The 227348-nt window shown below is 39.3% G+C and overlaps 3 protein-coding genes and 1 long non-coding RNA gene across 23 annotated transcripts; 1 reads left to right on the top strand and 3 right to left on the bottom strand.

Moving 5' to 3' along the window:
- Window positions 1–18670: 18670 nt before the first annotated feature.
- slc6a1b (solute carrier family 6 member 1b) lies at window positions 18671–71694 on the bottom strand. 5 transcript variants are annotated; one of them, XM_027020355.3, is made up of 15 exons: window positions 71559–71694; window positions 26816–27202; window positions 26419–26550; window positions 26053–26153; window positions 25764–25873; window positions 25351–25483; window positions 24879–25013; window positions 24685–24788; window positions 24415–24539; window positions 24194–24306; window positions 23819–23950; window positions 22232–22334; window positions 21624–21724; window positions 21339–21506; window positions 18671–20806 (listed from the first exon to the last, which is right to left on the bottom strand). In XM_027020355.3, exons 2-15 carry the CDS (start codon window positions 27048–27050, stop codon window positions 20699–20701), a joined length of 1800 nt encoding a protein of 599 aa, XP_026876156.1. In that variant the 5' UTR covers window positions 27051–27202; window positions 71559–71694; the 3' UTR covers window positions 18671–20698. The 5 variants fall into 5 exon arrangements, with proteins under 5 accessions (XP_026876156.1, XP_026876154.1, XP_026876155.1 ...); XM_027020353.3 differs by lacking the exon at window positions 71559–71694 and adding an exon at window positions 27929–28286; XM_027020354.3 differs by lacking the exon at window positions 71559–71694 and adding an exon at window positions 27711–27729.
- A 13285-nt stretch (window positions 71695–84979) lies between these two features.
- slc6a11b (solute carrier family 6 member 11b) lies at window positions 84980–107195 on the bottom strand. Of its 2 annotated transcripts, none has more exons than XM_027020350.3 (15): window positions 106986–107195; window positions 106388–106624; window positions 105431–105565; window positions 105159–105299; window positions 102817–102898; window positions 101774–101906; window positions 98968–99102; window positions 94202–94305; window positions 93674–93798; window positions 90367–90479; window positions 89650–89787; window positions 88562–88664; window positions 88026–88126; window positions 87650–87820; window positions 84980–86667 (listed from the first exon to the last, which is right to left on the bottom strand). In XM_027020350.3, the coding sequence occupies exons 2-15, from the start codon at window positions 106608–106610 to the stop codon at window positions 86518–86520; spliced, it is 1854 nt and encodes a 617-aa protein (XP_026876151.2). In that variant the 5' UTR covers window positions 106611–106624; window positions 106986–107195; the 3' UTR covers window positions 84980–86517. The 2 variants fall into 2 exon arrangements, with proteins under 2 accessions (XP_026876151.2, XP_026876152.2); XM_027020351.3 differs by having other exon boundaries at window positions 106906–107195.
- On the top strand, window positions 107142–129090 carry LOC113583800 (uncharacterized). Of its 3 annotated transcripts, none has more exons than XR_014119339.1 (5): window positions 107142–107267; window positions 108079–108178; window positions 112128–112549; window positions 112661–112750; window positions 128511–129090. It is a non-coding gene; the product is annotated as an uncharacterized LOC113583800 (long non-coding RNA). The 3 variants fall into 3 exon arrangements; XR_003411339.3 differs by lacking the exon at window positions 128511–129090 and adding an exon at window positions 113931–116216; XR_014119338.1 differs by lacking the exon at window positions 128511–129090 and adding an exon at window positions 113931–116216 and having other exon boundaries at window positions 112128–112750.
- On the bottom strand, window positions 118448–219843 carry atp2b2 (ATPase plasma membrane Ca2+ transporting 2). Of its 13 annotated transcripts, none has more exons than XM_081705331.1 (25): window positions 219732–219843; window positions 171266–171924; window positions 157159–157356; window positions 150703–150960; window positions 148851–148976; window positions 148268–148393; window positions 145542–145574; window positions 144305–144394; window positions 142462–142503; window positions 141158–141322; window positions 140678–140892; window positions 140034–140276; window positions 133505–133746; window positions 132944–133178; window positions 130600–130779; window positions 130188–130275; window positions 129100–129206; window positions 127940–128131; window positions 126784–126997; window positions 126302–126513; window positions 125914–126021; window positions 125605–125787; window positions 124137–124308; window positions 123520–123571; window positions 121584–121723 (listed from the first exon to the last, which is right to left on the bottom strand). In XM_081705331.1, exons 2-24 carry the CDS (start codon window positions 171447–171449, stop codon window positions 123564–123566), a joined length of 3621 nt encoding a protein of 1206 aa, XP_081561457.1. In that variant the 5' UTR covers window positions 171450–171924; window positions 219732–219843; the 3' UTR covers window positions 121584–121723; window positions 123520–123563. The 13 variants fall into 13 exon arrangements, with proteins under 13 accessions (XP_026876140.1, XP_026876136.1, XP_081561451.1 ...); XM_081705330.1 differs by having other exon boundaries at window positions 121586–121723; window positions 123523–123571; XM_027020339.3 differs by lacking the exons at window positions 123520–123571; window positions 124137–124308 and having other exon boundaries at window positions 118448–121723.
- Between the last annotated feature and the right edge of the window lie 7505 nt (window positions 219844–227348).

Consider the following 227348-nt stretch of genomic DNA (forward strand, 5'->3'; position numbering starts at 1 on the left):
TGATGAAGAACAATGCTTTTGTTCACCATGATAGAGCATCATGTCACAAGGCAAAAGTGATAACCAAGTGGCTCAGTGAACAAAACATTGAAATTTTGGGTCCATAGCCAGGCAACTCCCCAAATCTCAATCCCATTGAGAACCTCTGGTCAATCCTCAAAAAGAGGGTGGACAAACAAAAACACAGAAACTGTGATCAACTCCAAGCACTGATTTGGCAAGAATGGGTTGCCATCAGTCAAGATTTTGCCCAGAACCTGATATCAAGCATGCCAAGATGAATAGCAAAAGTCTTAAAAAAATGGTCAACACTGTAAATATTAAGTCTTAAACTGGATGTATTTGTCAATAAAAAGTTAAAAAACTTATGAAATGCTTACAAGGATCTGTTCTAGGGCCTTTTCTTTTTTCTTTATATATGCTACCTCTAGGTGACATTATATATAAAGTGTTCTAGTTTCCACTGCTATGATGATGATACTCAGCTATATGTCTCAGCCAAACCAAAGGAAATATATCAGCTTAGTATTATTGAAGAATGCATGAAGGACGTCAGATACTGAATGTTGAGGAACTTTCTCTCACCTAATCCTGACAAAACTGAGATGCTTCTATTAGGCCCAGAGACAGCCAGGTCCTCTCTCTCTCTGATTACTCACTGAACCTCAGCCATCTCCAAATCACATCTTCTCTAACAGTTAAAGATCTTGGAGTTATTATGGATCCCAGTCTCTCATTTGAAGCTCATATAAATAATATTTCTAGGACCATTTTTCTTTACCTCAGGAACATTTCAAATATTAGGAAGATACTCTCCTCACATGATGCAGAAAAGCTAGTATATGCATATATCACTTCAAGATTGGACTACTGTAATTCCTTGCTATCTGGCTGTACCACTAAGTGCCTAAACAAGCTCCAGCTAGTTTAAAATGCAGCTGCCAGAGTTCTTCCTAGAACTAGAAAATTTGATGCCATTATTCCTGTCTTAGCTACTTTCATTGGCTCCCAGTAAAATTACATGCTGATTCTAAAATACTCCTAATGACCTACAAAGCACTGAATGGCCTTGCCCCGCAGTACATTAGTGCATTACGACCCTCCACATCTGCCTAGATCAAAAGGTGCAGGCTCATTACTAGTACCAAGAATAAGAAAATCTACCGCAGGGAGCAGAGCCTTTTCCTATAAAGCTCCAAAACTATGGAATAACCTTCTTGTAAGTGTTTGAGACTCAGACACTCAGTCTCAATATTTAAGGCTAGGCTGAAAACCTGTACAGTCAGGCATTTTATTTAATACTTGTCATCTTAGCTAAAGGTGTATATCTGGGATCCATGGGCACTAAGAGTTATGGTAAACTGGGATGTTATGATGCTGTCACTTCACCTCTCTTTTGTCAGAGCAGTGAAGTGCTGATGCTGCAGGGCCCATGCCTGTGGTTCCTTCTGGCTCTATCCTTTTAGATATGCTGCCATAGCTACATATGCCGGAGTCCAATTTTGCACATTATTGTTCCCTAATTTACACACCCTTGTACCTGGACATGCCTAATAAACTATTCTATCTTTTTGCCAAGGTACACCTACTCATGATGTCATGATGTTACTGAGCCATGGACAACTTGCTACCACTATAATTGCATTCACATATTGCTGCATTGATGTGTTGCATTTTACACTGGAATCCATTAGCTAATCAGATTAGAGATTTTTAATAAGAATTAAAAATACAATTACAAAAGTAATCTTCTCCAAGGAGCAGAGAGGCTCAAAAATGAAAATGTTAACAGGAGTTTTTCATATATAAAACCCACAGTTTAAAATATACTGTGGGGGTAAGAAAATTCAGGAGAACACTGCACAATATAGGGCCTTCATAAGTTATGACCAAGCTACAATGACTTGACCCTGCCCTATGAAAAATCAATGAACATCAGCTCTTTATCTGATATCTTTTTCTGACATTGCTGACCATCTCTCTCCTGCTACAGATGTCATTATTTAGTTTTTTTATTTCATTTACTAAATTGTAAAGATGTTCTTATTCACAAGCTTATGCAAATAGCAAAGAGGAAGAAACGAGAATTTGAAAGAATTTCTAAGATAAATGATAGACACATAGTGCATAGTGCAATGAAACAAAAATACAGTACAGATTCAGTTGTATTAAACAGAAAAGAAATCCAAGTAAATATACTTCTGCTGAGGAATGAACATATTGTGTACATGTACACCTTCAGATTAGTTATATCATGCATAGTATCATACATAGCATTTTTTCATTTTCCTGTGACAAAGTCTGCTCTCATGTAGCAAAGTATAATCCACCAAAATGAAAATTCCTTCCTCATGTGCCTTGGAAACAAAATGAAACACATAAAAAAAGATTAAATTTCATGGAACATCTACCATGTCTCACTGTTCCCTAGAGATCTGTTCCCTCTTAGGTGCAGATAAACAGGGGGGTATTTAGGCCCTGATAAAAGAACATAATGTTTTGTGTCTGGGAAAAACTACATTTGTCAGTGACAGCATGCTTTCTTCCTTTGTTAATTGCACTCTGTTGTGATTGTAGTGTAGCCTAAAGATCTCTGCAGCTAAATGAAATCCCACTGGGAAAATTGAGTTCATAAAAGAAATGTGAAAACAGCCCTAACAGAAGGAGTGCCATTCTAAATTGCAAAAAAAAGGTAGAAGTAATACAATGAAAATACATTCTATGCTTTTTCTGAGTAATACAATGAATATATTAAGATTCTCTAAACCTCTTGTATCTATTCTATTAATTTCCAGCAGGAAATGTTGAATAAACATGTTGAATAATCTTGTGGTCATCTGTGAGATATTATTTTCACTAATGTCCATTTATCAGAACTACCAGATGGAACATAGAGTGATAATTTATGCAGTAGTGCATTAAATAGTGGAACATAATGCCTTTTTCTTATTGTAATGCTGAGAGGCAATGCAGGATGCAAAGACAAACTGTATAGAACACAGTGTTGTTTATTAGCACACGACATACAACAAGCATAGCACAATGGAAGGTTAAACACAGACAAATATCCACAACTAAACAAGACTTATATGCACTCACCATAACAACACAAAATGAGGAACAGGTGTGATACACGGGGTTTGCGTGGTCATACAAATGAACACACACACACACACACACACACACACATGGAGACATCTAGGAATAGGGACCGTACTGTGACACTTATATCTCGGGGATGGCCTTTCAATACAGATCTCAGTAGAAAATGTGAAATACATCATCTGTATCACAGCGCTGATGATATATATAATTTAATAGTTTCAATGCTTTTTATGTACATTTTTAAATAGACAGTATATTATGTTTATTCAACAAAAATTTATTTTTGACTGCAAGCCCTGAATTTGAGCAAGGCCTAAAGTAGGTTACATTTAAATATAAAATACATACAAATACATTCAAATACAAAATACATACAAATGTAAGCCAGATATAGGCTTACATGAGCAAATATTTTTTAACAAATATTTAAATGTATTTTTAAATATATTTTTCTATATTTCATATATTTTAATGAAATCTTTGTGATATGTAGTAACATTTTAATGTGCTTACTTTGCACATTTACAGAATAATCACAGTATTCTATAGATCATTGTAGAAAACCATGCTTGCTTGGCATCATGGCTAGTACTTAATGCTGTGGCTAGGGGTTTACACTTACATTTTATATATTTTGGAGACACAGTTATCCAGAGCTTACAATTTAAAGCATTTTACAGTGGTAGGCAAACGTAGTGTTAAGATTCTTGCCCAAGGACTCTTATTGGTATAACAATACCAATAAGAGGTTTGAACCCAGCATTGCTACCCACTACACTATACCAACCATACAGTACACTTTGGATAGCAGTTTATGCTGTGACTAGGAGTTGATGCTATGGCTAGAAATGTATGCTATAGATAGCAGGTTATGCTTTGACTAGCAGTTTTTCTGTGGATAGCAGTTTGTGCTGTGGCTAGCAGTTTAGACTATGGCTAGGATTTGAGACTGGGTTTTTTAATTGCTCCTGATGCTATCAGAACACTACTATTTACTCACAACACTGGATAGAATTTGAGGATGGACTCAACTACACTGATCTACATTACCGCAAAACATTGCATCTGTTTAGCACACTGTCGCTGAGAGTTGTGTGATCCCTAGGCAAAGTGGCAGAGAGATGGGGAAGGAAGCCTATCTTGCCACTCCATGAAATGCCCTTTCAAACCAGGATAAATTATCCCAGTCTGACAATGGTGGAGTGACTTATTATTAAATGGGTGCAGTTAGGCTTTGAGAATGAACATTCTGGCAATTAACTGCAGATGACTTTGAAACTAAAAAGAACTGCCATTGGTCCCGTATGAAGGCAGATTAATATGACTCTGAAGATTAATGTCTCTTCACTTGTTTAAACAGAGAAAATTGGGGATTAGAGTTACTATTCATTAAATTGACTGTGAATATTTTGGCTGATGGGAAACTAGTCAGGGCTTGATTTCAAGTCAAGTCTTGTGGCAATATGGAAACCAGCATTCAGTATCTGGGCAGAAGGTGATGTTTTAAGACCGCTGGACAGGTAGCATTAGTCTTGTTGCAGTACAGTTTTTCTCCACAGAAGAGTGGTGTGAACTGGCTCTCCAGCAAGCATGGTTGCTCTCCAGGGTTTGTTTCACATAGCCCATCAGACCTGGCCAGAAGGCTTGAAGGCAATGTCAGAAATGTCAGTAACATACTACAACAGCATACCTGAAAAATTTATCAACATTGTGGGCCATGCAGTCCTGCAAAGTCAACAACAATAAACAACAAGGGCTATAGTAAAAATACAGGCCAAGCTGACAATTTTGTCCAATACTGCATGAAATAAACCATTCACAAATGGCTGCAGGTGCAACCCACATTGTTAAACACAGCATCACACCAAATAATTTCTGTTTTATTAATCAACATAAATAGGACATTTAATTTTGGGTATTTAAAAGCAGTTGATTTTAAATATCCAAAATTTATTCTAGCTCTAGTTTGAACAGATACATCACTTGAAGGTGCTCGGACTATGACATGTATAGTATGCTCAGGTCTTGGTGGGTCCTGCAGCGGTTATGAAGCACCATCCAAGCTTTTTCTAGTGGGCACAGCCAGTAGCCTTTCATAGGGTCACTTGTGTGGTGGATAGTGGCTCTTGTGAGTGCATGAGCATTTTTGTAATGTTTCTCCTGCTGTTTTCTTGGGCTGATCAGTGGAGTCATGAAACCTGCCTTTAGCGGGTAACCCTGATTATGATATGTTATATTTTCTTTTGTTCCCCTACAGATTCCACAACCAAATCATTTAAAGTATATAGGCTAGTACTCACAGATAAGCCATATATCTTTAACACGTCATGGTTCTAGATGATGGCCCATAGTACAGTTCTGTACTATAAAGGAATGTGCTTCCAGCCAAAAGGTCAACAATGTTTGGTACAGCATCATAGCTTACTTGTACATTTATAGTTTAGTCCATTTCTATTGACATAGCTGGCTTTGTTAATTTACAGTGCTTTAATTGCCACTTGGGTACAGGGCATTATCCGATGAAGTTGGGAAACTTGACAATGGCATACAAGTAACTCTTGACATCCCCTTTCTGTACATCTGTGTATGAAAATTGTGTGTACTTTGGATTTAGGTTAAATGCTTGCATCCAAAACTGAATGCATTAATCTGCTCACTGACTTTTGGGAAATGATCAGTCTATCAGCGACCTCACACTGGAAAGTGTTGGACATGACTTGATTAGGTACAAGGATGGCATTTGAGAAATTTGTTTATATTTGCAGCATAGGTATCAAATGAAGGCACAGATCCAGAAGAATCAGTCTAGCGAAAGGAAAAGTAAAATGTTGTGAAGGCTGTTGTCCCCTTGAAGATCCAGAGCACCAGAACTTGAACAAGCACAAGATCTTGTAGCTTTTCTGTCTGTAGCAATAAAATCAGCCCTTTAGGCGATGATCACACTGCAGACAATTCTGATTTGTTTGTCATATTTGAGCTTTAGGAGTGACTAATATGTAAGTAATCAAATTGCATCTATGAGTTCACAGACAATTAATTATCTAAAATATCTAGTTGTAGTAATGAAGTGGGCATACTTTTCTGCTACTGTCCCCCTGTTACAGAATGACTGACCCACTAAGAACACAGCGAGTGCACACCTCTCCAGTCAGTGGTCGCCTTGCTGTGAAGACGGGTTCTCTCAGCAGGACCACCCCAGACAGAAAAACACCCCTGGACTGTAGGGACACGGAGTTCTCCATGTAAATCCAAGAATTCTACCAAGGGTAAGCAAACATCAGACACTAAGGCAATCGAGACTCCTGGTAAGTGCTCACAACCTACTGATCACAATGCTAGCGTTACGGATGCGCTTACTGCAGAAGTCTCTAGCAGTGTTCATGTTTCCGGCACTGTATGTTCCGTTCAAGTAATGGACATTGCAACTATGAATCCACAGACATTTTTTCAGGACTTGTTGAACCAGCTAAAGACTGGTAAGCCTTGGTCTCTCCATTCTACTATGGGTCCCCCCCATGAGTACAATGGGGAGGGTTCCTGGGAGGGGTTCATATTACAGAGCAAGAATTATTTCAAATACCTCCTCTGTTCAGATCCTCCGGAATTCCACAAGGTCTGATTTTTGTTGCAGTTTTTAGAAGGGAAAGCATTACAATGGGCTGACCTACTAATGACTCAGAACTGAAGAGATGGGTAGTTTAGAGCATTTTTTGGTCTGTTTTTTGGGCATTTTCTCCCCGCGCTCCCTGTTTAGTTTTCCTTAGTGTTCCCTCGTCTGTAATACATTGTGTTTTCTGTGAGTATCCGTCAAACTTAGTCTTGCCATAACCCTATTAGCCTATTATTGTTTTGTTAGCCTGTTCTATTCCATATTGTTTCCCTGGTTAGTCTGTCTGTTATTAAACTTATTATTCATTTCTTCTATCCAGTTTGTCTGTTGTTCACAGTTAAGTAGTTCCGTATATCATAGCATCCAAGGCACCGGCACTTTGCAAGTGTGTTTGCTCTTCACCCCCCCAAAAAAAGTAGATTTATTTCTATAAAAGTTCCCCCTCCCCTTTTTTTTGTGAATGCTTGTGAAAAGGATCTGCGTTCGATTTCTGTACATGGGGATTGTTTAATTTATTGAGATTTGTTATTATGTGGCACCAGTATATTTCTGTCAACACATTAATGACATTTTTGGCTCACTGAGTAAGCTATAAATGTTTAAGAAAAAAAAGAAAAAAAGATTTACACTACCTGATTATCTGTCCTAAAATTATTCTATTGAGCAACTCCTAATCACTTTTTAAAAAGAAATTAACAATAGAATAATGTGTCCCTGCACAGAATGTTAATATACCAAGTAAGAAATACAAAATTAGTCCTAGAGCAATCTTTTTTGTGTTCCCTGAGAACAATGCTTTTTGTGCTCTTATCTTTAAACTTCATATCACTGTGTCCTACAAACACAGAGAATGACTTGTCTGTTCTCATTGTCCTTCATTCTTTTAAAAAGGCTTTAAAGCTTCCAGCTCCTTCAGAGGAGGGATGTGGGTAGAAGGGGTGGGGGTTGGGCTGTGCGGGAGTAGAAGGGAGGGGTGTGGATAGGAGGACTAGGCAGATTTGCTGTTATTTCATCCTGTTTAATTAACATTCTGAGCAATGGCTACTGAACATTGAAGCATGAGCCACTGTTCTCTTTTATTTCTGTTAAATACAGGAAAAGGAGTTTCCACAAGACAAACTGCACTGAAAAGAAAAGGGGAGAAAGATAAGAAATCAAATAACCATAGGTAACATAATATGAATTTTTGATTGTTCTTTTTTATATAACATTTTACTTTTAATATCTTGCATTGTCATTTCCCCAAGACTTCATATGTTACACTTAACACTTGCTTTATAAAGCCTAACTTACAGATACATTTCCTGGTCACCTTAACATGTACACCTATCCTGTAGATAGTTTTACATCTTAACAGATACACCTATCCTGTAGATTATTGTACATCTGAACAGGTACATCTTTCTTGTAGATAGTTGTACAATTGCTGCCTTGTAGCCTGTAGAATTCAGCTTGTAGAATTGGGAACCGTGTCAGTGGAGAAGTAGGTGGCTAAGTTAGAGGTGAGAGGAGCCACAGCAGAGGAAGGGATCAGGGGGTGGGAGGACCCACAGCAGAGGAAGGAGGCACAGGGTAGGAGGAGCCACAGCAGCTGAGATGGGTCAAAGCTCAGAAACAACATGAAACCAGAAGTAGATGAACCTCAGGAGAAAGAGAGGATTACTAGTCATGGTCAAATACTAAAGGGTATAATTTAGGGGTATATGTAGCACAAGACACTGTTAGATACGTGTACCTGATAAACACAAAATTCAGTGTGTGAATGTTAATGGCCATACATCACTGCTACTAAAGATCTTTATTCATCAGCTGGAGCTCATGTTGTCAAAGCAGTGTCTTTCCAAATAGATTATAGAAGTTATCTTATATCTCCAAGGGCTTGGCTGTCAAAACACAGGTCCAAGCCCATTTTTCAGTGTAAGACTAATTTAGGGCATTGTTTAGAGGTGATTTCCATGAAGATATTTGTTTGACTGTCAGCAAGCCCTCTAGAGTTGTGAGATCAACTCTACAGTTCTGACTGACCAGTTCAGGCTTACAAGGGCTCTTCAGCAGAATGACTGAAAATTTCCACTGAAATAGTCTAATAGCTTCAGCACAGACTAAAAGAATACTGTGTCTGAATGCTCTCTCCGGTTTACCATGTATACGTCAGAAAAGGCATACACTTTCCCTGGCTTGGCCAATCACGGAGACTCTATTAAGCTTAGAGGATCCTAAATCAGGGATAAAAAGTGTTCATTTCTGACATAAAATCTTCTCATTCAAATTTCTTTTTATAGATTCTGATTTTGGTGATACTTTATGCATAAATGTGTCTTTTAATTGCCATATACTATATATGATTACTAGTCATCATCAAAAACAATGTTGCTTTCACATCTTTCAAAAAGCATTAGTACATTTATGTTCTGCCACATCACAAGGTCATGTGCATTAGTTTATATTCTGCATCTATTCACCTCTGCTGTCTGTGGATTCTACAGTCAGGGCCATAAAATAAGTTATCTGCAGTGGTTCTCCAACTGCTAGAGGGAGACAATGTCTGACAGATAAGGGCAGACAGGCATGACATTGGAGGCCTTACCCATGGGCTGCCACCTCACATGTCTGGTGTACTGGCTTATGGTCCGCCCCATCAGATGGCAAATCACCTGAGATTGGCACGCTGGCTCTGGGCGCCAACATCCTGATTGGCAGAACTAATTAGTATCCTCTGACCATCCCCCTAGAGCTGTATGTTAGTGCTGTGCCCATTGTCCTGATGTGACATGTGATATATCTTTCTCAAGCCTTGGCCTACAGTCTAACTAATGTGTTCCTCATTGATCTAGTCACTGATCTATGAGTTGGAATGAATTTCTTCCTTTCTGCTGATTACTTTTTTGGCATCTATGAAAGAGGATGTACCTATAAGGCAGGAAAAGTCACCTTTGTTGTATATGGTATGTATCAAATGGAAAAATGAAGGATTAAAGCTTCATGCCATATTAAAAACCAGATGAAATAATCAGGTCATTTCTATGTCTTTCTGTCTCTATGTTGTTTCCCTTTCTCTGTTCCTATTCCAGTCCCTGTTTTGGTTTTCGCTGTTTTCATGATTAGCACCTTTGTCTTGTTTAGGGTTTATTAGTTCATGTATTTAAACCCTGTCTTGTGGCCTGTGTCTGGGCAGTTCATTGTTTATCAAAGCCTCCGTGTAAGCTTGTATGGAAGTCTTGTTTGGAAGTGTAATTTGTGCCTTTGTGTTTGAAAGCCTCCACGTATGTCACTTGTAAACCTGTGTGTTATTCTAGTCGTTGGTTTATCCTTACCTCAGTGCACAATTTCGTAGCCCTTGTTCCTAGCCTAGTCCTATTTACCCATTTGTAAAATGTTCTTACACTTTCACTTGACCTGTTCTCATATCATCCCAACTCCTCTAACCTACTGACATCAAAAATACAAATAATCAAAATACAAATCAGATCATATAAAAACTAATGAGGTGCACAGTAGGCCAATATTACATTGGAAATGGACATAATACAACAAAAAATGCATATGCAATTAATTTATCAGCTACTTCCTGCCAGCCTTCTTTTTGCATGATAACTGCTTTTGCGGCATTGCCTTTGGTGGTTATTATAACTTTAAATTCTTCATAACCTTCAAACCTTTGTGCTCTGCTGGCAAAAATAATTGAGCTTTCTGTCACCACGCATCAGCCAATCAAACACAATGGACAGACACATCAGCTAAGTTTTTAAATAATTTGTCTTCTTTCACAGTCTGGATAATTGGATAAAATTGTCAATGTTCAAAAGGAGATGGAATTTCTGAACAATATCAACCATTACCCTTGAAGGAGAAGGTAGGGTGACAGAGACTGTTACACAGGAACGTAAAATGGGTGCTCTGGCTGCAATGCCCGAGAGCCAGCCATTGATCTGGTGGTCACAGCACATGCTTGCCAGCTGCAAGAATCAAGTTTGAGACTGGGTGTGGTGTCAGCCTTCGGTCTTCCATACAACCTCATAAATGTGATCAAAATCCTTTATAGTGTGACCTGCTGTGACTCTTCATTATATAACATCTAATACTACAATGACATAATTAAGGTTAATGGTAATATGAGCTGTCAAAATCTTGGTACTTATATTTCCACAATGGGAAGACTAAAACCTCACTAAATCACCCATGTAGCGGGAAATTATGATGGTTTAGGTAACTTAGGTAATTTGTTCTGTCCGTGTGTTAGCTACCTCATATCGCCATGCAGGGATGATTGGTGGCTCTCCTTTGTTTAATCTCACTAATACTAGAGGACCATCATCACTCTGAATATGACTTTTATTGAGGGTTTCAAGACCTTGGTGTCTACAACCCAAATTACTCTTCTTAGAGAGCAATGAGTGTATTAGTTTCTTTAAGAACATGTGACAGGTTATTGGTGCCAAGGTCAAGAACATACAAAGCCAAATGTGAGATCTCAGATGCCATTAACTCTTTGAAAAGTGCCTGACATGTCAGCTGCCATATGGAACAGGCAGACTGCTTGCTTGACTGACTTCAATGGACTTATCTGCAAAGTTGTCTTGGAAAAATGATCAAAAAAAAATTCACCACGTTATTTATAAAAACAATTGTGTACACACAAATGTTTACTTTTCTGGCCTGGTTACGGTGCCTCTACATAGTGTTAAAAAAAGTATTTTGTCCACTATTTCAGCTATTATTATTATTCTTCAGCTATCTAAAGACACTTAAATCATATCACTTATGATGCTCAGATCCTACTTATGTGATCATGAGTACTATACACTTGGTACTTATACATCCAAGCACTATGCAACTTGAGTGAAAAAGCCCCTGCAAGGCTGCTTGCTAAGCCATTCAAGGTTCTTTATTATTATATAATTAATAAATATAGCATTTACCTGACACTTTTATCCAAAGCAACTTACAATTATGACTGAGCACAACTTGAGGGTTAAGGGCCTTGCTCAGGGGACCAACAGTAGCACCTGGGTAGTGGGGGGCTTGAACCAATAACTTTCCAATTACAAGTCATCCACTTAACCACTGAGCTACCACTGCACTAACACCTAATGCTCATAAGCCTCTCGGTTCATAATTTGACTGCAAAGATGACATTTCCATGGATGTTGTAAAGCTTCATGCAATTAAACAATGTTAAGGTAGAGATCCTGGCTATTGTAAACTGAGCACAGAAGAAGGAGAAAGAATTTATTTAGACTCCTTTTCTATAAAGACCAAAATTTATGTTTTATTTTCTATATTTACATTTTACATTCACATTCAGGGACTTATTTTTTAAGCTGATTCTTATGATTATTATGATGATGATGATTATTATTATTGCAATTATTATTGACAGCGCCTTCTGCACTTTCAGCAGCTATATTGCCTCCGGTTAGAGTGTGGGTATGTTTAGAGGAATATTAATAGATACACAATGTTGTTTGTGTTTAGTAATTTGCTCGTATTTGTCCTATAGCAGGTACAGCTTTAAATTTGACCCTCAGTTTCATTGGCCTTATTTGGGCCCAATCCAGTCAGCATTTGACATTCTGTTGCATATGTTTGCAATCTTTTCAGCACATTGGAAATGATACCACAGATTGGTAAAATAACAGTTATGTATGTAAACATTTGCCCATAATGAAGGAGAAAACGTTTATCAGTTCTGCCTGTGTGAAAGGATAAACTGTCTGTTGTAAATAACCCAACTAAATTGGAATAGCATCTGAATCCCACTTGCAATTAATAGGGTTTAGCATTCAAATTTTGCTTCAAAAATTAAAAGTCAGTGTACTTTGTTGCCTGAAAAAAGTATTACATTATGTTTCTGAATGGAGGATATTTTATTTATTTGTGACCTAAACAACACATGACTGTGTTACCAGAGGGTGCAGTAACAAAATAACTGGAGAGATATGTATGTATGTTTATGTGGGTGAAGGGGTGTTAATGGTCAGTGGTGAGGCACTCTCTTACTTTCAGGTGTGATAAGATTAACATTGCACCCAGCCCCTTCTCTCCTGCCCTTACAGAAAGTGTCACTGAGACTTCAGGTTTTACAAGGCTCTAATACAATATTATAACATCTTATACAGTATTATAACAGCTGTATGAAACAGCTGTATGAAATGTTGTATGAAATGTTGTATGAAACAGCTGTATGAAAACAGTCTTCCAAATAGACATTTTGCCTCTCCCACGTAATAGCACAAATGTGTCCAGACAAAAGCCAGTGTCCTCTCTGATGTGATGCTCCTGTCCACACAGCATTTTCAACTGATTCAGAACTCTTTGGGCCTGTTCAGAATGTATTTATTCAAAACATAGTAAGTGCTTATTTTTTGTTATTTTCAGTGGATGGTGAAGCATAGGGCAGAGATGTTACACTCATGATGCAGTTTGAATTGAAAAGTGCTCATCAAGCAATGATCTAAGAAAGAAAAACCCTTAAGAAAGAAGGAAACATTTTAATCTCCCCCTGACAACCAAGATATAGCAGACATTTAACAAATCATTGTGGATTTGGGTCACTCCGCCCATCCTGATCCAGTTCCTGTTCCCGGCGTGAGAGACACTGCCCATCCTGATCCAGTTCCTGTTCCGAGCGTGAGAGACACCGCCTGTGCTGATCCAGTTCCTCTTCCTGGCATGAGAGACGCCACCCGTCCTGATCTGGTTCCCGACGTGAGAGATGCTGCCTGTCCTGTTCCCAGGTCTGTTCCCGTGGCTAAGCATCAAGGACCTGTTGGACTTGTCTCCGCTGATCGGCACAGCCGCACCACCAGACCCGCTGCTAAATGCCATAGCTGCGCCTCCAGATCTCCTGGACCTGCCGCTGAACACCGTAGCCACCTATCTCCGTGCCTCATACCAGGCCTGTCCCCGTGGTTTCTCCTCAAGACTCCCCTGTGCCCTAGATAGTTGCTGCAGGTGAGGCCCCTGAGATGCTTAGGACTCCTTCGGCCACTCCTCGCAGTCAGCCAGCAACCCTAAAGGTCTCCCTGTTGACCCTTCAGCCCCATGTAATTCCTATGTCTACACCTTGTGCAATTCCTGTAAATCTTCTGCTCCCTGAGGCTGCTGCACCAGGCCCCATTACTGCCCCCATGCCTGCTTCTGTTTCCTCAGTTCCTGTTTTGCCTGCTCCTGTTCCTGGTTTCGTCCATTTTCCTGTCCATACATCCATACTTGTTTGTTACTATGGTGAGACCCGTGGTTACCCTGCTTTGTGACATTAGTCTTCCTTTGCCTATCCCAGTACCTGTACCCATGCCAGTTTGTTCCGGTGCCTGTCTCTGCTGTACTGAAAATACTTACCTCTGTCTTTGCTTCCGTTCCTGTCCCCGTTCCCACAGCTATACCTCATACCAATGTTTCTCCTCTCGTCTCTGTGCCCGCCTCCTGTTCCAGCCATGTTGCCAGTCCTACTCCCTTTCCCCATCTTGCTTTTGCCCCTCGATCTGCCCCAACTCCTATGCCTGTCTGTAGTCCTGCCCTTGTCCCTACTTTGTTTACTCCTTGTGTTCCTCAGGTTTCAATGTCTGTTCCCGCTTCTGCTCCTGTTCCTTCAGTTTCTGTGTCTGCTTCTGTTGGGTCTTCTGTTCCAGTGCCTGTTCCTCATCATGCCTCGTGTTGTGCTCCTGATTCTGGCCTGTCTGTTCCTATGTGTCATCTGGGTCCCTGCTCCTCGTCTTGCCCATTCTGTTTGTGTCGTTGTCTCATCATAGTCCTGTGTTCCATTTTTGCGTGCCCTGGGGTTGTGTGCATTGAGGGGGGGGGGGGGGGGGGGTTCTGTCAGGAATGGCCATCCTCCTGGCATCCGTTTCTGTGGTTTCCCTGTTGTGTCTGTTTTCTTTCCTTTGCTTCCTGGTTGTTCTGTTCCTTGGTTTCGTTTTCTCCATCCCCTAGTCTGTTTTCCAAGGCTGTTATTACTTTCACTTGTGTCTGGTTTTGTATTAATTAGTTCATACATTTAAACCCTGTCTGATTCCCTGTGTCTCGGCTGTTCACTGCGTTTATGAGGTTGTATTGAATGTATGTCTGAGAACCTGTAACCCTGTTTCTGGCTGAAGGTATGCATGTTTATCTGAGTTCTTCCTAGCGTCTTTGTTATAGCCTGCTTCCCCAGTTTGCTCTTGTGCATTTTTGGTTTGTGTTGCCTAGCCTTCGTTATCCCAGCCCTTGTTTAGTTTATCATGTATCCTCGTACTCTCCGTGTTAGCTCTTTGACCCTGGACTACCCTTATGACTATGACTCTGGATTTGCCCTTAATGAATCTTGCTCTTCTCTGCACATGCGTCCTCCTCCTACCTTTTCATCATCACACTGTGTGCCCTAGATCACCTATTCTTGTGTATATGTGCTACTAGTAAACTAACTCATTAAAAAAATGCAATTTTATTAATGATACATTTATGCTTCTAAAGCTAACAGTCACTTTAATCAATTTATAGCAACAGAAACCTGTCCTCCACTGAAAGCTAACACTAATTTTGGCATAGATACAAAAACAAGTTATTTCTTATAGTAGAAAGACTGGATGAGGAGAGTGGTTTACCTTTTTAGGACCTTAAATCCAATAAAACCACTCTTAATAATTCATACTAATTAAGTTGCTAATATTGCTTTCTAAAAACCATCATATACAAAATAGCTGTATGCCTATTAACACTAGAGTCTACTAAAGTTGCTAATTGTACAAACATCTAACACAAAACAAAAGTTTTATTTCAGGTTATATTAATAATATAAATTCACATATTTTTTGTGATGAAAATGTTGATTGCATTAGTTAATTGATTACACCATACCTGCCAACACTCCAGATTTTTAAACCTTTCACTGAGTACCCCTCCCGTTAATCCTCCAATTTTCAAATGGTTGTTTCTCAGTTTCTGTCTGGGATATATACAACACAGAGGCATTGGTGAGCTGAGCGTGTGCAAACTATCCTGCCTGATGTATGTTTTCCCCATCCATTGTACTCAGTTTGCTGCTGAAATGGTGCCAAAGAAGGGATACGCTTTGAAATTTCAGTTCACTTGGTGCAAGACTTTCACCTTTTAACTGCTGGCCACATTATCAGACGTATTGTTTTGTACAATATGTTGGGACAACTTAAGCATAGAGCATGGTGGGAAAAGACATTACCAAATATGCTAACTATGCTAAACACAGACACTGCTTTTGCCCGATGTGATGTACATTTTAGATTATTTTGTACATTTTGTATGTTCTATGTATTTTAGTATGAGCTATGAATTTAAGGCTAATTAAAAGGTATTTTACTTTCACACCCTAGTATTTATTCTAATTCGTGGTGTAGGGTTATATGGATGCAGGGCTGTTGCAGGTAGGCCATTTGCTGATAACCTGGAAATCTCCCTCTTTCACAGCCTGATTTTGGCAAATAATTGTAAGTTTGCAATTGTAAGAATTGCAAAAACAGTTCTTACTAACTACAAAACTATGATTACTATGACCCGTTTATTCAACATTTCACACTGTACTGTACATTTATATCACATTAATTCTGTTATTGCCAGGAGAGAAACATCTATATTGTTTGATTATAAAACAGGAAACAAATTATCATATAAAATTTAAAAGGCTGTATCCTAATACAAAGTCCAGTATTGTAATTTATGTCATAGTGGCAGACTAACAAACCATATGAATTCTTCAACAATCAACGGGTAATTGAAGCATTTACTTTAGTTTCTTAATTATGGCCATTTAATATTTTGTTCCTTAAAGCCATCCTATACACAAATCTATATAAATGTTCTAGTACACTTCAAAAGAAATGATTTCTAAAGACTGTTGGATATAGCTATACAAAGATGTCATCATCTTTTAATTCAATCTATCAGTTATTCCAAATTTTCAAAAGGCAAATGGATACAAAACATTAAATCTATTTGCACCACAAGTGCATATGCCACTGGTAATTTATTGTCTCCGATAATTCATAATGAGGACAAAATGTTAAATGTGTATGTCACTGATAATTTACTGGTAGATAATATCCTTCAGCAATATCTGAATATTGATGTGCCCTCATTACATGATAGGAAAACAGTATGTATATTATAGATGTTTGCCACAAGCAATGCAGTGCTCCAGCAGTTTTGACTGAATGATTGTCTGAGGCACTATTGGGGGGTGAGGTAATTGTCTGTGAAAACCTAACAATGCACGAGCTACTAACCAGTCTGGGCCTTTGCGAATGAAGGCGATGTACAAATGGCCCTCTGAAATATCAATTTATCTTCATGCTTTTTGTTCCCTCAGTGCATACAGTAATGAGTCATCTCTCCTGAAAAGGTTTTCAAATGGCCTCACAGGGTGACTAGAGGCCTGAAAAATATAAACCTCCCATATTCCAGCTGTGCATTGCTCTATTTTAACGTTGTTGTTGTTGCTATTATTATTGTCATCATAGATATTTAGAATAAAGGCTATAAATATTTTTCTCACTACTAGCAGCCTATGTTTTAAACATGTTTGATATGTCAAGCTACACATGAATACATTATCATAAGTGCTTTGTTCAAAAAAGGAACAGCTCACTCTGCTATGTGAGGCTTTTTGATAAAGACATCAGTATACGTATTGTTTTGGAGGGAAAAAATGTCAAATCTACCATGCAGTCTATTATGGTTATTGGTAAGTGGTTGGTAGGCATACTCTTGATGTGTGACATACTAGATATATTCTTAATGCATGACATTTAAATTAATGCAGGTCTCAATTTGTGCAACATAAACCTGCCAAAATACTATCGTGCCACAATTTATTTATATGAATATACTGTGTTCATGTGTTAATAATTTGTCAGGTAATAGGGTGTGCTTCTGTAAAGCTAGTTTAGAGTTGTACCTTTGTATGGTGTCTGAGGCAGGTTAATCTGTGGTGATAGTCTGTACCATGGACATCTAGTTTGGTGCAAATGCCTCATGCTTAATTGACCACCTACCTGAGCTAAGATTTTCTAAGCAAATTGATTCCTTGTGTGCTACTACATATCACAGTGGTATAAAATACGTGCTTGAGGGAATATCACAGTGGGCTACCCATTAGTGTAACTGCCATCACATGGATCTTCTTCATTCAGCAGTTTATAATGGAAATGTTTCTACCCCTAAATTATCAATATGCTTTGAAGTGCTACACACAGTTCCATGTTATATAAGCATTTTTCAGATTATGATTAATTTATTATATTTTGCTCCCCATTCATATGTAAAGCTGAAAAAATAACAAGCATTTAACTATACTACTATGGTTAATAATAGGACAAAAAGTAAGACTGCTTCTTAATACCACCTTCCCAACAGATATTAAATAAAGTACATTTCACATTATCATATTTTCAGTATTCATGCTTCATTACTAGAACAAAAGCATATATTACTTATTGATATTCTATAATCAGTAAGACTGCTGTACAATAATAAAAGCAGCACACAATATTGTCTCATATCTATAATTTTTAAGAGAACATTCCCTTCTACAATCAGTCATATATTTTTTTATCTGTGACAGATGAATCAATGCTTTCCATAGCTGATTTTATGCACAGATGGGACTGTATATTTGTTAACCAGGACTTTACTCTCTAAAGAGAACTACTTAATATATCAGGCTACTTGTGTAAACTATGCCCTGAAATAACATCACTGTGTCCTCTGTACCTTCACCTGAATTTTCATATCAAACATGGTTTGTATCAAATGAAAGAATTTACTGCAAATATGTGTCTGTATATCTATATCTATATCTATATATATATATATATATATATATATATATATATATATATATATATATATATATATATATATATATATATATATATATATATATATATATACACATGTCTAATTGTCTTTTGAACTTTATGTGAAATCAGACATTTCTGAAGCACCTTATAATCTATAATACTTTATTTATTTTTCAGATAACATGGCATCATGCTTTTTATATAACACCATCTAAAGACATTATATTTTTATATAGAATATCTTACATCATCAGGCCCAAGAAACAGTTAGAAATATACAAAACAATATTCTCTGACTAGACCTATTATCTATAATCCTTTCCTTGTTATTGATATCATTCTTTTTTACACTTCAGGAAGATTATGTGCTTTAGTTTCTGAGATCAATGTATTATTGCAGAAAACAGCAAATAATATAAGAATCTTAAACATTTAGACAAAATCTCAGGTCATACAGACATTCACAGATACATTTACACAGTACAGTTTTACAACATTGTTTCAGAGAGAAGTCTTATGAATGGTAACTTTATACAAAATTCACGGAACGCTTATTGATTGCACATTTTAGTTAGATATCTTTGCAGAAAATAAAATGTGTTATTTATCCAGTTCCCTGTCACATGTAGCTGCCATAGAAGCAAACTAACATTGTCCTTCTTGAGATACAACTGCTGTAGTTTGTGGTCTTAAAGCACTGTGCTTTAACCAGAAGAATTAATGAAACAACAGGGAATAAATCAGTCAAATTCCTGTCATACTTACATGCATACATATATAGTCATCTACACTTTAGCTATTTACTTATTGCCAAGTCCATTTCTTAAGAGATAAGGAACAAAATGTAGACTACATGTTTTAATCAAGTATATCTGGCCTGTAAAACATCGAGGAAGGATGCTGGTTTTTCTAAAGTGTCCTTCACAGAATTGCCTCAAAAATGCTGTAGATAAACTATGGCTTCGGCTCAAACTGTCTAATTTGCTGAAGGCTGGTTACAGCTCTAATCCACTTGATCTGGGAAACAAAAAAGTAATAATAAAAAAATAAAAGTAATAATAAAAAAATTTGGTCACTTCCACCATTTTTCCTGAGGAGTTGCATGCAAATGAGCAGGATTAACAGTGGAATCAAGCTATTACTGCCAAAAAATAATACATTTGTGACCTTTTCACCCTGCACATTCTATGACACAGTGTGATAAGCTGTCTCATATGCAAATGTTGTGTTTGACTTTCACATGAACACGATTTTGGTCCTTCTCACTCTTACATAGAAAAAATATCCTAAAAATGATTCTAAAAAACCCATACCAAAGTTATTCTTTCTCAGAAAATAAAAACAAAATGTAACAGTCTCTCAGAATCTGTTTCTGTATCAGATAATTCATTGCCACCATCGACATCTGTAAATTCTGGTCTTGTGCTTTTCGGGGGTTGTCCAAGGACTTAAGGGTTTGAGGAGTGTTATAGCAATAGTTGAGAATGATTTATGTTCTTAGAAAGAGTAGGAGTCTGGCTACATAACCTTATACATAGGCCAGTAGCCTCATATGGTTTTACACTCTCATGATTTTTGATGGTTGAAGATGGACATCGATGATGCAATTTATTTATCATATATGTGCCAGCTTAATTTATTCATATATATATATATATATATATATATATATATATATATATATATATATATATATATATATATATATATATATATAAAATTTGATTCTATTCTAAAATCTTTATACAATATCTTAACATTCTCTCTCTCTCTCTCTCTCATATATATATATATATATATATATATATATATAGAGAGAGAGAGAGAGAGAGAGAGAGAGAGAGAGAGAGAGAGAGAGAGAGAGAGAGAGAGCACAGTAGTGTGCAATCACATTGGGCCTCCAATCTCAAATTATAGTAGTAGTTACATTGTTATATTTTGGAAAGACTAATATCTTGCATATGAAATACAAACTAGCACTAGATCGTTGCCGGATAGTTTGTGCTTATTTTCATACATACACCAAGAAAGTCAAACAGCTGTAATCTGGTTGGCCACATTTTCCCCCTGGAGGTAGGTGATTATATTTTAGACATGAACGTCCTTGGCCGTGTTCAACCATGATTACGTTTCTTTTTTTCTGAATGAGAGTCGGTCTTGGATACCCAGGATCTTAAATATAAGCCTCGTCATTGGCTGGGGTGGAGTTCTCAGGTTGATGCTCTGGACCATTTTCTTGGCTTTTGACAACTGCTGTAGGCTGAGTCATTATCCGGAGACGCTGGGGAATTCAATGAGGTTGAAAAATGGTCAGTTGTCGTTTCAGGCGTCAGAACGCTCCTCACTGAGCAGCTACAGTTCTACAAGGTGCAAAGCAGCAAAACTACAAAAAACATCATGCTGATTGATTCCACTAGGCAATCAAGGCATGATTGAAGCCAGCTCGTAACTTCTGCCCCCCTACGGGGACAGCTGCTGATTCAAGTGTGTCTGTCTTACATGCAGTGCCTATAAGCTCACATTTACTTCAGTCCTGAATTCTTTGTTCATAATTGCATATTTCAAATGCCTACTTCCAGAAGCAGCTCAATGCAAAGGACTGCTGCTTTTTTTAGACATGTCTAATTTGTTCAATCAGTTCTATATTCACTAAGTGTAATGCATATTGCAAGAGCATTCCAGAATGGAATGTAACCTGTCTGTCTCTCCTTTGCCATTTTCTCTTGCTCAGTACTGTGCTCTATACTGTAATCTCTCACTCAGACTCTGTATACACAGGCTTTAGCTTTCTGAAGAAAAGGTTCTTATCTTACCTCTTTGTAAGAGCCTTTTAATGTCAGGAACATATAACCCATGTACCCTGGAATGAGGACCATGGATGACAAAGCCATGCACCAGCCTACACCCTGTCCCCACTTTGGGAACACGTAATTATTCATGGTGAGAGGAACCATCTGAACTGCACTAAACAGGAACACACCCTACAAAAGCAAAGGTGATTTACTTCCAGGTTAGGAACAATTATCCACACTCTCTTGTGTAAAAAATAGACAAAAATTATTTGTCTAAAAATGACATTTCTTTTGAAGAACACTTACAGCTACAATCAAAGGGGTAAAAGCGACCCAACACAGTTTCCACCAAATGCAAGGTTTGTATCCAATCATCTCTTCAATATTGCCATAGAACTTATTGACACCTTATAGACACATCAAATAAAAAGATAGGACATTACACAGCATGCAGTGCTGCATGAACACCACTAAGAATTATTGCTGTGCAGACATTTTAAACACTGGCCAACTTGATAAATGCAAATAACAAATCATGCAGTAGTCTGTATAATCAAACCCTCTGTGCAAGACAATTATGACTCTATAAATAAATGTACATTAAAAAGAACTGACTGCAAAAGTGAGTTAGGTACAGAAAATAACCTTAATTAAAATGATATTTTAGCATAATTAGATGTGTAATCTGTATTCTAAGATTACAGTGGCCAGTGACAGTACTGCAAATTAATTATAAGTTACAAAAGTGCAGAGTGAAATAAAATTTAAACAAATGAAACAAAAATGTTAAATATCTAGTTTTTATGTATGGTACTCTTAGTGTTATACTATTAAGTACTTTAAAAGTTTATAATGAATGATGCAGTGACCAGCTGAGGGGTGAGTGCAAAAGCAGAACAGAAAAAAATGTTTACCATAGAACCAGGATATGGAGATACACTCAAAGAAGACCAGGAACAGCAGACACATTCCACTAGCAGAGTAGTAGTCAAACAATTTGAATACATACAGACCACCCTACAAATAAAAACATTAAGATTAACTTTTAATGATTGTGAAATGTGAAAATGTTGCTTATTTGGTGCACGTCCAGAGAAGACTAAGAAATGTGATATATGTACTAATGTATATATTGTATATATAATGTATAATGCATTTCCTTTTCTCTTTACTGATGAGTTGGGACAGGTGAGCATGGGTAGCCTTCACAAATCCCTGGTTAGAAATGCACCATACTAAATTCATCATTTGGGCAACCATCTAAAATTAGGTAGTGTTCATAAATGGAATATGTATAGTTCACCTTCCCAAAGTGTTGGGAATATGGAAAGATCACATGATGCAAGTTTGTGCAATGTATAGATACAAATTCCACAACCCAAGATGTCCACCCAGTGTGAAATGTACCTACATGTCTTCAGACTATTCCACAGGTAGCAAAGTGTTACTTTCAGCCAAAATGCTACAAAGCGTCATTTTATTTCTCTATATAGTCTAGCATATATACATTACCATCTGTAATCAATGGGATTGTAAAATCATAAATACTGTTTATTGAACTCTGGATTAGAGATTAAAAATGAGAAAAATATTTTAGTGATCTTTTGGTCTGGCAAGAGTGACAACTTCTATCAAGGAACAGAGAGCAGTACATCATTTTGTCTCTTTAAACCTTTGATTACAGAAGGTGTCTTAAGAATGATACTACTTACATAGCATTTCACTTTGAGGTTATGTGTTTTGAAGCAATTCATGTTGGTTACTATAGATTCACACATACTCAGAAAGCCTTCATGTTTGCTTATGCTTATAAAGTCCAAGAATATTTTTAATGACTGTACACTCAGTCTAATCAATTCAAGTTAGAGTCCAGCCCACTGATCCAGTACTACCAGTTGTGCACCAGTAACTAGATAATTGGACACTAATGTTACACACATTTCTCAAAATATTCAGAAATAAAATGGTAGCTTCTACCTTTAATTGTCTCCTTATGTGTAAAGCCATAAGTCTGAATGTGCAGCAAAATAAGAAATTTGATTTGCCCAGTGCTTATTCATGATATTTAACTACAGTATAAACACAACACTTTGGCGGGGCTCTGCAAATGCAAATGGAATTTAAACAACATAAATAGTATGCACCCTTTTCTGGTTACAAGCTTTTATGTAAGAGTTGAGGTTATGAAGTTGCTGAACGGATAACACTACAAAGCCATTAGCTACCTCAGTAAAATGACCCTTTTTGAAATGTTTATATCCTCTTAGGCTCCTATAGGACAGGGATCCTACTTAATGCAGCTTCAAGGGCTTTCAGGCAGCCCATTCATGTTATTTTTGCACGACTACCAACACATGTTTGAGGATATCATTATAATCATCTTCCTGCTTCCTGCTTTTACACACTATAATCATCTTGCTGCTTTTACGCAGGGCTAGATCCACAGGAAGAGAGAAATTGAACTGCCATTCAGATAACCAGAGAAACTGTGATTCTCTCACCTGTGTGATGTTTGACAGGCCGATCACATAAGACACGATACAGACGACAGCAATGAAGATCTCTCGCCGTCCTCGTAGTATGCGAGGGAACTCGTCCACCAAAGCAGTAATGAAACCCTCTACTGTACAGAACTGTGGACATAAGAATTAAACCATTTATTCCATTGTGGTCAAATTTCAAAAGAAATTCAGAATGCTAGAACATAAAGTAAACGATATACATTAAAGGCAATAGTGTCTTTTAGAGAAGCACTACAATTCTATATGGCTGAGATACAGGTTCAGAGATTGAGGTATAGATTTTACATGATGTCAAATGCATCATGATGGAGAAACTGTTACAGATCTACAATCTGTCTATAATCTGTTTATTACCTGGCTGTCTATTCCAAGCATAAGCAGCATGGAAAAGAACAATATTGCCCAAAGAGGTGAAATGGGCAGCTGGGTGACAGCCTCTGGGTAAGCTAAGAAGGCCAGTCCAGGACCTAAAAGAAGAAGCATGTAGAAAATATCTTAATGTTCATTTACGAGATTGTGGATTTTATCATTTCACTTAATCATTTTAAAACCTTCGTACATATGTACAAGTTTACCTGATGCAGCCACATCAGCAATAGGCCTGTTAGTTATGTGAGCCATAAAACCAACAATAGAGAAAATGACAAATCCAGCGAACATGCTGGTGAAGGAGTTGATGCAACAGACGATGACTGAATCCCTATGGAGTGAGCAAAAGGTTATCATATAAGTTATGTTCATGACCATGTATGACTGTATTCCATGCTGGAAATTCTTTTGTCCTCTTATTTCTCACATTTAAAAAAGGCCAGAGCCTCTCATTAAGTCATGTAATGGGTGCATACTTGTATACATTGTTGTTAAAGGGGTTGTAGCTCCCGAGGGCAATGAGAGACCCAAGGCCCAGTCCATAGGAGAAAAAAATCTGAGTGGCAGCATCAAGCCACACCTGAGAAGATGAGTGAGATATGGAGGGGAAAGAAATTACATTGTGCTCAATGTGTGCCTGCCAGTACACGGTCACTGTGAAATTACATACCTCCGACTCTTTCAGCTTCTCAAAGTCAGGTGTGACATAGAACAAAATGCCCTCTTTAGCCCCAGGCAGTGTAACGCCACGGAAGAACAGAATCAATAACATAAAGTAGGGATATGTAGCTGAGAAATATACCACCTGAAAACAGACATTCACTGGATTAGTGAAGGCCAGAGTGGGGAGCAGTTCTGGCATTGTATTAAGCAAAATGTGTTAAGTAAATGCTTATAATAACACCTCCTGAGGAAGAACAAAAAATACAGAGCTCAACAAAGCACTAATGATCCAAAGTGCCAAGAGACTGTTTACACTGTTGGGAATTAATTCACTCAGAAATGATCTGCTGACAATATTAGTGACCATTTCTAAACAAAGAAAAGTGATATTGACAGTCAAGGGTTAAATGTTGCAAATTATTCTTACTGTTATCTTATTGTTATTATAATGAATAGGTAAAAAATGGCTGTGCCCTTACCTTTCCTGTCCAACCCACACCCTTCCAGATACAAAAATAGACTAGGACCCAAGCAATGCCTAGTGTTATTGCTAGTGGCACTCTGATCTCCCCTGGCTTTTCCAAACCATCAGTGAGTTGAAGCATGTTACGTCTGAGGGCCACAAGAAAGCAAGCATTATTGATTGCTATTATATCTGACTAAATGCAAACTGTTGTTGATAAAAACTATTAGTCTACTTAGTCAAAATACAGCCTTCATTATTGATGCATGTCACGATTACTAGAGCTGTCCATGGGTCAAAAGGAAACAATTGTTGCATTTTTGTGCAAATAACACTGGTCCATTTATAAAGCTCAGGACAAAAGCTGATGTTTTGCATGCAAATTGGAGTGCTGAATTCTGAATTGTTTCAGTAAATGGATGCCCTTACTCCCAAAACTCCACCACAGCACTGGTCATATTAGCAGAGTTTGTTATGCTGTAATTTGAAAAACATCTCTCCGTATTCCAAGGATTGTCGCAGGATTTCCATGGTAGCTCCTGAAACAGGACAATGTGGTGTTTGAGTACTTCTATGATCTAGTCATTCTCAAAATGAATTAATTAACTTATTTATTTATTTACTTACCTTTTCCCCACTCTTGATTAATCAGTTAAAATATTTGGGTGGATGTGTTTTTAGTAATTTGTAAAGCTGTTTATTTGAAAGTTATACTTACTGTCGTCAAAGAGTTATATAGATAGTAAATGGCCCAAGCAATGATGACAATGTAGTATATGTTAAGCCAGAAAGAAAGAACTGCTGCCGCCAGGCCGACCCCTAAGAGAAATTATGGAAATCTAGGATAATAATTGTGCACAAACAATAAACTGCCCAGATATTTTTTAAATAAATAGAATTTACATGTAAAAACGGAAACGTGATTTTGCCAATATTAAGACGGAGACATCGGACTGAAAATGTAACATTTCTTTAAAAGCACTTCATTGTTTGAGGTAAATGCACAAGGGGCGTCTTGGGAGTCGTGGGAGACCTTAAAAGATTCGATTGGTTGATTTTAATTACATTTTCTTTGCATGATTACCTTTGAACATAGGAGCTAGTTTCCACACTCCAAGTCCTCCAATCGATGTGTACTGACCGAGGGCAGTTTCAAGCAGAAACAACGGTACTCCAGCAAATATGAGCGTCAAAAAGTAAGGAATCAAGAAGGCCCCTAAACAGAAATTAAAAGCATGAGTAAAAAGATGTTTGGATAAAAATAAATAATTTCCTTTAATATATAATCTTTTTCAAAATAATCCACAGCTGGGACGTTGCACTTCGAATGATGTTGGCGCACAATTGCGCAGATGAAAATAGAACATCTAAATTACTCATAGTATTGATATTATTCAGATTATTCAGCACAGAAAATTTACTTCGATAAGAAAGCGGTTTTGTACGGAAATCCTTTTACAAAAAAAGCCACGCTTGTTTACCTCCACCATTCTTTCCACAAAGATAGGGAAATCTCCAGACATTGCCAAGTCCAATAGCGTACCCGACACATGATAAAAGAAAGTCAAATTTTCCAGCCCACGTTTCCCTGTCCGGGAGTTCTTTTTTCTTCTGGACTTTGACAACCAAGGTTTTTGGTTTATCATTGGTGGTAGGCGCTTCGTTCACCTCTGTTAAAACGTGTCCATCCGAAGCTTTTGTACCATTTGTCGCCATGTCTCTGGGCTTTGCAGAGGTCCTGGTAGGTGGATGGAATATTTCAGCACCAGTCCACGTAGACAGCAGTTTCGCGGTTCGATGCCCAAACTTAGTAGTGCGTGTCGGGTGGAAATACGTGAGTCAGTTGCCCAAGCTTGGTCGGCAGAAATCTGGGATAAAAGTCAATACAATTTATTTAGTATATTTGGATGCATATTTTCAGTTATAATCTAAGATCACAACGTACTCTTCTCGTGGTAAAATTATGTGTGGCAATTGTGAAGTTTAAGAATCAAATTCATGCAGATGGCATGACTCGTTTATTTAACAATATCACACAGACTTTGATCACCAAAGAAATAATTCTTAATTATGCAACAAAATCGATTTGGAATTGCAATCCTAGTGTAAACAGTGTGCAAACATGCGCCAGTCAAGTAAATGAAATTACAGATCGAACTTTCGCCAGATATACGCGCATTAAAGCGTAGTTGATAAATAATCATTTTCTGTTGGCCTCGAGTGTTTCCAATAGTGTGCTCGTTTGAAAAAGAATATTTGTTATTATATTTGCACTCAGTTAAATGAGAGCGCACAGAGAGTGAAGATTACGGCAATTGAAGTGTCCCGCCTTTCGTCTTCACGCGTCTATTCCTATAGCTAATAAAAAGTACTCACGGAAATTAAAAACGATTATTTTCAAACAGATGCATGCTAGCGACGATGCGACTTGCTCGTTAGTTTCTAATAAAAGCTTTCATTCTTCATGTGTATCGCGTGCGTTCCTGCAAACACATTAAACAATGGACTACTTGACAGCCCAAGACGCAGTCGCTTGAATCGCCATAAATGTCACAATTAAGAGTTTAGTTGCGCTGAAAGAGTGTTCTACTTACAATTAAACAGCTTTCCCTGCCAAATCTCAAGTGACGGGCGCAATCCGTGGATTCCTCCTTAAATCGAATAGGTAGAATTTTAGCTGCGCAAACCAAAGCCAAATGTTTCCATAAAGACAAGTGAAACAAAGTACTATCCGTATGGAAAAGGTGAGCTGGTGGTTCGGAGTGAGGTGCTGTCCAAAAGTGTGGTGCTGAAGAAACGGGGGACGACGAGCCGATAAGAGGAGATATGCCTTGTACCACCACCTAACATCAGCGACTAAAGATGTTACATGGAGCACAAATGCCCACTCTCATCTACATAGCGTCAATGTCATCTGAAAGTCGAACCTCCCCGTGTGCAACATTTCCACCACTGAGATCGCAGTGGGCTCGACACTGGAGTATCTTCTTGTCTCATAGCTTTTTATATGTTTCTTTTTTCTTTTTTTAAACAAACTCGTTTGTGTATTAATGTAAATGTGCGTGCGTATGTTTTTTCATATATATTTAGAGTGGCTATTCACTGCTGTCAAGTTGTTTCCCCGATCTTTTATAAACAATGGCTTAATTTTTCAAATACCACAATAGTACAAAACCAAGTTGTCAGAGCAGTTATATATTGGTCTGTTTTTTTTTTGGCATATTATATTTGTCCATAGCAATATATCCTCCGTAATGCCTATAATCATTTTTGACAGCACACACTCTTTGACAGAGAAGCTCAGCTGTGCTTTCCCCCATCCATTCATGAACCAAAACTAGACAGAACAGTGCTTGCTGAAACAATAGATACAGTCAAGCATTTTAGGGTTACAAAAAATGCACACACTAATTTATTCCAGCTATACTAACAATTTCCAGAGTGGCAGATTCAGGAGATGATGACAATCATATTGTGGTCTCTGTGAAACAGTGATAAGGAAACAAGTCAATATGTGAAGTCTGGGGTAAGAGATAAATTGAAAATTGTGCTTATAATCTTCTTAGCTGGCTGTCTCCTGAAAAAAACAAACAAACCCTTGTGGAAGGACCCAAAGGAATTCTCTTTTTGTATTCTTTAACTCCCCATACTGAAATAAGAGATGTTTCCAGTGAGATGTTATACAGTTAATTGATCTCGACTTCTGTGGAAAAAACCAAACACTGATAAAGGATGAACAACATTCAGTCGCTTTACAAATTATGAATCACATAACATTTTTGTGGTTTCTTAATGTTCAATCAGGGGTCTTTGTAGTGTAAATGAAGATGCCAATCTAGTAGTAACTAAGTTTTCAATAGTATTAGTATTCATTTTCAATTGTATAAATGAGATAAAGACTTCTGGAAGATGCGGTGCCGTAGTAAAGTGTCCCACATCTAGAACCCCACAAGTAGTGTATGTATCAAAAGCTCTACTAAAGATTTGGTTCAGAATTAAGTATTCCACTGCACAATACTGGGTCACTGTGTTCTTAAACCAGGAGATTATCTAGAATTTCTTACTTTGGGGTTACAGTGTAGCACATCTTTTAATTCCAGAACCATTCTAATGGTTTTTCTACAGAAATAAAGTGTCTTGTAGCATGCACACCAAATTTTATTTGCTTGTGAGCTCAAGCAAGTGTGTGCAACTTTATACCTTATGGGCCAAGGTCTCTCTAGGTTCATAGCTGCTTCAGCAGCATATCACTGCCACTGCAGGAAGGTCTTTATAACTAACCCATGAGCTGAATCAGGTGTGACAATGGAGGGAAAACTCTGGCTCTTCAGGAATGAAGTTTGACATGTAGGCCAAGCATTGACATCAGTATAAACCATGACAGTGCTACATAGGGCACAACTAGAAAGCTAAAAAGAATCACACTTCATCTTATCCGATACCATCAAGTAGAGTAGAAGAGAGTAGGAGTGTGATGATGACAGATGGTGAACCAATGAGGGGTAGACTGACCTACGGATGATACAAAATGAAATTTAGCATTTAGAATCCCATCTGGTTTATTCACCCTCTGGGGATGGAGGGCTCAGCTATACCCGCATGTTTGTGGACCTGCAGTGAGCTTTCAGGTGTCTGGCAATCGTTGGTGGCACACTTGATTACTCAACTGTGTACTCAGGCTCATAATTGCATAAGATGGCATTTATCACCCCTTTTTTAGACTCAAACAAGTGAACGACTACATCAGAGCACTGAATGAAACTAATCATACTCTAGGAAATAGTTTTGTCTAACACTAAATGCATGATAAGAGAAAATGTACAACTTCTTTTAGTGATTGTGTGTACATTAGTGTGCATGCATGCATGTGTATGTATGTGTGTGCATTATATCTAGGAGTAGGAAAAATCTTTTGACTGTTTTGCAAGCAGGGAGGATGCTACATGATTCAAAAAATTGCTATGGGAAAGGCTTATTGTTTACCGTTTGAGCTGGGCTGAGGTGCTGACACTACACCGTTTGTTTCCAGGATCTCACTCCTGTTTCACAGTTCAAGATCTCTCCTGAGATACAAACCTATTTCATATAGTTTCACACCATGGACCATGGGTTCCCAAATGAGGAGCCTTGCTAAAAATCTGTCATGTCAAGAAATAATTTGAATGTCTCACGCACATCAGCAGCCCAGAACAGCTATCCTGATGTTGCTCAAGGTAGAAGAAAAGACAGAAAAATTCACTAAAGTCAGAAAAGCCTATCTGATATGGCAAAAGTGGATTGAAATCATCTATGGACAGCTACATTGTATGCAAACTGTTAGCAGGTTAGAAATATACAGCAGACTGTTAAGCCCTCTAGGTAAAATTGAATGGGCAAAAGGAGGACAGAAGCAGGTAGAAACAATGAAGCATGTTCGTAACACTGACAAACATTACTGAAATGAAATCCATTTACATAATCCTTCATCATCGTTACACTCATCACTGATCTTGCAATAGTGTTCTGATTATCCTCCACATTATCCTAATAAAAGGCAATTCTATGTTCATTCTGCCTTTTAGCAGATGTACGTTGAACGTCTGTTTCACACGACTGAACTGCATGTTCACTTAATCAGGGCTACCTTATTTGACAGCTATGCTGGCCATCTGAAGTACGGAGTCATGTGTAAATATGCATTTTGGCTGGAGTGCTTGAATTAAGCAATATCACACGAGAAGGAGTGCTGTTATACCAAAGATCAGCACGGTTGTGCCTGCACATTTCTTGCTTTCTGCTTTAGTCTATGTTACCACAGAGCACCTACTTTGTATCTCTCTCACACACACACACACACACACACACACACACACACACACACACACACACACACACACACACACACACACACACACACACACACACACATATATGTATTTTTCCATTTATTGTTCAATCAGTGTGATAAGTCTGTTTATAGTTGCTTTAATGGCATGTGTAATTCCAATGAGTCAACAGCAAATTTTGTTACAATATAAGATGGATAATGATTGTTAACATATGATAACAATGACAATGACTGTTAACTTAATTAACAGTTAATGGAATGCACCTGTAAAATGCAGTGATACATGTATAGTTCAAAGTCCAACATGTACTCTATACTCATGGAATGTCTCTTGGCGATCACTTAAATGTGTGGTGAAATCAAATCATAGAAAAACAACAGCAGAACTCAGGGAAATGTTTAATAGTGAAAGTAAGAGCATTTCCACATGCACAATGCGAAGGGAACTCAAAGGATTGGGACTAATCAGCTGTGTAGCCTTAAGAAAACCACTTGTCAGTGAGGCTAACTGGCAAAAACGGCTTCAATTTGCTAGGGAGCATAAAGATTGGACTCTGGAGCAATGGAATAAGGTCATGTGGTCTGATGAGTCCATTTACTCTGTTCTAGAGTGATGGGCGCATCAGGGTAAGAAGAGAGGCGGCTGAAGTGATGCACCCATCATGCCTAGTGCCTACTGTACAAGCCTGTGGGGGAAGTGCTATGATCTGGGGTTGCCGCAGTTGGTCAGGTCTAGGTTCAGCAATGTTATGTGCCCAAAGAATGAGGTCAGCTGACTACCTGAAAATACTGAACAACCAGATTATTCCATCAATGGATTTTTTCTTCCCTGATGGCACAGGCATATTCTAAGATGACAATGCTAGGATTCATCAGGCTCAAATTGTGAAAGAGTGGTTCAGGGAGAATGAGGCATCATTTTCACACATGGATTGGCCACCACAGAGTCCAGACCTGAACTCCATTGAGAAACGTTGGGATGTGCTGGAGAAGACTTTTCGCAGTGGTCCAAATCTCCCATCATCAATACAAAAAAAATTATGCAACTCTAGACAGAAATAAATGTTGTGACATTTGTGGAAACAATGCCATAGCGAACGTGTGCCATAATCAAACCTAAAGGCAGTCCAAAGAAATATTAGAGTGTTTGATCTTTTTTTTGGCCAGGCAGTGTAACTTTCTGTGGTCTTTCACCACAGAGATTTCAAAGTAGTAATGGATCAACCTATCCTATTTAAATAACAAGAGAAATATTTAAAAAGTAAAAGTTTCACAGTTGTGTACATAAATGTTTTGGTTAGGTAAAGGACTTCATGTTCCATATATTATATATACTGTACTATATATACAGCACTATACACACTAGGAACTTAGAAAAACTGAAAAGGTGAAATTTGGCTAATATTATTAGTCTTCTCTCTCTGTCATTTGGAAAACATGATAAATAAAACTCACTTATGAAATGGCTTACTTGAATATATCAGAAATGTAGTTAATGAAATACATTTATTTGTTACATCAAGCTTAATCAAATAGACTAGGCCTCTAGATATGTGTTAAAGCTATATTTTGAGGAGAATGCAGCTAACAGAGAAATCAGGTTACATTATGTTACATTGAGATACATTGTATACAAGTGATAGAATGCACATTCATCTTATATGAGGTAGCGCAATTAAGTTGTTTACTTAGGAAGTTAGTTTATTTGTTTGGAATTCAGGTTATTTTTTAGAATTTATTTTTCAACCGTTCAATTTGCTAATCACATGCAACTTATGCTCCAAGTTTCCAGAGTTTCCCTGTGATTTGCTCCTAAAGTGCAATATGATGTATCATGTCATTCATTTAAGGGTTATTGCATCACCAAGAACATCTCCATCTACCCAGCTACTAAGCTTGCTCAAAGAAATTGACTAGGTCTTGTGCTGGCCATATCAACTTTGCAAGGATTGTGGGTGCCATGGGCTTTCACACATAACCCCTTCCCAGCAAACTGTCATAACTTTTTCAAATAAAAGTATATGTGTGAGAGGCTATGGGGAACTGGGCACATTGTGCTCCTTTCTGACCACATTCAGTCATCCTACGACCCTGCATGAGTAGCATTTTGAAAATATTCAGTGACTAGCTGCATGTGTGGAGCAGCTCTCCCAGGTCCCACTTGCTATCAAGTGTGATTCTTCAGAACATTTATTTAGCATTTCAGTTGGCTTCAAGTTTGAAGTAAAAGATGCTCCCTTGTGCTATCCTCATGATGCTAACTTTTCAGTCCTGTTCTTATGTAGGCTAAACTATTTTGTTATGAGACAACCTTTTTCTACGCAAGTAAATAATATGTCTGAACTTAAATGCAGGCTGCTCTTGTACCAGGACCAATATCTGTATCACAGATTCCTACTTTAGGAAAGATGTGCCATAGATTTTCTTCCAGATGTGACAGCTCAGTAAATTCAGAAAATCGCATTTCACTTTATTCCCTCAGACCACAACACAATTTACCTCTAGTGGGTACAGTTATCATTATATAGTAATTCTGAAGAAACTGAAGCAATTAGACCTACCACGTATTGGCTAACTAATACTTTGTGCTCATGAAAGCCACTATATAACTCACGTAGCTGCCCTGTAACTAAACATTTCTAGTATAACTTGGCAAACCAGCTGTCAGAGCTTGTATGGAATCCTTTCTTGTGAACAGTTTTAATGTGTATTTTTAAATAAGCAAATGCCTGCAACACTCATGATTTATAAATTCTCCCTCTTAGCTCTTGCAAACAAAGAAATGACAATCATCCAATCCAATTTGCTTTGGCAAATTGTCAATGTTTGCTTTATTCGGCTGAATGAGCAACCAGTAATTAACAGTTATTGTTCTAATTCATAACGCTAGGATGCAAAGCAAAGATATAGATAGTGGCCTGTAGCTCAGAGAGCATTTCTTTGCATCACAGACACTTTGACTGTCAGGCTCACAGGAACAGGAGTGAGTTGGGACATTGTGGTAGAGAACCAGTGCATTATACTATATGCTAAAGCTGGTATAAAACCCAGCCTGCCATGTTGTAATATATTTATTCTAATTTCCCTTCTAGATCAATTGCATTCTCTTTTTGTGCTCATGCACAGGTCTTACATTGTCGGACTGCACCCGTTACTACATAGAAAGAACTAAACTGGTTATAGTCCCAAGAAGAGATTAAGAACTAACTATATTGGACCTGTGACTATGCTAACCTTTCCTCAGACAAAAAGAAGAAGCAATTATGACAGTAAGTCCACATACAATGTTTTCTGTTTTATCTCAACATACGAAACAAGGTTATTTGGGTTTCGGCTCTTCATACCAAAATCTAAATGTTTACTGACTTTCTGGAAGCTTTGCACTTGCATTGGTAGTTTGCTCAGCAATTTAGTTTACCAAAGGAATTTATACCTTTTAATTTAATAGTTTATTTTACATTGTTATCTACTACTGAAGACCTAGATGGAAACTTAGCTACCAAATCTCAGCAGACCATGGAATATTTTATGTGTTTCCAACAGTTCAGTTTCACTAAGCAATGACTGTCACTTCATGCATGCTTTTCATTATATGCAATTAGAGCACCATAAGGTAAAGCCATAGAGTACAAGTCCTGTGGCATATCCTTTAGTTGATATTTTTGTCATTCACTGTATATTGTAACTGAAATTAGCTTTCTTGCTACAGCTGTCTTGCTTTAGGAAAATCATTCTGAGCCCTTCCAAATCTTCTCAATTTAAACATATACTCTATGGTCACATGTCTATGGAGTATCACACCTGTATAAGCTTGATAGACATTCCATACCAAAACCACTGGCTTTATCATGAATCATAAAGCATTTTGCAACTTTAACAGACTCCCCTGGAAGGTTTTCCACAAGATTGTGGAGTGTGTCTGTGGGAATATATACCCATTCAGTCAAAAGAGAATTTGTAAGGTCAGGCACTGATGTTGGACAAGAAGGCCTGTCTTGCAAGAAAAATTTCAATTCATCCTAAAAGCGTTGGCTGGGGTTGAGGTCTCTGTGCACACCAATGGAGTTCCTCCATACCAATCTCATCAAATCATATCTTTATGGATGCCCTGTTCCAGCATGATTGTGAAAAGAGCCTGCCCACCAGTCCAACTGACACTAAGCATTGTGCACAGTTATCTTTGGCTTGTGTGAAGCTGCTCAGCCATGGAAACTGATTTTGTGAAGTTCCCAGTACATAGTTCTTGTGCTGATGTTTCTTCCAGAGGCACTTTGGAACTCTGCAGTGAGTGATGCAACAGAGGATAGGCAATTTCTATACACTATATGCTTCTGCAATCAGTGGCCCTGCTGTGTGAGTTTATGTGAGCTACTGCTCCATGGCTCAGCTGTTGCTCCTAGACACTTCCATTTTACAAGAATAGCACTTACAGTTAACTGGGGCAGACCTAGCAGGTCCAGGCATTTTATGAACTGACTTGTGGCAAAGATGCCATCATATGACAGAGTCACATATATAGTCTTCAGTATGACTCATTCTACTGCCAGGGTTTGTCTGTGGATATCACATGGATATTTGCTTGATTTAATACACTTTTCTGCAGTGACTGGGGCTGAAGCACCTAAATTCAATAATTAATAAGGGTGTCCACATACGTTTGGCCATACAGTGTACTTTTAGTGCCATTTGATTACATACATGACATTTGATTACACAGATGTCATTTTATGTCAAACACTATTCTTTTAAATTCTTGTCATGTGTTATGGATAGCATTGTACTTCTTGCAGTAATTATATAGCCGCTGTGAGTGCAGAAAAAAAAAAAAAACTTTCTTGCATTTTCTGGTTTAGGACTTATTGGGATATTTTTTACTTCCCCTCCAGAGTATACAGATTTAAAAGATGTACTTACTGCAACAGAGGTAAAAACATTACATTGTGATGAATCAATTATGAGGTTATTGTTACAGAATACAAAAGGTGCAAGATAAATCTTTCTGTGCTCCTATATTCACTGGAATGGGGAATGGATAAAGGTCCAGTACATTCACATGCTGAGTAAACAGCCAAAGTCTTTTAGAATAAGTGCTCCTCTTTCTCAGTATACACACAACCTAAAACATGTGCAGAATACCAAAGAAGTCCTCTTGGAGATCCCTATACAGTGCCTAGACCAAACCCAGCTAAGTATGCTGCAGGAAAGCACAATGCCCCTCCACAACAAATTGGCAGGAAGATCAGTGCTAATTTGCCCTGTAGTTTTGTTCAGCACGGTATTGAACATGGCTATGGGAATATGATACGGTAAGGAGAGAAAAGCTGAGCAAAATCAACCCTTTCTTCCATTCAGGCGGAGGAAACAAGGCCGTGCCATGTCACATCCATTTACGTGTGACACTCTGGGTTCCAGAATGTGGCTGCTTCTCATTGGTAAGGCAGTCAGGTCAGATGCATCAAGTGCTCCATAAGGGGCTCAGTGCTAGGCTTCCGCTTTCGTTGAATGGCTAAGGACAACGCTGGCGTGTCTGTTGCTGGGGAATCACTGAAGGTACTCACGGGCCACTTCTGCGGAAGGGAAAAGGCTCAAAAGCAAAGTGCGAAAAGCAAAACAAATGGGCGCCGATTCTCACAAAGCAAGAAAGGCAGGAGATGTCGTGGCAACAGCAAAAACCGGATAGGATGCAAAGTATTTTAAAGTACAGACTCCTGTTACGATATGTCACAATTCCCAACATTCACAGAGACCTTAGAGCTAACAAATAATATAAAGGCCATTTGTATTAGTAGAATGATCTAACAAAGGCTGCACATCATAAGGGTCATATACATTGTGTGCGCAATTTTTAGTCAAGTTGTACTTTTGAGGATTGATTATATTATTGAACAACTACAGTGCTCTCGGTAAATCCAACATGTTAATAACCCTTAAACCTGAATATTTAAGAAAGTAAAAGAGGTTTTGGCTTTCTTAGGAGAATATCTATATGTGCACAATTATTGGGCAACTATTAGTGTGCAGAATTAAAATTAAAATTAAAAACGTAAACTTTCCCATCTTACTTGTTTATTTTCATCTATTAAAGTGAGAATAATAAACAACTCAAAATTTACAAATAAGCATTTATGACATTTCCAAAAATCCGTGACCAATCTAGCCACCCTTCTTTTCAGTAGCAGTCATAAGCCTTCTTTTCATGGAGTCTGTCAAGTTTAAGATGTTGACAATCAGCTTTTTGTGCAGCAGCAACCCCAGCCTCCCAGACACTGTTTAGAGGGCTGTACTGTTTTTCTTCACCATAAATCTTGCATTTAAGAAGTGCCCACAAGTTCTCAATAGGGTTAGGTCAGGTGAGGAAGGGAGCCATGTCATTAATCTTTCATCTTTAAGGTCTTTACTGTCTAGCCACACAGTGAAGTACTTCAATGCATGTGATGGAGTATTGTCTTGCATAAAAATCATGGTCTCCTTGAAAGATACAGACTTGTTCTTGTATCACTGCTTGAAGAAGGTGTCTTCTAAAAACTGGCAGTAGGTTTGGGAGTTGATTTTGAGTCCATATTCAACCTGAAAAGGTCCAACTAGCTCATCTTTAATAATACCAGCCCATAGCAATACCCCACTTCCACCATTCTGAGTTGAAATGGAGCTCTGTGCCTGTTACTGATCCAGCCATGGGCCTATGCATCTGGTTCGTCAAAAATCTGTCCTCAGATATTTCTTGGCCCAGTCTTGATGTTTCCTCTATGTGTCTGGTTCAGTGGTGGTTGGGTTGCAATCTTCCTTACCTTGGCCATGTCTCTGAGTACTGAACACACCTTAGGCCTCACTCATTACAAAAATACACATCACCTGATATGCTTAAATCCAATAAGCATTCAAGTTTATTCAGCTTGGAGTTGGAAAATATGCATAAAAATGATGATATGGTCAAAATACTCTCTTGCCTAATAATTGTGCACACAGTGTACAAGTAAAACCTTTGCATAACAAGATTAACACTGACAATATTAAGCATGACAAGATTAGTTACCTACAAACATACAGCTAAAGGAATTCTGCAGGTCTGAAGCATGCTCAAAGTTTGGTAAGAAATGCACTTTTTGTTCATATTATAATTTAATAATCTCATATTTTTTAAATGCTTTAAAAGCCTTATAGCAGGGCATCATAATAGCACAGAAATACCATTATTATGGTGAAAAAATGATAGAAATCTGTAGTTCTCTATAAGTGTGTCGACAAGGAGCAAAGGTACACAGAAATACAGGTGGTGATATATATATATATATATATATATATATATATATATATATATATATATATATATATATATATATATATATATATATATATATATATATATATATATGAGCTTTTGTCAATTACAGAGAATGTTTTTTCGAATAGTGTAGAATGGGAAGGACTACAAAAGCTCAAAGACCAGAAGAAATGACTGTGGCTCATTAAAATTGGCTGTGATATGCATGCAGCTAAAACAGAGGCTGTTCCACACAATGGGAGCCAGTTCCACAATTAGGATGCCTTAGTTTCACTTTCTCTGCCCCTCTTTATTTGCACCTGTGTCTTGTTTTATCTGTTATTAGTTCATGTATTTAAACCCTGTCTTGTTCCCTGTGTCTCAGCTGTTCATTGTAAGCCTGTATGTAATTCTAGCCACGTTCTGTGAATCGAAGCCAGGTGTTAGGTCTAGTCTTTGTATGTAATATCTTAGCCCTTGTTTGTTATTCCTAGTTGTTCATGTTTCCTAGCCTGCATCCCCTGTTCATCTCAAACTCTCCATGTTGGTAAATAGAACCTGGACTGTTACAATGACACTGACTCTGGATTTGCCCCTAATAAATCTCGCTCTTCTCTGCACATGCATCTGCCTCCTTACTGCTCACCATTACATATAGTTGTGATCTGAGAAGTGGGAGATCTATGTTTTTTATTGCATAGCTTGACCCACTAACCCTTCTAACCTATGTAAGATCAGCTTTGAGTTACTTTATCAGCACTTTCTCCCCTACACATTTTCTCTCCCTCATGTTGCTTTTGGAAACATTACTTTTCTTTCACAAATATACATATATGGTCTTTTTTGCTAGTACCATTACATGTGGTCTCTGCTGGCTTGGTTCATCCCAATGCTTCTTTGGTACCAGCAGGAGACAGGATGCATTTCAGAGTATTTCTGTAAGAACTTGTGCAGGAATCAGCATCAATACAGGCAGCTGGTGTCAAACAGGCAGGCGAGGTAATAATACGGAAATCGATATTCACAAATGGAAATACAGGATAACTAGATCGAAATTGGATAAATGGGAAGGAAGAGATACAAAACTTGAATGGCTCAGAAATGCATGGAGAATAGCAAATATCTATAAGGAGCACTTGAGTTGGTAACATCTAACATAGAGGCATAAGTAACAACTAGCAGGAAATGGGTCAAGGCCAGTAGGAATGCTGGGAGTGTGATTGGTCCAATCGAGAGAAGAAGGGTCAACAAGAGGGCTCCCTGGAAGCAAGTCTGTGACATACTGATGCTATATTAATATGTATAATCATTCCTCCAACAGGGTTATCATTTGTGCTTAATTTTTTCCATTTCTATGTATTTCTTATTCCTTATTTTAATACGCCAAAAACAAGGACATCACAAAGATGTCTTTTGCCAGTGTCCCTCTATAAGGTGGAGTGACAGAAAAATTTTACACAACAGCAAAGGAGAAAAGTGACCTAGATACAAAATAATCTTTAAATAAAGTCTTATGACCATGCACAGTAGGTGTAAAATGAGGCAAACTGCTGTGTTATTGGCACCATGCACTATTCCGGTAGAAATTTAAAAATACCACTGAAGTAAAAGTTCAAATAACTCTTAATAGCTGAATTGCACATAAAATATTTGACTTTCTTGAAATAATATTAATAATAATATTTTAACAATATTTTACTATACTCAGAACCATTTTTTTCTGAATAATTTGCAGGTTTAACACCCTGTACATTGCTTTGCATATGTCTTTATAGATCTTAAGTGGTATACATATATAATTTTCAGCCAACATCAATAGTCTCTGTGACTGCTACAAACCACAATCAAGCTATATGACAGGGAAACAAATATGCTATTGCATTCTACCATGGTTTTATAAGTAGTAAGATATGGTATGGGGCACTAGACATTTAGGTTACGAGTACAGTTGAAAAATAAATTACAGCTCTCAAAAAGCCAAACAAATAGCATGTGAAATATACCTGATTTAATTAATCACTAATTTCTTAGTAAGAGACTATTTTGTTACTGTAAAGTTTCTCTAAAATTGTTTGATAGTTTGAGTTGGAAATTTTCAAACGTTCGAATCTTTAAATTTCATTCACATTAGAATTGATTTCTGTGAGGCCATATAATGATTACAGATTTGGTCATACACTGAAATTAAACAAATATTTAAAGTGATTCAACTCCATAGGCAGGTAATAATTTACTTTAGATTGTTCACACATATGTGAACGATTATAGAATGCACCAGTATGGATAGTCTAAAAATAATCAAGTGTGAATACTTGTTCCCATAGGAGTGTAGTGATTTTAAATATCATTATGGATTTATAATTGCTTCTTTTTGTTTTAACAGAACAGAAAGTGCAGATTTGATTGTTTGACAGCAGGTTCCCCTTGGGCAACTGGCTGGCTGGGTTTCTCTCTTTAGAGTAATGGAAGTGGTCAGAAATTGATTTGCCAGTCTAGGCTTATATCAGGAATTAATGACTTTTTTCTGCATCTCACGCCACCTGCCCTTGCCGATTGACTGAAGAAAACAAGTGTGTGGTCTTGAAAATGCTGCTCCTTTCCACAGGTTGTCTCCTCAGCCTAGCTATTAACTGGACTTAGTTTGCTACATTACCAATATTAGACACTGTTGCGTGCCTGATGTGTAACATATTCGCTAGTAAATAAAAATGTTTGCTACTAAATAGAAGGATTTGTAGCTCTTCACATACAAATTTATAAAATAAGTTTAGATTAATATTCACTGCCATTGAAAATAAAATCTATGATATCACCATCTGGATAAATAACAAAGGTAGTAGCATAATGTCAACATTGTTATAACATGTATATACACATTACATTTATGAGTATGTCCATGTATATTTTGGACCAGCTTGGAGACATACATATTCAATAGTAAAGAGGGGGGAAAAACAGGAAGTACTACACAATTACGATATTTGTAAATGTGTTGCTAGGCAACAGGCTAATTAGCTCTTGCATGTGTTCTGGCCTCCTGTGGATAGCCTCCACCTCCACTGCTGAAGTAGGGTTCATTAGGTTTTATGAAATTTCCACTAAGTGCCTTGATTAGGACTTAGAGGTTAATCCAAATTCACATAAGCCTTTGAAATGCCATACATTGTTTGGTATTAATGCCCTGAGAGGGTGTGCCTTTTTCATTATGCAATTTACTGTGTTCAAGAGAAACATCTATTTTCTTTTGGCTCAGACTTTATACATGGTGCATCATTATTAATTTGCTCTCATCTGGAGGCATTTAAATGTTGTAATTTATTATCAATATTTGAGTGGCCTATATAGCTTTGTAACTGTTGCATGTGCATTTTCAAATACTTCTATTTATAATTTCTGAAAAACAAAACAATGTTCTCTAGGTTTAATGATATAAAGTCAGAACTAAAATCAGGGTGGTGACATTTGTAAGGGCCTTTGACTGACAGGGACACTAAAAATTCTTAGAACATTAGGTACATTTTTTTCACTGGGGAGTGTGATATAATTTCCCAGGGCCAAAAATCCATGTTGGGTCCCCTGACTGAAATAGGAAAATATGCAATGTATTCAGTGTCAAATCTAAGGCTTAAACATATAAAACTTGGTGGGCCTTACAGGTTTATCTTCAGAGTAAATGTGCTGCAAAACAGCACGTGGTATATATCTGAACTGATTTGATTTACACTAAACGAGCTGACCCAGCTGTGACAACTAACATAGGTTCTCTGAAATATGTGTTGAGTCTTGAAAACTGAGTAAGAAATCAAATCCCCTCCTGGAGTGTCTGAAAGTGTCTGTATAACCTATAGTTGCTTCAAATCAGAGCTACCGTAATGGGACTACTCTTTTTTCCTACAATTCATCTTCAGAGTATCTTCAGAAACGATGTTTAAATTAGCTCCTTAGCCAAATCATAATCTCAGAGGATTATTTAACATTTAAACCTTTACTCTAATTTTAATTATTTTGTTTATTCATTTATTTTTTGTTGTTGTAACTGTCTGGGATAGTTTTGCAAAAATAACCTCTCTCTAAATGGTGAGAATCAAGGGTTCAGAAAGACATCTGCACAAGAGCTTGCCATTTCACCGTGCTCGCGGTGCGGTTGTCATGGCAGCTGGATGAGCACCCAGTGCGACTGTGAGGTTGTAGGGGGCACACAGCTGCAGATGAGAGCCATCATTCAAATGGGTCAGGGCATGGGAGCCTGCCGGCCTTGTGCCCATGGCACAATATTTCAAAATTGCCCATTGCAGCTGCAATATTTTACTAGAACTGATGTAGAACAATGGAATAAAAGATTCATCAATGGGCATGCCTGAGAGCCTTTTTTTTTTTAAAGAGCCCCCCCCCCCAAAAAAAAGGTGGTGTTCATGTGATACCCAATGTGTGCAAGATAATAAAACAACGCCATATCTTAAGTGAAAGCACCTGCAAATATATCTGTGAGATCAGATGACAGACTGTTGGGCCAGGGGGAACAGAGGAATTTCAAACATGCATGAATGAGTGCACAGAAGGAAGTGGTAAACGGATAAAAAAAGTGGATAAGCAAACTTTATTTGGCATTTGCCTGCTGCGGTTTTGCTACAGCTCAGTTATTATCCCTTTATCTGCTTCTCATGGAACTGTGGCTAAGAGTCTCATTGTAACCATTTTCCTTTTCATAAATAGCAAATGTGGGTCTTTTCATTGTGCCAAGAAAGCCATGCATACACAACATGCCCTGGATAAAATTTTGGATTTATCCTTTCTTGTAAAAGGCATTTTGACCTCATTTGAGCATTCATAAATTTAACCTAATATCTATTTCCCTTTTCACTCATTTTTACAGAATTACAGTATTTACAGAACCCACTCTCTGAAGCATTTTTCATGTATTTCTTATGCTCTCAATGAATTTTGACTCAAAAGTGACATTGGACAGCATTTATATTTTGGAAATTATAAAGACCTTATACAGTTTCATCACTGCACTTTCAACAACTGACATTTCTCCTGTTTATATTCAGAACCTCTATGACTTGTTTGGGCTTGGTTAGAAATACTAGCTCATTAAGATGTGTGAGGTGGTCTGCCCCTAAAGGTTTCCACAGAGTACAATTATACCTGACCATATACCTGCTTTTGTCCCAAAATTCTGAATGGTTTTAACTGTCAGCTACACCATGATAGCCAGTGTGTGTTCTTTTGTACTGCCCATCAGAAAAGAATTACATTCTTCACACAGAATGACATTCAAAGTGGGATTTTTTAATTTTGCTAAAAAGTCAAAAGGGGTGCAATACTGCCCCAGGTCACATAGCATTACCACACCCATAGGCCAGAGAGGCTCTAGACAATCCTAAGAACTGCTTTGGCCCAATCTTAGAACCCCTCTTCTTGGTTTGAACAAGGGGTTTTGTTGTAAACAAGGGTATTGTCTAAGAGAATAAAGTTGTTATCAAATGTTCACAAGAAGCCATAATTTTTTAGTTCTATACTGATTTCAGAATTGTTACTTGTTAACCCTTTCAGAGCCTTAAATTATTAAAAATTATTTATTTCTGTATATGGAAAGAAATATGAAGCTGGAAATCCAGGCAGTAATTTCCCTTTGCTGTGAAATCAAGCACTTTTACCACTAGACATAGCTGAAGTCCAAGCAGGTGTTTTATCGTCCCACTGTTACATAGATTTAGTCAGGATAATTAGACATGTAATGACCCTATCTACCTCTGCTTCATAGATCAAGTCCAGAGGGCTATCAGTTTCCTGAACAATGTCATTGATGAGCATATACCATTCTGAGGGAACATCACCATGAACAGATTGATATAGGTGTATTTGGAAAACTGATCACAAAGCCTGGCAAAATGATAATCCAGAATAAATGGCTGAAATGCTAGGCTAAAATCACTTTGAATTAAAAGGTTTTATACAAATAAACTTGTCTTGGCTTGCCTTGACTAAAATACTTAAAGGTTGCATAGGTATGACCAATACAGTTTGAAAGGTTTAATATTTTGTGTTTGTTTGGATTTTTTTGTGGATACTGTAGGCATGGGGGAATTAATGTTAGCATATAAATGAGTTCTACAAAGTTTCTAAATACTTTTAGAAGCAGTCTTTTCATTACACCCCCTTCAACTAGGCAGCAGTCTTTTCGTTATACCCCCCCTCAACTAGTCAACAAACTAATCACTATATGGGGCAGAGAAATCAAAATATATATAAATAGGAATTATATAGTCATATATATATATATATATATATATATATATATATATGGATTATTACTTATTAATTCTCTCATTTTCAATTTTAAAGAAGCAATTTAAAAAATGGATATAGCCAGCCAGCCAAAGAAGTAACCACATACAGAATGAAAGTGATAAGGTTATGTCACGGAACGCTTGCATCCCGTGAGTCACGTGGGCTGGCCAGCCACGTGCAGTGGGAGGGTCGTTGTTTGTGACTACACCTGCGCTCACCTGCATCTTGTTTTGTTTATGTATTTAAACCCTTGTCGTAGTGTGAAGGATTGTTGGTCATTGTGGAAGTAATATCTTGATGTAATGGTCCTTTTGTGGTTGTTAAACATATTCGTGTTTACCGTCCGTGTTTCATGTTAACTGTTTCATTTTTATGTTTAGTGTTTGTAATGCTTGAGAGTGACGTCATCGTTTTATGTATATATGTAAATAAATGTACGTCCCAGTCACTGGAGTCTGTGCGTCCTGCTCCTCGCCCTGCAGAACTTGGGCCACCATGCGTTACAGGTTAGTTAGTGAGGGGAGAGGTGGGGACTCTGAAGCACAAGTCTCTGCAATCTCTTCTTTCCAGACATATTGAGTCACCCTTTTTTCCCCAATTCATTACTATGCCAACCAGCTGGTTTGATGGCACTGGTCCATGTTATCTCACAAACAATAGGTCCCATGATTTAGAAATTTTTGCTCAGTATTTTGAAAACAGAATAAAAGGTTTGCCCTCATATGGTAAACAAAGAAGAAGGATACTTAGGTCAACATGAAAGGTCAGCTGTAGATTAAAGGTAATCTTAAAATGTGGCTAGTCAGTTTGTCATTAGCAGTGTTAAGATATGGCTAGCCAATCTGTCATTATTAGTGTTAAGATATGGACAGCCAATCTGTCAATGGCAATGTTAAGGTGCTTTTAAAGAAATACTACAAAAAGGGGATATAATGAAATATTTGAATCTGAATCAAAATTACACTATAATCACTTTGAATACACTGTCTCAGTGTTCTCCTGATTTTTAACATGTTGTTAATAAATAGTTTTTACTAAATACTCTTTTTGAATGTTTTCTGAGACACAAATGAGATCTGTCAGCCATATGTGCATAGTGTATTCAGGTTTAACACGCAAATTAATCAGCATTAATACAATAAATATGTAAACAACGAAATACTGTATGCAAATACCGTGATGCAACTAAGTTTGAAACATACTGAAATTATAATAAACCTCTCCAACTTTCAGAGCATAAATTACAGGTCTCAAGCTCTGACTGATGAGCTTTGCCATGAGCAATTGAAGCCCAGAGTGTTAGAATTTGCCCTTGCAGTAACTAGCAAGCCCAGCTGCACTAATTAGTCTGTAGAACACAGAAAAGTGCTATCATTGCTGTCTATCAGTTGTCACAGTAAAACTACGTATGTTGTGTTCTTCCTGCCTCTGGACACACTGAGGAAACATCAACAGACTTCTGTCACATGCTTCTAGGAAAGAGTCATACAGTGAGAGATTATCAAGTTTCCTGAGAGGTCTAGGAGTTATGACACAGATTCTCTGTTTGCATAATTGAGCCCTAGCAATGAAAAACCATACGTATCCATATACTTTTATCCTGCATTCTACAAAATAAATACAATAATATAAAGCATTATTGCAAGTTTTATTTTTAATTGCCCACATGAATGAAGTCTAAATAAAGCATATATAGCATTTTAATGTAATTTTAATGTTACTGTTGTACAAAATAAAAAACTAAAATTGATTACACAAAAAGAGGTAATGGCTAATATATAGCTTTTCATTGCAAGGGCTCAGTTATTAATATGTCACAGCTTTGATTTCTCCCAGAGAAATTTCAAATGTGACTTTTTATAATGAACATATCCATGAAACTGAGATTATGTTCTGGAAGTGTTATTTAATGACTTAATAGTAGACTTCTTGTTTTTTCTGTACACCAGATTGATGGAGTTACATCACACAAAAAAAAAAAATCACAAAAAATCTCTAATATCACAAAGTACTACAGAGATGGACACAACAGAGCATAAAACTCTGGATTTACCTTCAAGACAGCTTCAGTGTTCTTCTTGGCATACTATCATGTCTTGAAGTGTGCATAGTGTGAAGTTGGACCATCCTCCAAAAATAAAAGCTTTCAGTTTCTTGCGGAATGAAGACTCTTGAAATGCGCTTTACATTATGCACTTTGCATAAAAATCTAGCAGTCTTTAAACCTGGTGTTTTAGCAGACAAATTTAATCAAGGAACAGCTTTTGCACCATAGTGTGCACTTAGACCTGTAAATGGTGAAAAAGGCTGAAAGATGACTCATTGAATAATTTTGCTTTTTAGCTGTTGCTCTGGGCTCCTGGCTTCATGCTCTTTTTACCAGGTGATGCATTCTTGAGCATTGGAACAAAGAGGTTTTCAAATGACAGATATGCCATGAATACTTTGCAACACATGCAGTTCTTTTGTCAAAACTGTAGTACAGAGGTTAAGATTCAGTTTTATGATAATTTTTGAGGCTGCAGTTGTGTTTAGAAAATATCCTTGCCAGTGCGCTCTGTAATGCATCAATTCTTCCTCTAAGGTGATGTTTGCTCATATTTGGCATTTATTGTCATGATTTTGAGTATTACTGATGCACTTGTAGTTCAAGCACCTATAATTTAGCCACTTTGGAACTCTGTTTGTTGCTTCATGTTGCTTTGAAGACTCATGTCAACGTGCCTAATGTCAATAATATAGCTGGCATACATACATAATTAATATTCAGTCAAGTAAAATTCACCTTCTTCACTACACTTTGTTTCATGTTATGTTCTCCACCACTGCACATCACTCTCTGCTGTAAAATCTTATCCACACATGACACTACACACACTTTAATCTTTGAGTGCTCATATTAATTTCTGTGCTGTTTTTGTATTTGTTCATTCTGGACTTAATGTGTGCTCGCTGTCTTGTCACACAAACCTGAAATGGTAGTACGATGTCACTCTATCTAGAAACACTCATGCAGATCTCTCATCTTTTATGAAGTTGTGACTAGTCTGAGAAGGTAAATTCTATTTCAAGAAAAATAATTTTCAAACTGCCTTCCATACAATATCATGGAACAACCCATGGACATCATATAACAGGTACAGGACTTCCAAAGCAATACATCACAGTTAAACCTATAAAATACAGCATGATGCATAGTTCCCCACATGCACAGTAAACTCCAGTGTTATCTGGCCTTGGGCAATTGACATCAAACCAGCTTCTGTTGTAGAGGCTTTCAGTTTACCCTGCCTGATGGAAAGTCACCAGCTGTCAGATTGGACAAACCCATAGAGCAGTCAGCCCAGAGGGAGAGTAACTGGATGTGACTGTATGCTTGACTGGTTAGGTATATTAGCCTACTGATCCGAGAGCTGCAGGGTCTGGAGACAAAAAGGCAAAACAAAAATCAAAAACCATTAACCAGATGAGTCAATTTAATCTGTAATACTTCAGGAACCCTAGTGTCTTAAAAAGTCATAAGCTCATAATAGAAGTCTTCTTAAGGGATGAATTGCCTTCTGATTAATAACTAAATAGCAGCATTCGGTTTGTCAATAAAATCTGCAGGTAGACACTACTCCAAAACAATTTTTCCACACGTTATTAAATTCATCCAGTTATTCTGAAGAATCATAATTACAAATAATGTGAGTTTAAATCACTAACAAATACCATGAGTCAATTTTATTTACTCTACACCTTAAACTAGCTGATTACCTAGTGTTAATGCTAACCTGCACATAGGTGAACACCAGCCACCCACATTTCCTCCACCCTGTCTTCTAATTTAAAGCTAAAGTAGTACTAAAAATGACTAAAACTAAAACATACAAATAAGATTAGACTGAAATAAAGGTAAAACAGATTACTAAAACATGATTTTAAAAAATCTAGAGTTCAGGAAAAGACTAAACTATGAGCAAAAATAAGTTTAATAATCTTAGATTTTAAGAGTTTAATATTATTTGAGAGATTACTTAATTCTACAACTCAGATGGAAGGCACAAGTTTTAGAGCTATATCGCACAATGCTAAACTCCCCAAAGTAAGATTATTAAAAATGACAGCCTGTCATTTCAACTCCAGAGTGACAGGATCTTCATCTTTTTAAAGCCAAAGTTGAAATTTGAGCTTCATCATTATAAACTGTGGATTGTTACTACACAAATGTATACATTAAGACTAAGACTTGTCACAGGGATCTGTATGATTGTTGTAGGGTCAAAGACGCCACTTTCTACAAGTCGTCATACTGACTGTGCCAATACCTGCACACTACATTCAGAGAGCAAAAGATGTGCTCATTTTTGGCACCTCTAAGTCATTACAACTCTCTTTGAATAAGGCTAATATCACACTCTGCCTCAGAGCGACAACTCTAGCACAAGACAAGGTGATGCCAAAACCTGATACAAACCTACAAGAGGATATATGAATTTAAGGAATTTTAGTTACCATTTTAACCATAGCATCAACTGAAATAATTAGAGCCATCAGTCATATGGAAAAAAAAAAAATCACATCAGGATGAAGAAATTGTGATGACTATAGCAAATGATAATGAAATAAATGTAATTAGCAAATCATTTGTAATGAAAGAAACACATGAGTGAAACTTCAAATGCAAAATGTAAAAATAAAAATATAATAGTAAAATTGATTTAATGCATATACGAATGTATGCTAAAACACACACAGTCAGAGAATGCTAATGAGTTAGATAAAATAAAGCAATTACAGCAGCTGTCATCATTTTCCAAACCCTGTCTAGACCACTCTGGCTACAGCTCCGTCCTGAGCCCTGCTCATCATCAACTATTGCATCTGTGTCTTGTTTGTGTCGTCACTCTCTGGGTATTTATAGCTCTTGTTGTTCCATTGTGCTCGGCCGTCTTGATAGTGTTAGCATTGGTTAGCCAGGTTAGCCTTGTGTCTCTGTTCTCTGGTTCATGTCTGTTTAATCTGGTTGTTGTTTAACCTGTTTGTGTTTGACCCTGCAACTCTTAGTGCTAGCATGACTGGACATGCCCTGATAAAAGTACTCTGCACTTATATCCCACCATTTCAGTTTCCTTTGCAGTAGTAAAGACTTTTAGGAGGTGTAGGGAGCCCTGTCTGGCTGGAGGCAGAGTTCTGATGGCTAGTGTGATGGAAGACCTTGCGATTATGTTATGTGAGTGAGCGTGCGGTGATGCAGACCAAAGGGAGCCCCACCGGGCACTTCCTATCCAATACCTTCCTATCCAATACTACACCTGAGCTGGCATAAGCTGCTAGCTGACTTTTCAGCCCTTGATATTAGCTCCTAGTTGCTGGCTAGCTCTCCCCACTGAATATGAAGGGACTTCTTTGGGATTGGTATTTCAGAAGTTCTCCGTCTGCATTACTAATGTGGATGGATTCCATCTAGCAGAGAAAGTGAAGGTGGCCTAGGTGGTAACACAGCTTTCAGGGAGACCATGGGACAAGGCTAATGTTTAGAGGGGCAGAGCGATGCCAAGAGAGAGAATGTTTTTATTGCATTTTGCGTACCTGACAAGTTCAGTTTGCAGAAGAGAACATTGCCAAGTTGTATTCTGGAGTGGGGCTGTTCCAGCCTATTCCCAGTTCCCACAACAAACTCGAAGGCTTAGCTTCCCAGCTGTAGGGGCCGCTAGAAGCTGGGTGGGCAAAACATCTCCCATTTCCGGATTAGCTCCAGTCTTTCGGCCTGCAGCCACGTCAGCTTCTCTGGTGGTTCTGTTTCCTGTTCCTGTGGCCTCCATTGTCTTCCATGGTCCCATGGCTTCCACAGCCTTTCTTGTACCCATATTGGCTTCAGGATCTCAAACGCCCACAGCGGTTCCTATGTGTGGTTCGCCAGCCACCTCTGTTGTGCTTTCCCCAACCACCACCTTCCTGTTTCCTAATGCTAACATATCTCCAATCCTTCCAACCCTGGCTGTCCAGTACAGGTCCCAGTCCCAGTAGAAGTGGTCCCGGCTCCTGTGCTTGGCGAAAGAGGGCTTGGCGTGGTCCCCACATCCCTAGGTTTTCTCTCTCCTCTTCCCTCTCTGTGCTCCATATCCTGCTGTAGAGTGTTCCTCAGCACCCACAGTCCTACTCCTGTTGCTGACCCAGTGCCTAAAGCCTCCTCCACTGAAACCATGCCAATGTCTGATCCTCTCCTGCTCACTGACCCTATGCTAACTGAGGATTTTGCTCCAATGCTCCAGAATCCTGAGTGAAAAGAGTGTTGTTTTTTTTTTACTGAATATGCTTCCTCAATACATGCCTTAGTTTTGTCACTGGTTTTGCACCTATTAGAGCTTTCAGCACTCTCCCAGGTTTGCTGTCTCAAGCCCATTTTAGAGCATGGTAACCATGCCAGTGGTTCAATATGCTCCTATATTAATCAGTATAATTTTTTCCACCAGCTGCATGTGACTCTTGGCACCACTGGAAGTGCCAAAAACACACTTTGGGTCTATTTCTGCCACTAGCCACACACAGCAAAACAATACTTTCTACACAGAAACAGTGCACATTGAACCATTTTTCTATATCATGCAAACTAGGCCTAGAATTAAAACAAAACAGCTAACCTAGATTATATTTTTAATCAGGGGCCCTAAGTCAAACCTTGAGAAAAGGCTAGACTATATTTACTTTTCTTAATTTATTTTAGTATTCATCAGTATTTGAACTTTTCGAAAGAACGTGTTTTAGATTAAAAGTAAGGAAATGCAGGGAAGAACCCTGTTATCAGGTTAGCAGATATTTTATTACCATTCCCACTGGAGTGGACTGTCCTAAAGGGTCCTTATACACAGATTACCGCAGTGAGTTGTGTGTCCGGTGTGAGATAGCAAGCATCACAGAGTAGTTGCATTTTGCCATGCTTGCCACATTGCTTCTGGTGTAAAATGGGCTTCAGTCTCACCTCCCTACAACTCTGCTGTATCAAGCCAATAGTGTGGAAGGTGTGGCGTTACTGAAAGAGTCTATGTAGAACACATATATAGATAGAGAGAGAAAGAGCTCTTTGATGATCTGATGAAGGAAACAAAGTTGTATATATCTATACTATATACAACTGCAGTTGTCAAAATGGCAGTGAAGTGCACAAAGTTTCTAGACAATCAGAAAATCCTTCATCAGCTGTGCAATCAATGTTCTAGGATACGAAACAAGTTTATGTTAGGAAAAGTAAATGTTTAAATTATAGAATTCCATGGGGTTTTAAAGTTCTGACAGTATAGATCAGGTGTTTTCTTTGAGTTTCCTAACTTCATTGCTGCCATATCACCAATTGCCAATGTGTCACTCCTCCAGCTGCACCCTTCGGTGGAGTCTGCCTATCTACTTCACCTACTTATTAGCTGCAGGCCCCACCCACTCATTACACCTCTGAAGAGCTAAACCCTTTATAAAGCTTCCTAGTTTTTTTTTAACTCATTGAGAAGTCACCACCTTGTTGAGTAAAACATAACTACCACTTTGAATAAATTATATCCACCATGTTTAAGTAAAAAACAGAAAGAGCAAGAAAAGTGAAAAATGTGTAAACTCCGCACTACTAAACAGAGATGAATGTGATATAGGATAAAATTAAAAAGCTTTAGCCAACTGTAATGGTGACACACAGCAGGTGGACAGGTTAAAACTTCTATTTATTTGTACAGGTACATGGACATGTATGAAGGGGGAAACAAGAACATGCCAAGTGATGTGTTAAAAGGTTAGCCGGGATGACATAGTAGAACACACTGACACTAAGAATAAAACTGTAAATACTACTGTTATTTCACACACACACACACACACACACACACACACACACACACACACACACACACACACACACACACACACATACATACATACATACACACACACACACACACACACATCCCAACCTCATAAAAAAGAGTAAAACACAATTAAGACATCAGGCAGCCCCAACCATTTCTAACCCTAAAGCAGAAACAACTGCCAAGTCAGAAATCCCTCTGCCTTATGCAATTATTGCACCCAGTCTCATGCAGAGGGCTCAACGCCAGCTCCTCCCTCCACCCCCATTCCTACATACATATTGTTCCCATTTATACAAATGTGCACTACAAAGCATATCAAGTCATGTCATGAGTCAAGAGGATTAAATACAGAAAAACTGGACCAATAACAACATATAGGGCAACACCAACCAGTGCATGACAGCCATTTTTCAGAGGTTTTCAAAATCTCAACAGTAAATTTGATTTCCTATATAATTCACTGTCAAATACCCACAATACACAAGCTGTAACATATGGATTATGTATGCTTCATTTCCTAGTGTAAATCATAATGCAATGTGCATGGGGGTCTTATCAAAGAAGAGCCATTATATCATCTGTCAGAGATCTGAAGCTGGAAAATATATTGTGTACAAATGTGAACAGGAAAGAGCTAGGCATCAAAACTGAGGTAACAACTTTTTTTTTTTTTTTAACCGCTATGTACATAAATGGTAACATTTTTTTCAGTTTATATGTTATTACGAGGTGGATAGCTACCATGTTTTGCTTGTCAATCATTATGTTTTGCCTCATTTTATGTACAGTTATGTCCAAAGGTTTGGAGTCTGAGACAAATTTTGATTTTCACAGAGTTTATTGCCTCAGTTTTTTGTCAGATGTTTATATGGTATAGTGAAGTACAAGTTTTTAAAAACTTTTTTATTGACAAATACATCCAGTTTAACACTTAATATTTACAGTGTTGACCCTTTTTAAGACTTCTGCAATTCGCTTTGGCATGCTGGATATCAGCTTCTGGGCAAAATCTTGACTGATGGCAACTCATTCTTGCCTAACTAGTACTTGGAGTTTATCACAGTTTCTGTGTTTTTGTTTGTGTACCCTTTTATTTTGCGATTGAACAGTTTCTCAATGGGATTGAGATCTTGGGAGTTTCCTGGCCATGGACCCAAAATTTCAATGTTTCGTTCACCGACCAACTTGGTTATTACTTTTGACTTGTGACATGGTGCTCCGTCATGTTGGAAAAAGCATTGTTCATCACCAAATTTCTCCTGGATCAGCAAGGAATTGACTTTGTAATTAACTGAAATTCATCTGGTCACTCTTCACAATCTAGAGTTTATGCAAATTGCCACCATAAAAACTGAAGCAGCAAACTTTGTGAAAACCAAAATTTGTGGTAGTCTCAAAACATATGGCCATGACTGTAAGTTGCTAGCTGGCTAAAACCTTACATCTGTCAAAAGCATGACTACATCCCTCAATCATTGCTGCTACTGACTTCCAGTGTGCCCAGTATGTTCCAGTGTGCCCAGTGCATTCCAGTGTGATTTTAAGACCAATGTCAAGGATATCACAGGCAGAGGATCACACCCATGGTAAAGAGTAACAGCCAAAGGACAAAGTAACAAAAGTTACTGTGAGTATGTCAAGAAATGAAGAGTTTATCTACCTTACTGTGCTGTGCATCAAACAGCCTAGATATTAATGCTTCATATGTTATTGATTCAGTTACACAAGGACTTTTTCAGGAATATCTGATATTGCACTATTTGATATAAACTTTTGTGCTGCGTGGGATACTAAGCTACTATTCATGTGTTTGGGGACACAAACATATCAAGGAAAACAGCAAGCTAAATAAATGGCAGTCATCAGTAACCTAGGACAAGGTTCAGTTTTGTTTTATCAAACTTTTCTTTTTGTAGAAAAGTACACAACAACATGTTTTGATATAAAGGGAGTTATCGAGGCAAAATAGCCAATTTTAAATTGAGTTAGACAGTTTTCAAAATGATTGTAGCTAATGTTTTGCTGTCATAAAATACATTTTCTGCCATTAAGTACTCTTAGTGAAACTGAAGAAAGTGAGAACAGAAGACAACTCATAGAGACAGACCTTCTTTACAGAAATGCTCCCTTTCTGCAGAAGGACCATATGCCCTCAAAAGGCTTCAAACAGATTACAGAATACAGTGATCCAGAGTTGTGCTAAGATAGATATTGAGTAAGCAGTGACTGAAAGAGTGGGCTATGTATGCTATAATGGCTGTTTACAGAGGCCTTATTTCAGAGTGAGTTAGTGTTTGCTTTGTCTCTCCAAGAAAAGCAGTTTCTTGATTTTAGTGATCCGCAAGGCTTTGATATAATGCAATCATTAGAGGACACATTAGCAAGGAATGCCATCTTTGAGTTGTGCAGGCATTTGATCAGGGTCTGAGTTATGAATGAAGCAATGACTATACAAACCTAATTTCAGATCAACCATGAAGAGATATTATACATCCACTGTTATGCACAAAAAGTGGCTTTAGTTTTCAGCCTTCACAGAGTGGTTAGGTGTCAGTATGAACATGACATGAGCCTAAATCTAATGGCTAGGGGAAAGCTAAAGTGGGATCTTGGCCAGTTCCTCCAAAGCCATTGTGAGGACCAGCAGGTAGTCTGGTGTAGGTTTCTCTTGAAGGCTGAGGATGACCAGAACTTCACTCCACGTCTGTTTTGATTCCCATTTAGGGTGTACTTGGTTAACAGCTTCCTTTGTTTCCTTGGAACATTCCCAGAAAGAAGGACCTGGTAGTGAATGATTGATAACAATGCACTGCAACATATAAGAAACAGGCTGATTCCCACCACAAACAGAGGCTCTTATGTACTGCCCATGAGAGTGTGGCTTTCCATAAAGAATGTTAACTTTCTCCTTCCATGATAGGTGTTACATTGGACAATTACAGATCATATGCTGGAGTAAACAGTAACATACAAATTCAAATTGCCACCCACATGAAGCTTTTTATCATAATTTTCTCATTTTTCCTCAGGTTGGTTCTCCTAGGTCCCAAGCTGAACCTTTTGACACCCCATGTCTAGTTCATATGGTGAATGGTCCCATGACGCATGCTGTGAAGGTGTTTCTAGAGTCCCAGAGGGTTTCACTCCATTACCTCATTGACTGGGAAGGTTATGGTCCAGACAAGAGGTCATGGTTGCCAGATGAAGACAATGAATCCCCTTATGAAAGTGGACTTTCATTGCTGGCATCCAAACAGGCCAGGTGCCTATCCCAGCACCTCAGGAATGACACTGGTGGCAGAAGACTGAACATGAATGAAAAATGTCTGGAAGACAGAGAACTCTGGTTTAGTGTCGAACTCCCTACTGTGCACTTTAGGGCTTCAGTCAGGTTTCTCTCCTTTGTGGCTCCTCAGTAAGGAGAGATAAGTGGTCTTTTAGCATTTCCTCAATGCTAGGTAAGTGCAGTAATGAACCATGCACCAAATTAACACCCTCATTAAAATCAAAGGTTTTTTTTTTTTTTTTTTTACCTTTTTCAAATGGTTAATTGCTATTTTAATTCACTTGTGCTCTCTGTTCAAACCATTTTTGTTTGGACAATCTTAAACTCAAGACTTGTGCACACTGGAAGTTATGTCTCCTCTGTGATCTCTCTTTCTTTCTTCACTAACAAACATATGTGCCATCTCGTTATTATCTCACGTTCCCCAGACACACCACTGACTCCACTGATAGTTCTTAAAACCTGCACCAGTCCTCTTCTCTTTGATCATGCTAGAACAAACCAGCTGAGAACAAACATACAGCCACGTTTCTCTGCTGTTCAAACTTGCTGGAATTTTTTCTTTGTTCTCTATAGCAAATCCCGTCTCTCTCTTACATCAAGCAGACATGCTCACGTGAATGTGTGCATATCTACATGTACACATTCACTCTCCTCCCCTTTTCCATACACAAACCCACTTATGAACAAACTAAAATAGCCATTTTCCTTCATATTATATATATATATATATATACACATATATATATATATATATATATACACATATATATATATATATATATATATATATATATATATATATATATATATATATATATATATATATATATATATAGACTCAATGCTTACAGTAGTCTGTGAATGATTTGTTCTTATCAAGTTGTTGTGTTATCATTCCATTTTCTGAAATTCCTCAGAAAAAAATTAGGACTTATGGTGATTGTGATTTCATTACATGAGGCTGATAAATTGGGGCTAAGAAATTTTGAGAATGATTAATCAATGAGATTGTTTAATAATTACAATATCATAATGATATAATAATAATTTGAATAATTAAAAAGCATAGTAATTATATGTGGCTTGGCAGGTAAAAAAAATGCAGTTTATTAAGAAATAGTTGTTTCCTGCCATTTTGCCATATTTCATATGTTCAGTGCACAGTAGGCATTACTGCTTTTGTGACACTGCTTTAAGGATTTTAATAGTTCGCAGATTTATAGAGGAGCAATATTCATAGAAAAACTGACATGGTCAGACCCTCAAATGAAATCATCCAGCAGCAGCCAATATATATTTGAATGTGAAAATATTACTTTTTGGAAGAGAAAAATAGAAAGAGCGCAAGAGAGACAGAGAGAGAAATTTATTTTATGTTTCATGGCTTTCAGACTGTGGTTGAACAGATTTTGAGGCACTATGTATAGAGACTTTGATTATTGAATAAATTTAAACTGACATTTCTTTCAGCTTGCTGGCCTCACTGTAATGCAAAGTGTCACCTGCAGACAAATGAAAAATGTAGCTGACCTGAAAGAAAAGGTTAGAAGCTGCCTTGAACATTCCAGCACCCCTTTGTAGACGCAGTCTCACTGAAGGGTATTTTTTAGTTTTCAGTGTATATGAATGTAGGTATTTAGAGTGGCGTTGTAAATATTCCCTCTGTTTTTGACTTAGGTGCAATATTTCATGTACTTCTTCATAATAGACTGGTATCATCCTTTCAAATGTAATTGATGTTTGGCAATCTACTTGCCAAGCTTTTTGTTAAAAGGAAGTGGTTATTAGTATAGTGACCTACAGATGTAAAGCATCATCCCCAACACTAGTAATTAAATGGTAATGACACTGTCAGTAACAACTTATAGCATCTGCCACAGGATACGTCTCTTCTACCAGATGTCAAATTACATAGGGCAGTATACACTGACCCCACAATCATCAGAGCTAAACATTTAGAGCACTATGGTCCTCAGTGTTTTAAATTAAAAATCAGCTCTGTCAGATATGGCAAAAAGATGTATATACAAAAAGATGTACTCATGGCAAAAGTAGGAATAATAAGTAACTAGCGAATGATGTTAATGGCATTTGTTAGTTAGATAAAGGACTCTAGACACTGCTCTAATCGGTAATTAGAGGACCGTCAGTAACTGTCTGTCAGCAAAGACTGTAATTTATGCAGGATGGTTATCAGTGCCAATATTGGACAGCCATCATTGTTATGTTACTAGACACACCGAAGAATAAGCATAATCTTTTTATAAAACCTGCATGGTTCCATATGGCATGGTCAGTTTACTGCAGCACTAGAAGATATAAAGTCTCAAAATCATACTTTATAGATGCATACACATTTAAGTGTATTCAGAGCATGATCCCTCAAGACTTCACAGCAAAGAAAATATAATGAATGCTTAATCTCAGTAAAAATATGCAAATACTCAACCAAAGATTGTGTATTTGCAAACCCTACTAAATGAAAAATAGGGTTTTGGCAAATTCACTTGTATATTATGGTCAGAAACTGTTTTTTTTTTTGTGCGTTTCAAACATTGTTATATTGATATGTTGACAAATGAAGATATTTAGCTTTAACGTATATTGGATGTAAATGCCAGCAGTTCATATATGCATTTTAATATTTAAGTGATTTTATTTGAATTCCCTGATTGACCCAGGTTTGAGCAAGTTAATTTGCTGTGATAAAATGTTACACCAAACTGTAAGGATCATTCTGCTCTTTAACAGAGACATTTTCTCACTCAAGTCATGATGGGTAAGATTGATGAAGGTAATTAATGTCAAGCACTAGCCTTCAGTTATGTTGCACAATAATTCTGTTTTTGGAACTACAACCTCTATTAACTTATTTAGATCATTCGGATTTCAGTTCAGATAGCTAATAACACAAATGTCATAACCTTTGAAGAATCCAGACAGGCTTTGGAATGCATCCACTGCTAAGGATTGCTTAAGTGGCAAAAGGCAAACATGAATGACAAGGTGGTAGGAGATGAGCGATGACAGAATGGTGATGCTGGTGGCTCACCCATCGCATATTCACACTACTGAAAAGGTTCACTTCAGAGTTCTGACAAGCCTGCCTGCTATGCTCACACATGGCTCCCTCACAAACAGGAAACCAAAAAAGGACAAAGACAAATATTTGTAGGTTGTGGACAGACGAGGGCATGTGCTGAATCAGTAGCGCTGCCTCACCTTCTGAAATTCAGAAAGGATTTGAATTCAAAAAAGGGGGGAGAGGTGAGTTCACAGGACTTTCACCCATGTGTATCTGTATACACTATACATTTTGGATCCAGGGAACCAAGTCGGACATTGCGTAAATGTTTATAGGTGCAGAAAATACATTACATTACAACAATGTATTTATCCTTTGCACATATGGTTCCCAGAGGTTTTACGCTTTATCATTTATTAAGTTTATTATTTTAAGGCACATTTAACTCATATTTAAGGTGGATTTTAATATTTGTGATACCCTACAAAAATAAAGAATAAATATGCATTTCTCTATAAGATCAATAAGCCATTTTGATATTTTAGTTGAAATGCACAAACTGTTATCTTTAGTTTCTGTCCATTATATATACACATTTATGTCTCTCTGCAATTGGCTGTGGCATTGAAACACACAAAAACCTATTATCGAGACTACTTCAGAATGTCATTAAATGCAAGCCTGAGTTGAACAGAAAACCGATAATAATCTTTTGCTACACTAAACCAGGAAATGAGTTCTCCAAGCCTGAGGGTAAAAGCGTGAATGACAACGCGCGCACATGCATGCACACACACGCACGCACACGCACACGCACACACACACGTTTGATTGAAGCTTTCCAAATCTAAAAATACTGAAATTAAATTGTAAAAAAAGAAAAACAGAAAAATTCTCTTTTGTCCTCTAGATCCCTCTGAATTAATGCCTGCATGAATTTTTGAACTTTCTGAATTGATATTGGCCTTTTCCATGCATTATACCAAATGTTAAAGGGAAGGTAGCTTATTTACAGTAAAAAACGGCTACTTCTGCATTTGGTCCTATGCATTTTGTTTAAGCTGTTTATCTCTCAAGATTGAAATGGGAATTCATATTTCTGTTATACAAGGAGTAAAATATCTGAATTATATTCTGAACGCACTATAATAAAAGTGCCAGAATCTGTCACACTGCATCTGACCATAGCATCAGACTGAAGTAATATTAGGCCCCTTTTATAGACCAGTAGATCCCAGGGTATCACACAGAATTATACAATTTGACTCATGGATACATTTTAGTAGACTGAATGTGGTTATTACATGCTCTTGCCGTGTTATTATTGTTTGCTTTCAGTAATGAACTAAAAGTTGAAAAGGTTTAAAGTGGTTATAGTTTTTACAAAGCACTTATAATTATACAAAAGGCTACTTATAATCTTTACACAAAATCAGTTGAAAATCAGTGTTAGGTCCCTGAAATGCTGGGTAAATATGCCAATAAATAAAATTGACCTCATAATATATATTATTCCTTATCAATGCTCCTGGAGTCACAGATTTGGATTTGCTTGATATCTGCTTCATATCCACTTTTCACACTTATCTTTCCTTCCATAACAGCCCTGTCAACTAGGTCTACTTACTGAAAGGTAAATTCCCAGAATGTTAGGTAGCCCAATAAAAAAAAATGAAGCAGAAATATCTGTGAAGCTTGTTTAATAATAGTAAGTGTAATTGGCTATCATACTTTATTATGAAATTTTACAAAAATGCTTGTTGAAGAAGCTTCTAAAATCCCCAACCTAGAGTGATCCTTGACTTAGAGTTAGATCAGGCCATTGATAAGGCCATTGGTAAGTCTCTAAACCTTTCCATTTTTGTTTTATGTGCTGGGTGAACATTGATATTTACTAATATAGAAGTTAAGCTATGAATTAGCTATTAACCTGCATTAGCTAATACAACTGACAATGATTATCCATAGGTGTAAAATATAGCTACTATGTTGGCATCAATTCAACTAGCTAGATAAACAAGTCAGCAAGATTTGAAGCTAGCTGTAAAACTGTACGTTAGACTGTACATTTAAGGAGATTAATTTGGTAACTAATGAAAGCACTGGAGTGCTATTAGGTTCACAGCCACAGCACAGTCATTAGCTCTTATTTGACAGTACAAGGTGTGGTGCTTTACCAACATAAACAAAATTGAACAATCTGGTGGTTCCATTTTTCCCCATTAGTGGTACAGTATTGTTGTGGAAGAAAAGGTATTTGCCTTTGTTACCAATATTAAAATTTCCTACCATTAATATTTCCTCCTATTAATATGGGCAATAGTAATAGGAATTGTCATTATATGCAGTTTTAGTGTAGCTATTAAGATGCTCTATGTGGCTTATAGTTTAGAGTAGAACTGCTGGTAATTGAAATATTATTTTTGTATTCTAGCTAAGTGACAGGTGCAACCAAGCTGCATTACTGATTTCCGGTGGCTGTGGCAAATTAAATCACCACTAGTATTACATACGTGTGAGTGATTGTGTTGGGTTTTTTTGGGGGTTTTTTTCATTTTTGGGAGTTTCTTTTTCCTTGTTTTGCCTGTTCTGTTTTTGATACTCATGTCTTAGGAGCCTACTGCATACGTTCAGTATGACAGTGCCTCCCTGCCAGCAGCCTCCACCTGGCAGTGGTGGTGTCCATGTGGCCTTTTGTTTATGTTGCGCTATTCTTCTGCTCATGTTGTATGTTTTGGTTTTGTGTCATGCCCCACCCTTGTGGTGCATATTGAGTCTCATTTGCGAGGTAATATGTGCGTTGTTATTTCATTATGTTGTTCCTGTATAATGTTATTAATGTTACATTGACTTTCTTTTTATGCATGCTTATATTTAGCTTTGCTTCATTAAACTCTTTATTTGGAGACTCACATTTGCTTCCTTCCTTTTTGCGCATTCTTTGTCTGTTACAGTCAGTTGAGATTAACTGAAAATGTCCAACAACTGCAGGCTGATAATGCTGTGAAATAGGGGGTTCTGGTAATGCCCATGTGACTACAGTAAATCTGTCCCATCCCCCCCAGCAAGTGTTAATGTAGCTGAATGTTATATTTATGTAAGAAAATAATGTCCTAGGTATTCTGATAACATAACTGATCCATTGTTAAGATTGTGAAGATTGGGTAAAAGCTCCAAGATTAGTGTGAGTCTACCACATGTCCTTTGAGGAGCAGGCACTATTTTATGTGATCATTTAGATGTTAAGGCTAAGTAAGAAATTATATTCCATCCTGCAGCAGATAGAAATATCCTTGAGAGAATTTTACATTTTGCTTGATCTTTATGGGTGGTCCCAGTCTTATGTAGGTCTGCATAAAGAGTCTTTCCAATGTAGACAATTGGAGGGGGATTCCATCAGGAAGTATTCCCATGCTTTATATCTACTAGAGGCTGAAGCCTAGAGATCCCAGAAATATTCCAGATTCAGAAAAACTGTTGCATGATCAGTTTATTGAAAGCATAGGGGTGGGATGTTTGGTAGAGAACTTAAATTTGCTGTTAGGAATAACTCTGATTTGTCCTTTTTACAGAACCATAGTGAACATCTCAAGTCAGTAGAAGGGGATTTTTTTTGTGATTCTTCATCTGATCTTCATCTAGTAGCAGGGTGGCAGTACATCAACAATGTGATGAGCTGGCAGAGGCTAAAGAGTCTTTTTTGTATGCAGCAAGCCAAGCTTGAGGCTGCCTTTAAAAAAATATTCTTGGGCCTTGCTGAGCAGTTTGGATAAAGGTGATAGTACTCAATACAAGTCCCATCAATTTGATGCAAAGGTGCATTTGTACACAATGTAATCACATAGCACAGTTGTGTAAAATGAGTACAAGGACAGGAAAACAAGAACTACACTACAATACAGGAAAACCCCATAATAGACGCCAGAATACTGCAGTTAGTCATTCTGCACAACAGGAATACTAATACCCAAAGGTGCGGAGACCTGAGCACCAGGAGTACTGTTAAGACTCTACGTTATCTATTCTGCTCTTCAGTCTGCTTTATTTGCATCTGCTATTAAGGAACTTCAAGGGGGTGTTCGGTTGTCTCGTGCTTTGCCCTGTTAATGTTGAAACTCAGGATGTATGGCTCCCATGGGATATTGTTTAGGTGAATTGTCCAATCCGCTTCAGTTGAATTCCTCGTTAGCATCGTTTCAATTAACTAGTATTTCGGTTTGTTTTACCTTTGTTCAGGACTAGGGCGTTTTCCCAATGTCAATAATAGTGGAGTCTTTGGATGCTCTGGCTGGTGAAAAGTTGTTTTTTTACTCTTGAGCTTTCCAGTGGGTACAATCAATATTTTTATGTTTGTTTTTTTTCAGTGAAAGCAACATCATTTGTTTGTCTGCTTGTTGGTCTATTTGTGTGTCTACTTTTTTGTTTGTGTACATTACACTAACAAACACACTTCTGCACATTCATCCACATACACATAATTAGACACATTACTACATATACACACATATACACCTTCACTGGTCACCTAACCACATTCCTCAGTCATCCATTATTTGTGATTAACATTTTTGTTCATTTGTTATTTGTACTTAATAAAAATAAAGTAGTCCTCCAAAGAAAAAAATCCTTTGAGTCCCATCTGGACCATACAGAAAGACCAGTTGGAAATGGTATGGAAGAGATTACAGCAGCAAAATTTAAAACTCAAGTAGCAAAAATGTTATTTCTCTCAGAAGGAAGATAAATATTGATCCAGAGTAAGTCTGTGGGAGTGGGAGCATCCAAGGACTGTGAAAGCTCTGAGGTTCTTTCTTTGCCTCATATTACTGACATTTTGTGGATGGCTTTGTCAAGCATGCTGATCCCTTGCAAAAGCTAGTGGGTATCCTCCATAATGGCCAGAAGACTCGAGGCCAGAAGAAAATAGGAAAGCTATGGCATTGGAAACTATGGGAGGTTTGTGAGACATCATTTACCACTTTGAGAAGGTAACTAGCTCCCATGTCTTGGTATTTGAAGATTTTACCAGGCCTTTTATTTTGGAGATAGATGCAAGTCTAACAGGTTTAGGAGCTATCCTGTGCCAGCAACCAGAGAGGAAGAAGAGACCAGTAGATTTTGCCAGCTGATGATTGCATCAAACAGAGCACAATAAGTTATACCGCTATTAAAAGTGAATTACTTGTAAATTTAGAGAAGTTTATCGAATGGCAGCTAAGTTCATAGTGTACAGTATACAGATAGCCCCCTTAGGGCCTGTAGAACAACAATGTTAGGAGCTGTAGAACAACAATAGGTCTCTCACTTTGACTTTGAGGTCAAGTATTGTCTGATGGCCATGAACTGGAATGCAGATACCCTTTCTGGCCAATCTGGTCTGATACCCATGATCCAGTCTATGGATGATGTTGCCCTGGGAGTGAGAGTTCTGTCATGTGCAAGTTAGTGGTCCCTGTGCAATTTGTCCTCAAGTACCATTAAGTTTCCTGGTTGATGCATTCTGCTTAGGACCTTCAGGCATTACAAAGAACTGATCCAATGCTAGGGCCATTTTTGCATTATTGGCACAGGGGAGAACCCCCAAGTGTGGCATAACGGAGAGAGAGGGGATTAGGTTACAATGCTGGAGCTGGTGAGGTAGTAGAGGAAAATTTGAGACCTTAACAGTGTGTTGTACAGGTCTACCCTACTGAGAGCCCCAGAAGTGCTTCAGGCTCTCCATGATAACTATGGGCATCAGGTGTTTGAGCACACTGTGAACCTGGTTGGACTCTTATTATTGGCCCAACATGAGATAAGATATTGAGAAGTGGTGCCACAACTGTGAATGCTGTGTAAGGCAGTTTGGCCTAAAGTCAAAGTACCATTGGGACATTTAAAGGCTTCTTTTCTTGGCCCTAGATTTCACCTTCAGGGAATTTGCTTCTGATGCAAGAGAAAAAAAAAAAGTGTCCACTATCACTGATGTTTTTTAAAAACTTTAATCAAGTGTATTCCACAAGGGATCAGAGAGCCTTAACTGGGGCACACATTTTGACAGAGATATGGTTCTATCTGTTTGGGGTTCCCCACAACCTGCATACAGATCAGGGTTGTAACTTTGAGGGAGAACTTTTGGCGGGTTTGTACAAGATTTATGGTGTTGATAAGAGACAGCAATGGACAGCATGAATGCTTCAGTTGCATCCTTCACAATCTCCTTTGTATGCTTCCCCCAGAAAATGGCCTCAACTTCTTCCACAGTTGCTTTTTGCATATAGCATCACTGTTCATCAGTCTACAAATTATTCCATTATGAGCTGATTTTTGGTTGTCAACCCTATCCACCATTTGTAAGTAATGCTTAGCAGTAGATAAGTGTCTGCTCATTCCCAGACAGTGGAAGAAAGGGACCGAACACATCAAGAACATTTCCAGACCATTAAAATAGTGGCATAGAGATACCTGGAGGTTGTACAGATACACTGAGCTCAATGACATGCAGGAGTGGTATGCTGTAAGAATCATGTCCCAGGTCAAGTTAAAGGATGTGGGGGATTCTGCAAGATATTCTAACCCCTAAAATTTTCCCTGGTTAGTAGTAGTAATATTAGTAGTAGTAGCATGGTGGGGTATATTTTGACTACATTTTTTTCAGTTAACTTTTAGTAGTTTTCTTCCAGTGTCATAGTTGGCCACAGTCACTGTCATCATTCCTAGCCCTGACTCCATTTCCCAGTATACACCCATTAGCAGCTCATCTGTCACTTCACACAGTTTCAACAATTGCCACACTCTCATCAAATCTGCCTCTCCTGTTTATTAAATAACTTGTCACCTGTTTCTCATTATGAGCCTGTGTATTTAAATGGGTTTGTTAACACTCAGTCTTAGCAAAATATTGCTATGTTTTTTTCAAGCATTGTCTTTGTCTGTCTTTCTGGTTACCAACCTGATTTACATCCTGGTTATTCACTGTCTGGTTAGTTTGCTCATGGACTGCTCTCTGGCTTTGTAAGTTTGGACTGTTCTCATGTTTACTCTTGTGCCTACTTCATATGTTTTATTTGCATTCCTTCTGCCTATTGACCTTTGCTATTTTAGATATTTTAGTTTGGATCTGGATTTATCCTTTATTAAAAACCCCATCCTACTGATTGTATTTTTGAGTATCTTCTATCTTGTATTGCTCTTTCACAGTAATTTTAATCAGAATCCTTTCTTAGTAATTTATCAGTACAACTGAGGACTGTTTATTGCCAAAGATTTCACCTTGTTTACCCTTCAACAATGTCTCAACATTGTCCTTATAAATATTGACAGATTATGTGAAATATAACATTATCTAGTTAGCTAACTTGCTTAGTAAAGAATGAACAGTGCAATAACAGTGATATGTTATACATTTGCCCCAGCAGTGTTCCATCACTTTAACCATGTCAATCATTGCCTTTTCAATAGTATTGGAGGCTTGATTCAGTTTCTTGAAGCGTATTTTTTATTGAATTCCATCAATTAATTTTCCCCTGGGGAAGAATGAATTCCACATAAAGCTTTTGACTGTGTTGTGTACAGTATGTGTTGAAACCCATATAGCAGCATATTTTACATAGATTAACAGTTTGTACCCATCCTCTTCTAAGGGATGTTTAATAATTTTCCAAAGCCAAAACAAAGTAAACATCTAATACTACATACCATTTTCACTGTCAGGTCTGACATGATGGTGAAAATGTTGTGCAGCTCCTCTAAGGAATAATAAACTAGTGAGCTTTCCTATAGTGGGCCATGTTCATGAATATAGGTGTCTCCAGTTCTCATAGCAAAAAATAAAAATAAAGAATAAATAGGAAATGTGACTGTATATTTATATGCATCATAGGTTACTGTAGCCTGGTATCCTAGCACAGCTACACCAAATTCAGTCAAGTTTGTATTTACTAACACTAGTGTGAATGTGTCACATTTATTTGGTTAAAATGTTAGGTTGTTAGAAATACGGTGACATTCTTAAATAAGTATACTTAGGTAGATGCTACATAAAGTTCAGTTTGGTCAGACTTACAAGAATCAGTACAAAATTATGATTAGTGCTTGAGTTAGACATAATTATGTAAATAGCATAATTTATGCAATTCATTGTAATGCACTATTATGAAATGGTTATTAAAAGGCATTTATGGTGTACGTTTTAATGTTTTATAAATTAAGTATTCTAATGATTGTCCAAAATTAACATGCACTACCTATATTCTGTAATACTGTACATTTTTAAAACATGAATAACAGACACTGGCCAGAGGAGGATGGACACCCCCTTTGAGTCTTGGTTCCTCTCAAGGTTTCTTCCTTATGCTGTAGGGAGTTTTTCCTTGCCACTGTCGCCCTTGGCTTGCTCACTGGGGGCTTGGACTCAGATTATTTGTAAGGCTGCTTTGTGACAACTGTTGTAAAAAGTGCTATATAAATTAATTTTAATTTTAAATTTAATTACTTCACTTTTCGTCCTAAATAGGATATAGCTAGTCCTACATATAGGCTACCGACCACTACTATTGTCATGGTTGGCTGGCCATCAGCCAGGAAGGACATGTCAATCACCAATAACCAATATATGAATGCATTACACCTGTTCTAACATGACTCCACTATTTAATCCTGCAGGTCCCGAGACAGGATGCTGAACATTGACGGACTACTGCCATGGGGCTAGCTGCGTATCGCACTGCTACCAGCATCTTTTGTTGTTTGAGGATTTTCATTCGTTATTGTCAGAATGAAAAATAAAGAACACTTCAGCTCAGACTTGCCTCTCGTTTCATCTGTGCCACCAGCGTCACAGAATGTGCAGCCACCCGGAAGCGATGCAATCAGCCCTGATTGGACTCACCTGCTGGCTACCCAGATGGTGGCACTGGAGCATCAGAAACAGGAGATGGGAGAGATATGTTCAATGGTGCAAAGCCTTGGTCAATGCGTGAATCGCTTGGCCACAATCAGTGAGCAACCTCTCCAGTTACCTTGCCTATCCAGGAAGGGATATGAGGTGTAATCGCCACTCCTGAAACTTGCGGAGGAGACCCCGAAGGATGTGAGGGCTTTATCGTACAATGTGAGCTCTTTTTCGGATATCAACCCTGCATGCTGGATCACGCTAAGTTGGCATTCGTGATCTCCTGGCTCACAGGAAAAGCATGCCTCTGGGGCACAGCATTAGAGGTGAATTCATCACCTTTGATGACTGCAGCAGTTTTGTAGAGGAATAAGATCGGTGTTTCACCACCCTCGTCAGTACAAACTTTGTGGACAAGCCTTGCTACGCCTGAAGCAAGGATTAAAACCAGCTACCGAATACGCTATGGAGTTTCGAACGCTAGCTGCTGGTACCCAATGGAACAAACCCGCTCAACCACACATAGGGCTCTGCAGCGCTTCTTAGGGTTTGCTGCTTCATTAGATCTTTTAGCACAATCGCACAACCACTCACAGACATGCTAAAGGGTGAGAATGTTTGAGTTGGAACCTTGATGCGGAGAGGTCATTCAAGGAGTTAAAAACCACGTTTGCCACCGCACCTGTACTGCAACAGCCAGACCCCATGAAGGCTTTTGTGGTGGAGGTAGACGCATCCAATGTGGGAGCGGTGCTGTCTCAGCACAAGGAGAAAGGGGGTAAACTGTACCCCATAGCCTACTTTTCCAGAAAGTTAAGTCCTGCAGAAAGAAATTATGGGGTTGGAGACTGCGAACTATTAGCCATGAAACTCTTTCAAGGAGTGGAGACACTGGCTAGAGGGGTCTTGGCATCCCTTTAAAATAATCACAGATCACAAGAACTTGGAATATCTACAGACCTCGAAAAGACTGAATGCCAGACAAGCACAGTAGTCACTTTCTTTTTCTAGGTTCAACTTTAGCGTAACCTATAGACCAGGAGAGTGCATTCGCCCAGATGTTCCTATCTCGTCAATACAATGCGGAAGCCCAAACTACTTGTTCAGAGCCTGTTCTTCCCCTCCTGCTTCCTGGCATCTCTGAGCTGGGAGATGGACTGAGTAATAGAAGCTGCTAACCCATATCCACACTGTCCACCTAACCGCCTTTACGGGCCACCCACACATTGTGGTCCCCTCATGGCAAGGGTTCATACGTCGATGGGAACAGGCCACCCACGATCCACGCGTATGGCACAACGCTTGAGCGCACGTTATTCATGGCCAGGTGGTGAGGTACGTGTCTTTTTGTTCGGAGTGCACCCATAGCAAGACACCGCACACTCCACTCGCTGATAAGATGCTCCCTCTACCTAGCCCCCTTAGACCGAGGTCTCACCTCGCTGTAGATTTCATCACTGATCTACCTGTATCCGAGGGCAATACGGTGATCCTAACTAGTAGATCATATTTCAAAAATGGTAAGGTTATTTTCCATTACTAGGTCTACCCACAGCGCTGGAGATGGCAGATTTACTATTCCATCATATCTTCCGACAGTTTGGTTTACTGAGGGATGTTTCTGACACTTTCTAGGGTATGGAAAGAACTACTTTGGAAACTGTCAAATGACTGGCTACCATCCACAGGCTAAAGGTCAGGTGGAGAGGAAGAACCAAGAATTGGATAAATGTCTGTGCTTATACAGTCAACAAAACCCAGAAACTTGGAGCACTTACCTAGCCTGGGCTGAATAAGCGCAGAATTCCCTGCATCACACAGGCACTGGGCTGACCCCATTCGAGTGTGTTTTAGGATACCAACCACCTCTCTACCCATGGAACCCCCCTGTCTCAGACCAACCGGCAGTAGCGGAGTGATGCAGACACAATGAACGGATACGGGAGGAGATACACCAGCGACTGCACAAGGCAATCGCCGCATACATAAAAAAGGGGGAGAGACTCCACAGTATGGACTTGGGCAAAAGGTATGTTTAGCCACTAAAGACAGGAGAGCAGGTCCAACAGGTAAACTAGCGGTGAAATACGAAGGTCCATACACCATCACAGGGAGGATTAACGACGTCATGTACTGAATCGGATTACCAGGAAGCAGTCGGGCATCAAGGGCATTCCATGTATCGGCATTAAAGCCAGTGGTAGAGGGTCCCCTTGCAGAGGAAGGCATGTCATCCTGCTCCCCACCACCGCCCCTGTAGGTGGAAGGAGGCCCGGCGTACAGGGTAAGGACCCTGATGGACTCAAGAAGAGGTAGGAACTTGTAGTACCTGGTAGATTGGGAGGGGTATGGCCCGGAAGAGCGATCCTGGATATCGGCCTCTCAGGCACTGGACCCCGACCTTGTCGCCTCTTTCCACAGAACACCTGCATAAACCCACTCCACGGCGGCTGGGGAGGCTGCGCTCTAGGAGGCTGGCAGAGTCTTTTTGGGGGGGGTCTGTCACAGTTGACTGGCCAGCAGCCAGGAAGGACACACCCACTCCTGAGAGGGGCCATACGTCTGTTCTGCCACGTTGCCAAGTTTTTCCTTGCCACTGTCGCCCTTGGCTTGCTCACTGGGGGCTTGGACTCAGATTATTTGTAAGGCTGCTTTGTGACAACTGTTGTAAAAAGTGCTATATAAATAAATTTGAATTTTAAATTTAATTACTTCACTTTTTGTCCTAAATAGGCTATAGCTAGTCCTACATATAGGCTACTGACCACTACTATTGTCACGGTTGGCTGGCCATCAGCCAGGAAGGACACAACCACTCCTGAGAGGGCAGTACTTCTGTTCTGTTCAACATATTAATGCATTTCACCTGTTCTAACATAACTCCACTATTTAATCCTGCAGGTCCCGAGAGAGGATGCTGCACATTGATGGACTACTGCCGTGGGACTAACTTCGTATCACACTGCTACCAGCATCTTTTGTTTGCGTTTTCGTTCGTTATTGTTAGAATGGAAAATAAAGAACACTTCAGCTCGTGCTTGCCTCTTGCTTCATCTGTGCCGCCAGCGTCACAACTATAGGCTATTTACAGCCCAATTCTGCCAAGAAAGCACATTAACTATCAAACTGAGGATGTTGATAAAAAAGTTAGGTTTCCAAAAGCATGAAGAGAAATATGGTAAGCTTTTTTTAATCAGTAAAATTCTGTGAAATGTAATGGGTTATGCAGTTATGCTAGCTTGGCTTAATGTCAAATGTAGACTAACTTAATTAAACTGATGTCAAGTACACTAGGTATGTATTGAGAAGTATGCAGGGTCAGGTTTTTGTTTTTTGTGTGTAGGCCTTTGTTACAGTCTAACAGCCTTTTCACACTCTCCAAGTTTGCAAATTCCATAATGTAATGACCAATCTGTAGATAGTTAGATGATGGCTTGAGATTCATACATAAGGGAAAAGGTTATTTTGTAAATGCTAGCCCATGTTTATTGGCCATCTCATGTCCCTGGAGGCTACAGAAAGTCAGTGTGTACAAAGGTCACTACAAAATGGCTGGTACAGTACTATTTTATCTGTTTTCTCCTTATGCAGGCTTGTAATTAAGTTTATAAAAGTTCTAAACATTGAAGCATTATAAAATGTGTGTTGACTGAATTTGTTGTTTACATGATACATGGTAAATAAGACCATGCTGTAATGCCAGTAAGAATTAGAATTATGGAGTTATAAAAAGATAAAAGTAAGGTTTGGGAAATCTCAACAGGTTTTCATGTTAAGTCAGGTTACAGTAAGTGGTAAAAGGTGCCCGATGCATTAACCTTTCAGGGAGTGCAGCCTTGTGCCTGGAGCTAGAAAGAGAAGCTGAAGATGCAGGCCTGTCTCTTATGGTAGCCATCCACGCCCAGCCAACAGTAAGATGCTTGTTACCCAGGGCTGTTTCTCTCAGAGGTTTCACTGCAAGAGGGGAGGCGGAGAAGAGATTTTAAGTTTTAGCAGCAGTCAAGATGCATTATGTAAAAACTGTAGTAGTTTTGCTTTTAGAACATTTTGAGTAGTGTTTGTAATTACAGTCTATGGTTTTGAATACAGCACTAACATTCTGAACCAGCTATTGTTTGTCAAATGCAAAACTACATTTAAAGGTTAACTTGAAAAGGACTACAATACGTGTAATGTGTACCTCATATGATTGACAAGTGTGTTGACTAATAAAAGCAGACAGCTTGTGTATTTATTTAAATAATTCAAAGTAAATCAAGTATCCATTTCCTAAAACTTCATGGGGTGCCACAAGCTTTCAGAGAAGCTTTCAGAAGTGAATTAATTGCATATAGTCTGCTTCTGTTACATTATTCTCTTATTCCTCTGTGGAATGTGCTGCAGATTAATAACATTTCACACTTGAGCAAGAGAGAGTGTCAGTGGAGAAGTGAAGCACTTCAAGATTAGAGTGCATACACCCCACAAGCTACATGGAGTTGGATAAACAAATATGAGATACTTTACTACAAAATCTTTTTCATAACATTGCATGGTTAAAAATGAATGAAGCAATGCCTACAGTATGCATGTATTTTGATATTCTTATGGTAATTTTCATTACATGCTAGAACTACATTAAGATCCTTTCAGTGGATGATGTTTTAAACATATGTAGTTTAATCTATCTTAATATGTCTAATTTAGATTATCTTGTCTGTACCATATTATATATTTGTAATAAACCTGAGGAATCCTTTATACTGAATATAGGTTACAATCAAAATCTATTTACTGCTCTGTATGCAACAGAACATACCAGACTGTGCCGATTTAAAGTTTTCTAGTTGAATGAGGTGACCTACAGCAGAAGACGAAGGGTCAGTCTCCTAGACCCAAATTAAGCCCAAGTTAACACTACAAAAGTGTTTACACTTCTGCTTCATCAAGACAGCTGCAGTTCAACAACAGAAGTCCAACACATGGCTTAATACATGTCCGGAATACTGGCTCAAAGTGTATCTTTTGTTAGGTTTATCAGAAGACAAAGAATGTTGTTTTGTTTTTGTCATCATCACAGCATGTTTTTAAAGCAAATATGGGTCCGGTGCATTTGCTGTGCCCAGCAGTTTCAGTGTGACTCAAGATCTATTAAATCATTAGTTGAACCGTTCGTCACTTGCCCTGTTCTCTTTTATCATTAGCACAAGCACATATTGCCTTTCCATTGATTTTTGCAGAGAATAATTATGAAATATAAGGTTAGTGCTGATTATCCTATTCCACATAATGAGTAGCCATTATACTTAGGCATACAATAAATATTTGGTGTGCATACACAAACACATATCTGGTGTACAAACACATCTGTCCCACACATTTTTAGGCAGAAAGGGTGATTGTTACATTTCAGCTGGGCTTGTTATGCTTCAAAACCTCATGGCAAATTAACAATAAGGCCATTTGTTCATATTTTAAAATGAAGTTTATTTAGTATTATGCACTTCACACAGAACATGAGGAGCAAAATATTTTTAATTGTAGAATTTGTTATGATTTAGACAGGAAAGCTTCCTGCTTTCCTGCATTTCAGTGAGACCTCATTTGTTTTTCCTTGCAAGGTTATTGTTGCTGTGAGCAATCAATGTGTTAGCTTAGTACTAGCCATAAACCATCATTTTGCCATCTGGTGATTCGGTGACATCTCTGTCCTAAACATTTCATGGAACCGAGCAAATGCTGTGTGCATGAACTATTGCCCCCAAACAATGTTGTCAAACACAAAATCGTACAATACCTTGCTTGATGAACTATCACACTTGAAGCCTTTCAAAAAAATGTCTTCATCTTAATTAAATTATTTCTAGAAGTCCTCATTGAATAAAGTATTAGCCTGTTTATACTTTGCAGGAACGTGTTTCACATCTGGATTTACTTTCAAATTTGACTTTCAAATATGTTAAATACAGGCAGAAACTGTTTACATTAGGCAGAGACGTCTAGTTGTTCCACAGACAACAAATGGACTTAAAATTATTTGAAACTGGCAAATTAACTAACCCTGTCTAGCGTGAGCTACTGGTGTTATCGATAAAATAAAATAAAATAAAAAACGCTGTTGCGATTGATGTTTACCATTAGTTAGACTAGCTAGCTTAATACTTAGTTGTCAGTTAAAAATCATTGTCAGCCTTTGTTTGGCAAAAGCTCAAAGTGCAGTCAGCCAGCAAACGCATTTACGTTTGCATAAATGTATGCAGGCACAGAAGACGATTTACCTATACATTTGTGTTAAACGCGGTCAGGATCCGTCTCTGACATGTAGTTTGAGTGATCCGATCATAATGCGTCTTGAGTGTGTTTACACCTGGTTTTTCATGCGGTCAAGGGATTCGATCATCAAAAACGCAAAGTAATTCAGGGTGTACACAGGCTCTGTGTGTTGGGTGCTCAGTTGTTGTTTTTTTTTAATGTTCAATTATGAGGGAATCCCTCTAAGAACCATTGTGTAAATATTTTAACAACTGCGTGTCTGCCTGCATTGGCAGTCTTTTTCGTGGTATTTGTATGTTTATGTATTCTTCTTGTTATGTAACCATATTGCCAATAGCCCCTCCAGCCAGTCTACGTATACATGTTGTGTAGTTGTGGCTTATGGTTAGAAGAAGGTGATAAACTAATTATGAAAAAAAGAAAAGAAAAGAAAGACAAGAGATGATTACATGAACCTAATTAAATTATATGATAAAATCATGAAATCTAGAGATTCCATGTTTGTTTTCTGTGCTTTGTGCTGCATCTATATAAAACATTCAAGCTGTGGTCTCTGTACATCCTCCCTCATCTGCTCTTTTTTTTCAGTCCGTTTTGTCTCTGGCATTTTGCATTATGTACTGGAACCCTCTAATTGCTGGCGCATAATTCTCTCATTCTGTCAGAGGCCAGTACGTATGCTGCTCCGGTTTGGCCCTTATCGCACGTGACAGAATGGCCCCTAGAGAGAGACAACATTATCATAGAGGCCAGCTTCTGATGTGGCTATCAACCAGCTAAACTGACACCTTAGACACTGGCTTCAGTTCAGTTTTTTTTGGACATTTAATATATGGGTTGTGGGCTTGAGGTGTGGGGGGAGGGTGTAGGCAGAAAGTGAAAGGAGTCGTCGTTATAGGTCAAGAGTAAATCAGAAGAAATTACACAGCTGCCAAAGCCTGTTATTAGGTAAATATGTTACACACACACACACACCCACCCACTCACAAACACACCAATACACACATACAGCCAAAGGTAATGAGAATTTGCATTTTGTTTTCCAGAAACACATTCAGTAAAGGAGAGCAAAGCAACCTGGGATGGGTAGATCATGTGGTGTGAAAATGCCTCTGTATATGTTTACCAATAAAACACTTTGAGCATACCTCATTTTATTGCATTTGAACCAGAGTTGTAAAAAAGACATGCTTATGATGTACATGTTGTGTTCTATAAATATAGCAAGAGCAGGATGTACAAGTTAGAAGAAAGGCTTAGTAGCAGCTTATGCAGTCCTTTTATTCCCCCACATAGTGCATGATTCTAGGTTGGAGTCCTTTGTTCTCCAGTTTCCCATATAACCTCAATCCTTCACCATCGATCAGCTGATCATTACCTCAAGGAGAATCCATTCTGAATAGAACAATCACTGGAAAACTTCAACCACCAGGAGAAAAAAAGCTATCATTAAAAAAAAAAGCTATTTTAAAAACCACCATTGATAGATTGATCCATAATAAATGAGAATGTGAAACTTTCCAAGAAGAAAGGAACAAAAAGATTTAAGGTAAGGGATAATCACCTGTTAGGGTTATCAACAAGATTATGATGAATGTTTGATCACACATACAGACAATACACAATAACAATTATCGTTATTGTGTCCAGTAATTTGCTATATAATGATTCAATTGGATGCAATTGTGCAAGCTAACTGACAATTTGCTTGCCCAGTATTAATTAAATAAACAAATATTTTAGAATGATATTCAACCTGGTCTTTAACCCACAAAATGACATTTTTCACACTTCTTGTACATCCTTGCTTATTTGTTTTTTGGAGACAACAGCAGCCAAGAGAAGACAATGGAAGAGTAAATTAGACATTGTTGATTGATAAATGAAAAAGGGTTGGCATCTGGTAGATTTTGAGGCTATTCAGACAATAGAGAACAAACTCATTCATACTGGCATTTTTGGCAATGTAACGTTAGCCTACTAACCACTAACTAACACACTTAAAAGAGAGAGTAAGGTGTTATTAGCCTTTCATGTGTCATCTCATGAATCAGATATTGGCTTCTTCTCATGCATCATTAAATTGGCACAGGATCTTAATTCTGCAGGAGGTTATTTCTCCAGGAACAGCTCTACATATGCAGTCTATTGCAAACATCCATTTCCTCCTTTCAAATTCTAAGATGCAGAATAGCTTACTGCAAATCCACATTCCCTCTTACAAATTCTAAGATGGGGAGCAATACAATAAATATGCAGGAGACTGCCAGTAGAAAAGAAAACATTACACAAGGCAAAACTGTAAACGGACCCAAAAAATTGACTTTACAAATTAAACGCGATGATGGTAAACTATATGATAGCATACTGCATGTCACAGGCAAGTCATCATAAGCAGCAACATAACTGACTATGTAAGAGCAACAGCAGTCACTGAGTGATAAATGCAGACATTCCAAAAAAGACCTTGCTGTGTGATGAATTGACGAGCGCAATGAGGGAGTGTTTAAACTGAGTTTGTTAAGTTGAGAGGCATGTGGTGGGGGCATGCGTTGAGGATCTTGACAGCTTGCAGTAAGAAGCTGTTACAATGTCTGGCAAAACTGTACAAGATGCAGTGGCATCCTCTGCCAGATGCATGGCAGACAACAAATCTGTGTAAGGGGTGGGCAGGGTCATCCAGTACACTGGAGAGCTCACAGATTGCAATAGGTATCCTCAGGGGGAGGAAGACAAACCCACCATAGGCTCAACAGGAAGAGTAGTTCTCAAAGTTGTAATTCTAGTGACTTATTACAAAACCAGACTAACATTAGCCTAGAGGAATAAAGATAACTACTTCTTCATAGAAACCAGTGGCAGGTCACAAAACTAATATGAATTACCAAGAAAGCTACTAGGTTTGCTATCTTAAAGAGTGTTGTGACTACAGCTAGAATGCAGCATATCAGAACAGAAAAACAGATACCACAGATGATGAAATTCTGTTAACAAAATCATATTTCTATTCTTGAAAGGTAACCCATCTAATTTTATTTTTTTTTTTAGGCATGCATTACAATTCACTTAGGTATTTCTAATGATTTAATTGTGAACAATGTCTAGTTTATACATTGTGTCAAATTTGCTATGCATTTTTTTTCAGGACCATTTTAAACATTTTATGCTATTCTAGTTTTTTGCTTGTTTTTTTTGGTGGGGGGGGGGGGTCATCCTATCAAGGTCTAAGAATATCTATTCTATAAAGTCTGGTTATTTATCAAGATCTGGGTAAAAGTTTGATAATTTGGGACTGATGGGTAGAATTCATCGTCAAGATCTTTCAGAAAGGACTCTTGCAAGTGATTTACAAACTGATGGCACTTTTCCTTTTTTTAAAAAACATTTATGACATATCTGACAGGGGTTCTACAGCATGGTATGGACTGACAGTCTGATAGCTTTTTAAACTTTTGTCATATTGTAAATTATAACCATCTTGTTTTTATTCATTTGTAACTAGCAACTAAAAATGTGTGCACTCTACATTTTGAGACAGATTTACACATGTAGAATTCTTATTTACAAGTGGAATATATTTTCACAGAAGCTGTGTACACCTTTCTTTAATGTATTTAATTTATATAAAATACCATGACTGACATCCTGCCTTTGATTTAATAAACAACCAAAAACCAAGCAAGTACAGACTTCCCTTAATGCACAACCCCAAACTTTTGTTTCCTAGCCCATCTTCCAGCAGTAAAATAATCACTTGTCTCTCCCAGTTAAAATTGCTTTGTTATGTTTTGGTTTTTTGCATAATTGAGTTTAAATTCACTCTTCAGACAATCGTGCCATTTCTTTGAGGTCTTTTTATTCAGTAAAAAAATAGGCCACCTGAGCCTTATGCAAGACTGAAGGAGAAATTCCTTAGAAGGAATAAATAAAAGAGGCAGGTTAGTGCAGAATACAGCTTGCAAAAAAAGCAGATACAAACTGGCCCCAAACAAGGATCTACAGCCTTCTACTTGTGCTTCAATAACACCAGCGATTGGCCTACAATCAAATTATGGTGTTTTATTAACCAATTCATAATACTTATCTAAACATGGAAATACTTTTCTTTTATTCCTGTGCTGAAGAACCAAACAACCCCATAACTTTCTTCCTCTATTTACTTAGTGTCTCTTATACAATTTATAGAGGAAATGTTGCCATTGCTTTGTTTCTATCGAAACCACTGCTTACAAATCAGTTCTGTTAAGCGGAAGGTTATCAGGCAACTTGTGCAAAGACAAAGCCTAATAATGCTTTTGGATTAGAAGAATTGCACATCAGCTGTACAGGATGTGCCCTTAAGTTCAGTTCTGTCATCAGATCAGCAGATGAGGGTTAGATTTGTACTTGGGTGTTTTGTCTGAGTGGGGATGGTGATATAAATAGCTCTGGAGGCTAAATTTTAAGTTGTTTTTGGAGGGAAGCTTAAGGTTTTGTTTTCAACGCATCTCCATCCCCTGAAGCAACATCGCCTAGAATCCAAATAATAGACTGTGATGTAGGTTTGAAATTCATTTATAATTCTAGAGGTACAAACATTCAAAGCTCTTTAACGTAAAATTGAACACTCAAGATGCCACTGGAGAAAAAAAAAATAATAATAACAACATTGCCTTCAAGCCTTTGACGTTGCTATTCCTTGCTTGAACCAGCCATGTGATGTTAAATAGATTTTTTGTGTTTGCTGACCTCTGCTGGCTAAGGATGTACCAATAAACAGATTAACTGTCATAATACCAAAATGTGTTGCTGTCTGGTTACTTAAACACTATATGCATCCAGACTAACCACAATGAGCCAACATTATGGTAGAAAAAGCTAAGGAATCAAGCATAATTTTGTGGATTTTCTGGAACAGGACAGGCACTGGAATGGTGATTAATATTCTCTTTCAGTTCTTTAATTAGTTAATCTTGAGCACTGCATTATACCACCCACACCCCCTACCCACCACCTTTTTCCTGTGTGGAAGAGCTGACCCCATTTCTTAAGATAATAGACTCAGCCATTTGAATGAATGGACATCAGGTTCGTTTTAAACAATCATTGCTTTAAGAAACCCTATAGTCTGCATTCACTTCAGGGACTGAATTCCAACAGACAGAAAAACATGGTCAAAACGTGAAGCAATTTTGAAGCAATTCTTCTTATAAGCAAAATCAATGAATGAGAAAAACAAGATAGTATCTACAGCCTCAATATTATGTGAAGTATTTGAGACTGTGATGTGATCTGTTTTATTAGTGTATGGTATAGTATTTCCTTACTTGCTACCTTATAAAAATCATAATCAGCATAATTATGATGGACACCTTAAAAGTACACCTTTTTCAATGCACAGAATGGAGCAATATGATTTTTTTTTTTATTCTAATGGAGTGCATTCATGACATTTGCCTTTGTATAGCTAAAAACCAATGGACTGCATGAGTCAGCATTTAATAATACTAAATTTCCAATAACTACACTGAAACCCTTGTCCAGAAATAGCATCTTTCACAATTAGCCCCCTCCCCATCTCTCTCCCTTTTCCTGTATACCGCTCACCGCCCTCCCACTGTTCTTCCCCCACCTACTTGCCAATCTTTGCTGAGCTTGAGGCACACCACGCGGCAGTCAGGCTGGCTCAACACCACACTGCTCTTTCCACTCCAGTCTCCACTCCCTTTGACCTCCCTCTGTTCGATGTTACATTTCATTCCTTTGGAATTCACTCATGCTGCCTCCACTGCCAGAGCCTCATCACACAGCAAAACCTTCTGATGCCTTTGCACATGCCAGCTATTCCGGATATCCAGTGCTTCCAAACCAAGTGCAAATTTCCGAAGGGAGGAAAAAAAAAAAAAAAAAAAAAAAAAAAAAAAAAAAAAAAAAAAGAGTGGAAATGGTCTGATTAGCAATTATCTATGACTGAGCCAGGATGTTCTATTTTTGGATGCCTTCCAAAAGGACATGTATAGAATTTCATGTGAACTGCACAATATTTTCATGTCCTTCAACTAGATTGAGAGCAGTATAAAGAACTTCCCTTAAAATGACAATTTCTTTCCATTTGGATTCTATGGGGAAAATGCCCATCCTTGAAGTTCAGCTAAAATATTCAAAACTGAATCTAGGTTTGTGTTGTCTTTAGGCCTCGACACTAGGCAATGTTTTTGTACACATTTGAATTTGAGTAAGCTGATAAGCCATAGGCTAGGCCTCAGGCATTTGAGGTGGTCCAGTGTGTGAAGTGCTCATAAAACTGAGCAGGATAAAAGGAATGTTTGACATGTCACACACCTTATTCCTTTTGCCATTTCTCTCATTTCAAAGCAGTGCCTTTCCATTCTTTTAAAAAACACAAACTATGGCATATATTCTAACAGAGCCTTGAAAAATATTTAATTCATTAGATGTGTCAATATTGCAGTATTCCATGTCCTGCTAAAACACAGTATGAACTCCGTTATATGCTCCTGGGAGTTTCGATCTACAATTTAGCATTTGATGGAGACCATGATTCCCAAAGCCTTTGTATGACAAACATGACAGCATTGCAGATACAGCATGAAAATATCCACCATTAGAGAGCCACCACAAAAAGATCCACCCGTATAGATCCATTACAGAACTACCATGAAAACATCCAACATTAGAGCCTCCATGAAAAGATCCACCAGTACAAATCTACCATAACAGAACTACCATGAAAAAGTCTGTCTCAGACCCTTAAGCCATAGTTCTGTAATGGAACTTTCACTATGTAAGCACTTGCATATGTAGCCCAATAAAAGCTGATTTTAAATAATTTGTTAGAGGTGGCATCTAATTGTAGTTGTGAAGACTTAGTGAGGCAAGACTGTAACCAAATCCTATACACTTATGCATCCCTTCACAGTTCATGGGGGGAAAATTTGCTTGTCCACTTCCAGTTGTTTGAAATTACCAATTAGCATTCCAGTAGGTGACATGGGTATTTTCAGGTGTGAACCCATTTTTAAAGCCATGGTCTGACTTAGTTGTCTGACAAATTTTTAGAATAAGAAATGAGACTAAAAAGGTGCTGGACCTGCAATGTCACTTTAGTTTATACCCCAGTAATACCAGAGGTTATGGAGAACCTTTTAAGAACTGCCTTTAAAACCACAACAGGTGACATGAGAATGGGGATACATGTTAAATATTACTCAACTTGTATCCAGCACAAACCAAGTATCAATTCACTTGCAGTTAAGTAGTGTAACGAGTGGAGGCTAAGGAGGTTGCAGGGACAAGGCACGTTACACACGTGGCATGGGGGCGTGGCCACACGGATGAACACAGACACGGGGAGACTTGGGAGGAGGAGCCGTACCGTGACAGAGCCCCCTCCTTCAAGGGCGCGACAGCCTATCGGGCAACGATCCCGAAGCCAACGCCAAATGCGAAGCCCAAGGACCAGGCATCCCGACAAGGGACCGGGGGGGGGGGGACAGGGACCAGGACAGACAGGAACGCACACACTGAAGTACAGTCACAGAGCGACTAGGACGGACACATCACCGATGGAGTCCACCGACTCCACCGGTGGAGTCCAGGCAAGCCGGCAGGAACTCCAGTGCGTACCCCAGTCGTCGGCGGGGCTTGAGTCCTACCCGTCTCTGGGGGATCGCCCCTCACCGATTGGGGGGGGGAGAGAAGTGCGTTCCGCGCACGCATTTCAGGAGGCGCAGCAGTTACTTTGCCAGTCTCTGGGGTGGGCACTGGTGTCGCCTCCCCCTTTCCTCTACAAGGCTTAGGTACAAGCGCACGAGTTCCGGGATTGTATGCCCTGGTAGAGGGAGTCTCCGCCTCGGACGAGATCGCCTCTAGGCGTTTTGCGCGTGCTGGCTTGCTTGGGCGGCGTCTTGCGTGCCGGAGGCTCGCCGATCCCGGAGACGACAGAGAACGTCACTGTCCGCGAGAGGATCCCTATGGAGGACCTCCTCCACTTCCATCGGTGGATCCTTCCCAAAATCGGACCCCAAGTCCGACCGCAGACTGACGTAGCTGTACTCCTCTCTCGCTCTCTCTCTCCATACTCGGCATATCCCCCAGGAAAGTCCAAGTAGGGGTCGTAGGACCCAGCAGAATCCACTTCCGAGTGCCGGTAATCGTAGTCCGGCTGGTCTCCGTAGGACTCAGAGTCCGACCCCAAACCATACACAGAGGGCCCCCTCACCCCAATCCTGTGGGTTCTTCCCCCGTTGTGGGCCCATTGAACGAGGGAAGGATGAGCGAAGGTCTCTCCGCGGGACGGGAGGAGTCCAACTCCGAAGACTAGAAGTCATTATACCAGTCCTGCTAGCCACACGTGGTTCTGCACGACTCCCCCGCTTCCACAACTAGACCACACTCCCCTATTGAGGGAGTCAGGAGGGTGCCCCAGAACACGGGGGGCTGCAAAGGCTGTAGGATGCGTTTACTTCCCTTCTTACCTTTCCCAGCCATCCTTCGTCGGTCGGTGTTTCTGTAACGAGTGGAGGCTAAGCAGGATGCGGGGACCAGGCACGTTAAACAAACACATACGTTTATTCACAAATACTCCGTAACAAAGCCGCTAACGTAACATCAAACACCGACGACAGCGCCATATGAGTTTATATACACACACATAAATGACAAGCAATTACAAACAGGTGTGACACATGGGGGGCGTGGCCACACACACACACACACACACACACACACACACACAAACACGGGGAGAAACTTGGGAGGAGGGGCCGTACCGTGACAAGTAGGAGTCAGTGGAATTTATATCGAAGTCTGTTGGCAAATGGAAGTGTGCAGTAAAGATGATTATCTCACAATGAATAACATGTTCAGTTTGCAAACTGCCAGGATGTTTTGTTACTATTATTATTGTAGTTACCACTGTTAGATTTACCAGACTATAAACCATGCGTTTTACATGCCTAATGGTTCTTGTGGCTGTCTGATATGTCTGAAGGGGTTTCTGACACTGGTGTAACAGTTTTGTGTCAACTGTAAACAACAAAGAAGATTGCTATTTGGGTTTCAGTAAGTTTGGCAAGAGATAGGACTATATATATATATATATATATATATATATATATATAAGTAACATGATGTGCAGAAAGTGCATGCATGATTTGGTAGTGATATTTTAGTCACTTGTGGCTACTGTGCCAAAAGTAGGCTGAAATATATCCACCTCAACTAGCTAATCAAAAAAAGTCTAATTTTGCTTTTGATCAGCTGGTGAGAAATCAAGAGATCAAAGTGCACACTTCATGTGACCAAATCGTCCTTTCTAAGAATCACAATTAACTTGAGTGAAGGTGTGGTTAAGCATGTCTGTGCTTCAAACCTCATAGTGATTCATAGTAACAGTACGGACAATGTATCCACAGCAGCACTGTTGAGAGGATCACGATCAAAAAGCGCCAAGGAGCCAAAACCAAACCTTTCCAAAATTTACTCCCCTCTCACATCCATCCAGGGATTTGGTTTATATTCTGGAAGATCCCCCAAATGTTATGACCCATTGGTAGGTCTAGGTCTAAACGGGGCTGATAATATTGGATAATTCAGAAAGGAAGCAAGTCAAGAGGTGACAGTAGAAATGTAACTCACCCTATTTATTTTAACACAAAATTGAAAATACCACAAAATTTACACCAAACCATCTTTTCAGTGTTTATAATATGCATATGCTAGAGAGAAAGTAGTTCAGTGTTGGGCATGAGGAGTCTGGACTATGGACAGTACTAAAGAAAGGAAACCATTAAAAATAACTAAAATGAAATCCTGTGTAATCACTTATTTGTTTGTTATTTACACACAAAAAACAAATATAAGGGTTGGCACCTGCCCCTTACCTACAGTGTTTAGCCATCAGCCAACTACAGGTTATAAAATGTATAAGCTCACTCCTAATAACCTGTCCAGAACTCTAACAGCAGCTCAAACAACACAGAATAGGTAAGTGATATGTATGTATCACAGATTTGTTACATATCACTCACTATGTCACAAGTAACACTGGTGAAGAAATACCACCAGGTTACATTTTGCAACAAATCACCTCAAGAGATAAACTTTTGTTTTTTATATCAAGAGAAGCTTTTGAACAGACTGTACATATAGATATCACAAAATATTAGGTCAAATGTTCAAGTTTGAGTGATACAAATACATACAAATACATGGTAAGGTGCCGAAAAACCTTTCGTATCGTTAAAACTCATCATGGAGAGGGTCCGTTGTTTGAGGAAAAAAAATGCAGGACTTTTCCTTCCAGTGTGCTCATTTATACAACATTAAGAGCTGTTCACAAGCATAAGTTTAAGTTTAAGAATGTTTTGAGAGGAGATGAACCTTAGGATCAGGAAGCCAGGATCACTGTCAGCTGCAAGAGCTGCAGGAATGAACTGCTAGGTCATGAGCTATTGATTTAGCAAAACATAAGCTCTCTTGATTGAACTGAGGATCAACAATATACCACCATGACAGGGTTGACCGAAGAAACTTGGCAGGCATGTATTGAGTGCACGTCTGGATCGAAAGGAGAATGGGAAGATGACCACCATTCTAGTAACACTTAAGGCAGGAAGAACATTCAAGTACACAACGGTGATTTCTAGGGTAGCCCCACTGTGACTAGAGGCTATATGTACGTCCCAACTTTTCCCTTTTGGTGTCCCACATCGACCAGTGTCTTTTAGGATCTAGGTTCACCTAGTTGTCTGGCACATTCAATTAGGAAAGAGGACAGGGAGAGGTCAAGAAAAACTGTCAAAAGCTCTCCAAGCTCTCTTCTGCCCAGCATGGGTATAGCCAGCTACTGACAGACGCACTGAATCAAGCATCATGGTAAACAGAGCTTTGCTACATGTCAAACATGGTCTGCCAGCTTTACCTGTCTTGCCACCCACTGGCTCATACTTGCCTTGGGTCATTACATCATTACACAAAACAAATATTTCTTTTTAAATTTTATTTTTAAAAATGAGTAAGCAGATCATTCTTATGTCCTGTGGATACCAAAATCTGTGTAAACAACACGTATAACATTTGCATTATAGCTCTAAAACTTTATAAGATCACAATGTTGAATGACATATCAAAAGTCTTCTGAGAAACATGGGTTTTTTTTTGTTCATCTCAAAAACTAACCAGATGTAAAAATATACATCAATCTCAAAAGTTAACTGGCTATTAAAATGTAAAAACTTTACTTTTACTTGCACAAACTGAGGTGACAATATCATGATGAAATAGACCATACCAAAAATCACACGCATGGGCACAGGGCTCACAGTGGATCCAAAACAACTGGATAAAAGTCCTTGTACAGTGTTTAGACTGCTGGGTCCCAGACTGGGTGCCATGACATAATTATATCCTGCTTCCCTCAATTAAACAACACTGGGATTACTCTGGTATTAGTCTGCAAAATGAGGAAAAATAAACTAGATGCATTAACAATCATGTACGTATCATGTAATTCTATTTACTATGTTTTGTCAGTCTAATGGTAAACAGTGCAGTTTTACCCTCCAGTTCCTCAATAAAGATGGTATAGGGTAAACAAAAAGTAGTAAATTATTTTTGTATCAAAGCTGCTAGTGGTAGCCAGTTCAGTAAAGTATGGTTTAATCCCATCTACTGCATATTCCAGTTACATTCCTCCTACACATGGCTGTTCCCTGTCTTAAGGCCCTGACCTTTATTGGCACTTAAAGGAAAAAACAAAACTCTACCACCATCCCTGGGCCACAAGCTTATCTGTGGACTGCTGTTATAACACTGCAAATGTGTGAAGTCACCACTACAAAATAACAGCAAAAGGACAACGCATGTGAGTGTGAAAATGGCTCTCTGTACAACCAAATAAGACCAAAAAGCAAAAGTGATGATCTGCGTTTCGTCTGTCACCTTCGATTAAACTCAGTTTAATCGCTGTGAAATGGCGGCAAACCCCGTGCCATATAAGACAACACCATGGATAATGGGTTTGCTGAGTCACGCTCGCCCTGCGAGGCAGTGCTAGCCAAAGGACAGAGGAGCATACCATAACCAGGGTTAATATTCACCCACTCTTGGCCTCATTAAATCAAGCATCTTCCACTAGCATACCTGTAAAATTTGGAATGGTCCAAAGTGGTTCTCCTACACATTAGAAACATTCTCTACAAAATAATGCTGTTGCCAAGAAACAAAATGCAGAAACATTTTACAGTACATTTTACCTTGGCTTCAGTCTAAGTACAGTAATCGCTAGTATCACAAACAGCAACAAAGTACAAGATCACCTTTAACAGCCTAAATTTCAATATATATTCCAAAATAAAACATATTTTAAGTGATGATGTTAATGTGATGGATGTGTTAATCATTTGTGCAAAAGGGCAAGACTAAGAATATGATAATTTTCTCTCTCCAAAAATAAAGGCAAACATTAAGTTCATTTTTCTTTTCTTTCTTGGTGGTCATGGACGTGTCTTGGTAGGTACTGGTTTAGAAATGTGTCTCCTTCTCTGTAATGGTGGAGATCTTGCCATCAGACTTCAATTTGGCATCACCATCATTTATAGCATAGGGACTCTTGGCACCGAGCTGCCCCCTCATCCTCAGATCGGGGCTAGGGGTGGTCAGCTTCTTGATTCTCTGCAATCATGAACAAATCCGATGGCGAAAGGCCATTTATAAACAGTGAATGTTGCGTGTTTCAAACTATGCACACTTGTGTCACAAACCCTCACTGTTAATCAGGACCTTTGCAGAAGTTATATAGATGAGGCTATTACCTCTAATGAAATTCACAATTTTTGAGCAAAAATCGGTCCTGGTACACTAAGACTGGTTGGATACTGCACCACCAACAACCAGGGAACTCTGCATGCTTCTTGAAGCTTGCTTAACCAACGAGTCATGGCACAACAGGGACAGTCGAGGGCAAAGTCTGAGTTACACAGACACAGTGTGACATCTGCTCTGCACTGCACTCTGAGGTGCTGCAGCAACTTCCATCTTCAGTTTGTAATGGCACCACAAGATATAGTTTTCTCAAAGTAGTTTATGTGTGTGGTTGACACTGTCAAATATGATGCCAAAACCCATTACTCTAAACTTTAGAAGTGCTACTAGGTGAGCAAAGGGCACATAAATGGCATTTCCTCAGTAAACATGTCAGTAGAATTGAGACCATAGGAAAATACAGTCACATACAAAATCAGTATCAAATAATAGTTTTGCATTTCCTTGACATAAAGTGCAGAAAGGTACGCATAATTATTGAAAATACACAAAAACGCAAACATAGTTATAGCATAACTTACTAAGTGAAAATCAAAACTGCTTGCAAGCGCAGCATAATTTTATGTATATACAGATAAATATCTCCATTATATAGCAACTATATTTGCTATGATTTCAGAAATCATAGCAAATGCTGCATTAGCATTTTGGGTGGAAGTATTTCTTTAATCAAGGTAATTTATGCCTGTGCTGTTGACCAAGCTAAATAGCTCTAACACGCACACATATAATCTAGAGTAATGTTATTTAATGGATTTAATAGATCCAGTGAGAAGAAAAAAACTCATAAATGTTGGTTGGAGAGAAAAAAAGGCCTCCAGAAAAAAATTACCTCCAAAATGGTTCCTTCTGCTTTCCATATCTGGACTGCAATACCCAGAGGGATACAGATCATCGAGGATAAGGCCATCGTCCACCCAATACCATAGCCCCAGTCTGGATATGTGTACACATTGTTATATTTCAGAGGCTTGTACTTGATCAAGAAGAAGAGGAATATCCCCTAAAAGAGCAAGATGACACAGTTATCCCAGAGCCATATGACCTAGACAATCACTGCAATCTTTAATATTTTTGTTACATTCATTTTCTCTAATAGCACAAGGCCTGTATAATATAAGCATATGCAAAGACAAGTAATTGTGTAAAAAATTAAAAACAAAACAATGACAATCTGAAAAATAGGTCTTGGTTAGTCTTAAACTCACAGTACAGATGCCGGGGGTAAGGAGCTTCCAACACCACTTGATGAAAAATATGGGCTTGTAACCAATCATGTCCTCAATGTTCAAATAAAACTTGTCACTGCCTAAAGTATTACAAGTATTTGTAATCAGGCAAAGCTCCATATTTTGATCAAACCATTCAGATCCCTTTCTAAGACTGGTGGTTCCTTGCATATGCAAAAAAGCATCTTATACAATCTGAAACTCTTATTCAAACTCCACAGAGTATATTTATCCTTGAACTGTCAGTTCTGCTGAAATGTATTATTATATGCAATACATGATACATTCCAGCAGGTGGCATAGGAGCAGCAAAAATATGGCTTCACAGTGTAAATATGACTCTATTGTCCTTTTATAGTTAATAATTGGTTAAGGGGTTGAATACATAAGGTACTGCCTTTTTCAAACACAGAATGATTACATATGTTATATATACTGTTTATATAGTGACTACAGTATGAAAGATAAAGTATAGAAATGAATGCATATGTAAATAAAGCAGAAAAACACCTTACCATAGATCCAGCCAATGCAGATGGACTCAAAGATGGCCACAAACAGCAAACACATACCACTAGCAGCATAGTAGTCAAACAACTGGAACACATACATTCCACCCTAGTAGAGAAAGAAAATGCTATTGGGCAAATTACAGAGAAAAAAGGTTTCTACATCATGCACTTATATCTCTTAAAGCACTCCATGGTCATCTGTGTGCAGTCAGCAGTGTTGCTCATCAGCTTAAACAATTCTCTAAGTTTAACTTCTTAAAAGTGGTAGCTTGGGTAAACAGATTTTAAAATGAACTTTTAGATAACATTATACCTAAACAATATGTGTTAAGAGTTTTGCCATCATGTTAAAGAGCTATGCCTTTAATTTAAAGACAGAAACACCCCTGCTACCTCACTATAGTGGCAGATCATTTTTACCCTTCAGCCCTAAACACCTCTAGAAGTATCATCTATTTTACAGTTGAAGCCATGTGAGGTTTTATCACAGCGAAACATCCATCTGACTGCACATGCTTCAGACAGAGAGCTCCTGCTGCATCCAACTCTATTTTTGGACTCAGCCTTAAAAGCACAGAGTAAGTAACACAGTGCAGCAACAGCAAATCCTCTTGGGTTTTAATTAAAAATTGTACCAGATTTCTTCCCACTTTTCTTCATTGTCAGATTCGAAAGTGAATCAGGGCTAATATATGCTTTGGGTGAAGAGTGATTATCTCTCTGTACTGACATACTGAAATGTATTCAAATATATCTTCAGGGAATTTTATGAGTCAGTCCTTTGAGTAAAAGCTCTATACTTATTTGAACACCTCTCTTCACCCCCTGCCCTTGACAGCAGCAATTTCCTCAATGACTGACATACCTAATTTGTTTCATCAAGGGACTTGATGATTATTTCATGAGCTGCATTATGGGTGACAGATCTTAACTGAAATAAAAAGCATAGCTTGTAGAAGACTGTGTGAGAGGCCAGTCATCAAAGTTGTAGGTCATGATGGAAGTCATAGAAAGCAAGAGTAAGGAGAGCCTTGCCATCAGTGACAGAGAGCCTTGTCGTCAAAGCCTTATTTTTTAAAAAGAATTATTACCTCTGTCAACATGGTTAGACCCATTATAAACGAAGCCACAGACATTCCTAAGATGAGAATTTCTCGGCGATAGCCCACTCTGAAGGTTTTTGGGTACATGTCCACCACTGCAGTCACAAGGCTCTCCACACACACAAACTACAGACAGAAAGAATGGTAATCATGCAGTTTGGTATATAAGTACAAGTGCATCATTAAATTGTGTTTGCATGCAGATACCTTTTTACCATGTAAAAAACAAAAATCCATATTTTGGTGTGTGCTTGTGTTTAAGCACAGAGTAAGCACGAAACACTAAAATGTGCTGCTTGAACAAAACATCATTGCCACCAGGCAGTGTGTGTGTAGTGGTTAAGGTATGCAATACAATTCAGATGTATTCAAAGACATGTGCGCCCCTTAAGATCTAAGATACAGTATAATCTCAGGGTTATTAATTTGATATCTCAGAATAAGATCATACTGTGATATGTTTGCGTCATGTCTTTCCTACTGTCCATGTGTTACATTTAGAACATGCCATCCAGTTGGCCTTGCTGGCAAATTTATATTATATAATATACAGGTTACATCATTAAATATGTCATTTGTGTCATAAAATAACATACGGCATGCTCTGTCAAGGTCAAGAAACTGAAATAAGAAATTCTGTAAATATGGTGCATAATTGTTAAGTGACAGTCAGACTGCAAATTGGAGGGCAAAGTGATACCTCACCTGACTGTCCAGCCCCAGAAAGATGAGCATCATGAAGAAGAGGCAGGCCCACAATGGAGACCAAGGCATCATGGTCACAGCTTTAGGGTATGCAATGAACGCAAGACCAGGGCCTGAAATTTACACCCAGTGTATTACAAGGAATATCCAAAAATGAACTTTAAAAAGCAAGATAATAAATATTTATTTACACACACACACACACACACACACACACACACACACACACACACACACACACACAATTATAGGGGAGGAAAGTCTCAGTTTTATAAGCCAAAGGAAACAAATTTTCCAAAAATTAATGTCAGTAAATATAAAGAACCAAATGTTACCATCAGTAGCTATATAAAAAATGTGTTACTATCCAAGCTCATCAGATATTAGCATGCTAGCCTACAGTCTATACAGCTAAAGCATTGTTGAAAGGTGAATTAAAGTACTGTATGTATTAGGATGTACATTTAAGGCTTTTCACAGGTTCAAATCCCAGTCTGAAGGAAAAATTAATTTATAGATTCGATAAGGATTCAGTTTGAAGAAAATAAAAGGTTTGTGTGGATTTCAATACAGAGAATTATTATTTTTACATGCTCATAAATAAACATCACTGCACAGCTCAGCTGACATCCAAGATATAGTTGTTCTGAACAGAATGAAGGACACTAAGCAATTAATGTCAGTAAATATGCAAGAGGAAGTTTAATGCTGCTTATAGCTGAAACAAGGTTCTACAGAGCCAGGAATACAGAAAATCTCATTTTCACTTAAGTAAGATATCGATCAATCAGCACATAAGAATTGTTAGTTTAGTTTAGTTAGCCCTCTCTAGTAGTGCCAATAGCAATGAAAAAAGCGTGAAGCCAACACAGGATTGGTTTCAGTGGTTGTTCCTGTCAGAATGAATGGCCTTGTTAGGATATCCTCTGTCTACCTAGATATATCACAGAGACTTCATTAAAAAGACTGAACTGTCTGTTAAATTATAATTACATACATCTTTAGTGTTTCACATTTCTGGCTTAGAAACAAGCAGTTTAATTATCACCCGATTAATCTAACCATGTTTGGAATGTGCTCTGACATAATAGGTTGATTCATAGGCCTCTAACTCAAAGCCTAAAGTTGCAGGTTCTAGGTCCTTCACAGTACATACAAGACTCAAACATTAGATCTTTGAGATCTACAGGTGCCTTGCCACCATACTTTCTCATGCCCATACTTAATGAGAGGCAGAACCATTGCTATGTTCTTTACAAAACATCTTTCAAAAGGCTCTTTGTGTAGTTTCTCTGATTTTATGAGTGGATTCTACTGATAAGAAACCTTTTGCCAAACAACCCTAGTAGACTGTTATTTGGGGAGAATTCTGCTTGAAATAAAGAGATGAATAAATTTTGAATGGGCTCATGGGAGAAACAGATAAAGGACTCCCTGATTTTAGGTCAAAAGGTATTAAATTAGAAAAGAAAAAACAACAAAGTAAATACCATTGTAAGCCGGATCTCCAGTACATTTTTTGCAATTTAAAAAATCTCTATAGAACACTGTGGCTGATGTCATGAGTTCACTGAACCCATTTCTGCCCAGGTACAAAAAAGAGAAGAACAGGATATTAAGATCATGGAGGTTCTACAATCATGCTGGATTAGTGAGCTCACAATGGATCTGGAGGTGAATGACAAGAGTGAGCTTCTGCTGTGTTGAGTCTGACTGGCTTTTCTTGTCTGAGGACCTCCTTCAACATCATTTTTGCTGTCAGAGGAGAATCCACTGCTCAAATAAATTTTGCCATTTTGAACAGACTAGCAGAACAAGTTCCAACAAAAGCATTTGGATGCAAATATAATGGTTAAATGGTAGAGCAAGTATAACACTGAACACATCCTCTCTCACTGAAGATGATCTTAACACTATGATCCTTTTGGGATATGCCGACTAGTGCATTCAGCGAAGCTGCTAAAGCACAGTCTCTAACATGGATCTTTTGTCTTCGGGTGTCAGCTTCCCTAGAGACTGTTGTCCAAGCAAACATGGACTGATTTCTGTCACCAAAATCAATCTGTGCCATGAGAAGCAGAGCAAGCTCCCGAAGAGTGAGACTGAGAGGAAATTATGTGAACATGTGAACCAAATACCAGCCCTGGAACCATGCCAGTATTACAGTATTAAAGCACAAGGTTCAAGGTTGGGGCTAAAAGGGTAGCCTCAGCACCTCTCAACAGTTTAATTCTAATTAATTTTTAATTCTACACAAAGGAAGATGCAACCTGTGCTCTGCTGGCTATTTCCATTCAAAGCCATATCTCAGACTGACATTGTTGTTACCCAAAGTTCATGGGTCTTTCCTCTGTGTGATCCAGTTAATGCTAACTGTTCAGTGCTCCCCAGAGGAGGATGGGGTTTTTTGAGTCTCAATATTTTTTCCTCATACCATCTCAGGGAGTATTTCCTACCAAACTTCACCCTGGTAGTGGCTCTCTGGATTTTTGTAAAGCTGTTTTATGGCAATGTGTATTTTCAAAATACAACTGAATTTAATTGAATGCATGCCAGTCCCATATAGCTCCTTCACTATAATATCACCTTCCCCCCCCCCCCCAAAAAAAGTTATATAAAGTCCTAACATGGACACTGTGTGGGTGATGTTAAGCAAGTTACCACAGGAACACTTCCAGAATAGCTTTGCAATTGAATCTCACGAGATTAGTGATATCTGAAGCATAGGTTCTCAGACCATTTTAAATGTCAACATTTGAATATTTACACGTAACATGTGTTACTTATGTTTTGTACTGAATCTATGTAATATTTAATGCTTTAGATGTTATAATTCTGCATTTTAAAGATGGTCCAGACTTTTTAAATATGGTCCAAGTTTACATGTTTTATATGGTGGTTTCACATAGTGTGTTGCATGGTTATTGTAATCAGCATGAACTAAACGTGATTTCTTCTCTTTTAAAATAACAGTGTTTTGTATACATCCCCAGCCCTTCATATTCTACTTTTTTATTTGTGGAACAGTAACAGTGTCGTATGTTAGTCTTACATATGTAACACAAATACAACCATTGCACACCTATAAATAAATGATTTTTGAAAGCCAAATGGGGTCCCTCAAATGCACTGATTCATCTGTGTGGTAAATAACATAGTAAATAAGTAATGTAAATCATACAATAAGAAAGTGTTTTGTACACATATCAAGTATACAGCAGGCCTTCTATCAGACACAATGCATTATGATGCCAGTAGTCAGTAAAATGATACACACCCACACATACACACACACGCTCCCACTCACCCGACTCTGCCACAACCTCGATCGGCACATTCTGTTCATAGGCCATGAATCCCAAGACAGAGAAGATTGCAAAGCCTGCTACGAAGCTTGTGCCACTGTTCAAGCAGCACAGCATGATGCAATCCCTATAACAAGGACAGAGGATTCAACATGAGCTGCAAAACACTAAGAACTGCTTACATTACTGGAATATGTACAACCGGGTCCTCCCTGTAGTTTCACACAGACCTTCTCCGTGTGTGTGTGTGGGAGTGTGTGTGATTTACAGTCTACCTTATATCCTAGGGGTGTGACTTGGAAAATTGTCAAAAATCAAGAATTCTGAATTTTGTTTTGACAGTCTTTTAATTAGTCTTTGCAATGGCTCCCTCACACATGTGCAGCTACTAAATCAGTGTGCTTAACATAATTTATGTCTCTCAAATTAAAATGTTCTTTAGATTTCTCTGGACACTATTTGGTGCCACCTTTGGTGCCACCATCATGTGTCATGTCCACATAGCCAGTTTTACCAAACACAAAGCCCACCTGTAGCAGTTATTGTTGTAGCTGTTGTAACTACCAAGAGCAGTCAGACAACCCAGACAGATGGCATAGGAAAAAAAGATCTGAGTTCCAGCATCCACCCACACCTATGAGAGAATAAAGATATTATGATATTACTTTACATGCTAGTCTGATCTTTGGAAATTATTTACAAAAATGATTACTGCTTGCATAAATATATCTTATTTTTATAATTTTGGCCAATTGTACACTTTAAGATTTTATGCTTAACACCAGAAACCAGAACAGTACTATCACTACCACTACTGCTACTACTACTGTTACTACTACTACTACTACTACTACTACTACTACTAATAATAATAATAATAATTATTATTATTATTATTAATATTATTATTATTATTATTACTACTATTATAAAAATGTATTAAGTAGTTTTGATAAATGGGATGCAGTATTTTTAGAGATAATCAGTGTGTTTAATCTGTTAGAAACTGTTACGGATAGATTAAGATAATTCTCATGTTATTGCAACTGTTTTAAGGTCAAAATCTATGTAAGATTAACTTTATAAACAGTTCTAGATTTTTCGTTAGTCTTTCAATCTATTCACATTGATAGACTGTTTTGACTCTGTGCATTCACTAGAATGTTTAGAGATTTAGAGATTTGCACCACATATATCTGATCCAGAAACAACTGTTTCAGTATATAAACACAGTTCAGCATGGTAAGAGAAATTAAATTCTAAATACACTTCCTGGCCAAAAAAGATCACCACCTGGATTTAACTAAGTAAATGGGTAAGAGCCTCCCATTGGATAATTACTGCATGGGTGACTGTTTCAGCTGGCAACAAGTTATTTAACCCTAACCGATGCCGTGAGTAGCTTCTCATTTGTTAAACAACCATGTCAAAAGACATCCTGTGGTCATGGAAAAGATGTGAATCTGTTTCAGAAGGGTCAAATTATTGGCATATATATCAAGCAGAGAAAACATCTAAGGAGATTGCTGAAACTACTAAAATTGGGTTAAGAACTGTCCAACGCATTATTAAAAAGTGGAAGGACAGTGGGGAAACATCATCTTTGAGGAAGGAATGTCAGAAAAAATCTTGAATTATCGTGATAGGCGATCACTTAAACATGTGGTGAAATCAAATCATAGAAAAACAACAGCAGAACTCGGGGATATGTTTAACAGTGAAAGTATGAGCATTTCCAGACGCACAATGCGAAGGGAACTCAAGGGACTGGGACTAAACATCTGTCTAGCCTAAAGAAAACCACTTGTCAGTGAGGCTAACTGGCAAAAATGGCTTCAAATTGCTAAGGAGCATAAAGATTGGACTCTGGAGCAATGGAAGAAGGTCATGTGGTCTGATGAGTCCAGATTTACCCTGTTCCAGAGTGATGGGCACATCAGGGTAAGAAGAGAGGCGGCTGAAGTGACGCACCGATCATGCCTAGTGCCTACCATACAAGCCTTTGGGGGCAGTGCTATGATCTGGGGTTGCTGCAGTTGGTCAAGTCTAGATTCAGCACTGTTATGTGCCCAAAGAATGAGGTCAGCTGAATATACTGAACAACCAGGTTATTCCATCAATGTATTTTTTCTTCCCTGATGGCACGAGCATATTCCAAGATGACAATGCCATGATTCATCGGGCTATAATTGTGAAAGAGTGGTTCAGGGAGCATGAGAGATCGTTTTCACACATGGATTGGCCACCACAGAGTCCAGACCTGAACCCCATTGAGAATCTTTGGGATGTGCTGGAGAAGACTTTGCGCAGTGGTCCAAATATTCCATCATCAATACAAGATCTTGGGGAAAAATTAATGCAACTCTGGACAGAAATAAATGTTATGACATTGCAGAAGCTTGTGGAAACGATGCCACAGCGAATGCATACCATAATCAAAGCTAAAGGTAGTCCAACGAAATATTAGTGTGTGTGACCTTTTTTTTTTGGACAGGCAGTGTATAATGTCAATTTGAACAGGCTCAAAAAGAGGAATGGAGACATTTTTGAAAAAAGGCTAAAATATATGTTAACTCAACATTTTAATAGGGCAGCTGTATAAATGTTGCCGCTATGAGACAAAGAGTAAAATGTACACACTTCCTCTCACCTTAACCTGCCTATCAAATGAGTCACATAAGACTGAGTTACTGAAGGAAGTGCTTTATTAAAAACACATGTAAACACAATTGAAGCTTTTTCTGGTGCCTAACAATAACGAGATTACTGCGTGTATGTAAGTGTACACTGACAAGCATTGAATGCAACACTGCTTGGCAAATTCATAGGATATTTTGAAATGTGCATCATATCCTTTGAAATGCCATATGCAGAGTTGACATGCCTTGAATTAAGTGATTATGCTCCTGTGTGAGGAGGGTGTAAAAAGTTGGCCATAGTTTGTCCGTCGATGGCAAATATGCCAGTACCTCTTTAAAATGCCCTCACATAACCATTGAGCCGCTAATCTCTTTTACTGGGAAAACAATTGACAACTCACAGTATTTGCTTCCTCCAGCGGGTAACCAGGGCAACCCTTCTGACCCCACAAACACAGAGCAGCTTCCCTCCAAAAACATCAATTCTATGGGGATAGTCATTTACATCCCTTCTGTTTCACACTAGGTCTCTGTGGATGTGCTAGTTTGGCTTTACTTGGGCATTACGCTACATTATGTAGAAGTTGCTTATTGAAGTTGTGCCTAATTTTCAGGTTTGTTATGTTTTGTTTGGGTTCGCAGGTGCGATCTGAAGTGAAAGAAATGTTTTCCTTCTTTTTCTTAAGAAAAGAAGCTTTTTGGGGTACTAAACTGAGCATCCTGTGTAAATGAGTGCAATCATGCTACTTACACTGGCACTTCCTGCAAACAAGCTACAATGTCACCACTGTTTTTTGCTTTCAAGTTAAATTGGAAGTCACTAGATTAAACCCTTGCATCAAGTTTTCATAGCAATTTGGCAAAGGAGTGCAAAAATATAACATTCAGCTACATCAACAGCATTTCAAAATTGAAATCGCTGCTGTGTATATGCTAGAAAGCAAAAGGAACATTTACCAGCAGCTAATGGGACTGGGGATCATGTGCATTTTATGTAAGTACACTTTATGCAACAAATGACACAAGCATGCTGGAGCCTACAAGCCATGCTAAAGAAGAACTGAGATACAGACAATATTTTCAAGATCTGTTAACATCTGTTTCATTTTCCACTCAAATCAGTGTGTGTGTTCTCTTCCAGCTGATGCCAACCAGATTATAACTGTGTTTGGCCTAACATAATGTCATTTTCCCTAAGGTATTCCACTGCCCTCTGGCCCAGCATCCAATACCAACACAAGATTTCTAAATGAGAAACAAGAAGACAGGCGAAGAGAATTGGATACTGTGGGAAGGAGAGTTGATGGATGGTGCACAGCAGACCTTACAGGGTAGGAACAGACTGCTTATTGTTTGCATTGAAACCTAAATATTGGTGTCCGGGACACTTCCATGCAAATGGCTGTCCTCTCCACCCTTCTTTTTCTGACACCCCCTTTTCCCTTCTGCATGTTGACCAGCATTTTACCTCCCTCTCACTTATGTTTGTCTGTAGTGGTGAAACTGTAATTGCTAATGACACACTGACTTAAAGGCTTGAGTCTCTGCATCTCATTTTTTGCTAGACAGCAAATGTAGTCCTCTCAGAAACAAAATAATACTATCAGGAACAGGCCAAAACATGTACTCTATTTACCAGAATATGTTATTGGAGAGCATCACTTTTCAAGGCAGGGTCAAATCTGTCTCTAACCAAATGTTAAGGTAAATCTCTATGGCACTCCATGAAGCATCCAATTTGTTTCTTTTATGACTGTACATGTAGATATTTAGTGAAATGAGCAGTCTCTAACAGAAAATGCAGCTTGGCACTGACGCAGTGAGTTTCATCATGGCTAACCATTGTGAGCACACAACATTTTGAGTGCCTTTAACGCATTGATTTTTTGCCGCCATCTCAACAGATTAGCGAGCGTGGTCTCTGATGTGATGGGCCCACTGAGAGCAATCAAAAAGGATTTGCTAGCGCAATAGCTAGCTTCATACAGTTTGGACTCAGAGCGTGGTTACCATGATGCTATTAAGAGATGCTTCTGTACAAAACCTGGGCAGTTCCTATTACATGCCTGACAGCAGACATGGTTAGTTATAAGAAATAAGATATGCCATTAAAAATGAATGGAAATTATATGAAATTATAATATGGCTTTTCATGAAGTTGTACGTAAATAATGGACATTTTTCAGGGACTATTGTGTATCTATAACTGGCGGCATTTCTATGGTCCTTGTACCTTAAAGATGTCTGTCCTCTGTGTTTTTCTAGAGTCATCAGTTTCTTCTGAAGCAGGGATCAGTTATCTCAAAGACTAATACCATTGCTAAGCAAGGATACCTACTAATATCCCCAGGCCTTTCAGTGTACAGTGACAACAAATGCAACACCATAGTCAAAATACTACCAAGTACTAGTGATCCAAGTACTACCTTTCAACAATCAACATAATTTTAAACTGCTGGTCCTGCTTAGATGTAAACCAGGGAGCTGTTGGATTGAAAACCAGTGAAAACTGTAGCAAAGGAGCATCTACTGGACTTTGCAAGTGCAAATATCTGTATAAGGCACCACTGCTTCGAACATTTTAACACAGAAGTGGATGTCAAAGCCACTTAGGAGCACACTGATAAAAAGGCAAGTAGGCTGAGGATGGTTTTTACCTGTGGGTCCGAAAGCCGAGAGATGTCAGGGTAAAGGTAGAACTTAATCCCATCTGCTGCACCAGGCAGTGTGATCCCTCGAATAAGCAGGATTACCAGCATGAAATATGGGAAGGTTGCAGTGACATATACCACCTGCAAAAGATAAGGGATGATTGATTTGCAGCACTTTTAGATGAATGAAAAGTTATGAAATGATCAGTTTCATGAAAATATAGATATAAGCATTCATGTTTAAAGAAAACACTTTTTACCATATATAATACATTTTTCTAATATATGTCATATTAACTGGAAGAAGTGGTTTGTTGGATGTTTTACAAGATAAAACAAGGATGAAGGAACAAATTAATACAGAGAGAGGGTTTCTTTCACAAAATTTCAACCAAATTTTAGTGAATGGGATTTAAATGAATGAGGGGGCATGAGTGGTGGGAGCCATGCTCTTGAGGTGATAAGAAGGGGTTAAGGAATTCTCTGAGATCATGCCAAGCAGACAGGTTCTGTTCTGAAAAGCCTAATTGAGAGCTGACTGAAAGACTCATTCTCAGGGGAAGCGAAGAGGTTCAGCTTGAAGCCAGAGGTTTTAATGGAAAAAGCACTCAGCACCATGTCTCTCACAAGTCTGTGCACAAAAAGGACAGAAATAGAATGCCCAAGTGGCTACCAGGTTGCAACTTGTCAACATGATATTCATAGTCTATATCATTGCCATGTCTCCACCAACCACTGCAAGAGTTCTGTCTTCTGAAGAGCCAAATGGATTTGATTCTTGTGAGTGAAACAGGGCATTGTACAAGCAGTGGCTGAACATCGGGTCATGGTTTTGGGCTCAAATATATGTCTGAGCCATTAGGCTTGGGGTTTCCTAGCTTTGGTAGCTAATGCTACTGCAGAAACCTATTCAAGGTTCTCAGAAAATGAGTTCAGCATATTGAAGCTCTTTCAGTTTCATGAACAAAACCACCCTTGGGGGCGGCACTAGGTTCTTGTTCTACTGGCGCTCAGTCAAGACCATGCGAGGACAAGACAGGGTCTGAACAAAAAAGCCTTCTGCCCTGTTTCCTCCCAGAAAAGCCCAACTGGGATGTGTTGGCAGTGTGGGAAAATTGTGGCAAAGCAACTTACAATTACCAGTGCCTTCACTTTGACCTGGGCCATTTACTGTACTTTTAGATTACTTTTACACAAAAAGAAGGATAAGAAGTATGATTTTTGCGATTTAACAAGTATACTGTCCACACAAGTGCATAATCAATGTTGATTATCTACGTCATTTACAATATCTTGGTTGCTTGTTAAAGAAACATTAAAGTTTTGTGCAAACAAATAACTATCCCTCCTACATCCTGTTTAGACCAGTGCACATTTAATTGTAGCATCAGTTTGGGTTAATACTATTCTTGCACCATAGAAGTAAAGAGTGCACCAGATTAAAAGAAAGAATGGGATGCACAAGGTGTGAACAAGAAACAGAAAGCCGGGAGGCTGTCACATAAGCAAAAGGAATATCCTTTAATCCAGATGTACCTCTCAGCATGAGACTGGGAAAGCCTGCCCACCTTTTAATTCATATCCTTTACAATTAGACTAATAATATGATTACATGTATAAAACCATGGCCACTGCACTAAGCAAATCCTTTGCTTGGCTCCTAAATACACGTGTGGGGTTTCCTCCCCCCCAAAGAATGAATAGGACAATGCTTGAACTCGCCATGAGCCTCTGAAACATGCCGGCATTCTCCCAGTTCTCCCCCAGGGTGAACATTTAAGCCCCCAAATTCACAGGTCAACCCCACGCCATAAATCTGCTGCTGGCTTATGTGAGAATCGCCCGCGTTCACAAACAGCCACAAAAGGCCTGTGGCGCACAGCTTAGCAAAGCCCCCTGAATGCTTCACTCTGTATGGCCGTCAAACGGAGGGAAGAAGGCCTCGCACTAGCCGCCATAATTCCTCCAGAAGGAAAGAGGGGAGTGAAGAGCTTCTGCATGCTCCTCATGAACGCTCTACTTTCCCCTCAGTGAATACAGAAATCAATCTTGGACTGGCTGCTAAAGCCTCACCGTGAAGACGCATTCTTCCCCGTTACTTCATGGCCAAACAAAAAGCCACTTCAGGAGATACAGGCCTCGCTGCCGAGCTCTTTTCTCCTGGACCTGTACAATGTGAACCCATTTATTTTTCCCCACACATCCCTCTTCCTTTCTCCTCGCTTTCTTTCTAGCTCATTGAGTCTGTTAGACATTCTTAAAGGCTGCTAAAAGAATAGCATGCAGAGGAAGGCTATAGTGACTGGGTTTCGACGACTGGCAGAGGCATGAAAGCCCTCATAATGCAGTGGATCAGGAGTACAAGGTGAAGGGAGAGGAAGGCCAAACTTGTATGTTTGTTCCAGACACAGGGATCGTGCATTCATGTTTTTTGCTAAAGAAATAGAGTTTTATAATAGAAGTGTGTTGTTTGGATTTTACCTGGTGTTATGCTTTAGGTATTGGTTAATCATTATTCATTCATTACCCTAAATTGGAATATAGCCAACTAAACATACACTTGGGTTTAAATCACAAGAGTTGAAAAGGAAAGTAAATACTTGTTGAATGCTGAAATAGTTCCAAACTAATAGCAAACAGACACAAGGTGATACATTTAACCATGCAAGTTCCAGTTTTGTTTAATAATTTACTCTGCATGGAGATTGAAGTCCCCACCGTTTAATTTAATATCTTTTTATCTCTTTCTCTCCCCCTCACACACCACCATTCCATTACAAGGCAGGTTTCAAACAATAACAATCATTTGTACCTTGCCAGTTGACTTCGGGCCTTTCCATATGCAGAAATAACAAATGATCCAAGCCACAAGAAGACACAGAGCAAGTTCCCAGCGAAGCTTCCCCACCTGTTCAATTCCACCAGATATGCTAAGGACACGGCGTCTGAAAAGAAAAATATAATATCCAAAGATGTGTTAATATTACTGGTACATATGAAAAGAAGTGTATAGCTTTATCATTTACTAGGTGGATCAAAATTAAACCAACATGTTCATCCTATGTTGGCTTTTTTTTTTTTTTTCAATTACCACACCACTTGCCTGTGAAGATTCTGGTTAAAATAAAATGCTCATCTAATTTTGATGAAGCATATGCTAGGTGAATAAAAGCCATGATTTTGTTTCAGTCCCAACCATGCTGATGCCATTCATCATCTTTGACATGTCCTTGGGTGAGATCCAAGGCCCCTATCGAACCAACCTCTCCATTCAGTGGCCAAACTGACAGCTCCTGTGCCTCCTAGTACTAAGGTTCTGACTACTCAGTCTGGGTTTTCCACCATGCAGGAGCCATCTGACTGCTAAGGCCTAGCCTGTGCATGGCCTTGGCAGCCATACAGGAATACTGTGCTAAAAAACAGATTGAGTGGGGCCAAATTTGTGTCTATACCATTTCTAGCTGTGCGAGTGCCCTTTTGATGCTTGTTGACAACGGCAATGCAAAAAGAATGACAAATTATCAGTGAAAAAGGTTACGTAGTTGCATGGAATAGTAAGCAGTGGCCAATTGCTCAACAGATGTGCTGTGCCAAAAACTGTCTGGCAAGCTTGCATGTCTCTGTGCTTTGTAACTCCCTTTGCTTTTATGCTGATGACACCAGATATATTGTAAGTGGAAGTTGCTAATAGTCTTGCAATAGGGCTTTCTCTAGGAGTGTGAGATTATTAGAAAACAGTATTGTATAAATAAACATTATTTCCGCATATATAGTCACCCACTTCTGACATTTGCCATTTTATTTTGACAATTATTTTCGGTATTGCTCTACAGAAGGAATTTTAAATATACTCACTCCCAAAATTCCATGACTGGTGAGGTGGCATAGGGATTGGTGAGGTTTGCAATGCTAGCATTGTTGAAATCCACACAGTTTTCTGAGAGAGAATTACATAAGATTACGTCACATTATGTAGGCATATATAGAAAAGGATAATTTGCGAATATATATATGTATGTGTGTGTATGTCAGTGGTGTGCAGTCAGTCCAATCTGGGGTAACTTTACGTGTTTCTGTTTACACCACAAGCACCGTGGCGAGCCCGGCAAATCGCAGCTACTCCGCAAGGATTGCTATCTCACACCGGGCACACGACTCACTCCGGTAATCCGTGTGTTTAGGGACACAGTGACACGATAATAAAACATATCGTAACTGCGCAGTAATGGTGCGTTTTCTTCGCATGGTTTAGTTTAAAACAGCTTTTGCTCTGAGTAGTTTTGTCATGGTTATCCTTCGAAATGTTCAAATAATGAACCAGTAAAAAATAAAATGTTACCTCTAGTCTAGACCCTTTTCGAGGTTCGTATTAATGTTGCTGAGTAAAAATCTAGCCTAGGCTAGTTGATTTCTGTTTTATTATAGCTTGTACGATATAGCAAGAATGCTTAATTTTGTATGGCTTGCTACGTATTTTTGCGTTTGCCGCGAACATTACTAATAAGGTGCCTTGTCCCACACCCACGCTTTTTACACCCAGTGTAAAAAGTTACATTGTTTAATACAGGAGCATATTGCCTTTTTATATCGTTGTGTAAATGGGCTGTATGTCTGCCTAACCACTAGCCAGCAGAGTACACACTGCTTTTGTTTTGTGAACTGTAGTTGCATTTTAAGGACTACTGATCTGCATTTTGGAATCCAAACAATAATTTAAAAGTGCAACTGCAATGATTCTTCTTCACGTTATGAAACAGCCATTATTCTGACACCTAGTGGCCTGGATGTTTCGGGGATTCTGTACTGAATGTCTTGGGACCCCTCTATGGAACATAAACTGGTTCACTCGAGGACGACAAAGCAATATGATTCTTCATCTCATGTGAGCAGCACTAAGTAGAAAGATTTTAACAATAATAAATAATAACTTTTTGGTAACTAAAACCTTTTTAATAACTAAAAGCACTACTAGCCACTGATGTCTCTCTCTCTTTATATATATATATATATATATATATATATATATATATATATATATATATATATATATATATATATATATATATATATAAATCTAATTCCAGGTGAATAACTGCAATGTACTCTAGTAAAAGATGTAGATATATTAAAGATATTAAAAAATGCAGTGATGCATTGAACAGAGGTCTTTTATCAGTTGTACAAGCAAAGTACTTTACTTGCACAGCTGATGAAGGACCTCTGGGAGAGAGAAAGAGAGAGAGAAATCAAACTAGTTATTTATAACAAGGTAGTCTGAGGACACTAACAGTAGCTTGTCATTGGGCCGGAAAGGGTGTTAGAGAGACAAATGCTGGCCAGGCTGTCAGTCATCATGAGCAAACCCACACACCCCTTCCAAAAAGGAATCAGTGGACAGTAGAACACAGTGGCCAAAACAGACTCCTCCTGCCTGCTTCTGTAACTACCTGTCTGTATAACACCATCCTTACCTTGTCTATGGACAGTTCATTTCTCCACTAACTCAAGTACTTTCATCAGGTTCTTCTAAACAACTGCTCTCACTGGTTATAATTATTGTTACTATCACTGCTATATTTTCTCATATCCAGCTGTCTCATACCTTGTACATTTGCACAGTACTGATGTACTGTCCGTACATCAGCACATGCAGGACACTGAGGTGACATCTGTATTCTTCAGCATATAAATATACTCGCACAGTATATTTTGAGTACATCTGGCCCACTCTAATCTGTATATTTGCATATCCTCATAGCTGTACATCTGATACATTTCAAATTCTTGATAATCAGTACATTAGCATCCTTTTTGGAAACTATATATATATATTTTATAGTTATTTATGCTCATACTTATTTTCTGCACTTTAGATTTATTTCTCTGTTTATAGTATGTATTTATTTTTGTTCATGTTATACTGCTGTTCATAATAAATACATTTGCCATCTGGGATCAATATGATGTTATCTTGTATTCATGTCACAATCTTGTTAGTTTCGTTACATGGACAATTCAGATTTTGCAGCTTAGGTGTTTTATATTGTTTGGCAGGAGCTATGACACTAGCAAGCAAAAAACATCAACTTCTCTACTAGTCATTGATTTCTGGCTTCCACTCCACTCTGTGTAAAAACCATCAAAAGCTGTTTTCATGTAATAAGAGTTGTGTATGGTTGCATGACAATTGAACCCACCTGTGTTCCAGTAATGGCCACAGGAGGCCCACGGTAGCTCTGTTGTGAAGCAGTTGAACAGGTAGAAGATAGCCCACGCCAAAATAACCACATAATACACATTCAGGTGAGCCTCAATCACTTGAGTCGCATAGCCAATACCTTAAGAGAGACGTTTAAAGAAGTTCACTTACAGATTCAGTTCTTAACCATGGTTGGCTTTAATTATGAGTACATATATTGCATAGGTTAAGGGAATACGCAGTCTGCCAAAACATATGATGTTGACTTGCCTTCAAAGAGCGGACATACTTTTCGCCAACATGTGATTCCACCCTCACTGGTGAACTGGCCGAGTGCTGTCTCCAAGAAGAACACAGGAATCCCACAGCAGACGAAGAAGATGACATAGGGCACAAAAAATGCACCTACAAATAGAAGGTAATCACTCAGGTGTAACGCAGCTCTGTGGGAAGATATCTTTCATTACAACAATAATGCTTCTGTGGTCTTGGTCATTTGACATAATTTGAATTTTGTAAAGAAATAGTTTAACCAAGATGTGACACTTGCAGATATTGCTGGTTTTTGACTCATTATGTGATGAGTCAAAGGGCAGCACTATCTGCTGCCCTTTGACTCATTGCAGGAACCTTATTTTGATATAAACCTTAAAGTTCTTGTTATTAATGGGACAATTATAAAACCTGCTCACTTATACTCACTTATTCACTTGGCTATTAAAACACCCTCCTCCCTTTACTAAAGATTTTTTTAGAATTACCTAGTTTACACTAAGGTAAATATTTTTTACACTGGATTAGTTTCCCTTGTTTTGAAGTTCTGTACTTTATGCATATATTATATGAACATCTCATGGACTAGTAAACCTGTCAACATCTACTTATACTATAAAGCAAAGTGTTTGCTTTTGTGAGTGTTTTAGGCATAATCTTACTTATAACACAGGTGGAACAAAGAGATATTGGTAACAATATTGGTAGCACTGTGAAAAGGTAAGGATAGCTATTGAGGTATCCTTAGAAACTATGTTAGCGATGAAATAGCAGGGGTGGTTGCAACTCAGGAGAACGATTGTTGTGCTAGAAAGGAAATTTGCTGCCTCATTCATTTGGTAGGTAGACCGGAGGAGCATTTAATGACGGAAGGTTCAGAGTGGTATCAACTCTAGTAAAAGCATTCAAGTCATTGTTAAAGATTAATGAATGGACAAGTGTCTGCACTCTTACCTCCTCCATTCTTGTAACAAAGATATGGAAACCTCCAAACGTTGCCAAGACCGATAATCTCTCCAGCGACTGACAGCACAAACTCAATCTTATTGTTCCACTGTCCCCTTTCGTTCACCACTTTTTTGTCGTTGCTGCGTACAAGGTTGGTATTCGAAGCTTCAGCGTCCATTGTATCGTCTGGTTTTCCATTTATAATCGGAATAGTCTTTTCGGCTGTCATGACGTCCTAACAGCCTGAAACAAATCGATTAGACCTTTCGTTGAGCTGCATGCCTATACTGGAAGCAAATTAATCTTACTTCGAATTTCTTGAGCTGGTTGTATAAACGCATTACTAGTTGGATTAAACGAAAAAAGTGCAGCAGCGCGCATACTGCACAGAGAGCCTCAAGATAAACGAAGTCTGAGGTGCCACCAACAACCGAGCGCGAGACAAAAGTAAAGCGCCTCAAGCTGCAAATTCAATTAAACAGGGTGTGACATAACACTTACAGCCAGAAGACCGCCAGACTCACCTCTGATAAAACCAAGATTCACGGGTACTCCCCATACCAGATGAAAGCTGAACTGGACAAGATGAAGAGTCATTACTCACCAGTATAGGTTGTGCAGTAATGCCTCCTTGGCTCACGAGATGATCACCTGCTATTGATCTTACGCGACAAGGGTAGGTTAAATTGTATCCCGTTTGTAAAAATGAGAAAAAAGAAGAAAAGTCTAGATCCGTTCTGAATGAAAGAATGGTGATCAGATTCGTTATATGAAGCAGTCTTCGGTGTGATTCTGCTAGTTACCAGACGATGGATAACTTGCTACTGCTGTGCTTCAGACTCAGCGATTTGATCTCAAACGCCTCTCACTGGAAAAGAGCCATGTGGTAACTACACTTGCGTCCTCTGTAATTTACCTCACACTTAAGCTCAGCTAGACCCATCACGCTAGAGGTGGATGCTGCCTCAGTGCTGTGTAAGTAGGGTTTTGTTTAAGCATTTAACCTTTAGCTATGGCATTGGGTTAAAATTTGAGACAGTGTCAACAAGATGTTTTTCCAGTCGAACATTAGCGCAAATTGCCCCCCTTATGTTTATTGAAAATGTAATGTCTCTAAACCATACATGCACATACATTTGGTCAGAATAAATCTAGTCTTTTCAATTTTAAATCCTTTAAAAATGCAATTTAGTTGCAGACAAGGCTGAATATTGAGAAAACCATTGCCTAGTTTTGCAATCCTTTGTACCAAAACCCAAATTTGATCACTCAAAAATATTTTTGCTTATCCCCAAAAGACACATGAATAAAATTTTATAACAACTTCATATCTATATTTTATTGAACCTTGTGTTTTCATGATTTGTTGTTTTCTTTTTAAATGTGTCCTGGAATTTGACTAGACATGTAGAATTTATTTTTATGTAAAATATTCCATATGTATATTGAAATAAATGTATGAAACTAATAAGGACTAAACTCTGACTGTATATACAAAGACTCTGTTTCTAATCTATCAGAAGTTACATATGGATTAATACATACAACACATTTCATTAATCTCCACAGCCTTTTACATCATTCTGAAACACACTGGTAACTTTGGATAACAGCTTCAAACAGCTAGTCAACAAATGTTTCTTGCATACAGCTTAATGAGTCTCATGGATTAGTTCACACTTGATTGCTTCTCTCAGCAGGAAGACTTGCGTGGATGGCAGGAAACCCCTAGCTCCCCCAGTGTTCCATGTGCCATGGAAAAGGGTGACCTACTCACTATGCACTGCTCAATTAAGGGTCAGTTGTCATTTTAACTTGAAAGAAGTAGGACACTGCATAGAGAGTGGCCACCAAAGATGCTGACAAATACTTTGTGCTCTTTTGAGTCTAACCATGTTGATGTCTGCCTTAATGTCACCTAATATGAGTCTGCATTTGAGTTTTTGTATATGAATCAATACAGCTAATGTGAACATAAGAGTATTTGCCAGCAAATTGATATGATATCATTTAAACCTAAAGTGCTAACAGCTCAAGCCTATATAATTACTATATAATTGTGCAGTCATAAAAGTAGATAATAGACTATATACATGGAAATAGACTCTTTGTTTTTAAGATTCTATTGCTAAACTAAGCTGTGTATATTCTTAGCCTATTCTTAGCCCTTTACCAAGATGAATGCTACACACGCACAAACACACAAAAAGGTAAAAGGGCTTTCCTTTGTTGTTTGACCAATGTGTGATAGTACTTAGGGGCTTAACACTACCATTGCAGAGAGATGTGAGTCAAGTCAGGATGGAGAGGTTGCTAGGATACAAGCTTTTTTTTTTCCTTGAATGCTGTTCTGCTACTGCAAAGGGTAAATAGATGTGCTCTCACTTGCCTTTGCTTTTGTGTGTTGACCAGAATGGGCAGATACATTAATCTTCAATAAAATCCCAAATAGTAATTTCTCATATGCACAATGTAAAGGTGGCAAGTAGTCAATGTTATAAGATAGTCATAAAATCTAAATAACAATATTCATGTTTTCATGTATACATATTGCAAGCACTTATGCACACGTGTGCACATGCATATGCACAGACATACACATGCACACACACACACACACACACACACACACACACACACACACACACACACACACACACACACACACACACACACACACAAAATACATACTACATATTTGTCACCTACTGGAGGTGCTGTTTGCATTCACTGCCCCTACCCAGCTCCAGACATGCATTTCAAGCTCCCCAGTGGGAGGCACTGTCCCACTCCTAACATCAGAGCCCAAAACAATCTGTATACAACAAAAGAACAGAAAACATCTTGTGCTTAAATCCTGGACTTCGGATCTCTCACCAGCACTCTGCCTGTTCAGGTTTAGAGTCAGATTTGTTAGCTTGATTACTAGCTTGGCTTTCAGTGGAACTGACCCCATGAGCCATTATAATGCCTTACAACAGGAAGTCTCCCAAATCCTCGCCAGCTGCCTTCACATAAATGCCCCACATGCCACTGTTTTACGCATTTAGCTACCAGATCAAACAAGCTTAATAACACTGAGTAGCACTCAGTAACACTGCTCAAATTTCAAAGAAGAAATTGGTTTTAGGTTTTATTTTGCGGCATATCTTAACATAGGTACTTGTCATGTGAAACAGTGGTTCAATATATACCAAATGCTGTATTGCAGAAGAAGACTAAATAATATTTTTTGACATTACACATGAAATTAAAGTTTTCTGAAACACAGAGTATACCTATATGTAATAAATCCTTTTTATTACATTCTCTGATAAAGTCTCAATTGGCTACATGAAGGCTCTCTATAAATGCTGCTGAGATACCCATAGACAACAAATTAGAAAACCCATCATCTCGACAAAACTCCTCTGGAGGGTATAATTCAGGTTAAATATGTTTGACTTCTTCCTCTACTTTGAAACTTCACCACTCAATTGGATGGGGAGAAAGCACACATACATGCTTGTGGATGGTGACATATGAAAGGTGGCCCCTTGCTAAGTATTCAAAATAGCCCTTTTAAAGGCTTTAGAAAGCCACAATGATAGAAACAAAATGAAACAATACAACCCCTATGTTTATTTGGCAATCTCATCTTCAAGGGGGAGGATAATTACCCCATGTGTCCATTTATTCTAACAAACAATGTGTGGGGAAATTAAGACAAAAGGATGGTGTGGGAAGTAAGGGCACAGACTGAAGAGGTATGAGCAGGAGAGAGAGAGAGAGAGAGAGAGAGAGAGAGAGAGAGAGAGAGAGAGAAAGATTAAAATTAAAAATCAGTTAAAGGTGGGTAAGAGGGTGTCAATATAACTTGCATGAATAACTTAATGTTCTTCAACCACTGGCTTTTGACATTGATGTTTTGAATTAGAAAGTGTAGGATGTTCTGTAGTATTTATTTAGGTTGATTTAATGGGTTAACATTGTAATTTCTTAATATTTTTATTTGCATGTCTTTGTTTTTATGTCTTTATTGGCTAAAAGGCATATGAAACGCATGGCAGCAGTAATCCAAAATACATCAGTAAATTTTAATGTTTAAATTACTTTCAAGGAACGTTCACCAGCCTAATATATTTTTGAGGTGAGGTTATCAAACTCTGTGCCTTTCTGTATTATTGATGAACTGTAGTATAAATGCAAAATTTAATTGGTCACCAGATAAATAAGATCTTCTTCAGATTAACTACCTTTGGCCTAAGTGAAAAAACAGTGTGTTTAAATTACAGCTATCTATAATTATTTGCAGGAACCTTTTAATTACGACACTTTAAGTATTTTATCATTCATTTGTTATGGTGTAATAAATTCAGTATCTACAATATTAATAAGAATCTAAACATAATTACAATATAGTGGAAATTGTAATATCAAAACATACTGAATATAACTGTTAAGTATTAAATATATACACAAATGCTTCCATGTAAATCTAACAGTTTGCTCCACAATTAATTGTTTCAAATCCAAAAGATTCTCAGATGTGTTAAGCAAATAGTCATGCCTGAAATTGCTTTGAATTTTTCTCTCTCCCATAGTACTGGACTAGTAACTAAACAGCAATTTGTGAGCACAGTTTTTCAATTAAGAGTTAGAAGATACAACGCTAAAAAACAAAATGTTTATATCATAATCCCATAAAGCACCCTATTCTTAATGGAATACACGGGCCTTCTAAGTGCTGTCCCAGCATGCCTTCATATCACCTGATCATAGCAGAAAGTAAGCAAATACAGCAAAGGGAGGAAAAAGCATCTTATTTTAATGCATCTCAACCAAAAAAGCACATCAACATGAATTTACCATATCAACACAAACAGCCTACAAGATGTCATATGCCTGAAAAAGCATGAATTTAAGAACCACATAAGATTACCTGCACTGCTAGCACCATAATTCATGACCACTAGCAATCCTCCTGTGTGATGAACTTGAATATGCTACCTTCATTCTCCCATGCTGTCTCAGAGGTCCCATGCATAGAAGTGGTAGTGTGAAATACTGCAGGAATCACCTGCTTTCACCTGTTGACCTATTCATTTGTGCTGGGTCCTAGTGCCCTACCCGTAGCACATCCACTCGTGTTTCTTCCATGATTCCTTGGTTTGTTTTAAGGTTGTACTGCACCTTTCAAGTGCAGAGATTTTCCTCTTGTAAATATAATTTCAGGAACATAGGACTGTGTAATAGGTTGAGGGACTGGAGTTTGTAATTACATCTGAAATATTTAAAATGTATTTTTTTATAAACTAATATAATTTTAGCATCTAAATTTATATGAAGGTGCATTCCAAGGAAAAATTCCCTGGGCAAAATTAAGGAAGAAATCTTGGTAGGACCAAAACTCAAGAAGAGACCCATCCTCCATTGGGCAGCCCAGCTAGTAACCAGTCTGTGCTTTGTTACATTATGTTTAATCCAAGTAGCCACTTAAATGTAGATGTTGGAGCCTCGGGTTCTCTAGTGGGTCTAGGGTGGACGGGCTGTTTCTTACATAGCAGCATTAGATCATCTACTGTCAAGTCTACACTCAGTCTACACTTTTGTGTTGTTTACAATATGTCATGCAAAAAACTGATTCCTGAATACAACCATTGTCTTGTTAAGCATGGATTAGGAAACAGCTACAAACTTAACCTTGGTGCCGTGGAATGTGATCAAGAAAAAACATGCTGATTTATGGCAACTGTTTCTCTTCTAGGTCACTTTGGGAGCTTCCATCTTCTCCTGCAGGCTCAATGCAGGCTCTCTGCAGTCTGACTCTCTATTAGGAATGAGGTATTGCCAAATGTGTACTTTAATGCCCCTCACGGATTCATGGGACTAGGGATGCAAGATGTATTGCCACTGAGACCATAACAATTAGCTCAATTGTTTTTATGGCAATCAGAAGCCTGTCTCTTAGCTGTCGCCTAGATGTTACTAATATACTAATATTATCTCAGTGTAGTGTGTGTGTGTTTGTGTGTGTGATTCCTGTGACTGCATGCCAAAAGTATTGTAAAGTTGTAATGCCCCAAGTGCTGCAGGGCGAGGATTCGGACACACAGGCTCTCTTGACGAAAACAGACATTTATTATACACACACGAAGGACAAACCTATCGGCACTCACAGAAAACCAGGTAGGTGAAAACAGACAACAGGTTACAAACATAGCACACGATACTATCAAGAACATGAACATATTGTCGAAAATGAACAAAGGCCGACAACCCCGTACTCTTCTGCAACAGTTTAAATACATGCAGACATTAGACACGGAAGACGGTGCAGGTGTGGTCGCACCATGTGACCAGTGGGACTGGGAGCTGTCTGTGACAAAAGTAAGTATTCTGCTAGGGGTAGAATATACTGTGACTGAGATACACACACACACATGTATATATATATATATATATATATATATATATATATATATATAAATATATATAAATATATATATATATATATATATATATATATATATATATATATATATATATATATACACACACACACACACACACACACACACACACACACACACACACACACACTGCAGCAAAAGATTTTAAACAATGAAGGTCAGAGATTAAAGGTATTAAACACTGAAGTCCAAATTGTATCCTAAAAAATACTCAAGCACTTAACAAGGAAAGCTAGAATATGATGCTGGAGAATGAAATGTCCCCAGGTGATTCTAATAAACGTGCTTTATCGATTTCAAATTATAGGACCTTTTGGTCGAGCAGAGGTTTTGGGACAAGTATATTTAGACTTAGACTTATATGGAACAGTATTAAGGATAACGTATGTCAATGTAGACAACAAAGCACTCTAATAGGTTGTTCTGGACCAAATTCAGTTAATTTAAATGTTTTAAAAGTTATTTATGCCAGCATTCTCTAGTTCTTTGTACTGAAGTTCATATTTTCATATTAAGTTCATAAGTTCATATTTTAAACATCTTATGATCAGTGCAGTGTGTCATTAAGATGCAGCTATAGGATTCTCTGAGGTATGGAAGCTGCAGCCGTGACCCTGAATGAAAATCTATCACCCATTATTTTTACTTTTTGCGTGTGCATTGTTGCATGACTTATTTTCCATGATCACCTGCCGATATGTGTGCCTCATGTCATCTGGCTGGATGATTTCTTGGAAGCTTTGCAATGAGATTTTCTATTTATGGAACAGGACACTGTTCTGCTTCTTTCTTTGGCAGAGAATCAAACAGTGTTTTATTAGTGATTTTTTAAAATTGCATTGTATAAACCTAAACCTCCATTGGATTAGATCTGTCAAAACTGATTTATATTTGTTAACCAATGCTCTTCCAAAATTTAAATCAGTACCAATAATTATAATACAATGGCCCATGTTATAGAAATAGGAATCTCTGTTAAAGAATGGGGTAGGAATTTTCAACAAAAATATATTAACTACAACAAAAACAGCTTATTTTAGTCAAAGAATCATCCCATACCCTAGTGCTGGAATCTCATACTGTGTTGTCTTTGTTAGACATTTTTCCCAGATGCAATCACACTCCTATGAGGAAAGAATAGATAAGTATATGGATGGATGCATAGATAGAAGAAAAAAGACATGGAAAGGCAGGAAATGGAGTATGTCCATTCCACTGCGCACAGTCTGGGGCGAGCGAGAGGAACAGCTTGAGCCCAGCAGGTGACCGGCAAGTCAGCTGTCAAGCTGCATCCTCCATGAGGTTGAGGTTACTCCTGTAGAATTGTCACTTAATTACCCCCACTGAGGGAGACTAATCATTACTGTTTTATGATGGGAGCAATACATGCTAATGTGAGAGGTTTGCATCTTACTTCATGACTGGCAGTGTCTGCCACAAGATGGCCTGTGTTAAGTCACTGGAGCTCTCCTCCCAAGTCCTTTAGAGGTAGTTTGGAAATGATAAAAATGTTCAGACTCATTCTCAGGTGAAGGTGTTGTGGGGTGGTCACGTGCACTATGAAATGGCATCAAAAAATTGGTGTTTTTATACTTCTTGTGCAACTGTCAGCTTCACAGACTGATAAGTAAATGACTCATCTCTTTTTATTTAGGCATAAATGCTAAATCATGTGGGGAAAATGTGTCACTTATTAGCTTTGTATTGGAAGTGGGCCAGACTTAACCTAACACTTCATGCCAACAGCAATGTTTATGTGATCATTTATGCCACACAGCTGACCAAACAATTCACTGTGACTAAATCACAGCTTACTTTTCACATTTCTCATGGCAACATTCAGAATTATCATTACAACTAATTTTGTTGTGATTACTGTTCCTCAACTGTGGAACTCTGTGCTGACTTAAGGAAGTGGTTTGCAACTTCTTGCCAGGCTAGTCTGCTTTGGGTTTAGAGCAAAAGCGAGTTCATGGCATGGGTTTCAAAGGTTATGCTAAAACCACAACCAGGAGCAACTACAATGAAAACAGTGAACAAGCCTGGACAATGGAAGCTTTTCCTCAACTGGGACTAAATCTTTTTTTCACCCTCTCTTTTTCTTGTGGTTGTGGTGGTGTTGGTGGTTCATAGGAGGGGGGGGTTGTTGGGCCACTCTCTTCGTTTCCCATGTCATTCCCACAAATGGGCTTCCCTAACAGGAACCATAAGGTACGCTGATCTCATTAGAACAATTACCAAAGGCCTGCATTTTCCAGTCCAGCCTTTAAAGACCCCAAGGCAATGTAATTTCAAAATCAATCCGCTTCCAAAAAGCACTAGTGTTGGCACTTTCTAAAGGACTGTCAATTACCTCTACCTCCACTGGGCAAAGGGAAAGCAGCATGATTCAAGCAAGCCTCAATAAAGGCCCATTCTTCGGCGAAATGAGCCTGCGCATGGACTTGAATTCATCCTGCATTAATCTCAGCCCGCCTGTGGGAGCCCACTAAATATTCATCGGCTGTGCCAGACCCAACACTGCATGCAAATGGAGCATTCCTGACGTGGAGAAGCTTTATCTGTTTGAGCTTGTCGGCATTCTTCAATTTTTAACCACTGCAAAATATGGCAGGAAACCCTATGAGGTTTGATACCGCACTGCCCCACCCTACCCTTATTTCTATAAGACTAGACATAGTTAGCAGAGCCATCCTGAGATCTCCAGTGACTAAAAGCTGTTTAACTAAGCGACAAGCAGCACAGCATGACAAGAAGGCTAATATCCCTCTCGTTACCCTAATTCCCTACATAGAGACAATAGCTTTGTTAACAGTCTGGATTATATGTAGTTGGCTAATTTTCACTGAATAAAAATCATGGACAAAAGCTATCTAGAAGCTATCTTCTTGCCAGGAGAACTTTCCCACAACTTACAAATGTTTTCCCCCTATGCAAGGTTTGAGGAGTTAAAAAGCATCAGTATGTTTATACATTTGATGCAAAGCCAATACTCCTCACAGTGACCCCAGGAAGTCTCAACACATTGAATAAAGTGTCCATAAGCAGTGACATTTTTACCTTGTATGATTAATTACATTCCATGGCAACTGTCACTGCATATGCTGTGTCATGCTGGAGCAATGCAATGTATGAACATGAGTACAATTTGTCACTAATGGAGAGAAAGAATCAATCAGTGTGTTGTTGTTCAAACTGAACTGGATCAAAAGCGTTTGGGCTTCCCAATCTCATTCTGATGCAGAGCATATCTTTTCTTGCAAGCAGGAGGCCCAGGCAGTCTTAATTGTTGGCTAAATATTTGCACTCCCATCACTGAATTCTATTTTCTGTCTCTCTCTCTCTCTTTATTTCAAAATGAACTTGTTATATAGTAGCATAACAAATGCAATTAGAAATGCAAACTATAATTAATGTTTATTATACATGCTGATATTTTATGATTATATATATATTTGGGTGTGATTTAGGGCTTGGGGTAGTTCTATTCCTTACATTTGAAATATTTTTATCGTCACAAGAAAATTTGATTGCATCTTATTTTCCATATACCCTGCTATGCCATCTATCATCAGTACTGATTAGACACAAAGTCTCACCTACAGAGGATTTGGATTACAGAGAATCAAACCAATGTATTTTAACTATGACTGACAGATATATTATTATATTGTACACTGAAGATTAAGAGATCATGAATGTAACCCTGTCGCTTGCTCAGTATGTGTTAAATACATACTGACATAGGAACCTTACCTTGCCTGTGGGATCCAAGTAAGCAGAATAGAAGACAACCATGTGCCTTATTCCTGGGAGATCAGCATCAATTGTGCTGAATATTTTCTACTGTCTGGCATGATGCATTTGGACAAAACAATTACCCAATGAGCATATGCCACTGTTGTTTTTTATAAAAAGCAAAAAGGGATGGGAGGAAAATGCTGTACAAATTAAAACATCGTACACATACCCTTTTTTTTTTTTTTAGCACACTCTCAGGAAAAAGAAATGCAGAAACCGCTGCTTTACTACATCAGTACTGAGAGAATAAGAACACAACCATTTCCGTATTTCATTCTGCTAATGTTTGATCAAGAAGCAGAGAATAGTGTGTGTACAGGTACCTCCAGAGATAGTTCTATTGATAGGCCGCTGAAAGATTTGCCTTAACAGTTTTCAGCATTTACATTTCTGACTCCACACCACCCTCTGGTGTTGCATTTGGAGAATAGCTTCTTGACAAAAATTTTTCTTTATCTCTTCACAAAAGGTTTCATGCAGAGGTATTTAAATCACAGTCCTCAAGTCCTCAACCAGCTACTTTAAAGGTTGGTCTATGTAATATTGATTCTCCATGACACCAGTTCATAGCTGTCAAACATAATTACGCATCACTTACAGTTTATATTCAGGTGTGAGAGGTGGTGTTCCAGGAAAGCAGATTAACTGCACCAGGATATTTGACAGCTAGCCAACCAGGGCCACCCAATTTTCTCCTGGAGATCTATCTTTCTGTGATGCTTGGCTCCCAGACCTATGACACTGATCAGAACTGGTCCAGCACTCGCCTCCCATGTTGGTCAATGCCTTTAGAAAATGTATTGCTTTGTTTGCTCAGACATCTTAGATTAGGGATGAAACTAAATTCTGCAAGAAGGTGCTATAGATCTCCAAGAACAGATAGTGACCAGTGCAAGTGACCAGTGCAATTGTACATGAAACACAGTCTTTTCATTTTAGACTAATAATTTCACTTTTGGACATGTTCTTATCCATTTAAGTGCTAGCTTTTGTCAGTATATCAAACATCCAGTATCATCCAGTATCAGTTACAGTTTTCACAACATACAGAAAATATTATATGAAATATAAATGGAATATAAATGTCCGATGCATGTGATTGCCGTATTAATTAAACCAACAATGTCATTTGAACTTCATAGTTTCTGCTTTAAAGACATTTTGGAATATGGTGCTTTTATTTGCATTTATCTGAAAAAAAAAAAAAGAATTCACATGAATCATAAGGTTATCATCATATACAAATAGAAATGATGACTAAATCTTCTGCAGAGCTAACTTTAACTATTACTTTTAATGCGCACATCTAGTTCATACAATTTCCCATGAATTTCTGTTTAGTGCATATCCTAACCAATGCGCACACAAAATAAATGACAGGCAGGGGGATTCTTGATTGGCCACTACATCCAGATCTTGGCCAGTACATGTTTAGTTCCTGATTATCGAGCACAGCGAATATTTCCTTTCCAGAGCAAGTATTTTAGTGATAGCTATCAGGATGGAAAAACGTTCTTTAAGCTACATTACCAAATCGTGAAATATATTAACTGAATGCCAGCAATACAAATGGTTATTTAAAGTTTATATCCTGAGACCACAAAAACAAATGGGAAAAAAAAACCTAAGAAAATAATCTGCCCATCAACCTTGAAATGATTTATATAGAGCTGTTGCTTCTTCAGACCAGACCTTTCTGACCATACATAATAGCACAATATATATGTCAACGTGTATATGTGCATTTTTCCTAAAAAGTTATGTGACTTTTTATTTCTCAAACATTGATAAATATAAAATGTTGAGCTGTAAATGAAGCCAAAATCAAAAGTTCTTTTTATTACAGTCATGGTAAGCAAACTCCAGTTGATTTTCTTAATTCTTATAGTGGTTCATGAGGTTCCACTATATCCCAGTGCAACTCAGTGCAACGCATACATATGGAGGAAAACAAGACTCCACACCGTTGATTAGACATAACTCTTGTTCATGCTGCTCTGTGAATTTATTAAGTGCTGGTTTTTTTTTTCTTTTCTTGTCTTTTTTCTTTTTTTTTTTTCTCTTTTTTTTTTACTTGCGCTCCTGTCTGGAGTTGGGTTACGGACAAGTGAAGCGGCAAGAGTCACAGTTCATAACTTTTTTTCAGGCTAGAAAATCATTTACATCACATCATGTACTGACTTTTGGAGACCACAGACATTCCAGAAACACACTCTAGAGTAGGTGGATGACAATCAGAAAGCATGACTTTTTGCATAGTATTAAATGAACAAAGACATTGAATTCTTTATTTACAATTATTGTATAGATTTAAAAAAAATCATAAAACAAGATGGATGAACATTTATCATTTACCCATAAATTGCTAGAGTGCCAAAGTACCAGTGGCGTATATCTTCTTGTTCCACAAAACGCATGCTGCTAAGTACAGTACATTGAAGCTGATGTATTGCAAGAAATATTATTATTCATAATTATTAGACTGCTTGAATGTCTGCATTTAGGTTGACCGATACATGTTTTTAACTGTATCCACGTATTGGCCCAGCAACACCAGGCACTGTGCAGTTGACTTGACCTGCTGATATTTGGGAAAACGTTCTAATCAAACAAGGCCAGTTGCACTGCAGAAGTATTGTAGAGGCCGTGTCCATGAAAAATATTTGGAGTTGCATCTTCACTACAGTCCTCCCTGTGTACAAACTACTCACCACTCACTCACCACTTAAAACGTCACAGATGAAGCATTTTGTTGTAAAACTGTTCTGCAGGAAAATTGTTGGCAGATGTTGCTTTGAAATGAGTTAAAAGTGAAAAGAGCAAAATGTGAGCAGGAATAACAGGATTTACCGTAGGGGACTGATGATTTTCTGACGTAGAACGTTTTCGCATGCCTGAGATAAACAGTTAAAGCTTGTGCACCATCTCAAGATGAGCAAGTGAACTGACAAAACACAAAAATCAGGACCATGGACTGACAAAGGAAAGTGAGATCAACTTGCATATTAAGCATAAGATATCATGCTTCCCCCATGGTTCCAATTTTTAGGAAATATGATAATAATATGATAGATTTTCAGGGATCTTGGTTATATTGGTTCCATTTTAAGTGTGCCTTCTGAAATGACCATCAGTTTGTCCTCTCTATAGCACAATAAATAGTTAACAACTAGTGAATACTGTTGAGATGCTAGAGTATATTTACTGACCGCAGGAAGACAAGCTTGATTTTAACACACAGAAGCACATCTAAAGTTACACCACAGAAATTCATTCATATCTGGATAGTGCAGAAAATGATCATATATGTAATTTTTCTTTTTAGAAAAAGATTCAAAAGCATCATTCCATTTTGTATTGGTTTTTTTTTGTTTGTTTTTTGTTACGTTTTCAGTTGTTCAAAGTGTTGACAGCTCAGGAGCTGGTTTCTTTCTTTAAAAGAAATAAATCTAGAAATGAAAACTTTCAGAAAAGAAGATTCAACACAATATATCACAAGATTTTCAACACAACTTTGATTTCCATACAGCTGAGCCAAATATAACTTAATTTACATGTTTTCAAACATAAAATGCATTGCAGCCTTTGATGGTCACACAGAATCGTAAAATATATTTTTTCTTTCTTGTTTAAATAAGCAGTGATCCTAAAGAAGATATTTAAATCCAACCTGAAATGTATGCTCATATTCGAGACTGACCAAAAGTTCATGTCAAGCATTGAATTAAAAAATTAAAGGAGCAAGTATAGAATTAAACCCTTCATCTTAAGAACTGAGTTTGGAAAAAAATGGGAGCCGTTCAGACTTCATCCCAACAATCATATAATACTAAGATGCCACATTAATAATATAATCCCACATTAATTATATTTTGGTATCTTTTGTAATCCTCTAAAAATATCTACATTATTTGACAAAATAGCAGGCAAGTCCAGCACAGTTTGTAATAAAACACCTACAGTCCAATATTACAGGAGTACTCAACAGCTTGAGTTTTTCCAACTACGTCTGCTGTATGGTTTTGAACCCTACAAAGAAACCAGGACGTATCTATGGGTTTTGTAAACAAATTACATTCTCTTTAGGACATAAATAAGTTAAAGTAGTTAGAGTTGTTGAAGCAGAAAACAAGGCAACATGCCAACAAAGATAAACTCTGTATATATTTATATATTTATGTATATTATATATAGTATTTTTAATAAATGCTATTTTCCATAGGTTCCTCTTTTCCACCAGGTGCAAATCTACTGTGCAAGTTGAGCCCTGCAACCTTCATACACTTTATTCATTAACCAAATAAATCTATACAGTTAGGTACATGCCACACACATTACTCAAAGATCAGTGAATCAGATAAGCTGTCTTAAAATATCAGTCCACGGCACTTCCCACCAAATCAAATCATAGAATCCAAATAAAATTATTTCAAAATAAAAACTCGGGTAATGTACATTCATGCAGGAGCAATTATAATATCTGAATTCGATTTAAATAATTCTCATTATAGTCCGTCGTTTTCGGCGGGGGGGCGGGGGGGGGAGTGGGGTGTTTACACTGGATACTGTCTTTCAAGTCAATCCAGAAACATCCTAAATCAGTCTCTTTCTCCTGAACTTATCAGCAGAGGAAAAAAAGGAAAAAAAAAAAAAAAGACGTGGTCCTGACCACGTGTTCAGTCAGCAGCAGACATTCCATTTTCGTGTGTGCTGGCTCCGTCTGGTTTTTAAACGTAACGTCCTGTGTAGTGATTCATTCAATTCGCCCGAAAGATCGGGGCTAGAGGGATGTCTCCAGGCTATGAAGGGGGCTCCCAGGACTGGAGGAAGCAGCAGATTTACTTGTGTCAGTAGTTAGGTTTATACCGCTATCGATGGCATTGTTGTTCTTGTTAGGAGATGAGGGCTGACTATAATTCTTCCTGGCTCTCTCATCATCGATGTCTGTGTCATCTATGAGGGGGATGTGGGGTGTGGAGTCCTCTATTCTAAACTCAGGATGAGTCATGAAATTGTGGATAGAGGTTCTGGAATCCGGTTTCTCCAGGCCTTCGTAGAGAGAGCTACGGAATGCGTTCACAACGCGAATCTGCGGAAGGATGAGATCAAGATCAAAGGAATTGCTACTGCACATTATTGGAAAGCTTAACTCTGAGAAGATAACTGGAAAAGTAAGAGGTCATGGAACCACCGTGCTCAGCCGTGTAGCCCCAGAACCTGGGAGGCATTCACAATTCACTAATCTACCGTGCACCAAAACACTGTGGGCACCACACTTGAAAACAAAGGACTCCAAAGGCTAACTCACTTATTAAAAGAACGGCAAGAAAAAAGGAAAAAGCCACAGAAGAAGAGACACGGGCAGTGTTCTTTTCTTTGAATACCACAGTATACAGTATACAGTAAAATCCAGTATGTTGTATACCTAGAGACAATTCATGTTAATTTCCAAAGGAAAAAAAACACATGCAAGTTGAAAAGTTTTTTTGGAAAGAGGAAAAGATAAGTTTTCAGATCCAGGATGAATTTTGAGGAGAAAAATTAAAAGAGAAAGGGAAGAAAAAAAAAGAAAAGCATCCACCGAGTCAGCTCAAGCAGTGAGTATGCTGAAATGGCAGGGATAACAAGATGGAGGAATGAGTTCTATGCTTTACGAAGCATAGTGTCACAACACGACGATGGCAGACCGAAGCTTAAAAAAAAATTCAGTCAGACAACACGACAAAAACATGCAGCTTGAGACAACACCGTGTGGAGACGTTTCAACTGAACACAGGCATACACAGACTGCAGAATAAGAAAAGACAGAGGTCTGTTCTTTTAACAACTCCATGCGTCTCTGTGTAAACACTCAAGTATAGGCCATAAAGTTCTCATTCGCATTTGCTTTCACCAAGGTTACAAGCATGGCCAACAGACCAAAACTAAAAGTGTGCTGTTAAGTGGAAATGCACAATATTAATATTAGAATTAATGACTCTAAAGAACTGAATGAAACAGCCCTTTAAAAGGTTTGCCTTTCTATTTCCAAAGACAAGATATACATCATCATAAATATTAATCTTCAAAATTGTTTAGAAACCCACTCATTTAACACTGAGTTTTAACAGCAAGTATCATGACTGCAAACCTTGTACTGCGACAACTACATATACTACAATAATATATATTTAGTGATTTAATAATATATATTTAATGATTTAATAAAATATATTTAATGCATATTAATCTGCTAGCTTGCACAAGAAATGCACATTGCATATATTGGTAAATTAAGCCACTTTCCTTTAGTATCAACTTAGACCCAGAAATTGCAAAGGGAAAATCACACTAGCACAGGCAAAAAAAAAAAAAAAAAAAGAAGAAGAAAAATGTTGAGACTGATCTGAATGACATGAGAACAAATATCAGGACGGATCACACTGACGGGAAACTGGCCCTGATGGGACTCAACTGCAGTCTGCACCACGCACAGTGGACTACATGACCGACAGCGTGAAGCCACAAGACAGAATGGGTCACTGTGGGCCTCCTGAGGACCTGGCTCTACACCACACAGACAACATAAAAGACAAGACTATGAGGGGCGTTGCCACTCTCTTCTCGTCTTCATAGCTGTGCAGAAAAGAGTAATACCATAAAACAACCTCCAGTTACACACACAAAAAAAGCTAAATAAATAAACATAGGTGCAACTCAAACAATGCAGCCAAACTTTTTTTGGTAAATAGGTCTGGCTGCAGCTCAGCAAGGTGATACAGTTGGCTTATACTTGAATGTTTACTCAGCCTCGTGAGTTTGGTCGTGGAATATTAGTTTACATCGATATTATTATTATTTTGTTGTTGTTGTTGTTGTTGCGACGGACAGTGGAGAGGGACTCACAACCTGAAATTCACGCCGTGGGATGAATGTTTACTCCTGGGTTCTTAGCATTCTGAGGGAGACAAACACATGGGACACTGAGTTCCTCTGAGAAAGGGGGTAAGCCATTAATAGATATATAGATAAAAGAAGTGCAAGAGCAGAACATCAGAAAATAGCCAGAAGCATAAAATAGGGTCAAAGATGCCCTCTGGTGTTAAGGTGAATGAGTGTACACACTTTTCCAATGCTAAAAAACTTTTTCTGATTCACATGATTAATTACATTTTAGGGTTTCTTTTTAAAAACACTACTGAACCACTATTAAACTTGGCAAAAATTGAAGCCAAGTTAACAAAGCGCACACACACACACACACACACACACACACACACACACACACACACACACACACACACACACACACACACACTCTATCTATCTATCTATCTATCTATCTATCTATCTATCTATCTATCTATCTATCTATCTATCTATCTATATGTAAATCACCTGTTAGTAGTTTGTTGTTGGCTACTGCATATCTCTATAATTCGTTTAGAGATTGTAGATGTGGAGTTCGAGGGATCTGTTCTCAGAGGGCATCTCTGACATGCACACAGAAAGTTCTCACTCACGGCCAGCAGGAACAGCAGCAGTGCTGGTAGGAGAGGAAAGGGCATTGGACAAGGACAAGTGACTAGGACTAGAAACATTGGTTACATCCTGATTCTGGCTGGTGGTGGAGGACTGGCGCCTCAGCGACCCCTGAAAGGAAGTCCCACTCTTGAACGTGTTCACAACCTCGATCTGCAAGAAGGGTAAAGAGAGTACACCACATTTTGGTTGAGAGAAAGCCTGAGGGCACGGCGCTCAGGATTGTACGTGGTAATGACATGGTGGTGGGGGGAGGGGGCAGGCCTGCCTTTCGCGCGAGGAAGCATGACATTGGCTAGAAGCTATGACAGGCTGTTGTCATAAATTTAAAGGGCTTAGTCTCAAAATAGAACTGGAGCGCTGATGCTTTAAATCGAGTTGAAGTCCATTTTCTGCAGGTGGTGTGTTGGTGACAGAGGAATGTCTGTCCAGACGTCTCCGATTGGTGTCCTCTGGAGGTAGACCTCACTGCAGGATTTTATAAAGCACTGCTAACATGGGGGATTCTCAAAAGTACAGCTGCATGCACTGTCCACATCATGCAAATATGTATCACCCTATAGTCCATGCATTTGAGTAATTTGCATGCCAATTTGGATAAAATCTTTTTTATATGCTGGTTTTATATACATTTTCTTTAAAATTATTTAAGATTTAGTTTAGGATTAGATTCAAAGAACAAATTATAAGATTGAGATTAAAAGAAATCCTATATTTTTATCATCAGTCATTCTATTTTAGTGCTTCACGGTGAAAGGACACATCAGAGTCACACAGCTGGTGCTGGTTAACTATGCATTAGTGACAATAGTCTTTGTCTGTCTGTGTGCTATTAGAGTTTAAGCAGCTTTTAATCATTTTAAGGCTTTTTAAAGAGTAGAATATTTGCTTGGCATAACAAGTCCCTAGTTACTTTCTCACTGAAATCAGTGTTTAGTTTACACTGGCTTCCAAAAACATTTTGCTTTTTTTGACAGTTTAAGTCTTTAATGGCTTAGTTCTGGGATGTCTTGCACACCTCTCGATGTAATTTAGCCAATTCTGATCACTTTGCTCATCTCAGGGAGGCCTATGGTTATTTGCTTGCAACTCAGTAGATGTATCTATATTAAAGAATGTCAGGAATCCATATTAAATGTTACTTTTTCAGGCTGGCCTACATGCATTTGGTCTTTCCATTTTTATTTTACTATTTCATGATTTGCAGTAATATTATTTCATTCATGTACTTTAGCTTTTTTAGGTTTTGCACTTAATTAAAAGTTCTTTATAAATAAAGACCATGGAATTACTACTAGCATTGAATTCATTTGCATCCAATTTGCACAATGTGAAGTTAATTAAAACTTCACTCTTACTTTTACTAAAAACAATAGTTCAGTAAAGCATGTAGGCAATGCACTTGTTAAGTCACAACCTCAAGGCAATGTCTTGGCCAACGGCGCTTACCTGAGTCTGGATTCTACTGAGGCCACGGAACCAGAGGATTTGGCCTCGCCTTAGCTCTCGCTCAGCATGGTCAATCTCCTCCTGGTCCTCGTTTAGCTCCTCCTCTGGCATGTCGTCCTTTTGCGACAGCTGACCTGCCGCTTTCAAAAACCTGAGCTTGTTATTTGGGATAGATGAGATCACCTGAAACAGAGTACATGATCACATATTGGGAACATTCAAACCTTCTATCTTAGATTCTCTAGGGGCCTCTATCTAAGATTCTCTAGGGCCCTCAAATGATGCTAATAGGTGCAGGTGGCAAGTTACCTGTCCCCAGACCAGTTCTCCGAGCCCTAGGAACACACACCACATCCATTTTTCCGCATCAAGAGGAGAGCAACTGAATGGTTTCCCTCCAAACTGCACAATCACAATCTAAAACATTGAAATAAATAAAATCAGTCCAAATGACATACTTGGTTAATTTTCACCAGGTGGGTACTAACATGGTTATAAGAGCTCATAACAAATAATCACAGCAGGCAGACCACAATTAAAATCTTCAGTCGCTGAAGTTTGAAGCAAAGTTGTCACCTAGTTTGTTTTGAATTGCACCGCTGAAACAGTATAGAGCAAAGGAAAGTATACGTAAGCTAGTGACGAAATCTTGCAAAGAGAATCACTGTATGGCTGTCGGCGTGGCACACGCCAGTACCTGAATTCCAAACGTCCCCAAAACAATAGAGCAGAAGATGGGATTCCTGTAGATGCCCTCAAAGACGTTCCTTTCGCCATGGATCTTGCGGGCATTGATCTCATTAAACAGCTGCATCATGACGAATGTGTTGAAGATGATAGTGTAGTGCTCGGATGGAGGTGCGTGCAGTGGAGCATTCCTGCCACTGTCTATGTCAAACAAACGTTCACCTACACAAACATCACAGAAAAGACACACAGTCAGTAGCCTACACACAATGACATTCCTTTTTGCATGGTACGATTATTGTGCTCAAAAGGAACATGTATTGTCGTCCAAATTTTTTTTCATTACAAATGATATGACTACAATTAAAATAAAGACTTCTGTACATTTTCCCTACTTTCTAAGAATGACATAAGAACTCAAGAATAAATATACACCAAATGGGTACTGTTGAAATAACTAAATATTTATAATTTTCTATAGGAATCACATACCAACAAACAGTAAAGTGAAAATGATGACGAGCTGATAGACGGCATGGCCCAAAATGTTCTTAGTCATGGTGCTGGAGATGAGTGGCTTATTGCGGCCATAGGGTTTTCGCATGAGCAGCGATTCGGTGGGCGGCTCCGTGGCCAGTGCCAGAGATGCGAAGGTATCCATAATCAGGTTGACCCACAGCATCTGAACAGCTTTCAAGGGTGAATCCTACAAGGGCAATCCACTCGTGAGACAGTGAAGTGGAGTTGTAGCGTTGGATGTTAGCAGTTGCCCACAGGGAATAACTTAGTTCTGGTTTAGTTTTATAAACTGTCCCATCATTTCGTTTAGCCATGATGTCCAAACATTTAGAGAAACTAAAACCATATAACAGCATCTAGGAATGTAGTTCCAAAGCTAAAAGAAATTAACCAATTAATATTTAGATGGTCTTCAGCTCTTACAGATTTATAAAGATTTAGGCTGATTCCATACATAAATTAATTTTTTAGTTCATGGACACACCTGCATTTTCTACCAATGTGTTAGGTCATTCTGAAACCATTTGCTAGAAGAGATACATGCTTCATAATTAAAAAGTCTAAATCAGCAAGGTCAAGATTGGATTAAAAGATGCATTTGTCCATCATCTGAAATCAGTTGGATCAACATAAACAATTTGGTTTGCATTTGCAGTTACCTCTTCTGTTCCTAAATATGAAGGTTCATTTTGTGGTTTGATGCCAAGAAAATACATTATCCTGGAAATCAAGACTACATATTCAAACGCATGATTTAACACTCCTAACTCCTAATCAATATGTGACAACATCTAAACATCATAGAAATTTAGTCACATAAGTGCTTCTTCAAGCAGATAATCTGCTTTCAGGATGAACATCGATTTTTTTTTAGGCCAGTGTTCCTCAAGGAAATTAAAGAAAGTTGTCTTAGAGAACTAGAATTGGGCCACTGGCCTTAATATATTGTGCCTTCTGTACCTAAGGCCATATTAAGAACACAGGTGTACATGTGTTTTATTTGAACTACAGATCTGGTCCAGTTTTAGTGAACACTGGTAGATATGGATATGTTTTAAGACACTGCTAGCACAGCAAGACTAGGTGTGTGATTAGCTACCGATGGGTCTATTAGAGAGATATGACTAACCTGCGTGATGCAGGCCCCGGTGAAGGCCACAATCACGGCTACCACATTGACGGTCAGCTGGAACTGCAGGAACTTGGAGATGCTGTCGTAGACATTGCGGCCCCACATCACAGCTTTCACAATACTGGAGAAGTTGTCATCTGTCAAGATGATATCAGAGGCCTCCTTTGCCACATCTGTGCCAGCAATTCCCTGTCACAGAAGGGCGCCGTTATTTTGCAATGCTACCAAGTCATTTAGGTGCAGATCCTCAAATCCATGAGATTAAAGGATTGTGACATCCGGAACAGAGAAACAGACATTTGGACAAAAGGAACAGGCAATAGATGGAATAAAAAGTACAATGGACTGAAATAATAAAGTGGGGAATTGGGGGCGTGAGGGGGGATGTGGGGAGAGTAAGCAGAATCTGCCAAAAAAAAAGAAAGAAATGGCATAAAACAAAGCCAACAGACATGACAGAGGAAACAATGTGTTTCACCTCAGTGCCATGGATGTTGACACAGTGACTGAGTGTTCCTTTTTGTATGGTTGCTCTTCTCTGTGCCTGTAACGTATTTATGTTTTTCAGAGACTAGCCTGGGGGTTTGCTCTCCCTGAAGACAAGGCTGACAGTGATAGGTCTTTCCATTGCCCATGGAACAGAGAACATACTCTAGCTCCCTTTGGCCCAAGGATCAGATTCGAAGGCGGTGAACTCTGAAGTAAGTGCTGACAAAAGTAATAATTTTCAGAAGATGTGGGACCTTTATTTATGATGTGTTATTTGTTTATGATATTATTTATGAATCACTGATGGAAGGAGAACGTAACAAATACAAAACTGCAAAATTGACCAAAATCAGAACAAAGATGCTAAAGGACCAATATTTACGCTATGTGCATATTTGAGGTGAGCCATTACCCAAAACTCACACTAGGGGGCAATCCTGCGCTTTAAGAAGAAAAAAAAAACTGTAAGCGATGGCGTGATGGTGCGTGTCAGAGTGACGCTAGCTGGGAAATGAGGACAGCCTGAATTTGGGTAGCGCAGGAGGAACAGGTACAGACTTCGAGGGTGGAATTACAACATCACGGCCTCCTTTTCTGCTCTAAGACGAGAAAGCTCAGCATCTGAGACGAGCACGTCTAAAAGGATTCAGAGCTGCAGGGTCACCTACCATGGCAAAGCCCACATCTGCTTTCTTCAGAGCAGGTCCATCATTGGTCCCGTCCCCGGTTACAGCGACCACCTGCCTTTGCTCCACCATGGTGCTGTCAATGATACCTGTGATAATGATACATCACCATGGCATTGTTACAGCTTCGTAGCAGTTCTGCAGTGCCTTTGCCAGAGTTATGTAACATTTATATATATATATATATATATATATATATATATATATATATATATATATATATATATATATATATATATATATATACACACACACACACACACACACACACACACACATTCACACACTCTCTATCACAGACAGTGCACAAAAATGGGTTGCATGGGGCAATTTTACTTTATTGCTTAATAATAATCATATCTATTTAGATAAGGCTTATTCAAAAAAAAATATGGTGGAATGACCAGTATTTCAAAAAACACAAAAAGGTTGAAAAGGTGCAACACTTAAAGAGCAGGGAATGGCAGAAGTTCAGTTCATCACATTCATGTCCCTATCTGAGTTGAATTTCCATGTTCTCACTGTGTGCATGGATTTCCTCTGGGTTATCTGGTTTTCTCCCACAGTCCAAAAACAGTCCAGGTTAGCAAAAAATTGGCTTCCCTAAAATTGTCCTGGTGTGCTTGTGAATGACTGTATGCCCACTGATGGATGGTGCTCTGTCCTAGCTGTTATCTTCTCTCCACTTTCTGCGCTCTTTGAAATCCCCCAGGGGGCTGCGGTTTCTGGTTGAGAGTATGCTATGCACAGTTGGCTGCTTCTCACTGGTGTGTTGACTGGATGTAAAAGCATTGTGTAGTGTGCTGATTGTAAAGCAACCTTGGGTACTGAAAAAGGTGCTATATAAGTGTAACTTCATGTCAAATCACAAACTGCAGGATATACCATGTTGTGAGCAGGTAGGTGTTCCTCAGCCGTAGTAGACTTGCTATAGTGAGCTACCTTGGATGTGCATCAATTACGCGTATAGCACGATGTCTTTATATTTAGTAATATTTGACAGTATCCAGCCAATCCAGTATAATTAATGACAGGTTATAACAAATTTTCTGTGTTGTCAGAAGCCTTACCTTTAACCAGTGTGTGTTTGTCTGTTGGAGAGGATCGGGCAAGCACTCGCAGTTTGGGCCAAACTTTATCAATGCGTTCTTGTTCAACCTACAGACAACATGTAAGCTCTCATAAGAGACATTGGTCATAATAAAAACATGTAGCCTGCTTGCATTGTAGTCAAACATTCCCCCAGTTCCGCTTTATCATAGTTAGCACCCAAACAGATCCATGTATTTTTAGAGAAAAATACTTGACTCTAGTAGGTTAGTGAATATAGTAATAGCACACAGGGGTCCAGTTTTGTGGATAAATTTGAAACCTAACCTCTTGGACTGCAACAGTCATTTTGGTGAATGGGAATGCAAATGGCCACTGGCAACAGCTCTAAAACAAATGTGTTCCAGGAAGCTTAGTTTTAATGTGCAGTACCTCTCCCTTTTCGTTCCTGATTCGCCGGTTAAATTCTTTGCCTTCAATGCACAAGAAGTCCTCTCCGGGGTGGATGATGCCACACTTGATGGCGATGGCTCTGGCTGTGTTGATGTTGTCTCCGGTCACCATTCGCACTGTGATGCCCGCGCGCTGGCACTTCCGGATAGCCTCAGGCACCTGCAGATGCCAACCTGGTCAACTTAAAAGGCTATGGCAAGTGCAGGCCCCAGTACACCAGTGCATACACATGCAATAAAAAGCCTCTTCAGAGCTTCCTCTGTACCTTAATGTAACATTCTCACACTCTCTGCATTGCACACTAACTCTCGTAATTTAGCTCTGCAGCACAATACTGTGGCATGAAGTACCATGCTTCTTTTATGCTTGTGATCAAACTAGATTTACTGAGCAGATCAGTAAATGATTTTTTGGACTTTTTTTTACCAGCACAAGGAGGTTTCGGTGATATCCTACAGGTAATATTTACAGTGGGCCTGAAAACTTTAATCATTATACTCTGAAATTGGATACTAGAAGTAACATGCTTAATCATTAGTTTAATGCCCAGGTACTCGTCGTGCAAAACTGTACTTCTGTTAAATAAAGATTTGATTAAAAAACTTACATGAGATAATGCATAAATGTCTGTAATGACAGCACTTTTTTACAGTTCATGTCATACTGTAACGCCAACCTTTTTCAAGGCTCATGTCAGAAACTAGGCATGAGTCCAGGGTGCAATATTTTAGTGAATCTGCTGTCCAATGTCAGAGTCATTAAAATAAGCCAAGGCTGACTGTCGCCAATAAAAAAAGACCAAAGCTGCAAGACTAGAATTGGAATCGCAACAAAGGCATAGGGGTCAGAACATAACAGAATAGAGAATATAAGTGTAACAATGTCCACAATTCACAGAGAAAAACACAGGAATCTGCAACACAGGAGTGAAAATCTGGATCTGAATGAGGATTTTTTTTTTTTTTTTTTACAATATTTGCACAAGGGCAAATTGCACAAAATGTCTTCCCTACTGCTGGAGTCAGTCAGAGTCATGTTGCACGTCAGAGTATACACCTTGGTTTGTGCATTTTAATTAACAACCGTGAATGAGGTAAAGATTTTTATGCACTATTATGCACATTGTGCATTTGACAATGCAAATCATATCTGCTCAGTTATTTGAGGCAGAGATGAGTATATAAGGAAATATTCATTATGTCACATACAACTGTGCAGGAAAAGAGAAATTATGTCTAGACACTTAATCAAGACCTAAGACACTGTCATGTTGGGCAGACACCAAGTCATTTGGGGTACTTTGAAAACTACAGTTAAGTTCCACTTAACTTATTGGGGACAAGTAGAAGAGGAAAGCTTCATTAATAATGGACTAGGTCAGAGGAAGGTGACTGGTAACCTTAGACATTTAACACAAATAAATTTATTTACAGATTCTCAGGTGTCTACTGATGTATTAGCAAACAATGGAGGTGAGCCTGAAGCCAGGAACTAAGACCTCTGACTACTGCTGTACAATAACAGTTCATTCAGCTATATGAGACTAGCAGGTAATTCACTAAGAGTTATTTCTGAAAGGAACTTCTACAGTTTCATTTGCTATAATAAATCCTATCAATAGTGACTCCTCACTGAGTGTTATGCTACCAGTTGCCAAGATGGATACTCAAGATACAGTACACTAATACCAACAAATAATTTCACCACACTTACATATGCATCTGTTAGAGTGATTTCCAGACCATAACAAATGGCATTAAATTCACAAAAGATATGAGAGCTGCATATTCAAGGTATCACATGTTGTGCTTTGTTGTTTCTTACAATTCTGATTTTATTCCTCCCAACGCTGCTTTCTCTAATAGTGCATCAGAAAACAGACAATTTCAGAGTCTGGTCCTGGACATGGGGGTGGCAAGAGCTAAACCAAATAAGCTGAATAGTACAACATTGAAATGAATTCATTTCAGAGCAGAGAAAGTATGTGTCAAGGGCAGATGACCAAAGTCTTTTTTGGAGCAAGAAACTGTGTGTTCTATCTAACATTACATTTCATACAGCTATTCCTTATGCCTACACCTCTTACCGGCGTGGGATTTCTGTGACTGAGGAGTGAGATCTTCCATAAGTAAATATACTGATGCATTTAGCTAATAAAGTCAGAAAATATGAACAGTATATAGTCTAAAGTAACTCATCACTGCAATATTGTCTTGCAACATTAACATTACTTCTTGGAAGATTTCACTAATTGCTATAAGCTCTCATAAGTCGACCAACCATTCTGCAGTTACTGAAAATTCAAAATGACCAGGCTCCCCACCTCAGGTCTGACCGGATCTTCGATTCCAACCACGCAGATTGCAGTCAGATCAGTTAGAATGTTGTTTTCATCTTCCCAGTTGGGCTCCGGGTTTCCAGGAAAGTCACGGTATGCCACACAAATGGTCCTGAGTCCATCTGAGGCCATGGGTTCTATCACTTTCTTCACCATCTCATCCCTGTCTCGAGGTCGGAACACTCTTGGCTCACCCACCTCATTCAGAATACGATTGCACCTAGACCAGGGGCACCATTAGTCATTGACCTCAGAGTGTATTTATTTCAAATCATTTACAGTGTATAATTGCATAACCCATACTAACTTTGATGAGAAAATAATGCTTTTGCACTTAGTGCACAACTTTTTAGTTCTCAGATCTCCACTTCAAATATGTAACCTTCTCACATGAGTTGAAAAGAGGCCAAATGCAACTGTCTACCTGCATATACAGCATTATTCTGTGTGTACTTATAATAAGTTCTATACATTTGCTGGATGCCACAGAGGTAGGCAAAGCTATGCCAAATCCAAATCAACACATGAAAACCAAAAGGATCTTACTTCTTGAGGATGATCTCAGAGGCTCCTTTGCTGTACATCCTGAAGTTGCCATCTGGAAGTTTAATTACAGTGCTCATCGACTTCCTCACTGAGTTGAATGTATACACCTTATAAAGCTTCTCCTCTGGGATCTGGTTCCGGATGGTCTGGTAGTCCCGCTTCAGGTCAATAATCAATCCTAATAGGCCACATTCAGTTTTGTTGCCCACTTGCTTGGGGAGACCTCCATCTTTATCTGGAGGCTGAAAGACAAAGGCAGACAACAGACCCAATTAATAAAGAAGATATTTTTGAGATGTTACTCAAGGTTCATTGCTGGGAATGTCAAAAGGCAGTTAGCTACTTCATAAACATTAGATACAATGCTATCAATTCATACAAACATAAAAATGGTGAACTATTAATTTTATTAGTTTGCATGTTAGAACATCAGTAAGGAAAAGACTGTAGGATTTCTGATTTTGAGCAAAGAGATGTATGTAGCATATGCAATTGGTAAAATATTGCATACAATTATCATTTCTGTTAATCATTTACACATACATTCGCATGCTCACACTTTTAAAAGTCAAAATTGTGTGCTTACATTTGCCTATACTGGTTGGTTACATTTGCTGTAATGACACGTAGTGTGAAACACAAATGCTGTCACTAACTAAAGTGCGTACAATAGTTTCCTATAATAAACATTTTGGGCAAAAAGCAGGACTACCAGAGACAATTTACTCCCTTCTACATGTGAGTACTACAGAAATATATTACACTAGCTATATTGCACATTTATGGCAAATGGCTGACAATTTTGAACTTGCAACCTTCTGATTACCAGTGAAGTACCTTAACCACAGAGCTACCACTGCCTCAAAAACTCATTTGTGAGCTATAAATGTCTGTAGCTATAAATGTCTATAAATCTTTGAGCAATAATGTCTGCTTCCCTGTCATGCAAAGCTCATATTAATATTATTGTTATGCAATAATATTAAGTGCTACTATCTGAAACAAAGTGACCCTATCTGCACACATAGCGAAAAAAAATGTCAGACAGATATTCTGACTTCTATTACAGTGAATCCGGAAAGTATTCACAGCGCTTCACTTTTTCCATATTTTGTTAAATACATTTTTTTCCCTCAAAATTCTGCACACAATTCCCCATAATGACAAAGTGAAAAAAGTTTGTTTGGAATTTTTGCAAATTTATTAAAAATAAAAAACCCAAAAAATCACATGTACATAAGTATTCACAGCCTTTGCTATGACACTCAAAATTGAGCTCAGGTGCATCCTGTTTCCACTGATCATCCTTCAGTTGTTTCAACAACTTGATTGGAGTCCACCTGTGGTAAATCCAGTTGATTGGATGTGATTTGGAAAGGCACACACCTCCTATAGTTGACAGTGCATGTCAGAGCACAAACCAAGTCATGAAGTCCAAGGGATTGTCTGTAGACCTCCGAGACAGGATTGTATCGAGGCACAGATTGGGGGAAGGGTACAGAAAACGTTCTGCCGCATTGAAGGTCCCATTGATGGAGTGGCCTCCATCATCCGTAAATAAAAGAAGTTTGGAACCACCAGGACTCTTCCTAGAGCTGGCCTCCCGGCCAATCTGAGTGATCGGGGTAGAAGGGCCTTAGTCAGGGAGGTGACCAAGAACCCAAGGGTAACTCTGACAGAGCTTCAGCGTTGCTCTGTGGAGAGAGGAGAATCTTCCAGAAGGAAAACCATTTCTGTAGCACTCCACAAATCAGGCCTGTATGGTAGAGTGGCCAGACGGAAGCCACTCTTCACTAAAAGGCAAAAGACAGCCCGCTTGGAGTTTGCCAAAAGGCACCTGAAGGACTCTCAGACCATGAGAAACAGACCAAATTCTCTGGTCTGTTGAAACAAAGATTGAACTCTTTGGCCTGAATGCCAAGCGGCATGTCTGGAGGAAACCAGGCACCGCTCTTCAACTGACCAATACCATCCCTACAGTGAAAGCATGGTGGTGGCAGCATCATGATGCTGTGGGGTTGTTTTTCAGCAGCAGGAACTGGGAGACTAGTCAGGGTAAAGTTGACTAGGGAAAGTTGAAGGCAGCAATGTACAGAGACATCCTTAAAGAAAACCTGCTCCAGAGTGCTCTGGACTGGGGCGAAGGTTCATCTTCCGACAGGAAAACGACCGTAAGCACACAGCTAAGATAACAAAGGAGTGGCTTTGGGACAACTCTGTGAATGTTCTTGTGTGGCCCAGCCAGAGCACAGACTTGAACCCAACTGAACATCTCTGCAGAGACCTGAAAATGGCTGTGGCCTGACGCTCCCCATCCAACCTGATGGAGCTTGAGAGGTTCTGCAAAGAATGGGAGAAACTGCCCAAAAATAGGTGTGCCAAGCTTGTAGCATCATACTCATACAGCCTTGTGGCTATAATTGCTGCCAACGGTGCTTCAACAAAGTATTGAATAGTATTGAATACTTATGTACATGAGATTTTGGTTTTTTTTTATTTTGAATACATTTGTAAAAATTCCAAATAAACTTTTTTCACTTTGTCATTATGGGGTATTGTGTGTAGAATTTTGACTGGAAAAAATGAATTAAATCCATTTTGGAATAAGGCTGTGACATAACAAAATGTGGAAAAAGTGAACTGTGTACTGTGAATACTTTCTGGATGCACTGTATAATAATTCTAAAGGTCAAGGTCATTGATATAGGCCAGCATAATGAACACATTTTAGTGCAAGTCTGTGTGAACAATTGGAGGGGAGCCTTTTAGAGTTTTCAAATTAACAGAACACTGCTACATTCAGAGGAGTCATCACCTTTCAACTCTATTTAGATTCTAAAATTTCTTATACTGCCATTGCACACCATTGTGACCATCTGAGTCTTGTTGGGTCATACGTAAGGGTGTGGCCACCTGAGGTGCTGCCAGAGAGAGTGGCTGCCTCACGACGCCCGGATGAGCGGCTGGCCTCTCCCTGGTCAGCACACACTCCTGCGAGCCCTGGCATATGGCAGCCCAAGAGCTGGCATGGCTACTTCCTCTTTCCAGTGCCATTCCCCCTCGGCTCCACACGCCTCCATTCAACACTCCACCTATCCGTACCCCCCCACCACCACCAGGTCCCTGAAAAGGTCATTTTCATGACATCGCTTTGATTTTACCCACACAGCTCTTGTTCATGAGATGAACTGAAATGCCTGACCAAAGCCTGATTGGCTGGAGCAAAGAAGGGTGAGCCTATGGCGCCTGAGAGAGTGTTTGGCAAGGGTCTTGGGCCCCGTGGTGCTGCTGCAGCTGGATAGGCAACTTTGTCCAAAATATAAGACACACTTCAGGCTACTCAGCAAGATATTTCACCTTGACACAGGGTAGTGTGAAATGTGGCCCCAACAGAATTCCATGGTATGAAATAACAATCCTACCACCATACATGTGTCTCCTTTTTTAACTGGCAACAAGGATTCACTATTTTTAGTTGTTGGCATACTCATTACACTCCATTAATGTAACCTTGAACACAAGGCACAGTAAAGCCAATTTCTAAAATGTCCTCGTAAGTGGAAATGATGAGTCACATTGTTAAGTGCAGAGCTCTAATTCCTCTTTATTGGAGCCAATAGTAATGTGGAGTTTTTTAAAAAGACCAACATTTAAAATGTATTCTGTATTTCTGTATGTAATAATTAAAACTTATCTATAGGGTTGCGCTACTTTAAATAGGATAAAGCAATGTTTCCAATTGCTGGTGATTTTGACTGCAGCATGCACTACCTAAAAGGTTCTGTGCATAAAGGTATGAGAAATTCAGATGTTGGAATCTCAGCAAGTTTGGGAAGTAAAGAAATATGCAGAGAAAAGCAAACTAAGGTCATTGACCCCTTCCTAGAACCCATGTCTAATAGTTATACTGTGGTTTACATCACCATATAAAATGAAGCCTTACAGCAGATGACATTATACTAAGATCTACCAACTAAATGTGATTCCTCTGGAAATTAAGATGGTAATCCTACGAATTTATGAAGGTTTCTGATGCATACAGGTTCACGCAAATCTCCTGGCACAAATCTTGCTGAACAGGTAAAAGATATCATTGATCTTGGCTCAAGAAGGATCTAAGGGAACATACCAGAAACATATGGCCATTTAAGTACACACCTCAGTCCCTGACCTAGACAACTGTCGTCTCTAAAACACAGGGTTGCCACGTACGTACACCTAACCCTCGATCAAAGATTAATGGGCCTTAGTCAAACTGACACCAGTGTTCAAGCTGACATCTCCTACCTCAGGTCCCGGCAGTCATGCAGTACAGGTGGTCAGGGCAACCTGAGAGTGGAATCCCAGAAAACTGGCCCTCAGCTCAGACTACAGCTTGGGGTATCGCTGTACACAGAAGCCACACTTCCACCCTCAAGCAGAGCTTTCATTACAGGATACCAAAAAGGCTTCTATTGCTGAATTCCTGGTAATGCCTTCCCGATAATATAAAGATATTACAACACTGCCAGTAAGTGCAGAAAGAATAAACCATTTGTACAAGAAAAACCCATCCCTAAATCTAAGCGTCTGATAAATCTTGGAGTAAACAAGAAATAAGATGAGTATTCATAGTCTGAAGTTATGATTTTTTAAGGAGGGGGGGGTGGGGTGGGTGCTTTTTGGCAAAGGTCCCAGGAGAACCCTACACTTCACTGTTTCTTAATTACCTTTCCAACCGACAGCCATCATCTGCATCGTGTGTGCCAGAAATGCTTCTGTGCAATTTATATGGGCAGCTGGATTACAGATTACAGTCAGTGGAAGTCTGTGCACAAATCTGTGAAGTGTGCTGCATGTTCTGTGCACCCTCACCCTGCGAATCACAGTTCCTTTTTCTATGTCAGGTGACTGAGTATTTCTGTCTTTATGGGGTGCTGGTTTTATCACAGGAGAAAAAACAGAAGCGGTGCTGGATCGAGCAGAAAGTTTATAAAAAGGAATGGAGGCTGCTGGGGGAAGAGCAGGGCACGCATCGATTACATAACGCTGCATTAAAAACATTACAGAGGGGCACTGTGCTGCCTTTGGGAGCCTCTCCAAGGATAAAGTGGAGAGGCTTCTGCTGACTACAGTCTCAATTAAGCACACAGCTGAAATGATGTAGATATCAAAGGCTTCCTTTGTACAGTTATCAAAGCTTCCTCTGCCCTGTTTCCACAGCTGAATTATATAAGTTGTCCTACCCTGTTGGGAGGGGGATACCAGAGGCTCTGAATCCTCTTGAATGCAAGACACTGAGACATTCTATAGAAACCCTGGAACATTACGAAGGCTATTCAAGGTTACTCCTAGCGTCTGCTGAACAGTTTACAAGATTAATCAGACTGCTATACTTAGACATTCATTCTGTATTATTATTTTAAAGTCTAGTGGATAATGAACAAGTTTAATTAAATACAGTTGTATTTTTTATGACAATTGGTAATTGATTTTTTAAAAATCTGCAATACTAAAATTCACTGTTATTTTTTTCTATAGCTTTTTAGACTTCAGAATAATTTAATCAAATCAAATGACCCTGATATGACAACACACTGCACATTTAAATATTACTCTTTGACAATTCATCATATGAATGACACAAACACATGCTGATAGCACACACAGATGGTAATTTCAGATTAAAATGTAACCATAAAAAAAGAAAATAAATCCATTTAATGAATCTGTCTCCCATGACAAAACATGCAGCTCTAAATTCCAAAGCAGATGGCCAGAAAGTTATTATTCCAATTATCAAATTTCATTTAAAGGCTATCAAATGTAGGACATCTCCCTTGTTAGAACTGGTTTCCACATATTCAGAGCAACTGCTTGGATGTTAGGTTACATCTATTTTAGCCTCTTAAGCCTGGGACCATTTCTAATTTTGAATTCGTCTATTTCATATTGATTTTCTAATGTGATTTTGAGAAAGATTGTTGTAATTAATGTACAGCTTAATTTGCAGTATATCAAGGGATGGTGGTTTAAATTAGCTGTTTCATTTCTGTTCCAGCGTTCATGCCCTCAGGTATTTAACCAGTGTTGCCTTATTAAGAGAGCATTAATCCTCCTACTAACGTCCAGCTATGATAAGATTTACCACTGGACAATATGCCAGTTCATATTGGGCCACAGTGTATGTGACATGGAACCAAAGATCAATGGAAACAAGATCGATTTTGCAACTTATGCAAATGGTAAATATAATTTAATTATTAATTTATTATTTCATTATGATGTTATTTCTAGAAATTTGATTACTGACTGTGTTCATTATTCTGCTACATTCAAGCGTCTATGAAGTGCTCTCTGAGCTAAAAAAAACAAAAACAAAAACCTTTATTGTGTAAGAAGTCTTTAAAATGTCCTCCCTCATTCACACTAGCTAATCTGGATGGTCTGGTGTTCTGAGCGTATTACTGCCAACTGTTCACATTGCTTTTTATTCATAGTAGCACAGGGACTTCTCTTTAAACAGCTGAAGGACAGAATGACCTCTTACCAGAATTTTTGATGTGTAGGCACTATTAATGGATATAGAGTTGACCAGGAAGTCCAGAGTTTTGGGAGGGATGGAGCTTGGATCTGGGATCACCTTGTAGTGAATATCTCCCACATAACATTGCACTGCTGTCATCCTGTTAGTGGTCAGTGTACCAGTCTTGTCCGAACAGATTGCTGTAGCATTGCCCATGGTCTCACAGGCATCCAGATGGCGCACCAAGTTATTATCCTTCATCATTTTCTGCAAATGCACATTGATACATTGATTACATTACAGGAAAAAACAACCCATAAAATATTGCCATAGTTGTCTTACATAGACCGTTTTTACATGCGTTCATTTACAGGTGTAATTTGCATCTAAAACAGGTTTGTTGTGACAGTGGAGGAAAATGAGTCAGAAACAGTGTGACGGAGACTGTCATTCCCTGAAGGACAGGTTGGTGAGAAGGAGACGATCACTCCTGAAGGTGAAATAGCTGTTCTGGCTGTTGTGCCTGAGAGCTGGATTTTTGGTTCGGTGGTCAGTGTATCTGTAGGTAGGAGCTGGGCTCGAGACCTCAGCCTTCATCACAGATAGTGATATGAAGACTTGGCTATCATTACCATGTGGTCCTATGAGCACTAAAACATGGGCTTTACCTTGACAGAGTAAGCCAGGGAGATGGTGACGGCCAACGGCAGTCCCTCGGGGACAGCAACCACCAGGACAGTGACGCCAATGATAAAAAACTTGACAAAGTACTGAATGTAGATTGGAGTGCATTCTGGCAGCCATTGTCTCTTCTGGAGCACAAAGTTGTCAATGGCAAAGTAGAGCACCAGGATGATGACCGTAAGGGCGGACATTCCTAAACCTGCAAATGGACAGGGAGGACAGGCAATGCTTTGTAATTGTACTTCCTTAATGCCTTATAAACACACTTAAAACCAGAGTGGATCTGGAGCCAAAAAAAAAAAAATCAAAATCAATTAAATCTTGTTCTTTTAAGTTAAGCAAAAACTAGTCAACTCCAAAAGTCCATGTTTGTTTAGTTGTGTAGAACACTGAGAAAAAACATCATGGCAAATAGCAAGAGCAACAAAATCATGAAGCAAATGTTGGGGAGGTTGGGGGTTTACCTGCTTTGCCAATCTGTACTGCCAGCTTTGTCAGCTTGCCTTGTAGGACAGACTTCTCTTTTTTCGAGCCGCCAGACTTCTTCTTCTCCTTATCGTCGGTTTCACCACCCTCTGCGCTCTTCAGCGGCTGCATCTCCATGGCAGCAGCTCCATCTTGCTTCTTCACTGCAATGGTCAGAGGGGGCAGACTTTGACGATAGGAAGCCTGACCACTCTGCCCAACTCCTGGGGCAGGACTTTCCAGCTACTCTCAGCCAATGCATTGTGCTTAGTTTTGGGGTGGCTGATGACAGTATCAACCACACTATAGTGTGAGTTCTAGTTTCTGAGCTCAGGACACTTGTTTATTTATCAGGTAAATTCATATAACAACCCAGAGTAAAAGAAGGTTATTGTCAGCTCTTTCATCAGGCAACTAAGACAATAAGCAGAATACAGACGGTGACTTTAGTTCACTGATCTGAAAGAACTGTGGTATAGACGTCAATTAAATGAAGGTCAAACTGTCCCCAGAAACAGAACAGACTCTATATTGGTAACAACGCCTGGTAAAGAAACTATACACCACAGCTCTCAAAGATGCTCTGTGGACATGTAAGAAAACATCTTGCAGTTTTAAAAAATATGCTCAGAAACAGCAGAATACAAAAGACAGCCATGAAGACCTTTACCAAAGTGTCAGGAGGTTTCTTGAGATGAATTTGTAAGTGTTGTGTGCACTAACATGAGCAGTACCATGCTTGGTACAAAATATTAACTGTAGTGTAATGCCAGTACTTAAGAACATATGCAATCTTATGTTAAGTACAAAACGTATAATCTGCATGACTGGTAATTTAATATTCAATATCTTGTTTTCCCTGTAAATGGATACAGAATTTCTATGGATTTCTGGCTCAGAAGCTTGTGATTTGTTAGACCCGTTTAATTTTTGACCTTTACTTGAAGTGAATAGTATTCCCATGACAATCCTTGCTCTGAGTCACAAAAGCCTGAAATGCAGTCAAAGACCCGGTCACGACTACTGAAACTACATTTGAAAAACCCGATAAAAGTGGGGAATAAATGACAAGCTTTAGACAGAGAGAGAGAGAGAGAGAGAGAGAGAGAGTGAGAGAGTGAGAGAGAGAGACCAAGAGATCATCGAGAGACCCTGGCACACTTGCAAGAAGCTGTAGACAGCTAGAACAAGAAACGACAACACTGCAAACAGACATCAAGTTTAATGGACGGGGCTGGGACCTGCACTACATCATGGAAGAGAAAGAGAGCTCAAACCAGGTGGTAAGATAAAAGTAGGTTACCTTTGGTCTGGTTGTTCTCCATATTTCCATCCTGCATTTTACCTATGATGGAGACATACAAGACACGGAACGAAAATAACAGAAAGCAGACGATAAAACATTGATCACAAAGACGTGACAGTGAAACCAAAATAAAAAAGGAAGACAGAAAAATGAGTATTTCATCAACATCTCAGTGACAGTAACATATATAACACATAGTTGTATCATAATGACATGTACTGAAGTAGAGTATGGGTTTGGGTGAAGGTGCTGAATGTCTGGCATTTGTGATTCAGAAAGAGTGAGCTAATGCCCCAAAAGTTAATTTTGGGCAACCGTGTCTATTCTATTAGCAGTAAACCTTGGTGCATAATTTGATAATTTGCTAAAAGCTGTTATTATTACTCTTCATATGTGCTTAATATATGTTCATATGAATCTCAGATATGTTATCAAATTTCCAGTGGCAACAGTACATATGTTTTAGTGACTTAATTTTCAGTGGTTTGAAGTAAATACCACAGAATGTGAATTGTCACAGTATAGCTGTTTAAGTCTCCCAATTCATTTTTTTTTTTGCCACATATGGAAAATGTCAGAAATAAATAAGATACAAAGACTGTTCTCCTGAGACAAACAATATGATAAATACTATATTGAATTGTTTCTGATTATGTGTTATGATTTGGTGCTAAAAATGAACAGAAGTGCTGCTCCTGTAATGACCAAGAGTTTGACACATCAACAATACATGAACAGCCATTCGGATATTCCATGGGATAGGACGAACAGGACACAAACAAGAAGGGAGAGAGGAAAAGTTCACAACCACACAGGACATGCAGGGGAGAGTCTGACACTAAGGTGCACATGCAGCACCACAGATGACAGGAGGGGGAGAGGCCTAGCAGTCATACCACTAAAGACTTCCTGGATAAACCCTAAAACTTAGCTAAAAACATGTCTCATACAAACTCAGTATGGAGGCCACTACTTCGAGCTGTCATGTTAAGATATACTGCCTTCAAGTTTAACTTATCAAACAGTCCCAAGGTAGCAGCAACAACAGCAAAACAAACAAACAAACAAAAAACTCTGCACCATATTGTAAATATGTAAATACCATATTGTAAATCATGTGAACAGAAGTAAAAAAAAAAAGTAACTTTAATAGAAAGAAACATTAGCTTAATGCACTAAGTGTAATATAAATAAATATTGATGATCAAAAAAAGTCCTTACTGGTAAAGTGAACTGTATTGAATCTGCATTAAGAGGTCATTTTTAAGGCTTCAGTAGACCTTCCAGTGCATCTCGAATCTGACTAGCTCAAGACATAAAGACAATCCCAACAGAGCAATTTGAGGAAAATTATGTATAGAGAAAAATGGTTGAACAATCCTAAGAAATGTTTGGGGAAATTCTAACATTCTTTTCTTAAGAGAGAGAGCAGTGAGATGGCAAGCTCAGCAGAATAACCTACCTTAGAACTTTTTCACAATGCACCATAAAGGACTATGTGATCTACAGGCTAATGTTGAGCTACGTGACTTGTGGGTTGACCCCTTATATTACACCCAAAGCACACTTGGCCCACGAGTTCTCAGCCCACCTTCTTCCCTGTCACAGCCAAAACCATCCAAAGGCCTGAACTGCTTCCATACTGTAGCATTCCTACCCAGAAACTTACTTACAGCTGTGCTAACTAAAAGGGGTGGGGTGGGAGGGGAAGGCCACAGAGTCAGGTGACATGCAGTGGGAGGACTGCTGGCAGGAGAGGAGAGTCAGCACAACTGGAGAGAAAGAGAGGAAAAGGGGGTGGAGCCATGAGAGAGGAACAACGGAGGTCTTGTCAACCTACCATTGACTAGGCTGGTGTTACCAGGGCAATTTACGGCTGCAGCACCATCGGTTGCTATAGTTGCAATGGGGTGGGAGGAGGGATGGGAGTCTAGCAAGTAATAATGAGCAAACAAAATAAACACATAAATAAATAATCAAAGGATAACAGTGAACAAAAACAGTATGGCAAAGAGCATCTTCACCACAATTAGTGTAGATCAAATATGTGGCTTTCAATTGATTCAGGGAATGGTGTCAATGAGCAAAACATTCAAAATGCAACATAAGACAGGTTACACAGAACATAGGCAGATGTAAATGAAACTGAAGCACACAACAACACAATGATCAATGGAATAACAGAGTGAGGATTGGCCAGTTTTCAACATTTTGCAAAACTACTACCAAAAAAAGAAAGAAAAAGGGAAAAAAAAATGGAATCTTCCAGCTTTATGTAAATCAAGTACTTGTTAGGCAGGTAGATAATAGAGAGTAGATGGGTAGCTAGATAATTAAAAATCATTATAAGGAGTGATTAAAGTTATTTTAAAAATTTGACATAGAGCAGATATGCATCAGTCGCCTCACTTACAAATTACATCTTGTTAAGCAATTACATTTCTAGGAAGCTACACCTTTCATACTACATTTAATCAAAAGTGGCCAGTGTGAAATAACTATATATATTTTGCAGGCACTTTGAGTAAAGCATTCTATACACTAGTCTATTCTATAGTATTATAGCCTTTAATGACTCAGCAAAAGAAAAATACAGGCAACACACTTTTAAACCAATGATGTGCATTTATGAATGCTTTCAGAAATCATGGACATCCTCTGGGCATTAACATGGTATGGAAGTAATATCAAAAACTAACCACAGTCCAAAAAATAGGACTGAATGTCCTTTAAAACATAGAGGAAACAGGTTTTTAAAAGACTACTGAATTCCCTTACACTCCAAATATTAATAAATCATAAACTAGCATTGATGGTTTCGTATTCGGTCAACCCATTGATCAGCACATCTATGCAAGGGGATGGATGGAATGCACTAATGTACTTATTCTGCATACTTTAAAAAATGTAGTGGGTGTGCATCTCTTTTTAAGTGAAGAGTCACTGTGCTTGAAGCTGGGTTAAGGATGGGAGAGGGAGTTTAGTAGGGTTTTAAACAGGCCAAGGGATAACTGCACTACGGTACATCCGTCGGGGAAAGCAGGGTCTGGGGGCGGACATAAAGGGGAATACTCTACCTGCTAGCTGCTGGCCATCCTTGTCTGCCTGACCTGTATTGTGGTTTGTAGAATAACAAGAATGTAAGGCCTTGTACTAGCAGACAGCATTAGCATAATTCACAGAAAACTGCCACACTATTTTGGTATGCATTCAGATAACAGATAAGTTGAGCTGCTCCTCTTCCTCGTGACAAGGGTTCAACTGATGAGGATGGTGGAAAGGCCGGCACAATGCTGCCTCTGACATGATGAAAGCCTGCCATCACAGTGTTCAACTCACTGGCCACAAAGCGTCGTCCGGAACTTTTGTGGACTCGGAAAAGGCCGCCGAGCGCTCAACTTCGCACCAGAGCTAATCAAACACCCAATTTTCCTTGCGGGTCAAAATAAGGGAAGTGAGTGACCCTGTCATCCTTTCGTCCTGACAAGTACAGGGCCAATCAGGTCCCTGAGGGCCCCTGACCACTGAGGGACATTGCACAACTGGATATCAAACCAAAATTCCAGTTGTATAATGCATTACTGCACTGCTAGGCAATGATTTTACTGCACCCTTGGCGGTAAGTAAAGAAACTGTTATAAATCATCATGTACAATAGGTGGGTAAATTAATAAAGTGAGTTCAGTAATTCCCAGGTGGAATTAAAACACAAATCTTTGGAACAAAATTGCAATAGTCAACATACAGGAGATGATATAAATATTAATATACTACAGCAAGTCAAGACTGAAACAATATGAAACCTCCTCTAATTGATTTATATTCATGCCACATTGATACAATTTCACATATTCAACAGCTAGAAACTGTCTCCATGTAAACTGTTAATTGGCTTTGAAACACATGTTCAGAGACTCTGTTGATGTATAAGATTAGACAATACAAGCACCAGTCTCCTTCTTATATATCATACTTTTTTTTGACTGGAGATTCAACTAAATTTTAAATATTATGACATCAGTTTAATAGAAGAAACCATTTTTTTTTCTCAATTTCTGCTAAGGTCAGTGCTCTCACATTCCTTTAACACAGCTACCAGAACCCATGAGTAGGTAACAGTAGCCTATAAGCAAACCATTAAACATTTTCATGGTATTCAGTCACTATGGGCTAGCTAAATTTAAATGTGCAGACACGACTTATGCACTTGCCAGAAAACTCAGACTTTCACAGCAACAGTCCAGTTACACTCCTCAGTGTTAGACTGGCTTTCTACATCCGCACTCCACTCACCTCCCCCTCCCACCCCCCACCTGAGAGTACCAGCATGTTTTGGTTGTGAGAGAAACCAGCAAGCGTATGCATTATGCAGTACTAAGTCCTAGCTATTTCAAACATCTGCACCATTCTGTGTAAAGCAAACAGAGGGGGGTGCACCTTACACACATGATAGTAATCCTGTTAGTTGCTAAGCCAATAATTGTTGAACTTTAGTCTGTCTCTCACCAGTTTAAAGCAAAATTACAACCAAAACATGTAACTTGGATACAAGGGTGTCCCACTGATTTCCGATATTGCATTTCAGGTTATTACCTTATGAGCAGTGTCATAAATTATGCTTTATTGCAGTGGTATTACACAAGGGGGTACCCAAGAAAAACAAATTCATGTAAAAATCATAGTCTAGGGGTGTAACAATAGCTTTCGATTCAGTCCTATTCATGATACAGCTTTTGATTCAGTCCTATTCATGATACTGATTCATGATATGATAATTTGGGTGAAAAAATGTGGCCAGTGGCCACATGGCTAATTTGAAAGCTGTAGTTGGCTCAATCTCAGTTTCACTCACGTGAAATATTACTTATGAGCCTGCAGATGACAGGTCGAAGACCTGCAGCTGGGGCAATCAAGACCCTGGTAAAGGTTAAGCTGATTCTGACTGTTGATGTCCAAACAAAGCTATTGCAATACTTGTAATGATTAATAGAATGAAGGTAATATGTTTTGTCACATTTCTGCATTGTGTGACAGTGTACATTTCTACCCACATTAAAACATTAAATTGTTTTAATGTTAAAAATATACAAACTTAGAATTTCATGATATGTATGCCCCCCACACACATACACACATGCCAGCATTCACTCACACACACTGTTTACTGCAACAGGTAAACATTAATATTCTTTCCAATATATTAAGTGCAAGAGTTTTGCACTTGTAATTCAAATGTACATGTTTAGCACAGACATACAAATTTGCTTGAAATAGAGTACATAAAATAAGATTATTTTATCATTTTCAATCCAGAGCTAAAACAGGACAAATAATCTCATATGAATCATTTTCAAACTTCTGACACACACGCTAGTTTTCTAAATAGAGATATTATTGGAAGTATAAACAATTCTCTATTGGGCTGTCAATTTTATTGTTCACTTAAGCATACATTCAGTAATGATGGCTGTGTTAATTGTATTGAGAGCAATGACATTAGTTTGCAGACATGTGCTACATCAACAACTACTAAAGGAGCAAGGTAATGGGTGCACTGGAGCCCTATCTCACAACCCCTCTTTTATTACCAAAATATAGTTCTATTTGACCATCACCTATTATTGTTTCATTATTTCACCCAGATTATATTGCATTGTAGAGCTATAAAGACACCAACTGCAAAGTGGAAAAGCATGTTAAAAACTCAATCGAACCTATCTACGGAAAACAATACAGGTAGACACTCATACCCACAGCCTGCTATTGAGTTTCTGACAGACGAAGCCTTCATTACACACTATACCTTTCTTCTCTTTCTTCTCTTCCTCTTCTCCACCAGCACCAAGCAGGGTGAAGATGATCCCGCTCTGAGAGTTTACGCCAACAGCCGTGACCACCATTCGACCCGAGCCCTCCATCACATGGGTACCTGTGGATTGAGGAAGTGCAGTTGCAGTAAGTATTGGAAGCAGGGTGTCTCAGAGATAGTTGGAGGGATGCAGCAGTTTGACCTTGACGCAGTAGTCCTGAGACAAGTGAAGCAATTGCATGGTGCGATGTTTTGGACAGATGCATGAATTAAGTGATGCCACACATTTTGTGGCTGGGCTGGGGCATCAAAGCTGCCTGACATTTTACTATTTTATTGTGCATTTGTCACCATTTCTTAATTTGGTGGACAGAAGTAAAAGCCCTGTGACAGGGTAGGTGGAGTAGTGCAACAGAGGGTGTGACATTTATCCAGTTTAAACCCTCAGTTGTTATACTATTAATACACATTAAAAGATACATAAACACAAATATTGTTACTTTGGTATTCTCAATATCCTGTCACTGTTGGTTTTAAACTATCAGTGTAGATGTGTAGTAAGAAAACAGGATCTAACCAGAGAGGAGCATGGGATCCTTGTCTGCAGATTTCCGGACATGATCCGATTCTCCTGTTAGGGAGCTCTCATCAATCTTCAGGTCATTGCCTTGTATCAAGACTCCATCAGCTGGAAGCAGATCACCTGGACAAGGAAGTATGAAGATATATGGGAACAATGATCTGAGCACAGCCGACCCCCATGATACTTGGTTTAATATGGCCAGGTTTCACATGCTACTTAGACTTTTACTTAACCCTTAAGAGTGTAATTCAGCCCAAGACTAAGTTTCATGGAAAACTAGTTACTGATTTTAGAATTAGTAGAACAACCATATCCCACAAGACAAGCATTAATTCTAGTGGCATACCACACATGTAAGGGTACTTTTGCTTAATTTATGGTGTTACGAATGCCAGGAATCACGCTCAATCCCACACTGCCACGCCTGACTTTTCCCACACGCGCCTCCGATCTGGTTCGCCGGAATACTAGCACACACTTGATCATTGTTTCCCTCATTACTGCTCCCTTACTTAAGCTCCCCTCCCTCAGACTCACATTGCGAAGTATTGCCAACCTTATGTTGCGTACCAAGCGGTTCAGGTACAGTTTTGTCTTCCTGGTTTTCAACTCCTGCCTGTGTTTCAGACCTTGCCTCCTGCCCGACACCTGGACACTCCCCAGACTCTGCCCCATGTTATTGACCTTGCAACAACCTGACTATGAATACCTGCCTGACCTCACAGATCTGTTTGATTTATCAAATAAAACCTCTTTTGATTGGATACTCTCCCTCATTTGTGAGTGTAATTGTTACATATGCTTTGAAAGTTATCTGCACCAATGTTTATATGGGCAAACATAAGAGAAACTCTGATTTTTCAAACTGATTTCTCAATATAAAAGATATTAGCCTCACTCTCTTGGTTTGTATCATGCCATCAATATTGGCTTTCCCTCCCTGGAAGAACATGCACAGAACTGGCTAAACATGGTTGAATATGGTTGAACAGAGCTTTACATGGCTGAACAGAGCTTCACATGGCTCAACAGAACTAAACATGGCTGTCCAGAACATTCGTGGCTGTCCAACTTTCCCTAAGCTGCCTTGCACACTACCATTATCCCCATTCCAGCTGAAAGTTCAGAATAATGACAGGCCATAGATTGGTAGCCCTCAAGTTTGGGCTCCAACTAGCCATGATGGGTTCGTTTTCCACTGTACAAAGTCTTCTTCCACAGGCAGCATGTGTCATTGCCAGCCATGTGAAACTCTATAGTCTCCAGACATTTTCATTATCCCTCTACACTAGGATCCCACATATGGTTACCATCTTTGCCAGTGTGTCAGAAGGAATCCATTTTTTAGCTTTAAAAAAGCCCCAATAAAATTGAATCTCTCTTTGTTATAACCCTGCTTAGTTTAATACAATTCTCATATCTCATTCAAACACTGGTGACAGGGTGATAAAACTCTGAATTTGTCCTCCCATTGTTCATAATTAGATAATCAAATAGCGGTCTTGCTTACTTAGTCAAATGGCCTTGTGTCTGCTCATCTAGTTCCAAAATCTGATGTTAGATTTATAAGTTTCTTTACCCTATATATCTGGATGAAATATATACTGTGTATGACTATGTATGTGACAAATAAACCAAACTTGAAATGTGAAATGAAGCGAGCTCTTTTGAATGTCTATATTTGGAAATACAGAGTCAGTAGTAAATCAGAGGTCAGGGGTTAAAAAAAATTCACTGTTGCCCTTGGTCACTGTCTGTGTCTACCCAGGCTCTGTTACGCTACTTGGTGACAATGTCTCTTACAGAGAGCCCTTCATGAACACTTTCGACCTGAACTGATACGTACCGTACTTGACTTGGGCAATGTCGCCAACCACGATGTCAGCCACAGGGAGCTGGATGACCTGTCCTCCACGCACCACCTGGAACTTCTGCTCCTGCTCGATGCGGCTCTGTAGGCCCCGAAACTGCTTCTCCTTGCTCCAGTCATTGAAGGCTGTGACGAGGACCACGCACACCACGGAGAGCAGGATTGCAGCGCCTTCAATCCAGCCAGCCTCTGCCTCTCCCTCATCTTCCGCACCAGCGTTTGCTGTCCCACAGCCTGCAGCAAGACACAGGAGACATGGGAAGGGTTCCGAACTGTAGCCCACAGTGGGTGTTTGCACACAAGTACTTATCATCACATATGTTCTTTTACACACACAAGCATATTAATCTCTCAGCTGTATATCCATTTAGCACTTGGACAGACTGCATGGAGTGGGCAGATAGAGGGCAAAATTGCTTTCCAATGTATGTGCCCATGGCTATATATATATTTGCATAGAATTTCAATATGATGCCTATTTAGTGGAAGACTGGATGAGCTTTTGATTGCATAGGCAATGGCTATGGAAACTTTTTCTCTGGTGCCTTCAAGCAGAAGTTAAAAGGAAATATGCCATTGTGCATGGCCACACACAGCTAAGATGCTGATAGCAAAAAACAGAAAATCACCGTTAGCTTTAGCATTTGAACTAGTAAAAAAGCAATAGCATAGTTAGACTGGGCTGGTTCCAAGACATATGTGGTACTTTTTATTACATTAATTTATTCATTATCACAGCCTGATTGCTTGGTTGATGTGAATTAAGTGCAAACCATACAAGCAGCAAGCACAGCATCAAAAGGGCAGTGAAGCCATCCATGACTGAATCCCAATCGTGCCACATGTCATCTGAAGCAAACTGTAACTGGCATGAGAAGAATTCTATTTAGGTTTCCACTATGATCTGACTGATTTACCATTTAACTAATTAAAGTTGTAGATATATGCACACTGGACCTTGCTTGACCATCACATGAAGATATGGAAGTCATGTGTCCCATCAAGACAGCTGCTGTTGAACCTGTTTTATAAGTTAAAGTCAAGTCAAACTGTATAATATAAATAATAAAAATAATAAATGCAGTATAATAAAATATTTGCCTTTAAGAAAATTAACATCTGAAATCTGATACTCATAATAAGTTACATATTAATAATAATCATATTATTTAGCACTGTTTAACTAAAACTTTCGAAGACTATTTAAATTATGAATGAATAAAATTATATTGGCTGAGATAACTGTAATTTTTAGTGCTTCAAAATAGGTACTTTTATCACTGCAGGCTAAATTTTCATACCAGTTGAGTACTAGTTTCTACTGACTCACATTGCAGACTTAATAGCTACGTATTTCCACTAGGTTTACTAACAAATGTAGGGAGTTTGAAAATATCATGTGAGCAACAGTTCATCACCTCAATGTTAGCAGGCTCTTTCACTGCAAGAGGCATTTGAATAGTTCTAAGAGACTTATCCATATATGCATATAGCACTAGCTGTCTGTAACATATACTTTTGATGATATTTTTAGAGGCAAAAGCCCAACTGACAAAATAAAGCAAGCATGCTTTGACAACCAGTCTGGGTTCTATAGCACATTTCTGCTATTCGTTGTGAAAAGTGTGAGCGACCCAGATTGGTGGACCAAACGTCAGAGCCAGACTGCCCAAAACAACATATCAGGCTGAAAACATCAAAGATGCAGGCAGGGATGGAAAGTCTTACTGAAACAGACAAGAATTCTATTTAAAGAGCCCTTTTGTACCTTAATGTGGTTTAATTATCCTAAGACATTTGAATGCAGAGTAAATCTCACTCTTTACTGAGAATTACACTACACTGCATCACTGATGCTCCTGGGTCCTAGCGCACCCGAACTAAACACAGCACTGCAGTTTGTTGTTTACGCTACTATTAAGACACCTGACAGAACTCACATTTGGCTTGATAATTAGCCAATGATATATCTGAGCAGGGAAAACGCTAATCTGGGCAGGACCATTGCCCTTGACTATTATGTACTGTGCCCTCGACGACTATGGACTGTGCCCTCATGACTAGACATTATGGTTTTTCAACTTTCCTGCAAAAACCCTCCAAGTAAATGAGCTACTTCTCAGCACACAAATTTGGTGGGAGCTCTTGGCATGTTACAGTGCCCCAGTTTTGGCCAGGCTCTGTGCGGTTAACTAACAGTCACAACTGCACTGTTAACTGTCACTGACATAATGGAAAAATGGTCTGAGCCATAATGCATCGTATTGAACACAACTACATCTGCAACTGTGACATTGATCCTGCCACTGCTGAATGCACCATAACACAGAGGAGATTCTTCCCTATTAAACAAAACAGTGGTGTGCACTGGTATTTAAAGGAACTAAAACAATTATCACTGGTGATTATGTAGTCATCTTTGACAACAATTCCATAATAACATGGTATTACAGAATATATACTTTATGTGATGAAAAATACAGTCAGCCTTTTTTATCTGTGGGTTCAACCACCTGCATACTGGAGAAAAACCCCAGGAAAGTATCATAAAGCAAAACCTGAATTTGCCACACACTAAGCACTAAACAGATCCTCACTTCAGACAGAGAGAGTGAGTGAGTGAGAGAGATTAGAATATATTAAATCATTTATTTTCTATATGTATCTGTATTTTAAATATTCTGTGTTTTAGTTTATTTCTCTTTCAGATCATTAAATGCAAGCAATCTGTTAAATGCTGCAAAAAAAAAAAATGCATGTGGTTGCTGACATATGTGGTTGCAGATACCTACTGTACTGTATAGTTAGGCCTATGACAGCTGCATCAATTTTTTTCATTATTTGCTAAACAACACAGTATAGCTATTGAGGACAGTATAACTCTCAAAATGGCAGTGGTAGCTCAGTTGTTTAAGGTACTTGACTTGTAAATAGAAGGTTGCTAGTTCAAGCCCCACCACTGCAAAGTTGCTACTGGTGCGTCCCTTAGCAACTGAGAACCCTTGACTGCTCAAGCTGTTCTCAGTCATTTTTTGGATAAAAGTACCATCTAATTCTGTAAAGTATACAGGAGGATATTTGTAGGTTATATGCAAATATGATTTTATATAAGCAGCTTGAACAGCCACAGATTTTGATATCTGCGGGGGTTCCTGGAATCAATCCCCCGCAGTGGGTTGACTGTACTAGAAAGCAAAATACATCATCACTAATCATGAACCATTTCAAACTTAAAAGAGATCGCCATAAAAATGGATGGAGAAAAATACTGCGGTCCAGATAATGAATGACTGTTCAGTGTTTGGCATATCTTTTATAAACAGGGATTTTAAACACTGAAGCATAGAGCCCAATTTACATATACTAATTATTACTCTTTGCTATTTCATTAATTAGTAATGTGTCAGTTTAACAAGATTTCTTAATTTCTTATACACACACACACACACACACACACACACACACACACACACACACACACGTCCACTGTGGCATGGCGCTTTTGTACTATATCCCACTTCAGGGTGCAAAATGTCACAGTGCTTGTTAGGTGCTGTCCGTGGTCCTGAAGTGCAGACTTCTAGTGTTAGATAACTGCTCGTGACACTCTGAGCTGCACATTACAGCAGACCAGAAAGTACTGCAACATGCGATTGTGATATCTGTACCCAGGAGTTTGGAATCACCATACATAATTAGCCTGCCTGACAGGACATTTCACTATTAAGCTATTGAGGTGCCTGTGTGTGCTAATGTATGCTGTTACTGACCATTGAAATGTAAATAGGATGTCTTTAAATTTCTTTTCACTTTCACTAGGAGTGGGTTTTGTATGGCTTGCAATTTTGGTTTCATATTAGGTCTGATCTACAAAGTGCCAAAGAGTCATCTTTTCTCAATTATGTGGTAACATACTGTAAATGGACTATACACTGGTACCCTTTTTTGACCTACAGTTACTTTGGCAAGGTTTCCATTGGGCTCCCTGGTGAATGAAAAGTGAGATTTTTCTCTATTGATCCCTGTGCTTACTTAGCAGAGCAGGGCTGTGGCCTGAAAAACTGTAATAGCATAATTTAATCTGAACACTGAGCTGTCTGGGCACAGAGACAGGCAATTAATCTTCCTTCAGAGACATAGACAATGTCATCCTCTTCCTCCTCCTCCTCAAAAAAAGAGCACCTGCCCCATGTGTCCAGCACAGGAGCAGTGTGCACCCAGTTATAGCTCAGTCTTCGTGACTCAGCCTATAGTAGATGCACACCAACAATGATACTCACATTTACACAAGCACATGCACACACATGCACACACATGCACACATACACACACACGCACACACACACACAGACACACACACACACACACACACACACACACACACACACACACACACACACACACACACACACTTGCAGGTCCTTTCTATTTTCACCTTAAGTTGTATACTATATATCAAGGTGACAAAATTAGTACTTTGGAGCCAAAATGTTACCTATATTTTGGGGCCAAAACATTATATGGGGCTGTAAGTCTCACAGACACTTCATGATTGTTAAAGAATGAAAGCAGAGTGCTTACAGTCTAAATTAAAGTATGGGTAGTCCAGAGCAGCTGCAAGATTCATCCTTCCTTGTTATTTTAATGATTAGGTATTTCTTAAAAAGGGAGGTGGAAGTTTACAAGCAGAATGTAATGTTTTACAAATGCTGGACCTTGGTATGGATGGCACAAGACTTTTGGAACCACAGAGGGTACTGTGGCATAAACAAAAACAGAGAACTAACTGTCTTTGCTGGTTTGTTTTCATGCCTGATATAAATATGCTTTCATCCCAACAAACAAGCTGGACTGACAATATGGCAAACGGTAAATGAAATATAGTAGGGACTGTAGGGACTGGTCAGAATCATGTTTTTTATAGGCCCTGTTCATTTGAGAGGGACAATGAACAGCTTTGAATTCACTAAAGTTGAAATGCCACCTAACAATGCAACACATTTTTACTATTACCTTTTTCATAAAGTGCTTCTTAAAAAAGTAGCATTTTTCATTGCTTTTTCAGGGTCATGGTGCGCTAACAGCATAATTATAATCAATGAAAGAGAAGTAAATGACCATGCCACCATTAAAGTGTTCAAAAATCTTTGCAGTCTTTGCTATAATCTTTGCTATAAAGGTAGCACATCTGCCATCTTTAAACGAGAGCAGTGATTATGAATGCTCCACTGAAAATGGACTCAGTCATGTATATTAATATTATTACAATATTATAATTCATTATTACATGAATATTAATTATTAGACTGCCTTCCTTTCAAATTATATATATATATATATATATAAAAACACACAATTATACATAATGCATAACGCAAAAGTTCCTTAAAAATGCTCATGTTCCAGGGGGTAAATCTAGTCGGCTTTGGTGCTTGGAATGCGTTCAAATGAACAATAATTTTTTATACCAGGTGTAATTGAATTCCGGACCATTTTGATGATTGATATTACTTACTCAGCCTTCTCTAGGACATGCGCTTAATGTCTTAGTCTTAGCAGCGCGTTTTATGGCCGCGTGGCTTGATGTACGGCCTTCACCCAAAGGTTATTTCTCCCACGCACACTTCATTAACTCAGGGTCCTTGGAAACCCTCACTGCCCTTACTTGTTTGAGAGAGCTCCAGAATGCACAGTCATACTCGTTAGCAAGGGCTCCAGTGGAACCGTTTCTTGATTATTGAAGGCAGAGGGGAAAAAAAATACAGGCTGAGCAGTGCAGTGGCCCTAGAACTTTTCTGATTTCCCACGCAGAGATACTGCAAAGGGGTGATGCACGAGACACAGATACCCCAAGGGAAAATAGTGGCGTGCAACCAAATGTTGCTAGAGCTCATATAACTAATCTGATCCGTGGGATATTTACATTTACAGGTTAATCCGATTATTTCTGAAATGTCATGAGGTTTGCATAATGCTATATTCTATAATTTTCCATAGCCAACACTAAGATTTCATAGTCCCTGGTCCTTCAAAATTCTGTAACATGTTTAAACAGAGTGAATTTTTCATAAAGAGCAGAAATATAAAGCTTCAGTAGAATAGTACATTTTAAAAAATAGTAAAATAAAGTAAAATAGTAAAATAAAGTAAAATAAAGGGCCTTTTCTAACAGAGAAAAAGTGACGTGTTCATGTGTGTTCACTTAGACTAAACTGATTATTAACTGAGCAACAAAAAAATGACTATGATGCCTAAAGGAAAAAGTAAAACACACACACACACGTACACGCACACACACACACACACACACATACACACACACACACACACACACACACACACACACACACACACAAAAACAGGCTCTTCAAGGTCACCAAAGGCCAACGGAGCATGAGCAGAAGTTATAAGTAAACAAGCAGCCACACTTACTTTGGTTGTTGCCTCCAGGCGGCCGATAAAACGAGAGTCCCAGGGAGATTATGGCTGCGATTTCGAGGATGATAAGGGTCACATCTTGTAGTGCTTCCCACACTAACTCTATGAACGTTTTTGGCTTCTTTGGAGGTATAAGGTTTTTCCCGAAGACTTCTCTCCTCTTTGTAAGGTCAACTTCATCGCCTGTCAAACCTAAAAAAAAAAAAACACCAAAAACAGATGCATATGTAATAACGTTGTGATGTACTGTAATTTCTGTGATGTATTGAGAATTGCACTGTGGCAAGAATTACACTTTATCTGAGTTGTGGCCAATCTTTATAGACAGGGTTCCTCATATCACTACTCTTTCAAGGTCAGATTGCCAATTTTATTTTATTGTGTCCAAATTAACAGGACGTGAGAAAAGGCAGTAATCAAGCCTCTACAATTCATCACACATTGTAATTTGTGGTCTGTTCTTATGACAATGTCTGGTGAGATTATCCCTCTGGCTGTGGTCACGAAAGGTTAATGCTTAATTCAATGGCTCCAGAAACAGTACCCCATCCCGAGGCCCGCATATTAGAAATGAGCAATACCCGCACAAAACTGAGCCTCTGTGTCATCCCCGCCGCCAGTTACGGTGCTGACTCATAGCACAGCTCGCACTGCATGCTTACATAACTCCCTGCATGAGAGTAGGCCCCTGACTCGCTGCACCTCCCTCCCCAGCAACCGCCGGCCCTCTTCTCAAATCATCCCACCGTTCCTCGAGCTGCTTCAGAATGTTGCTGGGTGCTGAAAAACCTGTCCCACCTGTCGCATGCATTTGATTGATGTTAGTGACGGCACACTGACGTGGCAGAAATTACTGTGACTGGTATTTGCTAATTGTTTTCAACATAAATGGGTTTATCATTGTTATTTTAACCAAATCAAAAGGTTACATTAGACTGCAAATGGCAGGCAATAAACAAAGTAGTCCTGAGAATATCTTCTTGATATTAAGGCGGTTCCAGTTCCAGTTCCCAAAATTTACTGAGACAGGTGCAAAGTAAAATCAATAAATACCAAAACAAACACAAATCAGCTGCAGGGAGAATAGATCAGCATGTGTGTATAAGAAATCACAGCCTGTTAGAATAGTGTGTTACAGCCTTGCTTCAATGACTTTTTTGCATTTTACAAATCCGGCCGATAGCCATGACACATGACACATGATCCACAGAAGTATCTCTACCGTTAAATGGCACAGACTTCCTTTCACCACAGAGGAAACTGTAGACCAGAAAACCAAGACATATCAAAGATACATTAGCATCTGTATAGGTGTAATCGATGCTGGGGTCCCTGAGGTCATGAATCCATGACTTTCTGAAATGGCTGACTTTGTCCACACTGCTTTTTGAAAGTATAGTCTGAAAATATTTTATATAACAGCATGCTGCAGATACCTGTCCAAACAGACTGTGAAAATAGCACTAAGATCATGTGGAAAAGTGTTTTTGGTCAGCAAACACCTCTAATATGACATGACTGATGACTGTTGACTGAAAAACAGCTGCTGAAAAGTCATATGACTTTCTGTCAAAATAAACATTCCAACAAAACTAATTATTTTTACTCAAAATAAATAGAAAACAATTGTACAATAAATAGATTTTAAATAATTGTGCTTATTGTATTTTTTCCACACCAATAAGCTTAACAAACACAGCCTTTCAGTCCCAGCACTGATTTCCCTTCAGTGAATGCATGTGCCTGAGAACTTGATTTCTTGAAGGGAATGCAAATTTGAGGGGCAGCTGAATTGTCACCAGAACATTTCAAAGCAAAGTTATGTCTATGAGCATCTCTAGGAAGTAGCTAAACAAAACACATGGACAGAACAGTGCAGGGGGAAAGAAGGAAACCACTCATACCAAGAGAAGGGAATTCCCACTAATGACCCCCTAGAGCAAATCAAAGAAGATATATTTTTACACCATTTTCTACACCACTAATATTCAGCTACATATTTAGAATAGGGGTCCCTTGGAACTGGCTTCATCTGAGCCAGGCTTTGCTAATATTAGCAAGCTACAATTAACTAGATATTTTAATGTCACACTTGTTTGGTACTGCAAAGGCAAGCAGTGCCTGAAAGGGCCTCATTAAGTTGATTTCTACATGAAATACCCATGTTCTTCCCCAGGCTCCATACAGAAACACACTGAACTACAAAGCAGGTATTTTAAGTGACAATGGCCAATTACACCACATTTTCCTCCCCAATGAATAAGAGAACTGCAATGTACTAGCCAGTTACAAAGAAACACCTTATTTCAAATGGTCACTTGAAAAATCAACCGTGGAATTAACAATGATGACTGCAACTGGCAGGAGGGTCTGGAGAGGGTACACTTTGCGTAGGCAGATCTAAGCAGGATGATTCAGGCAGTCGTGCCTATGCTGTTTTCCATATTGCAACTGGCAGGGCTTTTTTGGAGAAAGCAAGGAGCAACATGCACTGGGGAAGAATGAAGAATTGGCTTTGACAATGAAATAAATCACTTTTTGTCACTTTATAGAAAAGAATAGTTAAGAACAATCCTCTGTTTGTGAAACTTCAGCCCTTATTAGGATTTGATGCCAAAAGCTCTACAGTTTTAAGATATTGTGATTACAACAGTGTCACAGCACAGCAAATGTCTCGCACTGAAATGTTCAATAGAGTTCCATATCCTCTGCTCATTTAGTTTTGTGGCAACCACAGCACTGAGGTATTCCGTATGACTGATTCATTCATTTGCAGTATGATATATTACTGATTCATTCATTTTCAATGATATATTACTGTAAATACTAAGGCAGGAATGCCTCACTCTTAATTTGATTAATTTAACAATCAAATTCACATCAAAGTAATTGATAGATACTACAAGACACAATTTCATGAGCAGGTCTGTCTGCCAAGTCGGACCCTACAATTGTGGCCTTCATCCTGTATCTCGACTCTTGAGTGATCCCAGCATAACAGTACCTGCTGAACTGCTGAAAACAACTCACAATCTGCTGAAGTACTGGAAATGATGGCATTCCATAGGACTGGTACATTGTTGGACAGCATCCTAGGAGGAATGTGCAATGGTGGGGACATGAGGAGCGGTGCAAGCAGCTCCTGGCAGCAGTCAGGCCGAATGTGATAGGGCAGAGCTCTTGTTTTCCAGAGCCTACAGTAAACATTGTGCCAGTTCAGTTGCCTGACACAGACACTGACCCCGAGTTGTGCAGTCTTGGAAAGCCAGACATCCGTCTGAACCACCCTTTGCGCCACCATTACTTGGACAAGCCAGGTGCTGTGTTTATGTGTTGGACATTTCATTATGGCACAGTGCAGAGTGACGTGCAGTGCAGTCTCCACCACCATTTAACGTTAATTTCAGAAGTGGCAGAAGAGACAACCAAACGTCAGCAGACTTATATCACTCTTAATAATGACATCAGCAAAAAAAGAAACAAACAAAAAAACTATTATCCAATTTTGTACATGACCCTGGCATTTTCTGCACCACATCATACACTGATTTTTTAATTTTTTAAAATTCATTAATTCATATTTAGATTCAATCTGACACCTCAAATTGAAGCTGGAATGTAATGAATGCATTATCCACCTGACACAGAGAGTATCATTTAAGATAATGTACGGAAAGATAAAATGGTGTCTGATTTCATGGGATCACAATGTGAACTAAAGACAGGGAGAGAGAGGTGTGTGAAGTGAGGACACTGTTCATAATAACTGTGCACTCACTAATACATATTTGCTTCCTAGTGAGAGAGAGAGAGAGAGAGAGAGAGAGAGAGAGAGAGAGAGAGAGAGGGAGAGAGGGTGGGAGAGAGGGAGGAAAAGAGAACTGTACAAAATAGAAAGGCTTCAAATTATTCCAACTGCGAGGAAAGAATGCCCAGGTTACAAATAGCACAGAAGGCTAAAAATAGCCTCATTAAACATTCCCTTTTAATTGTGCCTCAGCGTGGGAGGCCCTATGCCTGCTTCTGTTCCTCATCAATCCCCCTCCCCACCATACACACATACACACACAAACGCACACACACAAACAAGTGTGCTGCAACAACTCCCGTGTGCACAGCACATCTTCAACAGAAATGGCTAGAGGGCCACAGGAGGTACAAATGAGGCAGTCCTGGGAGTTGTGTTTTTAACATGGAGCCATGGATTACTCTGAACAGAGTGGTCATTAAAAGGCTGTCAGCTTAATATACGAAAGGGGGCCCAATCATAAACAAGACTTTGCAAAGGAAAAAATGCCTTCGATTCTCATTTAACAAGAGGACAAACAGATAGTAAAATTCCCAATGTCCATTTCATGTTTGATGACTCTTTTCATTAGGCTGTTAAGAATATACAATATTGCTGCAGAACCTCACCAGGGTTCCAGAAAATATTTATATAGATTATTATGGCTTCACTTTTGCTTGACTGCATTGACATGAAAATTCTGTCACTAATGGGCCTATTGAAGAAAAAAATTAAAGGTAAACAAAACATACTTGCATACTTGTGTGTGTGTGTGTGTGTGTGTGTGTGTGTGTGCGTGCATGCATGTGTGTGCATGTGTGTGTACAAAGAGGTAAGGAAAGAGAGAAAGATTCTGCACTTTTGTCCTTGGATCAAATGTGAGACACAGAAGTTGTTAGTTCAGTGAGAGACACTAAGTGCTCAAGGGACTTGTGTGATGACTGTAGACCTATAACTCATTAATTCTTGTGTAAAACCAGGACACTAAATACCAATAATAAAGTGTCATACGTAAGACGGAGAATATATATATCTTTTTACCCAGATCAGTGGTTAGTGATCAATTAATTTGGGGGGGCCGTATTTAGTAAGGCAGACAGCCTTTCCCACATCCCTCTCTATTTACTTGTCTTGTAATTAACATTAGTGGCTTCCTTAAACTAGGTCATTTGCTTACATGTATCCTTATTCAGATCAATATAATATTAAATAATTTTCCCTTTATCGCGGACAACCCCCCCCCCCAAAAAAAAAAAAAAGAAATCGACGGCGGTAGGGGTAGAGATGAAGACAGCGATATTGCATATTTTAACAGTTGGTGCTTTTTTCATTTCTCCTTTTTTTTCTTTCTGTTGCTAAAAATAGGTCGCCATGGAAACCCTACACATGATGCGCGCGCCCAGGCTCCGGGTGAACACCGCGGTGAATTCTACCACTGCCGAAGAGGAGCCTACTACGCAGTTATTTTCTGCATGCAGATGCGCCGCGCGCCAACGCTGATGCGTATCACCGCAACTGCCTTCCGCAGGCCCCCATTATGTAAACGCTCTATCGACATATGTCACCTAGATGCAACGTCAGAGCTGCCTTGTTGCTATGGATTTTTTTTTTTCAGCACATGACGCTACATCTGCAACGGAAAGTAAGGGTCCAGTTATTTTAAGTGACACCGATCGAACTGGGATAAAAGTCCACCTTTCCTTTTTAACTTATGGTACTGGCAAGTTTAACTGTCCGATGCTGATCATTTGTGCAGAGTTAGCAGGCACGTTCGATGACGAGCTCTCGTGGCCAGAGCTGTTTGTTCTGAAAGGATTCGTCTGAATGTTAAGCTCGTGCTCCGCAGATGACTCTGCGGGAAACAGTCATTTGACAAATCCCCCAGTCCCTTATAAACATGAACACGCTGTACACTAGAAATAAATATTAACTCAGATTGACAAATCGCTGCCCGTTTTTTTTGCCAGAAGAACCCGCCAACACAACGTATCTGACAATCCTTTGTCATCATGCAGTGACGTGTCCAAAAGTAGTTTCCATGGCAACGTCGTGTGATGGGCCCTCCGCCATACTGATGGTCTTCTGAATCAACATCCCAGAGAGAACAGTGTATGTCAGGGTCCTTTAGGACATACTCAAAGTATTGCCAATTGCTGCTTCTCAGTCTGTGCTTATGTCAAATCCATGTCCATGTCCATGTCCAAACCTGGACAAAAAGTGTGGTTGTAATACTAAGTGCAGAGCTAGCAACAAGCAAGAAAATTATATCTGGGGGAAACTTGTAATGGTGCACATTTGGTTAGCAAATGTGTCCATGTGACTTTGTAAAGTTAACATAACACTGTTCATTTTTAACCCGTGCTGCACAACTGGACGGAATCAAACCAGTGTAAGCAGTGTACGAGTGCTCTTCAGACGGTTCTTGCTTTCACTATGGTTCCAGCTGTTTTAAAAAAATCTAAATTGAGAAAAATGCATTTATGCATATTACTGTGGACAAGATTTCTGGGATATTAATTTAATCCGAAATTTTTCTTGACAGATATATCATGCTACACGAGTTCCTGATGCATTGGCCTTTCACAAGAGCCTCTTAGCGCAGAAATGATGTGTATGCGGCCGACTGAGCACTCCCATCAGAACTGCACTGCTGTCAGAAGTGCCCAGCTCATGGCTCTCTGAGGACAGGCCTGAATTCATACATACAGGCGCGCAGAGCTCTCTCCAGGTAGATAGCTCATGGAACCTGACACTCGATGTTTTCCATAACACATTCAACACTATGGGGAATTCCTCACAGCATTCAAACCAATAACCTGATTCCTACCCGCCCTAATTGGAGTCAGCTTGTTTGTCACCCGAGGAAAGCATATGTTGTACAAAACCTCAAGCATGCCCTATCTGGTTTACAAAACCAGGTTTAGAAAATAAATCACTGGGCCTCATGGTAAAATTGTGGTAGGATCATCCAGGATATTTAATTGGGGTAGTTGGAATATTGATGTACAGGTCAAGCATGAGGTTTGAAATAAAAAACATTTTTTTATTTAATGAATAAACAATTAATAACTAAAGCTAGTAAACACCATCATCAATAACAACAGTAATAATGCTATTTGAATAACGTATTCAAATTTTGATACTCTGTAAGTCTTAAGTGCTATACAAGCTCAGACTACTCTGCTTTCACTTTCCCCTCTGACTTTCACTGTTGAACTGTTGGTGGTTCAGAGATATGGAAGATAATTACAAAAGTTAGATTACAGGAGTATGCTACATGCATTTTTTTGACATAACATCCAGCAAGTGTTCTGCAATATAACACTGTAACCAAGGCAAAACAAAGAACCACTTTAAGAAGGGTAGACTTGACAAGGAGCCCACAAATTACTATAATGAGTACCCTTATCTCAATTCCATCCTTCCAACGTTACAGTGTCTACAATCCAGTGCAGTGATGGCCATGTGCGTGTGCAAGCACTGGCAATCTAATTACTTTTTTAAAAATTGTTTTAAAACAAATTGATATGTTAGCAGTGGTCAGCACCTAGCACAAGTGTCTAAGTCTTCATTAGAGGCACTTGATATCTGTTAAAATTCTGAAGTGGAAGTGGGCATGCCTGCTGTTTGAATTTATACAGATGGTGGGAAGAGAACCTTCCAGTCCACGTCCTTGTCAGGATTGCTCTTGGCCATGGGACTGCGGCAACTATGACCCTTCAAACGTTAACTGCTCCTCATCTCCACTTGTGAAGAACAAGTGTCCACACACCCACAAACACATAAACACGCACACACACACGCACACACAAATGCACACACACACGCACACACAAAAATATGCACATATCCACCCACGCAATACTGCAGCAGGTAAAGTCGTGTAATCACAGCACCGATATACTGCACTTGGGAAATTTATGTGCAAGTGTCTGTGCGTGTTTTCTTGGAAAGCAGGACTACGGAGTTCTATGCGAAAGGGCGAATGACAGTGGATATCCTCTCTCTCACAGCTGAGATGTCAGTCTCACGTTACTGAAAGAGGGCTCAAATGTATGCCAGCCAAAATTGTGTCCCCCCCCCCCCCCCGCGAACCTCGTCAAAGAGTTATGAAGTGGCATGATGAGTACTTTTTGAGGGGTAAAATTATTTTGAACACTTTTAAACACTTGCTTTAAGCAATGTAATACTGCCTTTTCATCTTTACATTTGAAACACCCTAACAGTAAGGTTTTTTTTTATTATTATTTCAATCAACTTAACGTCTATCAGAGATCTTCATAAATCGGTCTTCACTAAGATCTCCACTACAAAAATCCTGAATTATTAGACAAAAATGGCAAATTTTGGAGGGAAAGGCCATTACTTGTGTAACCTGACAGGTGGGACATTAAAACCCAGGTGTAGAAATGTGAAGTCTACCAAATCAACACCATGGTTTGCAGACAAGCATCAGAGGAGTTCCCCACAGAGTAGCATGAAGCAGGATGAAGTCAGGGCTGACAGCAGAGTAGGGTGAAGCATGATGAAATCAGGGCTGACAGCAGAGTAGGGTGGAGAAAGTTGAAATCAGGGCTGACAACATGATATAAGAAAAATGGAAGTCCTGGTGTGGTTTCATGAATCCTCCAAAAGCTGCTCCACATAGATGGTACCTCCACCTCCAGCGCCACAGTGCTGGTTCTTCACTTTGACCAGTTTGCATATGTTTTTAGAACACATTTTATAATACAGCTTAGGACCCCAACTGCTCTAGTCGACAGATCCCACAGCCTCACATGAAACTACATAGCATAATGCTTGCATGTTTGAAAATGTGAGCTTTATTTGGTAAGGTATTTTCAAGGAAACTGTAGGAAGGTGATCTCAACCACTGTATAACCTTTCTCTCTCCCAACCTGCCATGAGTGAGTTTTAATGCTAGTCATCAAGACCCAGGCTGCAGAATGGCTAACCTTGTGCGGTGTAAAGATCAACCCTAATGATGTTTCACTCCCTTATCAAGTGTTTTGAGATTGCTAAATTCAACAAGCAATAGTCCACAGAAAAATATTAAAGTATTACTGCAAAATACTTATGTTACTAGGCACCAGAAGAAGACTCCTTCACAACTCACAATATGAAATCTTTACAGCCCACAGGGAATTTACTTGTATTCTAGTAAAATTACATCTTCATGACCGTAATAGAATCATAAGGAAAAATGATAATAGGGCTAAAAATTATATCATCATTATGCTTATACAATGGCATTAAATGGAAGACTTTAAGATCAGTATTGGCAAAGGCCAATACAGTTATTTGAGTCCTGATTCATATAGCTGTGTGGCCATAAATGACCATGTGGCTATTATTGGATGGGCTAAAGAATAAACACAATTGGTGAGGTCATCAGCTCCCCAAGGGCAAATTCACTTGATTGCTTGAGACTAAAATACAGATATGACAGAAAAATATGCTCTTGCACAACAGAGGCCAAAAGCTTTATTTGGTAGGGTCTGATTCATTGGGACAATGCTCACATCTACAGAGAAAAGATGACAAATGGAGAATTGTGCTTGTGTTTGTTAAATTGATGTCATAGGAGAAGAAATATGACTTTGCTAAGCTGGGTATTCTGCTATACAGACAATCATTTTATTAGAATCACCCATGAAGTACATAGTTAAAGATTATTACTCATGTATGTCCCAGTTTGTATTCACCTCATCTCTTTATCAGTGGTCAGTTTGTGACCTCAGTACTTTTTCAGGCTTGATATAAACTCCCAGCAACACAGCTGTGCCTGATACCAGCATATCAACACTCATACCAGCATATCATACACTACAATACCATCAGTGTCACTGCTGTGTTGAGAATGCTCCCCCAACCAAATAATATCCGGTCAGCAGTGGTCATGTGATCAGACACCAATGATGATGGAGGTAGAGGATGTCTGTCAAATTATGCATGGCAACAGATGTGCAACAGTCCGTAATTATACACCAACAAAAAGCTCCTAATCAAAAGACTAGTGAGTGTGTGTGCAAGGTAGGTTTTTCTAAAGAAGTGGAATCTGACATGGTTACAAGTTCTGGGTTTCAACAAAGGTTCAATTCAAAACAGAGGTGTTTTAATGTTACTACTGCAGTGAGATGTGCTTCCACTGAAAAAGTGCTACTTTAACGCATGAATAAAATATGATTATGGTAAGAAGGCATGTGATCATAAACATTGCAAACCCAGAAAGCACATACCCATCAGGTATTAGTGGAATATAAAACATTTACTAAAACTCAGGGATATTTTTTGTGAGCCAGCTAGCTTGAAGTGTGTTTTAGCACAAATTCTGTTTCAACACTGTGAGCTGTAAACAAGCTGTTGATTATCATGTTACTTTATGTCAGTAGAATGCTAAAATAGTTACTTAATAACCTCACAAAGTCCTTTCTCTGTTTTTTGTTTAAATTGTGATATAACCATGATGTAGAATATGTGTAAAAATTAGTCAGATTTAAGACTCATTATAGCTAAGTCAATTCTTGACTTGACTTGACCAACCCTGACATACAGCAAATGTCATTGTCCTTAATCGCACATATTTACAGCAGTTTTTCTTACTGTTTGTAAGATTGCTCAGACTGAAATTCTATGACCCAACCCTGGGAGACTGCCAGCAATATGTAAGGCACGTACTCATAGACTGTGTTTTCAAAGGAATTTGATGATACATTGTCAATGCATGACGTGGCACCACACATACCCTCACATTACAGCAATACACATACTGGCGGGTTGAGGGGGTCGGAGCAGCGGCAAAACTACAAAGCAGCACGTCTTCAGCAGCAAGCATCTCATGTAGATGAACACCTGGGTAGCAGCGCATATTCTGGCTTGTCTGGAGATTAGAACTTGAGTGTTAGGAACACAAATAAGTCACGGTGTTTTACACAAGCTCACAATGGGATAAACTGGGTAAACACATTGTGCATTTGGCAAAGTGTGCTGCACCACTCGTTTATGAACACTTTGAAAAGGTATACAACATTGTAACCTCGGCTTAAATTGTCTGAACCTTCTATATACTGTTCATACTTTTCTGTGTTAGCAACTGACAGCACTGACTCATGCTCTATTCCAAGGTCATCCATTCGGGAGTGTCTACCTCTCGGAGGGGCCAGAAAACTGTAACATATCATTTATAATCTAGCCTCAAAGGGAATGCTTTCTCCTTTTAAGAACAACTGCTGGAATAAGGGCAGAATTACGGGCGAGTAAAGAAGTGTCCTTATTAGAGGAGATTGTGCTCATACCGAACAATTCCTAGTGGAGCCTGAGATTAAATGGGATGTGTCAGAGGGAAATGAGCACTGGGCTGGAGGACTAGATTAGCATGCTCATTGAGGGTGGGTTTTGGGGGCAGGTTTGCGGCCTTGCTGAGGTGGAACAATTGCTAGCCCTGTGAAACAGAACCGACAAAGCAGATGGAGGTTTTGGGAGCTGGAGCCATGGCATTGCCGAAGTGGGACACTGCTTAGCTAGCTATGTGTAACAGAGCTGATGTGAGTGGCGGAGATGACGCAGTGGAGTTCATTGCATCCGGTGTTCACTTCCTTACTCCTGAGTCGCATTCTTCACAGCAGATCCAGCCTGACATAGCCCAGGGACTCAAGTATTCCAGAGCGCCATCCCTGAACAGCATGCTCACAAGCAAGCTGCACACCACCATGGTTGCGTGTGCCACCTGTGCCTGATTCTCAGCCTCATTGCGACCAGCTCTTTATGACCTTTAGCCCTTGTTCGCTTTTACTGTGGCAGCAAATAATGCCGGGAGGTGCATTTCCACTGTACACAGTGGATCTGTTGATTTGTGCCCTTTGACGGATGTACATCTGCCTCTGTTGGTCGCTTCACAGGAGACTGCGTTGTACCCCTAACCTATGCAAAGGCTAAAGCCCTTTAGTAAGCCTTGCATGTCTGCATTTAGCTCTAGCTTCCCACAAGAAGGAGGGCCTGAAGCCATTTTCAGCCCTCTGGCCCAATTACAAAGAAGCTGGCATGCACAGGAAGTGCTAAACAGAGCAGTGGTCTTCAGAAGACAATGGAAAATTTTGGTTACTTTTCCATGCTCATCCAGGCTCATGGATGGGGGTGGTGGGTTACAAGGGGTTGGGGGTGGTGGTGCAAAGTGCTGGTGGTTGTGGTGGATGGTTGGAGTGAGGTGGGCCATCAGACAGAAATAGAAATGGAAATGGAGGGAGTCATGGGGGAGGACAGCCGCGACGTGGGAACAGACACTTCTTGCCGGCTCATAGCTGGTGCCAGGATACAGCACATTGGTTTCATTAGCATACAATAGCCAGCTCACAGAGCCCTCCCTCCAGGGCCCTTCTCGGGCAAATTGTTTACTGTGGTTGAACCCATAACAGAGATGTCTTTCTCTTCACCTAATTCTGCAGCCCGGTTGGTGATGCCACCTCAGCACGTAGAGTAAAAATAGGGCTTGTTTTTTTTTGTTGTAGTTGATTTTTCTTTTTTTATAGTCCTTTCCATATTATTCTGTAGAACCAAGGTGTTTGTTTCAGACGTCACAGGGTGCCTTTTCCGGATGCATGCGCTCGTAAAGAAACATGACAGCTGCCTGCAATAGCAGGTTGCTATGTTCTCAAGTACGTTCTGCTCGACTCCTCACTGCCAGGAACCTTCAAGGGTAAGGGGGTTAGGGTTAGGGTTAGGTGGGGGGATGAGGGGTGAGGGGGAGGGGCAGTTGGGGTTGGTGACTGAATGTCACCAATATGGCAACCACTCGGGATTGAGGTAATCGGAGAACAGGACTGATCCTCTTCTAACAGACAGCCTCTACACTCAGCCTACTTCTGGTATGTTTTCAGTACCCCTTGGACTATGTAAGGGTTCCATAAAGTTAACCAACTTGTAAAAGTAATCCAGTGAATTGAAGCACAAAAGAATTCAAGTGTATTTGGTTAGCTTGATACTGTAGAGGAAACTTACTGCTCTCCTGATGCGTTCTACTGAATCCTTCTGACTGATGCTGCAACTGCTGAAGTTTCTTCAATTCCTTCACATAGCCCTTAATTAGTACAAGCAGGTGTATCATTGGAATGATGTTGCTCCACATGGCTGGTTGCTGGGTACACGGAGGTGTCCGTGCCTACAGAGATTATTTTGTCCCGCATGGAGGAATGCAGAACTGTACTCATTAACAAGACTGGATGTGATCATTTGTCTTCGTTATCATCTCGCACCTAGAGTGTCGGCCAGGCTCACGCTAGCAGACCGAAGCTACAGTGTGATCCTTGATGCACCCCCCCACCCCTCCAGAACTGCACAGACGGTCATGTTATCAAAGAGATGAAGTAAAGGCTCGGGTGCCTTCTGGCTCAGATGCTGCTGCCTCTTGAGGGCTTCAGTGGAGGAAACCTTTGCTAAGACAGGACACACTGTGCCTTTTGTTTTAAAACAGATCACGATCCTTGGATTAATCAACCCAGTTCCATTGTTTTAGTCTGTAAAAATGCTCAGCTATCTGAGGTCTGAACTTAAGAAATCAAACCTTCCCTGGAGGGGTTTACACATATTAAAGATGTACCAGAGTGATTGACAGTGGGCATATTACAGATGTATCACTTTACATTGGCAAAGGCTGAATGCTGTGGGGGTTTTTTTGTTTTGTTTCCATATATGAGATCATAGAGAGCACCACTCTCTACCACTGATCCCATGAACCCATAGAGGGCCTGTGATGAGGATCCCAGAAAATCGACCACTGTCCTATCAAATAACAGAGACTCCATGACGTCACAAGCATGCCAATCGCATCATTTTCCACTAAGGCATGGGCTCGAGCTTTACCACCCCCCAACTGTTACAGTAACCCATGGGATCTTACACAAAGCAACATTTTTGAATTCCAACTTATGAAATGACATACCTATCAGAGGGTGTGAAAAGCAAGTCTCACTCAGCAGCATTGCTGATTTAAAGAGCAGCAAATTTAGTATGACCTCGGCACTGTTGCCTGGGAGACACATTCTAGTTCAGAACTCGGCAAGACAACTAACCGGGTCAAGCTGCAGGTTTGTGGGGAAAATGAAAGAAAAGACAAAAAGACCTCTATTGTTGTTATGCACAAATACAAGCACAGCAAATCACACACACACACACACACACACACAAAATCAAAAAATCATCAGAATCATCAGAATGACTCATGTGACATTTGAAAGTGTTTGAAAGAGTATGTGGGGAAGGTTAGGGGTAAGACGGCATTTGTTTAATAAGAAGCGGGAAAGAAAGAGCCCCTACACTCACCCTCTGTCTGAGATGTCTTCAGTCTGTGGCAAAGACCCTCGATAGCTCCGTACTCCTCCTGAATTTTGACCACCGCTTCCGAGCCACGGAGCTCCATGAGCCCTCGCAGCTCCATGAGCGAGCAGCCGAATCCTTCATTTCTTTGGTTCTTGGCGTAAAAATCGCTGTTCCTCATGTCCCCCATGGTGGCTGAGTATTGCTCACTAGTGTGGCACCGAGCGGAGTGGAGTCGGTGTCAGAAGTCGGGAGATTGCCACGCGATGCTCGAGCGTCTTAGGGGTGGCTAGGGCAAATAATTATCTGAACACACAGGTAGTAAAATAAAAAAACCTGAAGCCAAAAAAAAGATTTAAAAATGCTGAACGATGGCAGGACAACAGAGAAGGGGAGGAAGGGAGATGAGGAAAATGAAAGAAGAAAAAAAAAGGTGGGGGGAAAATCCCAGAAACAAAAATCCAGTCCAGTGTGTGTGATGGAGGAGACGCTCCGAGTCTTCAGGGGAGCGAGTGGAACGGCACACCAGCCGTCCAGGAAAGTCCGGCCGAGGTCCTGAGGATGCCCGCACTCACCACGGCTGCAGACCGGACTCGTGCCACATGTCAATTCCCATTCTGCCAGGCTCCCGGCTGCCGTCTACATGGTGATCCTCTCTGTTACTCCTTCAGAGACAGAGACAGAGACAGAGAGGGGGAGCAAGGAAGGAGAGGGAGGGAGAGAAAGAGAGAAAGTAGAAGGGGAGAGTGGGGGGGAGAGAGAGAGGTAAGTGTGAGTGTATCTCGGAAGCACGAGTAGTACAGAAGGGAGCGCGGAGAGGGAGGGAGAGAACGGGAGGTGGAGAGAGAGTGCAAAAGAGAAAGCGAGCACGAAATAGCGCAGGGCAGCTGAGACAAGCTGCATTGTTGTGTTGCGTTGTCTGCATTTCACCATGCTGACAGCTGTGCAACAGTACACAGCCGCTCACCCCGAGAAGGGGGTGGAGGGTTGGAAGGGTTGAGAGGCAAGTCTGTGCGTCCAGCCATCTCGCCTGGGCAGGGGAATCGCTTGCTGGCCGTCAATCGCTGTCACGTGTGTCCCACGGCGCCCTGTGGCTGCAGCCTGTGTCCCGCGGATAAATGTGGAGCCCCATGCATATTAAAAGGCCTGGCGGCACGCTCAGGCAGGGGAACGGGGCGAGGGCACTGCTCGCAGCCAGCATCAAACGAGCCCCATAAAAAAAATGTAAAAAAAAAAACTGAACAGGCCCCGACATCAAAAGCGTGGCAGGCCAGCGCACGGCATGCTACGTTGGGGGTAGCTGGAGGGGACATAAGGGGAGATAAATGTTACAGAGATTATGTAATATGAGCAGGTGGATGCAGCTCAGCTGTAAAGACTGGACAAAAGAACCAAAGAGAGGGTGGTTCCGGGGTACTTCAAGTAAAAGAACAACGACAACAATAATAATAATAATAATAACAATAATAATGCAGCCAGTAGATGCTATGTGCCTGGCAAATTTACTCAACTTCCGATTTAACGTCATATTATCAAGACATGAGACTGAGATTATAAACTTTTTTTGTTCATTTTTGACATTTTTTGTTTGAATTTTGCACACAAAGCCAAAGATCCAAGCCAAGCAATTCCAGGTCTGACAACACTTCAAAATGTTTCTCTATGTGACTCCAGCAAGACATGGCACTTCTGTGAACATGAGAACTTGAAGACCTTCATTCTGTTTGTTGGTCCCTATCCCCAAGCATGTACTGGCAAGACCCTATTGCTCTGACAAATGTAATTTATGAAAGTCAATTCCGTGTTGAAGGACCCCTTCCGCCACCCCATCAGCTGTGGTGGAGTGGTATCCCAGTGGTTGGCGCTGGCGGAGCTGAGACCTCGGCAACCAACCCAGCCCCACAGGCCTTCAGGATCGATCAATACACACGCCAATCGCACACCCACTTCCAGATCCACCAGCTGTGCCAGTGTGTCGAATGAAAGCTAACGTAATGGCTCACGGGAGGGCTAATCATCTCAGCGAGGAGTCTGCCATGCTGCAGGTAATGTGGCTAATAATACATTCGCAGATGGTCCTTTTTGGCTGGCCGGCAACGTTTAATAGCTGAAGTAGCTCTCAAGGGGAAGAACGCTGCCTCTCGAGTTGACAGTATGGGAGTTGTGCCTGAAGGATTAAACTTTATTATAGCTAGCAGTATGCGAGAAGTGAACAGGTTCACAGCAAGTCCATTTCACAAAATATTACAGTATATGAGTGGGGCATATGTGGTTTGAGTAATTCTATCAGTAACTTCTGGATACTCCATACAAACGTCAAACGTATCTTCCTGAATGGCATAATTCATACTGCTACATTAGCTTCTGATAATGGCGGTAATGCTAAGGCTCCAGAGCAATCGTTTATCGTGGGCATTCTGAATGAAAAGGGAACTTAACTCCCCTTTTTTGTGTCTGGCACTCACGCACCATGGAAGTCGATCATCCTAAATAAATAAGACAATAAAGCTCACAGTTCATCCTACAAAAGGCAATATTCTAATCCCAACACAATACACACGTCTCTCATAACATCTGGTTATATTACATCGTGTGGATTTACAGATAAATGCCTGGAACAAGACTATAATCGAATGTGCAATAACACGACCGGACATCAGTTCAGTTACCAGAAAGCACAGCGAATAGCTGCAGTATATCACTACATTCAGAAGTGTATTGCAACATAAAAGTCAATGGCATCATTGATGCCCGTGTGAAAGTGATTTGCGGATTATTGCTGGTGTATCCATCGCTGGCCGCATGCTGCGCTCCTGCCTTATCTGCAGAACCACTGTAGTTAAGAGAATTCTCATTAGCCAGCAGACCTTTTGTTTTGTGGTAGTGGTACATATAATATCTAACCCAGCTTTGAAGGAGGCAGCCTACTATCGTTTGTTACTGATCATTCTATTGCCACTCTGGCAACATTCTGTTTTTTGTTTTTCTTTATGAAGAGGATTCCACGAACCCTATTCTCAGCATAAACTAACTGCTCTCTAATGAGACAAAATGGATGAGGAAAATGTAAAACTCACTCTAACCCCCAAGCATTTCTGACAGTATTAACGACGCCATTATGAACTGTACCGGTATGCAGACATCGCAGTCTGGCAACTAGCTGACAAACAAGCGCACCAGACCAACAGTAAAAGCGTTTTAATAAATAACCGAATAATAATAATCCCAGCACACCTTCCCACTTTCTATTACTTGGCCATCTAAATGTATTTCCTGTATGTGATGTGAGCATCAGCTCCAGATCTGAAACACAGTACTTGCCTGTTCTTGGACTAGCGCGTGCTGGAGCTCTCACATCCCCTACCAGTTACGCAACGGCAGGATTCTCCAAACGCGTGAGGCGGGCTGCTCCGCCTGCAGTCTCTTGCTTTTATTCTCCTCTTTATGCAGCTCAGTGGCAAAATGACAAAGTGCTGATTGGCCCCACTAGAGCTCATTTAATGGTGCTGAAGAGGCTACCCGGGCAGTCTCTATACCCATGCCCCAAAGCAGGCTACATCAAGATCAGACCCATGTCGATAAATACAATTCTATGTTGCATGAAATGTGTATACCCTCCCCCCACCGGGTGTGAGGCTCAGGCAGTGAGTCACTCACAAAGAAGACAAGACTATAGTAATGGTATGTTAGACTCTATCAACTCCAAATTGGCTAACTTGGTCGGCCAATTTGCTGTTGCAATCTTGTAATTACCACATTTAAGTAATTAGCTCAGAGAGATGAGAAAATGAGCAAAGCCATGTTATGTACATTTAAATAGTACAAATTGTCCCACACATTGAGTTCTATAATATGTATTTCCTTGAAACATTATCCATACACTACATGTTTCAGACTAAAAAAAACCCCTGACAATCCACTATTGGTCAGCGATGTGCTGAACATGTGCACATGAAGTGGTAAAGAAAGGTAAAGATTCCACAGGCCACTCTCTTCCCACCTTACTGTGAGCCCTGCTTTTGACCACAAAGAATTGAAGAACGGCAGCACGAATGGCTTTGGCAGGGAGTGCTAGATTACACGCCACATCTCTAACATGGCTGATCGCGGACGGCTCTAGCACTCGGCCTTTGTCACCACTGGGGTCCTAATGCATCCTGCCTTTCAACATCCGCCACGCCCTGGGAATAGTCAGTCGGTTCAAAATGTGACCAGCAAGTGGTCTATGCGTAACGCCACGTAACTCCTCCATGCTCAGAGTGGTCCAATGATACACAGGGATGCACCGTTTTAGGTTACGTTCAGTCTAACGGGCCTTTTGTATTGTTGGGGTTAAATTGCAAAGTATACTTGTTCACTGTATGTGCTTAGCTGTGAGCAGCTGTGAGCGTCCAACTGGATGGTCGCTATGCAATTATAAATTAAGAAAAAATAATTGTGTATGACAAATTTCCAAAAATTGTGATCAAAAGTCTATAATAACAACCCATTAAAAGTAGAGGTTCATCACAGATGGACCTGGAATTTAGTTTACTAAAGAATGCTGAACACAGTAGTACTACTGACTGACCAAGTTGAATAGTAGTAAAGCTATGTTAAGTTGAATAAATCTAAACATTACAGTTTGGATGCAGGCATTTGCATGTTTACATTAAAAAAAAAAACATTCTAGCATGGCCAATATTCTTAAGTTTTAAAAGTTGCCATTTATGTCTTCAAACTAAAACTGTATTTACATTACACAAACTTCAATGTTCACTTGTCTTTACATAATAAACAACTTTTACTTAATGCAATTCTCCAGTAGAAATGCACAGTTTATACTTTGACATTCACACCTGGTTCAGCAAATGTGCATTGCAATTTGTTATGATGTAACTAAAAGATTCTTTAATTTGCACATGCCCCCTAGTGGTAGAGACACTGACAACATCAGTCTGTTAAAGAAACAAGTCTAAGATTTAAAAAAATAAATAAGTCTACTGTAACATATCTCCTCATTCTGCGCAGTAAAGATATGAGCATTTTTGCAAAATATGAGCTTTCTGTGATTTACTGTGCTGTCTACTGAAGTATGAAAGGCTGTGCTAGTCATTGACGGCTGTGTAATATTTTCTGTGCAAGCAGATCTTTCGTTTAGAACCTCACTCAACATACTTTTTGAAAATATGTATAAGAACTTGTTCTATTCGCATCAAAACACATGTAATGACTATATTTACAGTTCCTGTAGAAATGCACTGGGGTTGAGTGCATGAATCTGATTGTCAAAAAAGTCTGAAACAGCAGGACTTTCATGGAGTAACGCTTTGCGTTCCATTTCCGAAGGAACGGATGCCATAGTGCTTTCTGTTCCAGCAACTGGACAAGCAGATCTCTCCTGGCTGATGTCCGCCCCTCCTGGAGGGGCCCTCTGGAGAGGCCTGGGGTGAGGACCATGCTCTGCAGCATGGCCATGCATGCCCCCAGGGTGCCATACATGTGGACTATGCATACTGATCCGCTGCAGTGGCTGTAACCTTTTTAAATTATATGCACTGTACGTGCAAATTATATGCACTGTACGTGTATGTTGTTTAATTAAAGTTATATTGTTATATTTGAGTTCCAAGCTAGATGACAATGCAGGAAACAGGAACTTTGAAAGTTGTGGGTAAAACTTTGACTGTGTGTGTGTGTGTGTGTGTGTGTGTGTGTGTGTGTGTGTGTGTGTGTGTGTGTGAGGATGTTTGTGTGTGTGTGGTAGCGAGAGACTGGCATGAACATGTTTGTATGTGTGTGTGTGTGTTGGCAAAGCATATGTACAGTCACAAGTGCGCCTGCAGGCTCACTATGTCTATGGGCTGCTAACAAGTGCGATGAGAAGAGCAGAATCAGCATGGCACCTGAGGATAGCTGTTTGGAGGCTGAGACATATCTGCCTGTGTATATGTCTTGGGTCAGTGTGTGTGCGTTTACTGTATGTGCAGTGTGTCTATGTGAACCAGCAAGTGCATGCATGTTTTCATTTGTTCATAAGCGAGTGTTTGCACTATGAATGACAGACCTGTGCTTGAATGTGCCCATGTGAAAGCACATACTTGTGGGCCGGAGCACTAGGCCCTTGCATGTATGTTTGGGTGTCCATCACTAAACGCTAGACAGGGACAACAAGCAGCAGTCTGCTACTTAGCCCCCCTCAGTCAAAAGCGGTTCCTACACTCAAAGGGGCTGTGCTCTGGCTAAGTATGAGACTATGTATGGCTAACTCCTCAAAGGCTGCTGGCAGCCTACAGTTCCCAAGGTTCCCCTCTTAATCCTTTACTTTCCCAAGCAGCACTGACATAGTGATTTTTGCTTAGTCTCATTTATGCTCACAGATAAACAAGGAGACATTTACGATGCCTGGGCCGCAAAGGGATGCATAGTTCAATATAAAGCATTTCACTTGGAAATACACAATACACATACACAACTGGAGGAGAATGACAACTAAGTGAGGGAGCAAGGGAGAACAAAACCTGTTTTGTCAAATGTTTGGTCATTAAAAGAGTGCACATGGAAAAAAGGCAAGAGAGAGCAAAACAGGCAAGGAGCTGCTCTGTCTTTGCTCCATATCACTGTGTTAAAATTCATCAGGGAGCTCTTGTTCTAATTAAATCCTTTGCGCTCAGGTTGCTGGCGGTGGGGTGGGTGGAGTGAGGCAGTTGATCAGGCCCCAGGGTTAGTGATGCGCACACCCCTGTGCAAAAATAAATGTATCCAGGGAGGACATGCCCTGAGTGTTGCAATCGTATGCGCTGCCAGGTATTTACGCTGTGAAGGCATTGCACAGTGAGAGGGTCTACAGCCCAGACGTGACGCCATAGAAACCGGTTGCTACTGGTTAATAAGCTTGGGGAGAAGTGTTTGTAGCTGGTAGCTTTGAGCGATATGAAATGCATGCATAGGGGCTAGTACACATGAATTTAATTTGACTAGCTATAAGACTAATGGAATTTTTATTCAGTTCATATTATTAAGTTCATAATTGTGTATTCCAGAAAAGCAACGGATGTGGAGCTTTTTTAAATGCCGCTGTGTCAGTCTGAATAAGAACCAGTGCCTTGGACTCTTGTTAAGGATCTGGAAAAGCTGTAATTCTGGATATACAGGAGCAGGTATCCATGATATGCCTCAGTACTGTGAAATGATATGTTCCATTTCTCAACTGGAATCAGTGCTTGAGTGCAAACACAAATGAGTGTCCCAAACTGTATAGCATACAGCAAGTCCAATAATTGTGATTTATGGCAGTTTAAATCAAAGTGGCTTACAATGCTTTCAGATGCAATGAATTTGTGAGTCACGTAGTTAATGTGCTATCTGGGACATACCGTATATCTAATTGCAATTATATAGTCTCCTATTTAATGAATTGCCTAAATCTATAAGTAGTATCAGTGAACTGATGGTTAAGGCAAATTGACAGGATTCATAACCAACTTTTTGATATGAGGTGATAACGTAAAAGCCCTGTTCAATTAAATCTGGAAACTGAATCAGATTTTTGTATCACTGGCCAGTCTCTGGATTAATTAGTGCAGATAACCAAGATATGCCAGATCCTTCTGTAAATCTAAGAAACGTGGTAGAACTAAACATGGCCCACACCCATCAGTCAAAGTGTACATCAGGTCTTAACACTGATGGAGCGACGGAGGTGAGAGTCACAAGGCGAAAACAGGTTTCAGTTACTTAACACCCCCTCCCCCCGCCTCCTCCAATCAATCCCCTACATTTAAATGGCACTCCACGATTACTCGGAATTTAGCAAAGGCACGAGTGGGCCATGACTAATTCTTGAGCCATTTGCTTGACAGCTCTGACTTGAGATGCTGACAAGTCTCCAATAGCTAATGGGGAGAGGGTTTCAGGGACATGAGTCATGCCTAGCACATGGAAATGAGCAACATTTACCATTTGCTCTGTGGCTTCCACGAGCATTGTAATAGGTTATTCCATGATCAAGTTTTATTTTTGGGGTGGGTCCTGTCTCTGGCCCACAACTTAGTGAACCCATGCTCATAAGCATCTTCACTTTAGCTCCACTACACTAATTAAACAGCCATGGCTTTAAAATTGACATTTTATTCCCCCATTTTCATATACTGAAATGAGCAATTAATATGTGGTTAGCTTACAGAAAAAATCAAATCTCATCTAGCTCCAGTAGGTTTGCTTTGTGCAATAATATAGTGGTCTAGCAGGGATTTGTTATCAGTTGTACAAACCCAGGACATGAGTTCAGAACAAAGTAACAGCAGCCATTGTTGGCACTGTGAAAGACAATGTTAGCTAATCACAATTACAGAGAACCACCCTGATACATAGTCTAATACTGGATCATCCCCTAATTATTTGTCTGCCAATATGCTTTCATGAAACTCACCCTTTATTTGATTAATTATTAAATTTGATATATTTTTAGCGATGAATCTTTTATTTAAAATAGCAATCTAGCTAGCAAGCAACAATATGCCCCATTCCTTTGTATCTCGCCATTATATTGCATCTCTGCATTTTTAAGAGGTATTTCTTTTATACATAATATTGAATAGCATTAAACATGACAGCTGAGTAAAACATGAGTAAAATGAGAAATTTATAGCACATGCAAGGTTTGAGACTACCTAATGTTAATTTACCCAGTTACACAACTGATACAATAAGGACACAAAAGTCACACTTGCTAATTTTGTATGAGTAACCCAAGTACATTCATCTTGGGCATTGGTGTCAACTCTAGAGAACAAGGGGATAAGGTACGTAAACAGCTGTGTGGCACTTAAGAATGTCATACAAAACACTGCAAGCATTTAAAAACAATGTTCTTAAGTATAGAAGCAATTTACATGGCCTGAAGCATGCATCTCATCATCAACTCAACACTGAGACTGAGCAGCAAAGAAGTTAGTGTCTGAGGTTCAAATCAACTTTTTTTCTTTTCTTGCACTGCTTTTCACATGCCACTGATGAGATCAGTGACATCCACCTGCAGAGGTCCAAGGAAAATGCATGTAAAACATATCTAGATCAACAGAGTCACTAGCATTCCATTGCTTGGTCCAGACCTAATGCACCAAGCTTAATCTATAGATGCCCTTAAAGTTAGAATTGTATAATTAAATCAATTGCAATGAATTGCAATCCTTTTCCTCTTATAATTATAATGCTTCTGCAGGCACAGCATAAAGGGAAGGAGTATTTCACAATCCCGAATATCCCTGTACAGCAGAGAGAACCCTGAGCCTCGGCCCTGGAGTGATATCCTATGTGACATGCAACACCAAACTGTAGGGTTATGCTAATAACTGTAGCAGAGCAGCAGAGGTTTCACGGATGGCTGATGCACATGCAACATGTTACGAATGACGCTCGCAGAAAGCAGCACGTGACTCCAAATGATGCAAGCATGTGTTGGTTGGTTGGCCCAAGTGATGTGAAAGGTACTGTCCTCATGTCCCGAGCCACCAACAGAGACAGCAGTGCTGAGCTCTCTCAGAAACGAGATGAGCAGGGGTGGGTCTGCCTTGTAGCAGGAAGGTCTACGTTAGACATTGTTACTGGTGTTACACAATGTCTACACTGACAGTTACACACCATAACACCATTTTCAAGGCAAAAGCCTTCCAGTAGTCTACCATATGATTACTTTGTCTAAAATGACTTGACCTCAGTGCTAGCCTCAATACTAACTGGTTGAAAGAATTTAAAAAACATTATTCTGCCATGAATTTATATTATCCGAACATGTTATTGCTGAACACCAAATATCAAAGGCAAGAAATCGTTTGTGAAAAAAATGTAAAATGTGGCATGGCATTGCCTAGAGCTCTGTTTTTCCCTGAGGGCATGTCATCCTTACCTCACACAGCAAAGGTTCCCAAAAAGCCCCAAAGTTTTACCGTATCAGAGCTACAGTCCTGAGGGTCACAGCCATTCATCCCTGAAGGACAGTCATCCTGGCCCATGCTGAAACACCGTGACCTTGTGCACCTTGAAACACCCCGGCTTGGCTCAGATGCGCTTCTGTCCTCATGCCGGAGGACTGTCCCTGCTGTCACTCGTCAAGCAACTCTGTCTCCACTCAGGCACATCTAAGGACACCCATGATAGGGTGCTTCTGCATTTTAAAAGGCTTTGGAATAATCCCATTCGACTGTAATCTGAGTTTTCAGTGAAGTGGGGGTGGACTTTGGCATAATCCCATTCAACTGTAATCAGAGCTTCCAGTGAGAGAGGGGGTTGAGGAAGAGGACGCAGCGTGGGTCCTGTTGAGCTTGCTCTACGGCAGTGCGCCACTCGCCTTAAAGGCCCCCGCCACACACTGTTCTCTGCACACTCCTGATTCTACTCCATAGGGCATGAGGGGCTAAACGACGGGGGAATTATTTTTAGGTAAGCAAAGTGCAGCAGGAGGCGAGATCCTAGCGCATCACTGCCGTCAGGACGTGCACTGCCACAGCCAGCGCACATTCCTTGATAGTCTGTTGTTCCTACTTGCCATGGCACTATCCCTGGCTACACACACACACACACACACACACACACACACACAGACACGGTGACTCGCACACTGACACACATGCGCTGACACAAATACCAACACAGACGAAGAGCATGTCTTTTCCTTTGACTAAACCTCTAAACAAATCGACAGTAAACACCTAAAGAAAAAAATATAGAAAGAAAAGATAGAAGACCTGCTACTAGACAACAAACATTAAACATATGAAGGTTTCACTTACTAGGCAATCATGTCAAATCCAAAAAGATTTTGATCATATCATGGAGAGGAGTAATCACTGTTCAGCATCTGTACAGACTCAGTAAACCTTGCTAGATTGCAGGAGGCACTGCACACGCAGCCTGTACCATGTTAGACAGCGATGGGGGAACAAGATGGGGGGGGGGGGGGGAGCAGTCCTGCGGAATGGAGAGAGGCATATTAAAGTTAAGGGGGTAGGGGTTTAATATGTCTTAATTAAAAGACAACAAAACAAAATACTTGAGAAAATCACAGCATCTTAGAGCAGATGCCTCAGGGTGGGATGGCGAGAGAGAGACAGAGACAAAGAGGAAAACAGGGTGAGAAAAACAACAAAAAGTGAGACAAGGAGATGATATGGAAGTGAGGACGCTCGGCCAGCCACGTCCTCTCACGCCAGCACCCAACCCATCAATTCCCACCCCCACCCCCAGTGATAAAGCCTCCCCAGAGACAGGGCATGCTAGTAGGAGGGACACTGTCAGGAAGATGCCACTTCATTTTTTGTGGGGTAGGGGGTGGAAACTGAGGGACTTTCAAGGACATGCTCTCTCAGACTGGTTAGCACCTGCTGCCTGCTGTTAGTGCTAAAGAACTGAGAGCACAGCAGTCACCTCATCACCTCATCACATGGTCACCTCACAGTACCCTCTGAAATGATTCCCATAACCTTAATACAGTATATGAAGCACAAAATGCCCATTCATCAAACATGTATAGACACACTAAGGCACACCACATACACACAGCCATTCAAGCTCTTTGAATGACCAAATCAGTAAACTAAATATAATCTATAAGCAATAACTACACGTTTTTTTGAAGTTACAGCCAAAGCAATGGAGTGAATGACTGATAGCTTGATGTACAGTTTGAACAGAAATGTCATGAATCATGAAATACAATTGAGGTCTCCATGCCACTGCCTAGTTTTTCTATTTACTGTACATCTGCTGACTTGGGCCTGAATTAATTAAATTATTCAAGCATGCACCAACTAATAGCCAGAAGTAACAACCCACATCTGTCAAATGTTCAACATCCTTTCCCGCATATATCATGTAACACAAAGCAAACACAGCTGTATAGCCAGAGTTAAGCACATATAAATAGCTCTACACTTTTAGCTAGAAATGCAGTTTGCGCGGATCATCGCAAGGCCAGAAGGACTGCGCTTGTGGATGTGGAGAGCAGTGATGGGGATCTGAAGCAGCGCCTGCATATCAATGCAGCTGCAGTGCACCACAAACCCCAGGTAGCTGAACGAGCCCAGGAAGCCAGAGGAAAGGGGCAGAAAAGATCCACTGAGCTCTCCTGTTCACCCACATCCAAAGGAGCCGTATGGAGGACTGCAGGAAAAATGTGCTAACTCCACTGGCCTTAATGTATGTAAGTTCTGCTTCAATGCATTTATATCAGTTCTAATGTGTAAATGAGAATCGGGCTCCGACTCCGAGATTTTAATAGCAACGACACATCAAATCCATCCCCAGAGGCCAACCAGCCGAATGGGTCCAAATGAGTTAGATATGCCACTGTCTTATATTCAGATTGCAGCATTTCTTTCAAAATGATCTGCTTGCATTACGACCATGCCAGGGTGTAATGTCTCTGCCTGTCAGACAGTAAACTAAGCAGGATTTCCTCTGAGCCCATGTAGGTCATGGAGAGCTAGATCTGTGGACTGCTCAGGGAAGATGTCAGGCCACTAGTTCTTAACAACTTTACTTTCTTTCTGTCCCCTTGCTGTCTATAACTGCCCATGCTGTGAGTCATCTTCCCCTATGTCACCATGGCAACTAAACCCAAGAAAAAAATATTGGGGAAACACTAAAGACCTAATTTTAATGTATGGGAATCCTCAATTAACTACTGGTTAAACAGTAAAATCTCAGTAAGCTAAAAGCATGACAGTGTCAAAGTGTTATGATCTCTCAGTGTTTGTTCAAAGCTTGTTCAGTAGAGTTGCATGAGTATCTTTTTTTTTTAATTCTATCAAGGTATTTACCACAGATAGGCTTAACACATAAACCAAACTGATTCCATGTATCTGAAGTTTTAATTCCTTTTCACAGACTGTATCACTAAACCAGCAATAGTTATTATACAATCACCTTGTTGCCATTATTTGAGATCAGTTATACATTCGCACAATTATTAAATTTCACCATAATTGGTGAAATACAGGCAACAGTTGAAATAGATAAACTTTCCATTTTCAAATACTAGATGATGACAGCGATGTACCATAGGCCAAAATGATGTGTTTGAACCAAGGTTATGATGGACTATCTTTCACGTGGCCACAGTGGTGCATTTAAGAGTTTTTGGGAAAATTATGCTGTGACATCATCAGGGAGCATGCTTGTGATCTCCTGGTGATGGAGTGAATGCTTTTTTTACTTTTTAGCTGTACTGAATAAATTACAATGAAAAAATGACCAGAATGAGATTTTCTGTCAATACAGTTTCTTTGTAGTTTCTCTACCTTCATCCTTTCAATGTGTCAGTTGTGAACTGTTGATGCAGTAATTCTAAATTTAAAATGGAGCAGTGTGTATAATGCATGTAATGCCACACCCTCTGTCTTCTCACCTCTTCAATGCCACTGAACCCTTTCATTATTTTGATCATATGACCCACAGTACACAGACATCCTGGCCTTATTTACTAAGTATTTCCTAAGGGTGAATTAGGTTTTCTGTGTGTGTGTTTGAGACAGAGAGATTTAAATTGTCATCTTAAAATGCATAGGTATTTATTGTGAATCTCCCTCTCTTTACTAAATATTTCCTCAAAAGATTAATGTGCGTATTTGTGTAAAGCTTGGGTCACAAAATGATCCATTGACAAAAAGGTCTGCCACAAGGTTACTATAACAACATAAAATGTATGTACATGAACATTTAATGTAGTCAACACTGGTTAGTTTATGAAGGAATGAAACTCCTCTTGTTTTGGAACAGGTATTTTAGTTTCATGAATTGCACCAAAGGGAATATCAAAAATGGTGCAAGACAGAAATCAGAATTGGATGAATATGTTAAGAAAACACAAACAAACAAAAAACTGAAAATGCCTACAATTCCTTAGCTACTTTGAGAAACACTACTAAGGCCTGCATTTATCGTGTCAACTGCATTACCTGTAAAAAGTGGTAGAAATAATACTGTAACGTGCTGCTAATTACAATTACAAGTACAAGAATGAATTTCAGATTAACAAAACTTCAGATAACAAATGCATGGGATAATGCAATTAATGCTGCATTTGGTCACGGTGCTCTGAGTGTATTTGTTTGTGGGTAACTACATTTAGAATCCTTCGCCACAAGATTTTTCTACTTAGACTGGTAAATTAGGGTACATTTTCCTGATACTTTGATTTTTACACTGAGCTGATAACAGTGAGGAGGCGGACGCATGTGCGGAGAAGAGCGAGATTTATTATGGGCAAATCCAAAATCAGAGTCGTTATAACGGTCCAGGGTCATAGAGCCTATACGGAGCGTACGAGGATGCATTATCAAACAAACAAAACACGAAGGCAAACAGGGGAAGCAGGCTATAACAAAGGCTAGGAAACATGAAAGCTAGGATAAACACAAAGACACGGATTACAAACTTAAATACGTACATATATGGATTTCAAAAACATTCACCAAACACAGAAACGCAACCATTCAAAGAACCACTCAAACGCAATGGAGTAAACAACCCCCCCCCCCCCCCAAAAAAAAGCGGTAAAAAAAAAAAAAGAAATGGCAAACCAAGCAAAAATCCAAAAAGGGGTGATCCAAAAGAGACTTGGGTAATAGCTAAAGTCAAACACTAGATTAGACAGGCTAGAGACATTGGGCTCAGAAAAAATATAAATGTATATCTAAAGTATATCTATGTATACTTGTACTTGTATATTAAATTATCTAACCTAGTAGCATCTTAAGTTTTCTTCATCCATCATTAGTTATGATGGCAAATATTCATTCATGATGAAAGACCTGTAAATCGCTTCAGCAACAGGATGTGACATCCTTGGCTACTTAGTTAAATGTTTAAAGTGATATTCAGCTGATTTTTTAAAGGGTTTTGTTATTTAGGATTCCCCTGACCACCACTTGTTGAACTAAATTTGGTCCCAACCTGAGCTAAGGTCAGGGTAAAAATGGTTGAATATTCTATATAGTGACATTTTCCTTGCCTCAAGTAAACATTTTCGCAAGCAAACTTGCATCACTTCTTATCTTCATACACAGAGACTGCAAGATTTGTGATGGTGTCAATAGTTCCTCCTTAGGGTGACCTGACATGATGTGAACCCATTTATTTTAGGAGATCCACAAAAGTGGCTCAAGAAAAAATCCTTATGGAGCACCATAAAAAAAACAATCATTTTGCAATATAATCACAAACCCTAAATGGTTACAAAGACTGAAATTAAATTAAATATAGCCAAAATAATGGGAAGTGTTCCCAAGCTGGAAGTGCAAGGTGTCTATCAGTAGCTACTCTGGCAAGCATTTGCCTCTTCACCTACAGGGAAGATTTTACAGGGAAGATTCCACTCTAGGGGTCGATGGCACTTCAAGGTCTACGGCACCATCACTGCATGATGAATGGCTTCACTGTTACAAGGACACACAAAAAGCATGGTCTAATACTCAGTTCTTAGAATATGATCTCAAATAAACACAAACCAGGTTTCGAGGAGGCATGCTAGAATACAGTAGGTGTGACTCCTGACATAAAAATTGCCAGTATTGATAAGTGTGTTCCTCTAGAACATGAGGTGCAGAAAGACCTCCTCTAACAACAAATGTTACAACAGGGTCTGTGCAGTTTTACCAAAGAATTATTTACTGAAGAAGTATTATCAATTTTAGGTTCTGAATAACTTTCAAATGACAAGGTAATAGAGATATTTTATGTATCATTCTCTTTCATATATCATTGTCTTTTATATGTCATTGTCTTTTATATGAAATTATTATGGCCAATGGACAAAAAACAAAAGTTTACAATGAATATCTCTTGTTAACTGTTAGTGATGACTAAAGTACTGATTACTGTTTGGTGTTAACTTGCAAGATACATGCCTGCAATATTTTTTGGAATGGCCTGTCTGTCATTAGCCCATCAGCTTACACTTGACACTCCTTATTGTGTCTTTCAATAGCTTTGACAGCTTATGAAGAAGGTCCTCAGGAGCGGGGGCATATATCTTTTAGCATCATCACACTGATCTGAGTTAAACAGATTTTTAAAAGCCTGCGAGTTTTGGGAGGCTTTTACCAATATCGCACTGACCTAAGTTCAGTGGATTCCTAAAATCCTGTATGTTTTTGGAGGCTTTTACATGATCACACTGAACTGTGTTCAGAAGGTTCCTAAAAGACTGCAAGTTTTTAGAGGCTCACTACTGTGCTCAAAAAGTGAAAGCAACAGTGTGGAATGGCAATATAGCCTGACTCTGCTGCTATCCATGGGGCACAGTAATCCCAATGAACTGCTTTTCATAAAGTCATTTTTCCCCTTCACAAAATGGTAAATCCTGACTAATCTTTCTGTACTCTGGATCCTTAGCATGCTGGATTAGCAATATGGTGGGCAGGTTGAACCTAACTTTCACCTTCAGGGCATCTGGCTATGGGAAAAAATAAACAAACAAACAAACAAATAAATAAATAAATAGAACTGGGATCTTCTTATACTCATGTTTGTGACCAGAACTGAGTTGTTGCTAGCTTCCAGTATTGTTATTGCATTAGGTTATCCATTATAGCTTTCATTGTTTCTTTCACATCCATCCCAGTAAGCATGGCAGTTTGGGACAATTCACTTTGCATAGTGCTTTCAATTTTTTAGTCGTACCCTTCAAAAGGTGTCAGTATAGTAGGAACAGACAGGGAAAACATAATCCAATGCTTATCAATTGCAAACTGCTCTCTAATATGTGCGATACGTACAATAATGTTTAAAGTAAGGTTTAAGGTGTTAAGTCTAAAGATATTCCATGAATAAACAAGCTAGTATCTGAAGAAGGAATACTGACAAGTGCCCACTCCTTACCTTTTTCTAACAATATAAACTGGCCATGCAGCACAATTATATCCACCTAGCCCATTCTCACTAAGAGTATGTACTCTGTGTAAAGACATACTGCAGACAAGTAGACAAGCACCATGATGTTATTGCAGTGGACGTAGTTCGATTCTGAATGTTGATAATGTGGTGCTGTTTTCTTGTTGATTCAGCTTCACAGCACAACAACCATGACTAACGAGATCTAAACCGCCTCCGGTGTCCTCTGCAGTGATAGCATTGTGCACAGTAAGATATAATCAACCGCATGATTCATCCTGAAACAGCAGCGGCCTCTGTGTCAACTTTAATTAAGGGACAGACGGTGGAATACAAGCTTGTAGGGACAGCAATTGCAACACAAAATTATTTTTGATTTGGGCAATCATACGAATCCCATCATGTTTGTGTCCCAGGACAGTCATTGAGTAACAGGCGCTAAACTTACAGGGCAGCAGGTTGATCTTACCATCACCAAGGCAAGGGACACAAGTGAGAACAGTCTGCCATAGGTGTATGTAGACTGTTTTTTTCAATTACTAAATGAAACAAAACCAAAAATAGCTAACTGTGCACAGTCTTCATCCTGCCTGGGTAAACTTGCAGAGTGCCGACTGCAGTGGAGTGCAGAAAGCTCAGTGGACAGGGTTACCCCTCCCCACCCCTCCGCAGAGCTCCCAGTGACCTTGCAGCTGAATGGAGGGACAGAGGAAAGACAGGCAGGAGGACACAAGCGCCACTGCAATTGCCCACTTTATCTGCCATCCATGAACCAAACGCCCCGCTGGAGAATGACAGGGGCCTCATCCTGACAACTGCGTACCAGCACCATGACCAGCATCCTTCTACCTAATGCAAATAGAAAATGAGAAATCCAGAATTGGGGATCACATGCATTTAATAAGCAAGGAGTCTGCCAACATCTGATTTTTATTTTTATTTTTTTCAGAATCAGTGGCTGGAATAGGAGAGCACTCTGATTTCAAAACTCAGACAATGGGTGGAAATACAGGTGGCAAATTTTGGTTGTCAACAACTTTAGTCTCACCCTCTCAAACTCATTAACTCTCTCAGTCAGTCTTTCTCTTACTCACTCACTTTCATGCAATTGTGTGAACACAGTTTTGATGGCACATGGGTCATGACTGAGAGCTACAAGAGTTGATGTGTCTGTGATATTTTCCATGCGCTGATGGCATGTGCGCTAGCTCAATGCCTTTGGTCAGGTCTTATTTCACAGCATCTCTGTTTGCTGGCAGCAGTGTCTAGCAAGAGACCAAAAACATTCAAATGCCAGCAGACGTTCCACAACGCTCAGGACGTCAGTGGTGCTTTTGAAAGTAAGCTCAATGTATCAGGAAGAAAAGATGGTATCAGTGACAAGAACATGTACCTATTAATCTCTTAGCAAGGCTCATTTCCCAAAATCTCCTCTGCAAACCTTGCAGTGTGGCTAATTTCACCCTACGAAGACTCTGTTATTTGCAATGATCAGAGTCCACATGACTGGGTACGTTTCCAAGAACAACTTGGCAGCCAAAGTACAGGCATTACATTCAGTTGCTTTCTTGACGCTAATCGTGTCACAATCAGTGGCCGGTGAATAATGAAGACAACCTCTTCAAGCACTCTTCAACAAGAGAACATCACAAACTTTTAGGTTTAATCACAATGTAACAACAACACATTTACACCTGTTGGTTTGAGGTTGTGGACGGAAGCTGTTTTGGACAGGCCACTCAGCATAATTCTGTGTATACGAAATAGTTTGCATTCTCTCCTTCTCCAGCTAAATTCAACTGTCCATGAAATCCTTCACACATTTTAGCTTTACATTTATAGCATTCACCAGATTCTCTTGTCCAGATTGGCTTACAGACTGCGCAGTAGTCTGTCAAAAACATTCTCATGCTATCATAAATAGGTTAAAGTCAAGAACTAAGGCTATGGCTTTGGCTAAAGAGAAAAAGAGGACAGTAAAAGAGAGTAAAGGGTCTTTTTATTTGTTGTTTTTAAGTGCTTAGTGATTCAGTGAAGCAGTAAACCTTCAGTGTTCAGTCAGTATCTCAACTGTACAGACAGCCAGGGGATGATCATTCCACCACCTGGGTGCCAGGACAGAGAAAAGTCTTAATGCATATCTTCTTTGTGACTTTCTAGGCTCTCAAAGACAGTGTGGTGCAGAACAGGGTTTGATTAGAGCTTTTAGGTACGTGAGAGCTGGTCCAGTTATGGCTTGGTAGGCGAGCATTAATATTTTCAATCTTGTGCAAAGCACTACAGGGAGCCAGTGAAGGGAACACAGCAGGGAGGTAGCACATAACACAACAACTCATAACTTACATATTTACTGATTACATATGAAAAGCTTAACTATAAAAAGGGTAACTCATAGACTGATTGTAACTGGAACTAAAAGCCTAGAACATGAAGCAATACTTTAAATCAAGAAAGAACTGAAATTAAAAATATTTTAATGGAACCAAAAAGACTATAATGGCACATCAACAATGCTGTGTCAGCAAAATATTTCCAAGTCTGCACCATTAATCCTGACCTCTCCTTGCAATCTGCTTCAATATACTTCAAAGCACTTTCAACAGATTGCTCCTGTGATTATCATGGCAGAAGTGATGACCACAAAATGATGACTAGTATTTCCCCTTCTGACTCCAGTGTGAAGTCACCTTGATCTCCTGATCACACAGAGGAGATGCACACATGGAAGTCTGCTGCCTGAGGAGCTCATTAGCCTGAGTGTGGAGCTCGGCTGCAGGATGAAGGCTCTGTGCATACACTGAGAAAACACTTAAGGCATCTGCATGGTTCAATACACAGATCATCTGCTCCCCCAAGTGGGGCCCTAATCTGAAACCAGAGTTTAACCTCAGTCTCAGAAACCAATGCGGCGGATCCACCCACGCCGAGATCCTGACCTAATGTTGTGAACTTCTTATTCTTATCAGATTCTCACCATATATATCATGTTTGCTGCTGATCAAAAAGGAGTCTTTCTTTCCTCTGGCCATGAATGTCTTCCTCACTTCTTACAAAAAGAAATTCCACTAATACCACACAGCAAATATTTAATCTGAAAATACACCCAGTTCCAGATCCTCTGCCTTAGTTTTGACTAGCTATGTGCAGCTTTATACATATTGTGTATTTCCTTGTGTTTCTTTATTCCTGTGGTCCCTGTAAAACAAACAACATACATACGTTTTAGTTATTGGGTGACACTATTTTATAAACACAACACTGTGCACAGGGTACCCATAACAAATTTTCTTCTACTAAAACTTCTACTACATGTGTCCTACAAGGAGAAATGGAAGAAATCCCATTACTTGTAAGACCACTTCCCATCTCTGCAATAAACATCTGATAGTTCTGGTCAAAGGCATTGTTTGCCTGGTTATTTAGATTAATTTGTTTGGCACTATAACCCACTCAATCCAGTATCAGGTGTTAAAATGCAACCTCTATTGAGACTGCAAAGCTGGGTCTTTATTGCAGGAGCACTTCTGAAAACATCCTATCATTCCAGCTTCCCCTTCCAACTTGCACAAAGCTTGCAGGCTTCACCAGGTGCACAGATCATTTTATAAGATGTGGGTATGGAATTTCACCTTGGAATTTCTCCATGCATTGCTCTTTATTTGAGTTCTGACTTTCAAATAAACAAACAAACAAAAAACTAAATCCAAGTCATTGGCTCATGATGCAGTCTGAATAGCAAACTAATGATATTAAAAAGAGGTAATACATTTATACAGTGTCGCATGAAGGGCCTTAACAGCATTCATAGGTGTTCACAATACCAGCAGTGTTGCTTATGTTCAATTCAGAAACAGGAAGACGGTAGAGAGAAGACACCTGACATAGCATCACTTAACAAAGAGTCCAAATTCGCAGGGATTTTCATACTTCTTGTATGTGTCTGTTTGACACATTTTGCTGGTGAGAGGTTCAGATCTTTGGATTAAAAAAAAACAAAAAAAAAACATCCAGTTGCTAAGCAACAAGGCAGTCCCAGTATTGTGAATGTTGCTTGTACACAGCTCAAAAGATCTTTGCTGGGCCTTTTTTTAAATTTTAAATAAAGCACTCCAACCTTGTGAATGGTAGACTGAGCTAATAATTAATACAAGTTCACACAAAGATAATAATCTTCTAACCGCAGATTTCTACCATTCTGCCAGCCATAAAGATCTTTTGCAAGGTTTTTGGAAACTAAATTCAAAATCACACGAGGATTGTCTAACATTGTTTATAAAAGAATTCGCAGTAACACCCAGCATAACAATCATGATTAACTGTCTCCCCCAGTGTAGAGCCAGGTTCAAATTCATTCAGTGCCCTAGGCATTACACCTAAATTATGCCGTAAATTTAATTATGCTATACATTTTGCACATTGATTTGAACATTGATAATATGCACGTAAAAAAGGCAGACTGAAGTTTCAAGTTAGTAATTAACTAACAAAGAAAACTGTGTTAAGATGAATTATGCTAATTGCACTCAACCCATAAGTATTCACCTCTCAGAGTGGGGTAAAGGGTTTTTTTTCATAACAGGCTTTGAATCAATTTTGGACAACTGTAGATGGCTATTCAGCATTCTTCAAGGCAGATCTGCTCCTATATAATGGGCTTTCCTTGATATTGTTTTGCAGTGTGGGACATTTGCATTGCACGACATATCCTCAGTGGACCTGAGGTCACAATGACCCTAAGCCTCTCGGTGGCAAATGGTATTAACACTTCAGCCACTGTAGTGAAGTGTTGGCCCTGTGAAAGTTCACCATAATCTCAGGGTATTTGATTTTTTATTTTTTTTTTTTACTTTTTAAGTACACTTTAAGTTCTTGCTGTGTCTCCTAAAATTTGGGTTCTGGTTTAAATCTGAAGAGAGACTTCTGAGTCACAAAGTTGTTGCAAAAGAGATGGTCATAAGTCATAAAATTTTCAGTTTTGATGTAATTCAGTTTCAGTAATTGAAACTTAAACTGTTATTAATTTAAAGCCAAGATGGATTGAGTACCCAGTAACCAGTATATAAATGTTTTTATTCATGGTAGCCTATCATGGAACTTGGAAAGTCCATTTTTGTTTTTGTTTATCATTTGTATTCACATTTTTGATGAATAATGCATAAGTATATTTTCTAATGCAGTAAGCATTTCTGTAATACTACACTGCACTTCATCCCTACTTCACTGCACTCCACTTAAAAACTCATAAAAACCCAGCGTTCAACTTTTATGATTTATTATAGGACCAGGGTAGATTTCAAGGTACAGTTATGTAAACTCACTAGGGTACAACTGTTATTGTTACCTTCACGTTTAGACTCTTTGAAAACTATTTACCTATTATATGAACCCGCTACACTTTCGTTATGTAAATGTCATGCAACTCAAGATGTTACCAAGGCCTATTGCCTAGTTCCACTCTCGTCATACCACTCATCCTGGATTAGTGCATGTCAAAATTACGTAAGTCATCATTCCCAAAATTTACGCAAACTAATGTTCCTCGCATGGCTGATCTTCATATCTCCCACTAAGTTTGTTTAAACTTCTTAACAGAGCGACCTGTCGATCAAAAGGGAACTAAGATTCGACTCGCAGCTTTTTTGCTCCCTGCTCTCGCGTGGCTGCCTGGGGTCGAGTAGAGTCTGCGACGCAGCGGTCTAGATGATAACGGGCCTTGTGATTGATTAGTGGAGGGAAAGAATAGACACTGCGGGAAGAAGCACCTAACGTATTAAGCATGAGTTATACTTTCGCGGCATAGACACTCGCAGGGCTGAGCGCGAATCTGACAGGAGCACATATGGATTTATTCTAGCGCTTTAATATGTGCAGAATTCTCCGAAACTACAGATGGCAGTGCAAAGACATACTTCTGAAAAAGCAATTAAAATCAACCAGAGTCTGTAGAGCCGTGCTCGCCGTCAGCGCCAAGAGACAAAATTTACCCAACCACGCGATGTGACGCCACGCAACGCGCACGGCCGGAAAAACCGCACCTCGCCATTTTTTTCGCACCAGAGACAACGCGTCAAGTATAATTCTATATTTAGCCGAGCCATGCTCCGACGGGGTCACACGTCAGGGGCGACAGCTGTAGAATGGGAGGTCACTTCGTACTTAGTTTTAAAAAAATAATAAAACCCTACATGGGTAAAGACTGAAAGGCACCACCTGCAGGGACTTCCATAGCGCTAGGCACAAGGCACCTGTGCAGACAGCTGGATATATGACACACTGTCAGCTGTGTCATCCTTAACTCAATCGATATCTCCCCCGGGAGCATGCTTGTGATTTCCAGCGCCGTTGGTTCACGCTGAGTTTGGGGAATAGAAGCATTTGGATCCTTTCTTGGGAACATACTTTAAAGGGCTAATTAAGGTCGTTCAATTAAAAATGAAATAATTTGGAAGCATATTATTATTATTATTATTATTATTGGCTGGTAGTAGTAGTGGTGTGTTTCTGGGCTGAGTGTCGGACACTGTTCTAAAACAAAAGACAAACGTAAAAACACTACTATGTATTTAATTTTAAACATTTATAGGATGACTGAAGATTGTCATAAGCAGTTTCTTAGGACACCATCAGTGTTCTTTATTAAACACTGTTTGTAGTCACTTGATAGTGTAATAATGACATAATTAGTTGTATTGCACATAAAGAGCTAATGCTGTTAACACCATGGGACATTTCAGAGGAATATGAATCTCCCGTCACCCTAATGTCTCTTTTTAACATTGCCAACCCAATTACCTAAAAACACCCCCTTTCACTCTCTCTCTCTCTCTCTCTCTCTCTCTCTCTCTCTCTCACACACACACACACTCACACACACACACACACACACAAATATATACATTTCAGCATATTCAAAAACCAACATTTCTAATTCAAACAAAACAGTGCATGACTCAGTACAAAACCCTGCATCTATTACCTTTCCATCCTTTCCATTCCAGGGTACATAAGGTAGAAGTCATTGTTTCATTATATATAAGGAACAGCAGAAAATATCAGCAATTAGTGATTAAAATGCAGTGACTCAAAAATACTCACATTACTCTATTCATAAGATCACCTTTTGCTGGGCTAATAAGTTTATATTCCAAAATAATGTAATATCACCTTTGCCTGTTCTGATCAGAAATTGATCTTGTCTTCTACCTGTCACATCTGTGAAGCTTTTCATGTAAGCTAATTAGATAAGCAATTGATTAGAATGAGAAGAACCAATTGGAATACACATTATCATTGTCACATATTTAGACATGTTTCATCACATACAACACTATCAGTCTGGCAGTTTTCTGCTTGTTAAAGTGTTTATTCACACTGTTCCTAGAAAGTAAATCCAAGGATGTGATCTAAAAATATCATCTCTTTTTAACACTACCAATCTAAAAACACTCACTCATACACACACAAAACTACTGTAAATGCATTTCACAAAACAGGAAAAAAGAACAAATTTGCACTCACATGAACCACAAGTTTTCATAAGGTCCCCATAAACCTTTTTCCAAAAGTGCTCCTCCTCAGACTTTCTTAACCTTAGTTATGCCTATTCTAAACTGAGCTGGCATACTGAAAAAATGGTTTTTAATTCAGTTAACTCAGGGACACTTACAATATATGACATGAATCCCAGCATAGCCCTCACGAGAAATGTTTAGGTACATGAAGATTAAATCAAAGCTGTTACTCTGCTATTTGAATTGATTTCAACAACAAAACCTGCTCATACCTGACACTGATTCAACATCAACATGTCCACATCTCTTCTCTACTACCAGTTATAGTGATATATAGGGGTTAGCTATTAGTAGTTCATACACTTGGGATTATTTCATATTTGTGAAAACTGCTGTGTGCTCATCTGTGACTGTGGCCTGGAGTGGACTGGTTATTGGTAAAATTGTGGCCTCTAGAAGGAGGTTGTGTTTCATATTCTCAAGAGCTCTCCAAAATTGCTCTGTCATCACAAACAGTAAGACATGCCATTTCCTACTGTACACACACCGCGGAGACTTATTACAACCCAGCAATCCATCTAGAGTTTAAATCTTAATGGCTCCCCCTGGGTGTGTGGAGGCAACATAAAGGTAATTACACATTTGTCTCATGCCCACCACTTTTTGGTTTGAAGTGGATGGTTTTTAATTGGAATGAATGGCTAGCTGGTGTTTTCCTTGCAGTGGTCATCCTTCACAGAGACCCAACAGATCCACATGGATTTGGAACTGCAAACAGGAGTGCAGAAAAACTTGTATATCCTAGAAAATAGATAATCTAACTGCATGAGTATCACTTTTTTCCCTCAGAAAAAGATGGGACTTATAAAAGACATCACTGTCCAGTATATAAGGCCTACAACTCAGGCATCACAAGAACAGCAGGGGATCAGTATCCTCACATACTCAAAGGCTTCTCACTATTCCAGGTGCACAGTGCGATTAGGTTTAACACATGATGTTTTGCCCAGCACAGACTATAGCAATATAAAAAAAGAAAATGATAGAACCAGAGAGAAAGTGCCAGAAGTTTTTAGAGAGCACATGAGGACAGAATGATGTTAAAGGTGACAGACCTGAGCCACCCAATCACATGTTACTTGATAAATAATTGTAAGTGTGTGCAGTCGATGAAGGAGCAAATCTCCAAGAATTCACTCATGCCTTCCTCTCCAGCTCATAAAGATATTGGCTATGAGGAATCTCAGATAAACTACATAATAAGAGTGTGTGTACAACTTTATTACAAATGTCACATAATAATGCAATAATACAATAATTAATATGAATCCCCAATTGAAGATCTAAACCTATTCATGAAATATAATCATAGTGTGCATCAGGGCAGCCCCAAATGGCTCATAAACTAATTTTGTAGGATGTTACTCTTTCCCAAGGGTGCCTCTTCAGGGCTTATGTAATTATTATTGCCAATTAATTATATGCTCACACTGAATCAAGTAACCCTGTTTGTGGGCTGGCTGTGTTCCTATTATTAGGACGTAGCCTTCTTTTGTTATTTACATTTTTTCCAAATTTTACCCCATTTTTCACCAACTAGCTAACCTCCCCATCATACAACAATTGGAGCACATGCATCGAGCATTCTTCCTCCAACAGGCATGACACACTTGGAGGATGGTACTCACTGTCTACATCACACATCCACAATTGGCTAGTGCTGCAGTGAGTAACAGGGCTGAGTAATGCCATCCCTGCCACCCAGAGGGCAGCACCAATTTGCTCCTTTAGACTCCCCTGATCTCCCTTAAACTCCCAGCTATGCATAGCTGTGGCATCACTGGGGCTTGAACCAGCAAGCTCACAATGATAAGATGAATGCTTTTGTGTTGCACCACTCAGGGGCCCAATGAGTTTGCTCCTATGTCCACAGTTCTGTCTGCCTGGTTTGCACTGATAGCATCTAGCACTTTAATGGCTTTCTAAGCTGTTCTTTTCAGTCGGGCATTAGCATTATCAAGTTATTTACTTTCCAAGGCTCTTTTCCACTAGGCCGCATTTTCCATTGCTCCGAATGTCAGAAACCGCTGGCTGTGATTTTCCATTATTCTTGACACTCACAAGCTAAGTGTGCAGTAACTCTCGACTGTCCAAATGCAATGAATACTCTCCCCACACAGTCCCTCAGCTGAGGAAACTGATTTGATTACTAAATGGGTCATTTTCATTCCTATCTCCCACAGAAAAGTACAATGCAAACTGAAAGAAACATTCAAAAATTGCTATGCTTCTATATAACGTCTTGGCAACAGCTGGATATTTCATACACAATTAACAAAAGTGCTACTGTGCATACAAAAGCCAATGGCAGTCTTTTATGATTTACATCAAGAAAACATTAGCATCATGAACTGAGCAAATGTGGTTTTCACAGTCCTCACCATTCTGTATTCCATTGTCTTAGTGTCACATGTTCTGAAGGTTATGTGTTTTTTGCTGTACAGTCGAGTCCATCTGTTTTAAAAGCATGCCAAGCAGCGCAGGTCATGAACGCATGCCTACAGGCAACAACACTAACTGGTACCAGAATATGCCCACACTCCCTACCGTTACACGTGGCACAAACAGGGCTGACAGGGCTGGGCAAGAGCATCCTTAATTCATGCATTGCTCAGGATCTTCATTTCACTACAGGAAGTGTATCAGCACAATGTCACCTGTAGGACGAGTGAAGTGCAGGCAGTCTCCATGGGCCTGTGGTATGTTACAGCAGCATTGCAACACTGTTTTCTGACTCCATGCCCAGGACCCCCTCAACTGCTAGAGAGGAAATATTGATTGTACCTCTGGTGACCTTACATGTTAGCTTGATCATCACCATAGTGACACAGGAGATTTCCCAGGGGACTCCACAAGACCCAACCGGCTATGCCTACCACTGCCATGCCTAGCAAGGACAAGCATCAAATGAAATCCAAATCTCTTCAACTAGTGACCACAGGGAAGAGCCCTGGCCTTTGTTTTGCACATTACAGACAATACTAAACAGAATAAACAGGCTGCGAGGTGCCTTTGAGGGAGCTAGACGCCAGTGTGCACTATGTTTGGCTTGCTCCCTTTCTGCGAGTTACCTGAACAATGAGCTCTAGTGTGCATTGCCTGTAAAGAATGGAGAATTCTGTGAAAAATTCCTCAATAACTCAAAAATATCAGGACTTAGGAGCTTAAGTATGCTTTTTCAGCTTTAATATTTCCATCCCCTTGTTAACCACTGATTGTTGTTCCTTAAGGCACATAAGACCATGTTTCATTCTGTAGATCTGCAGAGACCAGTTGCAATGTAATGCACCTGGCTCTAAAGTAGAGATGCTATAGATGGCTTTGATTAACTGGATCCCCAGGACCAGAGCAGGGGCTTTAAAGCCAAATTCAGCAATGTAAAAAGCCATCTTCATTTTTGCAAATGGAGTGTCAATACATACATTGTGCAAACATTCACCTGTCCAAATACTATGTCCCAGCTAACTGTAACCCAAGATATTACAGGTTTCTAATATATATTTAAAAAATCACTTAAATATGAATGATTGGCTGTTGGGTATGGCATTCAGAGGTACTTCTACAAACCTCTGGCAGGAAGTATGTACGAAGCCATTTTCTTAAGATAGATTGAGTGCCAGGGATCCTCCAGAGTCTCAGAGTTGCTGTTTGTGGCTTTAAGGTGAAGCGCAATCCTTTGATGTGATTCCTTATTCTGAAATCATTTTGGAGGAATTTAGAAGATTTTATTTATGACTTGGGGGTGGGCAAGGGTTCCTCCTTAAGCCTCCAAGTAATATGATCTCACATTCATTGTATTTAATTAACATTGCTAGATCATTCCTTGGTTCCTGTGTCTACACTTATAATTCACAAATTTGGTCTTATTTGTACCAAATGCCTCTTAGAAGTCACACAATGTATCTTCAAACAGTATCTAAATGCCATGCTGTATTTTACTGAAGAATCAGTAGATTGGTATGATAGTAGAGTATAATATATAGAAATACCTATCTTCAGTGAAATGTTTGATAATGGATAGTTTTTTTTTTCACTTCTATGAAAGAAAAAGTAACAAAAACTTATCTTGAATACAATGATAAATCAATATATGATCCCTGAAGTACACAGACTATATCATTAAAACATGCTGATGTATTTAAGATCAGTAGATTTAACACTACCAGCTGTTCTTTTTATTCATCTGGATAATTTAGTTTGAAAATTGCTATATTTAACAAATAAATGAAATTAATTTGGGTTTTAATTTATCATACTTAGTCAGCAATTAATACATATTTATGGTGTTCAGATCAAGTTTCCCTACACAGCTGCACAAAATGAGGTTTCTATGAACATTTGAATTTCTGTATGAAAGAATGATAAGCAACCTCTGAAAGTTCTTTGGCATCGCTACATCAAAATGTAAAATGGAGGGTGGGAGGTGGCTCCTCATTTGGGACTGCAAATGAAGCTGAGCTCCTCCATCTTTATGCATGTTTAGCCTTTGTACTAACTTCCAAGCTCAGTCCAGCAGGTCTAGATACACTCGGTACTCCAAAATGTCCAGAGAATCGGCTACTGCAGTCTCAGATTAGGTTTAGGACTCATATTCAGATCTGGGTCTGAATTCAGATTTCACACAGACTTTCCAACACTCAAGCCACACAGCTCATCCTGTAACCTGCCCATACAAGACTGCGCTTTGGTTTTGTTTCGTAATATGAGCTATAATGAATGTGTTTCTGACTTATATAATTGAGGGCTTTCCAAGAAACTAAAAAAACAAACAAAGAAGGGCATACAGTACCATCAGCTTCAAGCCATGTTAAATGCACCAGTGAGGTGCATTTAACGGTGAAAAAAACTAAACTAAGGCTGATTGAGTTTGTTTCAAAAATATCTTGCCAAAGTTTAATCACAATTAAGTTCACTCTGTATAGTTTTAACTATGTACAATTTTACTTGATTTTACTTATTCTATTAAATTTCTGCTTAGTGCAGAAATGGGTTTTTTGATACATTTACATCACTGTAGCAGGATTTCCCACAGCTCTGCTCGATTGCCATAAACGGATATGCATGTGAAACGTAAAACACAGTGCCAACAGACAACAAGAACAAACAAGTTGTGGAAGAGCAAATTAGTTAAGTCTAATCTCGGCACCATCTTGTCACTTTCATCATCATTGCAAGACCAAACTGATCTGTAAAAAGAAAGAAAAGCACTTACTATGGAGCAACTGCAGCCCATGGTACCTTCTATGTGAACATCTCACGGCAATGGAGGGGATTAAAAATAACGTGGCGGCGGTAGGTGCTGCCTTTCCACGCAGGCAGTGCATTCATCAGGAGAGAGGAGTGTCATGGAGGCCCAGGCTGTGTGTGGTGGGAGCAGCTCTGTGCCACGGCCCAGCTCATGACATGTCAGGCAAAATGGCAACGCTCCCCAGCAGCGGATAGAGCTAAGGCCCATGCCCGGGTGGGTGGGGAGGTTCACAGCCGGATTGAGAGAGACTGAAAGAGACACGTGTGAGATAGAGATAGAGAGCGTGTGTGTGTGTGTGTGTGTGTGTGTGAGAGAGAGAGAGAGAGAGAGAGAGAGAGAGAGAGAGAGAGAGAGAGAGAGAGAGAACAGCTGTGTGGGGTTCAACTGACAGGTGACTGCAAGACCAACATCCTCAACCCCATGCTCAATCGCACTCTAGAGAGAGAGGAGAAAGAGAGAGTGTGAGAGGTAAAGAGAGAAAGAAAAAATCAGAGAGAGTGAGATATACGAGGGGGAGGGGGGAGTGTGTGCGCATCCCAGCTTTCAGTGTCAGCACTGGCCCATGCGGCTCTTTGTATTATCCTCAGACAATCCGCCATAATCTGTTGCCTCGAAAGTAATTACGCCGTAACTATTGAGCAAAGTGGATTTGCAGAGGTGCGGGGCAGATTCAAAGCTAAGCTTGCGTATCCACTTTGGGGGTCACTAAAGGATGTTTTCTGTCATATGTAAGGGTTTCAAGTATTTATGAACGTCCGCTTTCTTGGGTTTGGGAATAAATTGTCCTTATTTGAGGCATAGGAGAAACCCAATACGTCATGAATTGCTATGAACTCTCACTGGGCACAGATTTTCTGTCAGCGTGCAACACTGGCTTCCTCTCCGGACTCCACATCAAAATGTCCCCACAAAACTCATCTAAATCTCAGTACTTCCTATGGAGCAATACACCCACAGGCCTTGTGCTTGGCAAACAGGACATCCGCTAACCACATTAAAGGGATTCAGGTCCTCACCATCACCTCAGGCCGCACTCATGTTCTGGCCTCTGGAAGCATAACTAACTTTTTCTTGGAGGGGGTGCTTGGAGTACCAGTATGGTTATCCTGTGGTCAGAGCTTGCGATCTTAATGAATGAGACATGTGAAGCTGGCTGGAGACAAGGACTTCCCATGGCCTTTGGGTTTGGACTGGACATCTCCCACAGGCTGTGTGGCCTGTAAATAACTTGACCTCCCACTGGAAGTATTAATAGCCACTGGCATATGCATCCTGCAGTTTTAAACAAGCAAACAGAAGATTTGTGGTTTTCTCATAGGCCTTTGTTACCCTACTGCTGCCTATGGAGATTAATCAGCTCCAGCACCAGGTGATGATATGAAATCTTGCACTAAAGCCAGTATGCTTTCAGAAAAGGTGCGAATGCAAAACCACAGCCTCATATTTATTTGTGCATTACAGTTCCCTGCAACATGCTGTAATCATTTATGCATATTGTTGTTCCTGAGGTTTGTCAAAGTACAATTACAAACAACAGACAATGATGTGTGGTGTGCTTATTAAAAGACTAGCATTTAAATACTTATATCGTACACTGTACATGTGTGTTTGTCATGTCTGTGTGTGTGTGTGTGTGTGTGTGTGTGTGCTCTGTGCATGTCAATATTAAAATGAGGTCCCAAAATCTCACACATTGTCCATTTCATCTTCTGAAAGTGTTATGAAATTTGAATATCATTAAAAGGACAGGCTGGTATGTATTAGACATCAGGCTGTGAAAGATACATTTAGTACTTTTGCACCTCTTGTGCTGAGGACAACAATGAAGACGGAATGACAAACGTGATCTTCAGACGACACAGTCTGTCTGTTTGTTCTATCCATTTGTTTGCATTTATATTGGAACATCCATTGAAATGAATGGAACATCCATTTAAATGCCTGCCAAACAAACTTGCAATTGTAAACTGCTACCCTTTTGTCAAGTTCTGGTTACTGCAAGAGGAAAAACCCCTTCCCAGCTACCCCCCCCCCCCCCCCCAAAAAAAGGAGAGAGACTATAAATGGGTAATACAAAACTCTAAATGACTTTTCAATATGACACTGTTTCTGGTCCTCATTTACCTTTAAAAACAAAACACTTCACATAGTAGATTAAAAGCTTTCGTTTGCTATTAGTGTTTATTGAATTTCTTGAATAACTCATGGAAAATAAGAACTGGCCAAAAAAAAAAAAACCTCAACACTCAGTATTCCTTCAAATTTTGTCTATAGGGTTACTATGCTGCATCTATAGCAATGAGGCATGCATGGTACATTTACCCAGTGCTGTTCAACGTAAAACCTGTTTTACTCAGAGACCTTTAGGACACAGCTGTGTTCTAGAGGAACATAAATGCTGCCCATGGCTGTGAGGCAATGCATCAGTCATGAGATGATGATGAGATAAGACATGATTAGTGTTGTCACAATACCAACATTTTTATTTCAATACTGATTCAAATTCATGAATTTCCCTACATTTCCTAAAAAGGGGAAACATTCTCAAATATCATTACTTTGCTTTATTTCAGAACCTAGACATTTTCAGTCAAAATGCAATCTTTTAGTACAATGAAAATGATGACTAGAATTAATTAAAACAAGTAAAATGATAAGATAAAATGATAATAACCTAATCCATGTTAACTAAAATAACAGCATAATCTCAAACTGTTCAGTTAAATCTAAGATACCCTTAGTCTTGGCTGTTTTTAATCTTTTTTTTTTCTTGGTTCCAAACTATTATCAACTCAGCCATTGTGCGTTATCTTAATTATGAACAGCTTTTCTTTATTACAATAAAAAATAGGTTATGGTGATATATTTGTCATAGCAGAGGGTCTAGTTAGTTTTTCTTATTAGATATCATAATCTAGTTCTAGGTTATATCATAGTGTAGGCTAATACTTCACAAAAAAGAAAATAAGAGTTCCAGTGCAGTCTTCATACATTACACGGGCAATGGCCAAATCTCTCTGTATAAAATCACATTTGTGACTTTGTGACATAGAGATACACCTGTGCATTAATTCATTTCTGTTGTGTAAACAGGGGATATTTTGATGACTTGCTTGCTAGCTTGGTGCATATGCATGATCAAAAAGTCTCTCTGCGGTTATATGGCAGTATCTCCGTCACCATTATTTGTACCGGACACCATGAGCCATGTTCAGATTGGATTAGTTTAACAGGGGATGTTTGCGATTAAACATTTTACACATCTCCTGCATGAAACATATCTGCATCCAGATATTAAAATTACTACAGGACAAGCAACCTTCTAGCATGTTGTATTTTCTACGATTTAACATTAGATATTTAAGGAACAGTGATCCAACTAGTAAGCAATGATTTATCTCAAGATGCATGCATGAAAAACACTGCAGTATATTTGTCACAGTATGGCCCCTCCTCCCAAGCGTCTACCTGTGTGTGTGTGTGTGTGTGTGTGTGTGTGTGTGTGTGTGTGTGTGTGTGTGTGTGTGTGTGTGTGTGTGGCCACGCCCCCATGTGTTTCACACCTGCTCCTCGTCATGTTGTTAATGTGAGCGTATATAAGTTGTTTGTGTAAACGTTAGTATTGTCAGTGTTTGCTCTCCCGATGGCCTTAGAGCTACGTTGTCTACCGTGTATCTAAATAAACGTCGTGTGCATCACGGCTCCTCTTCGCATCCTGCTAAGCCTCCCAACCTCACACAAACATTGACCGCCAAAGGATGTCAGGGAAGAGGAGCAAGAAAAGAAGGGGAAGAAGGCGCATAATCCTTCCTCCCCAGCCCTTGTGGGGAAACCCCCCATGTTCTTGGGAACCTTCCACACTGGTACAACAGGGGAGAGTGCTCCTGGGAAATTTTTGGGGGGCCCTAAGTGTAGTACGAGGTCGTACTTGTTGGAGTACCAGAACGGGTATGATGGCCACCAGTTTCCGGGGTCAGACACCGCGGGGTCCTACCATTTGTACTGGGACTACCAGGAGGACTACGGGGAGTATGAGCGGAGTGAGGAGTGTCAAGACATCAGCCTCCGGTCAGACTCGGAGGTCGACCGTTTGGAGAATCCCGTAATGGAGGTAGAGGAGGCCCTCCATGAGGATTCCCCATCTGTGATGGACACATGGTCAGCAGATTTGGAGAGCAACGAGCCTCCAGTGCCCAAGGTTCCGCCCAAGGCACGTCGCACTCGAATCAGCAAGCTGCCCCGCGTGACTCACAAAGAGGCGGTGCCGTCATCGTCTGAGGACACTCCCTCACCTGGGGCACACAGCCCCAGGGCTCGTGTACCTGCACGCAAGCCTCAAAGAGACAAAAAGGAGGCGTCACCAGTGCCCACCCCAGAGACATGCAAAACCACTGGTGCGCTTCCTAAGGCATGTGCCCCAAAGCCAGAGAAGCCACCGCCACCCAACTCAGCGAAGGGCGATTGCCCCACAGCAGAGCTAGCTAATGCCAAACTCTGTGATTTGTACGTCAGTGGGCTAGTGGCCCAATGGCCATTCATCATATTGGTAAAATGAGCAGGAGGCTGATATTGTAAGCTTTGCACCATATAAGCAGGCTGCTATTCTAGCCAGCAAATTGATTCAATATGCAGGTGTGTTTTAGGGATTCTTACAGTAGAATATATATACACACGACCAAAAATAAAGTGCACAGCACTGTATGTGCTAAGGTTCCCCTTTTAATTATTCTTGTTTTGCTCCATCCGTTGTAAGCATAAAATCACAGTAACAGTTGGCGCTGTAGATCATCTATGGTGGCACTTCATTATGCCGTTATTATGCATTCTTAAACATTTTATAAAAAGATGACCTTATTTAACCATTTCTTTTCTGGGATGAGAGACATATCCCCAGATATATCCTCACAAGAAAATCAAGCAGTGTTACTAATACTAACAACAGAGTGCATGCATGTAAAACATACCAGGGCTTTTTAACCAAGGAATGAGGGGTGAAAGCAATGAATAAAAAAAAGAAAGAAAAAAAAAAAAAAGCAAACATTGTCTTTTTTAAGCTTCAAATAAGTGACCTGAAGTCTGTTTTCCACAGTACAGAGTTCTGAGGGCAGACAGGAAAGAAATTTGACCCTGGATTAGCTGGCAACAGCACAGTAAAACTAAAGCCATTCCACCATCCTGTCTTCAGGCCTTCAGGCCACGGCTTCATACTGCCTTCTTCTGAAAGCCTGAATGTAGTTCCCTGAGAACCGCAGCCCTACCTCCCCCCACTACCCTACTGTAAAACTCCATTAGCTGACTGCTTTGCTGGTGGACTCCTGTTGCCTGTTGAAATGAAGTCTCTGCAGGCCACTGGAGTGATTATTGGTCAAAATAAAATGCTACTGGGCAACCAAGCAAAAACAAAGGGAGGTCTTAAACCACCAGGAGCTCAAAGTAGGCTAATCCTCAAACAGAGACGCCAAAGGACTTGTTATGACAGCTCTGCTCGAATGTAGTGGACAACTTCCACTGGGCCATTTGCCAGTGAGCTGCATCTGAGAAAGAGGAAGCTTGCATGGTGTCCAGCAGACTGTGCCTTTAATCTTTCACTGGACTAACTGGCAAGAATGGGAAGGGGCCAAGGTCTCTAACTCTATAGCTGCTGGACTCTCTCTGTACTAACAAACTTGCCTCTCACTTTAACTATTCATCAGGTGTGATGGGTGCCAGCTGTCCCCCCACAACTCCTCCCCCACCATCGGAAAAAGCCATTATGGTGGAGCTCAAGCACCTGCTACATCCGTCTTGGCCCTCAGATGTTCCATTTAATTAGCGGATGTACCAAATCAAACCCACCCCACGAGAGCCGCACCATGCTGCCTTACCTGCAGTGCATACACTCCACACGCACTTTAACCTCTCAAGCTAAAGAGGAAAAAAAAAAACAGTGGTAGAAAGAAAAAAATCTTTCCCTGCTGTGATGAAAAGAAATTTTAAATGGGCTCAAGGGTACAATACAATACACTCTTTTCCTTACAGCTCACAGCAGATTTTTAGATGTACTCTGCTCCCTGTCGTTTCTACCCCCAGCATGGTTTGTGATGTAGGCTACACTAGGCTTTGAGTATGAACTAAGTCCGACAAGAGCCATGTTCATTTGGGCTCTGTGTGGGCTGAGATAGAAATCGCACACTGTTAATGCATAGCAGCCATGCCAGTGACCCAGTCACACCGAAGTAGTCTACTCTCCTCAGCTAGTGGCCCAAACATACTCAAGTAGTCTACTCTCCTTGCCCAGTGGCCCAATCATGCCAAAATAGTCTGCTCACCTTGGTGAACCTGCAGTCAACCTCACGTAAGTGAACTGTAGCTGCATGCCCTTTGTTTGATTGATATAATCTCCTTAAATTCCACACCTCAGTCGGGCATGAACTAAATGCTCCTATTTTTCTCCTCATTGTTGTGCAGTGCACCTGGCAAAGGAGAGGAGCCTGTCAAACTGATTTGTACCTTGTCATTCACTCGACATTGAGAGCCTAAGAATAGACTCTCGCAGTCGGAGAATAGGAAAGAGTTGCAATCATACAAGTATGTGGGGGTATTTAATTAAGTGATTGCACATTGCGCTGATGTGCTATCAATAGAGCTGGAGAGGATTGTCATGGCAGGGTTGTGATACTGCTCCTGACAAAGAGCAATAATACTCAAATTGAGAAAAAAAACATTAAAATTTTGACTGTAGAGGGGAAAATACTGCAGTATGTGAAACCTAAAATCTCAATTCATCTACAAGATAAAAGGTTCAACTTCTAGTTTTATGGAGAAAATAATGCACAGCAAAGCGTTAAAGACCAAAGCTGCCAGACTGATCAGGCTAAATAAGAAACCAGGCAAACTAAAGCCAGCTGCAGAGAAAACCTGCAAAATGCAGAGATTAGCTATGTTGACTCTCCACATTGAACCTTAGGATAACACTCACAATGCTAGATAGTCCAGAGGCCCATAATGCAGTAGTCTCTGCAGTAGTTTTTTCAAGTCCATTTCATACCCATAAAAGCCATGAATACCAATTAAGTGCTCTACCAATGTGTGCTCATGTGGGTTTCCAAACATCACTCTCTGTCAAAAATAAATCTCAAGTCATCATTCATCTGACAACAAAAAGTGTGGCTGCAGCTTAAGATAGTGTTAGCTAATTAAAAGCCAATCCATGCCAGCAAGGTAAGTGCCATTTGAAAACAAATATATCTCATTCAGTCTCATAATGGACTAATGGAAAATGCTAGAAAAATCTTACTCTGAAACTATCAAAGCATATAACTACGACAACCTGCAAACAGGACACACATACCAATGGTTGGTAACTGATGTGGCATCCGTTATTCCTCTACCAAAAACACTTTAATCAGTAAAAAGAGAAATTAGCAAGAAATTCCATTGTAGCAGAGAGGAATATTATATAACCATTAACAAAATATCTTTAGCACTTACTTAATTCATTATAACAATATGGCGCACACACACACACACACACACACACACACACACACACACACACACACATATATATATATATGGGCAAATGTTGAGGAACAATAATAAATAAAATATATATATATATATATATATACATACACACACACATTTATTATTGTTCCTCAGCATTTGCCCATATATATATATCTCCACTCCACGTAGACTAATGGTTTTCAGTACTGCCAAATTACAGTAAATTTGTAAATTTAAAGTGTGTTTAGAACATTTTAAGCTGTGATGGGGTAATCAGAGTTACCTTGCAACTCATCCTGCAGGATGTATGACAGTGTTACAGACATTTGGTTAAATACAACAATGTAGACTCTATGATGCTGCAGGTATCCCTTACATTACCTGCAGATTCAATACGCAATATGAAAAATGTGTTTGAGTGTTTGTGTGTGTGTCTAAAGCAGTCAACCATCACAGCAGCCAAAAGGTAGTTGGTGTATCACCAATAGTTATGTAAACATGTCTTGTCCAAAACATCTTGGATAAATAAATGGAAAGATTACTGTCATTGTACCCAGAAAATTAAATAAAATTGAGCATTTTTAAGATGTACAAAAACTGTTTAGTGTACAAATGGATGCAAATGCAGTCCATCTCTTTTTAAAAAGAAGGTGAATAGACAGTATTGAAGTATTGAAATTTGTATTTAATGTACAGGACTTGTTTCTTATGACTACGAAAGTCTGTAAAAACTAATAGCTGCATTTCAAAGTTGTGACATCATTAATGCCCCCCCCCAACTCTTGACACTGCATACATGGCACTAAATGTGATGTTTAATAACACTACTAACACTTCCATACATGGATGAAATCATTGGGGCTAAGTGCTAATCATGATAAAGAATATATGTTCCTAAATGGATGTTTGTCAAGTTAAAGGTGTAATAAGTCATTTTTACCACCAAAAGTAGCAAATATTTCTGAAGCTGATTATTATACATGTATAATCAAATTGCATTGTAGTTCTCATATGAACCAGTGTATGCACCACAGAGCAAGTCCTCCACATGGAGTGAGCCATGTTTTAAATATATTTAATACAGAATCTTAGAAACATTCAGGCCACTAGGTGTCACTATAATGGCTATTGCATAATGTGAAGAAGAATCTGTTTTGTTTTGTTTTTTTCTCCTTTGAAAGGAAAGGAAGGCTTTAAGCTTGTAATTACAATTTTGCCAGTTTATGTTTCTGGGGAGTATAGTGAGGCAGGGTAGATAGGAGCTGGTGTATTCTACAAAAAATAACACAAATACCTTCTTATAGCACCTTCAACAAGTAAGTGGGAGCTTGAAGAAGGCACAGAGGAAATGGCTGTTCATGGAATTTTTCTAAACATAAAATACACTGCAAGTGATCCAATGTCCAGTCCTCCAGCTGCTACCAGATCTGTTCCCCTTCTTTTTGAGAAGAACTGTGAGAAATACTCTCTATAAAGACCTTTGCTTATGTTGACGGACTACAGCATCATCTACAAATCACTTACAAAGATAAAATGATATCAATAGGTTAATCAGACTAAGACAAATAGGGAATAAGACAAATAGGGATAACTGCCAAAATGTAAGTCTATTCTTTTGAAGAAAAAAGATGGTACGTTTGCAACATGCTGGCACATAACAGAAGGTCAATTCCTTCAATGATCAAGGTTGAATACCACTACCACAAAAGTCAGTTCCTCGTAGTGTCAAGTGTGAATAATTTACTCAAACTGATTGATAATTGATGAGGGCTCGTAGAAATAGGCCAGCCTAAAATAATACCTGAACACGATCAGCACATAGCATCAGCATTAGATTCTGTTTCATCTACTGGTCAGGCTACAGAACCCAATGGCATCAAACAAGCACTTAGTGATGAAGAAGAACCAGATGTAACATTTTGGGTTTCTGCCACAGATGTTTGATATATATTCGTAAAGTAAAGATTGGATTAAATGTGCTTGATGAAATGAATCATAGTGGGGGTCAGTTCTAGCTGCCATGAAAGGGTTGTACAATATCATTTGTTATCTTAATCTTGGCAGTAATGATGGCTCAGAGGAATGCAATATGCAAATGAGTCCTTTAAAAAGTCACAGCTTTTTATTGTGCTCTGTGAACATCCTGACCAATCTCAGACACTGCACATTAACGTTCTAGGACTTTCTGATGAATTATAGCATTACACGTGATAAAACAATCGCAAATGATTCTGGTCAAAATAATGTAGGAAAATATACAGGGCAAACCTTGGCACATCATGCAACCCTACCATCAAAGTTTCCCCTTTTTACTTATTCCTTATCCTAATTGATCATTCACAGTGCACTTTCATTATTTCCTTATTGGTAATACATAGCTTATACATGCTGGACAGTAACCATTCAGAATGACAAGCTGTGTTTGTGTACATCAATGCTCCAGTCTTACCGTGACTATAGGCTTTGCAGAAAGTCATGCAAGAACTTTTTAAAATTAAGGTAAACTCAGTCACATTCTGCAAACCCTGACATGCAAAACATATTTAGATTTCTGTCCGATACTTTGATTAGTCTGTGCATGTAAATAGCTTTATTGGGTTGAGCAACACAAGAATGAGTTTGCAAATGCATTCTGCAGGTGCATCTGGCACAACAATAAAAGGTAATGAGGTAACAGTCACCAAGAGTCTTAGCTGCAGCTACAATCACTCATCTGGAAGTTTGGTTTTGATGCCAGTTGTTTTTTATGGAGAGAAACCTGATAAGTATTTCTTTGAGCTCATGTAAACTGGGGTTTTTGCCCCCTTTGTTGCGTTTGCATAATCACTGCACCAGTAATTGCTGCCACTTTATGGGATAATGATGTGTATGTAAACACACAGGTAGACACAGAGGTGATGCACAGAAAAATGTGATTTATTCTATCAAATAATTTATGTAAAGCACATAATATATGAAAGTTAAAATAGCTGGCCATGACATCAGGAGGACTGTGTGAATTTCGGACAGTTTGACCAAGTTAAATGATGAAATAAAACAAACCTTCTCACAATAGATTATTTTGAACAGGTACTGATTGGACTTGCTTCTGAAACCTCACAGAGCATAACAGTGTAACTCTGATCTAAAATGTAACATTTTTGGAAAGAGACATGTAACATGTAAAGTGAGCTCTTCTGACATTATATGCTACAGTGGGTAAAGCATGAAGCAAAAACAAGGTAGTATCAGGATTCTATCACATCAGTCATTCAGTTTGGTTCAGATGGCACAGCCAGATGACGCATAGTCTTCAGTGTGACTGACTCAAGGTTAAAGAGTTCAGATTACAAGCTGTACAACATCACACCAACGCATACATGCAAAATCCCCAAACTTGGTGCTTTTGTGGAATATGTAACCCAGATTGTCTGTTACAGAGATACTCATAAAAGCGTGTCTCATTTAGAAAAATATCACTCGCTAGAACAAATCCTTAAATATGTTTTGGTGTTACAAGATAAAGTGAAATGGGGTTTATGTTCAGTTATATCCTGTTCCCATCGCCTTCTAACACAAATGATAGCAGGAGGAAGAACTACAGAGAGCGAGAACGAGGGAGGGCAGCACGTCTGTAAATAACAGAAAATACCAAGTTATTTGATTTACATGCAAAAAAAAAAAAAATGTAATTAAAAAAACATTTGTAATGTCTGCTCTAAATATCAGCTAAACCCCAATGTCTACTTCGACATGGCATTCTAAGCATGTCACACCAGTATGGTATCAGTGGGGTCATGCATTCCCACTCAAATGCATTTTGCCCATTGGGTCCTCAATCATTTATGTTCTATTTAGACTTCTGCATTATGCAATATTTTCTGAACACATTAACCTAGTCAGAATCAATAGGAGAGGGTCTTGGCATAATCGACACTGCAACTAACCATTTCCATTAGGCAAATCCTTAATGATGGAAAATGTACGAAAATTGTATTTGCGACTATTTTCTTCTTTTATAAGTCATCGTGGTACCAGACAAATGTAACAACAGGGAATCAACAAGGGCAAATGGGGCAGGCCTTCACACAGCTTTGAGAGAGCATAGGCAACCAGAATTCACCAGACGTTTAATTACAGTTGACAGAGTTTAATGAATTCAGCAGTAAGTTAAGACTCTGCTGTAAATGTTGTCAGGGCACACCAAATGCAGCTTTCGTGAACCTACAGCAATCCTCGTAACCTCAGAGTGTTGGCATAAATACATGAGTTACAATAACTATATACATTGCAACTTGTAATGTGTGACAAGTGCTTATATTGATGCTTATTCAAATTAGATTACAATTCCAAGCCAATATTCTATCCATCTGTACTGAACTTGGCTAAATGCACCAAAAACATTAACACACAAAAAAGGTTCTCTTTAACAACTCACCAGCAGTGAAATGTCATCAGAGCTTATAACATGCACCCTTATTAACAGTTTTTTACTCTACAGCTGTGTGTGTGGAATTCTTAGGGAGATTATGTGGTCCTAGCAACAGTGCCCAGTGAGCGTTACAATAAAGCACACACACACACATCCAGTAGAGTCAACATGCCACACTAATCAAACAGTGACACAGTTTTAATTGTTTTGCCTCTGCACACCGAATTGCAAATGAAACAATGCATACAGAATTAAAGTGCAGACTGTCAGCTTTAATTAGTAGAAGTATACATTTCAATTGAGTAAAGACTGTATGAATTGGAGCCGTTATGTAGTCATCTCATTTAAGGAGACCAAAAGTAACTTGACTATTGGCTGCTTTCTTAACTAACTGTGTCACATCTGTGTCTGTTCACTGCACAAGAGTTCTAGTTTTGATTTTTCAGTACAGCATTTGTGTCTCGAGTCTGCTGCTTTTATATCAGAACATCAAAGAAATGTTAATGCCAATAAATCAGACCAACCATGAAGTTGAAAGATTCAGTCACAGACTCAACTACCTGGTGCATTGTTAAGTAAGAGTTTAGGATTAGCAAACAACCTAGAACCTAGAACACTAAAGACCACAGTAGTGGCTAATGGAAGAATACTTTCAATAATGAAGTGTGGAAAAAATACTTTTTTGACTGTTGAATCTAGAACACTCTCCAGATCTAGAATACTCTCCAGAGTGTAAGCATAGATATATCAAAGAGAAGACCATGCCATCTTAAGCACAGGGGTTTCATCACAAGAAGCCTCCCTAACAAAGACACCAAGTTACAGTTTGCTAAAAAGCACATTAAAAAGCCAGAAAGGCTCTGGAACAAATTCTTAAAGACAGATGAGACAATTATATTAGCCTCCATCAATGCTATGGAAAGAAGACTGTGTGAAGAAAAAACACATTACTGCTCATCATACTGATCATCATATCAAAGCATATCACCTCATAGCTGAAATATCTGAAATATGGTGGCGGTAGTGTCATGGCTTGGGCCTGAAGGTCAGGGGTCATTCTTTGTTTTGCAGATTGTGTCTACCGACAGCAATAGCAGGACTGGTTTGAAAGCATCTAAGGAGTTAATGTAATAAAGCATCTTAAGTCCTGAGATCCCACAATACCTTAAAACTGGATGGATTTACCCTGCTTCTGTAAAACAGCCCCAAGCACTGCTAAAGCAGCTAAAGTGTTTTTCATGTCCAGAAGTTTAATTTCCCAACCAGAATACCACTAAGCATTCATTTATTTTACTGACAAGACAATAAGTTCGACAAGACAATAAGTTTTCAAAACAAGCAGGAACTGAAACTGGCTGCATTACAGGTTTCGCAGTGCAGAACAGGAAAGACAACTAGCATCTGTTGATGTCTATGAAAGGACTTCACATCATCAATAGCAAATGTTTTGCAATCAATTATTAAAACATGACCAAATGACATAAGATTGTTATTTTGTACAATTATTTTAGGTTATTTTGGGGTTATTGGGTATAAGAGGCCATGCTTCCTTCATGCCAAACTCATAGCGGTTACTTAATTTCAAATTCAGCGTGGGGTAATACAGCCAAATGAAAATATTGTGCCACTATCTAACATACTACTAATGCTGAGGATAAACAGGGCAAATGTATTAAGGCCAGTACAATTCTTAGTATATATGCTTCTGTTGGCCAGTATTGTGAGGAAGTATAGCAGTCAGTCTTACTGTCTTCTCTCACTGAGGCCTATTGACTTGTACTCACTTAGGCATTTTTATGACTGCCTCTACTAAATCAAACTCTGGATGGCAAACAATTTTCTCCAGTTAAATGAAAACAAACTATCAGTTATTTTCTTTAGCCCAGCAAAGTCCACTGACAGTCTATGTAAAAAGGGTTGCACAGTCAAATCAGGTGATCTCAAGTTTGACATAAAAATTAATTATGTTGTTAAAAGTAGTTTTGACCATCTTTAGTCAAACGCAAAAATTAAGTCAATGCTAACATCATAGAATTTGGCGGTTGCAGCTTGCTTAGACTACTTTAATGACATTAACATAGGTGTCAATAAGACCTTCCTGGCTCATTTACAGTTGGTTAAGAATGTTACTCATGAACACAAAGAAAAAGGATCATATCACCCTGATTTTAGCCACATTCATTGGCTCCCTGTTTCTTTTATTTGTCTCTAAGGCCCTTAATGGAGCTGTGCCATCTTCCATTACATAATTATTCCAACCCAACTCTTCATCCAGGTCCCTGAGATCTTCCAATTAGCCGCTCTTGGAATTTCCATCGTCTCAGCTGAAGCTAAAAGGCGACAGCTTTTGAAGTTGCAGCACTATAGCTATGAAACAGTTGGCTATTAGATTTCAGCCCTGCCCCATTTGTCTCCACTTTTAAAACAAGACTATTCCTTTTAAAAATGAAAGCCTATGTATGCCAGTTAGCTTTCTGAAGTCTGCATTTTTGATGGATTGGATTGATTGTTCATTGTTGTGCTGTTATTGATACATTTTATACAGTTTATGGATCAGCCATGTACAATTCTTAGGTTTGAAATGTGCTTTATAAATAAAAAACTTACTTACTTACTTAAAGGCTAACAGGGCAAGCCTACACAGCACCATCAGTGTCATGTTTATTCTCTTTTAAGTTAAGGACACAAGACCACTGAAGTCATTGTCTTAGCATTAGAACCTTGAGTCACAAAAAAGTCCTCAACAATGGCATCTAGACAAATCATATCCATTATGGAAGATGATGAAGTGCATGGACCAGATGAGAAACTCAGTAAGAAACATTCAGCTAAACCATCAACATATCCCATTACCAACTTGGACCGTAACCTCAGACTTGACAGAACAACTTCTTCTAGCCAGCATATTCACTTAAGAATATAAACTATAGAACATGTACATTAATGTACATTACAAACAAATACAAATGTCAGACACACACACACACACACACACACACACACACACACACACACACACACACACACACACACACACACACACACACTGTCCTTGGCTTTAGACCACAACCTGACAGTGTACAGTAAAAGTGAGAACAAGATGCTCCATTAACTTCAGCAGACAGTGCAAGTGTAACTGCCATAAGATGAATAAACTAGGTGTTGAGTTGCAAAATATTGTACATGTATGAAACTATTGGGCTAATGTTGATAATTCTAGGGCAAGTTTTTTCTTTAGTTATTTCTTTAGCGCATTCTTTAGGTTTCAGTGCCAACCCAACAGGCTTAAGAAATTTGATATATAAATGTGTGTGTGTGTGTGTGTGTGTGTGTGTGTGTGTGTGTGTGTGTGTGTGTGTGTGTGTGTGTGTGTGTGTGTGTGTGAGAAATCAAATTCAAAGGGAAGAAAACATGGTAAAACAAAGTGCGAATGAAGGAATTGCTGGGTGCAAAAATTTGTTTTGTAGTAGTATATGCATATTTGCCAAATTATTCTCAGCAGTTCATAACCTTTGAGACATCCAAAGGTCTCAGCACAAACAGCTAAAGTATTTTTATGGATCACACAGCAAATATATCCCAATACATGGCCTTTGTGTTGTTTCATGCAGTCTTGATGGATCTTGGCTTTTAATCCATGCACCAAGTGTTAGACTGCAATGAAAATCACAATAATTGCTATAATTTAACATCAAATGGACAAAGTATGCAATGAAGATACCAAATCCTAAGTTATGCATATGGACAGAACAAAGATAATAGAACAGCGGAGCCCTGAACAGGCTGTAAGAATCTGATAAAAAGTGTTGTATTTCATAACCTCTGGGCTCTCTCTTCCTCTGAATGCTTGTCACATTCCGCACTGGCATCTTGCTTCATCTGTTTGTTATGGTTATTTACCACTGCTCACATATGATGACAGTCTATAATGTTAAACTAATGATTTGCAGCAGGACTACTAGGGCCAACAGATGTGTCATTTCAGAAAGCGCATGCAGAATCATGCCAATGCACTGCAGGAAATGCTGCGTTTAATCCACCTTTTACAAAGCCATTTTCGAATACTTTATTTAACACAGCTGATTAATTAAGAAAATGTTAGAAATGCTTTAGACTGCAACACTCCCTATTTGATGAACGGTTGAAATAACATTTCTATGCAATTTATAGTGTAGGTGGATTGCAACTAGGTTAACAATGGAAAGAGCTTTACAACCAGTTACAAAGAATAACTCTGCAACTCAACTAAATTCAGTCAACAGCCCAAACCTGTAATAACTGTAATACTAACACAGCACAGGTTAACATGCTTCATATAACATCCAGTGACAAACTTACACATCGAAACATTATTAAGATTACATATTTTTCCAAGACATTTTTTTTTGTCTCTAACATTAATTAAGTGGACTTACACGGATAATACAACAAATTTGATTCCATTTGGTTCTGAGACTTACCAACCATATTAAATAATTTCATCATGATCATCAAGACAAGTGAGACTACAATTATTTAGATTTTAAAGATGCTTGTATGAAGTCTACTCTTAACAAAAAATGATCTATCTAATTTGGCATATTTGCCAAATTATTCTCAGCAGTTCATAACCTTTGAGACATCCAAAGGTCTCAGCACAAACAGCTAAAGTATTTTTATGGATCACACAGCAAATATATCCCAATACATGGCCTTTGTGTTGTGTTTCAAGTAGTCTTGATGGAGCGTGGCTTTTAATCCATGCACCAAGTGTTAGACTGCAATGAAAATCACAATAATTGCTATAATTCAACATCAGATGGACAAAGTATGCAATGAAGATACCAAATCCCAAGTTATGCATATGGACAGAACAAAGATATTAGAGCATCGGAGCCCTGAACAGGCTGTAAGAATCTGATAAAAAGTGTTGTATTTCATAACCTCTGGGCTCTCTCTTCCTCTGAATGCTTGTCACACTCCACACTGGCATCTTGCTTCATCTGTTTGTTATGGTTATTTACCACTGCTCACATATGATGACAGTCTATAATGTTAAACTAATGATTTGCAGCAGGACTACTAGGGCCAACAGATGTGCCATTTCAAAAAGGGCATGCAGAATCATGCCAATGCACTGCAGGAAATGCTGCATTTAATCCATCTTTTACAAAGCCATTTTTGAATACTTTATTTAACACAGCTGAATAATTAAGAAAATGTTAGAAATGCTTTAGATTGCAACACTCCCTATTTGATGAACGGCTGAAATAACATTTCTATGCAATTTATAGTGTAGGTGGATTGCAACTAGGTTAACAATTGAAAGAGCTTTACAACCAGTTACAAAGCATAACTCTGCAACTCAACTAAATTCAGTCAACAGCCCAAACCTGTAATAACTGTAATACTAATACAGCACACGTTAACATGCTTCATATAACATCCAGTGACAAACTTACACATCGAAACATTAAGTTTACATATTTTTCCAATACATTTTTTGTCTCTAACATTAATTAAGTGGACCTACACTGACAATACAACAAATATGATTCCATTTATTTCTGAGATTTACCAACCATATTAAATAATTTCATCACGATCGTCAAGACGAGTGAGACAACAATTATTTAGATTTTAAAGATGTTTGTCTGAAGTCTACTCTTAACAAAATATGATGCAATATGGGAAAGAAATTATTTAAAAAGCAAACACAAAAGATAGGCCTTTCTCCAGCTAACGACGCACTAGCCTGTCGGTTGCCACGGATTTCAAGGCATGAGGTCTAACATCTTTGCGCTCGAAGCACAAGAATCACAAATTAAATCATTTTTGCCAACATCTCAACAGAATGCAAACATATTAACAGTAAAGTCTCAAATTTCGGTTGACAGACCCGATGCAGTGGTGCATCAGAAGTGTCATGTTATGAAATTATGCAAAATGTTGCACCTCTTGCAAATAAGAGCTAATACTTTTCATTAAATACTTTCGTGTAATATCAAGACTCACCACTGAAGCTATCGGCATGCTGAAAGCCATACAACACGTTCAGTCACCGGCGGCGGCAGAAAGACTGAATGTCACGTAACCTCTATCTTTATGTTAACCGGATCAATTCAATGTCGGTATCTATCCGTATTCAGATCACTATCTATGTTCAGATAAGTTAATGTTCACGGGCCCGATGTCATAAACTGGTTTGCTGACATGGACTCGTTTCATCCCCTTACCTGTGTTCGGCGAGCTCAGATGCATGAAGACGATGTTTGCACACATCTGCTCTTGAGACTTGATACTCAAGCATTTCCCATTCCCAGCTATGACGACTCGTTCACCAAAAATAACCCAGCTCCTGTCGCGTGAAGTTGAGTGCAACGGGGTTGATTGAATAAAATCTGTTACGCGATTCTCTCACATTGTCAAATTCGAAATCACAAAGAGTTAGGGCAAATATGCATGATTTACAAGAGTGTCGACTGCGGTTTCTATTTTTGCCAGACAGTTTGCAAAGTCAGCCTACTGAAAGAGAACTGTTTCATTTAGTAACCAACATGTTTCGAGGAATTGGGGGTCAGCTATGGATTACGATGCGAGTCTTCATGGGGGCATTTAAATGTTAATTCCTTTTCAGTGCAGTTATTTTACGACATATCAAAGTTTAGCTTTAGCTTTTGTGTGCTGTATATAACGTTTTTTTTCACCTATGGGAGTTTATTTTTTATGCTTTTTTTGTCGCAGTATGCGATGAGTCTCTTCCAGCCTAACTTCACCATCACCTTGTTCGTATAGCCCGCTTTAGCTTACACGAAAAGAACATAGTATGTTCTCGAAAAGTGCATGAAACATATCAAGTGACAGAGCCTCGCAATTCGCTGCAAATGTTGCCAAGATGTCGCTTACCTATTTTATCCTTTTTTTCTGTGCGCGTTTTTGTTCTCCAAGGGGCATTCAGTTGTAAGATCCTGACAAAGTGCATAGGGGCCTGAATACGATTTAAGTGACTGAGATTTTTCCATTACGTATCTTATATGCGAGCCTCGGGAGGGGGACACCGAAAAGGAAGCTCTAACAACAGACGGAGGCTTTCAGGGAGAAGTAAGTGTTGTAAAAATGAATCACATGCATTATCGAAAACATTAGTTATGGAAGTCCATGAAAAACTGTCCAGGAAAAACTGCTGTGTGTTGGATGTATTTAAATCCATAAAGAAAACGACAAGAACAAACTTTTGTCTCCAGTTTATTAGTCACAGTCCAGGGTTGTCATTTCATTTGACAAGAACATTGCCATGTGAAGAAGCCTAGTTTACCTGTATTTTTTTTTCTGTAAAGAAACATGACAATTGAATAATAAAGGAACTCCCCTCCCCCCCAGCTCTCGTCACTATAAAGACAATTCAAGGGGAAGAAATAAAGGACGTCGTTTTGCTTGTTCGTGCACGTGCTCAAGACGCGAAGTTGACTAATCTTCGTCGTCGTTGTTAGCACAGCGCCTGTTCTCGCAACATGCCTAACACTAGCTCCCTCAGCACTTGAATGTTCCACCCTTTCCAAGCGTCACAGTCCCTAATGACCACTACACTGTAGCCTCAAGCTAAAGGACATATGCACAAACAATAATAAGGTAGAGGTGGCAGTGGATGCTGTACACATAAGGCATTGAAACTTCTACAAAGTGCTCTTGACCCCGTGATCATATGCATTTGCTGATGGCAGATGCACTAAAAAAAATTACAGTTGCCCTGAAAATCTTAATTTTTAAGTAATCGTTTTATTTAAACATCCAGAGGATTTAATAACATGAGGTTTTAATATTAATCAAAGTTGAATTGACAACATCTCTCTCTCTCTCTCTCTCATATATATATATATATATATATATATATATATATATATATATATATATATATATATATATATGAGAGAGAGAAAGAGAAAGAGAAATCCATAGAAGATTCCATGTGAGTAACTGCAGTGTGCTGTATTTAGAGATGTAAAGATATTCAAAACTGTAAGGAAGTACACAAACAGAGATCCTTCCTCAGCTGTGCAAGCAAAGTGCTTCTGAATTTGTAGGAGGAATGAGTTTTTATTTGAAAAAGCACATGTTTAAATCAAACATTGATTCCATGGGGTTCTACAGAACTGTAGATCAGTACTTTTTCTTTGAGTTAAATCATTAGCTGTTAATTCCATTGCTGCCATAGCAACAATTGGCAGTGCTAACAGATGTCATTAATACAATGTCCATTAACACTAAAATGCCTTGCCACTGGAAATGACAAACAACTCTCATGGACTCTGATGTCCAAAGGTGTTTCAACAAACAAATCAACAATCCTTCTCTTGGTTTCTCCAATATAAAGCTTATGACATATTTTGCAAGTAACACAATAGATAACTCCTGCAGTAATACATGAAGAGGAATTGGTGAATACAATTGATCTTTTTGTGCCAGTTATTTAATGGATGTGTTAATAAATGTACAAATAGTACATCTAGAGTGGTTCCAGGCTACAGTACCATAGTTATTATGTAAAAGGTCATTTATCTCAATCTTGATGAGCATGTATTTGATGTTATTCACACTCACACACACACACACACACACACACACACACACACACACACACACACACACACAGATGTCACCCTTGTGCCAACAAATCAGGCATGACCCAGCTCTGATCCTGCGGTATCTGGCAACAAGACATTACCAGCAAATCCTTTGTGTCCTATAAATTAGGAGGTGGGGGGGGGGGGGGGGGGGGTATGACTGTTTTTGCTCAATCTGGGGAATTTGAGGACCAAGTCAACACCTTGAACTCTGTCATGTACCTCAAACCATTCCTGAACATTTTTTGGCAGTGTGGCATGGCACATCATCTTGCTGAAAGAGGCCACTGCCATTAAGGAATACTGTTACCAGTAAAGGGTTGTACTTCATCTCCACCCATGTTTGGGTAGGTGGTACATGTCAAAGTAACATCCACATGAATGCAAGGACCCAGGACATTGCCCAGAGCATCACATTGCCTCTACCAGCTTGCCCTCTTCCAAGAAAAACCTCTATATTTGCACAGGTTGTGCATCTTGGTGTCATATCTTCCCCAGGTAAGAGATACACACACACCATGTAAAAGAAAATTCTTTAGACCAATCCACCTTGTTTCATTGTTCTGTAGTCCAGTTCTAATGCTCTGGTGCCAAATGTTTTTGGTGGAAGTCAACAGTCAGCTTAGTTACTCTGACTGGTCTGCAGCTATGCAGCCCCATACATGGAAACCTATGATAAAGGTGTCAGAAGACACAGTGCATCATAGCCAGCATTAACTTTTTCAGCAGTCTGGGATTGGACCAGACAGGCTAACATTCACTCCTGAAGTGTATCAGTGAGCCTTAGGAACCCATAACCCTATCACTGATTTACTGCTTGCCCTTCTTTGTGTCAATTTTGGTAGATACTAACCACTGTATACAGGGATAATCCCACAAGACCTGCCGCTTTGGAGATGCTCTGACCCAGTCACCTAGCCATCACAAATTAGCCCTTGTCAAAGTCACTCAGATCCTTACGTTTGCTCATTCTCATTTTTCCTGTTTCCAACTCTTCAACTTCAAGAACTGATAAGTGCCATCATAATGAGATAATGTTATTTATTTCACCTGTCAGTGGTTTTAATGTTATGGCTGTGTATGTGTATATATACAAATATATGCATACATGCATGTACATCAATTAGGGTATATCACACCAGACAACACTCAAGGTGTAGACTGTGACTTTTAAGATCCTTAAGACAATCGATCATCTAGTAACAGGTTGCAAGATGCACATGGGACAGTATACACTGAGTGACACAACCAAGTGGATCATATAGAGGAACACATGAAAGGCAAATGAGCTGGCAAATCCAAATGGGAGAAACCATGGACAGTTGTGGAGAACAAAAAGGTTCTGTGGTACTTCCAGATCCACACAGACAAGCAAGTAACGGCAAACCAGCCCGACATAGTGATGGTAGATAAGATGCAGAAAACTGGATTAGTAATAGATTTGGCAGTTTCAAGTGATAAAAAGCTAAAGAAAGGAATATGAGATGCTGGAAAAATAATAACACAGACTAAAAGAGGAAATAGAGATAATATAGAAGGTTAAATCCAATGTCTTCCCAGTGGTGATAGGGGCACTTGGGGCCATGACCCCTAAACTGTTGGAGTGACACCAACAGATCTCATTAATGACATCATTGATCTCCGTCTAAAAGAGTGCAATCCTATGAACAGTAAAAATACTGGTAGACGTGTGAGAAAAAGGTACAACAACCCACCAGAATGGTAGTGCAGAAACTGCAGTGTACTGTAATAAAGCTGTCAAGGTAGTAAAAACTGTATTAAGACTGCATTCTCTATTAAGAAACAAGATGTTTCAGACAGCGGTCCTTCATCAGCTGAGCAAACAAATTGCTTCTGGCTCCACCTCCTAGAACTTCAGAAGCATTTTGCTTGCTCAGCTGATGAAGGACTTCTGTCCAAAATGTCCTGTTTCTTTGGAAACCTTGCATATAATCACTATATCCAGCTATAGATATATGTATTAAAAACAAAGTGTTTTTATAAGATGAAAGTTGGAAAAACTTTGACAAGCTGTCTAAAGTGCAGTTTTGTTCTTTAGAACAGTAATTGAATCTTTATACCAGGTATGAAGGCTACAATTTGAAAATGTAAAGAGCATCATAATGGTTTTCTATCAAGTTGAAGTGATGAATAAAATTAAAAGACTAAGGATGAAGAACCACAACAAGACATTGCTACTTATTCCAACTCTAGAAAACCATTTTATCACCTGCTGCATTGTCCTATTGTTGCAGTATGTTCTTCATTCTCCTATACTGCCCGCTCACTGCCATAGCCAGACAGGGAACATCTTTGTGCACCGCTGCTTCTGGTCAGAATTGGCCTTGATCAGTGCCAGTCATGGACAAGTGAAATTTGAGCAAGAGGTTTCAGGTTCTTTTACGTAAAGTCCATTAATTATTTTGCCCATTACCTGGTAGTCATTTTCTAAAAAGGGATTTGGCAGATCTACTTGATGGATTTGTTGTCTGGCTCCTTGGGGAGTTATGTAAATACACATCATGCAATTGCGATGGTTATCACCTCTGCTGGATAAGGTGCTACGAACTGGCTAAATACATCTAAAGTGGGGCACCAAAGACTCTTTCAATCTGAACCCCTTGGCAGCCATATTATGGTAGCACAAATGCCTGAATGACTAAAAACCATTCAGTAGGGTTAAGTACTTAAGTGTCATCAAGGCCCAAACGTCATGTCTTCATCTGGATCCTCTGGATTTTCACTGAGGAACAGAGGGCTGCTATTGTGACTGGATGCATGTACCATAAAAGGGGAATAATTTGTTTTACTTTTTTAACTCCTATCTGTACCTTCTACAACTATCTCCCAAACTTGCCCCTTTAAGCTGCAGTGGCTAATAGTTGTGCCTGAAGGGAAAGGAAATGGTCAGCCTCCCAGTCCACTAAGGCTGAGCAAGCCGATCACTGACTTTCCTTTCTTTGTTAATCGGTGTACTAATCCCTCCACAAGGGCATCCTCTTTGGGGTTCTTCATAAACAGGCCTCTAGTCATCTGTACGTTGTGATCACATGCCTCACTGCAACTTATTAGCACATACCTTAAGATTTCAAACACTGCACACATGCATTCAAAGCAAGCCTTTCAATTTTCTGCAAACTGTTTTTCTATCTTGCAAAAAAAAAATCAATTATACCTTTCTCATAGCTGTAAGCAATGGTACCTAAAACTTGAATTCAGGGCATCAAATGCATATACATCCTTTTGTAATGTAATGCATTAAAGGTAATGTTTTTTTTATTCAAGAAAAATAGCTTTATATGACAGGAATTTTATGTCTACCTAATTATCACACATATACTTTCAATAGTAGTATTCTTTTTTTCTCCATCTTTTTCTTGCAAGAACACATTCAGATTCATGATCAAAATGAATTTGTTTAAAAAAACATTTCTAGATTCCTTGATTTTGAGGTTTCAAAACAAGATGACATTTTTGATATATCTTGATGGTAAAAAAACATACAATTACATTGCAGGTCTAATCCTAATACCTGACACGTTAGTATGGGGGGAGGGGTGCAAGTGTAAACTGCAAGTATAATTTTTTTTTTTTTGAGAATGTAAAAAACCCATAAGTGTAAACGTATTTTTTTGAGTTTAAAAGCCTTAGATATTCTAGTCCAGTTGTGCTTTCTCCCAGACATGGGGTGCAGATCTTTGTATGCGTAAATTTAACTTTCTAGTTTCAACACATTTTAAATGCTATGACCAATGTGTCCCCCTGCTTGCACAGAAGGCAAGTAGAACAGACTAACAATGAGATCAAAGCAAAGGTTTAAAGAAAGACCAGTTCCTAATCCCTGTCTTCCCAATGTTCTCTCAATAATAGCTTAATTATTTCTGATGCCTAAACAGTTGACATGGGCAAAGTGAGAACGTGATGAGCTGTGTGCGTGAGGGAACGCGTGTCAGCAGATGGCTGACTGGCTGCACTCTGCCCTGCTCCAACAACTTCAGAGGGAGTGTATGGAGAGTGAGCAGATGGCCCAAGGTGTGTTTAGCATTCACTTGGCAGAACCCTGCAACAGTGGCAGCAAAAGGCCAAGTCATCACTACTCGGCAAGGCTCCCATGGAGCAGTGAGGGTCTCTCCAAAAGTACCCAAACATAACCTTGCAGAGCTCCAAAAGGTGATGGGTAGTTGAGAGGTATTTACACAGAAATAGAATTGACACTTTTATACCATTTTAAGTGTGTATTTTTATTTATATACACACACACACACACACACTCACATACATATATATATATACACATACACACACACACTATATTGGTAAAAGTATTCGCTCGTCTGCCTTCGCACGTATATGAATTTGAGTGACATCCCAATCTTAATCCATAGGGTTTAATATGATGTTGGCCCACCCTTTGCAGCTATAACAGCTTCAACTCTTCTTGGAAGGCTTTCCACAAGGTTGAGGAGTGTTTATGGGAATTTCTGACCATTCTTCCAGAAGTGCATTTGTGAGGTCATACACTGATGTTGGACAAGAAGGCCTGGCTCACAGTCTCCGCTCCAATTCATCCCAGAGGTGTTCCATCACGTTGAGGTCAGGACTCTGTGCAGGCCAGTCAAGTTCTTCCACACCAAACTCGCTTATCCATGTCTATATGGACCTTGCTTTGTGCACTGGTGTGCATTCATGTTGGAACAGGAAGGGGCCCATCCCCAAACTGTTCCCACATTGAGAGCTGTTCAAAATCTTCTTGGTATGCTGAAGCATTAAGTTCCTTTCACTGGAATTAAGGGGCTGAGCCCAACTCCAGAAAAACCACCCAACAACATAATCCCCCCTCCACCAAACTTTACACTTGGCAAAATGCAGTTAGACAAGTACCATCCAGTGGCGGCATGCTTTACACAACTGTATCCAACTTTGCATTGTGCTTGGTGATGCAAGGCTTGGATGCAGCTGCTTGGCCATGGAAATCCATTCTATGAAGCTCTCTACACACTATTCTGAGTTAATCTGAAGGCCACCTGAAGTTGAGATCTGTAGTGATTGACTACAGAAAGTTGGCGACCTCTGCACACTATGCGCCTCGGCATCCGCTGACCCCGCTCTGTCATTTTACATGACCTACCACATCATGGCTGAGTTGTTGTCATTCCCAATCACTTCCACTTTGTTATACCACTGACGGTTGACTGTGGAATATTTAGTAGCGAGGATATTTCACATCTGGACTTGGTACACAGGTGGCATCCTATAACGGTACCAGGCTGGAATTCACTGAGCTCCTGAGTGAGACCAATTCTTTCAGAAATGTTTGTAGAAGCAGTCTGCATGCCTAGGTGTTAGATGTTCCAATCACTTCCACGGGTGTATTAAAAACCTGAATTCAATTATTTGGATGGGTGAGTGAATACTTTTGGCAATATAGCATTTTAGATAAATAGATAAAAAATGGGGAAAGCCTTTCTGCTCAATGTTTTCTTTAGGTCTTTCTGGTGACTTTGTAACAGTGTCCCTAGTTGTAGAAGAGGTGAATGACAGTATTGCTATGCCACTCAAGGTCAAAGGCAAGTATTGTTCCCTTATATCTGCAATTAAAGGACACAGTCAAAGCTACTAATAATAACAAAATGAGCTATATTTTTGTGAGGTAACTGTATACATTATGACACCACTTTACAATTATAAAGGGAGAGATGGCTCTCAGACAGATGAAGGCTAAGTACAGTTTGACAGTGAAAAAGCAGTGGACTGATTGAAATAATACTGTACACTGTTTGTCCAGAGGGCAGACTGGACCACTATGTTTTTCCTTCCCAAAGTTTTTTTTTTGTTTGTTTGTTTTGTTTTTTTAAATAGTAGATGTTCCTTATTTGTTGTGGCCTTCTGTCCACCACATGAA

The sequence above is a fragment of the Electrophorus electricus genome, chromosome 22 (genome assembly GCF_041902795.1).
Source record: "Electrophorus electricus isolate QZ-2024a chromosome 22, ASM4190279v1, whole genome shotgun sequence".
Taxonomy (NCBI): Eukaryota; Metazoa; Chordata; class Actinopteri; order Gymnotiformes; family Gymnotidae; genus Electrophorus; species Electrophorus electricus.

Coding starts and splice junctions, on each gene's coding strand:
- atp2b2 (XM_027020339.3), bottom strand. CDS start 171,449: ATGGGGGACATGAGGAACAGCGATTTTTACGCCAAGAACCAAAGAAAT. Junction 130,276..130,599: donor TCAGGAACGAAAAGGGAGAG/GTACTGCACATT, acceptor TGTTGTCTGTAG/GTTGAACAAGAACGCATTGA. Junction 125,788..125,913: donor GAGAACTGGTCTGGGGACAG/GTAACTTGCCAC, acceptor ACTCTGTTTCAG/GTGATCTCATCTATCCCAAA.
- slc6a1b (XM_027020355.3), bottom strand. CDS start 27,050: ATGGCGACAAATGGTACAAAAGCTTCGGATGGACACGTTTTAACAGAG. Junction 26,551..26,815: donor TTGTGGAAAGAATGGTGGAG/GTAAACAAGCGT, acceptor ATTTCTGTTTAG/GGGCCTTCTTGATTCCTTAC. Junction 25,484..25,763: donor GCTGTGGTGGAGTTTTGGGA/GTAAGGGCATCC, acceptor TGTGGCCCTCAG/ACGTAACATGCTTCAACTCA.
- slc6a11b (XM_027020350.3), bottom strand. CDS start 106,610: ATGACAGCCGAAAAGACTATTCCGATTATAAATGGAAAACCAGACGAT. Junction 105,300..105,430: donor AGTATGTCCGCTCTTTGAAG/GCAAGTCAACAT, acceptor GTCTCTCTTAAG/GTATTGGCTATGCGACTCAA. Junction 93,799..94,201: donor TACAACAATAACTGCTACAG/GTGGGCTTTGTG, acceptor TCCTTGTTATAG/GGATTGCATCATGCTGTGCT.